The 288,358-nt window shown below is 34.3% G+C and overlaps 1 protein-coding gene, 1 long non-coding RNA gene and 1 pseudogene across 13 annotated transcripts in view; 1 reads left to right on the top strand and 2 right to left on the bottom strand.

The window, feature by feature from the left end:
- Positions 1–39,973, top strand: part of ELAPOR2 (endosome-lysosome associated apoptosis and autophagy regulator family member 2) — a 745,385-nt gene extending 705,412 nt beyond the window's left edge. For 10 of the 11 annotated variants that reach the window (XR_014246402.1, XR_014246403.1, XR_014246404.1 and 7 more), the window contains one exon: positions 29,606–39,973. The gene's annotated coding sequence lies outside the window, so the exon portion shown is untranslated. The remainder of the gene's footprint in view (positions 1–29,605) is intronic. The other variant, XR_014246411.1, reaches the window with a different exon arrangement.
- An 11,899-nt stretch (positions 39,974–51,872) lies between these two features.
- LOC309632663 (protein ILRUN pseudogene) lies at positions 51,873–280,016 on the bottom strand (annotated as a pseudogene). Its single transcript, XR_014249536.1, has 3 exons — positions 279,996–280,016; positions 277,596–278,534; positions 51,873–71,068 (listed from the first exon to the last, which is right to left on the bottom strand). The product of XR_014249536.1 is annotated as a protein ILRUN pseudogene (transcript).
- On the bottom strand, positions 164,698–223,948 carry LOC309631828. Its single transcript, XR_014246589.1, has 2 exons — positions 217,095–223,948; positions 164,698–190,949 (listed from the first exon to the last, which is right to left on the bottom strand). It is a non-coding gene; the product is annotated as an uncharacterized lncRNA (long non-coding RNA).
- Positions 280,017–288,358: the final 8,342 nt, after the last annotated feature.

Below are 288,358 nucleotides of genomic sequence, written 5' to 3'. Positions count from 1 at the left end.
TGATTAATATTTTGAAGACAGTTTGATAGTCATTTAAAAAAAAAGCTAAAATTGAACCTGTATTTCATACCTCTCACTAGGATAAACTCCAAGTCGATCAGATATATAAATATTTTAAAAGAAACCATGCAAGTGCTTAACATTTATTAGTTATCTTATGTCAGAATTGGGAAGCCTAAGTAATATGTCTCAAAATTCAGAAGTGGTAAAAGATGAATAAATTTGATTCCATAAAAAAATCTTCTGAAAAAAAAAAAAAAAAAAAAAAAAAATCTTGGACGTGGAAAAACACACAAACACACATACACACCCCAAACTAAAACCAGAAGAAATGTATACCTTTTCATCATAGATGAAGTTTAACCCCTATGTTTGTTCTCCTTCTACGCTCCCCGTTTCTTTCCTCCCTCCCTTCTCTCCCTCCCTCCCCCTCTCCTTCTCTCCCTCCCTCCCCCTCTCCTTCTCTCCCTCCCTCCTTCCCTCTCTCTCTTTTTCTTTCAGAAAAGCAAATTCTGATAGAAAAATGAATAACTGAAAATACAGTTGACACAAGAAAAATAGGAAAAATTACCCTTAAATCTAGGAAAAATACACCTTAAAATTTTCAAATTAAAACCCACATTTAAAAATGTTCTTATTTTTTAGATCTAAAATCCAAAAATGCCAGCAACAAATTCTACTGGCCTTGCAAGTTTGCTGGGGAAAAAGCCATTGTCACAGTTTACTGGTCTACAGGCCAGATGACACAAAATCTAGTGGGGGAAAAACTAACAACACAAAATGCTAGATAGATTTTTTACTTTGACTTAGCAAATTAACCTCTAGGGATCCAACCTAAATATAGTCCTTTGTAAGTAAGGGGAAAAAAATGATGCCGATGTTATCCATTGTAGCGTTGGTTACAGTAAAAAATTTAAAACAAGGCAAATATTCAAACTAAGAGACAGTTTAAAGCTTTAAAAAATCTACCCGTTGGAGTACCATGGTACTATAAAAAACAATGAAGGACATTTATACGGACTTATAATTGTACATACATTGTTAAATTAGAGCAAAGTATAGATAGGGTAGATGGTATGCTACTTTTTGTGTAAGAAGTTAGGAAAGTATAGAGATAAATGTACATACTTAAACACATATATGTATGTACACACATCTTCAGATGCTGATTTTATTTACAAAAGATGTACTGGAAGGAAACATCTTGTAGAGTCCAAAGCAACATTTTTCTGAGTATATTCTTATATAGTTTTGCATTTTTAGAACCAAATGAATATTTTACACATTCAAAAAACTTGATGAGAAGGCTAAATCTCAAATTGAATACAACTGGAGCTACTGATCCTAACTCTAGGTCAAATTGTTAACACAACCAAATAGATTGAAGAACAGGGTCCCTTTATGCTACACTTCCTTAATGACACTTATTCTAAGGACAGAAAAGAACTGCAGAGAAATCTTGTCATTCAGTAATTTTTTCAGCAGTAGTATTACTATGTTGTGCACTGAAACTTATTACATAAATATTTTAACAAAAGCATATGGTTTTGTCCACTGAAAATGCCAAGAAGCAACGATATTCAGAAGCAACATACTTTATGCCAAAGTATAACGGGTTTGAAATACCATTCTCTATTAAAAGGACAAAAACTCCTTGCAGAAATACATGATTGTGCGTATGGTGCAGAAAATACAGAAGGCGAACACTAAAATAGTTATATCTAAATGACACAAAAGAGGTTCCTACTGTTCAACTTTGGGACAATTTAAGTATCAAAAGAATTTTGTAATTTGTTGTAAGCTATCTATTTATCTGGCCATCTATTAGCACCATCTATGTGTGTGTGTGTGTGTGTGTGTCTGTGTGTAATATAACTTAAAAGAGTAGGAAGACTCATTTGTCACTATTCATGTGAGTATTACACACTGGCTATTACTCTTAAAAGTGGTAATTAAATGAAAAATTAAGCATTGACCATGCCTTTATAGGAGTAACTGTAATTCATCTCCAGTGAATGATAGAAAGTACTTCTTTACAAAAGAATAAAATTAATATAAAAGAAATGTTTGAATTAGAAAAATCATCATTTTTCCATCCTCAGTAAAATAAATTTATTTGGTCAAGGATTGCTGCTGACTGCTAAAACAATTAGGTAAACTTTGAGGGGTGAAGGACTGTGTATTTGTATGTTGTCAAAGTATCATCCCACAGGTGAAAAACCTTTCCTTTAAAACAGAGAATGGGGTGACCATAACATTAACCAAGAAATCAAATGTAGCAACACAAGTGTGGATCAACCTGATAATATGTAGTATGTACCACAAATATTCACCAATGATGGGTTTTTGAAAATAAATGAAAATTTATACTGAATCTAGTTAAGCCTCCAGACCTAAATTGTATTTTAATGCTGATATAGGAAATAGAAAAAAAAAAAACATTAAATGACCACACAAAAGCAACAAGACAAATCTAGGTTGTGGGACATTATTAAACATACCTGCCTTGGTGTCTTTATTTTATGAATATAAAGAGTTTGGGAGCTCTTCTATATTAACAGACTAAAAAGACATAATGACAAAGTTTAAGGAATAATTCTTGATAGGAATGATTAATGGGATATGTCCTTATTTTCACAGCATACACTCTGCAATACTTAGGTGTAAACTGTCATAATGTCTTTAGGTTATTTTGAAATTATATTTATACATACATATACACACATATAAATAGATACATAAATATAATGCCTGCATACATATGTACATCTGTGTGTGTGTATGTGTGTGTAGGCAGAGAGAGGAAACGAATACAACAAAATATTAATTACTGTTGATCTAGGTATGAGTTATGGTATTCAATGTCTTATTCATTCATGTTGCCTATCTGCTTGGACAATTGTTTAGGAATGTTTAAAACAAAGTGTACTCTGGTCCATTTTTTAGATGCACTTGAGTAGACTATGTGTTGCCCAAACACATATGTAATTCAGTACAACTCACTCTGGCTTACTAATTTCATGCACAGAATCTCAATAGCTAGAAAGTGCTATTCAATTGAAAAAGCTAAATAATTGCTTACAAAGTAGACTGTGGTGCTTGAATAAATGAAAAGTGCTTCAGGAATGTTTATATTGGAAACAATCTCCATTTTGATACAGTTCCTCTGAGATAGCTACATGTAAAAGAATCTTTTACATGGATTAAAGACCTAACTGTAATACCAGGTATCATAAAACTCCTAAACAAAAACATAGGCTGAACACGCTTTGACATAAATTGAAGCATTTTTTTTTTTTTTTTGGATCTGTCTCCTAAAGCAAAGAAAATAAAAGCAAAAAGAAACCAATAGGACCTAATTAAACTTAAAAACTCTTGCATAGAAAAGGAAACTGACAAAATGAAAAGACAACCTACTGAATGGGAGAAAATATTTGTAAATGATGTCCAATAAGGGGTTAATAGCCAACATATAAATGGCTCATACAATTCAACATCAAAAAGCCTCCAAACAACCTGATAAAAAATGGGCAGAAGAACTGAGTAGACACAATGGGATATCATCTCACACCTGTCAGAATGACTATCATCAAAAAGAACATAAATAACAAATGTTGGCAAGTTTGTGGAGAAAAGGGACCCCTTGCACACTGACGGTGGGAATATAAATTGGTGCAGCCGCTGTGGAAAACAGCATGGAGTTTTCTCAAAAAACTAAAGATATAACTACCATTTGACCCATCAATTCCTCTCCTGGGTATATATCCACAAAAAACAGAAGAAACACTAATTCAAAAAGATACATGCACCCCAATGTTTATAGCAGCATTATTTACAATTTCCAAGAAATGGAAGCAACCTAAGTGTCCATCGACAGACGAATGGATAAAGAAGATGTGGGATAAACACACACACACACACACACACACACACACACACACACACACACACACACACACACACACACAAATGGAATACTACTCAGCCATAAAAAAGAATGAAATTTTACCATTTGTAGCAACATGGATGGACTTGGAGGGGCATTATGCTAAGTGAAATAAATCAGACAAAGACAAATACTGTATGGTATCACTTGTATGCAGATTCTAAAAAAATAAAGGAAAGAATATAACAAAACAGAAACAGACTCACAGATAAAGAGAACAAAATAGTGGTTACCAGTGGGGAGAGGGAAGGCAAGGGGCAAGATAGCTTGGAACTTTTAATTCCCTAACACTATTAGGTATAAAATAAGCTACAAAGATATACTGTACAGTACAGGGAATATAGCCAATATTTTATAATAACTCTAATGGAGTATAACCTTTAAAAATTGTACATCAACTATACTTATATTAAAAAAAATTCTAAAGAATCCACCAAAAATCTATTAGAACTAATCAAAGAATCCAGTGATGTTGCAGGATGCAAAGTTGACATGCGAAATCAGTTGTGCTTTAGTTTACTAACAACGAAATATCTGATGAAGAAATACAGAAAATGATCCCATTCACAATAGCATCAAAAACGATAAAATAGGAATAAATTTAAATAAAGTGGTGAAAGATCTGTATCCTGAAGACTGTAAGACTCTGAGGAAAGGAACTGAAGACAGAAACAAATGGAAAGATATCCTGTGTTCATGGATCAAAAGAATTAATGTTACAATGTCCATAGCCACCTACAGATTCAGTACAATCCCTATCAAAATTTCAGTGACGTTTTCCACAGAAATAGAAAAAACAATCCTATAATTGGTATGGAACTACAAAAGACCCTAAACAGCCAAAGCAATTCTGTGAAAAAACAAAGCTGGAGGCAGCACATTTCCTGATTTAAAACTGTATTTCAAAGGTATTGTAATCAAAGCAGTATGGTAATGACCAAAAAAAGAGACACACAGACCTATGGAAAGGAACTGAGAGAGCAGGAATAAACCCTTGCATACACAGTCAACTAATATTTGAAAATGAGCCAAGAATACTCAAAGGGAAAAGCATAGTGTCATCAACAAATAGTGTTGGGAAAACTGAATAATCATATGCAGAATAATTCAGTTGGAATACTATCTTATACCACTCACAAATGTTAACTCAAAGTGGATTAAACACTTAAACATAAGACTTGAAACTGTAAAACTCCTAGAATGAAACATAGGAAAGATGCTGCTCAACATGGGTCTTGGCAAGGATATTTTGAATGTGATACCAAAAGCACAAGCAACAGAAGCAAAAATTAATAAGAGGGGCAAAATCAAACTAAAAGGATTCAGCACAGCAAAATAATAATCAATAAAATAAAAAGGTAACCTACAGAATGGGAGAAAATATTTGTAAATCATATATCTGATAAGATGTTAATATCAAAAATATATTAATTACCCATACAACTCAATAAGAAAAGAACAAAGCAGTCTGATTAAAAAATGGGCAGAGGACCTGAATAGACATTTTTCCAAAGAAGACACAAACGGCCAATAGGTACACAAAATGTGCTCAGTATTATTAATCATCAGAGAAATGCAAATCAACCACAGGAGATAACACATCATACCTGTTAGAATAGCTATTATCAAAAAGACAAGAAATAATAATTGTTAGCAATGCCGTGGAGAAAAGACAACCCTTACACACTGGTTTTGGGAATGTAAATTGGTATAGCCACTATGAAAACAATATGAAGTTTCCTCAAAAATTAAAAATACAACTACTATGTGATCTAGTGATCCCGCTTGTGAGTATATATCCCAAAGAACTGAAATTAGGATCTTGAAGAGATATCTGCACTCCATGTTAATTGCAGCATTATTGCAGCATTATTCCCAATACCCAATAGCCACTTGGAAACCACCTAAGTGTCCTTCAACTGACAAATGGATAAAGAAGATGTAATATACACACACACGCGCACACACACATACAGAATATCATCCAGTCATTAGAAAGAAGGAAATTCTGTCCTTGCCAATACATGAATGGAAATAATGCCCTTGAGGGCCTTATGCTAAGTGAGATAATCAGACAGAGAAAGACAAATACTGTATGATATCACTTATATGTGGATTCTAAAAAAGCCAAGCTTCTAGAAACAGAATAGAATGGTGGTTTCCAAAGGCTGGGGGTTTCAAGAAGTAGGGAGATGTTGGTCAAAGGTTTCAAACTTCCAGTTATAAGTTCTAGTGATCTAATGACATCACGGTGATTATAGTAAATAATACTGTAATACATATTTGAAAATTGTTAAAAGAGTAGATCTTAAATGTTTTCAGCACAAAAAAATGGTAATTATGTGACCTGATGGAGGTGTTAGCTAATGCTATGGTGATAATCATTTTGCAATATATAAGGGTATCAAATGAATGCATTGTACACCTTAAACTTACACAATATTATATATCAATTATATCTCAATGAAGCTGAAAGAAACAAACAAGCCAACCGACCAACCATCCAAGAAAAAACATGAAGACCAACAATAACAATATTGCTGTGTTAACTTTTTGTGAGAAACTGGGACGTAAATTTCCATCTGTTTTCTCTCTTGGATTTTAAGAATACTTGGAGATCTTGGTTGACCACAGTGCACTACTGAGTTGGAGTGTAATTCTGTGTTTCAAATGGGAATTGACATCACCCCTTTAAATTTTAGTTTTCTTTGATGTCAATGCATCATTGAGGACATAAACCAGACTAGTGAGTTGCTTCAGTTAAGAAATGACAATACCTAAAAAAAAAATTTTCTGAACTGACTTGAAAACACACACACACACACACACACATTTCCTTCTACCAAACAGGCCCAAATACCTACTAATTTCTGGACACTGGAAATTAGAATTTTATGGATGTAGGATAAACAAGATATGACCTATCTAAACTTACAAAAGAAATATTTAATGACACCTTAATCCCATGAAACCAAATTAAAAACTAGTTTTTGCAAGGAGGGTTTTGAATGTTAATTTGTCATCATTAACCAAGTTGGGAAATTTTTTTTTTTTTTTGATAAAGGTTCTAACTGTGACATTGTGCCACTTTTCAAATCTTCTTCACTTGAAAGTTACTGAGACTTGCAATTCTTTTATGACTGGTAGTTTCAAAGGCAGTTCATCAAACCTCCCAGCAATATGATTCTATGTATAGAATTGACTACTCAGAAGGAAGTAGAGATAGGACTATGAAGCAAGACCAATGTACTTCTACTGATGAGAGCTTATAAAAATGAATGAAGCTCTATTTGCAAAATACTAGCAGCTTTGCCCAAAGTTCTTTCTTAAATTTGTTTTCCTAAACAAAAATTTTTGTGCATAGTAATAAAATTTTGATAATCCTATTGAAAGGGTTTTCATGTTCTCTGCTGCACAAACCAAATATCCACTCTATAACAGAAATGTATGTATAAGGTTTTTCTATTCATGTCCAGCATTCATAATAATTATTAATTAATATATATTAAGCAATTACTATTGGCTTTATTATATATTCGATGCAAAATGTATTTAGCACATAATTCTAGGATTTCTGTAAGAGTTCACTGGTCTTCAACTCTTCCTGTACTTATTATCATTTCCCATCTTTATGAATTTTCTTTCTTTCCTAAAATGCGTAATACCTAATTTCTTTAATTGATTTCCCCACATACAATAGATTCATTATCTTATGACTTCTTTAAAAATCCTTTGTATTTTGTCCTCTTCCATTTTCATATCACAAAACTACTTACTTTTAATGTGCTATTCTTCTGGAAAACTTCAGTGATCTTTTCTAATTTTTTTCCCTTTTGGATCTCTCAACATCACATCTCTTGACACAGGCAGTTAGTTTCTTCCTCTAAAACTACTTTTATCTTTAGCTCCGTGCATCTGAGGTCCTGATTCTCTTCTCTTTTCATGTTGCTCATATTCTTTTTGGTTCAATCCTCTTCTTTTCCAGGCCATTGATCTTGTTAGTACTCCAGGGTTTGTCCTAAAACATTTGCTAATCTCTTGCTACACCAACAATTAGGGATACATTATCCAACTGAAACTTGAAAACTTCCAAATCTGTATCTTCAAACTTAACCACTGACTCTCAAATGCTATACTTAACTCTCTAACTATCTTCAGGGCAAATTTATTTGTATATTTTTAAGATCCTTGAAACTCAGTGGGAACTAAACTCATTATTCTTACTTCAAGGGCAGTCACCTCTACCCAAGTTTCTAAGCACCAATTATGTTTTCCATTCCAGTTTCTTATTCCAATCTATGTTACTTCTTAATTACCTGACATGTTTCTTTTTTCCATGTAATTCCATATTTAATCATTTCCTAATTCAACTAATGCTATATTAGGGAATACATCTTATATATTTTATAGCTTTTCCAATTCTTATCTACATTCACCACCCAAGTCTTTTTTTGACTATATTCTTTTTTTCCTCTTTGCTTTAGCAGTTCTTAAATATAGTTGTGCATTAGAATCATCTGGGGAAGTTTTGATTTTTAAAAAAGTTTTACTGCATTGTAACTTACATAAAATGAATATTCATGTGAGTATACATATTAGTAAATATTTACAAAAGATTTGACCCATGAAATCATTATCCCATTGAAAATACATATTTCTAATAGTACAGAATGCTCCCTTATGCCACCTCTTAGCTGATAAGCATTAAAAATGCCAAGGTTAGCACCAGCACTGGAGATTTTGATTTAACTGGTTTGAGGAGGGTCCTGAACATTGGTATTATTTTTCCATATAAGGATATTTAATAACTTTAAAATACAGAGAAAGACGAAATATGCTGGATATATCCTAATAGAGTTGAGAACTGGAGCACATATGAATGAACTTGAGAGGGAAAGAGAATAAAGCTCTCAGAACATTTTGGGAAAGAAGCAGTGATGGAAGTAAAACATAATTTTAGGCAAGGATCATGTCATTTTATGCCAGGTTATATAAAACACTGCTGCCATTTATGTTATTTAAAGTATTTTCGGTAAACATTTCAAGAATATTTTAGTTTGGAATGGAGAGAAATACACACCTGTGTGCATACTGAGATCTCTTTAGGGGATTATTAAAAGTATATTGCAATGCCTATGTCATAGCTTATCTGAAGAATTTATACATATCTGCAGTAGGCAATTATCCAGTAGCATATTTTACCTAACAGGCACCAGAAAAATATCTTTTAATAAATTAATAACAAGGTCACCTTAAACTTAATGTGAATATTGATATATTTAACAATAAATCTACCATCTTACTATTTCTCATTTGTCTTTTCAATGTATATTTACATTTTCTCTTTACTTGCTTTCTTTTTGATTAACTACTATTTTCCCATTCTCCTGCTCTAATAACTTGTTAGCAATACATTCTGCTACTATTTTTTAGTGGTACCTCTATAGAATAAAACATGGCATGTAATATGAATGAAAACTTTTACATTTCCTAAAGAAGCTGTACCACTCACTACATTTATACTTCTCTCTTGCCTTTTTAAAACACTGTTGAATTTTGACACTGCTGTATGTATGCCATGTATTTTAATTTCCAATACATTTTAAACCCCACGAAGTTGATTATTATCATTCTGTATGTAATTATATTTATCTGTATCTAGCCATTTTTGCTCTATGTTTCTACCTGAATTTTTATGCTTTTATCTAGGATCACTTTTCTTTTGCTTAATGAACACCCTTCATTAAGTATTATCTTTAGTGTAGTTACGCTGATGATAAATTCTTTATTTTTTTCATTGCTTGAAGTTTTTGGTCTTTAGTATTGAAGGATATTTTCACTGTATAGAGAGTTCGAGGTTGGCAGAAAATACCACTCAATTACATTCTAGCCTCCAGTTTAAGTTGGAAAGTTTGTTGCCTGTTTTATTACTCCATTTTTTTAAATGTCTCTTTTTCTTAATTACTTTTAAAGTTTCCTTTTGTCTTTGGTTTTCAGCAATGGTCTATGATGTACCTAGGTATATTTTTCTTCCTATGTATGTTCATCAGAATTAAAAAAAATTAAAATGTGTGGGTTGATGTTTTCATCAAATTTAGAAAATTCTAAGTCATGAGATCTTTAAATCTTGCTTCTGTCGCAATATCTCTGCTCTGCTTATCATCCTCCAATCACACATGAATTAAGTTTTGTTATAACTGTATGTCATTTACTCTTTTCTGAACTTTTCATCTTTTTATTTCTCTGGGCCTTGGTTTCCTATTTGTTTGACCTATCTTCCAGTTCAATAACACTTTATTCCACAGTGTCTAATCTGCTTTTAAATCCATATACTACATTCTTAATTTCAGATTTTAGATCTAGAGTATAAATTCCATTCTATTATTTCACATCATCAGTTCTGTCCTGTAATTATCCATCTTGTAATTTAATTTCTTATACCTGTTATTTTAACTTTATCTGTTAAGTCAATGTCTATACATTCCATGAATTAATTTCAATTGACTTGTTTTCCCTCTTGATTTTGGTCAATTATTTTCTTTTTTATGACTTTAATGAAACTGAATGCCAAGTATGCATATAAAAACTTGTTCACATAGTTTGAGGACCTGGCTGATCTTTTCTTTCAGAGAGGATTAACTTTGCCTCTTCTAGGCAATTAGGGCCAAGGTAGATAATTTTAATCCAAACATGAAGTGTGCTGATTCAAAGTTGGAGCCAAAATCAGGACTTAACTATTTCTGGCTCACTCATAATGCTAGGTGGTAGCTGTTAGGAGTTTAACCTGAGAGCTCATTTTGAATGCCCTGAATAGCAAAGTTTGTGCCCCAGCCCTTAAAAACTACCAAATGTTCTGTCCAGGGTTCACAAATGCTTCTCTTGATTCACTGAATGCTCTATAGCAGTGGTTCTCAACTGGGGGAAATACTGTCTCCCCTATCCAGGGACATCGGGCAGTGTCTAGAGACATATTTGGTTGTCACAACTGTCACAGTGTTACTTGCATCTAGTGGGTGGAGACTAACGATGTTGTAAAACTTTTTGTAATGCACAGGACCACTCCCCATAATAAAGAATTATTTGATTTAATATGTCTGTAGTGCTATGGTTAAAGCACTGACCTTTTCAGAGGAAATGCAGCATTGCATGTATTACTCACATTTTAGGGCATTTCATGTCAGTAGGATCATGACCATTCAAGTCTTTCCTACTTCAATACTATTAAAAATACATTTTTTATTTTGCATATTGTCCAGATTTTCAAGTTTTGGGGAAAGATCAAACTAATCTGCTATGGCTGGAAGGAAAAAAATAATCACAAATTTAGTTAGAGTTTTGTATTTCTCCACAATTTCTTTGGAAAATAGGAGCAGGAGCAGAGAGGAGTGTTGTACAAGGAATGAATGATAGATTTAATCCAGAGCTAGGCTTAGAAGATATTAAGGAATAGTTTGTGTAAGAAAGAATCTATGATGTTAGATATTGTAGTGCTGATCAAACTGTCTCTGGATTGTAGGATGAAGAAAATCAGCCATAATGATCAAGCGAGCGGTCTTTGGTTTTAGGAAAAGAGTCAAGATTGAGACTAGAGACAACTTTGATGGCAAAAAAAGAGGTTTTATATTCCCACCATAATATTTCAGTTTAGATGCAACTTCACAGTATTTTTATAGTACAGGTTTTTTTAATGACAAAAGTGTCTGGCTTATAAATTTGAAGTCATCCCTCAATAATAGTGGATAGTGGTTTAAAGCCCATGAGGGACATTTTAAGTGCTGAGACACAAAACATTCAATTTATTTTTAGCTAGCACTCAAATTTAAATTTAGTTATTTTGCATTCCTTTCAAAAGAACACCATTAGAAATTAGTCTCTCAGGAGTAACACCATGATAACTTATTATATCAGTGTCCTCATATAGATTCACTTCTCCAGGAAAGGTTAAGTGGTTAGAGACCAATTTCACTTCTCCCATGATTTTTCTTCCAGTTTTCATGACTGTATACTGGGACCTGAAAAGCCAAAGAATATAAAAGATCCAAAAGTGTTGGGGTGCATATAAATCGCATCTTAAATGTGGGTCAGGTAGAGATGGCAAATGTCAGAAATAGCTGCTGCATCTTGAGATCCACTGATGAGAGGTGAAGATAAAAACATGATTATTGCAGGTATGAGCACATCTAATACCCAAATATTTAAAAAACCTTTAAGAAAATTAATTTATAGTGAAAAAATAAAATTAAATAAGCCAAAATTATTACTGGAAAAGTTAATGCAATAAAAATTGCAGTTTAAATCAAATGGAGAACACTATTTTAACCATTTACCATCTATTTAATTTTTTTTATAAATAATGAAAAAATATAAGATTTACTATTGGCTAATAAAGTGGCTGAGGGTATACAATAAAATAGAGTTCAATTTTTCCTTTTAATACTGTCTCATATTCAGCAAAAGATGATGAATTTGAGAGCTAAGGTAAAACTTTCTATATACTACAATATGCTGCCTTTTTTTGGTGGTACAAAATAGCAATGAATTGCTTCTTCTTTAAATTATTTTAGGTTAATAGGGAAGCAGATATCGTAAACACAGATGAGAGTGTTATTTAGAAATTTACAATCAACATTGAGAGAAGTCATTCAAAGCAACCTGACCAAAATAGGAAATTTCTAGCAACTCATGATCCAAAATAGGAAACAAAAATCTGGATCTAGATCAACTCTCAATTCCTGTATTGTTTTTATCACAATTATCATCATTCTGGTAGGGCTTGCTCCTTTTTTTTTTTTTTTTTCTGAAAGTGTTCTTTTACACCCCTTTAATGTTCCATATAACTTCTATTTAGTTGACTGGTTATAGGAAATTAGGTATACCAATATAACGAATGGCTATTGATGATTTTGTAAGCTATTTAGTGACATGAGGTAATAATCGGGACATATTTTTAAATGAAAAATATTGATTACCAAACAGAAAATACAGGATAGCAACATCTGAGATCTATAATGCATATTTTATGTGCATTGCACTATTTTCTATGCATCCATTGATTTATTAAATGTATACTATAAATTACTCTACCAACATTTTTATAGGGAATATTTTTGAGGTAATATTTTAGGTGACTTTCAATCTTTTGTGATTTTCTTTTTTCTACAAGATTAGAGTTTAAAATTGAGAGAACTGATTGGGAATGGGGGAGAAGTACAATTGATGTACATCTTATTAGAAATTCTGGTTTAAAATATATTTGGAGGGAAGTTTAAAACAAAGGAATAAAATGAATTTCTTAATGTCTTTCACTTGTATTCATATATATCTCTCCTACTTATGTAGCTGATGAAATGTAAGACATAAACCTATAAACTGGACTGTTGTTAATGATAAACTAAGTTGAGGGTTAAAAAAAGAGCCCTTGATTTAGTCAACATTCATCATCAAAATTTCTACCACTGAAAAACAGCCCCTCATTTTTTGTCAGCCTTTCTTTCATTGACATAGTGAAAGCTCCAGTTCAAGTATTATGAATTTCTTTTTTCATAACCTTGCAGTTACTTTTACCCAGTCAAATAAAGTGAAATGCTCTATATTAAGCAAACAAATCAACATAAAAGATAGAGCTATAAGGTCATTTTCTATATATATCTGAAAGTAATTCAGATATTATGAACATTTTCTAAATTAAATAAGGTACTAATGGTGATGCGAAGTCTCAATAAGAGTAAAAAATTTATTGATCCAGGCATTGTGTTCATTGCCTGTGACACAAAAATGAATGGAGTGGTTTAGGTTTACTGAAGCTCATTCATCTGAAGGAGTTTTGTTTGTATAAGCTCCAGTTTGGTAAAAATAGACGCATGGCTGTTGTCCTCCCTCAGATCACTGAAGCATTAAGTATCTTTGTTTCTGATTCAGGTCTGCCTGTGGGGTCTGACTCTGAACACTTCCTGGCTCTGTATGCCTCTGCTTGTCTGTTTGCATACCCAACACCAAGGACAATCAGAGCTATTAGCAGAAAAGCAGACTTTCAGAATGCTATTCTCTGCAGAGCTGCGAGTGTGACAATGTCTCTGGTGTGCATTGCTACCAATGAATGAAGCCTCTCAATATTCAGTTGCTAAAGGAAAGGATCCCAAAACTCTTCACTGGGGCATAGTGGTTTCGGTGTGTCAGATTTCTTTAAGCTGCTCATGACAGTTAGCTACCTGGTATGTGGAGATAGAGCCCACACAAATATACCTACCTTTGTCAAGCACACTTAACTGCCTGACTTCACGAAAATGAAGCATAATGGAATTCTTGCCTGATCTTTTACTACAATTGCTTTTGTATAAGTATTTCAATTGGGGTAGGCAATATACCAACAGGTATATATTTTCCATTTGAATACTGAGTGCTAAATTTATATACCTTTTTATTTAGTGAGAGATATTCCCTGGCCTAATTTGTCAACCAGGAATATTTCCCACATGCTTTCCCTTTCTTAAGAGGAAGATTCCATTGTTGGAGGAAATGGATGTTAATTAATCATATTCTACCAAGCTTTTTATTGTGTAGGTCAATTTTATTTGAAAAGTATAATTGGGGTTGATGTAGGGGAAGAGTGAACTTTAAAAACAAAGCTTAATATTTATGACAATATTGAATACTAGAAAAACCATTTGAATATTTTAGTCTGTTTTCTGCTGGTAACATTTTATGGTTGACTAAAGCTGTCAGAACAACATTCAAATTAAAGGCAGTGGGAAGTCATTCAGCAATGGAGAAGTATGTGCAGCCAGCCAGTACTCAGCACTGCTGCAGAAGGCAAGAGTGCTAATAATTGTAGTCCTTACTGAAGCTTGGCAAAGTTGTTTTATTTTTATATATTGATATTCAATGAATATAAGTATATATTTGGTTTTAATAATGTAAATATCATATTAGAGCATTAATTTCACTTTTAACAGGTAGACAAAGAATCCAGGATAAAAGGGAATTCATTCCTTCTACTAATTCTTAAATTATGAAAATTAAAATAGCTTAACATAAATGGTTATGATAAACAGTCCCAATGAAATCAATTACACTGAAGTTCCCACATCATGATAAACATAATTATAGTTATTAATAAATGCATATATTTTATTTTTTTCTTGAAAACTAAATGAGCCTTCATTGTTTTCCATGGCATTTTATTCAAATTAGTGTTTGCACCGAAATCCCCAGAAAGTGGGCATAGAGGAAACATACCTCAACATATTAAAGGCTGTATATGACAAGCCCACAGCTAAATTCATACTCAAAAGTGAAAAGATGAAAGCATTTCCTTCAAGATTAGGAACAAGACAAGGAGGCCCACTCTCGCCACTTATTCAACATAGTCTTGGAAGTGCTAGTCACAGCACTCAGGCAAGAAAAAGAAATAAAAGGAATCCAAACGGGAAGGGAAAAACTAAAACTGTCACTGTTTGCAGATGACGTGATACTGTACATAGAAAATCCTAAAGATGCCACCAGAAAAGTACAAGAGCTCATCAAGAAATTCATTACAGCTGCTGGATACAAAATTAATATGCAGAAATCTGTTGCATTTTTATACATGTGCAACAAACAATCAGAAAAAGAAAGTAAGGAAACAATCCCACTTACCATAGCACCAAAAAGAATAAAATACTCAGGAATAAATCTATCTAAGGAGGTAAAAGACTTGCTTGGAAAACTATAAAAAGCTGACAAAAGAAATTGATGACAACTCAAACAGATGGAAAGATACACCATGTACTTGGATTGGAAGAATCAATATTGTTAAAATGACTATATACCCAAGGCAATCTACAGATTCAGTGCAATCCCTATCAAAATACCAATGACATTTTTCACAGAACTAGAACAAATAATTTTAAACTTTGTATGGAAACACAAAAGACCTTGAATAGCCAAAACAATCTTGAGAGAGAACAGAGCTGAAGGAATCACGCTCCCTGACTTCAGAATATACTACAAAGCTATAGTACTCAAAACAGTATGGTACTGGCACAAAAACAGACACATACATCAATGAACAGGATAGGGAGCCCAGAAATAAACTCATGCACTTATGGTCAATTAATCTATGACAAAGGAGGCAAGAAAATACAACAGAGAAAAGACAGTCTCCTCAATAAGTTGTGCTGAGAAAACTGGAGAGGTACATGTAAACAACAGTCTCTAACATCATATACAAAACTAAATTCCAAATGAATTAAAGACCTAAAGACTGGAAACCAAAAGTCCTAGATGAAAACATGGGTGGAACACTCTTTGACATAAATCATAGCAATATTTTTCCATCTGTTTCTAAAGCAAAGGAAATAAAAGTAAAAATAAACAAATTGGACCTAATTAATCTTAAAAGCTTTTGCACAGCAAAGGAAACCACTGACAAAATGAAAAGACAACTTACTGAATAGGAGAAAATATTTGCAAATAATATGGCGAATAAGGGGTTAATATCCAACATATATAAACAGCTCATACAACTCAACATCAAAAAACAAACAACCTGATTAAAAAATGGGCAGATGACCTGAATATACATTTTTCCAAAGAAGACAAACACATGGCTAACAGGCACATGAAAAGATGCTCAACATCATTAATCATCAGAGAAATGCAAATCCAAAGCACAATGAGATATCACCTCACATCTGTCAGAATGGCTATCATCAAAAAGACCACGGATGACAAATGTTGGCGAGGATGTGGAGAAAAGGAAACACATCTACATTGTTGGTGAGAACGTAAATTGGTGCAGCCACTGTGGAAAACAGTATGCTGGCTTCTCAAAAACCTAAAAATAGAACTATTATATGACACAGTGATTGCACTCCTGGTTATATATCTGAAAAAAACAAAAACACTAATTCAAAAAGATACATGCACCCCAATGTTCACAGCAGTATTATTTACAATTGCCAAGGCACGGAAGTAACCTGAGTGTCCACTGACAGATGAATGGATAAAGAAGATGTGGGATATATACACAATGGAATACTACTCAGCCATAAACAAGAATGAAATCTTGCCATTTTTAACAACATGGATGCACTTGAATGATATTATGCTAAGTGAAATTCATCAGACAAAGACAAATCCTGTAATATATCACATATATGTGGAATCTAAAAAATAATGCTATTTAATATAACAAAAAGAACAGCCTTACAAACATAGAGAACAATCTAGTGGTTGCCAGTAGGGTAAGGGGCAGGATAGGGGTAAGGGATTTAGAAGTACAAACTACTATGTGTAAAATAAATAAATAAGGATATATAGTACAACACAAGGAATATAGCCAATTTTTTAATAACTATAAATGGAATGTAACCTTTACAAATTGTGAATTACTATGTTGTACACCTGGAACTTACATTGCATGCCAATTATACCTCAACTTAAAAAACATTTTAATTGACTAAACACTCCACAAAGAAGGCAGAGAATGTAAGAATGAAGAAAGCAGGGCCCAGTTACATGGTATGGTGAAAAAACATTATAAAGACACTGGCGGGTTCAAAGTAAATGGATGAAAAATAAACAATATATGGTCATCCCGCAGCATTCTCAGGGGGATGGTCCAGGACCCTCACAGATACCATAATCTGAGGATGCTTAAGTCCCTTATGTAAAATGGCATAACACAGCTGGCCCTCCATATCCTAGGATGTGGAACCCAGAGATACAGAGGATCAACAGTACAAACAGTAGCTTGAATAGTCTAGAATGTTCTATTAATATTAGATGAAGTATTTAAGAGTATGTTGTTGTTGAGTCTATGACTCATTTTATTCTTTTTAATTTAAATTTTTAATTTAAGTACAGTTCATTTATAATATCAAGGAGTATTTTTTGAAATAAAATTGTACACTGTATAATGACAAAAGAGTCAGTTCATAAGGAACACATGACAGTCCATACTGTGTATATGAATAATAATAGAACCTCAAGATATATGAAGCAAAAATTGGTATTAGGAAAGGGAAACACAACTACAGTAGGATATATTTAAAACAGTTCTCTCATCAACTGATGTAAAACGGTAAGTTAGTATCTTTTCCAATCACCTATATTTGTACTGTCAGCTACAGTCATCTAACTGTTTTTTTAAATATCTATATCCTACAACTGTGTTATTTTCAAGTGCACACAGAACATTTGTCAATATGCTGGGCCAAAAAAGACAAGCATCAAGGAATTAAAAACAAACTTGAATCAAACAGGATATACTGTATGCCCATAACAGAATCATATTATAGATTAAAAAACCCTAAGCTACCCAGGAAAACCATAAGTATTTCAAAATTAAATAAGAAAATTTTAAACAACTCATGGGTCAAAGAAGAAATCACAAGAGAAAGTGGAAAATATTTCAAAATGAACGATGAGGAATACATAATACATCGATATTTATGGGAGTTAAAAGCAATGCCTAGAGAAATACGAAATTTTAAATGATTATATGACACAATGGTAAAGAAATTAAATCATTGCTGAAGTTTCCATCTAAAGGAGCTAGAAAAAGAGCAAAAAGTAAAAAGTATTTTTTCAAGTAAAAAGTAAATAATAATGATAAGAGCAGGAACTGGTTAAATGGCACAAAGACAAGATAGAAAATAAAGTCATAAGCATGTTTATTAAAAAGGTCAATGAATCTGATAAAACTCTAGGAAGAGTGAACACAAAAAGAAAGAAAAAATGTACAAATTGCTCATATGAGGAATTAAAGGTTTTCACTATAGTTTCCATAACCATTAAAATAATATGATGTTATGAACAATTTTATGTCCAAATAGAATAACAGTGATGAAAGGGACAACTTAACAGAAAATCTACAACTTAACAAAATTGATCACAAATAAATGAAAAATATAAATAGCTTTATGTCTGTTTAAAATTTTGAAATTTTACTCAAAAATTTTCCCAGAAGAAAAGTACCAGGACCAGATATTTTTACTGATTAAGTCTATGAACCATTTGAAGAAGGAATGATATCAATTACTCATAAACTCTTTCAAATGAAGCCAGAATTACCCTGATACCAAACCTGTAAAGATATTACAAAAAAGTAAAACGATGGGTTAAGATTGCTTATGAACATAGACCCCCAAATACTAAAAAAAAATTAGCAAATTGAATCTGGCAACATATAACAAGCATATAACAAACAAAATTTTCTTTCATAATGGCATGAAACATAAGATTTTGGGAGTTAATTTAATAAAAAATGCAAAATCTTTATAATAAAGCTAGTTATTTCTGAGGAATATTGAAGAAGACTAGATAATGTTGAAAACAGCATGTTCATGGGTTGGAAGAATTAACTATTTTAAGTGATCAATTCTCACCAAATTGATCTATAGATTCAATAGAATACCAAAAAATATCCTAGTATGCTTCTAAGGAAGTTAATTGTTATTTTTTGAAAACCTATAAAAACCAAAAGAGTTATTAACAGTTAGAGGGCCTACAAAATTTGATTTTAAGATTTACTATACACTGACAGTTTTGGTAGCTTCTTCTAAAGTTAATAAACATGCACCAACCATATGCCCCAGCAATTCCACAATATTTACTTAGGAGAAATAAAAATATACATGCACAAAAATATTTGTTTGTGAATGTATATAGCAGTTTTATTGATAGTAACCCCAAACTAAAAATAATCTAAATTTTTATCAACAGGAAAATGAACTAAAATTTATGGTACATTCATTCAACAAAATACTACTTAGTAATTAAAAAGTAACAAACTACTAATACATGTAGCAGCAAGGATAAATCTCAAAATCACTATTTTTAAGAAAGTCAAGTATAAAATCTACTTATTGTATAATTCCATTTATACAAAAGTCTAGAAAATACAACCTAATCTATAGTGATGGAAAGCAGACCAGTGGTTGTCTGGATCTGGGAGCCTAGGGAGGGGACGGACTGCTGAATGATGAGGAAACACCGTTGAGGATGATAGAGATATTCCGTATCTTGACTGTGACTTTGTTTCCACATACTTATTTATCTGTCCAAACACAATGGTTTGTACACTTAAAACAGATGCAGTTTATTGTACTTTGATTTAAAGAAACAAAAGTAAATACAATTAGCTTAATTAAAAAAAATACTGAGGCACATTTTATTTTGGTCTAAGCAAGGTTTTGTATGCTTTAAAAAAAACCTGAATTAATATAAAACCTTGATGATTTTTTTTACACTAAGCACAAGAGTTAGGTGTTTATTAACTAGTTGTTGAGTATGTGAGTGCATGAGTAGCTATAGTTACTTTGTTTTCTCAACCAGTCAGGTTGAAGTCAACTCTTCCTCTGTGTGTGCATGTGTGTATATCCTAAACTACGGCAGAAAGAGACTCCTTAAAGAGTTTGGCTTTTAAATCACTTGCAGTATTAAAATAAAATAAAATTTTAATACTCTTAGGAGAAATACCTGATAAGGTATTCATGTTTTGTTTGAACAATACCCCTGTTCCTGTAGATATATCTTATTATGGAATGTTTTGAATGATGCCATGTTCTCTTCACAGTGGATACCGTAAGAGTTGGTATTCCTCATGATTTGCATAGTCACACATGGAGGGTAGTTTGTGTTGTAGAGTCTTCTCTGAAAGGTTCATGGAATCTTATACTTACAAACGATAAAAGAGTGAAGGAGTCATATGCCTGTAAGTGGTCAAAGGGGACTATTCTTGTGACTCTCACAGAGGCTATTTAGAAATTCAAATTAGGTGAAGTATAAGAAAGCTCTTCCTAAGGAGCCATACAAATAAACACTTTTTACTAAAATTAAGATTTGTGAAATATTGCTCTATTAATCTTAACTTTTATGCTACCCTTTTAAAAGTCGAGGCTGAGAGAATTGTTTGAAGAATCTAAGCGAATTAGGGCTACACTAGAGCAGAGTCTTGAGTTGTTTATAGGCAGGTACAAAAGATTTTGCTTTTCCATTTTAAGGAAAATTACTCTTTTGAAACCTTTACATGCTACCTTGGCTATATCGTAAGAATAAAAAGCTTGGAGTTCAAAGGACACTCTGAATTCTGCTGTGCTCAATTTATTCTTGCCTTCAGAATTCCAAAAAACTTTCTTCTTCTGTCTTAAAACCATTCACAATCATGGGATAACATTTTAATATATTTCAGTAATACTCTCTTTCAGTTTCTTTCTTTCCCAAAGGAGAGTTGTAAAAGGGCTAGCTTCTTAGTAAAAAACTTGCTTCTAAATATACATTTTATCTTTTAGAAAATACACAGTTTATAAATTTTCCAAATGGAAAGAAAAAAAAAACAAGAACAGCAGTAAGTTGCATGAGAAGATAATGAATAGTATAAATATTTAAACATTTTTGAAGATACTTGATTGCTACCTTGGTTAGGTGATTTTTTTGTTCCTGCAGGATTTTTTTTCATTATTTATTTAGCATATTTCAGGAATGTCAGATGCAGATTATACAGCTATTTTAATAGGCAATTCCACTCTTTTTTCTGGGATGATGTGCAAACAGCAGAATTATCAGAAATGCTCCAGATGACAGTGTATTTTTACAAAGAAATGGAACATGCAACTCTGCAGTTTACTCTGAATTTTGCAAAAGTCTATGTGAAGGGCATTTATTATTTTGGTGACCTGAAATTCTCAAGATACAAGTCAGCTCAAATTGACAATCTTTTAAATTTGGGAGGAAGTAAACAATCCATCCATTCATTCATATACTCATTAATTCAGGCTACTATATTTTATTCTCTATCTTCTGTGACCACTCTGTGTCAACTGAGTGAGGTACTGAGGCTATGAAGATGGCTATGGTTAGACTCTGCTGCGAGGAGCTTGCAGTACTGAGGGGAAGATAGATGTGACTGTACCAGGAGGTGGAGGCCATTTGTTATTTGGGCCTGGCTGCAATCAAGGATCAGCAGGTCTTCCCTTCATTCATTGACTGGCCTTCCTGGCCTCAAAATATGTTGGCCTCACCTAGCCAGTCAAGGCAGAGGGTTCTTATCTCATGACTTTCTAAATATCTCTTCAAATGATCACTTGACTTTTAAGAACTTTAATAAAACACAAATCTGTGGCTTTAGATGTACAACGTATCTGATCTTTGTTATGAGCCATGTATGTTTCTGTAACAGCTTTGTCTTATTTTTAGTGAGGTTTTTTTTAAACTAATTCCTTTCACTATTTTCCCTTTCCTCCTGTCATATCTATCTATCCATCTATCTAATGTATATACATTTGTTTTTCTCATATTTAAATATTTTAAGTACCTGTAACTTTTTGTGGGAGTGAGGGACCCTGTGTTTAATCTCAGACATGAACAAGGAAATTTGTACTTAGTTTTTACTGAACCGGGAATCTTCTAAGCTCCTGAGATATATTTATTTTATTAATTAATTACTTTCATGGAAAGGCATTTAATTTTAAATATAGCAGTGTGTACATGCCAATCCCAATATATTTATTTTAAACTTGTATATTGCCTTGCCTTTGGTCCTAAACATAATCTTCCTGGGAGAGTAAGTTGTATTACATGTAACACACATGGACTATTAATTGGTAATGGTTAAGTTGCATGTAAAAATGAACCTACCCACCCAATGGCTTAAGCTAAGAAGGTGTTTATTGACTGACATAACTGGAGAAATCCAGGGATGGGACTGGTTTCAAATGAACCTTGATTCAGGATCTAAATGATGTAATTTCTCTTTTCATCTATGTACTAACTTGAGGGTAGGGAGTGAAATTTGGTGAATATTTTATATAAATCAAGGCCTACTTCTGGAGCTGAGTGAACTAATCCTCTCCAAAACTATATGTACTGAGAGTGGAAGACAGGTAGTTCTCTTTTATCAGGAAAAGTGTGATTGTTGGATACCAGCAGGCAAAAATGCATTTCACAGTTTTTATCCAATTTGGTAGATTTCTCTACCTATTTCTCTAGTAAATCATTGGAACAACAGGTCAAATTAACAGAACAATAAATTCAATCCTAAATATGGATGAGTACAACTACTAGAATAGCCTTTTGTTGTTGTTCTTTCTAGAAACACTCAATCCATATATGTATAAATTTGTGAGTGGAAATGCAACCTAGCAGGACACTATGGGGCCTTCCTGGGATAGATCCCATCCCCCTGTCCTCCGCCTGCCTCTTTTTTGTAGAAAAGCCATAGTCTCTCAGGCCTCCCCTGAGTCACAGAAGCCTGGATCAAGAATTAATGATTCAAAGGTAGTGCAAAAGTAACATTTGGGCCAGGACAACTGTTAACAATTTAAACAGTAAATCAGCCATATGGCAGTGACAGAATCTTTAGTTCCTTCCTGAATTACCTAGATAACAGTATCTGATGCACATTTCCTGAGTTGCTTTACAGATGCTAAAACCCCCACCAAACGGAAGAAGTTAACTACTTGATAACCATGAGCACATAGGCCCCAGACTGGCTAGACCCTGAGGATTGGTAATGTTAATCCCTGTGACACTCCCCTGTTACCTCACCTCAACCAATCAGCAAATTGTGCACTAGTTGATCACATATCCTGCAACTCTCCTTCCTCACCTGGCCTTTAAAAATTCTTCCCTGAAACCCATCGGGGAGTTTGGGTTTTTTACGCCTTAGCTTCCCAGGAGTCCTTGTGTGGCTCCTGCAATAAACCTTTCCTTCACCAAAACCTGGTGTCAGCAGATTGGCTTTACTGCACACAGGCAAGCGGACACAAGTTTGGTTCAGTAACAGAAATCTTGATTTCTAACAGGCATCCTCTTTTAGGTCAAGCCTCCACTTCACGTGATGGTCTGGTACTGCAGGGAATGAAATAATCATTTAGGAAAGGACACCAAATGTAATCTTGCCACTGGTTTAAATTCTAGAAATAAACAATTAGGAACTTCTCACAGTATTCTTTAGAAGGAGGTACAACAGAGCATCTCAACTAATGTATGAAAATCCCTTGCAAGTCAATTATCCTCCAGCATATGTCTGAGTCAATTGATGCCCTTTCTATCACAGAAGACTGTGAAAGGAAAAAACAGTCTTTCCCTTCCATCTTGTGTCAATACAAAAATTAAAAACATTTCTCTAGGAAGGGCTCTTGTTAGTTAGGTCATGTTTCTAGATAAGATAGACCCTATGACTCTCCTTTGGAATCAGTACTTGAATTGCATTCCAGGGTCTTTGAGAACAATGATCTCTAATGCTCTCTGAATCTGCCAGGCTCCAGTAACTCTCTTGAGTACTGAAATTCATTAGAGTTTCCAAATCCTAGAGATACAAGTACATCAGACAGTGTGTTATCATAAAATGCCAAGATCCAAAAACAATTTTTACCTCCATCAGATTGTTTTGGGTCTTTCATTTACTCAACAACTCGAGTGCCTAGAGGACCTGGTTCTCTATTAGGCACTTAAGGTATAGAGGTCTCTGTTTTCAATGGAACTTACATGCTATGGGAAGACAGACAATAGTGAACAGGTAATTTCAGAGAGAGACAAATGTTATGCAGAAAGTAAAATAGGGTGATGTTACAGAGAGTTACTGAGTAGGAAATACTAATTTAGAATAGGTGTTCGTGAAGTAATTTTCTTAGCAGGTGATGTCTGAGTCAGGACTCGAATAATGAAAAGTAGCCAACCATGTAAAATCTGGAAATTAAATATCCCGGGGTATATTTCACAATAAATAAGTATGCCCAGAGATTTGGCAATATAAAGATACAGTCTAGACTTCTACTTAAGCATCAACACTGTTTATATGAAAATTTGTTTTATGAAAAAAAATCTTCAAATTCCAATATTCCAGGCTCTTTTAAAATATGGTATTATAATAAGATGACTTAAATAAACACCAGTGTGAGATAGCTGATACTGTTTATGGTCAAAAGTAGAGGATAATTTCCTTAGCTATATGTGTGATATAAATTTATTGTTCCAAACTCTGGTCTAGGTCTCTGATAAGATTAAGCTGATATGTCTCAATCAGTGTCTCCCTCTTACTAAGAAGCAACTTCTCTCTCAAATGCTTGCACCAATTTGACAGCTTTTGCCACTTCTGATATTCTGAAAGAGCTTTAGCTGTCTTAAGAACTTTCAGAGACCTTGAGATATATAATTTAAACTGGTTTAAAAGAGATGCATTCCCCTTTAACCTACTCAGACTGTCAGTATTATTTTCACTAAGTCTAACTCTACCCGTAATGGAAGAGATGACGTGGCCGATAAGTTTAAGAGAGAACAGGGATGTCTGCAATTCCAATGACAAAGTCCAGATAATTCTCATCAATCTACTCAAAATGAATTTTTGGAACATTAAGAGAGATGCTGGCATTTGCCTTTGTGTTATTATGTGTGGCCAATCAGTGATTCGATTACCTTTCTTTAAAATGCTAAAACCTCTAATAACTCCAAATACCAAACTGGAAAAAGTCAGAGAAGTAATAGCATACTTCAAACAGCAATAAGATGCAGTCACATACAAACATGGAAAATTACTTCTTTTTTTAAACAACACTTTCTCTTGAAAAATTGTGGTTACAGAAAGTGTCAAGAAGAGGTTTTACATTAAACTGTACAGCTAATAACAAATGTAAATTAGGAGCTGTAACTGCCTGTGATATGACAAGTTTAATGTTTTTCATTTTCTTCAGTTCTCAAAAATATCCTGATTAGCCCCATTTTATAGAAGAAACTGAGATTCAAAGGTTGCACAAGGTCACTGTGGTAGGCTGAGAAATCTTTGGGTAGACCCCAAAATATCCAGGTCCTGATTCCTGTAAGGAAGCAGATTATCCCCTGGAGCCACCAGAGGAGTGCAGTCCTGCTGACACCTTGGTTTTGACCCAGTGAAACTGATTTTGAACCTCAGATCCGTAAGAGAGTGTGTGTTGTTCTAAGCCACCAAGTTTGTGGTACTTTGTTAGTGCAGCCATAGGAGACTAATACCGTCATAAACATGAACATGTTGAATCCCAGATTAGAACCAATCTATCCCCCTGTTTTCTTTCTAAAACACTACCTTGTTTTGTTGATTTCTAGAAGAGACTTTAGAGTGGCAAATAGATACCCATCGATTGGCTACACTCTTCATTTGAATTTACAGTTTCAAGAGAATGTCTTAATTTGTAGATCTGGTAAATGCATCCACTTTAAAATACTGGCTCCGTCACCTAAAACTGGATTATTTATAGTGTTTTGAAAGATGGAACCCAAGCCTTGGCAAATTATTGACACTAGTTACGTCCTCAGATAGAGTTTCTTTAGGAGAAACTTAGAGAATATAGACCCTTTAATTTGTTAGATATGTGTAATTTCCAACCTATTCAATTTCTCTTGAATTTCTGGTGACTCAACATTTTGTATAAAAAATTGAAACTGGCATAACCATTCGACCAATAATCACTACTCTGTTGCATTTTTGGACTAGGTAAGGAGTTATGAAGAAAGGCATCTTCTGTTTACTACTCTGGAAAATACTAGAACGATAAGAAGAGAAGGAGTTCAAAGGCAAAGCTGAAGGAATAAAGGGCATAACACTAACAAACTGAATCAGGCAATTTATCATGTTATTGTTTGCTGTTTTGGAGCTGAGTCAAAAATTAAAAGTCTCTTTTAGGGGTAATGCCCTTGTTTCTGGGAGAGGGAATGACAACAACATAGAATATAAAAGCAACATAGAACCACACACATGGGAAATATCTACTTATCGGTCAGATTCCAGAAAAGGCAGAGTGAAACAGTATTCAAAGCTGAAGAAAAGTGATAAGATTGGGTATTTGAATGGGGTGGACAGATACGGATGGGAGCTTGGAATAAAAGGCACAGAGCTGAGGGATAGGGATGAGGAATTTGAAAATGAGAGCTCATTAAGGGTAAAAACTGTTATCCCTTAAAAAATAAATATTTCAGTGCCTGTGATATGCCTAAGTAAAATTGCCAAAGCAAAATTTTAAGCGAATAGTCAGAAATGAAACAGCATCATGTTTGAATGAGCAGAAATGATGGGGCTGAGCACACGAATGTGAGGTGGTTAAAGCTTTCTGTTTCAGGTCACGTTTGGTTGCAGAAATTGAGGTCAATCTGAGCCTGAGTTGATACTTAAGACCATGATTCTAATGTGAAAAGCGAGTTGTACTTCCAAAGGTTAGGAACTTGGCTGATTCACAAATGCTATGCTGTTTCGCTGCACCAAGGAAGGGTACATGAATCAAAAATTTATTGAATGCATGGATAGTTTAGTTTTATATGCCAAACTATAAGCTCCCTATATAAAACTCAAAGTCAATAGTTCTTCGAAACCTGTAAAGCAAGGACTTGATGTGTTTTATCAATTGTCAGAAAGCCTGTATGTAGGAACGTACTAAACAAAGGGAAGAAGCATAAGGTAAGGTTGAAGGGATGGGAAAAAGTTTAGACATTATTCTAAGTAAAAATGGATGCCACTGGAGAATTTTAGGTAGCAGAGGTACATTACATGACCACATTATTCAAGATCAATTTGATTACCCTATGTAAAACGAATTTAAGGGGGAAAGAGGGAAAAGAGAAGTCTCTTAGGAGGCCATTGCCGTATTCTAAATGGAAAATGAGCATGACTAAGCTGGTGGGAGTGGAGTTAAAGAGAAACATTTATGATGTATTTTTAAGTTAAGGTAGCAGAATTTGCCACTGACAAGTTACATATATGTGTTTGTGTGAATATGGGTGGTAATGAGCAGGAATTCAGATTAAAATAACTGGGTGGCATGCCTAGGAATTCACTGAGATGAAAAAGATTAGCGGAGAAACAGGATTATTAACTGATTGATTAACCTTTTAAGAAAAGAGGAAAGAGAATCAAGATACTGTTTTGTTAAATTTGTCATGCTTATGAGACATTTCAATGGAAAAATCAGGTAATCAATGAGATGTATAAAGGCTATAGTTCAATGAGATATATATTTGGGAATTATCATCCTATATATGGTATTTAAAGCCATGTAAATTTGTAAGATCACCATAGGAGAGGGTATAGCAGGGAAGAAAATAGAGGCCAGCAGCAAATCCTAAAGGATCCCTCTGAGAAGGAGATAACATATACAGACTGAGAAAGAATGAAAAATAAAAATAGGAAAAAACAAGAAGAGTGAGACATCATGGAAACGAAGGGAGCGGGTATTCTTGGAAGAATTCAGTGGTCAAGTGTAGCACACGAGAGGTGGCGTAATAGATACCCATCGATTGGGTACATTCCAGGGGAGGAAAATGTCCCCTGGAATTGTCCAAAGGAAGGCTGTTAATCATGTTGACAGGTGACGTGTCAATGGAATAGAGAGTTTCACAAGCCATACTGAAATAGGTAAAAGAGTGAATGTGAAACGAAGCACTGGAAGAATGTATATACAATATTGAGGAGTTTTGCTTAGAAGGGGAATACAGAAATTGAGTGGTTGCTGAAAAAACATGCATCTGTTAAGGGAGAAGATGTTTTCAAGATGGAGGTATGATATATTATAACATGCTTATGTACTGATGGAACAAATTGGTAGAGAGGGAGAGATTGATGATGCATATCTGGAGCATATGTTGGGGAGTTGTTCTTTAAATAAAGCAATATTTCCTCTACTATTACAGAAGACAGGCAGCAGAATCTAAGCAAAACCTACACAGGTAGATTCTGTTTTGAGAAAGTGAATCCTTTCCATTTGATTATGTCTATCTTCTTATTTAGTTATCAAATGGAGTCATCAGCTGATTCAGGAAAGGGAAGAAAGGGCTATGAAAGTTTGGTAGAGTTTATATGCTGGAATATCTGCAGCACCAAGAAGGCCTGGCACATAGAAATCCTGACAATTGTATGTTGAAGGAATGAATGGAGAGAAAGAAAGACAGGAAATTGTTACCTTGGAAAGTAGAAGAATTGGCTTACATAGGATTGTGTAGCAAACTATACGTCCAGTTTTCTTTTCACTTGTTCACTCTTTCCCTAAAGAACTAGGATCATCATTGTTCTACACTAGCAATGATGTTCAGACTTCTCATCAATGACTGGTTTTGGCACGGGAAGGCATTCAGGTTTTGGGCCCGTGAAGAACAAGAGGGATTCTTCAAGAGGCTTCTTTGCTTTTACATAAGCATGTGGGGAAAAATGGTCCTTTTCTGTCTCTAGACAATGGTGTGTTATAGAATGAAAAAGGGAGCTAGCCAAAAGTTTGAAAATGGCAGAGTAGAAAAAGAGAAAGGACTCAGGCAAAGCACCAGCATTTGACCAGAGCAGAAGTGCCCTGCTATGGGCCCTGCAATTTGGCAACTTTGAGGACCTGGATCATTGCAAACCAACAAAAAATACACTTGTTAAAAAATACACTGGTGAATCTGTCAATAGGGTTTTGTGCTCAGTAGGGAGTTCTTAACCCATAACCTTAAACATCACCTTTCATGGTTAATGTAGGATTGCCACGTAAAATACAGGACACACACTTAAGTTTGAATTCCATATGAACAATGATATTCCTTGAAATATTTGGGACATACTCATATAATAATGTGTTATTTATCTGAAACTTAAATTTAACTGAGAAACTGAGAATTTTATTTGCTAAATCTGGTAATCTGAGACTAATGAAACTCTCTACATCTTCTGTCCTGTCTCCTCAACAGGAAATGTGATGGCATCCAAATGCTGTGACTCTGGGTGGAGATGCTGCTGGCACTGGAAGACAGACGTTGCTCTGGGGCACAGAGAACATTTAAACAGAAAGTGCCCAAGTGAGAAATGCAAATACATTTTGTTGTTATTTTTAATGTACAAAATCCTTTCATATAGCAAAAATGCAACAGATTTCTGCACATAGTGTCATTACTGAGTAGTGCCAAACATCCACTGTATTTTTGCCCTTGATGTTTGAATTTATGGTTATAAAGGTCCTCATAATTTAGTGCAGTATTCACATATGCATATGATACCTGGGAAATATTTGGCTATATTAAACAATCTATGTAACATGAATAGAGCAAGATACTGATTCATTACATTGATCACTAGATGATCAATGAAAGTGAGAACTCTAAATAGTTTTAAATATTAAAATTTATTTGTTAAAATCAAATTAATTTTACAAAAAAAAGTAGAGCATATAATTTTAATAAACTGTATTTATTTACCTATTATATTTTTGTTCTCAAGTTTCCAGAGCATACTACTTAGCTAGTACCATTCTAGATACACAGGAAAAAAGTTAATTGATTACACCAAATAGCTGCCTTAAGGCCTTAGGGCTTAATTCTCTCCTGTGATCCTAGCTGGGAAAGGCTGAAAGGATATAGATTTTCATTTAGTGAACAGAATAGCACATTAGCCCTATAAGAGCTTGTTAGAAAGTAAATCATAAATGAACTTCAACAATCACTAAAATATATAGTTGAGATGCCAGGTACTTGCTAAGGAATACACTATACTAACTATATTATATTATTATTATTTAATATGTTATATAATATATATGAAAGTATCACTAGAATTATAAATTTAGATTGTGATTTTGGTTTTCATTCCTTTACAATGCATATTTGGCCCTAATTCTTTAGCTCTTCGTGTATCCATGCCTTTACAATATGTCTTTGCAACTTCTTGCATCAGTAAGAGTCTATTTTCCTAACCCTTAAAACATGGGTAACCCCGTGGTTTCTTTTGGTTAATAGAATATAGCAGAAGGGATAATTATTAAACAAAAATTAAAGCTGATTCTTGTATGTCCTATAACTTGAGCCCATTTGTAAGAATTAAGTGGTAGATATTTTAGAAAGAAAGAACCAGAATTCATAGGTTTTTACCTTCGGATGATAAACATTTTTTTTTTTTACTGGGTGGTTATCTTTGCTATTTCTTAATCACCTACCACTGCTTCTTATCATGCTTCACTCTAAGCAAAGCACATTCAGAGTTAAAATATCTTTAACTGCTTTGTCTTAAAAAATATTTTATTGTTAACTTCTTTTCCAAGTTTTTCACTGGAGCTTTAAAAAAACTGTCAACTCAGCAATTGAACTACATGTACTAAAATTGATAAACTTGAGAAACTGAAACTCTTGATCTGTTATCATGGTATTTTGAGACATATTGACTAAAGCCAATTACCAAGTAAGAAGAATTACTTTTCTCAGTGATGGCACTAAAAAAATTTTTTTGGCATTTTCCGGTTACAACCTGACAATTTTTGAGTTAAAAAAAAAAGCTTATTCTTTCTGCTATGGAAAAGCCTACTGTTTTATCAAAATATTGCCTGTGAACAGTGAGAGTTACGTTTATTTGAAAACATAATTCAAAGTTTATTTTCATTATTAAGACATTTTTAGAGAATGATCTTATCTAACACATAAATATTGCTTTCCAATATTTAGTGTTCTCTCCATTTAAAAGTTAAAAATTAATATTTTAAGATTATAGCCAATGTCTATTCATTTAGAAATGGGAAATGCTTATGCTACAAGTAAATGTCTAATCTAATTTTACAGTCATTTTGGATGCAAATGGACAACTGCATTGCACGTTTACAGAATTCAAAGCTCAAAACTCAGTGGGGAATCTCAGTCTGCTCTTCAGAAAGGCACTGTGGGCAAGACTAATAGGGAATATTCCATTGGTGGTAATGCGCAATGATGCTTTTGCTTTCAAAAAGTTTATGAATGTCTGAGAACTAGAAATTCAAGGAATTCAGACTTACTTCATTGTCTATACATGGTCAGCTCCGAGACTTATAACTGCTCCAAAATTAAGTAAAAAAAACCATTCAAGATAAATTTGGAAAAAAATGCTATTTAATAAAATTTCTGCAAATCTGAACTTGAGGGAGTATTTATTCAGTAAGACAAGGAGTCAGGCAGAGGGGTTCTCCTGGCATGAGTACAACCATCCACTCTCACTTGCGGTCTGAGATGATCTAGGTAATCAGTAAAGAACTTAGACATACAAAAACAAGAGGTACCTTTTGCTATGGTTTCTCAAGCAAGTACCTCAATAAGCTTTGTTAGGCTTTCTGTGGAAAAGGCTGGGGAAGTTTTTCGGAGCAAATATGGAAATGTCCCAAATTAGTACCCTGGATATTTACTTTAACAGGTTTAACTCTTAGGCAGAACATCTCCGTTCTATCCAATCCTCAACAACAATTAGTTAAACAGGTAAACTGAGTGTGTGGCTTTTCTGGAAAAACTGATTTATCATCCTGTATTCAAGATCCACCTGAAGTATCCTATATACTGATGAATATAAAACCATGAGGTTTTTTTTTGCAACTAACTGGATTAAGCATTTCAACATTACTTATTATGTAATAATTACATATATACAAAATATACATCATTATAAATGTTTATATGTATACATATGTGTATACATACATAAATATATGTATGTATGTATGTACAGTTGATCCTTGAGCAACACAAGGATTACGGGAGCTGACACACAGAGTTGAAAATCCACCCATAACTTGGCCCTCTGCATCCCTGGGTTCTGCATCCTAGGATTCAACCAACCATGGATCATGTAGTACTGTAATACACATTTACTGAAAAAAATCCACATATAAGTGGATCCTTGTAGTTCAAACATGTTATTCAAGCATAAACTGTATATATCTATATCTATCTATCTATCTATCTATATATATAGTATATTATACACATACTCCTTTTATATTGGGCTGAATTGCTGCTGATACAACTCTCAGTTTTGTAATATATTTTCATCCAGATGAAGCCCTACATTATGCTGTGGTTCTTTATATTTCCTAGTGACTTATAAAGTGTAACCCTCCTTATTATAGAACAATGGTTCTCAACTCCCTTTCCCCCTTATCCCATTAGAGAGCACACTCCCATCAGTAACATTCCTTGAAAATAACAGTGATTCATTTAGGGCTTGAAACTGACTGTTCTCCAGAAGGAAATATCACAAATCCTAGGGATAGTGATTCATCTTCACTGAGGGTTATAGTTATTTTCCTCTCTCACTTTCTTACAACCACTGATGTAGATTTTTAAACCTCAAAAATTATGATTAGAATTTATTAGAAGAATTAAAATGTTATGCTAAAAATATCCACTTAATACAAAGGAAGACAAAAGAGGGGCAACAGAGAAACAAAAAATCATGATGCACATAGAAAACAAAAAACCAAGAGGGAGATATAAATGCAAACATACTAATAGTCATACCAAATGTAAATGAATTAAAATACAATCGAAAGGCAAAGATTTCAGATTGCATTTCAAAAAAACCTGATATCCTGTTGTATACTCTCTACAGGAGACACAATTCAGATTCAAAGATATTCAATACAAATAGAATGAAAGTAAAGAATGGAAAAATAAATCATATAAACAGCAATTAAAACTAAGCTTGAGTGACTATACTAGTAACAGGAAAAAAAAGACTTTAAGGCAAAAAATATTACTAGAGAAGAACAGAGATATTTTTAATGTTAAAAAGGTCAATCCACCAGGCATATATGACAATTATAAACAAATATGTGCATAGCATCACAGTTCCCAACTGCATAAAAACTGTTAGAATTGAAGGAAAAATAGACAAATGAACATATTATTTGGGACTTCAATACTTTACTTTCAATAGTGGACATATATAACAGTATGGCAGAAGATAATAAGAAAACAGAAAACTTGAACAACACTATAAATCAGCTAGACCTAAAAGACATCTACAGAACATGTCATCCAACCGGAGAAGAACATGTATTCTTCTTAAACAAATGTGGGACATTCTCAAGGACCATAAACTATGTAAAAACCAGCCTTGACAAACTTAAAGTGAAATTATACAAAGTATGTTTTCCAATCAGAATGAAATTAAATTAGAAATCTATAACAGAAGGAAATTTAGGATATTTGCAAATATGTGCAAATTAAACAACACATTCCTAAATAACCAATGGGACAAGGAGAAACCAAATTACACATCTCTTTGAGATGAATGAAAAATAAAATCCAAAATTCCAAAATTTATAGGATATAGCTAAAGTGGTACTCAGAGAAGATTTATAGCTATAAGTATTTATATTAAAAAGAAGGAAGAATTCAAATGAATAACTTAATTAATAAACAATGCCTTTGACAGAATTCTCAGAAGAAACTTCCAAGAGAATAAACAATGCATTTGAAGATAGATCAATAAAAACTTCTAAAACTGAAACTCAAATAGAAAAAAAATGTAGACTGGAACATCCAAGAACATCGGACAATTTTAAAAGTTGTAACTTTTAAAAAAAGAGAATGGAGGAGATGAATATTTGAAGTAGTAATGGCTGAGAACTTTCCAACATTAAAGACAAGTACCAAACCACAGGTGTGAGAAGCTCAGAGAACACAACAGAGAATAAACTTCAGAAACTAATCACAGACTATTGTTATGGACTGAATGTGTCCCTCAAAATTCATATGTTTAAGTCCTAATCCTCAATGTGATGGTATTTGGAAATGGGGCCTTTGGGAGGTAATTATGTTTAAATGAGGGTTAGTAGCCTTGTAAGAAGACACAGCAGAGAGGTTGTTCTTCATCTCTCTCCACTATGAGAGGACACAACTAGAAGGTTGCTGCATATAAGCCAAGAGAAGAAGCCTCAGAATGAAACCTACTTTGCTGGCACCTTAATCTTGGACCACTAGCCTCCAGAACTATGAGGGAAAAAAAGTCTGTTTTTTAAGGCACCCAGTCTATGGTATTTTGTTATGGTAGTCCAAGCAGACTAATACACTATTATATTCAAACTGTAGAAAACCTGTGACCAAGAGAAAATTTTGAAAGAAGCCTATTTCTTGGGGGTAGGGGGTGAGGGCTGTGGCAGAGTACCTTTTCTAAAATGGAAGAAAGATAAGAAGCTAAGATACAGCTGTTTGTCAGAAATCATGCAAAAAGGAAGACAGTGGATTAAAACATTTAAAGTGTTGGAAAAAAAAAAAAGAAAAAACCCACCAAACTAGAATTCTGTATCTAGTACAATTACCATTCTAAACTTAAGGAGAAATAAAGACATCATCAGACAAAGTAAATCTGAGGGAATTCGTTGCAAACAGTCCTTACCTACAAAAATATTAAAAGATTATTTTCAGGCCAAAGGAAAATTATATACATCAGAAATTTAGATCTCCCTAAAGAAAGAAATACCATGCCAACATTAATCAAAATAAAACTGGAGTAGCTGTAATAATTTCAGATGAAGCTGCCTTCAGGGGAAGGGATGTTATCAGGAATATGGAGGGCACTATAAAATGATGTATACATCTCTTTTATAGCACAATTCCATTATCACACCTATCTAAGAAATTTAGCAATAATTCCTTTACATTTAATACCATTTCTTACTGATAGTTTCTTAATTGTCTCAAAACATTTATTTAAAATCACTTTGTTCAAATTGGTGCTCAAGTTACATATATTGACTTGGTTGTTATGTTTCTGAGGTCTGTTACTCTAGAATGATCTCTTCTCTCCGAGCCCTCCTTTTTCTTGTTTTGCACCCTTGACAATGCAAAACCAAGTAAGTTGTCCAGTGTTATGAACTGCATTCTTGATTTGTCTGTCTCCTTCCTTTGGATGCCATTTAAATTGATGGAGGAACAATTTTTTTTTTTTTTAACTTGGAATTATTATCTAGAAGACTCAGATTCAACTTTGGGAATAATTTTTCTAAGAGGTACAAAATATCTGGATATCTGGCTGTCCTACTTTTAATAGTGATAAGATTGATCATGGATTCTGGTGGCAATAGCATTACTCGTCCTTTGCAAAGTTCCCCATCAATCTTTCATCTAATTGTTTACTCCTCTGCCTGAAACAATTATTTAATTACAAATTACAAAATGGCAATGTCCTAATGTTGGTATTTCTTGCGCATTTATTACCTAAATTTTTCTATAAAAACATTTTCATCATTAACTAGGGCTACTGGGTTACAGTAAAATTTCATTAATATGAGATTAGTAGGGAAGATATTAAATTTTCCATTAATTACCAACTTCAGGGTAAAGAAGTGATGCTCTACATACCTAGGTGGTGACCAGTAAAGTTTTTTGTTTGTGTTATTTATTATTGTTCTTTTTTTCTTTTACTATATCTTCTCTTCAAGTATCCTTATTAACTCAATGTTTTAAAATATATATTTCATGTATATTAATAAATAGAACCTGATTTTACATTTGTTGCACAAATTTTCCCATCTTTGTGGGAGTTCCTTCCTTTTAGTCCCAAAGTCTTTTTGATATATCACTATCACACATTTACTGTTTCTTTGCTGTGATGCAATATCACCGACTCACCTTGAACATTTCATATACCAGTCTTGGAGTCAGCCAATAATTTAAGATGCACTAGTTGCTACAGCATCTCAGAGTTCACAGTTTTGGGGACACAGGTACCTATCCCTACTGGGCTGTTATTATTTCTAGGTCTTTTTAGTGAACCAAACTAGGATGGAAGGTTGGATAGACAGACAGACAAATGTACAGCATTTTTTAAGACAGAGCAAGACTCATAAACAGGTCACAGTCTTCCCAGCTTAATGTATTAATCTAACTAAAAATAACTTTGTTAAAGTTATAAAAAATATGTCTTGCAGTTTTCAAAGAAAAATAAAAGGGAAGAAAAACACCAATAAAGAGGACACCTTTGAGGTGATCTTGTATCTGTTGTCCACAGGAAAGGACATCTTAACTAATGGATTTCAAAGTTGCCAGTGGATGACAAAGCTAAATCCTGAGTGGAAATGGCTATAGAAAATTTTAGGATTCCAGAACCTGCAGCAAAATTATACTATAACCTATTGCCATTAACATTTGGTTTATGGAATTCCTTTTGTTCTGAGTCAATGTCCTTTTTAGGACAATGTCCTCCTGATTCAAACATATTCCGATTATAGAACAGACTTTGCTTCTGGTATTTATTTTATTTTTTTGTGAATACAATTTTTCTTTTTAAATAAAAATACTGCCTTTTAATATATTTGGCTTCTCTATAGCTTGACTAAGAGAATATGCTGAGCATGCCAATATGAGTATATTCCCAATCCTTTGACATTTATTTTTTCTCTTTAAAATTAATGATCTGTCATTCTGGTGTCTAACTTAGTCTGAAGTGTATTTTAGTTAGCATTAGTCATGTTCTAAGGCATGGTGAGTCCTGGGCCTTTACAATAGCACAACTTCAAAGAAAGGACTAGATAATAGCAAGCACTAATAATAGCAAGACTTCAAAGAAAGGATGGACTAGTTAATAGCAATGCTTTAAAGAAAAAAATAGAAAAAGTCATTATTCCCACAGACCAGACCTTCCTAAACCTTCCAAGGAAGGGTGAATATGGGCAGAGTAGATTGAAGCATAGTAAGAAAGTACCAGATTAAAATGAAACGTTTCTTTAAAATCTCTTATTTTGTAACAGAGATCCATGCTTATTATGAATTCTACTTAGTGATATGTTTATTTGATATTTTTTCATAATAATAGTGGTTTATATTTATTGAGTACTCAGTATGTGCCAGACACTGTGTTAAGTGCTTTACTTTTTCTCATTCAGTTGTCTCAATTCAGGGAACTGATGTTCAAAGAGGTTAAGTAATGGACAGCTCTCAGTGACAAAGTCAAGATTTGAACCCACACCTATCTGACTACATATGTTTATAAACATTACTCTTCAGAAGAATGTGCCAAGTTGATACTATGGTTTTCAACACCCTGTAGATCAGTGTCATAAAAAAGGTATATAAATACTTTATTTTTAGAGGATTGCCTTAAATCTTTAAGTTATCAATTCCTCTACTCCATTCAGAGAGATATGGAATAATTGATCCAATGTAGTACCAAAGAATGAATATTTCTAACAAAGAAGACTGGTGAACATAATGCAGGGGTCTAAGATGCACTTTAAGAAACTACATCCTTATAGGTTTTTCTTCCATTTATTTCTGTATCACCTCAGCTCCCTACCCTGGCGTTTTTGTAAAGAAAAAGCCAAGCTGTTCCATCCTGAGACAAGTCCTACCTTACCCAGGAGCTAGCTGAGATGCTAAGGAAGGAAGAGAATGAATGACAATGAGGCACAGCACTGTGTCTATCTCACTTGCTCCTCTGGCAGGACCAGTGGCAAGTGGCTGGCTGCAAATGTATTTGAAAACTCTGCCTATCTTGGCAAGCATAAATACCTTCTTTTTACCAGGTAAACATGTTTGTTAAAAAAATGTATTTTTCATAAAATGATGGTGACTCTTTGTGTTGGGAAGGTATTGTAACATTGGTATTTTAAGAAGAGAGTTGGGAAATTGAAGATATATAATGCATTTCAGTAAGTTAATTTTTCTTCACCAAATTCTTTTGTTAAATAGTACTGATACTTTTTTCAGAATGGATTAAAAGGTACCTTTGGTATTACATAGATATATAGATATACATATACATATACATATATGGATTTGGCATCTAAATTGACCATAAAAGACCACCTAGACCACCATGTTTTAATCAGATACTTTCAATAATAAAATGACTTCCCTTTTAGTAGACATGTAGGAAATCAGCCAGGAGGTTATGCATATTTTAGCAGTATTTAAGCAGTCAAAAAAATGTCAAACTTTCGTTAGAAAATTTAAAGATGAATCTAGTTTAAAACTTCTAACTGTAATTCTGTTGACTACTGAGCTGCAGCAGCAGCTTTTGTAAAATATGTTCTTCTGAGAGAACAGAATTGGAACTGAGTTGTTATAATGAAGTTTACTTACACATGTTCTCACCTGCAATATTTATAGAACATTTAGATTTTGGAGAGTGATGGGCAGAAAGTCTAATTTATGTATTAGGATGACCAACCAAAAAGGATTGCTAGATTTTAATTCAAGTTTTCTTCTCTTCCTTCCTGAGTGAATTAGAAGGCTTATGGCTATTCTGGTCCATACAGTGGAGAGTGGTTCTGGAGATCATGGTTTTCCCCAGGGTGCAGAAAAATATTTAGATTAAGACTTAGAAGTTTGAGACCCCGAGCACGGAGAACCAATGGCTCATCTGAATTCTTCTCTTGTAGAAGCACTGAGTTCCGTGCATGAATGCAGGGCCACGATAAGTGGCTATATAATACTATAAAACATGACCTAACCCAGTATTAAGGAACGATCTTCTAAAGTTACAGGGCAGCAACAAGAAACAAGTGTTGTGGCACTTGGTAAGACAAGTTCTCTACAGGTGAAGTTAGATTTCCTTTTTTAGGACATTACTTGGGAATGGGAGAGATACTGGATTTTGTGTTAATAGGGCAAATGGGTCTCGTTAATTTATTGATAATACTGCACTGGTAGACTTTAAAATAAAGACTGTTACAAGAGACAAAGAAGGACACTACATAATGAATAGGGAGTCAATCCAAGAAGATGTAACAATTGTAAATATATATGCACCCAACATGGGAGGACCTCAATATATAAGGCAAAAGCTAACAGCCATAAAAGGAGAAATTGACAGTAACACAATAATAGTGGGGACTTTAACACTCCACTTTCCTCAATGGACATATCATCCAGACAGAAAATCAATAAGGAAATGCAGGCCTTAAATGACACATTAGAACAGATGGACTTAATTGATAATTATAGAACATTCTATCCATAAGCAGTAGAATACACTTTCTTCTCAAGTCCACATGGAACATTCTTCAAGATAGATCACATTTTTGGCAAAAAAACAAGTCTCGGTAAATTTAAGAAAACTGAAATCATATCAAACATCTTTTCCAACCACAATGCTATGAGATTAGAAATCAATTAAGGGAGAAAAAAACTGTAAAACACACAAACGTGGAGCCTAAACAATATGCTAGTAAACAACCAATAGATCACTGAAGAAATCAAAAAATACCTACAGAAAAATGACAATGAAAACATGACAATCCAAAACCTATGGGACGCAGCAAAAGCAGTTCTACGAGGAAAGTTTATTGGAATACAGTCTTACTTCAGGAAACAAGAAACATCTCATAAACAACCTAACCTTACACCTAATACAACTAGAAAAAGGAGAACAAACAAACAAAAAAGTTTGTAGAAGGAAAGAAATGATAAAGATCGAAGTAGAAATAAATGAAATAGAGATGAAGAAAACGACAGCAAAGATCAATAAAAATAAAATGTGGTTCTTTGAGAAGATAAACAAAATTGATAAACCTTTAGCCAAACTCATCAAGAAAAAAAGGGAGAGGACTCAAAACAGTAAAATAAGAAATGAAAAAGGAGAAGTTACAACTGACACCACAGAAATACAAAGGATCACAAGAGACTACTACAAGCAACTCTATGCCAATAAAATGGACAACCTAAAAGAAATGGACACATTCTTAGAAAGGTATAACCCTCCAAGACTGAACCAGGAAGAAACAGAAAGTATTAACAGACCAATCGCACATACTGAAATTGAAACAGTCATTAAAAAACTTCCAACAAACAAAAGTCCAGGACCAGATGGCTTCACAGGCGAATTCTATTAAACATTTAGAGAAGAGCTAACACCCATCCTCAAAGTCTTCCAAAAGAGATGCAGAAGAAGGAACACTCCCAAGCTCATTCTATGAGGCCACCATCACCCTGATACCAAAACCAGACAAAGATACCATAAAAAAAGAAAATTACAGGTCAATATCACTGATGAACACAGATGCAGAAATCTTCAACAAAATACTAGCAAATCAAATCCAACAATACATTAAAATGATCATATAGCATGATGAAGTGGGATTTATCCCAGGGATGCAAGGATTCTTCAATACCCACAAATCAATCAGTGTGATACACCACATTAACAAACAGAAGAATAAAAACCATATGATTGTCTCAGTAGATGCAGAAAAAGCTTTTGACAAAATTCAACACCCATTTATGATAAAAAAAAACTCTCCAGAAAGAGGGCATAGAGGGAACTTAAGTGAACAAAATAAAGGCCATATATTACAAACCCACAGCTAACACCATTCTCAATGGTGAAAAGCTGAAAGCATTTCCTCTAAGATTAGAAACAAGACAAGGTTGTGCATTCTCACCACTATTATTCAACATAGTTTTGAAAGTTTTAGCCACAGCAATCAGACAAGGAAAAGAAATAAAAGAAATCCAAACTGGAAAAGAAGAAGTAAAACTGTCACTGTTTGCAGATGACAAGATACTATACTGAGAATATCCTAAAGATGCTACCAGAAAATTACTAGAATTCATCAATGAATTTGGTAAATTTAATACAGAGAAATCTAAATACAAAATTACAAAATTAACACAGAGAAATCCCTTCCATTCCTATATACTAACAATGAAAGATCAGAAAGAGAAATTAAGAAAACAATCTCACTTACCATCGCATCAAAGAGAATAAAATACCTAGGTATAAACCTACCTAAGGAGACAAAAGACCTGTGCTCTGAAAACTATAAGACACTGATGAAAGAAATCAAAGATGACACAAACAGATGGAAAGATATGCCATGGTCTTAGACTGGGAGAATCAATATTGTCAAAATGACTACACTACCCAATGCAATCTACAGATTCAATGCAATCCCTATCAAATTACCAATGGCATTTGTCATAGAACTAAAACAAAAAAAAATTAAATTTGTATGGAAACACAAAAGATTCCAAACACATAAAGCAATACTGAGAAAGAAAAACGGATCTGGAGGAATCAGGCTCCTTGACTTCAAATTATATTACAAAACTACAGTAACCAAACAGTATGGTACTGGCACAAAAACATACATAGAGATCAATGGAACAATATAGAAAGTCCAGAAATAAACCCACACACCTACGGTCACCTTATCTTTGATAAAGGAGGCAAGAATAAACAATGGAGAAAAGACAGCCTCTGGACTGGACAGCTACATGTAAAAGAATGAAATTAGAAGACTCCCTAACACCATACACAAAAATAAACTCAAAATGGATCAAAGACCTAAATGCAAGACTGGACACTATAAAACTCTTAGAGGAAAACATAGGCAGAACACTCTTTGACATAAATTGCAGCAAAATCGTTTTGGATCCACCTCCTAGAGTAATGAAAATAAAAACAAAAACAAACAAATGGGACCTAATTAAACTTAGAAGCTTCTGCACAGCAAAGGAAACCATAAACAAAATGAAAAGACAATCCACAGAATGGGAGAAAATATTTGCAAATGATGCAACCAACAAGGGATTAATTTCCAAAACAAACAGCTCATGCCGCTCAATATCAAAAAAAAAAAAACCAAACAACCAAATCCAAAAATGGGCAGAAAATCTAAATAGACATTTCTCCAAAGACGACATACAGATGGCCAAAAAGCACATGAAAAGATGCTCCAACATCACTAATTATTAATGAAATGCAAATCAAAACTACAATGAGGTATCACCTCACACTGGTCAGAATGGCCATCATTAAAATGTCTGCAAACAATAAATGCTAGAGAGGGTGTGGAGAAAAGGGAACCCTTCTACACTGTTGGTGGGAATGTAAATTGGTACAACCACTTTGGAGAACAGTAAAGAGGTTCCTTAAAAAACTAAGGATAGAATGACCATATGATCCAGCAATCCCACTCCCAGGCATATATCCAGAGAAAACCACAATGCGAAAAGATACATGCACCCCAATGTTCACTGCAGCATTATTTATAACAGCCAGGTCATGGAAGCAACCTAAATGTCCATCGACAGTGGAATGGATAAAGATGTGGTATATATATATACAATGGAATACTATTCCACCATAAAAAAGAATGAAATAATGCCATTTGCTGCAACATGGATGGACTTAGAGATTACCATAGTAAGGGAAGTAAGTCACACAGAGAAAGACAAATGTCATATGATATCACTCATATGTGGAATCTAATTTTAAAAAATGAGACACATGTACTAATTTACAAAACAGAAACAGACTTACAGATATCGAAAAGAAACTTAGTTACCAAAGGGGAAACATGGGGGAGCTTGGGATTAGCATACACACACTACAATATATAAGATAGATAACCAACAAGGACCTACTGTATAGCACAGGGAACTCTACTCAATATTCTGTGATAACTTATATGAGAAAAGAATCTGAAAAAGAATGAATATATGTATATGTATGTATATGAAGTTTGGTGTTCACCGGAGTAGCTTTGTTAATCGCCCCGGAATGCAATAGAGATGACACTATCAAAAGGATTAAAGGGATTACCTGTAAGAACTCTCTGAAGCCACATACCTTGGCTGAATACTGTCTCCATCCTTGTTGGTTGTTTCATATTCAACAAGTTATTTAATTTCTCTGTGCCCAAATTTCTTTCTCTGTAAAATAAAGATGATAAAATTATTTACTTCATAGGGTTTTTAGAAGATTACATGAGCTACTGCATGAAAAGAGTTCTGAATAATTCCTGGCACACAGAAAACGCCACTCTTGCCATGTATTGTTTGGCTCATTAGTTTATTATCATTTTATTTATGAGTGCCCCTTTAGGACATGCATATTAACATGTTTGAAAATATTAATTTATCATATTGGCAAATAATGTCTTGAGTAAGGTTGCCATATTTAACAAATAAAATACAGAACATGCAGTTAAATTTGAATTTCAGATGAATAATGACTTTTTTTAGTTTATGTATAGCCCAAGTGTTTCATACATACCAAGTGATATTCTAACAGCTTTTGAACTTGTCAGTAAGTATTTATTCTGTTCTCCTGTAGTTTCAGTAATGACCCCAGATTGTTTCTCATTGACCTGGCTTGGGAGATGATCTTGTAAGCGAGCCATTACTGTGAATCGGGACAGGAAGGGCTTTTTTTTTGTCCACGACTGTGTCATGTAGTGGTCAGTCTCACCTGCAAGTCACAGAATGAGGCAAAACATTCTCTCTCAAACCAGGTCAAAAAGGAAACAACCATATAGACCTCTGCTAAAACTACTAAAAACAGAAACAATCTTTCCTGTGATGGTTGAAAAGCTGTTAGAATGTAAGCCAGAAGCTACTGAAAGAGAGACTATGCAATAAACAATGAACAAAAACAATACATAAGAAAACAGAATAAAGAGATGAGAGGGAAAAAAGATAAGATTAGTTTCTCAGAGATTCTCAGAGTCCCTAGAGCCAGCTGACCTGATTTGATATACCACTGGCCTTTTCATTTATAGGAACCATTAAATTTTCTATTTAGCTAACACCAATTTTCATTAGATTCTTCACACGTATAGCTGAAAGAGTCTTAGCTAATTAAGGAAGTAAAGGTCAGCTGCAAGGCTTGGGCACCAGAGAATAATCCAAGCCAGAGGCTTAAGAATATTACAGTTACTCTTAATATGGGTCCTAGCACGTGATTAGTATTCAATAAATTATGGTTATTGTTAATAGCATAAACAGCTAAGGAATGAAATGTAACTAATTTGATATGTGAGATCAAGTTGCAAACAAATAGACCTTCTGTAAAATGGTATTTAAAGCAACTCATGTTATTTCAGTTTTTTCCTCTAGTCAAAACACTTTATTTTCTCAAAGAATCATAATAAATATTCTACAATAGCACATAGCCCTTAGAAACATTTTGACAATTTGAATTAGACAAGTGGAGATTTTAGTTTCCTAAAAATACAGATACTTTAAAGAATAAATGGATAAAAATTTCTGGGGCAATTTGAGTTTTGGTTTTGTCAAATTTTCAATGTTTGCAAAATTGTTCAAGGAATCAGATGACCTAGAACACAGATTTTCTTTTTCCTGTCATTTGATTACTGCCACGAGAGTATTGAAGGGCGGCTGTAGCATCTTTCTGTAATCCTCTCATGTCTCTTGTGTTCTTTAACTAATGCAAGGAATGGATTTTTGGTAGTTGATATCATTCTGGTCAACATCACAATTGCTATGAACTTATTCAATAAGAAAATAATGGGGCTTTGCATAAATCTTCATATTTTATAAATTAATTTCTACAGTTCTGAAGCCAGATAACCACAGGTCTAAACCCAACTCTGCTACTTGATATTTGAATATCTTAGGCAAGTTACTTTACCTTCCAGAAACTCAATTTTCTCATCTGAAAACTGAACCTCATAACACTACCTGCTTCATAAGATTGTTGTGAGGATTAAATACGTTAACACATCAGAAACAGTATGTTAAGTGTAAGCTACTATGATTATGATAATTGTCCACTGATCCGAATATGCAGTCTTCTGAAGGAGTTAGCACATTTCATTATTTATTACCACGCCCTGTAACTGGGTAAAATCAGGTTTAGAGAAAATGAAGTGACCAGCCAAGATCACACAGCTCTGAGTGGCAAGTCTCAGTCTCAGCCTCAGACTGTGGAGATGCCAAATTATTTTTTTGGCATTCTCAGAATCCATGGTCAGTGTTCCCAGGAATGTAGTACGGCATGAAATGCTTGGTTTTAAATTCAGGATATCCATTTGCATAATGTTTCTTTTATTGAAAGTATAATTAGCCAAACCATATATTTTTAATTGGTCTCCATTTCTTGGTGCACACAAGTTAGGGAGATTTTCTTAAAAAAAAAAAAAATCTTAGTTTATCTAAGCTTGAATTTTGAGGTATAAGCTATTTTTTTCTTATTTCTTCTTTTTATTTTTGGTTTCTTTACTATTTTTGTTTTGTTGTGTGGTGGTAGTTGTTGAGTTGGAATTTTATTGCCTACTAATAATAATTTATACTGACCTAGATAAAAATTTTCTCTGCATGTAGGCATACTGGCAGGCAGTAATTAGAGACCTGACTATATTAAGAGTTACTTATATCAAAATATGATTTACTGTACTTTTCAGATAAGGGTTTCTATTTAGTCTCTGCTGAGGTAGTAATTACCATATCATCTCCAAAATTCAACAGCTTATATGTGGAATTTGTCAGCGTGAGGATATACAAGCACAAATTTTATGCCTATGTTTAGACTCTTTATGACCAGGTAGCAAATTCTGAGGCAGCATTTACCCAGTAGAAAGTAAAGATATAACACAGAGACACTGCACAAAGAAACTGCAAAGGTGATTTTTTACCCTATTGCTTTGCTTGATCATTAAGCGAGACAAATATCTTTAGCCCCATAAAATAAACTCTAATTAAAAAGGAAGACATTAATGTACATGATCTAATTATTTTCTCCAATGTTAGGCATTAATAACATACCACAGAACTTACTAAAAAATGTTCAATTAATAACTGTTAATTGCAATTAGCTCTTTCTATTTTCTTTCTAGATGATACGCATGGTGCTGGACCACATAGTAGCCACAATAAATTCCTACTGACTGATTTTAAAAAGTTTTTTTAAAATCACTTAAAATGTATTAAATAATAAGTTATTATAAGTTAGGCCAAAAAAGGTTGAGGACATACTTCCAATAAGAAAAAAATACTTATATATTGTAAGCAGTAAAAATATATTTTTATCAGTGCTCTTATGGGTTTAAAAATTAGTGGGTTTTTTTTTTTTTTTTTTTTGCAAGCTATGCATTGAGGGGGCTGAAGGTTTGGGTGCAGCCATTTGGCACGAGGAGTTCTGGTCTGAAGTGACAAGTGCAAGGCCTTCAAATGCAGCACCCTGTGAGCAAGTGAAACTGGACCAAGCACAAAGGAAACAAAGGAGGAACCTTCAAGATGGCAGAGGAAAAGATGTGGAGATCACCTTCCTCCCCATAAATACATCAAAAATACATCTACACGTGGAACAACTCCTACAGAACACCCACTAAATGCTGGCAGAAGACCTCAGACTTCCCAAAAGGCAAGAAAATACCCATGTACCTGGCTGTGTGGCTGACAGTGTCTTGGTGCTCCGGCCAGGTATCAGGCCTGAGCCTTTGAGGTGGGAGAGCCGAGTTCAGGATATTGGACCACCAGAGACCTCCCGGCCCCAGGTAACATCAATCGGCAAGGGCTCTCCCAGAGATCTCCGCCTCAACGCTAAGACCCAGCTCTGCCCAATGGCCAGCAAACTCCAGTGCTGGACGCCCCTTGCCAAACAACTAGCAAGACAGGAACACAACCGCACCCATTAGCAGAGAGGCTGCCTAAAATCATACTAAGTTCACGGACACCCAAAAACACCATGATGTGGCCCTGCCCACCAGAAAGACAAGATTCAGCCCCACCCACCAGAACACAGGCACCAGTCCCCTCCACAAGCCACTGAACCAACCTCACCCACTGGGGGCAGACACCAAAAACAATGGGAAGTATGAACCTACAGCCTGTGAAAAGGAGACCCCAAACACAGTAACTTAAAAAAAATGAGAAGACAGAGAAATATGCAGCAGATGAAGGAGTAAGGCAAAAGCCCACTAGGCCAAAAAATGAAGAGGAAATAGGCAGTCTACCTGAAAAAGAATTCAGAGTAGTGTTAGTAAAGATGATCCAAAATTTTGGAAATAGAATGGAGAAAATACAAGATAGGTTTAACAAGGACCTAGAAGAACTAAACAGCAAACAAACAATCATGAACAACACAATAAATGAAATTTAAAACTCTCTAGAAGGAATCAATAGCAGAATAACTGGGGCAGAAGAACAGATAAATGACCTGGAAGATAAAATACTGTAAATAACTAGCACAGAGCAGAATAAAGAAGAACAACGAAAAGAATTGAAGACAGTCTCAGAGACCTTGGGTACAACATTAAACACACTAACATTCGAATTATAGGGGTCCCAGAAGAAGAAGAGAAAAAGAAAGGATCTGAAAAATATTTGAAGAGATTATATTTGAAAACTCCCCTAACATGGGAAAGGAAACAGTCAATCAAGCCCAGGAAGCACAGAGAGTCCCATACAGGATAAATCCAAGGAAAAACATGCCAAGACACAAATTAATCAAACTACCAAAAATTAAGTACAAAGAAAAAATATTAAAAGCAGCAAGGGAAAAGCAACAAATAATATACATGGGATTGCCCATAAGGTTAACAGCTGATCTTTCAGCAGGAACTCTGCAAGCCAGAAGGGAGTGGCAGGATATATTTAAAGTGATGAAAGGGAAAAACCTACAAGCAAGATTACTCTGCCCAGCAAGAATCTCATTCAGATTCGACAGAGAAATTAAAACCTTTACAGACAAGCAAAAGTGAAGAGAATTCAGCACCACCAAACCAGTTTTACAACAAATGCTAAAGGAACTTCTCTAAGCAGGAAACACAAGAGAAGGAAAAGACCTACAAAAACAAACCCCAAAAATTAAGAAAATGGTAATAGGAACATATGTATCAATAATTACCTTTAATGTAAGTGGATTAAATGCTCCAACCAAAAGACATAGACTGGCTGAATGGATTAAAAAAACAGGACCCGTATATATGCTGTCTACAGGACAACCACTTCAGACCTAGGGACACATACAGACTGAAAGTGGGGGGATGGAAAAAGATATTCCATGCAAATGGAAATCAAAAGAAAGCTGGAGTAGCAATTCTCATATCACACAAAATAGACTTTAAAATAAAGACTATTACAAGAGACATAAAAGGACACTACATAATGATCAAGGGATCAATCCAAGAGGAAGATATAATAAATTGTAAATATTTACGCACCAAACATAGGAGCACCTCAATACATAAAGCAAATGCTAACAGCCATAAGAGGGGAAATTGACAGTAACACAATAATAGTAGGGGACTTTAACACCTCACTTCACCAATGGACAGATCATCCGAAATGAAAATAAATAAGGAAATGCAAGCTTTAAATGACACATTAAACAAGATTGACTTAATTGATATTTATAGGACATTCCATCCAAAAACAACAGAATACACTTTCTTCTCGAGTGCTCATGGAACGTTCTCCAGGATAGATCATATCTTGGGTCACAAATCAAGCCTTGGTAAATTTAAGAAAATTGAAATCATATCAAGTAACTTTTCTGACCACAACACTATGAGACTAGATATCAATTAGAGGAAAAACACTGTAAAAAATACAAACACATGGAGGCTAAACAATATGCTACTAAATAACCACGAGATTATTGAAGAAATTAAAGAGGAAATCAAAAAATACCTAGAAACAAATGACAATGAAAACATGATGACCCAAAACCTACGGGATGCAGCAACAGCAGTTCAAAGAGGGAAGTTTATAGCAATACAATCCTACCGGAAGAAACAAGAAAAATCTCAAATAAACAACCTAAACTTACACTAAAGCAATGAGAGAAAGAACAAAAAATCCCCAAAGTTAGCAGAAGGAAAGAAATCATAAATATCAGGTCAGAAATAAATGAAAAAGAAATGAAGGAAAAAATAGCAAATATCAATAAAACGAAAACCTGGTTCTTTGAGAAGATAAACAAAATTGATAAACCATTAGCCAGACTCATCAAGAAAAATAGGGAAAAGACTCAAATCAACAGAATTAGAAATGAAAAAGAAGTAACAACTGACACTGCAGAAATACAGAGGATCATGAGAGATTACTACAAGCAACTATATGCCACTAAAATGGATAACCTGGAAGAAATGGACAAATTCTTAGAAAAGCACAACCTACTGAACCAGGAAGAAATAGAAAATATGAACAGACCAATTACAAGCAATGAAATTGAGACTGATTAAAAATCTTCCAACAAACAAAAGCCCAGGACCAGATGGTTTCACAGGTGAATTCCATCAAACATTTAGAGAAGAGCTAACACTTATCCTTCTCAAAATCTTCCAAAATATAGCAGAGGGAGGGACACTCCCAAACTCATTTTATGAGGCCACCATCACCTTGATACCAAAACCAAACAAAGATGTCACAAAAAAAGAAAACTACAGGCCGATATCACTGATGAACATAGATGCAAAAATCCTCAACAAAATACTAGCAAACAGAATCCAACAGCACATTAAAAGGTTCATACACCATGATCAAGTGGGGTTTATTGCAGGAATGCAAGGGTTCTTCAGTATACAAAAAACAATCAATGTGATACACTACATTAACAAATTGAAGGATAAAATCCATATGATCATCTCAATAGATGCAGAAAAACCTTTCGACAAAATCCAACACCCATTTATATAAAAACTCTTCAGAAAGTAGGCATAGAGGGAATCTACCTCAACATAATAAAGGCCATATATAAGCAACCCACAGCCAACATGGTTCTCAATGGTGAAAAACTGAAACCATTTCCTCTAAGATCAGGAACAAGACAAGGTTGCCAACTCTCACCACTATTACTCAACATAGTTTTAGAAGTTTTAGCCATAGCAATCAGAGAAGAAAAATAAATAAAAGGAATCCAAATTGGAAAAGAAGAAGTAAGGTTGTCACTGTTTGCAGATGACATGATACTATACATAGAGAATCATAAAGATGCTACCAGAAAACTACTAGAGCTAATCAATGAATTTGGTAAAGTAGCAAGATACAAAATTAATACACAGAAATCTCTTGCATTCCTGTACACTAATGATGAAAAATCTGAAAGAGAAATTAAGGAAACACTCTCATTTACTACTGCAAGAAAAAGAATAAAATACCTAGGAATAAACCTACCTAAGGAGACAAAAGACCTGTATGCAGAAAACTATAAGACACTGATGAAAGAAATTAAAGATGATACAAACAGATGGAGAGACATACCACCTTCTTGGATTGCAAGAACCAACATTGCGAAAATGACTCTACTACCCAAAGCAATCTACAGATTCAATGCAATTCCTATCAAACTACCAATGGAATTTTTCACAGAACTAGAACAAAAAATTTCACAATTTGTACGGAAACACAAAAGACCCCGAATAGCCAAAGGAATCTTGAGAAAGAAAAACGGAGCTGGAGGAATCAGGCTCCCTGACTTCAGACTATACTACAAAGCTACAGTAATCAAGACCATATGGTACTGGCACAAAAACAGAAACATAGATCAATGGAACAGGATAGAAAGCCCAGAGATAAACCCATGCACACATGGTCACCTTATCTTTGATAAAGGAGCCAAGAATATACAATGGAGAAAAGACAGCCTCTTCAGTAAGTGGTGCTGGGAAAACTGGACAGCTACATGTAAAAGAATGAAATTAGAACACTCTCTAACACCATACACAAAAATAAACTCAAAATGGATTAAAGACCTATATTTTGTTTACCAAAAGTAAACAAATGAGACCTAATGAAACTTAAAAGCTTTGCACAGCAAAGCAAACCATAAACAAGATGAAAAGACAACCCTCAGAATGGAAGAAAATATTTGCAAACGAAGCAACTGACAAAGGATTAATCTCCAAAATTTACAAGCAGCTCATGTAGCTCAATATCAAAAAAACAAACAACCCAGTCCAAAAATGGGCAGAAGACCTAAAGAGACGTTTCTCCAAAGAAGATATACAGATTGCCAAGAAACACATGAAAGGATGTTCAACATCACTAATCATTAGAGAAATGCATATCAAAACTACAATGAGGTATCACCTCACACCAGTCAGAATGGCCATCATCAAAAAATCTACAAACAATAAATGCTGGAGAGGGTGTGGAGAAAAGGGAACCCTCTTGCACCGTTGGTGGGAATGTAAATTGATACAGCCAGTATGGAGAACAGTATGGAGGTTCCTTAGAAAACTAAAAACAGAACTACCGTATGACCCAGGAATCTCACTACTGGGCATATACCCTGAGAAAACCATAATTCAAAAAGAAGCATGTACCACAATGTTCACTGCAGCACTATTTACAATAGTCAGGACATGGAAGCAACTTAAGTGTTCATCGACAGATGAATGGATAAAGAAGATGTGGCACGTATATACAATGGAATATTACTCAGCCATAAAAAGAAGTGAAATTGAGTTATTTGTAGTGAGGTGGATGGACCTAGAGTGTGTCATACAGAGTGAAGTAAGTCACAAATACTGTATGCTAACACATATATATTGAATCTAAAAAAAAAAAAAAAAAAGGTTCTGATGAACCTAGGGGCAGGACAGGAATAAAGACGCAGATGTAGAGAATGAACTTGAGGACACAGGGTGGGGGAAGGGTAAGCTGGGATGAAGTGAGAGAGTAGCATTGACATACATACACTACCAAATGTAAAATAGATAGCTAGTGGGAAGCAGCTGCATAGCACAGGGTGATCAGCTTGGTGCTTTGTGACACCTAGAGGGGTGGGGTAGGGAGGGTCGGAAGGAGACGCAAGAGAGAGGGTATATGTGGATATATGTATACGTATAGCTGATTCACTTTGTTATACAGCAGAAACTAACACAACTATGTAAAGCAATTATACTCCCATAAAGATGTTAAAAAAAATGAAACTCCAAAAAAAAAAAAATATGCATTGACACCAAAATGCAACTTTCCTTCTTTTTTTTTTTTGGACATGCTGCGTGGCTTGCGGGATCTTAGTTCCCTGACCAGGGATTGAACCTGGACTTCGGCAGTGAAATCACCAAGTCCTAACCACTGGACCACCAAGGAATTTCCCCAAAGTACAATTTTATTTTTGTACCATTAGTAATTTTCCTTTGCCATGCAGGCAATGAAAAGTGTGGTCTATAAGCCTGCAAGTTTACATACATAATAAAGTATTTTATTTTTTTCAAAGAAGATCTGAATACAAGTGATGATTTCTTTTAGGAGGAAATGTACCATTTTAACCTCTCTTGTTATTACACATTGGGGCATTAAAAAATTTAGTCTACCAATTCTATCTTACGAAAAGTGCCTGTATTTACTTGGCTTCAGAGGCACAATGACATATATAAACATATGAAAATCAATGTGGATTTTATAGGATCCTAATCTGATTCCAAAATGGATTTACAAAGAATATACTAAGCAGTATCAGAGATAATTTAAGTGCAAACAGTGTGACCAAGCTGTAGTGTGTAAAACTGCTCAAAAGTCTGTAATTTCCTTCTTACCTAGCTTAGACTCCAGCAATAATCATTAGATTCACTTTCCAGAAAATATCCCAAACTACCCTGCCCACTCCTTCCTACTTTGTTAGATACTTGAGCAAAATCTCAGCCATAGTAAATTTGCACCAGTGAATATGACTAAAAGAAATCAAAACTAAGACAACATACCCTATGTAATATTCACGATCACTAGTTTCAAATGGGAACTTAATGCTATCTTTCAGTCCTACAAGATATTCTCACTTTTTCAACTGTCTCACTCGCCTAAAGAAAATATAGATAGATAGACAGAGACAGACAGCTAGCTAGCTATGGATATATCTGCCTGTGATCTGATCTGAAGCCAAAGCCAACACCTGAGCATCAGATACCATCTCCTCTCTCCTTAAAGACACAGTTCCAACAACTGTGCTTTCCCTCCTGAATCTAAGTTCAACCATCTAAACTTTCTACTGGATCATTCCAATGAGAATATAAAGCTGTATAATTTATCCAACCTAAAAAAAATAGTCTCTTGATCCTTAATTCTTATCCAGTTAACACTCAGTTTCTCTGCTCAGCAAAATTCCTGCAATTTCTTCTGTATACTTAGTTGTTTCCAATCTCCCTCTTCAAAGTTTCTCATAAACTGGTTCAAGCAGGGTGTTCTTTCCTGTACCAATAGAAATCTTTGCCATGGAGGCAGTGAAAGAGCTACTCCATTAAAAGAGCACTTGTACATGTGGTATGCTGCTAAAACTCATACTCAGTAGTCCACCCCCATTTTATTTTACATTTTCAGACCTTTTCTTTGAAATTACTGTAGACTCAGGTAGAAGTTGAAAAAAATAGCAGAGGGAGTTCACCTGTACTCTTTGACCAGATTCCCCAATAATACTATCCATCCAAATAATACAATGATCAAAATCAGGAATTCCCATTAGAACAAAACCATTAACTTAACCACAGATCTTATTTGGGTTTCATCAGTTTTTATATGCACTCATTTTGGGGGGGTGCATAGTGGTGTAAGATTTAATCACATGTATAAATCCATATCACCACCACAATAAGGATACAGCGCTGTTCCATTATCCCAAAGAAACTATATCAGGCTACTCTCTTTTTGGTCTGAATCATTCATACGCTTGCCTGCTTGACTTGTCTACTCAGAATCTCTTGGGGGTTCAATAGATGACTTGAATGAATACATTCAAAATTGTAAAAACCCTCATCTTTCTCCTCAAACTTACTCTACCTCTTCCTTCCAAATTACAGGCAAAAACAACCTTATCATTTAAGTCGCTAAAGTTAAAAACTCTGGAATCATCATTGATTCTTCTCATAATCACTCACCCCATAAACACCCCATCAGATAATCCTGTCGGTTCTATCTTCAAAGTATATCCATCATCTGACCTTTCCTTGCTATTTCCAATATCAATGCTTAGGTCCAAAACATCATCATTTTGGTTAAATTATTTATCTAATTAATTACCCAATTATCTACTGATCTTGTTCTTCTCTTTGGTCTACCAGCAACTTAGTAACTAGTGTGAATCCTTTAAAACAGAAGTCAAATAATATCATCCCTTAGTTCAAAAGTCCCAATGTCTTTCTAGACAACTCTGAGTAAAATCAAAAGTCCTCCAAATGCCTAGATGACTTGGCATGATCTGTCTCCCTATGATTTTTGTATCTTTACTTCTACTACCTTCCCCTTACTCACTCCTGTCCCCACCCTTTGTCTCTGGTTCCCACAAGTCTGATCTCTTTTTCTATGAGTTTTTTTTTTTTTTTTTTCCTCCAGGCTCCACATATAAGTGAGATCATAAAGTATCTGTCTTTCTCTGACTTATTTTACTTCGCATAGTGCCATCAAGGTCCACCCATTTTGCTGCAAATGGTAGGATATCCTCATTTTTTATAACTGACTAATATCCATTGTACATATGTATACGTGTGTATGTGTATCACAACTTCTTTATCCATTCATCCATAGGTGAACACCTAGGTGGTTTTCATGTCTTGGCTATTATAAATAATGCTGCTATGAACATGGGGGTCCATATATCTTTTAGAGTTAGTGTTTTCATTTCCTTTGGATACATTGCCAGAAGTAGAATTACTGGATCATATGGTAGTTCTATTTTTAATTGTTTGAGGAACCTCCATACTGTTTTCCATAGCGGTTGTACCAACTTGTAAGTGCACAAGGGTTCCCTTCTGTCCACATCCACACCAGCATTTGTTACCTTTTGTCTTTTTGATGATGGCTATTCTAACAAGCATGAGGTGATATCTCACTATGGTTTTAATTTGCATTTCCTTAATGACTAGTGATGTTGACCATCTAGTCATGTATCTGTTAGCCTTTCCTATATCTTCTTTGGAGAAATGTCTATTCAAATCCTTTGCCCATTTTTTAATTGGGTTATTTTTTTGCTATTGATTATATGAGTTCTTTATATATTTTAAAAATAAACTCTTTATCAGATATTTGGTCTGCAAATATTTTTTCCCATTCTGTAGGTTGTCTTTTCAGTTTGTGGATGGTTTCTTTGCTGTGGAGAAATTATTTTCCTTTTAATATTTTATTGAAGTAGTTGACATAAAACATTCTATTAGTCTCAGGTGTACAACACAGTGATTCCACATTTATTTCGATATATACATTATGAATTGATTACCGTGATAAGTCTAGTAGCCATCTGTCACCATATAAAGTTATAGAAATATTATTGATTATATTCCCAATGCTGTACGTTACATCCCAAAACTTAACTTATTCCACGACTGGAACTTTGTACATCTTAATCCCAATTGCAACCTCATACACAAATTTATAGTCACTAGGATTTATATGTGAATAGAAAGATATGAGCACATTTTATAATAGAGCACCTTGCTTATATTCACTGTCCTTTATTTTTCTCCTTGTACAGTATTCTCTGATTTCTGCTAAGCATTAGCCAACCAGAGCATTTGGTCTCTGCCACATCAATCAATATCGAGACTGATATGTGGGTATCATTTCCACTTCTAATGACAAGGCAAAGTAGTTTCCTTTTTCTTCTTAAACAAATCCTTGGTTTTCATAATCATTGCCTTTGATCATCACTGTCTTTGCCAGGAGCTGTTTGATTTTAATATTAAATTTTGAATAAAAATGCCAATTGGGATAATCTTATTTTGCTTTGGGACAAAAATCAGTTGAGATTTTTATTTATTTTCTTTCCCGTTAGGCAAAAAGAAAGGTTTTCAAAGACACTACATTCTTAACAAACACTGCATATGAGTTAACAAGCCACTGAGAAAGAAAACATTTTTATTGTTGTGGTTTTTCTTTCAGAGTTCTGAGAAAGCAGCGGCCTGGGCTATGGGCCTAAGCTGCAACATGTAAAGTCGGAAGTTTTATTTATTGAAGAGGGATAAAAGGCAAGCTGTCAGTTTTTAACGTCTTTATTTGGGCTTTGATTGGGTCCAAATATGATTTCGTGGCTATCAGGTAGCCTGAAAACAGCACTTTCTTACAATGATGGATGCTGTTTCCTTTCACATAATGTTTCAGCATGGAATGAATAAATCATATTTGCCCTGGAAATCCATCTTATTCCTGCATAACTGATATTACATTTGATGTTCACATTTTACATGTTGACCACGTGTCATGTCCTATTCGTTTGATTCCTTGAACTTTTTCAACCTCTTGCTATTTTTTCCTATAGAAATCTATTTATCTTGAAGGCTTGAGTTTCACCATAGCCTTACTTGGTGAAGATATATGACTGTTAAAATGAAATCTGTGTCAACAGAATACTATGAAACTGAGCTAAATACCTCTAAGTCATTTGCTACAGGCATACAGTGAATAGAGGCAGACACATGTTAAATTTCCTAGGATTGAAGACATTGCCAATGCTCAAGCAAAAGACATCAGCAGATTTCTTTACTTTTTTAAAATTTCTTTTAGTATTTATAGTATTGGAAAACAGATAATACTAGAACTGAAGCCTTTCAAGAGTTAAAAGAAATAAACACTAAAGGCATAAGGATCTAGGTATCTTTTTATAAAACTAGTGTATGTCAAAATCACCTATATGTTATAATTCCAACATTCGAATGATAGGTTTTTTTTTTTTTTTTAATCCTTAACTTATTCATATCTGCAAAGTCCCTTCTGCCATATAAGGTAACATATTCACATATTCTGGGGATTGAGACTAGGAAAACTTTGGAGGCCACTGTTCAGTATACTACAATCCACCCTCTGGCCCTCAAAGATTCATATCCATCTGTTATGCAAAATACATTCACCCAGTCCCAACATCTCTAAAAGTCTCAATGCATTACAGCATCAATGCAATTTCAAAATCTCATGTAAGTAGAATGATAGGTGTTTTTCACAATAATGAAGCTAATTCAACTCCTCATAAGTGAGTCATTATTCTTCTATTTTTCATTCTTATGACACATTTTACAATATGTACATGTGATCTTATATGCTAATTCTGCACTCAAAAGACATTTTCCTTTTAGATATTTTGCCTGAAAGCAAATGCTGTCAGTAAATATGTGGTAGATAGATGCCCAGATTCTGTATATCTCAAACTTACTGCAGGTATTTTATGAATCACTCTACTTTTTCCTCTCTAGGGAGGAAGGAAAAATGTGGGCTTTCCCATATTTCCTGCAATAATTTTAGCTGTGGAATACTTAGTGTTACTAATTTATTGTAGTTGTAAACATATAGGATTTTTCATTAAGAAATCCAGAATTCTTTATTAATGGAGGTTGAGAATTAGCCACCTTTTTAAAATTACTAAAGGATACCAGACATACAGAAAAGTGAACAAATCATCAGCAAAACAATCAAGTTTTACAAAGTGAACACTTCCATTTAAAGCCTCCAGATCCAGAAATAGAACATTGCCAATATACTGGAAAGTGTCACAATGTCTCCCGAAAAGTACCATAACTGTGGCTTCTAGTTATGCCTGGTTTCTAACTTTAAATGTATTCACTCTCTTTTGTTTCTTCAACATTTATGTTTGTAAAATTTACTCACTCTGTCGCATGTAGTGATGTTCTTTATTATATCACTAAAGTATAGAATTCCTTTGTATAAACATACCAAAATAGAATTATCCATTCTATTATTAATGAACACTTGGCTTATTTCCAGTTTCTCTATATTTGTGCAGCAATAAACATCTTATACATTGATTTTAGTGAGTAAATGTTCACAATGATTTGGGTCAAGGACAAAGAACGGAATTGCCAACAGTTCTGCTGGTTTCTTTACTTCTGCCCAGGCCTTTTATCCAGAATCTCAGATACTCTCATAAAGTATGGTGAATATATCTGCTTTATCTTTTTTTTTTTTTTTTTTGATAACTACTCAGATATCCTACAGCAGTTGTTACAGACATTCATTTCTTCCAACAATTTCAAATGGAACATTATCATATGGTAAAAATTTTACGTGCAATTTGTTGTCCTTCTAGTTTTACTATTTGTTCCATTTTTCTGTGTGCCTATTAATATGCCAGTATCAAACCTTTTAATGATAAGCTTAGAGTATGTTTTAATACCTGTACTCTAGAACACCATCAGTTCCTCACTTCTACCCCCCCCAACACATACCTCTTTGTGAAGTATTCCTGAGTATTTCGATTTTTGTTCTTCCAAGTACATTTTATAATCAACTTGTCTAGCTCTGGAAAAGTATTTGTTCTGGGATTGCATTACATTTTATGAATTAATATATAACATCTTTATGATGTTAAGACTTTCTATCTAAGAATATGATATAATTTTCTATTTTTTTTTCAAATCTATTTCTAAATCTCTCAGGACTCTAGAGTTTTCCGTCTTTAAGACTTGGATGTTTCTTGGTAATGTCATGCCTATGTATTTTTATCTTATTGCTGACATATGTGTATATTCTCATCCATTATGTATTTTACCTGATGTTTATTTGTTGATAGGGAAGTTTTAGATTTTTGAGTGTTAACTGTATGATCTGCTATTTTACTAAGTTCTCTTAATGCTTGTATTACTTTTCCCATTGATACTTTTCAATTTTCCAGATATAGATTTATTTGAGCTGAATTTTTATCATGTTGAAGAAATATCCAAGAATTCCTCTTACGTTTAGGGTTTTAACATGAATAGTTATATTTTTTCAAATGCCACTTATTCTCAGTGGAGATGTTCATATGATCGGTCTGCTTGCATCGAACTATATTTAGGATTTTATTAATTGATTTCCTAACATAAAACTACCCTTGCTCTCCTGGAAGTAATTAACTTGGTCATGATAGGATACTCTTTCAGTATATTACAAAATTTTTTATGACTACTCGTAAGTAAGTTTGGGTTGTAGTTTCTGTTCTTGGTGTAATTTTTTTGTCAGGTTTTGGTATCTATGTTGCATTGATGCCAAATAAACAAATTTCAAAAACTTTTTTGATGCTCTACAATTTCATGTAGTTTGGGATGCTCTGTTTCTTAAATCATTGGTTTAGTTCCCCTGTGAAGTTCCCCTGTGAAACCCCATGGTGTCTTCTGTGGGATTCTCTTTTTTTTTTTTTCCTAGTTTTTCTCTGGCTTTGTTTTGTTTGCACTTGCTGTGTCTATCGGGATGGATTTTCATGAGGAGCATTTTAGGGGAAAAAAAGGACTCTAGATGTGTTCACTTCCTGAGGAAAAAAAGTTTAAAAATTAGCTATTATCTATTTCATCTAGTTTTTCAAATTTATCTGCTTAAAATTCTGCAAATTATAACTTAGCCTAGACTGATCTTTTTCATGGAATCTTGCACAACAGAATTAGCCAGATTTGGTAGATGTCCTGTCAGCTACTGAGATAGGCAGAAGAGGCTGCATGGCCAGATATAAGGGTTCTCTTCACCTCTCAACTTCTGAGCGAATGCTGTTGTATTATCATAGTCTAATATCAGTCCTACACTAGTGATTTAGAGAGAACAGTATTTTTCTCACCAGGACAAAATGGGAAAATCAGTAGTGATCGTAAGTGGAGGACAGCTATGCCCAGTTGTTGGCAGAAAGATGAGATACATGTTCCAGATCAATTATCAATAAATTGATATATGCTTGAAGATGCATCACAAAAGAGCCGGAAGGAGAGAAACAGGACAGAATCAAACTAAATCCTATTTGTGTTTTATTTCCTTGAGCAACGAATGGATGAAAGTAAATTATATTGCTGTAGCCTGAATCATTCCAATATTACATCAAAGTTTGAAAAGGTCAATCTATAATATTTCATATCTTCAATAGTGAAAATACACTGATGCAATGCTTGGAAGAACACAGACGATCTTAAATTAAAAATAGTACATTGTAATTACAAGCCAGAATTAAAGGAATTTTTCAGGGCTAGCATAATATTTATACTTTGTTCAGATCACTTGGGTGACCTGGGTGTATGAGGTGGCAAGAATATTAAAACTGATGTGAAATAGTTAAGAAGGAAAAAAATCATTTAATTCTTCTAGTTTGGCTATTTACTTAGGCAGTCATGGATTAAAACCTTATAGCATTATAGGGATATAAAAGACCTTATAGATCACTTGGATTAGTAGTTCTTAAACCTTTTAAAAAATTTTAAATCATAGCAAAGTCCAAATAGAAAATAGCTAAAAGCAAAGCTGCTCTATTAAAATAGGGGTCCCACTGCTCTTATCTTTCCCCCATCCCCCCAAAATCACAGCATTGGAGGTTTTTCCAGTAAAGCTCAAAGAATCTCTGTGGGTTTGAAAATTTCTGATTTGGTGCAAGGCTTCATTTTTTTTTTAAACATGAATATCTTTTATTATGAAAATTGTTGTTACATTACAGCCAACATTCCAAAACAGTATTTTAATAAACACTTGTCTTGATTATAAAGTAGAGCAGAAACCATGATCCTTTTTCAAAATTGATTAACATCTGTAGATGTTCACACAAAGCAGGAGGACACTCCGTATGCTCACCCTGGTGTGTAGGAGACGAGATGGGGAAGAGCACCTACGTAATCCAAAACAGCTACTAGTGTTACTTGTAGAGTGTAAACCAAACACTTACAATAGGACATTAAAAAAAAAAAAAAAAAAAAAAGCAAAACACTAAAAGGTTGAGGTGTCACAACACTTTTGAGATGGGAAAAGCCACAGCGAGTTTCCTTTCCTTCCCTTCTGTGAGTTCAGTGCAAGCAAGGTACAGGGAAGAACCACAACACTAGGTCAAGGCTGGATGCAGTTCTTTGCTTCTGTATTTTCCAGTCTCTAGCTCTGCTCCAAAACACAGCCTGCATGCAAAAGCTCTGCCTTCTGCCTCCTGACTAGAAAGAACATAGGAATTTTGTTCTTGGATCCCTTACAATGCTACAGAGTGAATACACTGGAATTCAGACACTGACTCTGAGCTGCTGCAGAACCTCATTCATCCGTGTGCAAACGCTGTCTTCCAGGGCCTGTGAATGAGAGCCTAAAGAGCTTTTGCATGAAGGCTTCATTTTAGACACGGGAATGAATCTCGAGACTACACGGTGGAGGAGTGGGAATGAAAATGGCACTATGACTCCTGCCTCTGTTCTCTGCCACCCCGGTGGACTCCAAATCCCCCTATTCCCCACTGCTCCCTCAGCTTTTACCAAGTGGTTCAATGCAAGTATTTCAGTTCTATGAAGGTAAAGGGTCTCATAAGAAAATCAAACAGAAGAACTTTCAGTTTGCAAAAATGAGAGTAAACAGAGAAGGGAGAAACTTTAACAATTATCTCTGTGCACAGTCTAAGTGCATTTGGTTCATGATGGGGATGCTGTTTGGGTATAACCAGCACCTCTGGTTATCTAGTTATGGTTTTCTTGTTGTTTTCTGTGCATAAATGTATGATATGAGACAGTTATTGATATAGCCTACATACAGTTTTTCTTTCTTTGAATTTGCTAGAATGAGGAGATAATTTATGTCTTCAAACTACTATGTATGCTAATCTCTGTTCTTTCTGTATTAAAAACAGTATTTTCTCTGAAATAGTGTTTACTTTTTGATTTTGTCATTTAACACTGAGAATAATTCATGATTTAAAAAACTGTGTAATAGGAAAAATAAGAATCTTTCCTCAAACTCTAGTGTTTATTTTATGCAGGTCAAAACTGCTGGAAGCCTTATTTTTCTGTGTATGTATTAACATATGTAAGTGTCCAGGAACACTCCTTCCATACATATCTAGGCAAAATCTTTTGGCCCTTCAAAATCAATAGACCTGTTGAAGTATTTTGAAAGAGTGCTATTAGCAATGCAACTGTATGGCACAGTGAACAAAGCAAACTTACTAGAGAGACAACTTGAGATAACCTCTTTGACTACAGATTAGTAGTCAAAGAAAACTACAGATTTATTCTGGTTGTCAGAATTTAGATCAAAAACATTAATGTTTAACATATCTTAATCATTTCTCCAAGTGTAGGAAGGGCTAATGAACAGATACTTCAATCTATAATGTATCACAGGTAGGCTATAAAATAATTTTTATGCTATATTTATGTGTGTGTATCTTTTATATAAAGGTAATGCTAGCCTCATAGAATGTGTTGAGAGCCAAGCAAGAAAGGAAGCAGGAAAATATAAACTTTGGTGAGGGGATATATCACTCAAACAAAAAATGACCCATAACTGATACAGATATTGTAAATTAGCAGTGAAGACATTGAACAAATTATTATAACTTCAGAATATATGCTCAGGGGACTTTCGTGGTGGTGCACTGGTTAAGAATCCGCCTGCCAATTCAGGGACACGGGTTCAATCCCTGGTCCGGGAAGATCCCACATGCCATGGAGCAAGTAAGCCTGTGCACCACAAGTACTGAGCCTGCGCTCTAGAGCCCAGGTGCCACAACTACTGAGCCCACGCGCCACAATTACTGAAGCCTGCGCGCCTACAGCCCATGCTCTGCAACAAGAGAAGCCACCGCAATGAGAAGCCCGCGCACTGCAATGAAGAGTAGCCCCCGCTTGCAGCAACTAGAGAAAGTCCATGCGCAGCAACAAAGGCTCAACGCAGCCAAAAATAAATAATAAAATAAAATAAATAAATTAAAGAAACAATAAAGAATATATGCTCAAAAACACTTTACCCAAACTTCTATGAATCCTGAGGTTTTCCAGTATCACTGATGGGAAGTGACACTATTACCAGCTCTGTGTAAACATCAATCACTATTACTTCGAATTCCTTCAAGTGTTTTTTATTTTTCTGGCCTTGATTAGTTTCCTCAGATGCATGATTGGTAAGTACTCAGCTGAATATTCGAGGGAACCTTCTACCTATCTCCAGAATTCTGTCTCTGTGGAACTCTTTCCTCTATGCTGTGAACTCTCACTGCTTTGATCCCCTGGGAGTCTCTACTTCATGTCACTAGTGCAAGGATGTACAGGACCATACCTGGATTTGTCCTTCTTATGCTCTGGCCTTAAAACTGTATTACTGCAGTAAGCTTGGGCTGTCCTGGGCTCATCTTTTTTTTTTTTTCATTCCTAAGGGATGCTTTTCCTTTATTTTGTGATGTCCACTGTCTTGAAAACCATTTTTTTCCCCATAATTTTGTTTCTCTTTTGATAGTTCAACTTGTGAGCATAAATCTGGCTCCTGTTATTCCATCTTGGTCAGAAGCAGAATTTCCTTATTTATTATTTTCTCTTGTTTCTTATTGATACATCTTTTATTTTTTATCAGAGCCATTATTCATTTTGTTGATGTCAGATTTTAAGTACGATTAGCTCTTAGTACCGAAAAATGTTTTAATTTTGCTCTCGTGCTTAATGTGTTCCTGAGCTAAAGACAGAAAACAAGATTGATAATTTTTTTTACTCTTAGAAAATCAAAGATATAGTTACATTGACACTTGAACTTTTATTATTGCTCTACTGCATCTAAGTTTCATTCCTTTTGGTTTTCATTATTATATTTCTTGATGCTTTATCTGTTTACGTCTTAGGATTCTTCAATTATGCATTCGGGTTTTTTCTTTATTTTGGCTCTTCAAATCGATAAAGTTCAAGTCCATTCTCTTTTGCTATTATCTGGCCCATACTCTGTCTACTCTTCCATCTGAAAAATACCATTATAAATGTGTTGGAATTCTCTATGTCTCTTTCTTTCTCCTTCCTACTTCCTGTATGTTTATCTTTCTGTGCCTTATGAAGGCATATATCCTTATGTCTAACAGTTCTTTAATTTTCTTCAGTTGTTTTTAATATTCTCATGTTATTTACTGCTATTTTTAAAATCACTGTACTTTTTACTTCTAGATACTCATTTTGGTCTTTAAATAAAGTTTTAAAGTTTTTTTTCCTCCAGAATTCTGACTCCTTCTCATGTTTGGTCAAGGATTGGGGCTTCAAGTTTTCACAGGAGATCTTTTTATTTTTCTCACCCATAGCATAGCATAAAGAAAAACTTCACTGTATACATCAAAGTGAATGTATCCTTTTCAAAGGCTATACATCATGAAAAGTGCCCTGGCTTTATAAGTGGCCTTGCATATATATTCCAGCCTACCTGCACTCAAGGCCAGATCACTTTTCTCTGTATTCCAGACAAAAACCAAGGCCTCAGTTTGGTTAGTATCTTTGATGCTTGCAAAGGTCACCAACATCAACTTGAGCTCTCTACTCTGAGATTCTTTCCTTTTTTAATTTTGAGACAGAGCTATCCTTTGGCCATTTGAAAAAGTTATATATATAATGAATTTTTAGTCACATTTTATGAATAGTTCTTATGAATTTTTGCCTGGAGAGTGATCTATACTAGATCCATATGCTAAGGTTGTCATAAAACTTTATGTAACTTTTTACATACCTTCTTTAATATATTCCTCAAAATGATTCAATGAATATAAGTTGATAGAGAAAAAAACTGAGGCATAGACATTTTCAATGACATGACCAGAACAACATAATTAGTAAATATTTTATCTAGGAATCAAATCCAAGTCAATGGCCTCTCTTGGCCTTGCACTTAGCCATTAATCTGTACAACAATTTTTTAATAAACAGGGTATTTGGACATCTTATCAATCTTTTTTCTAAAGGGAGAAAGGACCTCAATTATATGACCTACACCTGACACTTGAGTCTGAGTATATCCTGTGTTCTCAGCAATTTAAATGTCTTGTGAAACCTGATCAAATTATTGGGTTTGGAGAGAAAGGGAAAAGAAAGAAGAATAATGCTATAATAATGGTATAATATTAGATATTGGCAGGTAGATCAAGCTTATGTCTTTTCCTTTGCTTAAAAATTACAGCATTTTAAACTGCAGGGATTGCTAATGGAGAACTTTCTCTCATGAAAATTCTTTAAATTTAATATGTGGTGTACTAAAATCAGACTATTTGAAGTTACCCATGGTTAGTCCTTGATATTGATTGTGGTTTACCTATTAATCTTGAGTTATATAACCTTCCTTTGAGATTTATTCTCTTCTTGATTCAGTTTGCTATCTCAGCACCACTTCTGCCACTTGCATTTTTAAAAATGAATCCTTAACATTCTCATGAGTTTATCTTTTTAACATCAAAAGGGTCAGTAAGGCTATTAATGAGGTTAAGTAGATTCATATCAATGGTTTATTATTTTTATTAATCATCACATCTGTATATGAAAAAACAAAGTTGAAACCTCTTTCAATATTGATATTGCCTCTACTGTGTTTCTCTTTTATTCTGTAGAATTTTCCAAAGAGTTTCTCAAAATTACATAAATTTCAGAAACACCCACTGAAGTTACATAGACCTAAACATGCACAGCTGAGATTTACTCACTGATTACTGTTTATCTGAACTGAAGTTCTAAGTCAGATTGAATCCTATTCTTACTTCCTCATCTCCTCCCAATTAATTTAGAAGGTAACACTGTTCATTTTATAAACAAAATGCCTTAATAGAGATTTCTATCCTTAAAAGCTTACTCTAAGTACTTCCCAATTCTCTTACAATTGCTAGAGTTTCACAATACACTTCCTACATGATTATCAAGAAGGATGATTATATCATTGATAGAAAGACACTGAAGGACACAGGGGATGAAAATTTTCATTTGTGACAAAAGTTATGGAAGCATAGAGAGATCACTAATATAAAATAGGAATTCTTCCAGAGATCAAATTCTAGTTCCCCAAAATATCGCACCTCAGGTATTCGAGGTGTAAGTGGTATGTGAAGGATAAGTGATTCCACTTATGCAAGTTTTGCATATTTGGCCAAATTTTAGAAGCTTGCCTTTAATATTTTCTACTCCAGTGCTTGTCACTATTCCCCAACAACTCCTGCCTAACTCTCTGTCTTAACTACTCTAGAGACTTGAATTATATGTCTGTCTGTTTTACCAGGTGCTGTGCACAAGCCAAACCAAAACAATTATTGAATATTCTCTTTGAGACTGAATGAAGTGAAAGTCAATTACCTAAAAGCACTGCTCAGTGGGTCCTGGCTTTAGATATTTCTCAGGTTCATTCCTGTACTGTCATATGGAATATCAAAACTTTACTTAATCAGTTCCAGTTACAGGCCTGAACACCATGCTTATCACCAACATAATATTGACTACTTTTTGAATCCAGCAATACATTAAAAGGATTGTACACCATGATCAAGTGGCATTCAACAACAAAATGGTTCAACATGTGCAAATAAATCAATGTGATACATCAAATTAACAAAATGGAAGATAAAAACCATATAATCATTTCAATAGATGAATAAAAAAAAAATTTGACAAAATTCAACATCCCTAAAGCAACTAGAGGAAGAAGAATAAACAAATCCCAAAATAGCAGAAGGAAAGAAATCATAAAGATCAGAGCAGAAATAAATGAAATGGAGACTAAAAAACCATAGAAAAGATCAGTGAAACTAAAAGCGGGGTCTTTGAAAAGATAAATAAAACTGATAAACCTTCAGCTAGGCTCATCATGAAAAAAAGGGAGTGGGCCCAAATCAATAAAATTAGAAATGAAATAGGGGAAGTTAGAACCAACACCACAGAAATGCAAAGGACTATAAGAGACTACTACAAGCAACTAAATGCCAATAAAATGGACAACCTAGAAGAAATGGACAAATGCTTAGAAACGTACAACTTTCCACGACTGAACCAGGAAGAAATAGAAAATATGAACAGACCAATTACAAGTACTGAAGTTAAATCTGTGATTAAAAAACTCCCAACAAGCCAAAGTCTAGATGGCTTCACAGGCAAATTCTACCAAATATTTAGAGAAGAGTGAACACCTATCCTTCTAAAACTAGTCGAAAAAATTGCAGAGGAAGGAACACTTCCAAACTTATTCTATGAGGCCACCATCACCCTGATACCAAAACCAGACAAAGATACCACAAAAACAGAAAATTACAGGCCAATATCAGTGATGAATATAGATGAAAAAGTCCTCAACCAAATACTAGCAATCTGAATCCAACAACACATTCAGAGGATCATACACCACATGAAGTGGGATTTATCCCAGAGATGCAAGAATTTTTCAGTATTTGCAAATCAGTAAATGTGATACACCACAGTAACAAACTGAAGAATAAAAACAATATGATCATCTCAATAGATGCAGAAAAAGCTTTTGATAAAATTCAACATGCATTTATGATAAAAACTCTCAACTTAGTGGGTATAGATGGAATATACCTCAACATAATAAAAGCCATATATGACAAACTCACAGCTAATATCATACTCAATGGTGAAAAGCTGAGAGATTCTCCTCTAAGATCAGAAACAAGACAAGGATGCCTACTATTGCCACTTTTATTCAACAGAGTACTGGAAGTCCTAGCCACAGAAATCAGGTAAGAAAAAGAAATAAAAGGCATCCAAATTAGAAAGGAAGAAAAAATCTGTCACAATTGGTACAATAGATGACATAACACTATATATAGATCTTAAAGATTCCACCAGAAAACTGTTAAAACTAATAAACAGTATTCAGTATTCAATTCAATAAAGCTGCAGGATATAAAATCAATACACAGAAATCAATGGCATTTCTATACACTAATAATGAACTATCGGAGAAATTAAGAAAATAATCCCATTTACAACAGCATCAAAAAGAATAAAATACCTAGGAATAAATGTAACCAAGGAGATGAAAGAAAGATATTCCATATTTGTTGACTAAAGGATTAAGTACTGTTAAAATGTCAATACTACCCAATGCAATCTAAAGATTCAATGAAACCCCATCAAACTTCCAGTGTCATATTTCACAGAACTAGAACAAATAGTTCTAAAGTTTGAAGGAAACCACAGAAAACCCTGAATAGCCAAAGCAATCTTGAGAAAGAAGAACAGAGCTGGCAGAATCACGCTCCCTGACTTCAGACTATACTACAATGCTACAGTCATCAAGATAGTATTGTACTGGCACAAAAACAGACACATACAATGGAACAGGTTAGAAAGCCCAGAAATAAACCGATGCACTTATGGTCAATTAATCTACTACAAAGGAGGCAAGAATATACAATGGAGAAAAGACAATCTCTTCAATAAGTGGTGCTGAGAAAACTGGACAGCTACATGCAAAAGAATGAAATTAGAAAATTCTCTAACACCATATCAAAAGTAAATTCAAAATGGATTAAAGACCTAAATGTAAGACTGGATACTATAAAACTCCTAGAAGTAAACATAGACCATAAATTCACTGACATAGGTCTTAGCGATGCTTTTGTAGATGTGACTCCAGAGGCATGGGAAACAAAGCAAAAATAAACTAATGGGACTACATCAAATTAAGAAGTTTCTGCACGGTGAAAGAAATCATCATCAAAAGGCAGCCTACCGAATGGAAGAAGATATGTGCAAATCATATATGTGACAAGGGGTTAACATATCCAAAATATATAAACAACACATATAACTTTTTAAAAAAATAAACAATCTGATTTAAAAATGGGCAGAGGATCTGAATAGACATTTTTCCAAAGATGACATACAGATGGCCAACAGGCACATGAAAAGATGTTCAACATCACTAATTATCAGGGAAATGCAATTCAAAACCATAATAAGATACCACCTCACACCTGTCAGAATGGCCATTAATGAAAAGACAAGAAATAACAAGTACTGGAGAGCATGGAAAGAAAAGGGAACCTTCATACACTGTTGGTAGGAATATAAACTGGTGTAGCCGTTGTGGAAAACAGTACGGAGATTCCTCAAAAAATAAAGAACAGAATTACCATATGACCTAGATCTAAAAACACTAATTTGAAAAGATATATGCACCCTTATGTTCATTGCGACCTTATTTACAGTAGCAAAGATATGGAAGCAACCTAGGCATCTATCAACAGATGAATGGATAAAGAAGATGTGGTGTACACACACACACACACACACACACACACAAACACACACACGCAGTGGAATACTACTCAGCTATAAAAAAAGAATAAAATCTGACCATTTGTGACAACATGGGTAGACCTTGAAGGTACTGTGTTAAGTGAAATAAGTCAGAGAAAGACAAATATCATATGATTTCACTCATATGTGAATCTAGATAAATAAAAACAAAACATCTTCATAGATACAGAGAACAGATTAGTGGTTACTGAAAGGGAACGGGGTTGGTGGCTGGCAAAATGGATGAAGAGGATCGACTGTATGGTGATAGAGGGTAACTAGACTTGTGGTGTTGATCACTTTGTAGTGTATACAGATGTCAAATTATAATGCTGTACAGCTGAAACTTATATAATAAAAATATACATGTTGATTACATTTTCAGAGATTTATCTAAATCTTGATTATTCTAACCAATCACTGTGACACCATAATTCTTGCCAGTGTTTATTTGCAGACAAGAGCCAATAGGCCAAGAATATGAGAGTTAAATCTGAACTCTTAATTATATTATTGAGCCATTAAATTGATTGATGCTGGATCTCCCTATTTTAGTATACTGAATTTGAAATATTAAGTCATTCTATTAACTCAGGATCTTTGCACTGGATCATCTGTTACTTGCACCTAAGTATAACTAACTGATATATTTCCCCAATTTTTACCATTAGTTATCTTACTCTTGAATATACTTTTGGTGGTATTCTTGGTGTTATTCTTATACTTTCCTAATTATAAATTTCTAGAAGTAAATATATGTGATCTATGGTTAGCTGATGTTTATATTGTTAAAGCTCTTGGTATTTACTAAACAAGTATCCTCTAGGAAGTTTGTATTATTATAATCAACAGCATTCTACAATCACCAACACTGGGATGATGATGATGTTAATGATGACTGTAACTACTACTACTACTTTTACTTTTTTATTTTATTTTTTTTTAACATCTTTATTGGAGGATAATTGCTTTACAATGTTGTGTTAGTTTCTGCTGTATAACAAAGTGAATCAGCTGTACGTATACATATATCCCCACATCCCCTCCCTCTTGCGTCTCCCTCCCACCCTCCCTATCCCACCCCTCTAGGTGGTCACAAAGCACAGAGCTGATCTCCCTGTGCTATGCGGCTGCTTCCCACTAGCTATCTATTTTACATTTGTACTACTACTTTTTAATCTTGTTCTTGGTAAGGCTCCAGGTCCCCTAAAAAAATATTTTGCCTCTGAATTTCAACAACAAAGACCTAGAGTAGATTTTTTTTCTGAACACTTTGGATCTAAAAACATGACTGACAAAATTATTGTTTTTAACTGAAATCAAATAGAAGGCTTTAAAAGTTACCTAAATATTGCAGAAAGTAGACATAAAAAAGAAAGTGAGAACAAAAATGAAACGGTTTGATTGAGAATCTAATATAGTATATATAAAAAGATTCACACAGAAGGATTGGAATAAATCAATGAATGTAAAAACAGAGAGAGAAAGAAACACATTGATACATAAACAGTACTCAAAATGAATAATATCAATCACATTAGAACTCTGTTAAAAATTATTCAACATATACTTCCATAAGTTGTCAAACTGTTAACCATTTAGGTAGTAGAATAAAGACATTTTCAAACAGAAAAAGATTCAGAAAATTTACCTCTTTCATACACTTTTCTTAGGATGTTGCTTGAAGTTGTGCTCTAGCAAATTCAAAAGATAAACTCAGAAGTAATAAGGGATGGTATCTAAGAAGATATGGGTTTTAGGAAACAGTGGCTCCAACCTGAAAAACAAAAGAAGGGACATTCCAATTGACAAGTGAAAAATTAGTAGTGTAAGCCTATTATTTTAAGGCAGGATGGTGACTGCCAAGGAGAAAAAAAATCAAACAAAGTGATCTGAAAGACTTACGAATTGACTTTGTAGATAGTGTCTGAGGACCAAGAAGGGTGGAATGAGGGCTGGCTCTTTTTTCATTAATCTCCCAGCACAAAATTTTTGTTTACTAGATGAATACATTTCTTTTATGTGAATAAAATAAAATAAATTTCAGGAATAAAACCCATTTTATTACAAGTGATAGTTATTAATACAATGCGTTCATAATAATAAATAGAAGAATACTGCACATCATTAAAAATTTCTGCATCCTAAATCATAAGCAAATGTACTGTGCATATACACACAATACTTACTGTTTTACTCATCCATAAATATAATAGGAACTCAAAAGTTTTGTGGAATGCTTGAATAAATCCCCTCATTCACTGATAACACTGTGGATTTCTACCTTAATGAATGCTAATATTACCGAAATATTTTTGCTTGGAGAAAAACTTGTTAGTCAAAAATTCATGAGAACACATCATGATCTGAGAAATGTAGTACGTAGTGTCATGGCAGATCCTTACTATGGCTCCAAGAAACTAGGCTTTTGAGTTTCAGACAAGAGTTTGTTTTGATAAGGCTCACACCACCACTCTCTACTTTCACCCAAACTCTCTTCCACTCTTGTTGACTTGTCTTTTCCTTTGTCTTTTGACTAGCAGACAAAAAAAAAATCAGAAATTCTCTCATCATGATGAGACACAGATGGTGGATGCATCCATACAGTAATTTAAATTATGGCAGAAAGTCCTGCCTGCTTCTAACGGTCTGCTCCAATCAGACCTATCCAAGTTTTTAAGAGAAGAATATTATTAAAGTGAATATCCATTTGAGGAAGGCACAGAGAGGTATCTTAGTCATTTCACATTCTCTCAAATGCAAATACTAGCTTCTTAGTTTAGATTAGACAGAGAGCAGTCTAATTTGAAAAGGAATATATATAAGTGGAGTGACTGTAGTTTTTCCCAAAAAGGAGGTGGAGGGGGGTATCCAATCAAGGCTGGTGGGGTGGGCAGGGGAGTGCAGAAATCTTCACATATGTCTATCTTAAAAAAATAATTTGGTAAGAAAAGAGAGGAAAGGGACATAAACACAAGTAAAGCCTAATTTCAAATTTCCCCAGGGCTCTAGCAAATTTCCCCAGGGCTCTTGTCCAGGGACTTAAAGTGGAAAATTAAAAAAGAAAATAGGAAAGGAACGGCAATAACTGGAATTCCCTAGAAACATTTGGAGAAAAGTAGTTCAAGAGTTGATTTTAGGAAGGGATATATTGGTTTGAGTTAAAAAAAAAAAAAAAAACCTCAGGATTTTTGGTTTACCGGTATAGTGTTTCCATGAAAGGGACATAAATAAAAGTAAATAAAACATTAAAATATCAGCTCTTCCCACATGTGACTATAGAGCTTAAAGATTCACTTTGCTTTGATGAAACAAGCTCTGTGGGAGATTACACTGCAAGGGCATTAGACGCGGAAATGGGTATATCTGGGTAGCTCTTTATCATTTAACTAGAAAATTAAACTAGAATGGCAATGTTAAACTTATTAGTGGGCGAAAAGCACTCAATGCCATTTTGCCTATTAAAATAATATACTTCTCAACAAAACAAACGTGTTCTACCCAAAAAAACTAGTATTTAATCAGCAAAGTAAACTGCATTAGCATTTTGCAAAGGTACACATGGTGTCTTCTCCTATCTGCATGCTTCTGTACTTGTGTTAAGCATTTTCACTTTTGCCAATGGTATTATTTTTCCCTTCCTATTTAGTCACAGTGGAATACGATCAGAAACAAGGAAAATTTATCTTGTTCTCCATATAATCATTCTGTTTAATGATATTGCATTGTGTGTTTTTTTACAAAGCAAACCTCAAAGATCAGTCTATGTTCCAAGCAATCTGATAAATTGTCTTCGAGGATTTTTTATAGACCAATTTAGCAACCTTTCATCAGATGTGCACATGGTACCAATAAAAATGCTTTTGTTGCCTTCCTGAGTTTGGCAGTACTGCACACTCATCCTTCCAATGGGATATTTCATCATTTGTAATGAATTAACATCATACAACATGATGGGTGATAGAGAGAAAATTGGCTGGAGTAAACAAGTCAATAAACATTTACTATTAGAACCATGTTAAAAATATGACGTGAGAGAGTCTATCCCATAAAAGCCATAAAGGAGATGTTCACAGGCCTGAGAGACCTCTGAAATTTGCTGTTATTTCTTTTTTATACTTTCCTATATACCGAAGAAGAATGGGAGTCATATGAAATTATTTGGATGTATTGGCAAACAAATTCAGAGAAGGGGAAACCAATACTTCTCTATATGGTTTGCAATATGTATTGGGGGAATTTGTTTTCTAAAAATAGTTCATTTTTGAGAGATGTAAAAAGTGATTTACAGTATTTTGACCAGTCTGAACATTATTAAAATCCCAAACAATGAAATTAGTAGCTTTTAGGGAGAAACTAGACTATCAAATTTCCTAAGAATCTGAGAAACAGCTACAATCCTTATATGTAGCAGTCATCAATAGACAATCATAGGGGCTTCCCTGGTGGCGCAGTGGTTGAGAATCTGCCTGCCAATGCAGGGGACACGGGTTCGCGCCCTGGTCTGGGAAGATCCCACATGCCGCGGAGCAACTAGGCCCGTGAGCCACAACTACTGAGCCTGCGCGTCTGGAGCCTGTGCCCCGCAACGGGAGGGGCCGCGATAGTGAGAGGCCCACGCACCGCGATAGTGAGAGGCCCACGCACCGCGATGAAGAGCGGCCCCCGCACCGCGATGAAGAGTGGCCCCCACTTGCCGCAACTAGAGAAAGCCCTCACACGAAAACTAAGAGACCCAACACAGTCATAAATAAATAAATAAAATAAAAAAAGTACTAAAAAAAAAAAAAAAATAGACAATCATAAAATTTTTGAAATAGAAAGGAACCCAGAGATCATAAAATTCAATATTCTACTCCTTATACCATGCTGTTTTACTCATTCAGCAGGGACATCTGATACTCCACTAAAGGCAAAACCACAGAGATGCATCTTTTTTTCCATGATAACCTGTCCATTCTCATAGCATCCAATGGCTATATAATGATGTAAAGCCCATCACTTATAATTTAACAAGTATTTGTGGGTTACAAAAAGAAATTTTAAATCTACAATATTAAATAATCTTTTTTGCTGAAAAATAATACACTTTTATTCATATAATTATATGCCAAGTATTTCAGTGTTACAAAGGCTTTTGTTTAAACTTTATATTTAGCCTAAATATACATTTGAATCACTTTTGGCCCTTGGTAGTTTGTTATGGCATCATCATGACTGATTGACACCAAAGGCCTGTATGAGTGATCAATACAATTTTAATCACCTTTTGTATTAAAAGTAAAATACTCAGGCATATTGAAGAAAAACCCAAGGTTTCATCTATCTTTCCTATTTGACTATAATTGCAATTTTTTTCTCCATCTTGATCCCCTTTCCCTTGAGTAAATTATATGTCATTTTATCACTCTACCATAAAAGCATTTTATAAATTTCAGCCAGAAGCAAATTTCAGGTTTATTAATTCACATATCAAAAATCCATTTAGTACCTACTGTGTGCCAGGCACTTTCCTTGCCCTGGGGATGTAGTGGAGACAGTCAAACTTCTCTTGAGATTTACATTCTTGCCCTTTCAATCTGCATATTCAGTTTTCTTTAGCTCAAGGAAATTGTCTTCTTTTATTTGTCTAATTATTGTCCTTATCCAGTTCTTTTCTCTTTCTGAAAGTCCTAATATTATCATATTAGATATTCTGAATCTTCTTTCCAAGTCTTATATTTTCCTTCATGCTTTTTATATAATTTCATTTTTGCTTGATACTTTGAAATATTATTTCTACTTGATTTTCTGGCACAAGAGGCACTGTCTTACCATTTATGAATGTGTACTCATTAGTCTGGAAAACAACATTTTTCAGTCCCAGGATGTGTGTTGGTGTGATGTAATGTGCACCCTTTTCCACAAGAAAGACAAAGACTTCGCCCCTGAGGGCTGGCTAGGCAGTGGAGGCAACTGGAGGAAGCTCTCCACTCAACCAGTTCCTAGGGCTCCCCCAGACTCAGCAGCAGAAGCAGGACCCAGCCCAGGCAGCTGGCTCTTCCTCATCTTCCAGAGAACCGGGAAGAGGGGACACGCTTACACCTAGGCCAGGCAACCTCCCTTGAACAGCGCTCTCTCGGCCCTCAGTGGGCCTCTGGGAGGAAGTCCAACAATGGCTGTCTCCTAGAACGTGCATACAGTCCCAGGTCTTTTCTGCTCCCCGAGATGCTTGGCTCAGGAGAGGTGATGGAGGAATGTGTGTGCAGCTGGATGAGTAAATGTATGTTCAACACCACACTTCCCAGAACCTCTTTGGTGGAAACCAGAGGACTATTTTTTTTAAAGGGAAATCTGATCATATAACTTCCTTTCTTAAAATATATCAATAGAACCCCACTGCTCTTAAAACTACTGAGGGAGATGCAAGAGGGAAGAGATATGGAAACATATGTATATGTATAGCTGATTCACTTTGTTATAAAGCAGAAACGAACACACCATTGTAAAGCAATTATACTCCAATAAAGATGTTAAAAAAAAAACAAAAAAATAACCAAAAAACTATTAAAAATGGCTTTTGAGTCCTAGTACCCGCAGATATTGATTATTTCTAAACCATGTTTCCTGCTATTTTCCTTTCAGCCAATCCCCCTGGATAGACAGACTGCTTTCAGGTCTCTTTATCACATTCCTTCTCACCTCAGAGCCTACTCTTCTGTTTTCCCCTCTGCCTAGATTTCTCTTTCTCCTTTCATCTGTCTACTGTTTACTCATCATTTCCGTTCTTCCTTTTTTCCTTAAACGTGTTCTTACTGAGTTCCTATTATGTGCTAAAGTGTAGTTATACACTGATGATCAAAATTGATACCATCTATGTCTTTGTGTAGCTTTTAGTTTACCAGGAGCAACAGACCAAAAAAAAAAAAATGTACATAAAAATATAAAATCCAAACCATCATGAATTCAATGAAAAAAGAGAGAAGATACATTTGTTCAAGGACACAAGGTTAACTGAGTGAAGAATTTGACATATGAATTCATATCTCCCTGTTTTTAAAAACTCTGGCCTCAATCACAATATTATTCTCTATTTAATAAAATTATATTAGTTTACTTTCTGTACCATCATTTTATATTTAATGTCTACTACTTAGGATATATTCTGAACTGTTCATTCCTATCAGTCAGAAAAATATAGCAAATAGCAATAGAGGGAGGGAAAGAAAGTAGACTGCATTACTGTTTACAATTTTTCACACCTCCCTATTTTTGTATGCCAAGTGACTTTGCAGACCTGCCTAGTAAGAGACTGCTTTATTTCTCCACCTCATGGATGCTGGGTACATACATTAATAAGTGGCTAGTTATGCAGCACTGTTTGTGACAATAGTTGACAAATACAGTACACACCCCCAAGTCCATTCCAAATTTCTATAAACCTATTGCTATTTTTAGTCATTAATGTACCCCAGAAGTTCATTTAAAGATATTTATTGAGGAACCATTATCTCAAAACACTTCTTTAGTGGTATATTAAAATGAGAAGTATAAATTACTTATTTAAAATAATTATGGGTTCACATTTTCAATAGCAACCTCAATAGCGAAACACTTCCACCCTATATCCAAAAGGTAACAGTGGAAGCAAAACTATTAATTAAAAGAGAAACATAACCCTATCTTGTTTTAATGTTAGGGTTTATTTTTTGAGATGTAGGAAAATGAGGTTTATATCTCTCCATTTAGAAAAAAATGACTGTCCTTTTCCTATTTAGAAAGGCATTTGTATTTATATTAAAACTCCACCATACTCCAATGGAAGTGGGGTTTGGAACCCAGAATTTTATTGATGGTTTGGTACTATAGGTAGAAAGATTACTGAATAAGCCTCCTAATTCAAGAAGACTGTAACAGAGTTGATGGTTTGAAAGGCTAGTGGATGATTAAAATAAAATGTAAAAGTCAAAACAGGTCAAAGATGGACTGAGATGATTTTGATATGGTACCATTCCCATAGAAGACAACCCCTCTCTGATACTATCTTGAATCACGTACAAACACACTGGCCCCATTTCTCCCTAAGTATCACTCTTTCTCTGCTCCATTTAACAGAAAATCTTCTCAGAGTAACTGTTTATACTTACTATCTATAAGGAGAAGTTCCTCTTCTCCTATTCTCAATGAAGATGTTCCAATGAGACTTTTACACCACAACTATTCCTATCAAAATCACCTATAGTCTCTACATTGCTAAATCCAATAGCAATTCTCAGTTTTCATCATCATTTACTTATCAGCAGTATTTTACACATTAATCACTCCCACTTTATTTTTTATTGAGATATAATTGGCATCTAACATTATATTAATTTCAGGTGTAGCCACTTTCTAAAAACTACTCTTCAGTTGTATTCCATGGCACCACACTCTCCTAGTGGTTCCCCTTTTATATCAATGGTTACGCCTTTTAGCTTCCCAATATCTCAACATTGTAGAACCTCTGGACACAACTTTTGGATTATTTTCCCTTATTTAAATCCACTCCTTGATAATCATGGCTTTGAATATTATCTAAATGTCAATGAACTATAAAAGTATTCTCCAGCCTAATCTACAAAAAGGGTACAAATGAACTTATCTACAAAACAGAAATAGAGTTACAGGTGTAGAAAACAAACTTATGGTAACCAGGGGGGTAAGGGGGGGGAGGGATAAATTGGGAGATTGGGATTGACATATACACACTACTATATTTAAAGTAGATAACTAATAAAGACCTACTGTACAGCACAGGGAACTCTACTCAGTACTCTGTAATGACCTATATGGGAAAACAATCTAAAAAAGAGTGGATATATGTATATGCATAACTGATTCACTTTGCTATACACCTGAAACTAACACAACATTGTAAATCAGCTATACTCCAATAAAGATTAAAAAAAAAAAAAGTATTCTCTGGCCTGGACCTCTCCCCTAAATCCCCGAATTCCAGACTCATACAATACCACCTACTCAAAATCTCTACCTAAATATTCGAAAGGCATTTCAAACTTAACATTTCCAAAACAGAATTATCATGTCCCCCAAAGCCTGTTTCTCTTGAAATCTCCACCATCTTGTTACAGCCACACCACTCTTTAGATGTTTAGGCTAAAACTCTTGTTGTCATCTTTGACCCTTCTTCTTCTTTACTAACCAACATTAAATTTCACCACAAATCCTGTCAGCTCTACTTTCAAAATATATTTAAAATTCAAGTAATAATTTACTACATCCACCAGAATGACATGATCTTAGCCAACACTATTTCTAGTCTAGATAATTGCAATGGCCTCCTAATTTTTTTCCCTTGACTCAAATGTGTATTCCCCACAGAGCTTCTGGGGGAAAATTATCCATATCTATATCGACATCAATATATAGATATATAGACATATATCTTTTAAAATGCCAATCATATTATGCTGTTTCTATGCTTCAAACCCCTTTAATGGCTTTCCATACCACTCAGAGAGAAAACAAAAATCATTACAGCATCCTACAATGTTTTGCAGGATCTATACTTTTCTCCTCCAACTCAGTTAGCTCTGTGATCTCATGTCCTATTATTATCATTCCCCTTATTCATTCTGTTATAGTGCCACTGGATCTTTGCTCTTCAAACACACTGGGCAATGTAAACGTATAAGCTTTTCTATCTACAGGTGATTAGTTTTGGTTTGTTTTGCCTAGAAAGCTCTTCCATCAATAACACCTGAACTCTTCTCCCTTAGGCTTTGTTCACAAATGCTTCCTCTGATCAGACATTTCCTAATTATCTTATTTAAAATTGAGCCTCAACATTCTCTTCAGCAATTCCTTTCCTTATTTCTTGCTTTGTTCTCATCTCTGACACTTACTGATATCTAACATACCTTTTCACTTAATCATTTTTGTTTTGTGTCTTTTCCCAGTAGAAGGTAAAATTCATGAGAGCTGGAATTTTTGCTTTTTATTTCTCTGTTATATCTTCAGAGCACAGGATGGAATAAATATTCAAGGAATGAATAAATAAATGAATGAATTTCATGAGTCCTGCTTTGCTGAAATCATTGATGAATCAACTAGCCAATGAGCTGAAACTGTCAAAGCAGATTCCGGTGTAAAACAGGAATAAGAATATAGCTTTCCTAATCTTTAGACATCCTTACACCTCGATGTTTCATGATTTTTGTGGAGATAGGGCATATATTAAGTAAGAGAATGAAATTATAGAAGTGCTTACTTTCTCTTTCTTCTCCTCCAGGTGGTGATAGTATAGGAAGTATAGTTGATGTTGCAGAAAGATAGTTCTGCCTCACCAAAGCGGAGTATAATGGACCATCGGAAACCCTGCACACTAAAGTCTTAGGTATGTCTTCCTAAAGGTTGCGTGATAACCATCCCATAGGATGCATGCTGTGTAGGCCTAGGGTTGCCTTTTAAAAAACAAACATAGTCCTAGCATGTGCATAGATGTTTATAGCAGCAAAAATAAAATTCCCCACAAGCAAAAACAAAAAAAAACATGATAGCTGACTGACAACCACATTGATTAATTTCATGTTAAATGTAAAGTTTGATGACAGGATGGTTTGCCCTTGCAGGTAGTATTTGTGAGGAGATTACCTAACATCACTGAATGTTAAAATTCTATTCCTGCCCAAAGCTGTGCCCACATTATTTTTCACTAAACACTTTGAGGATTTATAACGTTATCAATCTCAATGCAGTTTTTATCTGCTGTGCAAAGAGAAGAAGTTGAAACATCAGGAGTATGTAGTCTGGATGCTGAGGAATAAAAGCAGCAGAGCATGTGTGTGTGTGTATGTGTGTGTATGTGTGTATGTTAAAGGGAAGAAACTAGAAAGAGGAAGTAGGAAAATATACTTGACTTCTCAATCATTTTCATTCAAAACTGTATGGTATGTGAAAACTGATTTGCTTATCTATGTAGAGATTTTATTTATATTTCTGGATTCTCAATTTACTTTGACATTTTTAAATACCACTATTACCCTTTATTTATTAAAAGACTGAAGAAAAAGACACCTGATTTCCTATCAAATCATGAAAGCTGAGTAGATAAAAGTGTAGAACTGAGTAAATGAATTTGACAAAAATGGAAACTCACAGAAGTGAAGAGTGAATGTCTTTCACTTCCATGAACTGCCAAATAACACATATCAAGTGTTAGGAAGGGAAGCCAGCTGGTACCCAGATAACCAGTCCTGTATTACGTGGTAAACCTTATTCCTCCCTTGACACCATAACATAGTTAACTCCACAATCCTTTATAAAAACATTAGTAAACAGAGAGCTCTTCAATATCCATGGAAAGAAGCTGATCTAAAATTTGAATAGTCATGAATTAGGAAAATGTATGATAATTGCTGTGCCTTGCCTCTTGCTTTTCCATAAAAAAACACCACTTGTCTGAGAACAGAAATGTTGAATTTGGGACCTTAGAGTGACTGGCAGATAATAGAGCAGGACATCCAGATGAAGTACTTGGCACAAGGTAAAAAATATCCTAGGCCAGGAGACTTTGTACTCCCAAACAAACTCAAGGGAATAAAGCAGCAAGGGGCTGTATACATTTGATAATTTAGAGGACAGCAGATAATAACACAACCAAAACATGGTTAAAAATGAATACACCCAGCAGGAAGAACACCATGGTGGCTCAGAAAATAGAGAAAGTGAAAAACTGGTTGTAAACATCATCAGTGTGTTTCATATAAGGTACTAATTCTATCTCCAATTGAACTTATGCTATAGGGACACTACTATTTTGTTTTAATTGAAGTATAGCTGATTTACAATATTGTGTTAGTTTCAGGTGTACTGCAAAGTGACTCAGTTATATATATATTTTTTCGTACTAGTTTCCATTATAGGTTATTACAAGATATTGAATACAGTTCCCTATGTTGTGCAGTAAATCCTGAGAAAACAATGATGAATAAGATAGACAATTTTTCCAACTCTCAGAACTTTCAGTCTATTGAGGAATATACAAAAGTGAATATATAATTACATCACACAGTTTTAAGTGCTCTGAATGGAGAAATATAGAGGACACCACGGAGGATAGAGAAATGGGAACTAAGCGAACGTGAGATAGGTGAAGGGGGATAGGCAGGAAGCCTTCCAGAAAGTAATGTTCCATTGATTGTGACATAAAGATTGAACAGAAAAGTCTCTGGGTTCAATATTATGGCACGTAAGATAGCTCAGAGGCTAGTGGAGAATTTAAAGATTTGAAATAAATGGAGTTTGGGGTTTTATAAGGTTTTTGTTTGTTTTTTTCCCATGGAAGAGTGAGAGCTGAAGTAGAAAAAGAGAGCAGACATGTGGCCATTTTATGGATACACTGCATTTCTAAAGTGCTCTACATTTTTTAAAGATCTATCAAATTGGTGTTCTCCTTTGACTCCCTTTAACACTGCTAAGATAGGTGGTGGTGCAGTTAAAACCATACTCTTTCACTGTTGCGGAAACTGAGGCTCATATGATCTCGCAAGGTCTCAAGGAAGAGGATGCCAGAATGGGAATTAAAATCTGTAGGTCTTGACTTAGTTAAGTTAGTATGCCATGTTGCCTTCTCTCCGCTCATCTTCTAGAGAAAGATAAACAACTGATCCTGATATATTTAGATTCTCTCTTTGCCAATGAAGTACTGACAAAATTGACTGCAATTTAACGGAACTAAAAAAAAAAAAAAAGGAGGGAATATAATGAAGTCTCTCTTGAGGAACTATCTTATATTCTGCTGTATTAGGGTTTGTGTGTTAAGTGACAACATTTTATTCTATTGCAAGATAGTATGCAAAGCAAACTCATGGTCACTCCTTGAATTGGGAAAAATCTTTAGTTTCTGAGCATAATCTATAATTTGCATTTGATTTTGTAATTCTAGGATGAGCTAATTATTGAGGCTGAGAAATAATTTTATTTTATATACTAACAATGTACACACAGAAAAAAGATGTCAATTACAGCCACACTGAGAAAGTCAGTGACAAGTTGGCATGAGAAAAAAGGGATTTTACATCTGAGGTACAAAGAAATTGCAGTTTGAAGATGATGCCAGATTTTGGATATGAGAGGGAGGAAATGAAGTGTAATAAAAAGTTTATATATAATATCTTAACTTGGAATAGAAAGCTTAGTTTCTTAGTTTGGTTCCATTAATTCACACGAACATACCATGTAAACTCATTATACAACGCTCTTTTCATCTGTAAAATGGGGGGGAAGGGTGGGGTAGGAAATGACATCTTTACTCAGTGCCTAGGGAACCTGTGGGACTCAAAATGGAATCTCTTGGAGCATTTCTAAATAGAAAGTATATACAAATAAGGTATTAGGAGAACTCGAATGAAGGACAGGGCAGAGAAGAATCGCCCCATCTGAACTAAAAGTAAAGAGATGGAAAATAAAGTTTTTCTACAAAATCTTAAAAAAAAATAACTTCCAAGTAAGATGGGGTTTAGTTTACAACTTTTGGAAACGAAAATTTCATTTCAGTGCCTCAGAGTATAGAAAAATCATTTGAAAAATGGATCTGCCAGACAATCTTTTGTGTTCATCCTCTATTTGAGGGGTTCCCACAGCCCCACAGGAAACGGGCCACACAGCAGGAGGTGAGAGGCGGGTGTCTGAGCGAAGCTTCATCTGTATTTACAGCCACTCCCCATCGCTCGCATTACTACCTGAGCCGCCTCCTGTCACATTAGTGGTGGCATTAGATTCTCACAGGAGCGCAAACCCTACTGTGAGCTGCGCATGCAAGAGATCTAGGTTGTGCGCTCCTTATGAGAATCTAATGCCTGATGATCTAAGGTGGAGCTGAGGCAGTGATGCTAGCGCTGGGGAGTGGCTGCAAGTACAGATTATCATTAGCAGAAAGGTTTGACTGCACAGAGACAATAATAAATCCATTGCTTGCAGACACATCAAAACCCTATCAGGGCTTCTCTGGCGGCGCAGTGGCTAAGAATCCGCCTGCCAATGCAGGGGTCACGGGTTCGAGCCCTGGTCCGGGAAGATCCCACATGCCACGGAGCAACTAAGCCCGTGCGCCACAACTACTGAGCCTGCGCTCTAGAGCCCGCGAGCCACAACTACTGAAGCCCATGTGCCTAGAGCCCGTGCTCTGCAACAAGAGAAGCCACTGCAATGAGAAGCCCGCACACCGCAATGAAGAGTAGCCCCCGCTCACCGCAAGTAGATAAATCCCGCACGCAGCAATGAAGACCCAACACAGCCAAAAAAAAAAAAAAAAAAAAAAATCTACGATTCTCAAAAAAATTTCTTAAAAAAAAAAAAAAAACCCTATCGGTGAGTGGCAAGTGAAAACAAGCTCAGGGCTCCCAGTGATTCTGCATTATGGAGAGTTGTATAATTATTTCATTATATATTACAATGTAATAATAATAGAAATAAAGGGCACAATAAATGTAATGTGCTTGAATCACTCCAAAACCATCCCCCCACCTCCCACCCCTGGTCCGTGGAAAAACTGTCTTCCACGAAATCAGTCCCTGGTGCCGAAAAGGTTGGGGGCCGCTGCTCTATTTCATGACTTTGATGGTATTGTGTATTGCCATTTTACCAGTGTTTAAGTTTTTAAGGGTTGTTAAGGTCACCATGTGACTCCATTTTGAATTTACTTGTATTTGTTAAATAACATTTACTTGTATTTGTTGAATTTACTTGTATTTGTTACATATTTTCATGGTTTAATCAGAGAACAAGAAATAAAATTGTTCGTAGAGCACCAGCATATATTTTGGGTCTAAAAAATAAAGCGTATAGTTTAAGAAAAATAGATAGTTTTTCCATTTAATTCATTACCCCTTCATTTACAAAAGCAAATTGATGAACATGGCAGCACTAATCCCAATATACATGATTATTCCTAAACAAAGCTTTAATATATGACATTTTCCATGACTTATTTGAGATAGCTGCTTATCACAAGATTTATGAGCAATTCTGCCACATAAAAACTTGAGACCTTTATAGTCTGGGTTTGGTCAAGCCTCCAATATTCTCACTAATTCAACTTCTATTTATCATTTGTACACCTTCCCAAGCCACTATCAACTTCATGCCACTATTAATTTTTTCCTGTACTTCTGCTTCCTTCATCTTATTTACAATAGGAAAACTCTACCTCCCTAACACGTTACTCAATATTTGTACCACTATTCCATTAAGCTGCTCATCTCCCTACTCCCATCTTCATAGATGCTACTGGGCTTTTCCGATGCTCATCAAGGTAACAATATACTATTAAAATATATTTTCTAACATTGTCAAATATTTCTGTAAACAATAATTCAACTTCTCTGCTTTAACTGAAATTTTACTTTCTCTTTCAGCTGCCTTTGCTGGAGAGTGCTCTGTTTTCTAACTTTCCCAGTCATTAAAATACTTGGTAGACTTCCATGCTAATTATAGATCACACTTCTGCCACCACCAACCAGCAATCACTTCTTGAAAATCTTCACTAAACCTTAACTCCAACATCTTCACATGCGGTGTCAGTGACAGACACTCAAAATTCAACCCCTCTCCTTGAGGACTTCATCAGCAAGCTGACGGGCTTCCATTGCCACCTCACTAAAGTTTTTTTACAACTTCAATATCAGCAGCAATGAACCTTCTGCTACCTGAGATCAGACTTCCTCAATCACTTCTACATCTTTCAAGGTCATTTTTATATCACTTAGTTCACCTTTTACTAGAGATAGGCTATGATATCCATCACGTTTGGAAATAATCCATCTCAATGAGCTCACATTTGGCACCCAAAAATATCATGTATTTATTGAACCTATTCTTTACCTTTACTGTGATTTCCCATCCTATGTCTGTTTCCATTCCTCATTAATTAGTCTGCCCACTACATTAATTGATTCATGCTTGTTTGATTGATTCATGCTTGTTTGATTGATTCAGATAATTATTATTAATTGTTGCTGATAGATACCATACCAGATTATTAGGATTTGAGAAATTCATGACAGAAATAAAGATTGGTAAACATGGCACCTTCCCTTAGGGAATTTAATTCAATAAGTTCTAGGGAATACAGTTTCATGGGTTGAATATCTAATATTTAGCAAAACAAAAATGAAGCAATGCCAGGTGGAGCTCAACAGTGAGCCTAAGGTCTGTGTCCTGAATCCCTGTAAAAATCTGTGTGGAGGATAGAATAAGATCCAGAAGTTTCAGTGTAGAAATGGAAAGGTTACAAGAATTGTAGACAGGCTGAAACAGATCAGAAGAAGGATTTGATGAGTAGGGACGAATAGTTTGTACCATGGCATCTAGAATATTGCCCAACAAAGACCAGCTGGGAAGTCACATCTCAGTGGTCACCCACATAGGATCTGGACTACACCAGCTATACCACAGCATAGATGGAAGGGGAAATGAAAAACAAAAGAAGAATCAAGGCCTTCTTACCCCTGTCACTATGAGAACACAGAAGAAACTGGTATGTTATGAGGTCATCTTGATGAATTTCAGAACAGGATGAGGGCATTTGAAAGGCAGAACATTAATCTAAAAGTGACTAAATCAGGGCTTCCCTGGTGGCGCTGTGGTTAAGAATCCGCCTGCCAGTGCAGGGGACATGGTTTGAGCCCTGGTTCGGGAAGATCCCACATGCCGCGGAGCAACAAAGCCTGTGCGCCAAAACTACTGAGCCTGCGCGCCAAAACTACTGAGCCTGCGCTCTAGAGCCCGTGAGCCACAACTACTGAGCCTGCGTGCTGCAACTACTGAAGCCCGCGTGCCTAGAGCCAGTGTTCCACAGCAAGAGAAGCCACCGCAATGAGAAGCCTGCGCACCACAATGAACAGTAGCCCCCGCTCAACGCAACTAGAAAAAGCCCGTGCGCAGCAAGCAACGAAGATCCAGTGCAGCCAAAAATAAATAAAAATAAATTAATTAATTAAAAAGTGACTAAATCATTAATACAGATTTTTTTATATTTGTAGAGACTATGACATCATATAAAGCTGTATTTTATTTCTCCATTTAAAGTCCAGCAAGGTGTAAAGTTGTAAATCTGGATCTTTATAGAGAACATAAATGCTAAATTTCTTATGCATGTGTAAGGAGTAGTATGAGTAAATTTGTATTTCTGCAATTACTATAAATTTTCTCCTCAGTACATAATATCTCTGTCCTATGACATCAGAAAGATGAGTACAAAATAAATATTTTCTAAGACATACCAAAACTTATAGCATCCAATATATATTGTCTTTCGAAGTCATCAGCTACCTGACACTTGCTCTCATGGGTTGACATCTCTTCAGAGTAGCAGCTCATTTGGAATTACCTATAAAGTCATTTTATAAGTGCCATAAGGAATGTAGTTATATTCCTCGGTGGCCATACCTTCAATTTCTCTTCATGTCATCTCTTTCAGCATAACTACCTGGCTACTGTTGACATTTCTGCAGCCATGCATATTTTTAGCTTGAAGGGAGAATTAGTGATATCCAATCTGTCAACTAACACTCATGAAAAACAAAAAGCTCTGTTGAAAAAATTGGGATTTGCAATGATGATAAAGTTTATCAGAACCATCAGGGGAAGCAACCACAGCACTGCCCTGCCATGAATTACAGACTTAAACTGTGCCAGGAGGAGCGCAAAACCATTTACATGTAACTTCACAACATACACAGAAGATAGAAATGACTAATACTGTTGCTCACACACAAATGATTAATACTGTTGCTTACACAAGGAAACCAGAAATGGACAGAGTAAGTACTTGCTCAAGATATCCTAAGTTATGAGTGGACTTCAAAACTAATAGACATTTCTCCAAAGAAGATATACAGATGGCCTACAGACACATGAAAGAATGCTCAACATCATTAATCATTAGAGAAATGCAAATCAAAACTACAATGAGATATCATCTCACACCGGTCAGAATGGCCATCATCAAAAAATCTAGAAACAATAAATGCTGGAGAGGGTGTGGAGGAAAGGGAACACTCTTGCACTGTTGGTGGGAATGTAAATTGATACAGCCACTATGGAGAACAGTATGGAGGTTCCTTAAAAAACTAAACATAGAACTACCATACGACCCAGCAATCCCACTACTGGGCATATACCCTGAGAAAACCATAGGTCAAAAAGTGTCATGTACCACAATGTTCATTGCAGCTCTATTTACAATAGCCAGGACATGGAAGCAACCTAAATGTCCATCGACAGATGAATGGATAAAGAAGATGTGGCACATATATACAATGGAATATTACTCAGCCATAAAAAGAAATGAAATGGAGGTATTGGTAATGAGGTGGATGGAGTTAGAGTCTGTCATACAGAGTGAAGTAAGTCAGAAAGAGAAAAACAAATACAGTATGCTAACACATATATACGGAATCTAAGGAAAAAAAAAAAAAAAGGCCATGAAGAACCTAGTGGCAAGACGGGAATAAAGACACAGACCTACTAGAGAATGGACTTGAGGATATGGGGAGGGGGTGGGGTGAGATGTGACAGGGTGAGAGAGTGTCATGGACATATATACACTACCAAATGTAAAATAGATAGCTAGTGGGAAGCAGCCGCATAGCACAGGAAGATCAGCTTGGTGCTTTGTGACCACCTAGAGGGGTGGGATGGGGAGGGTGGGAGGGAGGGAGATGCAAGAGGGAAGAGAAATGGGAACATATTGTATATGTATAACTGATTCACTTTGTTATAAAGCAGAAGCTAACACACCATTGTAAGGCAATTATACTTCAATAAAGATGTTTATAAAAAAAAAAAAAAAAAAAAACTAATTCAGGCGGACTTCAGTCTATGATTTTGAGAATTTAGTTGTTAAATTTGCTCTTAGAATATCAGCAGATGCCTGAGTTTGACTAACACACTCTAGGGTGATTCTAGAAAGTTTGTGAGGCTGATGCAAATGAAATATCATTGTTTTCATTGCATTATTTCCTGAAAAATTTTTAAACAAGCAATTGCCTTCATTTTTCAAGGAAATTTTGAATGTTTCAGAAGGAAATGCTATGGCTCTGTACCTTGAGGGCTGTTAGTGCCTCCTAAAGTTGGAATGAGATAAAGTGTTATATAATGAGTTTTTAAAAAACCAAATCAAAACATCACAACAGCCGGCATTTCTATCCTAAAGAACCAGGCAGGAAAATAAGACTTTAATATACCAAAACAACATCATTTGAGATTTGAAAAGAATATAGCAAGATGTGATCCAGGGAGCCATTCTATGTGTTTTATTTATTGTTATTATAATTATAAATGATATTTGCCACTGTTTTTGACACTGTAGTTAGGAGTATCAACAAATTTGTTATGAAATGAGAAAATGTAAATTGATTATGTTAATGATCCCTGTATGAGAAAAATTGATTTAAAAACTTATCACTGTATGAGAAAAATTGGTTTAAAAATTGGTTCAAAATAATCTTACAAGTGCTTAAATAAAGCAGTAGGACTCTTAACAAAAAGCAAATTCCCTGTCCCATGCCCCTTTTAATTCTATGTTTAAAAACTGAATGCTTATAGTATTAATTTTGGTTCATTGACTTTCTCTACTATGGTATAGATTTATTTCTCAAAACACCCTCAACTCCCTCACTCATCTTCCAATTTTAATTATGACATTATTTTTAGTTAAATTAGGACACAATGTTTACCTTGATGTGAGAATGTAAACTGTTTTCTCTGCCAATTCAGAAAGTGTTCTATAATTTTTATTTCCTGTATAGCTTTTTTCCCCGTGATGTCTTTCCCACCCTCCTCTTAACTTGCACTGCCTGCCTTAAATTGTTCTAAAAACTCAAAAAAGATATGAGATCTACTGAGTACTTCTTTTTATTTACCAAACACCCACCTCTCTCCTGAAAACTGCAATCCTTCTTCAATATGGACTGATGACCATCTTTAGGTCTCCTGCTTAAAGCAATTGGAACTCTGATGTCACTTCCTTTGTGACCTTCTCTTTTATGGTTTATTTCCTTACACTGTTAAGCATATAAGCAACTTCCAAAGATAAAATGTGTGGAAGGAAGTTCTCTGATTCCTCTCATGTCTGAAAATAGTATTATTCTGGCTCAAACTTAATTGAAGATATTGAGTATAGAACACCTGGTTTAAAATGGCCTCTTAGAATTTAGCAAACACTCTACTGTCACCTACAATCTAGTGTTAATGATGACAATGCTTATTCAGTTCTCATTCTTTTGCAGATAACTTTCCTCAACCTCTTATACCGCCTCACTCCCATTCCTTTTGACAAAGAAAACACTTCTAAATTTCTTTATTTTCAGTTTTCTGCAATTTCACTGTTCTTTATCAGAAAATCAGGATTTATATTTCCATTTGTTTTCCTGGGCTTTGAGATGCTCCTTCAAAATGAAGGCACATTTCTTCATTTTGCCCTTTCTAGAACCCCTATTACACATATGTTGGACACCTTACACTGATTTTCTATGTCCTTTATCATCTTTCCCCTTATATTTTCCATGTTACTCATTTCTACTTCCTTGACATACTGTCCATTTGCCCTTTTTTACTGATTTTCAGCAACCATACTTTCATTTTCCAATACTTCTCTGTCTGTCTCTCATTTCTTCTCTTTTGAATAGCATCACCCTTTCTTTGTATATAATGTCTTCTCAAATTTCTCTAAAGATATTCACTTGAGGAAGATCTTATTTGTTTATATATCTTGTTCTCTCTATGCCATGTTTTAGGCTTTCCTCAAATGTATGAGATATTCAACAATGAGACAATGAAAGAATGACCCAGGAACACTGTGTACTTTGGTGCAGTGTGTTGATGGGGATTCAATGCTCCAGGGTGTGACTGGATGATGGGGATGGCTTTTATAACAGGGGTTGCCTAAGTGCCTATATGGGAAGAACTCTCTTTTTTCCCCTGGTGCCATTCACTTTATTTCTCTTTTCCTGGGTGGCAGAAGTCAGTTTTCTGTGTAAAAGGCTTTGCATCAGTGTTGGAGGGGAGAGGTTTACTATTCCAGACACAGTTTCATTAATATTTGTTTTCTTCCCTGACTCACATCTAACCTGACTTATCCCTGGCATTTTTTTTTTTTTTAATAAATTTATTTATTTTATTTTTTAATTTTTGGCTGTGTTGAGTCTTCGTTGCTGCGTGTGGGGTTTCCCTAGTTGTGGTGAGTGGGGGCTACTCTTCATTGCGGTGCATGGGCTTCTCATTCTGGTGGCTTCTCTTGTTCTGGAGCACGGGCTCTAGGCGCACGGGCTTCAGTAGTTGTGGCTCATGGGCGTAGTTGCTCCGCGGCACGTGAGATCTTCCTGGACGAGGGATCGAACCTGTGTCCCCTGCATTGGCAGGTGGATTCTCAACCATTGTGCCACCAGGGAAGCCCCCTGGCATTTAATACGATCATCTCCAAGGTTATCCATGGAAGTATGTCTTATTTTTGGCTTGATCCTTCTCTATAAGAACTTGGTTACACCTTCCTCTGCCCTCAATCTTTGGTTACCCCTCATTGATCAGCTCTCTAGGACTTACATCATGTTGAAACATTTGTCTCCTGGTGGTACCCCATTTGTTCTTTCTTTTATTGTGATATTATACCCTTCTATTTCATTTACTTTCATTTTAATTGTGTATTCAGAAAAAGAAAAAGAAATATATGTCAATTTATCTTCTTGAAACAGAATTTTCAACCCTATCATTTGGAAAATTAATACAAAACTTGGTACAGAAAAGATGTATAGCTCATGACTATTCAGATTTGATATTACAATGGTCTAAATTTATTTTTCTTTATCTAAATATACTTGGAGTTCTTAGAGAAATGTCAAACAGCATAGTTATTACCTGGATATGACTGGCACCGAAATGCATTAGGTATTCTTTACTTCCAAAATTAAGGTATGATTGTGTGAACACACGAGTGAGTGCATAAATGTGTTTGTGTGTGTTTTGCATATTTTGGATGTCTAGTGCTTTAGATTCTTGTGAGAATCTTTAGAATAAAATATTTTAGAACTGAGAGGAGCCTTTATGATTATTTAGCTCTATCTCCTCATATTAGTAATAAAGGAATCATGGGTATCAGAAGAGATGGCTATTTCAACTCACAAGATATCAGTGATAACCCCCAAACTTATGTTTTCTAACTTCTAATTATATTTTCTTCTATTCTATAAAAATTCACTTTATATGAATATGAAAATTACTGTTTTATCAGAGTTTAATTCACTAATGAACGTTTAAATCATCTCCGGTCAAAATTTTAGTAGATGACAAATAAACCAATTTTTAATTACTTCTCAGTTATGAAATGATTTTTTAAAGCACAAATGTATTAATGCATACTTCGATTAATTAAATAAGTATTATGTCCCTACTGTGAATTAGACTCAGTGCTTCACAACAACATATAAAGGCAATGTCTGACTTCAGACATGTTAAATGTAAGTGTCATAAAATGCTACGAGGCTGTGATAAATTTATATTCTGAGTATTAAGGGGAATAAGAGAGGGACCAGTTAATTCTACATTTTAATAATGGAGGTGACCCTTAACTGATTAACTCAAAAATACCTATTTTTGAAGATCAGTATGAAAATTTACAAGAACTTCTTACATCTTTTTAATTGCATTCTTAATTTAGGAACTAATATGGTTATACCTAGGAATGCTACAAAAATAAAAGAAATATTAGTTGTTTTCATGTGCTGTACATGCAGACTTTTCATTTCTTGTGACTTTTAATTTTTTTCCATTTTTTGATGCATTGGCTTTATATTTTTATGGTCTTACATTTTTAGAGTAGTTTTAGATTTGCAGCAATATGGAGCAGGAGGTACAGAGATTTCCCATATAACGTCTGCCACCACACATGCATAGGCTTCTCCATGACCAACATCCCCCACCAGAAGGGTACACTTGTTACAAATGATGAAGCTGCACTGACACATCTTTACCATCCAATGCCACAGAGTTAATTTTGCTGTGGTACATTCTATATCTTTCATTTTTATATAAATAAAAACTTAGAAAAGTTGCAAAAGTAATATAAAGTATGTCCATATACTTTTCTCAAGAGTCCTCAACTGATTACATTTTGTCCATTGGATTTAGCATCTTTCTCTCTCTCAAACCATTGGAAAGTAAGTGGGAAACACCATGCTCCATTGCCTTCTGCATTCTAGACATCCTCTTACATAATTATCTAACCAATGTACAATTATAAAAATTCATAAAATTTTTCAATGATGTAATGCTATTATCTAACCCACAGGTTTTTCTCCTTCTCTGTATGTATATACATGTATAATAATGTACATATACATATATGGCAACATATATATGTATAGTAACATAATGATATATAGTAAATTAGTAATATTTAGGTACATATAAATACACCCCCCCCACACACACATATATACATTAATAGGTTTTCAAATGGAGTTTTGTAGAAATCTAAGGTGTTATGAAATGTCACTATAAGTTTTATGAGAGATAGTGGTAGTGGAAAAAAAAACTTAGGTTTTTTTTTTTTAAACTTGGAGCATCATGTGATGTTAAAGTTTACAGTAATGGACGTGGACCAAGCAGCTCTGTTAGCTTTTCCTCTCTAATTATCTTCCTCAGTTTCTCCTTAATTCATGCAGACCAACTTGAGGGTAGGGACAACTTTTACAAGGTAATATAACATAGGAGAGACTGTTATTCTATATGTATAGGCATTTCATACACCACAACTCACTTGCCATTCTCCATACCATCATATTTGCTGGGTTTTTTTAAACACTGCAAAACATGGATTATGTAGGTCAGATATGGGTTGAATTGTGAATTTTGTATTTTTTTCTCTTTTGTAACATATCATGTCCTTCTGTTTTATATTTTATGAATATATGTGTTTACATTGCTTTGCCAATCCAAACTAGTGACTTTTAAATATGATTTTTGATATAGAAGAAGAGCTTAAGCTTAAACCTATGTTCTGATAAGGTTAGGATAAAAAATTATAAACTTCTAAAGCATGTTTATACACTATTGCAACAAAAAACACAAAAGTTTGCTCGTGTAATGAAAGCTACTTGCAACATTTTTTACATGGGTAGGTGATCTAAGTTGTCCTATTTCTTTTTTAGGAGGTCTGCAACAAATAATTTACAAATAAAGCAATAGATCCATCAAAACTGGAAGAGAACTTAACTAAAAATGTTAACAAAAAAAAGTACTGATTATTTTAAAGTGCCATTGGAATCTCAAAACAAACAAAAATAAAGGTTTTATTTTTAAAAGTCACATTTAATAAAAATTATCAGGAAGCAAGTTACTCAGTAAAAGTAATTAATGCCCAGGAAAGGAAAACTGATGCCACTGGAGAGAATCTAATAATACCAGCATGTAAAATTATAGGGAGTAAAATTCTAGGACAAGTTGCAGTGTATAAAATTTCAAAGATAACATTCTCAAACAGCAGGAAAAGTCAATATGATGCTGAAAAGGTTTTGTACTATACCTGAAAACCAGCAGTTTCTCTGTTCAGATGATGAGTAAACAGATTTTAGCAGTAAGTATCATGTCGTAGCATTTTCAAGATTTGTAAATGATGGTGAAATTAAAGAGAACTTTTGTTCTGTTGCAAAGGACTGCTGAGACAAACAAAAGTATAGATATACTTCGCATTTTTGTCTTTATACCTAGAAAGAAAGGTCTGTCTTAGAGGGACTACATTGGCATCTGTATTTATGGTGCCCCATCAATAGTTTGTTTCAGAAGTTTCAACTGTTAAAAAAAAAATGAAGGAAAATCCTAACATTACAATACAGAACTGCATCTTCACAGAGAGATACAGGTGCCAACAATTCTTTTTTATTTCTTTTCTCTTGTAATGAGAACTTTTAAGACCTACTCTCTTAGCAACTTTCAAATATGCAATATAGTATTATTAATTATAGTCATCATGCTGTGCATTACATCCCCATTACTTATTTTATTACTGGAAATGTGTACTATTTGACCCCCTTAACTTATTTTTCCCCCAGATTCCGGCAAGTACTCATCTGTTTTCTATATCTATGAGATTTTTTAAAATTTAGATTCTACATATAAATGAGATCATATGGTATTTGTATTTCTTTTGTCTGAGTTATTTCACTTAGCATATAATCCCCTGGAAGTCCATTCATGTTGTTCCAAATGACAAGATTTCCTTCTTTTTTATGGCTGAATAATATTCCATTGTACATATATACACCACATTTTCTTTATCCATTCATTCATAGATGAACATTTAGGTTGTTTTCATATCTTGGCTATTGTAAATAATACTGCAATGAGCATGAAGGTACATATATCTTTTTGAGTACTGTTTTCATTTTCTTCAGATAAATACCCAGAAATGGAACTGCTAGATCAACAATTCTTGATGATAAAAATGAAAAAAAATTCTGGATAACACTACAAAAATGGATAACTTTATTGTCAAAGACCAATTCATCTAGCATATTTAAAAACTGTGAAAATGTGGACAAAAAGAACATAAATCCTCTGCTAAGTAGAGAAATCTGATGGTTTATCAGAGGAAGACTTTTTGACAGGATGCTTTAGCTGAAAGATGAATTGAAGAAATTCTTTCAAGAATTTTTTTTTTTAAAAATTTTCGAGATTTTGCTTAGTGTTTTGAAAATGAAGAATGAGTTCAAAAACTAGTCTGCTTAAGTGATCGTTTTCAACGCATAAGCCAGTTGAATAAGTCTCTGCAAGGCCTTGGAGAAAATGTTTTGACTTCAGGTGACAAGATGCTTGGATTTAAAGGGAAACTAAATCTTTGGGAAAATCATGTTGCAAAAAACAAACAAACCCCACGAAATCTTGAAAAATTTCCACTGCTGGTTAGCCTTTTGAACAAGGAAGGAAACCGACAAGTCCCAAGTCCTACCCAAAGACAAGAAGAGCTGAAGAACAAAATTAACAGCATTTACCTTCTCTTCCTAGACTGAATGGGTGTGACCCTTTTTCTGAAACTTCTGCTCAGCCAGAGAACTGAACTTTGAGAGAAGACAAAGTCAGAGAGCTGTACTGTGATGATATTCAAGTTGAGACTTACTGCTCTGTCCTAAGCAAGCAATAAGTCTCTTCACAATTTCTGTGAAAGAATATCCTGCCATTCATAAGAAACCAGGGAATATTTTGCTACTGTTTTTAGCTTCCTATATGTGTGAGCAAGGTGCTTTGTATAACAAGTATCTTGGGCAAGATTAAATTCATTTAATTTCAATTGAAAATAAATCCCTTTGTATGTATCTCAATTGTGACTGAGAACTATTTTGTGCAGCAAAACCTAGGCACAGATTCACATCTCAGAAGTTTTATTCTTTATTTTTAGTATCAAAAATAATACTTTTAAATCAGAGGCCTATAAAAGGAGTTGAAGAAATCAATGTCTTTATATGACAATTTTGAATAAATTACTATGCCTACTTATTAGCCCCTATGATATCACTCAAGAAAAGAATGTTTTGTCAAAGTCTTAAATAAATTTGTGTTTCAAACTAACTTGTATTCATGTTAATTAGGATTACGGTTGAGTAAATTCGCTACTGCCAATAACATTAATGGAAATCAAATTACAACTTTTATTTAAATTAAACATATTTAGCCTACCTTAAAAATAATTAAAGCCCATTTTTACCTTAAGCCATAATTTAACAAAAACTTATTAAGTTTGCCTTATGAGTTTTTAAAATTTGTACAAAGAAACAAAGTTAAAGTCAAGAGGGGTAAGCTACACCTAACTGCCTTTTCTTTTTTTCTCTCTCTAGGAAAAGTTGCCTTAAGTTTTAAAAAGGAGGAAGCTTAAAAGTGCGCTTAAACAAATTGTGTATTATATATCTACTTCATTAGGAACTTGTATAGCAGAAATTTATGATAAGAATATAAGACTTACTTGGATACAAAATGATTTTTTAATGAAAAAAAACTAAAAACTAAAACTTCCTTTACCTACCTCACCGACTTACATTAAAGGGGCTATAATTTACAGGGATGAGGAAACACACAAAAGGAGTAGACTAATGAATTGGCCAAAATAAGCACAGGCACAGGAAAATATTTCTCAACTTAAAATAGCACTGAAAATTATTACTGTAATATTTTATCTACAACTAATCGATCTCATTCAATTACAAAGAGCCATGGAATTCTTTTTCTATATAGGAAACCTAAAAATTATTTCGAAGATTTCCTCTGGATAAAAAGATTGAGAAATATTGTTCTCTCTTACATATTAGATGGCAGGCAGGCAGGAAGGAAAGAATGAAAATAGAGTGAAATAGTCGTTTTCTGTTATGATCCCCTATCACTCTTAATAAATTCCAGCATGTATCTTGTAAAAACAATACTCTCCTACATTACCGCCATACAACCCTTCTGTTTACAAAGTCATCACTCATACTATCACTATGTTCCAATCCACAGACTCTATTTTGATTTTGCCAATGATCACATCAACATAACCTTTTAACTTCTAGTCTAGATACTTGTACAGAAGGTAGTATTGCTTCTAACTTTCATGTCTCATAAATATTCAATCTGGAATAGTTGTTTAATCTCTTTCTCTCTCTCTTTTTTTAACATCTTTATTGGAGTATAATTGCTTTACAATGGTGTGTTAGTTTCTGCTTTATAACAAAGTGAATCAACTATACATATATATATATATATCACCATATCTCCTCCCTCTTGCATCTCCCTCCCACCCTCCCTATCCCACCCCTCTAGGTGGTAACAAAGCACTGAGCTGATTTCCCTGTGCTATGCAACTGATTCCCACTAGGTATCTGTTTTACATTTGGTAATATATATAAGTCCATGCCACTCTCTCACTTCGTCCCAGCTTACCCTTTCCCCTCCCCGTGTCCTCAAGTCCATTCTCTACATCTGCGTCTTTATTCCTGTCCTGCCCCTAGGTTCTTAAGAACCATTTTCTTTTAGAATCCATACATATGTGTTAGCATATGGTATTTGTTTTTCTCTTTCTGACTTACTTCACTATGTATGACAGACTCTAGGTCCATCCACCTTGCTACAAATAACTCAATTTCGTTTCATTTCATGGCTGAGTAATATTCCATTGTATATATGTGCCACATCTTCTTTATCCATTCATCTGTCAATGGACACTTAGGTTGCTTCCATGTCCTGGCTATTGTAAATAGAGCTGCAATGAACATTGTGGTACATGACTCTTTTTGAATTATGGTTTTCTCAGGGTATATGCCCAGTAGTGGAACTGCTCGGTCGTACAGTAGTTTTATTTTTAGTCTTTTAAGGAACCTCCATACTGTTCTCCACAGTGGCTGTATCAATTTACATTCCCACCAACAGTGCAAGGGGGTTCTCTTTCCTCCACACCCTCTCCAGCAATTATTGTTTGTAGATTTTTTGATGATGGCCATTCTGAGTGGTGTGAGGTGATACCTCATTGCAGTTTTGATCTGTATTTCTCTAATGATTAGTGATGTTGAGCATTCTTTCATGTGCTTGTTGGCAATCTGTATATCTTCTTTGGAGAAATGTCTATTTAGGTCTTCTGCCCATTTTTGGATTCGGTTGTTTGCTTTTTGATATTGAGCTGCATGTAAATTTTGGAGGTTAATCCTTTGTCAGTTGCTTCATTTGCAAATATTTTCTCCCATCCTGAGGGTTGTCTTTTCATCTTGTTTATGGTTTCCTTTGCTGTGCAAAAGCTTTTAAGTTGCATTAGGTCCCATTTGTTTATTTGTGTTTTTATTTCCATTTCTCTAGGAGGTGGGTCAAAAAGGATCTTGCCGTGATGTATGTCATAGGGTGTTCTGCCTATGTTTTCCTCTAAGAGTCTTATAGTGTCCGGCCTTACATTTAGGTCTTTAATCCATTTTGAGTTTATTTTTGTGTGTGGTGTTAAGGAGTGTTATAATTTCATTCTTTTCCATGTAGCTGTCCAGTTTTCCCAGCACCACTTATTGAAGAGGCTGTCTTTTCTGCATTGTATATTCTTGCCTCCTTAAAATATGAAACCATTTCCACTAAGATCAGGAACAAGACAAGGTTGCCAACTCTCACCACTATTATTCAACATAGTTTTGAAAGTTTTAGCCACAGCAATTAGAGAAGAAAAAGAAATAAAAGGAATCCAAATTGGAAAAGAAGAAGTAAGGTTGTCACTGTTTGCAGATGACATGATACTATACATAGAGAATCCTAAAGATGCTACCATAAAACTACTAGAGCTAATCAATGAATTTGGTAAAGTAACAGGATACGAAATGAATGCACAGAAATCTCTTGCATTCCTATACACTAAAGATGAAAAATCTGAAAGAGAAATTAAGGAAACACTCCTATTTATCATTGTAACAAAAAGAATAAAATACCTAGGAATAAACCTACCTAAGGAGACAAATGACCTGTATGCAGAAAACTATAAGACACTGATGAAAGAAATTAAAGATGATACAAACAGACGGAGAGATATACCATGTTCTTGGATTGGAAGAATCAACATTGTGAAAATGACTATACTACCCAAAGCAATCTACAGATTCAATGCAATCCCTATCAAACTACCAATGGCATCTTTCACAGAACTAGAACAAAAAATTTCACAATTTGTATGGAAACACAAAAGACCCCTAATAGCCAAAGCAATCTTGAGAAAGAAAAATGGAGCTGGAGGAATCAGGCTCCCTGATTTCAGACTATACTACAAAGCTACAGTAATCAAGACTGTATGGTACTGGCACAAAAACAGAAATATAGATCAATGGAACAGGATAGAAAGCCCAGAGATAAACCCACACACATATATCTCTTTCTGTTATGTCCTTAATAGTCTTGAAAGTTTGCAGGCTTTTCATGCTGTGAGGATGAGTCCTTTCTGGGTCTGGAGGATGTTGCCTCATAACCAGATTCAGGTTTCTTTAGGGTGAAGTCATCACTGAGATTTCAATATTACACCAGCATACTGTTCCTCAGCAAAACCTTAGCCCCGATTATAATTTTCCAAATTATGACTATCATTCCCTCCTTGTTTTTAGTTATTTTATTAAATACGAGTTTTTTCCTCCCTTATTTAAAATATTTACATCAGTATGGACTCATAGGTTCCTGTTTTATTAAATGGGGTATCATCTGACACTGTCATTGATTTTGATGTTCAAACTATCCTAGATTTGCTTTATGAGAGAACCAACAAGTAGGCTCACATATACTTTTGACGTCTTTGTCATTCTTTGAACATATCTTTACTTCTTAGTATAAGGTATTCTTGGACAAAAATTCTTATGCTTTAATGCAGATGCTATTTGGAAGCCAAGAACATTGCTAAGTGGATATCAATGAGTCTATTCCCATCTGTGAATATAATTCACAGGCACTCACATACAAAGTTGATTCTCATTATTCACAGTAGTAGTTATGTGCTATCAAGTCACTGCAAATTACAAATTAGGGAATACTGAACAACTGCCCCTGAGAATGTAGGGTTAGGTTCCTTTGAGTGTCTGGTCACATTTTCACCAATTGGTTAAAATATAACCTCGTTGTTTTATGTGTGTTTCTGTTTAAAAACATCATACACAATATATATCATTGATTCATTGGCACTGAACTCATGACCAACAGCACAAAAATTCATGCCTGAAGGAAGCATATTTAACACACATATTTTCTCCATAAGGCACATCATAGCCTTCTTGCCCTTAAGAAAACTAGACAAACTGCAGCACTATGACTGGAAACAGCAAAAGCACCGAGAAAAAGCACAAAAATATGAACACCATGGAACTAAATAGACCAAGAAGAGGAAGCGTGTTTACAGTGTGATAGTTGAAACAGAAGGCAGAGCATCGCCTTGGTCATCCTCAGCTGGGAACACGTAAGTCACTCAACTCAAACTGTTCACTGTTCTGTCCATGTCCACAAATGACCATGGGGGTGCTGTATTTATTGTGGGGTTAGAGATAAATTTTAGCAAGTACATGAATTCTCAAATACTGAATCCATGAATAATTAGGAATAGATAGTCTAATTTTTAAAAAAGGGTTCATACACATACTTCCAATTCCAAATGAAAATCTCAAGGTTCTAACTAGCATTTTCCTCCTCCCTTGTTTGTAAATCATTTCTCAGTAGGTAAGATAATTGTAAATCCAATTATTCTTAATGTATTAATTTATTTGCCTAATCAACAAACTTATTTGCTCAAAGTAATCGAACTTGCAATCACCCTGATCACCTCTGCTATCTGACCTTTCACCACAGCACTCTCCAGGTTGCCAGGACACGCTGTGACCACCTCCTTTCAGCTCTTCCTCCCTAGCACTGCCTTACTGTTCCTGGAGCATGGAACACTCCCCCTTGATGTCTAGCCTCTTTGGGTGCCTGAGCTTAATATCTCCCCTGAGACTTCCTGAAAGAATTCCCTCCCTCTTACCATCTGTATCCTAGAACACAGATGATTCAGGCTGAGTCAATAACTAGGAATAAAATTACTGGATAGTAGAGTAAGTATACACTGAATCTTATTTAAAAAAACCTAAATAGACATTTCACCAAGGAAGATATACAGATGGCCAAGAGGCACATGAAAAGATGCTCAACATCACTAATTATTAGAGAAATGCAAATCAAAACTACAATGAGGTATCACCTCACGCCAGTTAGAATGACCATTATCAAAAAATCTAGAAACAATAAATGCTCGAGAGGGTGCAGAGACAAGGGAACCCTCTTACATTGTTGGTGGGAATGTAAATTGATACAGCCACTATGGAGAACAGTATGGAGGTTCCTTAAAAAACTAAAAATAGAACTACCATATGACCCAGCAATCCCATTACTGGGCATATACCCTGAGAAAACCATAATTCAAAAAGAGTCATGTACCACAATGTTCACTGCAGCACTATTTACAATAGCCAGGACACGGAAGCAACCTAAGTGTCCATCGACAGATGAATGGATAAAGATGATGTGGCACATATATACAATGGAATATTATTACACTGGAATATTATTCAGCCATAAAAAGGAACAAAATTGGGTCATTTGTAGAGATGTGGATGAACCTAGAGTCTGTCATACAGAGTGAAGTAAGCCAGAAAGAGAAAAACAAATATCGTATATTAACGCATATATGTGCAATATAGAAAATGGTATAGATGAACCTATTTGTAGGGCAGCAATAGAGACACAGACGTAGAGAATGGACATGTGGACATGGTGGGGAAGGGGAGGGTGGGACAAATTGGGAGAGTAGGTTTGACATAAATACAATACCATGTGTAAAACAGACAGCTAGTAGGAACCTGCTGTATTGCACAGGGAGCTCAGCTCAGTGCTCTGTGACGACCTAGATGGGTGGGAGGGGAGGGGTGGGAGGGAGGTCCGAGAGGGAGGGGATATATGTATACGTATAGCTGATTCACTTTGTTGTACAGCAGAAACTGACACAACATTGTAAAGCAATTTTATGCCTAAATAAATAAATAAAAATTTTTAAATGTTCAAAACTTAATGTCTTGTTTTGGTAAGAGCTGTATATTGCCATGTACTGATAAAATACCAAAATGTAAAAAGTTTGTCTAGGTGTGATGTCGACTTCTGGTTTTCTTTCTGTATTGAGTCAATCTTTCCCGGTTGATGAAACTCCCATGGAAGGGATTTATGATGACTGAGTTCCTTTTGGAGAAGCTCTCTTTAGGCAGATGAAGGGGTTCAGAGAGAGCCCTCAGCTCAAAATACTATACCAAAGCGGCATCTATCAGGATGGCATGTCCTGAATTCCTTCGCTATCAACATAAAGTAGTTAATTCAGATTAAAGTTCCGACTGAAAATCTGGGGGAAAATCAACTTAAAGGCAATGGAAAGTAAGCAAAAGAAGACTAATACTAAAGAGGAGTCCATAATTGAAGCTACACTTGTGAAAACAACAAATCTGTGAGTGTTCAGTCATGATAATCTCTAACACATGTGCTGTTGGGAGGCAGAAAGCCACTGCCTTACTGGCTTGATATGTCACAGCACAGCTTGAGGCTGGGTGAAAATCTAGACAGAAGAAAACATGGGAAGGAGGGATTCAAGGGAGGGGAGTGACAGAATCAGCATATAAAATCTATCCAAACCCTTTGCTGACCACTAAACTATACAACCACAGGGAAGGCCAGAGGGGTGCTAACAAAGAAAAAGCTTTGGAAACTGAAAAATCTCAGCAGAAATTTCAGCTCCTGTTGTCTGCAGGCAAATCCAGTCTGAGGATTAACTGTCTGCCAGAAGAAAATCATTCTTTAGAGACATAATAGGGTTTCTGAATATATTGTACAAAATTTCAAATTAAAAATAAGAATCAGGAAAATTTGATACATACTCATAAAAAAGTCAATAGAAAAATAACTTGAGGTGATCAAGGCATCATACCTAGTAGAAAAGGAATTTAAATAAACTATTATAAGTATATTAAAATATGTAAGGAAATGCATATATATAATCTTAAGAAAAAACTTTGAAAAAGAACCAAATGGAAATTCTAAAATTGAAAATTTTAATATATTCCTAAAAATTCAGTATATGAACTTAACAACAGATTTGAAAAAAGTATTGATGAAATCAAAGACAGATTGGTTATAGAAAATATCCATTTCATAGATAACAATTTTAGAAAAAGGACTACCAACACTGAACAAGTAGAATTTGAAATTAAAAACACAAATACCATTTACATTAGCACCCCAAAAATAAAATACTTAGCATAAATCTAACAAAACATGTAAGATCTATAGTAGAAAGACTATAAAACTCTGGTGAATGTGATCAAAAAAGGACTAAAGAAATCAAGAGATACGTTCATATATAGAAAGGCTTAATACTGTCAACACATCAGTTCTTCCCAACTTGATCTATAGATTCAATGCATTCTGAATCTAAATCCCAACAAGTTACTTTATGGATATTGACAAAATAATTCTAAAGTTTATATGGAGAATCAAAAGATCCAGAATAGCCAGCACAGTATTGAAGGAGAAGAAGAAAGTTGGAAGACTGAGACTAACTGATTTCAAGACTTACTATAAAGCCACAGTAATCAAAACAGTGTGAAAGAATAGACAAGCAAATCAAGGGAACAGAAGACAGAGCCCAGAAATAGATTCACATAAATACAGTCAAGGACCTTTGACAAAGGAACAAGGGCAATTACAATGGAGCAAACATAGTCTTTCACCAAATGGTGCTAGAACAATTGGACACCCACAGGCAAAAAAAAGAAAGAAACAAAGAATCTACACACAGATCTTACAGATTTCAAGAAAATCAACTCAAAATGGATCACAGACCTATAAATATATAAAACTAAGCTGTAAAACTCCTAAAAGATAACAGAAGAAAATCTAGGTGATCTTGGGTTTGGTGATAAATTTTTGTTACAATATGAAATGCATAATCCATGAAAAAAAAGTTGAACTTTATTAAATTTTAAAATATCTGCTCTGTGAAATACACTATCATATGAATGAAAAGACAAGACACAGACTGGGAGACAATATTTGTAAAACACACATATAATACAGGACAGATATCTAAAATATATAAAGAATTTTTAAAACTCAACCAGGAGAAAATAAACGACCTAACTAAAATATGGGTAAAATATCTGAACAGACTCACCAAAAAAGATATACAGATGGCAAATAGGCACATGATAAAATGCTCAAAATCAGATGTTTCCAGAGAATTGCAAATGAGAACAAAAAACCACATACATCTTCCTTTCGGAATGGCTAAAATCCAAAACACCAAATGCTGGTGAGGATGTGGAACAACAGGAATTCATATTCATTGTGAATGTTGGAAGTCTTCCACTTTGGAATACAGCTTGGCAGTTTCCTACAAAACTAAACGTGCAATCCAACAGTTGCAATTTATGGTATTTACCATAAATTAAAAACATAAGCTGAAAACTTATGTTTACATAAACACTTGCACTTCAATGTCTATAGCAGATTTATTCATAATTGCCAAAATTCGAAGCGACCAAGATGTCCTTCATTAGGTGAATGGATAAACATTAGGTGAAAGGATACATTCAGGTAATGGAACATTGTCCAGTGCTCAAAAGGAATGAGCTTCAAGCCATGAAAAGACATGGGAAAACATTAAATACATATGCTAAGTGAAAGAATCCAATCTGAACAGGATGCACACAGTAGGATTCCAATTATATGACATTCTCAAGAAGACAAAACAATGGAAACATAATGAAAACAAGAACAAAACCTAATGGGAAAGACAGTTAAAAGATCAGTGGTTGCCAGGGGCTTGGGGGGAGGGATGGAGGAATAAATAGAGAAGAGGGCACTTTTAGTGAAACTATTCTGTGTAATACTGTAGCAGTGGATACATGTAGTTATACATTCATCAAAACTTATAGAATGTACAACACAGAGTGAACCCTAGTATAAAGACTTTAGTTAAAAATAATGTAACAATATTGGCTCATCAATGGTAACAAATGTACCACATTAATACTAGACACTAATAATAGAGGAAATAGCATTTGTGGAGAGGTGAGGGAGTATACGGGAACTCTCTGTACTTTCACCTCATTTTTCTGTAAAGTTAAAAACTGCTTTAAAAATGTAGGCCATTAATATAAATCAAAAATCAAAAATCAACAATTTAAATAATTATAAGTCAACAAAACAGTTAAAAGACTGAGATTTTCAGACTAGATGGAAGATGTAAACTCAAGTATATGCATTTACTAAAGATATACATTAAAGACACAAAAACACTGAAATTAAAGAAAGGAAAATTATGTAATGAATTATAATAAAGATGGAGTGACTAAAGTAATTATCTAAATATAGGAGCAAATAGATATCAAGACAAGGAATATTACCAGAGGTCAAAAGTGACATTTCATAATGATTACAGGCTCAATATATCAGGAAAACATAATGTGTATAAATATGCATTCCCCCAATCACGGAAATAATGGGACAGCAACATACACGAAGAATGGTCTGGCAAAACTACAGAGCAAATCCATAACCATGACTGTAATCTTTAACACTACTCTCAGTAACTGATAGACCAACAGTGGTTGAGAGAGTGTATCAATGGAGATATGGAAGATCTGAATATTACTATCAATTACCTTATCCCAAATGATGTTTATAGACCCTACATCCAATGCCTACAGATATAAATTCTTCTCAAGTGCACCAATTTACCGAGTTACCAATATAGACACTGAGCCATGCATAAAACAAGTGTCATAAAATTTCAAAAGAAAGAACACTTACAGACGATGTTCTCTGGCCACAACAGGAGGAAATGAGGAATCAAGAAAATTAGATACCTAACAAAGCTTATATTTGGAAATATAAACAACTCTCTTTTTAATAACGCATGGATAAAAAAGATACCATAGGTGAAATTAGAAAATATTTTAAATAAATCATAAAACATATTATATCAATATTTGTAGAAGACAACTAAAATTATGCTCAGAGAGAAATATATAGCTTTAAGTTCTTATCATAGAAAGAAGTAAAGGCCTAAAATCAGTTATCTAAATGTTAATCTTATGAAGCTAGAAAAGAACAAGCAAATTAAATGCAAAGGATGTTGAAGAAGGAAAATAACTAAGAAAAAAAATCAATGACATAGGAAACAAACAAATTAACAAGGCCAAAGTTTGTTTTTTTAACCAATCAACACAATTGTAACAACAACCTGTAACAAGACTGATATAGGACAAGAGACAGACGTAGAGATAGAAATAGAGATAGAGAGAAAAACATACACAGAGACAGAGAGAGAAGGAAAGAGAGGAAGACAAATTAGCATTATGAAAAGGTAAAAAGGGTCTACAATTATCAGTCCAGAGATATCAAAAAAAGCTATTATAAATATCTTTATTCCTACACTTTGTTAACTTAGAAAAAATATCCTGAACTCTGTCTCATTCTTAATGTTTTAGGACATATAATTTCATATAAAAATGAGCAACTGAAAATACTGAGGTCAAATGCCATGTAAATTTGTAAGAAAAAAAGGAATAAAGAGAATAACATCCTTACACACAATGAAAGTATGGCTTAGACACATACTCATAAAGCAGATAAAACTTATAATTTACTATTTTAAAATGAAAATCTCAGAAATGAGATGCTAGTAATCAGAAAAGCGTTAATAAAAAACATATTTCAGAAATAAAAATACACTGAAAGAAATACAAGAGTGAATAAACTTATTTATTATTTCTTAAGGCAATTATGAGTTTAAAATTTGTGTCCTAATTTTAAAAGGCTGTGTATTTTTTTAATTAAAAATTAAACTAAAAACAAATATATAATAGGAAATTTCAACTAAGCCAAAAGTCTGTTTTTTAAATAATATACTGATAACCCCTAGAAAATTTTTTCAAGAAAAATAATAGGAGAGGAAAAATAACACAAATTATAACCATCGTGATTGAATATGGAAAAATCATGACAGATTTAAAGAGGAGAAAATATGAAATAATTATCAATATATTTGCTAATAAATTTGATAGTTGGGTTGAATTGGGCAAAATCCTCAAAAATAACACTAAAGCTGACAGAAAAAAAGAAAACAAAAACATAAAATCTCAATATCCTGTAGTTCTAAACTGTGTGCCAAGGCACATTAAGATGATACAGTGAACTCAGAGTGGTGTCAGAATATATTTTAAATATATTGCATATATACATGAAATACGATTTGCAGAGAAAAATATAGCTATCTGTGATACTAGAGAAGACCAAGATTGATTAAGTACTGGATGCAAAAAGTGTTACCCATTAAAGGATTATAGTAAAAATAAGAACTTTTGTTTATAAGGTAAACTATTAAGAGAGTGAAAAGTCAATGGAGTAATGTATTCCCAATAACATTTCTAAAAAAATACTAATAAACAGGATGTAGAGAGACTATATAGAAATACACAATAGAAAATCTGACAAATTTTTCTGATCGTTTGGTAAATGAAACTTAAAACACCATGATATCCCACCATACATCTACCAGAATGGTGAAGATAAATAATGACAATGACAATAATATTAAGTTTTGGAGAATGGTAACTCTCTTACTTTGCTGGAGGAAGTGTAAATTGGTATAACTCCTTTGAAAATCTGTTTTGCAACCTCCACTAAAATTGTACATACACACATTTCCCATGCTCCAGAAATTCTACTCCTAGGTTTATACCTAAAAGAAATATACACAAAAGTTCACTCAAAAATATGTACCAGAATATTCATGGCAGTAGCACTATTTGAAATAGTCAAAATCCTAGAAACTAACTGAATACCTATCAACAATAGAATGGATAAATAAATGGTGTTACAGTCATACAACTCTACAGCGATGAGGAGAAATACCTAAATCATGCAACTCTATGGCCAAATTCCATAAATTTAACGTGGAATGAAAAATGACAAAGATAAAAAGTACATTATGTGTTATTCCATTTATACAGATGCAAAAAAGACAAACGCTTTAGAAGTCAGAACTGTGGTTTTCCTGTCACAGGGTAGTGTTTGAAAGGGAACATGACAGGTAATTCTGAGGTGTGGACAACATTCCATTTCTTGATATCAGTGCTATTTGCAAAGGTATATTCACTTTATAAAAATTCACCCTAATATCTCTCCCTCCCCCTTTAATCTTCTCTATTGCTGTCAAAGGAAACCATCTATAATTCAAACCTAATCATGTCAATGCCCGGCTTACACATATTTTTACTCATAATATTTCTTTTAGCTGGATGACTCACCCACACCTGACTCTAACTCTTACTCCTTCCTAAGATTTAGTTCAAATGTCAGCACTTCCACAAGTACCCAAGTGACCATTCATGTCCAGAGATGACCCTGTTCTCACCTCTGCTATATCACATTGAATGTAAAATCCCTAGTCCCAGGAAGCAAAAGAATTGACTCTCTATTAACCAGTGTAGTAACACACATATCTTAAAAAGGCAAAAATATATTCTATTAACACTTCTCATTTATTGAAGATTTGTATTTGAATCTGACACCAATAGTTTAAGTTTTTAGAAATAGTATGAATATTATTTTCTCTATTCTTTGATTAGAAAAGATGACTCAAGCAGTCATGCAAGCAGTCTTGGTTGCTTTTGCTGGTCACCTGCTTTTTTGAAACCCAATTTGTTTGCAGAGTTTATCTGTTATAACTGGACTTTTTGTATGTTCTTGGTGGTTCACTGGGAATAATATGTGCTAGCAAAATAATTTCTGATTGATTTATTTTAAATCTTAGCGATGTGCTCATTGATGTTTCTTTGAGTTCACTTATATGACAACAATTTGTACCAACACAAACAGCCTGTAAGCAGGTCTACCTCAAATTCCTCAGGGAAAAGGAAGCATCACTGTATCTAAATTGGAGAAAACTGTTTCATTTTTGAGTCCAAATTTAGGAGAAAACAACAATATATCTGCAATGTGAAGGGCTATTTTCTACTAATATACTGAACCCTGTTTATGACTTACCTGTTTTCCACCTCTGTCTGTTAATTAAGTAAACAAATGCCTATGGTTAGCTACTTTGATAGAGGCAATGTTAGTTTCTGGGAATACAATTATGAACAAAAACATTACGGTCTCTGCCTTCGTGGAGATTACAGCTTAAAAATTTAATAAACAAAATAAAGAACTCAAATATGATAAGTGATTTTAAAAAAGGCAAAATAAATGATGCTATGAGGCATTTAATGAGGATTTTTACCTCATTAAATCAATGCTGACTGGAAGGTAGCCAACTCGCCCTCACAAATCTGCACTCATCATTTTCCTCAAACTCTAGGCTAAAGAGATGATTTCTCTGAGAAATCTTATTTAATTCTATTTCACTTTGTATATCCCTGTAACTTGCGTATGCTTAGGCACTTGTACTATATTAGGACGTACCTGCTTACATATAACTTTTTAATGGTGGTTTAGCATATGTATTTTATGACACCTATTAGATAACCAACTTCCCAGAATATTGGGTTCATTTTATTTCTGATTATACCTTGTGAACTCCCATCCACCCAGATTTTCCTAAGGGCCCATGAAGATTGTTTAATGAATATGCATTGAGATAGGGACGTTAAAGCTGAGTAACAGAGGAATCCTTTAGATGTGAAATGTCCTCAATTCCAGAAATAGAGCAGTAAATTATCAGGGAGCATAACCTCTTGGAATCATCACATGGGGACAATCACCTATTGCACTTGTTCCATTCAAAATTCATTCAGTGAGTTCCCGCCTGCCACAGACATTTTAGAGCTGGCAGAATCTTCCAAACCGGCATAAGGAATTTTAACCATCTCAGTTATTCAGGTTTTATGCTTATAATGAGCCCAATCTGCAGGTGTTAAATTAGCCAACAGGGAGCCTTTTTGCTGGCCCATACATGTCAGAGAAGCAGACTGAAACAGATAAAAGAAAAGTAAAAAGAATTTATGTAGGTGATACAAAGCTTAAACTTCATTCCACAGATGGTAACTGCCTCAATCTGCAGAACAATTCTTTTATAAATGAAACAAGGTTGTTTCCTTTTTATGTTGCTCCACATAATTCTCACTATAAAAAAAAGTGCGATGCATGCATTTAAGTACATTTTTTAAAGGCCATAAATTAGCATCCACAGACCTTAATATCTACATCTCTAGTATAATCATCTGCTGAGTGAATGTAACTCTAAGTGGAAGATTCTTGTTTATTGGCTTATCTTCACTTGATGCCACAGTCCCACAGTGTTTTACAATTTAACTGCAGATTTTTGTTTGCTGATCTTTCTAGTCATTTGTTTTAAAGGTTACTCCCATTATGAAATCTCATCTTTAGATGCAGAACCTTATACCTTTTGGAATTTCAGAATATGATATTAGTGATGTGTTTTAAAATAACTACACCGGGAAATATAAGAAAAAGAAGATAATTTGCTTTGGAATATATATACCATTATATTTATAATACTTTCAATATGTTGAGGAATCATTTCTACAATGTTTGAGCTTTAAGAGCAGGTAAAGTTTGGAAAGATATTACTAATTATCTTATACGGAAAGTGGCAAATTTGTTTTTAGTACACTATAAAGTAGAAAAAAGTAAATTACATGACTATTGTTATTTTTCAAGCTTGAAAATTTTTTAATAATTCTTATGCAATAGTGAAATAAGTATGTATATGAAACTAGAATACTTGGGGTACAGGAACTTGTACCCATCACAGGAACATGTCTGTTGTACAAATGATACCGTTACTCTATCAAGTAATGGGTTATTAAAACAAATGATCATGCATACTCAAAGAATGAAACATCATGATAAAGTCAATCTGAGTATTTGTGACTAGTTAAACAGATTATTGTACGTTTGAAAATATAGTGACTAGTAGGAGAAGAAAATAAGACAACTGAAAAAAATGAACAAAACATGAGAGAAAAATGGAGTCTCTTTATTTACCCTTCAATCAGTATAAACACACAAAACATCAAAGGGCTTCTTTGTTTTTGTCAAATTATTTTCAATATATTATTCTAAAAGATATAATACCATGATCAGGACCAGCATATAGAAAGAATATGAGAAATATTTTTAGCATCTTTAAATGTGTTATAAAGAGCTAGTTTAAAATAAAATTATAGTTAGATTTCATATTGTTCATATTTCATTACCTTTCCAATGGTGCTGGATAAAGTATTGCTTTAAACTGGGTGAGAAAACAGGACTGGGAGAGTGGAAATAGTAGCATAGTAAAGAGTCTTTAAATCTAGATCTGGAGCCTGCCAAGAATGCTGACCAAACTTTCTTTAGTACAAAACAGCTTGTGACACTCAAATGCATAAAGAAAACATAAATAATAAAAGCAAAGCCAGCTTTTAAAAATCCGAACAAAAATAGTTTTCAATGAAATGCAAGATTTTTATGATCTTAGAAACTCTTTGCCAGAATTTGCTTTGTGCTGCCAGGATTCATGAGAACGGAATACAAATTAGTATGTTTTGCTTGCTTTGGATGCACCTAAATCAAGTAAGTGACTATTAAACTTCACCTCCTACTGAAGATCTTTTCTCCTGTCATTAAATTTTAATTAGCTCAGCTTTTCCAGTTTAAAAAGTCACTTTTTTTAGTTTTGAATGAAGCTGCTAATTTGACATTAGTTCTTAAAAACAGCTGAAAAGCCCTGAGGCTCATCTGACAAATCCAAAGCATACAAAACTGAAATAAACCATTTGCCATCATCAGAAAACTGACTGTGTCACCCACAACTATAATTTTTATTTCCAAGTGAATTATTATCTATACTGATTCTAAGACTCTATTGAATTTTTACTTCAATGTTGGGAAATTCTATGTGTCTACTAACATATAGAATACACTAATGGAATTACTTTCAAACTGTACTCTTCCAAATCATGGAAGGCAAGGCTGAGTTTGTGACTACTACCCATGCCCTCCAAAATGAAAATGAGGACAGCATTATTTTTTTAAATCCATTTTACTATAAAATGAGCTTCTATTTGAGTGTCATTTCCTTCAAGGAAAGACTTTTAATCTAAAACAAGTTTAAAAATCAATGGAATTAGATATTATCAAATAGTTATTGAGCTATCAAATTTCATATAGCTATTTTTGAATCAGTAATATAATGGTACCATGAATGAAAATATTATGACTTAATTAATCTTATACCCTGCAACTTAACCAAATTCATTCATGAGCTCTAGTAGTTTTATGGTGGCTTCCTTAGAATTTTCTATGTATAGTATCATGTCATTTACAAACAGTGACAGTTTTACTTCTTCCTTTCCAATTTAGATTCCTTTTATTTCTTTTTCTTGTCTTACTGATGTGGCTAGGACTTTCAATACTATGTTGAATAAAAAAGAGTGGACATCCTTGTCTTGTTCCTGATATTAGAGGTAATACTTTTAGCTTTTCACCAATGAATATGATGTTAGGTGTGAGTTTGTCATATACGGCCTTTATTATGTTGAGTTAGGTTCCCTGTATGCCAACTTTCTGGACAGTTTTTAACATGAATGGATGTTGAACTCTGTCAAAAGCTTTTTCTGCATCTATTGAGATGGTCATATGATTTTTATTCTTCAATTTGTTAATATGGTGTATCACATTGATTAATTTGCAGATACTAAAAAATCTTTGCATCCCTGGGATAAATCCCACTTGATCAGGGTGTATGATTCTTTTAATGTATTGTTGGATTTGGTTTGCTAATATTTTGTTGAGGATTTTTGCATCTAAGTCCATCAGTCATATTGGCCTGTAATTTTCTTTTTTTGTGATATCATTGTCTGTTTTGGTATCAGGTTGATGGTGGCCACATAGATGAGTTTGGAAGTATTCCTTCCTCTGCAATTTTTTGGAATAGTATGAAAAGGATAGGTATAAACTCTTCTCTAAATGTTTCATAGAATTCACCTGTGAAGCCATCCACTCCTTTCATTTGTTGGGAGTTTTTAAATTACTGATTCAATTTCATGGCTGGTAATTGGTCTGTTCAAAATTAATATACAGAAATCTGTTGCATTTCTATACACTAAAAACAAAAGATCAGAAAGAGAAATTAAGGGAACAATCCCATTTACCATCACATAAAAAGAATAAAATACTTAGGAATACACCTACCTAAGGAGATAAAAGACCTGTACTTGGAAAACTATCAGATGCTAATGAAAGAAATTGAAGATGACACAAACAAATGGAAAGATATACTGTGTCCTTGGATTGGATTAATTAATATAATTAAAATGACCATGCTACCCAAGGCAATCTACAGATTCAATGGAATCCTTACCAAAATACCAATGATATTTTTCACAAACCTAGAATAATTTTAAAATTTGTATGGAAGCACAAAAGACCCCAAATAACCAAAACAATTTTGAGAAAGGAGAACAGAGCTGGAGGAATCACACTCCCTGGCTTCAGACTACTACAAAGCTACAGTAATCAAAATAGTATGGTACTGGCACAAAAACAGACACATCAATCAATGGAACAGAACAGAGAGCCCAGAAATAAACCCACACACTTTGGTCAATTAATCTACGACAAAGAAGGAAAGAATATACAATAAAGAAAAGACAGTATCTTTAGTAAGTGGTGCAGGGAAAACTGGACACTTACATGTAAAAGAATAAAATTAGAAATTCTCTAACACCATATACAAAAATAAACTCAAAATGGATTAAAGACCTAAGTGTAAGACCAATATCATAAAACTCCTAGAGGAAGAAACAGGCAGAACACTCTTTGACCTAAAACCACAACAGTATTTTTTTGGATTTGCCTCCTAAAGCAAATAAAAGCAAAAATAAACAAATGTGACCTAATTAAGCTTAAATGCTTTTGCACAGCAAAGGAAACTATTGACAAAATGAAAAGACAGCCTACTGAATGGGAAAAAAATATTTGTAAATGATATGACTGATAAGGGGTTAATATCTAACATATTTAAATAGCTCATACAATTCAACATCAAAAAAACAAACAACCTGATTAAAAAATAGGCACAAGAACTAAACAGACATTTTTCCAAAGAGGAAATGCACATGGCCAACAAGAACATGAAAAGATGCTCAAGATCACTAATCATCAGAGAAATGCAAATCAAAACCACAATGAGATATCACCTCATACCTGTCAGAATGGCTATCATCAAAATGAACATAAATAACAAATGTTGGCAAGGATGTTGAGCAAAGGGAACCCTTGTACACTACTGGTAGGGATGTAAATTGGTGCAGCCACTGAAGAAAACAGTATGGAGGTTTCTCAAAAAAACAAAAATAAAACTACCATATGACCCAGCAATTCCACTCCTGGGTACATAGTGGAAAAACACAAAAACACTTATTCAAAAAGATACATGCCCCCCAATGACCACAGCAACATTATTTACAATTGCCAAAAGATGGAAGCAACCTGTGTGTCCATCAACAGATGAATGGATAAAGAAGATGTGGGATATACATACAATGGAATATTACTCAGCCATAAAAAAAGAATGAAATTTTGCCATTAGCAACAACATGGATGGACTTGGAGGGCATTATACTAAGTGAAATAAGTGAGACTGAGAAAGACAAATAACGTATGATAACGTTTATATGTGCAATCTAAAAAATACAAAAAACTAGTGAGCATAACAAAAAAGAGGTAGAGTGACAGATATAGAGAACAAACTAGTGGTTACCAGTGAGGAGAGTGAAGGGGGTAGGGGCAATATAGAGACAGGAGATTAAGAGGTACAAAATATTATGTTCAAATAAACTACAAGGATATATTTTACAACACAGAATATAGCCAATGTTTTATAATAACTATAAATGGAATATAACCTTTAAAAATTGTGAATCATATTGTATATCTGTAACATATAATACTGTACATCAGCTTTACTTCAATTAAAAATGTAAAAAAAAATATGACTTAAAACAGTACCAATTAGTCATCAGATTCATTTGTTCATTTGTGTCCAGAGACGGGGACAGATTAGAGAGATAAGAATTTTTCTTTTTTTAAAATTATGCTTAATAAAGATTACACAGTGCTTCTTGGTAACATATTTTAATTCATATCTTCAAGACTCTCTTGGGAAACAACAAGAGAATGTGGATATCTATGAAATGAAAAATGCTATTAGCCAGCCTAAACTATTAGTTTTGTAGTTTGCTCTTTAACTATGTAAGTTATTAAAAGATTACATTAATCAGCCTGATTTTAGAGTTTTCTGAATAGTGCTAAAGATAAACTACGGTTAAGGTAGAACCTGGAAACTCAAATTTAAATACACCAAAATTAATATATCACATATAATTTGGGAGACTTATGCGGGAATACCATCATATTACACTAGTAGAACATAGTGCCTCTCCCCTCCTTCTTTTCTGTCCTCTCTCTCTTCTCACTGTTCCTCCTCTCTCTTTTAACCCATTATGTGTTGGATATAATAAGTACAAGAACACAGAATTTTACAGCTTAATGATATAACACAAAGTAAACATGTGGTTGACCAAGGCAATTAAGTCAAGAAATAGAATATGTCTAGCACATCATAGTCCCTCTCAAACTTTCAGTCATGATCTTCCTATTTAATGTTACCGCTATTGTGACATTTATAACAATTATCTTTTTGCATTTACTTATAGCTTTAAAATCCCTAGGCACCATTGTTTAGTTTCACATTTTATTTCATATAAATGAAGTCATTTGAGGTGTATACTTTTGTTTCTGGCTTCTTTCTTTCAAACATGCTCGTGAGATTCATTTGTGTTGTTGCATGTAGCTTCAGTTTCTTGATTTTTTTTTTAATGAAGTATAGTTGATTTACAACATTGTGTTACTTTCAGGCATACTACAGTTTCTTGATTTTTAATGATCTGTCATATTTCATTTACATCTTTACAGTGTTGAATGATTCTATAAATAAAACTATTTATCCATCCTACTGTTAAGGGGAATTGGGGTTGTTTCTAATTTTAGATTAATAGACACAATGCAGTTATGAATAGTTTGGAACACATCTCTTGCACATAGATCAGTTTATCAGTTTTTACCATCATGTTCAGTGCTTATTTTTAATTTTTAATGTCCTATCTAATAAATCTTTGCCTACTGAAAGACCATAAAGATATTCTCCTAAATTAACTTCTGAAATTTAATAATTTTGCATTTTACATATTGATCTACAATACACTGTAATTTAATGCTGTATTGATACAAGGTAGACATCAAGTTTCATTTTCTCCCATAAGGTAATCCAATTGATGTAGCACAATTTACTGAAAAGGACCATTCTTTCCCAATGCTTTGTAATGCCAATTTTTCCTAAATCAAGTCCTGTGCCTGTTTCTGAACTCTCTTTTGAATTCCACCAGTCTATTTCTCTTTTTCTGGACCAAAAACTCCTGTTACTAATGACTGGATTTTTATCAAAATTTTAATATCCAGTAAAGCAAGTCCTTCATTATCTTCTATTTCCCAAATGTCTATTCTTGGTCTTTGAAATTTCATATAAACTTAAAATCATTTGTCAAGTCCTACATAAAATATACAGTAAAGTTTGGAACACTGATTGTGATTACGTTGACTATACAGAATAATTTGGGGAGTATTTATATCTTGACAGGGTTGAATGATTCTTAGGTATCAAGTTTATGCTAGCTTCATCAAAACATTATTCTCTGTAATAGTCTACATAAGTTTGGTGCTATTTTTTCATTATTTATTCAGTATAACTGTCTTAGTCCAGAGTTTCCTTTGAGAGAGGATTTGGAATTTTAGATAACATTTCTTTGATAGTTGTAGTGATATCAGATTTCAAATTTTCTTGGTTCAGTTTTGATAAGACGTATTTTTTGAGAAATTTTACAATGGCATACTTTTTACAGTTATTGGCATAAAGTTATTCATAATATTTTCTTACAATTTTTTAAGTCTATGTGGGGTTTTGATACTAATTACATCTTTTAAACTCTTGATTCTTTTGCCATTTTTCTCATCAATATTTTTAGTAATTTTGTAAAATGGACTTTTTAATTGACTTGTCCATTCTTTGTACTTTTGTTTTCAATGTCATTAATTGCCATCCATATCTTTAATTTTTTTAATTTTACTTTTTGGGTTTAGTTGTTTTTTTTCCCTAAGAAGTAAATATTTGATTCATTTATTTCCAGTATTTCCTTTTTTCCAATATATGAATTTAAAGTTATAAATCACCTTCTAAGTCTGGCTGCATTTCACAGTTTTGAGATTCATGGTCCTTCAGTTCAAAATTTAGAAAACAAAAACAAAAACATATCAATAAACCATTAAAATGCAATCAAGTATACTAACTGTAAAAAAGTTAAATGATTTAATCTTTGGCAAATTGATAATAAAAAATAATAAACCCAAATAAACTATTATGTAAATTGAGAAGGTATTTTAAAAATTAACATATTTTCATATATAAACTTTATACTAGTAAATTTTAAAGTATAGACATAAAATATACAAGTTAAAGAAAAAAACTGCCAAAATTGATTCAGGAATTACAAAGTTGATTATTTCAATACTGTATAATAAAGACGAAATAAACACAGAAATAAAAAGCAAGTAATAAGCAAATAAAAAATTTGCTACAATGGTTTGAGGGGCAATTGTAGAGGCGTGCAGGACAAGTTGTCAGAAAACTCAATGAGACAAAAGATAGAATGTTATTTACTTTTTAGGGCAGATAGGCCTTACCGTAAGAGAATTCCTACGAATACATATGGTGCTTTTAAATATCTAGATTAAATTTGTATTAACATTTTGCTTCTACAGTGTGTTCCAGAATGGCGACTTCACATGCTTGAAATTGGAACTAATTCAGTTAACAAACAGTACTTATTTGACAGTTTTTATGAGAAATCTTTCTGGAAGCCCACACACAGGGATAAGCATATTGATTTCCTAGGTTTAATAGGCAATAAAAGAAGTGACAGTGATTTATTTATGAAACTCCTAGAGGGATGCAGCGTAGGCCTAGACAGGATTCAATGCTGTCAACCAAAGTAGACAGATTATCACAATGTATTTAGCAAATGATCATGCAGACTAAAGGCAAATATGCCCCGAAGGTGAGGGACAGTGGTGTGAGCCTGACTGAGAAGAATTTACTGTAGACTGTGAATACTTTAGCCTGAATTTTTACAAACATCAAAAACATTGACACTGTTTAAGTGGTTGTTAAAAGTCATTTCTCCTTAATAGTAATCAAAATAAAATTGGCTTTGAACTTTAACAACACAGTTACTTGGTGGGAAAAAAGGCCTGTTAATTTTTTAATGCACTTTTTTTTTAAGAAAAGAAAAATAATATCCTAAGGAAAAGACTATATATATCTACCTATATATCTATGAAGGAATATTAATTCCTTCTCTACTGGATATTATAATCAAGTTTCTTTCTGTCATGCAGTTTTAATGATTGAGTCACTAAGACAGAAAGAAGTCCTGCTGAGTTGAAGTAATTGGGTTATCAGGGAATACAGTCATAGAAAGAAGTTCCAATTTTTGTGTAAAGTCATAATGCAAATTCCCACCAATTATGCCCATGATACTTGACTCTCTTCTACAACTCAAAAGTCACATTCTTAGATTGTCACAAGTTTCCAGTACTCACGGACACTGAATTCTGCCACACCAAATATAATAGAGAGAAACTGTGTCTTTTCTATGTAGAAATTAACAGTAAATGCCCCTTAAGCAAAATGAAATGCTGCTCAGGTAATCTGAATATTTAAAAATGCATTTACCCACCCTATTTATCAAACATTTGTTCTCTAGAATACAGAATCACTAAATCATCATGAACCAATGTACTTTTTCCAGATTTTACTGAGGTAGATTTGGATTTAAAAACTCACTTCTTGTGGTTAACACTGGAAACATAGGTAGAAATTATCTGTTCCAAATAACTGCCTCCTCAATTAATGATGTTTAACAGATAACAGGAGAGAAGAGGAAAGAACTCAAGGTATGGTCAGCTTCAAATCACAAATAAATTAGACCAGTGACCTTATGATGTTTTGTTGTTGTTCACGATGTTCTCCTTTCGTTAGCTGAAAAGCTATTAATTCAATGAAATCTTTGGTGGGGACCCATATATAAAAGAAAAAAGCACTGCTGCTCTGGATAAAGCAGGTCTGATACACCTGGGTCTGCTTCATGCAGCTACGGCTACATACTATACTCATAGGATGGAGTCCTTTTCTGAATTAGAGACCCATAGGTATGTCACAAAAGACTCTTTCTGATTCAAAACAAGTTTTCTATTAATCTTTACTACTTATACAAATAATGATAATTCCTTTAGTTTTGACTAGACACTTGTTAAAACACAAATATCCTTGATTGGTTAATTAATTCAATCTATTATTAATACCACAGAATAAATTATTTTTCACATCCCTTCCTAAAGGCAAGAAAATAGATAATAAAACAGATATTATCAAGAAGGATTACATGAGAAGTTTAGGATATTAAAATCAAACTTCAGCTACTTCAATTTTTCTAAGATGCAGATCATGTTATATTTTAATACAATTTGAATTAAATTTTATTATAAGAATAACATACATGGGATATTAGATTTGGAAGATCCGTAGAGTTAGGGAGGCAGACTCAGGAATTAAGACATTCTGGCTAAGTGAGAAGTGAGTCAGGGTTGCAAATCTTAATAGTAGCAAGAAATCCTGGCACTTGTTAAGTTGGAGAGAGAGCAATGATGAAGCTGTTGGGAGACAATCCTCCACTGGTCTTTTGTGCTTCGACACATCTTATAAAGAGCCACTGACCAGCTTTTGTTCTGAACTATCTTTTCATGGAATTCTGTATAGCAAAGGTCCTTGGAAGAGGAAGGTAGTATCTCCTTCCAGGGCAGAAGGCAGATGCCAGGTTATTAAAGACACTATCTCCTTCTGGGGAACAGGTAAGGCAGGCTTGCCAGCAGCGCTCTTACAAAATTGGTAGTTTCCTAAGCCATCCTAACCACATCCTGTGGCCTGCTGTGCCATGAGTAATAAAGTCCTTTGTCTCTGGCCAGGAGTCTTGTATCTTCTGCCAGCATCTATAAAATTGTGGCAGGTGACATTGTTAGCTTGAAAGTACAGTAAAATCTCAAACCTTTCTACAGTCTTTACAGCAGTATGTCTCATAAAAAGGTCAGAAACTGAAAGTAGCACACCCGATAAGTAGTACAATGGGGCCTGTGCTGGCCAAGAGTTAACATGAAAATTCTACTAAAGCAGAGTTGAACAGAAGGAAAAAAATTAGCTCACACAAGTCACGGGGGAAAGTTGAGAGAATAAAAAGAGAAGCAAGTGTTCCCCAAAAGTGATCCTCGTGTCTTGAAAATGATTATTAGTCTTTAGACCACCCCACTGGTCTAATATTAGTATGCTCCTTACCCCTGTTCCTCTAGGTCATTACAAAGAAACCCAAATTCCCAGATCATTCCTCACTGCCTTTGCACTAAGACCCACATAGCTCCTCTCTCATCTCCCCCGGCCCTCCCTGCATACACTACTTAACCTCCTTCTTTGCTTTATACTTTCCCTACAACACTCATGACCATGTGACATATTACGCATGTACTGTATTACTTCTTTATTTGTTTGGATTCTTCCACTAGAATATAAGCTCCAAAAGAGTAGAGATTTTTGTCTTCTCTATTCACTTATTAATCTTCACTTCTGAAAGAGAATCTAGTGTTGCATAAGTAATAAACATCAGTCAAGATGAATTAATAAGCAGATGAATGAACAAGAATGGTTGTGGTTAAGTTGAAGAGTTCAGCTGATTTCAAGCCTTCCAATCCCTTACTGCCTTCCTTGCAAAACCCACTCTTTCCTTCCTTCCTTCCTTCCTTTTCTTTCGTTTCATTAAAAAAATTTTTTTTCTTCCAGTTTTATTGAGATATAACTGACATACAATACTGGATAAGCTTAAGGCGTACAGCATAATGATTTGAATTGCACACATCATGAAATGATGACCACAATAAGTTTAGTGAGCATCCATCATCTCATATATATAGACACAAAATTAAAGTAGAATGAAAATATTTTTTCCTTGTGATGAGAATTCTTAACTACTTTTATATATATAACGTAAGCGGTGTTAATTATATTTATCATGTTGTACATGACATCCCTAGTACTTATCTTAGAGCTGGAAGTTTGTACTTTTTGACTATCATTATCCAGTTCTCCCTCTCCCCACTCCCCCACATCTGGTAGCCACAAATCTGATCTCTTTTTCTGTGAGTCTGTTTGTTTTTGACATATAATTGACTTATAACACTATGTTAGCTCCTGTTACACAGCATAGTGATTTGATATTTCTATACATTTCAAAACAATCACCACAGTAAGTCTAGTTACCATCTGTCACCATCAAAGGTGTTACATAGTTATTGACTATATTCCCCACACTGTAGATTTTATACCTGTGACTCATTTATTTTATAACTGGAAGTCTGTGCCTCTTAATCTTCCTCACCTATTTCTTTCCTCCCCCCAACCTCTCCCCTCTAGCAACCAGATGTTGTGCTCTACATCTAGACCCTGTTTCTGTTTTGTTATGTTTGTTAATTTGCTTTGTTTTTTTAGATTCCACATGTAAGTAAAATCATACCGTATTTGTCTTTGTCTGACTTATAGACTCATGGATATCCTTAATCTAAATTCCTTTATGGTTAACTAACAGGAAATGTTTTCAAATGTATTTAAATAGTGACAGGCACTTCCCGCTTCCTTTTTCACAGCTCTTGGACACTACCTTCCCCACTTTCCAAAATCTACAAAAATATATGCAGCTATAAGGGGAAAACATATATGTAGTATGCTTCTGTTGGGACTTATAAATTTAGAGCTAATGATGAGATCATCTTTACTGGGTGATATCAACACACTGAAAAATATAACATATTTGGCGTTAATCTGAAATGCAAGAAACTTAACAAGGATTAATAGCTTTAGTCAATGCTTTACCTTCCAAATAGACATCTACGCAGATGCTTAAAGGTTCATAACTTTTTTCCTACAGAAAACTTAGTTGCAATTTATACCCTCTTCATTATTCATATGAAAATGATCTAAAAGTTATTATATATAAGCATCTTTCCTCTTTAGTTACAAACTGTCCTGTGACTAATAATGTCTTCAACCCTTCGACTGAGCAGGACTTCTTCCCATGAAATGGTATAAAAAAAAAAATGTTGTTAATGAAACTGGGACTTTTAAAGCAGCCATATTTTATTTCACAATGTACTCTGTGTCACACTTAGTACTATGTCTGGAATTCTATACATTCAAGCCTTAGATTAATGCACAATCTTTACTAATCATGGAATCCAGATTCATTCAGAACCAAGTCAAATTTTAATTTTTCTTCCCTTGAAAATAAAACTACATCATCATCCCCAGCTGGTAATTATTTGTAATTTCTTCACTCTGGTTGCATTTAGCTATTGCCATACACACACACACACACACACACACACATATGTATACATACATTTATCTACGTGTTTATACAGATGTTTATATAGATATATTTCTTACATATTTATATACATACAAAATAAAAAGTATCCAAACAACCTGGCTGAAATTATTCCAGAAGTATACTAGGTAAAATTAGATGAGCAAGAATTCCAAATTTAGGTCTATTTTTTTTCAATTTGTGAGAAGAATATTTTTGAGAACTATTATATATAAACAATATGTTTTAGTTGTTATAAAACTCTAAAATATGATCCTGAAATCTAACCTCAGAATATCTTAATTTCATTTTTTTCCAAAAAATAATATTCAAATTGTATATGTAATTCATTTTTGACTGTCAGACTGTTCACCAAGTGGATTTTTAAACTTATTGATAGCTATTGTTGTACTGCACTCAAATGTTAGTTTAATAGTTCCAACTAGATTCATAAATAGACACAATCATAAGGTACTGCTTATGACTGTTAATGATTAACTAAGAATACATAGAAAAGAGAACTAAATTATTACAGAGGCTCAGAAAGAAATTATGAGAACATTACACCGTATTATAATTTACCTTCATTTTGTAAGAAACAGTTAAAGCAAAAAAACACCTGCCAGTGATGACCTACTCCAATTCAGCCACCTTAAGCAGAAACTTTGGCTAAAAGCCCAAAATGAACACCTGCATTTACTAGTAGATCTATCTTAGCCCAGCTGATCAAAAAACAAAGGAAGGAAAAAGAAAAGCCTGTATTCCATTCAGAAGGTAAAGCTGTAGTTGCACTATTTTTATATTTTTGGAGCCAACTATTAGTGATGGAAATAATAGAGTGCGTGCAGATGGTGGTTTGGTTTCTGCATCAGGAGTTGAACAGTTTTGCTGATAGGAGGTTAAAATTAGCAGTTAAAATTAGTGAGAAAGGAAGTAAGTTGAGAGAGTTCAGTAAGTTGACCTTAAGTTCTTTAAATATCATGGCACAGTTTTAGAATCATCCAAAAAGAATGTTAGCATCATGCTTTATCAAACTCCCTCTCACATATCTCCTACCTGCTCTCCCTTCCATGCCCATGCTCACATTAAGGTGAAAAAGGACCCAGAATATCATGTTCAAGTTATTTAAAGTGCAATGAATTATTTTTATGCTGGAACGGGCACGTGTTAAGAGAAAACGGTGTCAGGGAATTCTAGGGTTTTAGAATTTCTATTCTAAATCTAAATCAGGGATATTTCTGTGATTTTATTAACGTTTTTAGAGCCTTGGATCTTTCAAACATTTGAAGAAAAATGTAGACTTCCCCCAGAGAAAAAATTACAGGTGTACATGCATACTCTCATATCAAACATACTCTCACCCACATCCACATGCACACGCTCTCTCCCCCTTCTCACACGCACATATTTGCATATATTCAGACTTATACACATTTACAAAAACTTGTATATTTATAGTATTTATAGGTTTTTATAGACATTTTCAGAGAGTACCATGGACATTCCTGAATTCTGTCTATGGAATCAGAATAAGAATCTGTGATCCAATCAGGGGCACCAAAATCCAGCCCACTGGCTGTTTTTATAAGTGAAGTTTTATTGGAAAACAGCCTTAGTTAGTTATATATTATTTATGGCTGCTTTCATGTTATTGATATAATGGCAGAGTTGACTAGTTGTAACAGAGACTGTATGACCCACAAAGCCTAAAATATTTGCAATCTAGCCATTTATAGACAAAGTTAGCTAAATCTAGAACGAAAGTCTTCTTTACCTCTGGGGAAATAGATTTAGAAAGTTTAAATAATTTGTAAGCTACTCTGGAGAACAATCTGACAACATGGTGAATAGAATTAATAAGACTATTTTCTACTACAAGATCCCGAATGCTAGATAAAATACAAGAAAATCATAAAGCTTTGCCTCTGTATATGGCAGGGAACCACAAGTGAGACTCCTACACAGACTCTCATGAGGCTGCCTCTAAGTGACAGGAGACAAGAACTTCTCCACCCAGTGACCAAGGAGTCATGAGGAATGCTCATCTCTCAGCACCAAGGTTCTCTAGAAGGGGGATGTAGAAGAAAAACCAAAACAAATGATCATCTGTGAAAGAAATCAAACTTCAAACTTATGCTACCAAAATTCAGTCTGAACTTATACTCCACGGCAAGATATTAATATGATCAAAGCAACCTGCTATGCAGAGAGGTGTTTCTGAAATTCAGGCCTCACAGGATTTCTACAAATTAAGCAATCATCACCAAAGATAAGTTCACAATCCAAAAAAAAAAACACGAAACAACAACAAAGAGATAGAGTCAGAAGACACACCCAGAAGGGAAGAACCCAAAATTAAGAAATAGAAAAACCTGAAAAAAACCTATAAAAGAAAACAATAAAATTAAAAAGTTACACACCAGGGAAATTGGCAAGTAGATTGGTAATATAACCATTAGGATTTATAGAAATGAAAATACAGCTATTATAGGCTAAAAATTCAGCAGAAAATTTAAACAAAAGGATAAAACTGAAGAAAAATTTCAATAGCTAAATAATAGCTGTGAATAAATTGACCTGAACACAGTCCATAGTGATTTTTCCTCCAGATTCATTGACATATAATTGACATATAACATTGTGTAAGTTTAAGGTGTACACTTATACAAGTGTACACTTGATACACTTATTCAAGGTGTACACTTGATACATTTATATATTGCAATTTGATTACCACTGTAGCACTAGCTAATATCTCTATCACAATTACCATTTCTAAAAGAAAATAGAAAACAGGAAAAAAGACGTTAAGAGATATCAAAAACAAAATGAAAAGGTGTAATATAAATATAATAGAAATAAATAATCAGAAGGTTGAGAGAGGTAATATTAGGAGAGATAATAGCTGATAATTTTCCAGAATTTTTGAAAAATATTAATCCTCTTGTTAAGGAAGCACAAAGAGTTATTCCCTCTACTGATAGACAGATATAGACGACTGTCTATACCCCTTTCTATATCTATCTATATGTGTGTGTCCACACATACATATCTCCTCATATGTATATAAAATAAACTGTAGAAAATCAAAGCAAAGAGGTTTCTTAAAAAAGAGAGAAAAGACATTATAAAAATGACATTACAAAAATTTATGCCAATGGCAGGATTCATATTTACAATAGTGGACAGACACTGAAAAACATTTTTCATTTGCTCATCTATAAAAATTAACACTTAGTTATTCATATGCCACTAAGGTATCATTCAAGACAAGGATAAAAAGAAGTATTTCCAGACAAAAGAATGAATGAAAAAGTTTACTACTGGTAGACTGTGGTAGAAAGTATTATGCATGGTTTATATTAAGACAAAAAGTAAACCTGGAATGGAAGAAAGAGATTTAAGAAGAAACAATGACAGAACAAATGATGTTTTTTAAGACTGAAAATTACTGTGCTGTTTCTAAATAAGCTGGGGAAATATAAGACAGTGATGAATAGCAGGTATAGGGTGATGGCAGTGAAAGTAGTTCCCGGTTTTCTCAGCAAGCAGCTGTCTCAGAAACAAGAAAAAACGGGAATTCTCAGCAGAACAGCAGTGCTCTCCCTGAAGGAATTAAACAAACTTCCACTGATAATTCAATGGTCTCTTATGAAACACTGGAATATTTTGGAAATCCATGTAGAAGTATACGGATGCCAAAATCAGTTCTGAATATAGCAAAACAGAAGTCTTGCCCAGAGCTATCAGCCAGATACCTTATTTGCAGCCTGTTCACAGAGGAAGTCCTGATAAAAAGTAAAGCCTACAGCAACCTGGGGTATGGCATGTGCACCCTTAACACCAGTAAGATTAACGCTCTCTGAGAGTGTCTCCAAGACATCTACGAGACTTGTGATCTTTCAGAAACTGGATATGACTGGGAATTGTGTGTGACCGCTATCAATAGCTGTATTCACAATCTTAGATATGACCTCACGAAGTCCACATCCAAATCACAGCCGTCTCCAGCAAGGACTCCTTAGACAGAGCCAAGAGGTACTGGCTTAGCTGACTGAAGTACTTGAATGTCAGTCATCTTTTTTGTTTTTTTTTTTTACACTACTGTACCATCCTCTAAGTTTCTCAAGTTATTAATTCCAAAATTAGCCTGTTGTAGTGGCATTGTAGTTCTGCATTCACATCTACAGAAATAGCCTACATTCTTTTTTTGCCCACAAGAGAGGCAGAATTGCATTAGGAAGATGTGTAATGTTTCATCTCATGAGTAAAGTAATGGGCAGTATTCCAATAACAACCTCTGAATAAGGGAATGGTAGTAAACGCCTAAAGAGCATTTTCATTGCTGTTTTAATGTAGAACGAGAATAGCACTTTTAGCTCTTAATGACAGATGAAAATGAGTGTCAGTGATACAGATATAGATAGTGATGTAGAGAACCATAGTTGGATAGGCAACTCATAATACCGAGCATAGGAACTTGCAGGTAGTAGACACTCAACATGTCAAGTGAATCGGCAGTACAGAGCTTAGGTTAAGCTACACTGACTGAGAAGGGTGGTATGGTTTACATATAACCAAAACATCCATGCTGGCTTTCTTATGCATCCATCAGTAGGGGATTCATAGGATTAACATCATATTGTTTGATGTAAGCTTTCCAGAGATGAGACCTATGTTCTTTTGATTTACTTCTGATAAGAAGAGAATTCTTCTAATTACCTTCTGATAATATTTTATCATGAAAGTTTGCTAGAAGTCAACATAGAAAATCATATTAGGAGACTTTTTGGTTCCATTGAAGTAATTTAAATTTAAGAACATATCACTATGTACATAAAGAATCTGACCAGATTTCAACACTAACTTTTTTATTTTTTGGTTTCTGAAACATCTAAAGATTTTAATGTTTACTGTTTTTATGATTAATTCTATTAACTGAAATGCATACAAGTTTAAATCTTACAAAGTTTAAATGGAAAAAAATTTTATCAGAAATTCAATTAGAAAAAAGTGATCTTAAAGGTTATTGGCAGCATTATTGGGGAATTAAACAATAATTCCATTTTGCTCATAAATAGAATTTTTTTTTTTTTATACTCAGGGTGCAATGCACTGCTCCTCCCCACCATCCCCATCAGCTCTCTAGCCCAGCCTCCCCTGCCTACTATCATATCTAAATCCTCACACTGAATGCCACTTCCTCCATGAAGACTTCCAGCTTACCTCCTCCTAGGAATTTTTTTTTTTTTTTTATTGAAGTAAAGTTGATTTACAGTGTTGTGTTAGATTCTAGTGTACAGCAAAGTGATTCAGTTATACATATATATATTCTTTTTCAGATTCTTTTCCATTACAGGTTATCACAAGATATTACCTGTGCTATACAGTAAATCCTTGTTGTTTACTAGGATTTTATTTTTAACTTAAGCACTTTATTTTAAAGTTCTTGAATGTTTCAGCCACAGGAAATATTGTATAATTTCATTGTTTTTGATTATTTGTGTTTAAGAAACAATTTTGTCAGTTACAATGCCATCTTTCAGCTTTCAACCTGCTGAACAGTTCTCAGTTACATTCGTTTTAGAGTGTTCCTTGTTATTGTTCAAAGAGCAAATTTTTTCCTTGTGAGAGTTCAATCTTTAGTTATGGCCATTTGATTGTGGCCCATGGCTGTGTCTTAAATAACTGACATTAATTAATTTCTGATTTTTAACAAGGCAAAGAAGAAATTCAATAGAAAGTAATAAGTAGGTCAAACGATATAATTTGTGTGAAAGCTGACAAGTCTTCTTATTTTTGTGACTTTTGAGATAGTTTAAGATGGTTTTATGTGATCAATTGATACAACAGATACATATTTTCATATATCTTTTGAAAATTAAATTCAACTTTTAGAGTATTTTAGTGAAGTATAGTATAATTAGTTTTATAAAAATAAAAGATTTAATTTTTACTCTATTCTCCAAATAAATAATTTGCTATTAGTTGCCTTTAGTTTAATAAAACTACAGTATTTCTATGCATATCTTTATATGTTTAGGCTATGCCTACAATGGTCTTAAAAAGTAGATAATTCAAGCCAAAATGATCTTCCAGATTTTTAACTTCAGATTAATTCATCTAAATTAGTCTTGGGCTTCACCATTCACTTCCGCAAATAATTTTACAAACTACTGGTAATAGAGTTAATATAGAAAAGTAAATTTATATCCTAGGCAAGATTAAATTTCAAATTCTGTATGCAGAGTTCAAATCTGATTTGTATTTTGTGGTATCTGAAATATTCCTTGGATTAGAAGCAAACTTACAACAACAAAAACTTCATATTTACAGAAGTTTTTCAAGATTTATGTGGTTAACTTTATTATGGTGGTTGCTTACATTAAGTTATTAGACCAGCCCTGTCCTATAGAACTTTCCATTATGTTGGTAATATTCTATAATTTTACATTGTCCAATATGGTAGTAGCTAGCCATATGTGGCTTTTGAGCACTTGACATTTGGCTAATTAGACGGAGGAACTAAATTTTAAATGGTATCTCATTTTAGCCAGTTAAAATTTAAATAGTCACGTGTGGATAGTGGCTACTATATTTGATAGCACAGTTTAGAATGCACTTTATTTTTTTTCTAAGTATTTAAAATTGTCCCCGCAGTTTGAGTCATAGTAATATACACATAACTTCTTTAAAACCACAATGATTGAGCAAAATAAGTTTCATAAAGGTGTTTCAGATCTTATTTAGACTAAATTAGACCTTTCTATCTTCAAAATTTCACAGGTTAATTTTACTATTGTATCAGTCCAATGTTAAACATTTTAAATGCCTGGTCACAAGTTTTGTTTTTGATAAATAAATTTATCTTTAAAAAAAAAAAGAAGACTTTTGCAAAGAAATTTAAACCTTAAACACAGATGTGTCATGTAATACCCTTGGCCATGTAGGCTTTAGAAATAATGTATCCAAAATTAATTTGCTATATTATTCCTCTGCTCTTAGGAAAGAAGACTCTTAGCTTGTCTAGAATACAATCATTTTTCTAAACTAATTTATTCCTAAGTTTTCTAGGATCAAAGGCCAGGGTATGTACATGCAGTAGTTTTCTATCTTCCCCAATGGGTCGAAGAGACAAAATTGTACTTCTGACGTATCAGTCTTTCAAGAATGCCAGCAAAAAGCAATGAATAGTTGATGATGGTAACCACTGAAAAATTACCAACCCCAAAGCTCACATTTAAAATAAATTTATTATAGTTTGAGGACTTTAAGGTTATCTCACCCAAGTTTCTCTGAAGACCAGAACTCTGATTAGTTAACTATTCCAACACTTATAAGTAGCCTAAGTTCCACAGATGGTAGACAATCCCATATATGGGCTATCTTATCTAAGGCTAAGAATTTTCTTCCTTGTTTTTGGAGGAATTCTGCTTCTCTAATTTATAACTAGTTAACAGATTTGTACTTATAGACTAAAAATGCACAGAATGTTTCTAAAGATTTTCTACCTGAAGATGGGAAATTTTCCCCCTAGATCTCCAGCAAATGGCTTTAAAACAGAAGTTAATTTTCCAGTTTCCTGAACAGCAATTTCTCCAAAATAACTGAGATTAAATTACTGAAATCACTCATGGAAAGAAACCCATGCTTGAGAAATATAATACAACAATGAATAGCAGGTACAGGGAAGCAAAAGCATTATTTCTCATGTAGTATGTACTCCAAGACCCTATTCACTCTTTAAAATCATACATAGCTTTTAGTCATTGGTAGCCAAAATCAAGAATGTTCATTTTACAAATGAACACAGCGATAGAGTATATGATATTTTAATATAAATTATGCACTAGTGATATAAACTAAGCCACAGTCTGTATATTAAGAAAAGCCAGATTTGAAGAGCAAATAATTCAGTTATATGTATGAAAATATTATATAGATGAAGATATATCTAAGCACATACGAAGATCATCGGACTGACTAGATGATCTTGGACTCCATTTCACTTGTAATTTTACATGATACTACCTGATACAACTTCAGAACAACAACATTCCATAACAAAGCTCCTAAGTGAACAAAAGTTTTTGATGTACTGTCATTATAATTTTACCTATATCCTAAAACAGGAGCTTTAACACTAAAATATTATGTTGCACTTTTTATTTGACCTAGGATTTCATATTTCTCACAGCTATGTATTAGTACATATTTTAATAGTATCAAAGAACAAATAAACAAATGTAATAAACACATAATGGGAAGGCATGTTTTAGTAATATAAATTTAAAAGTTGTAGATTTCTGACAACTACACAGGTATATCTTAAGATTTTCAAAGAAATCTAACTATTTTTTCTTTCTGTTTGAAAGGAGGTAATATTAATCCCATGCTGATTTGGTGCCTATAAATGGAAGGCGTGGGCTAGGATCATAAAAGGGAGGCCGGGGAGTGTTAATAAGGGGATGTTAGTTGGAATGGGAACGTGTAAAGCCTAGATAGTTAAGTCATGCTTTTAAATATGAAGTCCTGTATCTCTTTGCCTTGGGGTTCATATGAATACAAAGGTAATCAACAAGTTTGAAATTAGGAAATGGGGGAATGACATCATTATGTAAGAACAAAGGGAAAACAGACTTAACAAGATTAGTTGTCTGCATAATCGATCTGATCATTTGTAATGCAAATGCTGAACACATCAGTTTAGCAACTTAATTTTATGCTAAGTAATTTTGGTGTCCTAAGGTCAGGTTACATGCCCATAACACTCTCTACGCTCCTCAGAGCTATGATCACAGTATTATTTCTCTTTCATTTTTAATCTTTCTTTTCAGTATTTTGAGTTCCGTAAGGGCAGTGATCAAATCTGGCTTGCTCACTGGTATTTGTCCATTGTCTGAAAAATGTTAGGCGCTCAAGAAACATCTGAGGAGTATAATTATAAACACAATTAGTTTGGTTCACTTCTGCTTGGTCAGGTATTTATTGAATACCTACTACATGCTGGGATAACAAAGATTAATAAAGCAAGGCACTTCCATAAAAAGCAGCCACACTGACAATACATGATAGTCCATATCTCGTGGCCCATCTATGCTCTAAGTCTGTATAACGTGCTATGGGAGCAAGGAAATCAGTCCGAACTCAGCCGGCAAGTTCCAACAACACTTTCTGTCTAAACTGAGTCCTGAAATAAAACCAAAGGTTTGCCAGTTAAATCAGGATGATAAAAGCATTCCAGGTCAGGGGAACAGGACAAGCCATTTCAAAAGCATGAAAGAGCATGATGTATGAGAAATTTTTTACGTCATCAACTATTGTTTATTATTAAGCAATGGTTGAAACTTATTTTTGCAAAATCTGTTTCCAATTGGAAGCACTGTAAGACTCCACTGTCTGATTATACATGTAAATTAGTTTTTACCAAGAAAAAGTATCATGATATGAAAAGGAAGTTATCATGTTTGTGGACATTTGGGCTCAGAATAACAGAGTAGAATAAAAACAATGGATTCAAGCATTTAAAAAAAGGCAGCTCTCAAGAAGATATACATTATAGTTAATATATAAAGTGCATGTTTTTGCATTTTTTCTGTGATGAGAAAGGTGTAAGTTATTTTCCTACACAGCCCACATATATCCTTTTAAAAAATAATACTTCTTACATACATTCTCATAATGTGGACTTTTTCCCCAGTGGATTATATATTACTGCATACATATTATTTTGGGCATCATCCAACTCATTAGAGAAATTACTTAGAACTTTACAACGAGGGGAATTTTTAGAGTTGCTTTTACTCTAGCCTATTTATAAACTTTAGAAATAAAGAAGGAATACTTGTTATTCTTAAGAATCTACTTAATGTTCTGCTATTGGTGTCTTGAATTTCTTAATTTTTAAAAAAGGGTCCTGCGTTTCCATTTTGCACTGGGTCAAATGATGTCAGACAAATTATGTAGCCAGTTTTGCTTCCTGTTTTCTTTTGCTTACTACAGAGAATTATTATTTGTTGTTTGCATTTTTGTTTTGTTTTTAGGAGAATTCTATAGCTTTCACAATAAAAAGTTATCTATCTATTGATATATATCCATATATACATAGATATTTTCTAATTATATGCTTATTTATTTCTGTAAACTACTGTGGTGTAACACGAAAACTTTCAATTGTCATGATAATTATTGAGTATCAGTAGATTCTCTAAAATATTAAAATTAAAAGCATGACTCACAGAGAAAGAGAGGTGTTAGAGTCTATCACTACTACTTACTGCTCTGAAAATGGAAGAAGAAATGTATTTTCTCATTTCTCAGACCTCAATCAGCACCAGTTGCTCACCTTTGAAATAGCTGCAGATTTTAATGTAAAATGTATGTATTTCTAGAGAAATTTTTACATTTAGTTAGAATGGTGTAGCTTGTATTAGATTAATACTCCTGGTAGGGGCTAAAATGAGATAAAGTTTTTTAAAAGGTATTTAAATTTATCAGAGAAAAACAAAGACACCCAAGACTTAAGGAGGATCACTGAGGGAAATCAAATTAAATGAAACCCGAATCCTGCATATCATTTCATCTTGAGATATTTACCAACTCCTAAACAATACATGCCTGGGGTGAGATGTTAAGAATGTTAAAAACAGATACTAAAGGCTATAACACTAATTAGAGTTTCTAGAGAATTCACAGTGCTGGAAGACAAAAAATTGACATGACAAGCCTGACAAGAATGAGGGGCTATGGTTAAAACTTAGGCTTTTAGTTGAGACCCTGAAAAGAGGTAAATGGAGTAAAAGGGGAAAAAATAGACAAATCTGAGCTAGAATAACATGATGTGCCTACATTCCATCTGCCTATAGGAAGAAAATGAAATCTAGTAGGGAGAAACAAAATAGCAGCTAGAGCCTTTGCCATCGTTCATGCACATTGCATTCAATAAAATATATCATAAATAAAAGGAAATAAGACCAAATGACAAAAATCAAGAAGAACATAGACAAAGCAATAAACCCACAAGTGAGACAAAGCAATAAACCCACAAGTGATCAAGATGCTAGAGTTTTCAAAAATGGACTTACATTACAACTAACAATTTTAATAAAATAGATAAAAAGATGGAGAATTAAACCAGAGAATTAAAACCCATGTATAAAAAAAGGAAGGAAACAATTCCTCAAAATTAAAAATACTGTAACTACAATTAGGTGTTCAAGACATAACAGGAGAGAGGATTAAGGAATCTGAAAACTGATAATCAGAAAATACACAGGTAGAAATACAAAGAAAATATAAAGATAAAAATTATAGAAAAGTAAGAAAGAAATATATGGGATATGGAAGATTCAGAATGTGTGTACTTAATAGTTCCAGAAGAGAGAAACTGAAAGAATGAATGTCTTAAGAAATACAAGCTGAAGATTTTTCAAAATTTATGAAACTTATCAAACAACAATATCAAGAATCAATATGAATGCAAGGTAGTGTAAATACAAAGAAAAAGCACAACTCAGCACATAATATTAAAAATTTGACAAGTGGAAGAGATATACTTAAAGTAGTAGAGGAAATAAGACAATTTTTCTTCAAAGGAGTTAACTGTAAGTTTAAAAACTGACTTTCAATATTATATTTATTTATTAATTTATTCAAGATTTTCTTATATGATAGTTCTTTTCAGCTGTGCTTATACAACACTGGATTAAAAAACTGATAAAAATTATGCATATATTATGTTAGATGGGGATAAATTCTAAGGAGTAAAATAATTCAGGAAAGAAGATAGGGAGGACGTTTGCTATTTAAGCACTTCACAAGGAAGCCAGGTGGACATCTGGGGGAAGAGTTTTCAAGGCCAAGAAACAGCCTGTGCAAAGAACGTGAGTTGGGAGCATGCTGGGTGTGTGATCAATGAAGGCGAAGAAAGTCTAGGAGGTTGGGGCCAAAAGCAGGGGGAAAGAAGCCTAAGAGAGGACCAATTCATTAAGGTCTTACTATACTATATTAAAACTTTGTTTTTTTACTTAGAGTGAGATGCAAAGCTAATGGATAGTTTTGAGGTGAAGAATTACATGATCTGACTTAATGTTTTGATAAAAATCGTTCAACTTGTTGTGCTGATGACAGACTACAAGAAGGCAAGGGCAGAAGCTTGGAGATTTTTTGGAAGATATATCATTTCTACTGTTTTCCTGTTTCCAGAGTAACTGCTGTGAAGTCTGCTGTCAATTAATTAACTGTCATTTCTTTGTGATAATCTATTTTTTTTACTGACTTCTTTAAAAATCAGAATGGCTGGGGCTTCCCTGGTGGCGCAGTGGTTGAGAGTCTGCCTGCCAATGCAGGGGACACAGGTTTGAGCCCTGGTCTGGGAAGATCCCACACGCGGCAGAGCAACTTGGCCCGTGAGCCACAACTACTGAGCCTGCGCATCTGGAGCCTGCGCTCTGCAACAAGAGAGGCCGCGACAGTGAGAGGCCCGCACGCCGCGATGAAGAGTGGCCCCCACTCACCGCAACTAGAGAAAGCCCACGCACAGAAACAAAGACCCAACACAGCCATAAATAAATTAATAAAAAAAAAAAATCAGAATGGCTAACACAAAAAGGAAGAAAATTGTATGGTTTGAAAAGAACACAGAGCAAACGGAACTCACACTGCTTGTGGGAAAGTAAACTGCAATAACCACTTTAGAAAACTAGTCGGTATTATCTATCAAAGCTTAACATATATACACCCTATGACCTAGCAGTCCTCCTAAATTTATACCCAACACAGATGTGTACACAGTTATCAAAAGATATGTACAAAATCACTTATAACAGCACAATTCTAAATAGACTGAAACTGGACCCGTGTCCAAAAATAAGGGAATACATAAAAACATTTTGATATATTCGAACATCAGGAAATAATGCAGCAATGACAATGAATAAAGTATAACTTTATGTACCAACATACATGAATCTCACAGACATAATGTTTTGTCTGTTTGAAATGCCCCTTTTTATTTCTAGCACCCCCTACTTTCTTGCACAAGATGCTCCAGACTCATCTTGCACTTTCCTTCCAATCAACCATTTCTTTAAGGAGCCTTGATTATCTTTATTTGAGAATGGATCTGGAAACTCCCATCAAAGAGACTGGAGTGCTCATTTCTCTTAAGGTGTCATTGCTCCCAGCTCATTCCAGACCTAGGAAATGACAATGAACTCTTACTGATATTACCCATTCCAAACCAACACCTCAGGGTTTATTCCAGTTTACCCCTTTCTTTACATGTAACCATATTCTCTAAAAATGAGAACCTTGACTTTTATCATCAATATATTTATTAACTTGCTCAATCTTCAAATATGCATAGTATCAGAATTTTTGAACCATACTGTTGTGAAAAGTAAATATCTAAATTAAAATACATGTGTAGAGTTCTTTTTTTCTTTAATCTTTAGTGGATAATCAGAAGAAGGTAGTTACTTAGGTCAGTTATTTTCTTCTCTACCCCCATTAGTGTGGTTTATTAACATTTTTGTCAATTCGGCTTTTAGCATTAAAAAGGTTCCTTTTCACCTTTAACGCTTGTGCACTTAAATTATACTAGGTTTGATAATACCCTTATTTTCTTACTGTTTCTATGTGCCTGTTATACCTTTGGGCCTTCCCTTAAAAATATGCCTCTGTAAATCACTTTGTTTAGATCTGCCTTTTGAATATAACGTGACTGAGTCTTGTTTTGTGAGCAAATTAAATATCTTTTTTCTTTAGAAAGGTAAACTAAGTCCATTCACATTTATTGTTGTACCAAATACGTTTGGTCTCCTTTCTGTCATAACATTCTACAATGATATGGTTTATGTTATAATTTTATGCTTCTCTCTATATGATGTGATCTTATTTTAAGTAAAAAGAAATATTTTGGAAAAGTATTTTTGTTCCAGTTATTACCTCTGTACTTATACCATTTTTATGCCCTTAATTCCTACTTTTCATAAACTTTTACTACATGGTTTGTCAGCTTTTAAGCTGTCTTTTACTCCCTACCTATTGTCTATAGAAGTATCAATAGGTATACTTTAAACTAATACAATGTTACGTGTCAATAAAAAAAGAAAACCAATGATCTCATTCAAATTTCCTTTTTAACTTTTTTCCTCCCATTTAAAAAAATGTACTTTGTCACCACATATAGAACTTGTACATTAGTAGTTCACCCTCATCCCCACTTGTTTTAGCATTAAATTTAAATTGCATATATTAAAATGCTCAGTATCAGTCCTGTTGCTGAATTTTCCCCTGCCATCTCATGTTTTAATGAAGCTCGTTTTAGTTTTCCTAAGGAGGTCTCACTAGTAGAGAATTCCCTAAATTCATATATGTTTAAAACGTTTTCTATCACCTTTATATTTAAGGAATGCTTAACTTGATACAAAATCCTTGGTTCACACTTTTATTGATTTTTTGCATGTCCTGCTCTATTGTGGCCTTGCTCTGAATGTTGCTTTTAAATAACTGAATGCTGTTCTAATTCTTTTTGCCTTGTAACTTATTTGATCTTTTGGTCTAAATAACTTGAATATTTTTTAATATCTTCAAAGTTTAATAGTTTTATTAGGGTACTTCTAAGAGCTAATCATCCTCAGTTAATTTTCTCCTGTTTGCCCTTTCAATTTGTAGATTCAAGTCTTAACTTATTTTTCAAAAGATATCTGGGATTATAGTTTAAAATATTAGTTATATTCCATTATTTTTCCCCAAGGGGTACCTCTTTTTTTCCTTTTATTCTTTTTTCTTTCTCAGATGCTATGTGTTTCAAAGACAGCCACTTCAAATAGTGAGAACTTTAAGTTTTCTTTGTAAGGCATGCTGTGAAAATTCAGGACACTTTATTTTAGAAAGTATTTTCAAAAAAAAAAAAAAAAAAAAAGAAAGTATTTTCACAATTGTCCTACTCTTAATGGCAGTAGTTTTAGAATAACTTCAGGCCTAAGGCTAGCCCTTCTCTTTTCTCTTTCCAGCACTTCTCTCTCTCTCCTCTCCTCTCCCCCCCAATTCCCCCTCTCTCTTTCGCACTCTTTCATTCTTTCTGCCTGCTCTTTTCAACACAAAGCCTTTGCAGCAGGGTATAGTGTACACTGGAATCTATTGACTTCTGCACTTATCTTTCCCACATTTTATTTAATTTTAAAGTTTGAGCAGTCTCTATTTCCAACTTACACTGAAGGCATGGTTTTGGTGCATATTTTTTTTCTTTTCTTCTTCTTGCTCTATTTTGTTTTAGGAGGATATATTGGGAGATGCAGACCTAGGTAGCTGCTGTTGTCCTATCAACCTGGAAGTCTCTTAAACATATTCTGTGATACAAAAGCAAATCTATATACAGTTTCATTTTCTCTCTTTTGTACAAAAAAGAAATCACACTATGCATACAATTATACTTTTTAAAAAGAATACATTTATCTTGAAAATCTGTCCACAGCAGTTTCGACATTTTATCACATGCATAAAGTAATATATTTGTTACTAAAAATTTTCCCATGCTGCTAAGTTAAAAAGCTATGAAAAAAATAGGAACAGTATACCCAGTGTTAATGAAACTTATAGCCAGAATACTAACAACAATTCCTAAGGAAAAATACTAGTACAGTTAAAGACACAGCAGATCATCAATAAATGGAGCACTATAATAAGTATATGCTCTTCCTAAAAAAATAAAATAAAGATAGCTCAATAGAAGGGGATGTAAGGAAGAGTTGAAGCTGTTGAGTTCTGGGAAAATTAAAGAAGATCACCCAATAGCACTGGGTCAAAAAAGAAGAACGTGGAGTGGACCTTCATCATGTACGTGAGCTACTTTTGTGGCTTGGTGCTTTCGGCTGATGCTGCAACACTGCATTCAACTGCTGGTGCTTGCTGGCACAAAATAATCAAATGCTGGGAAAATTCCCAAATAGATCAACATACAGTCCATCTTCTAGTGATATCATTCCTCTATTTACCCATCACATGTGACCTTATTTGTATTCCATAAATTGGCTGTATTCAGGTCTCTCTCTCTCTCTCTCTCATGTGCGCGCATACACACCCACATTTAAATGTGAGTTAGAATTTATAAAAAGTATCCTCTGTCAGCTATTCCCAACTTCCCTTGTAGAAGTGCCTGATGTCATAAGTTTTGAAGACTCCTGTGTGTACTTTCTGAAATTGACTGTTTCTTGAATTTCCTTATTTCTGACCCTGGATTCAGTTTTCTTGTTCCATTAATGATATGTCTCCATCATCTTAAATCACGTGGTTAGCCTCATCTTCCCATTTTCTTTGGTTCTTGTAGGTTCATACTTTTTGTTTGAAGTCTTCCAGGGACATTTTAATTGATACGAACCCTTTACTGACTATATATAAAACCCCTCAAATAGCCAATGTATAATTATTCTTAAAATGAATAAAACTATCAGTAAAAAGAAAAACAATTCATCTTCTCTTTAAGGCTACTAGATTATATATTCTGCTAAAAAAAAATAATTCCTAACTACCAAAACAGAACTTGTAATATAACATTTGGTTAACACTGTGAGATTTTGAGTGGAACAACCTAGTTTTGAATTTTGGCTTTAGCCTTTACAAGCTGTGTGACTTTCAGCAGGTGGCTTAACCTTTCTGATCTTCACTTTTTACAACGTGTACATCACAGAGTTGTTGGGTAAGTTAAACGAGTAGAGATGTGACAGGACTTCATATATGCTACATTTATAAGTTTGCACTAAAGAGATGAGACATTCAGTATCTTAATGAGTTATTTTTGTCTCTTGTCTAAACTTAGAGGATATGTATTAGGATAACTAGACAGTTAACCAGAAAATAACCCTAATGAGATAAATAGGATGGATTTGATCCCAGCATGGGGCCTAGGGAATTGCTAGAGAACATACTCATTTTTGGTTATTGCTGTGTAGAGATTGAGCTTTGGAGGAAGTGGGAGCCATGTACAACCATGCTCACCATCCTTCATAGATTCAATGATAGCTGTCTTAGATGGTGATAAATGCATTCTATTACATAGTAAAAAAAAAAAAAAAAAAAAAGCTGAGTATGAATAAAACTTATAAATGTGACATCACTTTATGGAAAAATTTTGCAAACATTATCTATGTGCTTCTGAATATGCTATATAACCTAGAATTCTTTTGTTATTGTTAGCCAACCACTAACTTACAATCATATTTAGGAAATTAAGGACAGCTCTGAAAGGTGACGGATTCCTTGAGTCAGCAATACTGTGTCACTTCATAGGGTTGTTTTCCTTTTGGGACTAATATAGAACTTACTGATTTTGTTTAGTCAGCCTCCTGGTCCAAGGTTTCTTCTTATCAGCACCCTTTCATATGATTCTTAAACACAGGAATAAGGATTACAGAGTACTGCCTAATTTATTTTTTAAAAAGATATTCCAGTGAGATGCTGACTTTAGTTTTTTGGAGGAAAGATTGAAATTGCCTACAATTTTATCATCAGCAGTGATGGACAGACTTTGAAAACCTTAAGTATGTCTTCAAACTGCTTTCACATCATTATCCATCTGTCCCAAAGGGTCTCAATTTTTGAGTGTTGATTTTAAGTAAACCTTTTCATATTAATTTTTCTACAAAATGTTCTGTACTGTATGCCATAAGCGACAAGATTCCTACTTCATAATGTTAAGCATAAACCTGCAACAACCCTGATTTTATTTATATTCACACACAAACTTCTTTTGAGAATGGCTAGATCACCTAGTTGTTTTTGTGTGTGTGTATATATATGTGTGTGTGTGTGTGTGTGTGTGTGTGTGTGTGTGTTCAAGAGACCTCAATATACATGTTCAATGATGTAAATGTACTAATGTTAAGAAAAATTTCTAAAATTACAGGAGGTTTTTACTTGATGTTTTAGATTGATTAAAAATATGTATCTTGTAATACAGTTTAGTCAAACTGTATTATTTCCCAGTATAATATACAAATATTATACTGGCTTTCCTGTAAATATTTTCTTTCTAAAGAGATACAAGTTAGACACATGTTTAATTCTATATAAATCATACATTTCTTATCTTGCAAGTCAATCAGGATACATTTGAGATATGTATGGAGTGCAAATGCGGATAAGCCATTTGTATTCACTTTTTATTTATTCAATATATATATATTTTAGTGCCTCCCATATACCAGGAATATTTTTAGGCCCTGTGGCTGCAGCACAGGAAAATAAATGAAGAAATTTCTAACATGGAGTTCGCATTTTAGGGGTGGTGGGAGAGAGACAATAGGATACTCACATACACTCACACATACACACACACGTGCACACACAGGCTATAATTAAGAAAACTGGAAAAGAAAAGAAACGTAGATGTAAAAGACAGGTACTAAAAAACAAAAAAGAGACAGTTCCTCAAAAAGAATCATTGAAAATCAATATTGGAAATGTTCATGCATGAACTAACATGAGAATAATCTGTACATAAGTCCCATCGTTTTAAAGTCGTTTTCCTTATTGTTGATTAATAATTTTATAGTGACTTAAAGTTAACATAGAGTTCTGATGTAAAAAAACACTCTATATGTCTTAACTGATAAATATATACAATGGTAGATCCCCCACTGAATTTCACCGTCCTACGTTTCATACGCTTAAGTAGGAAAATTTTTGATGATTTTAAGAAAAGTCAAAAAGAATATACACACACACACAAGTAAGCATGTGTGTATGTGTGCTCACACGTTTGTGAGTTATATGAAAAACAAGGAACATCCTCTAAGTACTTACCTTGTTTGTAAAAACAAAGCTTGGGTATAAATTGTGTCTTTTGATAGACACTTATTTCTGTACAAGCCTTTTTTCTTATCAGTATAACAATATCTGTTCTGTCACCATCACCATGGCATATCTATAAGACACTAATTTTTTTACAAAATGTATCAACCTATTCACCCATTAATCAAGCACCTGCTCAATATACTAGATTAAAAATGAGTTAATTCATGATAATTTTCATTAATTACTACTACGTTACTATGTTGGGGGAGCCTGGGTAACAGAATAAATCAATTCTATTTTAAGAAGAGTCTTGGAAAATACAATATTTAACCCAAATGAAAAATATGTTTAATGGTGAAATTTCAGACATGCGACATGTCAATGAACAAGTATTTTGTATAGATGAACTTTTATTTTTTACCTCCTGGTAAGGTATATGATCATCATGTTTAACAGCAGATATCTTTGCATGTTTTATTTTAAGAATATGCACAACTCACTCCCCCCGCCACCCCCCTAAGAAATAATAGCAATAATAACGTAGGAAAGAGCTTTTTAGGTTTTCCTAACCTGAGATTTATCTGCTTGCCTTTTGAGGAATAGAGATACTGCCTCAGAGAACATACTGGCTTTAAAAGTCAGGGCAAGTGGACCTACAGATTATCATACTAAGTGAAGTTAGACAGAGATAGAGAGAGAAAGAGAAAGACAGAGAAAGACAAATATCATATGATATCGCTTATATGTGGAATCTTAAAAAAATGATACAAATGAACTTACTTACAAAACAGAAATAGCCTCACAGACAGAGGGAAAAAACTTATGATTACCAAAGGGGAAAGGTGGAGAGAGGGATAAATTAGGAGTTTGGGATTAAAATAAACACACTACTATATATAAAGTAGATAAACAACAAGGACTTACTGTATAGCACAGGGAACTACACTCAATATCTTGTAATAACCTACAATGGAAAGAATCTAAAAAGAATATATATATCTGAATCTCTATGCTGTACACCTGAAACTAACACAACATTGTAAATCAACTTAAAAAAAAAAAAAGTCAGGGCAAGTGCTACTGAGTTCAATCAGATTTTTTTTCAGTACTTTCTGTAAGTACTGCTAACATGCTGATAATAATCATTTCAAATAATTTCAAATAAACATAACTATTGTAGTATTTTTTGTAAATGACAAGATCATTTGGCCACAAAAGTGTGGGTCTATAGGAATATTTCTATCAAAAATATAATGCTGCAAATATAGGTTGAAAATACATAAGAGAATTGCTCTGGTTACTACCTTATGAAAAAAACAAAATGAAGTCCATTTCTCTGGTACCGACATTATTTAGATAAAGTATTCTCTGCCCTGTTGTACCTTTTGAAAATATTTTGGATTGTACATATACTCAAAAATAGCACTAAAAATCATTCTTTGCTGACAAATGGAAGATACATGTTACTCTCTACTGTTACTAGATTTAAATGTGAAATATCAATATAGTACCTTTTTCTCCACAACTTCCCTGAATACCTTGAGGACGTGTTTCCCATCTTTGTTTTACTGACAAAGGTCAAGTCCTTCTTTCCCAACTCAGATATAAATAGTCTTGAAACTGGTGCTGATAATTCTCATGCAAGTACTGTATACTTTTACTCTATTTTTTTATTCATAAAAATAGTATGTATTGTTCTGTGTGTTCTAAGAATTTGTATTAATGAAATGTGATACTTTTCCAACTTGATGCTTTCACTCAATATTCTATTATAGAGATGTAGGTATCCTGATATACACAGATGTTGATTATATTTCACTGCATGAATTATAGTTTATTTAGCCACATACGATGAAACAATTATACTTTTAGATAAACTACATATAAAAACATTCCAGTATTTTAGGTAATTCATCTTCACACATTCTCAGGCTAAGGTAAGTAAAAAGAAGACTTGAAGTGATTACAACTTCATTTTACTGTCTCCTCTGATTTACACTTAAGTAGGAAACACTTTTTAGTACCATCGCTATGGCTATTTTTATTTAAGGATAGTTAAGATATGAATCCTATGACTATAAATTGCAGATAGAATTGCAGATAGAATCAAGAATTTAATCTCTCTCCCAGCCTCAGACTGCAATGCAGTTTGTAGCACACCTGTCAGAAATGCGCAATGCACTGAATCATAAAACTATAATTCAGATCAGATCCAATCAGTCACAGTGTTATCATCGGCTGTTTTAGATATTATGTGGATCTGGAGCTCAAGAATCATTCTTTAGCATAAAGACTATTTAGTATAGCACACTTTATGCCTGCTGCACAGATCATTTCACTAGGAGAGCATTAAAATAGGTCTGTTTCTGATACGGCTGCATAAGCCATTTTCTATGGAGGATCTTTTAAAAGATCCTTTCTTTGAAGAAATACTCATTATTTAAAATGAATTAAACTTTAATGTATTCTCAAATAAGGCATTTTACCATATTCTTACACAATTCTGAGTTACACAAGGTATATACTGTTAGCTAAGAAAGTGAATTTCTCTTCTAATACCTGATGTGCTAAATAGAAAGTAAAACATTTTTAATGGAAATAAGTTATTTAATATATAACTCACAGTTGCTGTAAATACCCTCACATTTATGTTTTCCTTTAGAAAAAAATTTCAGCTTGACCTTAATAAAACATTAGAGGCCTTTTTAAAGCCTGTAAAAAAATCAGCAAAAGATGGATAAACCCATTCGATGGTCTCTGCTCAGCTCCTCCAATTCTTTGGCCCTGCCTCTACCAAAGTTAGGAGAGGGACATATCTTCTCTGAAAATTAGCCTGGGCTTTAAGAATCTCTGAAAAATTGTGCTTACTAAGAAAGGATTGAAGAATGTATTGAAACCATATTCAATACGCATTTTAGTGTATATACAATATCTCATTTAAAGTATACACACACACTTTTAAAATAAAAAAGTCTGGGAAGATATATACATCAAACATTACATCGATTATTGCTGCAGTGTGACTATAGATGTTGTTTACTTCTTTATTGTATATAGGACAATATTGTAAACAGTGAATATTTATCACTGTTTTGTGAATATCACAAATGTACAGAACATCTACTATATAAACGCTACTGTTTTAGGTTCTGAAAAGTGAACAAAACAGTGTCTTTATTATGGAGCTTGTAATTTTACAATAATTTTTATTTAAAAATGAAATACTTTAAGTTTGGTATGATGACAATTTTGTAAACTTTAGTACTTGAAAGCCAGATTATTTCTTCATGATGAGAAAGAATAATTCTTACTTCTTTTTCTGTATTTTTAAAATTTTTCTAAAAGTATGACTTCATTATAAAAACTTAAAAATAATCTAAAATCTTAGATGCAAGTATTTCAATTGACCAAATTATTTCTTAAATTATGGTTTACATTCTTTTTTGTCTGTTCCAGTTTTATCTCCTATCACTGAGAAAACATTCATCCTGAAAGTGAATCTTCATTTTATTACCTCCATGTCAACCATTTTATTTTCTCACTCTCTTTCTTTTCAAAGGTCAGCATCTATGTGATTTGACTTTTTACAGCTAAAATTTTGCTTCAAACTGTTCCCAATAAAGATTTTAATACAGTCATTTTATCTCTATTTTTTAAATTTTGCTCTATTTAATCAATTTCCTTTTATGTTAGATTGTTTCTTCTGATCTCTCTGTTTGCTCTTCACGAGATTCTGCTTGAATTTCATGAATTCATTTATCTGTGTTTTATTATGAACTTAAATTCATTTTCTAAGTTATCTTTGATTCACTGCAGCAAATTACTTTTGCAGTGTAGACCTGGCTCCCAATTTTCAGAGCGACATACCTTTCCATTGGTCATGCAGTTGTAGACCCACGTTCTTTGTTTTACGTGCTTGTGGATTTTTTTTTTTTAAAGAATTTTTTCTTATGTGCATATCATGATGATAATTAGATTAATACATATTTCACAAGGTATAAGGATTGTCCATTCAGTGGCTTCCAACATGCTGATTCATTCTAATTTTCACTCCTAAAGCAGGAGTGCTTGTTTATATGATGCAGCCCAATTCTTCTTGTCTATAATATATTTTTATGAGTTTCTACTGCGTTATATTTTTATTGAGTTTCATATTTTATGGGTTTCTAAAACATAAACGTATAATTTGCAGTTTACATTTTACATAGCCTGTTCCTATTTCTGCTCGCACTTCCAACAATTTACTTGAGAAAACTATAATCCTCAGGAAGTAATTAGTCGTCCCCACAGTGGCTGTTAGCAGAAGTACTGATCCATTGATTTTCACTGTAGTTTCAAGTGCAGATTTCATTTTTTCCTATATTTTCATAAGTATTCTAACTGATAGATAAGCAAAGCTAATTTAAGACCTTATACTCAAAATGCCATTTTGAGATAGTACCAGGCTGGTAAAAAAAAAAAAAAAATCACTAGAGAATGCCACTTAAACCCCAAATGAGTACAAGACAAATAATACTCAAAATCATAGTCATTTTAAGCCATTAGAAAGCTGATATTGGAATGCAAACCTAATGATCTAAAATCCAAAAAAGTGACCAGCCCCTATTAGATGAGCTCAGTGGTGGATTTAGTCTTTAACAGAGTAGTGAGAGGACAAAGAAACAGCCCTAGATGCTGGTAAGAAGAAATCAGCTGAAAATTAACAAAGGAGATGACTGTCTCTCCTGGAGTTGAAACAGAAGTGAGAGTCACTTGCTGCCAAGGAGCAGCAGGGGGCCTGAAGAAGTCGGAGGGTGTACGGTGGGGAAAAGGAGAAAGCTACCAGGTGATCTGAGCCTCACACAGCATCAGGCAGTGGTCCTCTATCCCTCAATCCTACACTATGACTTGGCAAATGAAATGGCCTGACTTTTTATGGGAAATACTATCATTTATGTCAGTCTTATTTTCCTTTATGCAACCTTTCTGACATTCAATCAAATATTATGAAATGCAAGAATATAATGTTAAAATAATTTTTTTAGACTGAAGAGAAATAATTCCATAGAGAAAACGGATTCTGAGTACTCTAATGGAGAATGCCTGGAAGAGTAAATATATGATAAAACTAACAATCCCTTTTCAAAAAAACTCTTCATAAATTAGTAGTGGGACTCTTTAATATCCCTCTTTCAATAGTTGATAGAGGAATTAGGCAAACAAAAAAAAATCATTCAGTGTATAGAAGATTTGAACAACTCTGCCAAACAATTCAACTTAATTGATATTTATATAATGTCACACCCAATACTGGCAAAAACACATTCTCCTCAAATGTAATGAAACATTCAATGACATAAACCATATGCTGGGCCATAAAACAAGTTACAAAAATTTTGTTAGGATGGAATTTGTACAGAGTATGTTTTTGAACTATGATAATATTAAATTATAAATCAGTAAGTATGATACATCCAGAGAAGCTACACATGCTTGAAGATTATACAATACACGTCTAGTAGATCATGAGTCAAAGAAAACGTCTCAACAAAACTAAGAAAATATTTTAATTAAATGATGAAAACACAACTTGTTAAAGTTTGTCTTACAGCTAATGTGTTTAGATTTATAGTATTACATGCAATAATAGAGAAGGAAAAAGGCATAAAATCAATGATACGAACTTTGACACTAAGAAGCTAGATGAAAAACAAATTAAACCCAGAGTAAGTCAGAGTTGTCTTTAAAAAATCATCCTATATAACTAATTTACTTAACATAAAAGGAAGAACATTATATGATAACCTCAAAAGATACAGAAAAGACATTTGAGAAAATTCAACATCCATTCATGATAAAACTTCTCAGTAAAGTAGGAATAGCAGTGTATTTTTTCAGCCTGATAAATTAAATCTAAAAAACAAAATTAAAATAAAAAGTCCTACAGCTAATATCATACTTAATGGTAAAATATCGACCACCTTCTCCCATGATCAGGAAGGAGGCAAGGTGTTCTAGTTTTACCAGGGTGATTCAATATTGTACTGAAGGCCATAGGGAATGCAATGAAGTAAGAATAAGAAATAAAAGATGCATAGATTGAAAGGAAAGAAGTAAAAGTACCTTTATTTTTAGATGACTTAATTATGTACTCAGAAATTTTAAGAAGCCTAAAAAAAAAGAAAGCCCACAAACAGAAAACCTAGCTCTAATAAGTGAATTTAGCAATATCACAAATACATAAAGTATAAAATTAATATGAACTTCTAAATATGAGATATGAATAATTGGAAAATAAAATTTAACACATATGTTATAGAATCAATAACAAATTAGATATACATATATGGTTAAATTTAACAAAAGTCATTCAAGAATTCTACACTGAAAACAAACTTTAAAGAAAGAAATTAATGAGTATCTAACCCAATAAAAAAACAAAATATTCTTGGACTTCAACACAATATTTAAGAAATATATATTCTTTCCAAAATTAATGTAGAAAAAAGGTCAATAACTTTTTTATTCTAAAGAGGAATAATAAATATTTTAGGCTTTACAAGCCATACAGTCTCTGTCACAATTATTCAACATACCATAGCATGTTGTAGCATAAAACCAGTTATGTCAATGAATGAGCATAGTCTCGTTCTGATAAAAACTTACAAAAATCGTGGTCAAATTTGACTTTGGACTCTTGCTTGCCAATACTTGATAGATTCAAAACTCTATTCGTAGGTCTCTGAATAGATTTTCAAAACATGTTGCTAAAATTTTTTTGGAAATCCAAATAACCTACAAGAATCAAGTGATCTTGAAAATAAGAACAAAATTGGACATCTAAAAGGATCTGACTTCCATACTTGATTTATAGCTATCGTAATAAAGATACTGTGGTTTTAGCGAAGGAATACACAAATAGATTAACATTCAACAAGTGTCAAGCCATGTACCAACACATAAACAGTTAATCTTTAACGAAATTGCCAAAGCAATTCACTAAGGAAAGAATAGTCCCTTAGTAAATAGTACTGGGACAATTACATATCCAGTTTAAAAACTAAAAAAGAAAACAAAAGCTTTGACCTCTACTTCATACCATACACAAAAGTTAATTTGAAATGAATCATAGTGCTAAATATAAACCATAACTAGAAAACTCCTATTAAAAAAAACATAGAAGTTAGCCTTGCAAATTTGGGATAGATAAAGAGTCCATAGAAATGCCACAGGAAAAAAAAAGTTTCAAAAGAAACTGATTAATTTTACTTTATCAAAATTAAAAATTACTGGACATCAAAATCCATCATTAAGTAAATAAATAGGCATATCACAATAGGGAGAAAATATTCATAATATCAATATATATTAAATAGGAACTTAATTCCAGAGTATACAAGAACTCTTCAAACTCAGTAATAAAAATAAACAATCTAATATAACATGGGTAAAGCCTTAACAGAAGCTTCACAAATGAACATATATAGATGATCAATAAGCACAAAATTTGCTCAACATTATTAGTCACCGGGGAAATACAAATTAACAAGAGTTAACACTACACAATCATTATAGTGGCTAAGATGAAAAAGACTGACAACACCAAATGTTACAGAGACTGTGGAGGAATTGAAGTCTCACATATGGTTTTGGGGAATGTAAGATTTGCAACTACTTTGGAAAACTGTTAGGTAGTGTCTTAGAATGTGATTAAGTACCTTTACCCTATGACTCATCAACTTTACTCCAGTAAAATGAAAATATATGTCTCCAAAAAGCCTTGTGTAGTAGTATTTATACAAAGTTAGTTCATAATAGTGAGAATTGGAAACAGTCCAAGTGTCCATCAACAGGACAATGGAAAAACTTTGTGACAATCATATAATTAAAAAAAAATATTCATCAAAAATTGCAAACTAGTGATATATGCAAACACATGGATAAATATAAAAACATTAAGTTGAGAAAAAAATCCAATTACAAAACAGTATACACCCTATGATTCCCTTTATGTGAAGTTCTAGGTAAGTCAAGAAATAAATAAATAAATACTAACCCATGGTGATAGCAATCAGATTAGATTGCTTCTTGGGGTAGGAAAGAATTAACTGGAAAAGGGCATGAGGAAACTTTCTTGAGTAATGGCAATGTTCTATTTTTTTAAGTTATGTGGATTTCATTGAGTGAATCCATTGTCAAAACTGACCAAACTGTACACCTAAAATCTGTGCAACTCACTATGCATACATTACACCTCATAAAATAAGATTTTTAATAGCTCAAAAAGTCCAAAAAGTAGGAACCAGGCTGATTTTTTAAAAAGATATTAAGAAGACTGAGTAACAAAAACAACAAAAAACAATGTAAGAAAAAATAATTTAAGGCTCTTTGGCTCTTCATGGAAACTTTGGTGCATATGTGGTGGTTTCTAGTTCATCTGTAACTCAGAACTTTCAAAATAGCTAAAGTTAGGTGATTTCAGATTCTTGGCTCAAGCTAAAATGACTAAAATAGTTGTTAACCCATTTATTAAATAATGTATACTGTACTCTTCTTAGTAAAATTGCTTAAGAAATCAAATGATATAGCTAGAATTGCTTAATGCTTGAAGAAAGAAAATAAGGAAACAATTTAACTTGCAATGAAAGTTAGCAGGTGTTACATAGATTTATAGATTACAGCTTTATATGGGACAATCAGATGGTTATTGGCAGCACATAAATATACTTTCTTACATACAGTTAGTGGCACCATCCTTTTCCACATAAAGCAAATGTTACCTAACTCTGTAACACCATTACTACAATAAACAATTAATTACTTGTTTTCATGACTGCTCTCTCTCTCTATTCCTTTCTCCACTCCCAAGGGAAACTCTTATAGGGCCTTACTGGCCTAGTCATCAGAGCTGAGCACAGTTCCTAGCTCAATATAGGAGTTTTGAATTTAGTAAAAATAAAATGTAAGAGAAAATTAGTCATTCCTAAATCTTAGGGTCAATAGGACTTTTTTTTTTTTTAGAATCAAATATAAAAATATGGGCCAAATAGCAAAAGCCAATATGCGAGGAGGATTTGGAGATCATAGTGGTTTAGAAAAACCCTGAAGAACTCTGTAGTAGCCAAGAAAAAAATTATTCAGCAGAGTTGTGTATACTTTTTACAGTTCAAAAAATAATATTAACCTTCAATGTGAAAACCTGTTTATTATACAAGCACAATTTGGAATAAACTTATTGACTTGAATATCTATCTATACGGATGTCTAACCCTGCTGGTGAAAGCATGATCATTCCTGAGATTGCATTAAGTCAACTCTCCAAGGACTCTCCAACCATCCTCATTACGTTTTGGAATACAGAATGATAGACAAACCACCTCCTCTTAGAGTGGAGCAAAGATAAAGTAATTTGTAAATGGATTTAAATAGCAATGGGGCAGCTCTGAAGATTTATGTACAAGTTTGGACTAAGAATATACATTTCATGAGACAAATAGGTAATATATTGCCTCTTAAATTCTTACCAAGTCTGAATTTTGTTACTCTTAACCAGAAATATCAGTATTCACAGCACAGACTACACATTTCCAAAACTTGACATTAATTAGGCTGAGGACATTTCTTCATTGACAGCTTGGAACTTTTTGGTTAATGATGAAATTAAATTTCATGAATATAAAGCAGTGGAAAAATTATTTCCTTTTCATAGAATTAGTGAATTTTATAATTTCCTTTAAAAGTTTTATTAATAATAGTAGCTGTCCATGTATCAAACTTTTACTAAATAGCATTCTATAATTTAAGAACTCTGAGGTCAACAACTGTGTTTTTATTTTTCTCTAACTGATACACACATACTACATATGTTATATATAATGACAATCTCTGAAGACATCAATACAGAATACAAAGGCTATTCATTTTCATTTCTTAATCAGAAGAAAAGTGACCATGCACAGAGACGAATACAATTTAAGATTGGCCTTTATACAGATTAGTACCATTTTAACAAAAGTGTATGAAAATTGATTTGGGCAAGAAAAGTGAAAATGATGTCCATCTATTTGACAGTTAAGGACTTCCCAGGTGGTGCAGTGGTTAAGAATCCACCTGCCAATGCAGGGGACACGGGTTCAAGCCCTGGTCGGGGAAGATCCCACATGCCGCGGAGCAACTAGGCCCGTGAGCCACAACTACTGAGCCTGTGCTCTAGAGCCTGCGAGGCACAACTACTGAGCCCATGTGCTGCAACTACTGAAGCCCGTGCACCTAGAGCCCGTGCTCCGCAACAAGAGAAGCCACAGCAATAAGAAGCCCACGCACCACAACGAAGAGTAGCCTGCGCTTGCCACAACTAGAGAAAGCACATGAGCAGCAACGAAGACCCAACGCAGCCAAAATTAAATAATATACTTTAAAAAAAAAAAACTGCCAATTTTTTGCAGATGGAAATGCTAGTACTTTATGTCTTAAATGTCACTTGCGACACAATTTGGGAAGCCAGATACAGCTGGCTTGTAAGAATCAAGATGATCTATGTGCTTTTTATGACCACAGAGAGCCTGATTCCTGAATGGTTTACTGCCTTCTCAAAACAAAGAATATGTTAATAATGCCTGTATCTCTTGGAAGAGTGTTTTATTCTTTTTTTGATTTATTGCATTGGCATTTAAATGACTAATATAAGTATGAACTAGGGAAAATTCACATAGTAGATGCCTAAAAATTTTCAAACAAGTTTGTATGATGAAATATACTAGCGGTAATATCAAAAGACTTAAGTTCTTTCTTCATCTTTCCAAGGTACTAAAAAATTATCTCTACAAACCTCAGTTTTCTAGACTAAAACTTCAAGGACAGACACTATACAATTGGTCTAATTCAACATTATTATAAGGACTAGATGCCACAAGCATTAAAGCATTTTTTGAATAAGAGCTACATAAAACACATAAAATATTGGGAAGTTAAAATATTTGTAGAAAGATAATAGTTCTAATGCTTCCCTTTCTCCCATCCTAGACTACACAACTTCTTTTCTGCAGCAAAACCAACCACAAATTCTCAGTGGCTTACAAAAATAACATTTATTTTTAACTACTGATGTGACGTCTGCTGGATTGTTGTACCTCAGACAGTTGGTTCAATTTTTCTTGGTTCTGTTGGGTTTGACTAGTTTATAGAAAATTTGAATTGGGATATCCAAATGAAAATACTCCCTGGAAACTACATTAATCCATTCAGATATCCTAGCAATGAATTTTATAAACATGCCTCCTTTAATGTTTTCTCTGTCCCAAGAAGATATCTTAAGTGGCCAAAATGTTACTCATTTCACTTTTCAACCTTATCTATTATGTTTTTATAAAAGAAATAGTCACAACACTCCATGCTGAAAGTTCTAGAATATCTATTTTGTTTCTTCCAATGACACCCTGATTGCAAACAGTTACACACCTTTTCTGAATTAAGCTTCTTGTAGTCATTAATAATATGAAATTAATAACAAATGACTTGCAGTAGTAACAGTCTGTCTCGAAACTTCTTCTCCCAAAGTAAATTCACTAGGTATATGTTCTGTATCTACTTTAACCCAGCTGATAGTTTTATTTGCCAAAGCAAAACATGAATCACCATTTTTTCAGTTCCTGTAACAATAAAATTTATAAGCCTCTAGTCAGGCTACCAAAGAAAAAAAACTACAAAAGAAGACACAGATTACAAATATCAGAAGTTAGAGAGTACCCATCACTACTGATCTCATGGCCATTAAAAGGTTAATAAGGGAATATTATAAACAGCTCTATGCCCATTAATTTGATAATTTAGATGAAATAAAACATTCCATTAAAGGCATAATCTAAAGAAACTCACACAAGGAGATAAAGATAATCTGAACAGGTCTTTAGTTACTAAAAAAATAAGTCAATAATAACCTTTCAAAACAGAAAGAACCAGTTCCTGAGGATTTCACTAGTGAGTTCTACCAAATATTTGAGGAAAAATGACACCAGTTCTCTATGATTTGCTCCAAAAAACAGTAGCAGAGAAATCACTTCCTAACTCATTCTATGAAGCCTTCATTACCCAAATATGAAAACTAGACATGACAAAAAAATAACATGACAAAAAAAACACCTACAAACCAATATTCTTCATGAAAACAGATGCAAAAACCTTCAACAAAATGTTAATAAATAAAATTCAATCATGCATATAGATAATTATATACCATAAACAAGTGGGATTTATTCCAGGTATGTAATCCATCCCATCAACAGGCTAAATAAGAAAAATCATATGATCATATTAATAGATGCCAAAAACTTATTTGAAAAAAATCTAATACCCACTATAATAAAAGAAAACAACACAAAACCTCTTATCAAAGCAGAAATAGAGAGGAACTTCCTCAACTTGATTTAAAAAAAAAAAATCTGCAATGAGCCTTGTAGCCAATATCATATTTAAAGTGAGAAACTAGATACTTTCCCTCTAACATCAAGAACAAGGCAATTTCTCTACTATTAAACTTGTCCTGGAAGCCCTCCCAAATGCAGTAAGAAGAGAAAGTACATAAAAGGTACACAAAACAAAGAGGAAGAAATAATACACATGGCAAATAAAGCATATAAGAAGCTGCTCAACATTATATGTCATCAGGTAACTGCAAATTAAAACAACAATGAGATATCACTGCACATTTATAATGACTAAAACCCAAAACACTGACAACAACAAATGCTGACGAGAATGTGGAGCAACAGGAACTCTCATTCATTGCTGGCAGGAATGCAAAATTGTACAGCCACTTCAACGTGGAAGACAGTTTGGCAGTTTATCTCAAATCTAAACATAGTCTTATCATATGATGCACCAACTGCACTTTTAAATATTTACCCAAATGAGCTGAAGACTTATATTTGCACAGAAACCAGCACAAGAATGTTATGCAGCTTTATTCATAATTGTTAAAAACTGGAAGTGACCAAGATCTCCTTAAATAGGTAAATGGATTTAAAAACTAGTATAACCAGCAAATGGAATATTATTCAGCAATGAAAATAAATGAAGTATCAAACCATGAAAAAAAACAAAAACAAAAACAAAAAAAATGAAGGAACCCTGAATGCTTAATACTAAGCAAGATAAGCCCATCTGAAAAGATTACATACTGTATGATTCCAAGTAAATGACATTCTGCAAAAGACAAATCTATGAATACAGTAAAAAAAAAATCAGTGGTTGCTGGGGATCAGGGATGGGCAGGGCATAAGAGGTGAATAGCTGGAGCACAGAGGTGTTTTAAGGCAGTGAAACTATTCTATATAATACTGTAATGGTATATACATAATATTCTGCATTTGTCTAAACTTACAGATCTATAACACACAAAGAGTGAACCCTAATGTAAACTTTAGGAAACAATAACATGTTAATAATGATTCATCAATTTTAACAAATGTGTCAAACGAATGCAAGATGTGAACAACAGGGGAAACCAAATAGGGGAAACTATATGTGGGGGAAGAGGGCATATAGAAACACTGTTTCTGCTTAATTTTTCTGTAAATCCCAAAGTATTCCAAAACAGTCTGTTAATTTAAAAATGTTCCAGTTTCACTACTGCAAGTAAGGAGTATGAAAGTCCTCACTCTGTCCTAATGACAAAAAAAAAAAAAAAAAACACTGAAAAATCAATAACCTTTTTTGCATCTGTAAGAGAGGAGAGGACACAGGCAAACTGCTGCCCCCCAAGAATGGAGAGAGACTGGTGAATACAGAGTCATGGCTTACCTGAGCAGAGACCTGCAGAAATCACCACGTCTGGCCAGGATAGAAAAACCTGAACCGAAATAGACGAATTGCTGGAGGCTCTGTGCAGACAACTCTGGGAGTTTAAAATTCCAGAGAGAGCCAGTCATAGCAAGATCCTCACAAAAAATACCTCCAGGAACTCAATAAGGTTCCCACAGTAGATGGAGAAAACCCCCCACGCATTTCCAGCAGGGGAGGGGCAAAGGAACCATTTTGAAATTGGCAAATATTGCTAATTACTGAAGATGATTGCTCAGTACCTTGGAGCTCATTATACTATTCCTTCTACTTTAGTGAATGTTTGGAAATTTCCACAATAATAAAAACTATGATAGAACATTAAAACCAAAGGAAAGGAGTAAAAAAGGAAGAAAAGGAAAACAATAACCAGAGTACAGGGCTGCAAGGCCTGCCTTCAAGGGCAACGAATTAACCAGAGCCTAACCTGTTGGGATATTAGCAAAGCCAGCTGACCTGAGGGAGGGGAAATACCCAACTCCAGCCAGCTCTTACTTTCCAGGTAGGAGAAGGGAAATACCTGACTACAGCCCACTCTAGCCACCCTGCCCCACCTGAGAGGGGAGGGTAAAAACAGAGAAATACTTGTCAAGTTTGCAGTCTAGACGCATAGGCTAACTAAAAGACTAAATGACTAAAAGATTCTGAGACCTAATCATAGGAGTACAGAATGCTTCCCTTGCCCCCTACACCTCACCACCACAATACTAAAGGGCCATTTACAGCTGTTCCTTTCACCAGGCACATTATATCCAGCTATCGAGAAAAAAATTACAGGGCAGACTGAAAGGCAAAAAAACACAATTTGAATAGACGGAGCAAGCATCAGAACCAGGCATGGCAGGAATGTTGGAATGATCAGATGAGGAATTTAAAACAACTATGATTAATATGCTAAGGGCTCTAATGGATAAAGTAGGCAGCATGCAAGAACAAATGCGCCTACTTTTGAAGAACAATGTAAGTAGAGAGATGGAAATCCTACGGGGGAAAGAAAAATGCTGGAGTTAAAACACACAGAAAAAAAGAATGCCTTCAATGGGCTTGTTAGTAGTCTGGATACATCTGAAGACAGGATCTCCGTGCTTGAGGGCCTACCAACAGAAGCCAACAAAAGAGAAAAGAAAAACCTCAAAATATAAATAATATAATCATCAGTAATATCATCAGTGTAGCTCAGGTCTGTCTACTAATGAATTCTCTAACTTTCAAAAATGTGATGAAAAGTTGTCTTCCACATACACATTAAAAACGAAAGTTTTCTTGATTTGTATCTTAAATGTCACTTAGGACACAAAATCAGGAAGCCAGATGCAGCCAATATTTAAGATATAAATTTGTTGATTTCTAAGATTTTTGCTTTATTGAATCTGAATACTGAGATGCAATGGATTAAAATTTAAAAGAATCTTTCTTGTCTTAAAGATGATTGAGAATTGCAATTTAAAAAAAAAACAGAAACCATTGGTAAATGGTATTTAATGTAAAATAACTTTAGACTTTAAAATGGTGGAACTCTAGACAGTCAGAAAAAGAATACATATGTTTTTCTGTAGGTAGACAGAGCATGCTAATTTCCTGGTTATGTTCAGAAGGATGGAAGAATAACGAAACTGAAAAAAGTTTGGAGTTTGGAAGAGATATTTTGGAGTTTGGAAGAGATATTTATAATGAATTACACAGCTGAAAATCTGGAAGGAAATTTTCATGCTAGGATTTAAAATGTAGGTATAGTAAAATCATCTTCTTAAAGGAAGAGACTATCAGAGTGGATTAAGAGAGAAAATAAAACCTGCCATATAGTACATCTATAAAAGATTTATTTAAGGCAAAAATATTTTCAAAATTCTAAAATCAAAGGGATGTAAAAGTATATAACTAAATGAAAGATTGATGGTGGGGAGTTTATTAATACAATACAAAACAGAGCAGAATTAAGGCATTAATCCTGAAATTTGATACTGTTTACTATTAATTACAAAGGGGTTTGAATTAATTGAGTATAGGAATCTCAATAAAGCTGTTAACAAAAAAGTTTCTTTTTGGTATGACCAATGATCCTTTTTCAATTCCTCTTAAACATCATTAGATTTAGATGTATCCACTTTAGGATAAGTAGGGGATTTACAGTACTTTGAATTGATACAGCCACCTGAGCCAGGGTACCTGACCATCCTTGAGATGGTAATTATGTGTCAACAGTATCTGAAAGCAGCACTGTCAATATCCTTTCTGATTTTTATCTTATTCTTTATCTATCACCTGAACAGTTGACTCAACTAAACCATTCTTCTTGTTGTTCTTGTTCTCATACTTATTTTTCTGGTCATCAATTTTTTTCTTGTGAATAGCTCAAACCTTTTTCTCATTATTAAAGCAAATGCATGGCAGATGTGGTCAGTGGTGGATCATTTTCTATCACTCTCGGACCTTGACGTTGAAATAAGGGGGCCAAGCAAAAGGAACTGCCTTTATCACAAGATGAATAGTTATTTGGAACAGAGACTTATCATTTTCATTGGCTCGTCGGTTGTCATCGTAAAACCAGTCTTAGCTAGCTTGTACACACTACATCTCAAGGGTTTTGGGAATATTCCATCGTTTAAAGAATGTAAGAAAGTCAAACAGTAATCTTTTTCGGCATAAACGTGATCTATTCATACCTTCTCTCCTTCCAAATGGGTTAGTTTTGTTTGATTACATCTACTATGAAATTATTAGTCTCCTGTTCATTTAACTAAAGAATCTAAGATAGCGAAGATTCATCAGGCAGTTGCTAGTATTTTTAAGGGAACTGCCACACTCCTTTGAACTCCACTCATAAGCTTCCATGGTTACCTCTCTACTACATTCTGTGCCCGGGAGTATGGTGTAGTGACTAATGGCCACACATGAACAGAATCATAACAACACTGTGTTTTCCAAACACCCAGCAGGACTTCTGGTGTACAGAAACACCCTTTTTTCTTTTTACTTTTGTTTTACCTAAGATGATTCACTCTTTACATTCTCTTATGTTTTTAGCAATTTTACTTACTTGAGCGTAAGCAACTAAGTAATAGTCTTTCTCACTCTTTTCCTCTCAATTTGCCTTCCACAGGAGTCAAAACTTCTCATTCATAAATAACAAACAAACTAGCAAACAAACCTCTGCCACAGAGGTTTGGCTGCTTCATACTGAGAGTGGGTCAGCAACTGCCCTGGGATTAAAATCTCCTCACGTCTTCTTTTTCTCTCCTTTGCCTTACTTCAAAGTGCCCGCACCATACTTAGATGTAGGTCTGAAAGTCAATCCTATTCATGACCCCAACTTGTAATATCTACAAATAATCAGGTAGTAGCAGGGATCTTGGATTCTGGTAGATAATCAAGCTCATAAGGCACAGTAGCCTTCACAAAGTGCCATATTTATGAGCTTTAATAAAGGGTAACAGAGAACACAGCAAGCACAATGGTAGTAGAGCAGTGGTCTCTTGATACCCAGGAACAGCTTCTGAATATTCCAGAAACTCATTAATTAAGATTATGACTGAGAATTGATACTGAATTTAATCACATGGAGGTGACTGGCTACTTTGACAAAAGAGCTAGAGTGTCATGTTAGGGTAAAACTTGATTAGAGTGGGTTAAAGGGAACTTGGAGAGGCACTGTAATCAACTCTGGATAATACTCTCAGTGAGTTTTGCTATAAAGGGCAACAGAGGAATGGGCAGAAACTTGAGGCAAAGGTCAAGTCAAACAGTTGTGAAATAGAGAAGTTTTATTGATGATAATGAGCCAGTAGAGAAGGAAAAATAAAATATGCAGGGAAGAGAAAAGCACTGCCAGAATGATGTACTTGTTTAGGCAAGAAGAAGTGGGTGTTGAACACGGCTGGAATACTTGGAATATTTCCATATTGTTTCTGTGTATCATTACACTACTTATCGTTAATTTTAGGCTTCAGAAGAAATAAATATACGCCAGCATCTCTTTGTTTCACTGTCTGTATTTTGGTTCTTTTTGAATATTTGGTATTATGATTTCTTGCAAAAATGCTTTAGGGTCAATTTAACTCTGAGAGATAGGGAAGCCTACTAAAATCGCTTCCCCATTCCATGGTACCATGAAGAAATGTTTTCCAAGATTTTAATTACTCAGAGCAAACTACCAAAATCAAAACTAGTGTAAAGGACCTGTGCATAACTGATATTTTCTAGACCTTTTTTCAGAGAAAGAAGACAACAACAATTGTAGCTCACACAACAATGACAATCTAATCAATAATTTGGCTGACCTCATAGCCACTCACTGGAATTCCAGGTGTGTTTAATATGCATGAGACAAAAGCAATCAGATGAAGACGATGAATGGTTTACAAGTTGGAAGAATGTTGTTCCATGTTCTGGTTTGTTGTCCCCAATGTACTGATTCTGGTGACAGAGTTTTATTTATCCCATTTATTCTTGCCCTACTTGTTGATGCCATAAATACCCTTTTTGGAGCCAAGCATCTGGAGATAACCAGAGAGATGGAGCCCAAAGCACCCATCACTAGGATGACAGTAGAGATACTGGCTGAAAATCTGCTCTCTCAGTACAGGGCCAGCCAAAAGGAACATGAAAGCCATACTTCTCCTCTTCCATTACTTACTCATCAGTAGTCTTATTCTTGCCCCTAATCAGATTTCTTTAAGTCCAAAGCTATTTAAACACAGCCATATTTCTTATGCTGAGCACTCAAATTTAGCCTCTTTTTGTTTCGGTGCCTTATCATTTTTGAATAAACACATGACTGAGAACTATACTGATGTTAGACTAGAGCACAAGCAATCTGGTCACAATTATCAGCATCTAGTTAAAGGACCTTTTCACTGAGGCATTTTCTTTTACTTTCCCATCACCTAGCATAGATTTGACTGCAGATGGCTGCTGCAGAGTGCATTTGATCCAACTGGAAATATGACTTTCAAGCAATTTTAACTTACTCATCATTGTTATATGGTCACTTTACCAGTGATTTAAGAGCAACACTTACCAACATGTTATTTATCTCTCATATCACTAACAAAATCCCTGATCTAACTGCAATATATAATCACTTTTTCAAGATTAAAATCTTGTTTTTCGAAGTAACAATGAAATTGCAGTTTGAAATGTATCTGTCAAAATGAAAATTCTGTCAAAATTGAATGTTCTGTAACTTATATTATCAGCATGGTTTTGTCGTTTCTGTTCTATTTGGCTCATGTTACAGATAATTCCACAAGGCCCAGGCAAGCTAATTAATCCCAGGTCACATAAGGTTAGGTAGCTTGCTGTCACATTAGTGTTCCTACCCAGCTATTGGGAAAAGGCAGAATGACAAAAAATGCCACGGAACATCAGGTCTTCCTAATAACGCCACTGTCATTTTTCAAATTGCTGCCAAATCCCTTCTTCAGGGCAGCAGCAAATGCCAATGAAGACTGAGGTATTTGTTAGGGGGCAGGATAAGCACCTTACAAATAGCAAGGGGAAAGCATTACATGTTCTCTGGTGTTGAAAAAAGAGAGAGAGAGAGAGAGGAGAGAGAGAGAAGGGTCACTGATTATCTCTATTTTGGAGACAATTTCTATCTTCTCTGAACTGGAAACCCCAGTAAGATCAGTGTGGCATTGGCTTTGACTAAATTAGGCTAATAGTGTGATAGAATTTAACAGTGTGTGAGATTATTAGCTTATTATCACTGAAGTGGCAGCCATCACTGCCTTGCTACAGTAAGAGTAAAAAAGGCTGTAGCATCAGCTTTTACTGATGATAGTAATTTACTCTGTCAATGTTTAAACACTTCATGGAAATCAAAACCTGAGACCAGAACTCGAATGTCTGGTTGACTTTTTTGTGTGTCTATGAATATTCAAATCTACATCTTTGGAGAAATCATTGTTTTCAGCTGGATGTTCAGAACACATTTATTACAAAGATCAAACAGAAGTTTAAATCAATTCTTTTCTTACGAGCCTTATAATTTAACTAAAAGGGTGCAAGATATTGGTGCAAGGACTTTAGGGTAGTATATAGGCAGAGGACCCAGTGCTGGTCCACAGAAAAGTAAATTCTTTTATCTGATTTCTTCAAATGCTTCCTCTACCAAACAATGATGGGATCTTCTATTCCATAATTAATACAAATTGTGACTACTACTATCTCTTATAAATTTTTAAAAATTTCTGCAGCCTAGGGTGAAAATTATTCTGTAGTTTAGTGGGGAGAGAGAAAAGAGTACAATAAAGCTACACCCCACTACCAACTCTGGGCACCTCATCCCACTAACACAGCTTTATTTTTCTCCAAAGCAACCTAATACTTGACACAATAATTTCTCTGTTCCTCTTTTTCACAGAATGAAAGAGCCAAGCGGGCAGAAATTTTACTTTGTTCCCTGCTGTATCTCCAGTAAACCTACCATGCTAATAGACCTTCAAGAAACATCAACTGAGTCAATGAATAAATGAATGAATGAATGAATAAATAAATTTGGGTGCTCACAGATGGTGAAGTAACACACACTGAACAACAAAGAGAACAATGGACTATGGTGATTTTGCTTTCCACCTTAGGCTTCTCTCAGTTTGGTAGAGAACACTGACATGTTTGTATATATAAGATTATATATATCTATAGTCTTGAAAAGACTTATATTGCAACAGAATAAATACACTCCCAAGGAAAGGAAAAGGGAATTCCCTGATTTGTTTTTAGAGACACTGTGTTCTATTAACCTTCTCCTTAACTCCCTGTGGATCAAGACCCTTGCTTATCTTTCTGACATGCAAGTCACTACAGCAATTTTGGTCCCCTGGCTTCTGGAGGTTAAAAACTCCCACCTCTTCTCTCTTGCTTTGGGGTCCCAGCTTCTCTACTGCTATAATATCAAGCTCTGTGATCACTGTCTTACCATCAGTCTGGCCTACGGAAGAAAGCCATCATTGAACATAATCGTGCCAGCATCCCTTTCACCAACGTGCTCCTGATGGCTTTGGTGAACGGATGTGTCCCCTGGGCATCCTTGTAGAATATAATCCTCTGGTGGGTGGTCTGGTCTCACATAATAATATATTCCTACCTGCAAAATCACTTTTCTGAGCCATTTTGACTCCTCCTTGTACTGTGTGCCAAGCAAACTCAGGCATTTCCACGTTGCTCAGTGTGGACAATTCTTTTCCCCAGGTTTCTAAGAGACACTCCAGCAGTGAACTTGTCCCATACCCTGAGTCTTCGCCAAGGTGTTAAACTCCCACGTCTGAGAAAGTGCCGCCAGGTCTATGAATTCTTATTTAACCACTCTTATGCCCTGGGCTTCCCATCCCTGCCACCCTAAAAGCAAGCACCATCCAAATCCAATCCCAGGAATGCTCGTCATACATACTAGCTAATTCTTGTTCCTTCGGGGTGCATATGACCAGCTGCCAAGGCTCTTGATTAGTTCCAAACCCTGCTCATCCTTGTATTTGCAATCCCTGTTTTCCACTTACCTATATACTCTCTCTACTCCTGATCTGGTCTGACTGTAGTAGCATTGCAAAGTAAAGCAGAAAGGTGGAAGAAACCATGCTCTGTTTTCAATAACCCGGTGATAAATAAGATTGATTGAGGCACTTTCAGGCTTTGAATGGGAAACACACTGCACGCATTAACATAGGAATATTGCTTAAAGTGGCTACACTTACTATTTGTTTTATCTTGAAAAGGAGGCTTTCATCAAACGAAAACATAGAAAGCTGATGTTTTTTGAAATGTTCACTTCAATTATTCATTTATCTAAGAAGAAAATCCTTACCCGTTTGGATATAAAGTACCAATGAAATATCTTTAGGAAGAAACAAAATGTTTAGAGGTAAAGTGTCTATGAACTAGAGAAGCCTAAACAAATGGGAATTTTCTGTTGACAATGTTTCAACAAAATACTATTGAAAATTGAAAACTATAAAATGCATTTAAGCAGCTAATTTTCTACTTCAGAATACCAAATCACTTCTGATTCCCCTCATGTATTTTGCTAAGAAGCAACTTTAACCTATGCCCTAGTAATGACAAGGTTGATGCTTTCCGTGTTTCTGACAGGTGCTCTCATTAACATCACTCATAACCTTATATAACAAACATAAAAATCATCACTCAAATGAGAAAATGGAGATTGAAAAATGAAAAACAACATGAGATTTATGAAATACATACATATATAAACTTATTGTCAGCCAGCCCTGAGTGATGGCACCAATTACCCAATGCAAATTATATACATTCATGCTTTATTTTTTAGAGTAAACTTGTCTAAATTGTGTTATTGTTCCTTTATGAAAATCTTGTTCTTTACTTCTATGTGTGTTTTTTTTATTTCAATAGCTTACTGGTTTTATATAAATAGGTTTAAAATATTTTATATTAAATGTTTGTTGATCTCTTATAGAGGTACCTAAATACATTGATGGGTCAAATTATAAATATATAATTTATTATAATCACCATGTTACATAAATGAGAAGGATTTATTGTTTAATTCACGATCTATAAATTACTCCCCAAAGGTTTTTCTAAGTTTTGTGGGGGGAGAAGAGGGTTGGCAAGGTTGTTCAGTTGATAAAATAATAAACTATTGCAGCTATAATCTACTTATTTATTGTCATAATGTTTCCTTTCACAAAGGGTGTTGGAAGTTTTCTAGTCATACCTTAAATAAAAGGCCATACAGTTTGGAATTTTGGAGAATAACGATGGTAAATTTTAAAATATTTTAAATTCATACAATATATTTTTCCTAAAACAAACTGGAAGCTTCATCTATATTCTAGTTTTGTGTACTCTCATAATTTATCAAATGTGAGGTAAGATTAAAAACCACAACTTTCATTCACTAAAATGCATCACTAAATTAAAAACAGGAAAGTAGGTCAGTGAATTCTTTCCCTATTGTGTAAATATATGGAAGAAAAATTTAGCATGCATCAATTCCATCAATAATATCAATTAATAATCTCTACTTGCATGGGTGCTCCCAAATATTTCATATATTTATCAAACTTTGATTTTATGTGCGAGTATAATAGCTAACCTCCAAAGAATAAGAGGGTCTGTGGTAGCCTTAATTTCAACACTTCATATTCTGTTTATTGTTAACTCTGAAATGTAAGCCTGTATTCTAATAGCACAAATGCGTTATTTATAAGATGAACTTGTTATTTATTTCCCAAACAAGGGAATTTTGAGAATAAAAGGGGGACTTAAAAACCCAGGAGAGTCCCAGGCAAACATGGATTTAAAGTTGCTTTAATCATTAAACACTGTTGACAGTATAGCCATTTCTAAATTCAGAAGCTCCCAACTGCCTTCCCTTTGAATCCCTGATTCCTACTGTAGGGTCGAATTTAGGCAAAATAGAACAGCACTGAGGAACACAGACTCTATACCCAGCCTGCATAGGTTCAAGCTCAGTTCCTCTGCTTACTAGGTGTGTTGTCTTGGGAAATTTACTTCAACTCTCAATACTTTATTTCCCCTATCTATAAAACAGCATCAAAGATTTCAGTAAATATTTCATAATTTGTGATGATTGAGTTATTAGGTATAAAATATGTAAAACAGTGCCTAGCACACAGTAAACTATTATAAAGTACTATTATTTGCTAAAATATATTATAATAAGTTATCCATATAAAAAGCAGGAGAAAAAAGACTGAATCACATTTTCTTAATATTTTATCTTATTTGTTCCTAATCAAAAGAATTAATGGTGTGATAAGTACACACAATGAAGAATGAGGTTTGGGTGACTAGATGTGAGATACTCTTAATTTTTCTTAAGTTCACATCCCTACAGATTTCTGTGCGTGTGGGTGTTCAATGAGAAATTAATTACGTAATTAGACAATTAATTAAAAACTTTCTTAGGCCAGTTTTAGATTTATAAAAAACTTGAGAGATTTCCAACGTACACTTTGCACCCACACGTGTAGCTGCCACAATTATCACTATCACTCACCAAAACGGTATATGGTATATTTCTTACCAAGAATGAACTTACAATGACACATTGTAACCATTCAAACTCCGAAGCATAGTACCTGAGGTCTCACTCTTGGTGGTGTGCATTCTACGGATTTGGACAAATATATGATCACATATATCCATCATTATAACATAATACAGAGCATTTTCATTGTCCAAATAATCCTCTGGGCTTTGCGGATTCTTCTCTTTTCCCTTCTCCCCCAACAACCACTGATCTTTTTCGTGTCTGGAGGATTGTGTCTTTCAAGGAATTGCTCCATTTCAGGTAGGTTATCAAACTAGTGAGCATACAGTTGTCCATAGTGTTCCTTTGGAATCCTATTAATTTCCATGGGATCTATAGTGATGTTTTCGCTTTAATTACTGATATTAGAACTTTGGTCCTTTCTCTTCTTTTTCTTTTTTTCTTTTTTCTTAGTTAGCCTGGCTAGAGGCTTACTGGTATTATTGATCTTTTCAAAGAAACAGCTTTTGGTTTTATTGATTTTCTCTATTAATTTCCTGTTTTCAATTTCATTTATTTCTGCTCTAATACTTATTCTTTTAAATTTCTGCTCACTTTATATTTAGTTTGCCCTAATGTTTATAGTTTACTAAGGTGGAAACTTAGATGATTGATTATAGAGCTCTCTGTTTTTAATATGCATTTAATGTTGTAAATTTCTTTCTAAGCCCTGGTTTTGCTGCATCCTACCAATTATTTAAGTAGTGTTTGCCCTCATTTAGTTAAAAATATTTTTTATTTCTCTTGAGATTTCTTCTTTGACCCATGTGTTATTTAGAAGTGTGCTGTTTACTCTCCACTTACTTGGGGATTCTGCAGTTTTCTATTATTGATTTACAATTTAATTCCATTGTGATCTGAGAGCAGACACTATATCATTTCTAATATTGAAATTTTGTTAAGGTGTGTTTTATGGCCCAGAATGTGGTCTATATTGGTGAATATTCATGTGAGCTTGCGAAGAATGTGTATACTCCTATTTTTAGGTTAAGTAGTCTACTGATGTTAATAATATCCAATTGATTGATGGCGTTGTTGAGTTCACCTATATCCTTATTGCTGGATCTGTCCATTTCTGAGAGAGGTGTGTTGAAATCTTTAACTGTGATAGTGGTTTCATTTATTCCTCCGTGCAGATGTACCAGTTTGTGCCTTACATAGTTTGACACTGTGTTGTTAGGTGCATACACATTAAGAATTGTTACGTCTTCACAGAGAATTGACCCCTTTAACATTATGAAATGCCTTCTTCACCTCTGATAACTTTCTTTGCTTTGAAGTTGGCTGCTTGGGACTAATATAGCTACTCCTGCTTTCTTTTGATTAGTATTAACACAGTATAATTTTCTCCATCCATTTACTTTTAATCTATATGTATCTTTTTATTTAAAGTGCATTTCTCATGGACAACATATATTTGGGTCACATTTTTAATCCACTCTCAAAATCTCTGTCATTTAATTGGCACATTAGACCAGTGACACTCAAAGTGATTATTGATATAGCTGGATTAACATCTACCATATTTGTAACTTTTTTTCTATTTGTTGCCCTTGTTCTTTCTTCCTACTCTTGTCTTCCACATTTTTTCTGCCTTTTGTGGATTTAACTGAGAATTTTATGGTTCCATTTTCTCTCCTTCTTAACATACCAGTTGTACTAATCACTTTTTTTTTAACTTATTTTGGTGGTTGTCCTAGAGTTTGCAATATACACTTGCAACTAATCCAAGCCGACTTTCAAATAACACCAGATCATTTCACAGGCAGTGTGAGTGCTTTAGAATAACAGAATAGTCCTAATTTCTTCCTCTCATCCCTGTTACCAATGCTTTCATTCATTACATTAATATAACATATACATAAGGATAGGTACGTAGATATATAAATATCCCCAAGTATATACATAAACATACATAATTGAATACATTGTTGCTATTATTTTTTGAACAAACTATTATCTGTTAGATCAATTAAGAATAAAAATAATAAAATTTTTACTTTATCCTTCCTTCCATGTTCTTCCGTTCTTTATGTAGATCTGTATTTCTGTCTTGTATTATTTTCCTTCTTTCTAAAGAACTTATTTCAACATTTCTTACAAGGCAAGTCTGACAATAAATTCCCTCAATTTTTGTTTGTCCAGGAAAGTCTTAAATTTTTCCTTCATCCCTGAAGAATAATTTTTCAGGGTACAGAATACTATGTTAGTGGGTTTTTTTCCTCTCAGCACTTTTTTTTTTTTTTTTTAATATTTTATTTATTTATTTATTTATTTATGGCTGTGTTGGGTCTTCGTTTCTGTGTGAGGGCTTTCTCCAGTTGCGGCAAGTGGGGGCCATTCTTCATCGCGGTGCGCGCGGGCCTCTCACTATCGCGGCCTCTCTTGTTGCGGAGCACAGGCTCCAGACGCGCAGGCTCAGTAATTGTGGCTCATGGGCCCAGTGGCTCCGCGGCATGTGGGATCTTCCCAGACCAGGGCGCGAACCCGTGTCCCCTGCATTGGCAGGCAGATTCTCAACCACTGCGCCACCAGGGAAGCCCTTCTCTCAGCACTTTAAATATTTCACTCTATTATCTTCGTGTTGGATGGTTTCTGGGGAGAAGTCAGATGCAATTCTTATCTTTGTTCCTATATAGATACATTCTTTTCCCCCCTGTAGCTTCTTTCAAGATTTTTTTCTTTATCTCTGATTTTCTGTAGTTTGAAAATGGTATTCCTATGTAACGCTTTTCTGGCATTAATCCTGCTTGGTTTCTCTGAACTTCCTAGATGTGTGATTTGGTGTCTAACATTAATTTGGGGAAATTCTCAGTCATTATTGTTTCAAATATTTCTTTTTTTTTTTCTCTCCTCCTTCTGGTATACTTATTACACAAATGTTACACCTTTGTAGTTGTAAGATACAGTTCTTAGATATTCTATTGTTTTTTTCCAGTCTTTGTTCTCTCTGCTTTTCCATTTTCCAGGATTCTGTTGTTATACCCTCTAGCTCAGAGAGTCTTTCCTCAGCTGAGTCCAGTCTACAAATAACCCCAAGTGTTTTTTTATCTTTAGCATTTCTTTTTGGTTCTTAGGATTTCCATCTCTGTACTTACATTGTCTATCCCTTCTTAAAGCTTTCTACTTTATCCGTTATAGCCCTTAGCATATAAATTCTAGTTATTTTAAATTCTTGGTATGGTAATTCCAACATCCTAGTCATATCTGGTTCTGATGCTTGCTCTGTCTTCAATTTTTTTTTTGTCTTTGGGTATGGCCTGTAACTTACTCTTGATAGCTGGTCATGATGTACCAGATAAAAGGAACTTCTATAAATAGGCTTTTATTAACATGGTGGTGAGGTGTGTATAGAGGGGAAAAGTTCATATAGTATTATGATTAGGTCTCAGTATTTTCGTGAACCCACAGCTCTGGACTGTTCAGTTCACAAGTGTTGCTCAGTTATTTTCTCTCCTCTTAGGTGGGACAGGACGGTTAGAGCTGACTGAGGTTGGGCATTTCCCTTCTCCAAGGTCAGTGAAGCTCTGATAATATGCCAGCATCTTAGGCTCTGGTTAACTAACTAGCTTTTCCTGAGGGCCCATCTTGTTAAGAAGAACAATGTGTTCTGATTTATTACAAAATGGTTCCTTTCCTCCTCCCGCTACATGAAGGGTTTTTCTCTGATATTAACTGTGGGAATCTGGTCAAACTCCTGGAGGTGAATCTTACAACACTGTGGGTACCTTCCGATGACTGGGTCCCTCTGGAATTTTTAGCTCTCAAGAGTTGCCTGCACTAAGCCTCCAGAAAGTCATCAACTCCAGTTTAGGTTTTCCTACCCCAGCGCTGATTCCCATGGCAGTTTCCCCTTGTGACTCCCTGTATGCACCTGTCTGTTTCTCCAATCTTGGGGGCCGTGGTTTTCTCTGTGCTCTCATCTCCCTTAGGAATCCAAAAAGTTATTAAGTCTTTAGTCTGTTTGGCTTTTTACTTATTGTTAGCATGGAGTGGTGACTTCCAAGCTCTTTATGTGCAGAATTAGAAACTGGGAGTGTTCCCCCAAGATATTTTTACCTACCTAGCAACAGCAGCCTCAGTTCCAACCCTCTCTCCAACCGCAGGATCTTGGACACGATAGCTCAACAAGCTTACAGCTTGCAGATCGTAAAGATGTGTGAATCACTAACTTGCATAACATTAATTTGTCCCATTTGAAGGCAAGGAGATTACCAAATGGCCTGCTGTTGCCAGTGGAGTAGGTATTTGCCTTTGAACATGCTAGTATGTCCCCTTCACTTTTCAAAGCCTTATAATTCAGTACAGTGAGGGCACAGATAAGTCACCTAGCATCTGGCACCAATTTCAATCATAAGTTAGTGACAAGAAATCAGGCCCCATGGCAAATCCAGCTTCTAGAAGTGGACATATCAGAGGTGCCGGTATGACGTTTGTATCCACTGCTCACTGTCTGCAGAGCCTGTGCCCACTGAGGGCAGCAGCCTTTTCTTCAGCTGTCTCTGTTTTATGTCACTGTTTCCAACTGTGAGGACTCCAAGTTTGTTTTCAGCTCACCTAGATATTCTTTAAGCTATGCAATATACTTTGAATATGCTCTTTACAACTAAAATCCCTGATTGATACTCCAGATTTTTATTCCATATGTGTTTTTTTCTTAAATAACCTTCTGAGAAAGCAAGCAAGAAAGGAACAAATGGAGAATATGATATTTTTAAAACAAATTCGTCTATTTTCACGAGTGGAGACTATTTGTATCCTTCTCACAAAAAATATTTTTTCACTTGTGAACAAAAGTACACAATTACTCTATACATTCATCATTCTGCAACTGCAATCACTGAGTTCTCCGAAAATGTATATGCTCACATTATAAATTCTAAGTAATCATTGTTTTCCAGCATGTATTTTAGGTTTTAATATACATGCAACTCATGAAGTCAAGTAAATGCATAAATAGTTTTTAGAAATTCTCTGTCATGTTCATATTCATGTTCTTTGACTACCTGTTGTTGATATCTCATTTTTGACAACTTTAGCTTGAAAAACCCCAGTTATCTAACAAAAACAATTAAAAAAAACTAGTAGTTCAAATGATATTGTCATCAATACTTATGACATTAAGATTTACAGCAAAAACCTGATGAAAATGAAAAATAAAGACAATTGAGAGAGTTTCAAAATTACCTAAAAAGAAATATATTTGATCTCTCTAATTTCCTTTAACTTTCCTAGACTCAGTTACCATTCTGTAGAGTTGCTTCTTTGGCACTTCACGTACACTTGTGTGTTCTGCTGAATTGTGCTGTCATAAGGAGGTGTTTCTATATATTTTGTATTTCACATGTTAAACTAGGCATCTGTTGTACACTCTCCTCCTCCCAGATACGACTGGAGTCACATGGTTATAGGTAATCCATTTTACAATATTCTTTTATTTTCCATGATTCCAGGCCTAAGTTCACTCCACATTCAGAATAGCTCTCTTCATCTTTCACTTTTGAAAAATAGCTTCCGGAAGAAAGTGACTTGAGGCAGTAAAAGGCCTACGAACTAAAAGTGAGTTAAATTTGAACTGGACCTCTGATTTCCTGGATTCAGATTCTTTTTCATAGCCTGAGGAAATTCAATTAACCCAACCTTCAGAATCGAATTATATTCATTGTTTTAAATTGACACTCACTTTTCTCCTCTCATTCATTAAACATTTGTTAAATTCCTATAATCGAATGTCTTCACAAATCCAAAGTGTTTCTGTTGGAAATGCTTTGTCTTCTACATAAATTTCAAGTTTACACAACTCACTGTTCTTCCAATATGCTTTTGTTGGCTTATTGTCTCTTCTTTAGTTCAGTACCATCGATGGGGGAGATACCAGTCTAGATCACATTTCTGTCATATACCCAGCTTCCCTGTTAAAGCTTATTAACGCTCTACTTGTAAAGAATTGAATTAGATAACACCTCTAACCAAAATGCAGATGTTTAGATGGTAGATTCAGCACATTAGAGTAGGAAAGGCATGTAGAGGCCGAGACAGTCATCTCATATAAGAAAAAAGGAAACAACACAAAAAAGACTAAAAATTTTATAAAAGACCTAGCCAAGAGTACAGTAACAATTATTGAGAGTGGAGTAGGACACAGGCTTCTATGCATTTGTTCCAATCTCACTATATATACTGCTACTTCTGGAACTATGCTCACTAATGCCACTTCTGCTACACTTGCTGCTAATACTACATTATAGTTTAAAACTATGTTGTAAATCTAAAAGAAATATTATATTTTTCGTTCTTCTAAATGTGCCAGGTCACCATTCTTTATTATTTTTTATCAGGTTACCTTTTGTAATAGTAAGGTATTTCATGGAGAAAAGCAGGCAATTAGATTTAGAAGCCAGATGTCAGGAAAATATTTAATCTCACATGAAAAGAATTCTGATTAAGAGGCTTAATAAATGTTAAAAGATCAATGCATTAATAGAGAGGATTAAAAAGATAGTTAATTCTTATTTTTTGATAGCTTAATTTAGATTTCTTAAAAAATTGTAACATGCTAAACAACTTCATAATTCCTGTATGAATGATAACTATTATTTTTGACATTCCAAATACTCTACTTTTACTCTCTAAATCTTTTTTTTTTTTCCCTTTTCCTATTATAGTACTGTACTCTGGGGATGTGGCTATTCCCTTTGCTAGTTACCAATATGGTGGACATTTCCAAAGTAAAAGAGAAAAAAATCAAATGTTATTATTTGACAAGACATTGTGTTTCCATGGAAAATGCATGATTATTGGAAGTCAGTGAACTGAATTTTGGACCCGATTCCACAAAGACTTTGATATTAGTCCTAAAAACCTTTGTGTGGCAATGTGGTAATCTATAAATTTTGAAAACTGTAACAGCTTTTCATAACTCACAGGCATGTCTTAAGGGTAAATTAAAGTGATAAAAGGCCACAACCACAATAGCTACTTATTAATCTCTTACTATCTGTGGCAGAGTTAAATGCTGTACTTTCAAGGAAAGGCAGGACATGCATCCCCACTGCCCAAAAGGTAAAATCAAATAAACAAGCCCAGACCTAACAAAATGGAAAACTATGTATTGATATGGGAAAAAAGAAAAGAAATTTAACTTAAGCCTAGGCTCTGCTATGAATAGTTGGCTAATTCCTGAAAATGTACTTTATATCAATGAACATTAGTGTCTCTATTGTAAAAACAAGCATATTTATTGAGATTACAGTTTGTCTTATGCCCCGATCAGATCTAAGATATTATGAATCAATGCTAAGTGCTATGTGAAAGGAATGAGAGGTCTTGAAAGACTTCATGTCGTCTTTTGCAACCTCATTTCTGTGTGTTCCAAGCTAAAACAAGAAAACTAAGACACATAACAAAATATGGTTCTAGTGGACTTGAATTTCTTGGATTCTATTAAGATTATATATGATTTTTAACAATATCAAAAAGAGTTCCAAGTATAAGCAACCTTCATTATTTGTTCATTTCAGAATACAGTAAGTTTACATTAGTTGAAAACTAAGGAGCACTAAAAGGTCATTTTCAAGAGTAAATAGAATGTAAGTGCTAAAAATGGAAAATGACTTTGTATGGCTTTGAGACAGAATAGAATACAGAAAGAGAAAGTGCTTTTAAATGGCGTATATAAAGTCTGAAAATTATGCAGCCTCCTTTTAAGTGTCTGCCACAAATAGAGACACTATCAGTTGAAAATATTCATTTTAACATTACTGACCTTCAGATACTTAAGGATATTTCAAATGACATTCAGAGCAGAAATGAGAGACTGGTATTCAACAATTTAATATATATTCAAATGAACATTATAATAGGAGGGAAATTTATAAAAGGGAATTTATAATAGCTCAAGAAATGTTGGTAGATTCTTAGGATAACTTCAATTGTGTGATTACAAAAAGACCGATAGGGTCTTCAGATGATTTCCGATTATATTCTTTTGCTTTAAAGAAATTTTCTGTGATGCCCAAGAACCTTTCTTAGGCTAACCTTTTTAGCATTAGAGGATTCTGACTTACCCTGAACTGCTAGTCTTTAACTTTCTAGGGAATGACGAGGGTTCTCTGTAATTTTCTACTAAGTATGGCTATATCACCTATATAGGACTGGGGTTCCTTTAACTTTTCTCTCCACCTAGGTCATGAAACAGATCTTGTTTTTGTTACTGTTTTTTCCATTTGCTTGTGTGTGTGTGTGTGTGTGTGTGTGTGTGTGTGTGTGTGTGCGCCCCCATGCTGCATATTATAATTAAAATTACCAGGATGCAGTATATTGAAATGAACATGTTCTGTTTTTTTTAATCCTATCCCATCTCTCTTCTACCACCATGTAGCAGAAACATATATTATAGGCCACTAAATACAAAACAGATTTGCTAAACTTTCAAACTACAAAGCCTTTTACAGAATTTAAAAGAAAAAATGTGAATCCTGGAAAGTTAAGTTGCTTGCCTATTGTTAAATAACTTGATCTAATTGACATTTATGGAATACTCTATCCAACAACAGCAGAATACACATTCTTCTCAAGAACAATGAGCCGTTGGCCAAAATATGCACACTCTGGGTCAAAACACAAACTTTAACATATTTAAAATGATAGATATCAACTAAATAAACTAGAGGTAAATAATGGAAATGAAGCAGGATAATCCTTATATATTTAGAATTTAGGCAGGATACTTCTAAATAACATATACATCTAAAAAAAGACCCTCAAGAAAAATTAATGATGAATGAGGACAGAGTCTCTGTTCATGGAATGGAAGACTCATTATAATTAAGATGTCAATTCTTCCAAGTTTAACATATGGATTCAATTCAATCCCAATCTAAATCCCAGCGAGGAATTTTTAAAATATTGATAAACGGATTCTAAAGTTTATATGGAAAGCTAAAAGATGAAGAATAGCTAACATGATACTGAAGAAGAAGAACAAAGTTGGAAGACTCACATTACCTGATTTCAAGAATTATTAGAAGGATGCTGTAATTAAGACAGTGTGATGTTAGTGAAAGAATATCCGTGTGGACCAACAGAACTGGCACTACAAACTCAAGATTCACTATAAAGCTACAGTAAACAAGACAGTGTGGTATTGTGAAAGAATAGACATATAGAACAATGGAACAGAAGAGAGAGCCCAAAAATAGACCCACAGAAATAGAGACAACTGATTTTTGACAAAGAAACAGCAGAGGCAATTCCATGGAGAAAGAGTAATCTCTTCAACAAATAGTGTTAGAACAAACGGATGTCCATAACAGACACTGCCGAGAGAACAACACGCCACAACTTGGAGAAAATATTTGCAGAACACATATCTGATGTTCCACCTCATTTATTATTAGGAAATACATATATTTAAAAACTTAGAAACCACTACTCACCAATTAGAATTGCTAAAATAACAACACTACTTAAACAACAACATCAATGGCTAAAATAACAAAACTTGACAAAACCACATGCTGATGAGAATTCAGACCAATACAAACTCTCATTCATTTCTGGTGAGAAGGTACAGCCACTCTGGAGGGCAGTTTGGCCGTTTCTTACAAAGCCAAACATAATCTCACCGTGCAATCCAAAAATCACATTCCTAGGTATTTATTTATCCAACTGGTTTGAAAACTTATGCCCATACAAAAACCCACACGCAAGTATTTATAGCAGCTTTAGCCATAATTTCTTTAAAACTAGAAACAAGATGTCCTTCAAAAGATAAATGGATAACCTAATTGTAGAAATCCATATAATGGAATATTATTTAGCAATAAAATATAAACGACCTATCAATCCATGAAAGATCTGGAGGAACTTTAATGCATATTGCTAAGTTAAAAAAATCCAGTCTGAAAAGTCTATATACCATACTGTTCCAATTACGTGACATTCTGGAAAAGGCAAGTATACAGAGACAAAAGAGATCAGTGGTTGCCAGGAGCTGGGGTTGGGGTGAGTTGTGAGGGTTGTATGAGTGAAGCAGAGAGGAATTTTATCATGGTGAAACTATTCTGTACGATAGTGTAATGGTGCCTACATGCCATTATGCACTTGTCAAAACCCATAAACTTTAAAACACAACAAGTAAACTTGAATTTATGCAAAATTTTAAAAATCATTTTGGAGGTTGGGAGACCCTAGTAAGGAATCCATACAATGATGAGACTTTAACAGTATTAAAAATATATGAAACACCTTCCCTTAAATTAGGGTGAAGTGGTGCCAACATAAACCAATTTGGAAATGAATGAATGAATAGAATCTGCAAGATTAAAGACAAAAGGAGTTGTATGTATTCTAGTTTATAAAATATTTCCATGGGGCATGTGGATATGGGTTAATAACTGTGATACTATATACATATACTGGAATTAAATTAAATAAATAGGTGGTGGATTGTGGGAGCCAGTTCTCTTCATTTTGACATTGGAGTTTATAGAAAAGCAAGGGGATGAGATGAGACTGATCTATGTGGTACCAGATGAGTTGGAGACATCAGTATGTACTCATACTTCACTTCATATAGATACAGATGATTACATATAGAAATATTTATAAGTATGTGCCTATATACTGGTTGGTACCCACACATATGTCCTTGCACTGTCAGATGAGATGACCTAAATGAAACCACACCCCAGTAGTAACAAACAAAGTGGTACCCAGATCGTATTTTCAAATAACATTCTCCAGTAAAACCTCCAAGACTCTTTGGAGAAATATACTAGATGAGCCTGGAGCAGAAAGTAAGGAAGTTCTAAGAAGAATAGAAACAAAACAAAAATTAACAAGCAAGTAAAAAGCATTAAAACATATCCCATAAACCATAGAGAAAGAGTGGTCAACTGAAAGTGTTCCTAAATGCCAATGCTGGAACAATTTGACTACAGCAGGAAAGGTAGAAAAAAAAAAAACAAACAGTAATTTTACAGTGGAGAAGCTTGACAAACACTACCCCAGCCAGGTGATCAAGGTCAATATCAGTAATGATAAATCATGTTGTTAGTATTTACCTTTCATATACTGAGGAAAATGGTATTTTACTTTTGTGTAACCACAGAAGTAACCACAGTCTAATTATAAGAAAAGAATTTTTAAAAATTCAATAGAGGAGCATCCCACAAAATACCTAACCAGTACTCCTCAATACTGTCAAGACCATCAAAAACTAGGGAAGTATGAAAAATTGTCACAACCAAGAAGAGCCTAAGAAGACAGGACAACTAAATGTAATATGGTATCCTGTACGGAATCCTGGAACAGAAAAAGGACATTATATAAAAACTAAGGGAATCTAAATAAATGATGGATTTTAGTTAATAATAATGTATCAATATTAATTCATTATTATACAAAATGTACCATACTAATGTAAGATGTTAATCATAGGAGACACTGGGTGTAGGTTACATGGCAACTATCTGTACTATCTTCTTAACATTTCTGTAAATCTAAAATTTTTCTAAAAAATAGTCTATTTCACTTTGCTGTATACCTGAAACACTGTAGTTCAACTGTACTTCAATTTAAAAAAGATTTCTATTAAAAAGCCTATTTTTAAAAAATCAATATATTAGTATATAAAGTACATATTTCAGATTAAAAATACAGTAAAATTTTTTAAATTCCATAAGACAAACATAATAAAAATATACAAAAATATGAACATAAACTTTCAAAAGAAGATATATATCAACTAAACATGCAAAAAAGTGCCAACATTATTATACATCAGAAAAATGCTAATTAAAACTACAATGAAATGTTTGTACCCACTGCAATGACTAAAATTAGAACTAAATATACTGGTTACGATGTAGGGTGACTGGAACTTTCATGAATTGTGTGTAGGTATTTAAAGTGGTGCAGCCACTTTTGGATAACTGCCAGTTTCTTCTAAAATTAAATATACATCTACCGTGAGATACAGAAATTTCACTTTTGAGTATATACCCAAAGAGAAATGAACACATATCCCCACAAAATGACTTGTATAAAAATATTTGTTGAAGTTTATTCATAGTAGCGTAAAACTAAAAATAATCTAAATACCCATCCACTGGTAAATGGATAAACAAAGTGAAAAGTTTTTTGTTTTGGTTTGGTTTTAGTTTTTAGTTTTTGGATTTCCTATAGAGTAGAATGACCAACAATAAAAGCTGCATTTAAGGTATAATTTTAAATTCCCCGATGATCAAGTAAAGTGACCCCATAGTAACAGGAAAATACTAAAACCTAAAAAAGCACATCAATTGCTATTATGTATTTTGAAGTAGTAAATGATATCCTCAAATAGACAAATATAAGGATACAATTCATTCAGGTCCATACAGAATATATGTAATCTTGAATATGTTTTTGCAACTTCAGTGCCATTTGGAAAATAATTACTTTACTCTAATGTTAAGACCCATACAAGAAGCCTACCTAGTTGTTTAGTTTTGTTAAATGATGTTCCATGTTAAACTCTTAACCTTGATAAGTTATTTTCACTTCACCCCATTTTCAATTGCACAGGTATACAAACACTGTGTATTTTTTACTCCCTGTTGATATTATTTGCCAGGTTACAAACTTAATACCTAGCTCTTCTATCCCACTTATACAGCTAAATCCATCCTCTCTGGTTCAGTGCAGTAGCTGGCAAGTAAATGTATGCATCATTATGACTAGATATTTGAGAAGAGTCTACGAAGTAAACACTATTAACTTTGATGAGAATTTGTTTTGTATGAAATGGACAATAATGTTGGCCAAAAATTCTATGCACTTCTATAGATTTCTCAGCTTTAGACAACCAGTCTTAGGTTTGTAATAAGGGCTGTGAAATATCCTTTTATTTCTCCCATATACAAGGAATGATTAAGAGAAATTGAGGCTTTGTTGCCCTGAAAGCAACCACAGTAATTACCAAACCTAAACACAAGTCAGCTCCTATTTGACTGATTCAGTGTTCCATGTGTGTATGCTACCTGGTTTTTCTAGAGTTCACTAAAAAAAACCACGTCATCAAAAAAAGAGCAAGAAGAAGGAAAAAACTTTTGCAACAGAGTCAACAGAACAAGGTACTAAGAAAAATAGACTGTTTAAAATGTAATTGGAATTGCAGAAGAAAAAGAATAAAGGAGAGTAAATTTTTAAAGAAAATGTCAGGAAATTTTCCAAAGAACACTTTAAAAAAGTAAACAATATATAAGAAGCAGAATTAATCCAAAACAAGATAAAAACCGACATACACACGCATGCATTAACACAAATTCAAATACAAACGTCCAGATACATCAAAGACACTTATGAAAACCCAACATAAAAAGGAAATTTTAAAAGGAATTAAAGAAAATAATGTGCATTATCTAGAGGCAAAAAGTTATAAAATACAAAAGATTATCATTAGAGACAATTAAGCCAGAAGACATTGGAGTGTCATCCTTCAAGTATGAAAGAAAAAGAAAACTTAAATTTAAATTAAAAAATTTAAATTATACCCAGAGAAAATATCTTTTAGAAACAAAGGGAAATACAGATTTTTCAAACAAATGAAAACTGAGAAAAGATATACTGCCTGCAGACTTGTACTGAAAGAAATGTTAAAGAAGCTTTATAGGAAACAAGAATATGATACCAAATAGAACTCTGGATTTAGACAAAGAAATACAGAGCTCTGGAAATGCTAAAAATAAAGATAAAATATTTTTACTTATTTTAATAGCTTTAAAAGATAATTTACATTCTAAAACAAAATACTAGCAGTATATTATGGACTTATATGTAAAGAATAAATACTTTTTGTCACAATAGCTTACTTTTATGTAAATGGAATTATTAAGTATGTACTCTCCTATGCCTGATTTCTTTTACTCAGCATAATAAATATGAGATTAATTCACATATGTATTATAGTACATGTTTTTATCACTGAGCAATATTCAATTATATGAATACACCACAATTTTTTTATCCATTCCCTTATTAACTGTTAGGTTATTTCTTTTTTATGGCTATTACAAAGTTGCTAAGAACATTTGTGTACACCTCTTTACAAGCACAGATATCTCGCAGTCTCAATAACATCTGCTGAAAAGACTATTCATTCTCTTTTAAGAATACTTTGCACATTTGCCTAAAATCAGTTGTCAATGTACACATAAGTCTAATCCTGGATTTTTCTTTCTATTAATCAGTTTATCTACCTAGACTCTAATTCCACACTTTCTTGATAACTGTAACTTATTAATGAGTCTTGAAAGTTGGCTGTGTTTAACATTGTTTATCAGATTTTTGGTTAACCTAGGTCCTTTGCATTTCTAGTCGAATTTTATAATCACCTTGTTAATTTCTACAGGAAAACAAAAACCTGTTTGGACTTCGGGATTGCATTGGTCTATAACTCAATTTGGAGAAAATTTACATCTTACATATTGATATTCAACCCATAAACAAAGTATATCTCTCCATTTACTGAGAACTTTTTAAATAACTTTCAACAATGTTTTGCAAATTTTAGTGTACAAATCTGACATATCTTTTGTCATATTTATTCTTAATTATTTCACATTTTTATGCTATTATAGATTGCTTTTATTACTTCAAGTTTCTGATTATTCATTGTTAAGTGTATGAAAACAGTAAATTTTTGTCAATTATTTGCATCCTAAAACCGTACTAAACCCATTAATAATTCTAGCATGTTACTTTAGTTTCCATTAAACTTTTACATAGAAAATTGTCATCATCTCATGTCAAATAAAATTTTATTTATTCCTTAATAATCTGGATGCGTTTTTCCCTTGCTTTATTGCACTGGTTATATCTCTACTACAATATTAAATATAAGTAGTAAGAGTGGATATCCTGGTCTTGTTCTTGATCAAAATTTTTCAACATTAAGTATAATGTCAGTGGTAGGTTTTACAAAGATGCTCTTCATCAGGTTGAAAAAGTTTCCTTCAATTCCTAGGTTGCTGAAAGTTTTTCTCAGGAATGAATATTGAATTTTGCCAAATGCCTTTTCTATTGAGATAATCATAAGGTTTACCTCTTTAAATTTAATATGGAAAATTACAGTGATTCTTTTTGAATGTTAATACATTGAAAAATTTGCTCTTAATAGCAGTAACAACAAAAAATAATGTAGCTTCCCCATAGATAAATGTGATTTACTCCTGTATAACACTGAGAGTTAGACAGGATTTGATTGCTAGAAAAGACTTATGGGACCCAAAAGGTCTATGCTCACTAATTTATGATTTATTTTAGAAAAAAAGATATAATACAACAACAGCATTAAAATAAGAATATGCATCTTGATCAATGGTTGCATTACAGACTCAAGCTTTAATTTTTCTTGCTTCATAATAGCCATAATAGACTATATTCTTTATCTCTCTGATCAGAAACCACCAAGGTGGGCTCATAATATCTAGAAGCCTGAAATGGAGTCTCAGCTGGAGATTCTTATACCTTGCTAATAAGGTAGGCCTATTTCTTGTTATGTAAACAGTGCTGTGGCAGAGCCCTCCAGGAATCGAAAGTACAAATTATCAACCTCACTGATCTCAATAAACACCACTAGCTAGCTGAAACAAATCATCCCAAAACTCAACACAGGTTCCACTGTATTAACCAGTGCATTTCATACCTTAAGCAGGGGCCAGTGCCCTATAGGTATTTCAGGAAAGCTGCTCAGGCCAATTCCAGGCCAACAGAATTAACTCCTCACAAACCTTCCCACTCCACCGAAAAATCCACCAATATTTCTCTGTCATAACATTTTTCATTAGTCATCAAAACTAATCTGATTTATAGTTATATATTTATTCAATGAATGTATAGTTTTTAAATTTTTGATCCTCCAAAAGGAGAACTTGAGATAAAGACTTGGGTGCAGATATTTTTTTTGGGGTGGGGGGAGGATTGAGCCCAGAATAGAGATATTATGGAACAAAGTGAATGATTTATGGAATAAAGAAAGTTCTCTATCAGGGTGCATTATATATTTCACATTAGTGAACTACAGAAGTTCAATTCTACCAGCAACCCTTGAGAATTTTTCAAAATGGCTCCCAGAAATGACTTCCTAATAGATGAAAGGCTGGAGCATTTATCCATCTTCCTTCCACTGGCTGAGGATTGCCTACAGGGGCTCAACTCCCCAAACCTTCCTGTCAGCACGTGCACGGTTGCCAATATAGTTACAGTGGTATTGGAGAAGGCACTGGGAAAGAAACGTGATAAGATGCTCAGTGTTTGAACTGGGACAGTGTCAGCACCAGGTAAGTCTGGTCTCACCAGAACTGTCTACCACAACTGATATTACCTAAGGTTAATATCAGAGGTTAGCTAAAGAGATGCATTGTAGAATACAAGCGATGTGTGTTATACTTGTTGTTTACAGTCTTTCTTATCTGCTAGACAGTAAGCCACACAATCTGTGTATGATTAAAACCTGTGACTATTTTATTCACAGTGGTGTACTGATCTTCTAGCCTAGAGCCCAGTGCATAGTAAACACTCTATAGATATTTCTCAGAAGGAAGGAGTAGAAGAAAGATGGAAAGAAGGGAGGAACGGAGGGCAGCACAAGTCAAATTTCCACACAAAGGTATACACGAGTAATAAAGAGTTGCGGGGACAGCACTATAAGGTACAAAGACTGCAGAATTAGAAACCAGTGTAGAGTGAAAAAAGAATGTAGAATAATCTCCACCGACGGTCCCAGATTTAAAAGTCATCTACTTTTTTGATTCAAGGCTAACTCTGGAGACTAAATTATTATCATTTCAGTATCAATTAGCAGTATCTTTCAAAATGAAATGATCATTTCTAATCACTCTACTGGCACTTTCTAGAGCTGAGATCACCTGGACAAAGATCAAAAGAGTTTGCTCTTTCCTTTTATTTTTAGAAAGCTCATAGAAATCCTTTCTGACAACTGTCAGATTTTCTACTGTTTTGTCGAGCAAAGTGATAGATAGCTTTACAACCCTTGGGAATGAATCTTTCAAGTCAGAAATCAACTCTTGTAGCAACTGAGAGTATGCAATATAAACAGATGGTTCCATATTCCCAAAGAAGTGATTTTATATATTTATTTATTTTGGTGTTTTGTACACAATTCATGCTTTGATAGATTAGTGACTGAAAGTTTCCTTGAAGAAGACTGGAATGATTTGACATGATTTGAATGGAAAGAAGATGTTCTGTCTGCATTAGATCTGTTTTTGTTTGGTTAGAGAATAAATGGTAGCATTTTGTTTTTAATATTTTCATTGTAGATTTTGAGTTCACAATTAGAAAATATTCTCTCATTTTAGAAATGGTTGTAACTAAACACTAGACAGCAGAGCAGAGAAAGTATTCCTTTTAGACTGTCCTACTGTTCTTCAGATACTGTTTTTTTATTTTCTGAGCATTTTGTGAACAATAAGGTAAATAATGACAATTTAACAATCAGCTTCATAAAGCTTTGGTAAGTTATTAACAATTAAATTACTCACAAACAGCAGTTAACACTAGAATTAGACTTTAGAGCAATGTTAACGTGAATTTTCCAGGCAGTCCTTATTGAAAGGAGAAAATGTATATTGCATTTCATATATGACAGCATTTAAGACTGCAAAATGGGAAACTGTGTTAAATATTACATTAAAATGCTAATTAAAAATTCTAAAAATAAGATGATTAATATTTTATATTTATATGTTGTAAAACCTAAGTAATTCAGTGAAAATTAAATATTAGAATACCCTTAAATTAATGGATGAATATACACCCAAGTAAATAAATATTCTTTCGTTACTTTCAAATATCAAAAATAACCGCCCCCCCCCCCGCAAAAAAAGAGAGAAATGATTGTTCCCAAAGTCCTGTCCTAATAAATGGGTGATATTTTTATATTTTAAAAACCTTTTACTTTGAAATAATTTTAAGCTAACAGAACAGTTGCAAAAACGGGGTATAGTGTGCCCTAATTTAACATCTTATATATATATGGCACAATTACTGAAACTAAGAAATTAGTTATTAACTAAACTACAGAATTTATTCATATTTCACCATGTTTTCACTAATATCCTTTTTCTATTCTGAGATACAATTCAGTATCACACTGAATTCAACTGTCATCGATCTGTTCATCCTCCAAACCATGACAGATCCTCAGTCTTGTCATTCTAGATCTTAACAATTTTTAAAACTACTGGTTTAGAATTTTGTAGATTCCATCAATTTGTGGGGTTTTGAGGGTTTTCTTTTTTCAGGAGACAGTTGACATCATGAATTTGGGGGGAGAACACTACAGGGGTGATGTGCCCTTCTCAGTCATGACAGCAGAGGAACGTGACATCTATCCATATGTATCGCAAAGGGAAAAAATACAAACTCTACATCATCAAACATGTTTCTCCAATATAATGTTATCTTTTTTCCACCTGTAATCAAAAAATATATTGAGAAATATCCTTTGAAACTGTGGAAATATTTTCTCCTTAAACTTTCACCCTCTAGTATTAGCATGATCTGTGGATCTTGCCTGCAGCAATTATTACTGTGGTGGTTGGTTACTAATGTTGTTTTTCTATTTTATTCTTTCTATATTTACTAATTTTGCAAAGAGGCGTTATCCCTTTCCTCCCATTTTATGCCTTTGTTCAATCATTTCCTTGTATCAGTATGGATTCATGCATATTTATTTTATTATTTGGGTTATAATCCAATGCTGTTATTTACTCTGTCGCTCGAATTGTTCCAATTTTGGCCATTGGGAATGTTTTTAGCCTGGCTTCTATGTCTTTTTGACACTACATCTTCCTTTTTCTTGAGCGCTTTATTACATTCCGGCAAAATAAGATGCTCTCATTTCCTCCTGTATTTTCTTAATCTCAGCTTTAGAAAAAACAACTTGTCAGTGGGTGTAATACATACTTGAAAGTAACATTTTTGTCTTTTTTTATTATGGTCAAATATACAAAACATAAAATTTAGTGTTTTAATCATTTTTACTGTACATTTCAGTGGCATTATATAACTTACATTGTTGTGTAGCCAGCACCACCATCCATTTCCATAATTTTTGTATCTTCCCAAATTGAAACTCTGTCCCCATTAAACAATAACTCTCCCCTGGCAACTGCTAGGGGAGGTTTTTCTATTTTTTGTCCCCATGAATTTCACTATGGTAAGTACCTCATGCAAGTGCAATCATACAGTATTTTTCCTTTTGTTTCTGGTTTATTTTGCTTAGCACAGTGTCTTCAAGTTTCATCCATATTGTACTTAGTACATGTGAGACTTTCATTCAGAAGGAGTCATCTTTAATGTTTTCATGTAATTAATATTCTTATAAAATTTTACTTTCTTATGATATTGGAATATCAGTTATTCATTATCATGAGATCACCTTATTTTATATTAAAATATTGTATTATCTTAAATGCTTTAGTAAAATATCCTGCTATTGATAAGTTTGTAATTTGCAAAGTGAGATTACTGTTTAAAAAAGCATGCCTTAAAACTGCTGCTTCCATTGGAATACAGAAATATGCAGGGAAATGTCACTCCAACACTAAAAGTGAGAATAATTAAGATAATCCAAAAACAAAAATGTTAAACCAATCAGAGATCTTAGGCAAAGTGACCACCTAATTACTAAAAATCCAAAATATGACAAGTGCCTTTCAGAAAAGATGTAACACGTAACTTTCATCTTTGGCAGCAATAAATGGAGAGGGAAGTCACCAAACACTGGAGAGAACAAAGCAGACCAATTTTTAACAATTTTTTTCAACTTTCAAGTATAGCTTGGAATTACACTTTAGTTTCTCTGGGAGTCCTAGATTCAGGGTAAATCTGCATCCAATTGCTACCTCTTTCCTAAGGGCCATGACAGAATGCTTACAAGAAAGATTGGGAATTGGGTATAAAATCTCACAAACTGAGAAAGACCCCTTCTGAAACACAGACACATCAGTCATTCTGTATCCTGAGGATGGAACAGAGGAAGAAAGAATGAAGCGAATCCCTTCTGCACACCACACACTACAGTGACAAGGGGCAGTTAAGTATCCACCTTCAGGAGAAAGAATACTTAAGACTGTGATTAGAGTAACTGATCAATTTTCGATTATAGCTTAATGTGTTCTGTTTCTCTGAGATCTTATGATGGAACCCAATGCCAATGTCTTAATCTCAGTTAACATGCTGATAGGAAGCCTAACTGCTAGGAAACTAAGCCAATGTATAATCATTCAGTCATTGTAGTGTACGTTAATTACCAGGAGTTAGAAATAGCCTCTTTGACATTGGTCTCGCTAAGGATTTCTACTTGGATTGGCTCCTAAAAATCATACACAAATGTCCATAACTACAGCCTCTCTCCCCTCAGTATAATCAGGTTTGGATCCAGCTCTGTATGATAATAAATCCCTTTTACATACTGTCTCTGAAAGAAGAAAATTATGCACAAGCACCATTCTCTTCCCTAGTGTATTGCACACTAGGGAATATACTAGGTAAGAGACTGGTGCTTGTGGATAATTTTTTTCCTGCTGTATACCTCAATTATGTGGGCCAGCAAATAAGGATGTATAGTCAGTTAAGAACTGAACTGCTCTGCATAACAGAAGGACACTGTGAAGAGAAAAGAAGCAAGGAACCAACAACTGTGGGTTTCATAAAGATGGCTTAGCCTGTGTGATCCATGATGATTCCATGAAAAACTCCCGCCAAATATTAAGTACATCTACTAAATAAATGATTGTTTTATGTGAATATTTTTTAATTGAGAGAACAAAAACAGCAACTAAAATTCATGTGAGCCTCAGCATGGAACAGAACAAACGTGACAATTTAAGAAGTCACCACCTGAGAAGCAGAGGAGGCCAGGAGAATGAAAGTGCTGATGAAATTAGCAAAAATCTTCAGGGAAGACTTGGATTTTCATAGGCCATGAGATTGGTTGGGGGGTGGCTCAAGAAGACTTTATCTGGATCGCATATGCATTGGGTCCACTAGGTGTCATTTCAGTTCTAGCTGCTTTCAGAATTTCCCTTTCTCACGCTAATGAAAGTTGAGAATCCTAAACTACCCTCCAACATCGCCACACTCCAGCCACACAGTATTCTATTCCATCACATATGTCGGTTTAAATGTAAATATGTAATGTTTGGATGTAAGCAAGTAAGATTATTGTCAATGGATGGAGGCCAAATTTGATAATAAAATACTCCCCAGTAATAGAATCATAAGTGCGAGGGATGTCCAAAATTTGAAGACCTTGTATTTAATAGATTAATCGATGGAAATAATTATGGAAATAGGTGGGTGAGAAACACTTGGAATTAAATATTTGGAATATTAGGTTTCAAGGAGTATTTACTTGACATGGAATTAGAGCTTGAATACTTTAAGAAGAAAAATATATCTGGGCTTGGGATGATTAAAGGCATGATTAGAGGGAAAATACAGGAGCAATATAATTCTTAATAGTAACAAGATCTCATCTGGGTAGCTACACTGATTACATGTACATTTTCCTCTTCTTCTACTTTACTGATGAATATTTTGTGGCCTGACATACATTTAGTGTGCAATTTTCTTACATATTGCAGAACAAATAAAATATAGAACTGACAAGTTTAAACTGAGGACTATTTTTTTTTTTTTTGACATGTGGCTGGAATATCATCATCTCACCATCCTAAATCAGCCTCTCCATTTTCTTCTCTTTCAGACCTACTTTCACCAGAAGTGCTTTGAAAACTTAAAAACAGAATGATCAAATATGAAAGAATATTAAATATTACCTAATTCATCATCCACCTTTTATAAATAAGGAAACTAAGTCACTGGGAGATTAAAATGATATTCTAGTTAGTGGAAAAAAAATGATGGACCACAGTACAGGTTTGCCTGTTCCCAGTATATTTGGCCACACATGCTACTCAAATCAGTCTCAGCAAGAATATCTTAATACCCCCAAATCTGATCCTGTTAAAGAGTCAAAAATATTAATTATGTTATGTGTTCTAAGAATGAAATTAAGCAACGTATGACTAACTTTCATTTATAACCTGTTTGCCATCAGAGTAAATCTGACCAATTGTGAGGATTTCATTTCTGATTTCCTTTTATGAGAAATGTTGGGATATTTATACAGTTTAAATGCAAATAGCTGAGTTACCGCTATCTACGATGAAGGAAAAGAAGACTTTATTATTACTATTTTTCTATACTTCTTACTAGATTACTAGAAACACTGCTCTCAATTAGCAAATGTTTTCTATTTTCGAGTTTGGAGCAATGCAATGGCCAATCTCCTCCCATCTCCTTCTCCCCAGCAAAACTCAAGACAAATAAATACATATGGAATAATACAAAGAAAAAGAAATCTCTGATAGCCTCTTTGTGCATTTTTTTTTTTTGTATCTTTCTTTCTATTATTACTTGCTATGTAGGCACAGGTAAACCAATAAATTGGGAAGGTGATGAGCTTCGCTCTCTGAAAATAAGGGTTCCATATTAAATTATTGATTCAGCAAGGAAAAGATATGAAGCACAATCAAAAAGAAGATCTGTACGTTGACCCTTGTGATTACAGTGTAATTAGAGTGGTGTTTTGTTGGGAATACTAATCTATCAACATGCCAAGTTGCTGCACCAGAAGGCATATCAATAGTTTCTAATTCTTTCAGCTATTTCAGAGATACCCTGAAATTTGAAGCAACATGTCATGGCAAGCTAAGTAATTGCCTACACATTAGTGATAATACATTTTTCTATTGCGTAAAGTCCTAGTTTACAAAAACTAACAAATTGAAATTATGACCTTCAGCCCTAAAATATGTATTTGTTCTTGAAATATGAAAGTATGCAAATATTAAGATCACATAATAACCCTAAATCCTTTATATATTATGCACTATAAGTGGAAATAAACATAGTACTATGATAAATTTATTAATAATAAATGCAGCAACAGCAATAATAGTAATAAAAAATTATAAGATAATTCCACTTGAGCTAAATTTAATATAAAATTAAGAGAAAAGGATCTTATTTGGTTGTGTCATGCATAAAACAACCCTGTGTGTGTAAAATATGCTAAATAAGTACTTACTAAATGAAATAAATCTATTATATATCCCTATCATCAAGATTTGGTTTGAAATAATATTTTCTTCTAAAAGAAATGTCCATTACTTGGAGAGTAGCTCATTACATGTTGTGATGCAAGAAAAAGAGATGTACACCTAGCACATGTACTTAGTGCCAAAAAAATTTTTTTAAATCTCTAAAATAATTTTGGAAGGACAAAGGGTCCGCCAATAGGGCCTCCCCCTGTTCAAACTGTTATAATTTGACATCAAATATTGAAAATAATTATACTTTATTCAAAGAAGTTGAGAGTACAAAAAGCTGTGAGAATAGTTTTACAATCAAATCATGAAAATAAACATAAAAAGTACCAAAAAGAGTTTTGATATAAAGTTTAACCATATGAAGATAGAATTATGCTATAATTATACACATATATGCATATTATATATATGCTATAATATGCAGGTGTTTGGTTTCTTTTATTAATTATACATCACTTATACAGTATAAATACATTTTCTCCTAGCTGGGTAAAGAGAGATGTGGAACTGTGAATAAACCAACCTGTTGGGTGGGATGGAGGAGTATAGGAAATAAACCTGTGTTCAGGTATGTGGAATATAGCAAATAAAGAGATTATCCAAGTGTACCTAGATGGAGATGAAATAAACAAAATCAGCCTCTCACCTTCTGGGAGATAAAACCTCTTGATGAACCCTGTGATACAAAGAGTAATAATGATATAAATATTAAACTGGGGTCAAATATCATGTATATGACTTGGTAAAGTTGGGAAGGAGGTAGACTGGAGTAAATGTCACAGGCTTGAAAAGTTTTAGTGACATTACAAAGGAGGGACATTGCTTGGTTATTTAAGTAAGAATAGTCTAACAAACCATAAATTCAAATTAATATGGAAAACTCAAGCAATCCTTTTTTTCCTACCATGGACATAAACTGAAAATCACTCTGGCCTTGCCAACTCAGAATCCATAAACAAATGTTCTTATTTCTTCAGCCTGGATATATAAACATAAGTACTCCTATATGTCAGCAAGATTTACATGACTACAGGGATAATAAAGAAATAAAAGTGTGCAATGACAGTAGCAGATATAATAACTTTAATCACACTTTTGTAATTTGTTTATTTTTTAATCTGGTATTTTAAATACTTAGAAGAGTTTAATTAAACAATAATCATGATTTCTGAGAGATTTAATTATGCTTTAAATCGATGTTTAAGAATTTTTGATTAATGAGATTTATTGACGTTTATTAGTTGTAAAATTTATAATTAATGAAGACAATATGTTATGAACTTAACACAGTGAGCATTACCCAAACTATAAACTGTAAATTTTTCTGTACCCATAAAAGTCCTTTAGATATTAAAGATCTACACATGAATGAAAGGAATTTATCTGAGGCCGGGTAAAAAAATGACACAAGAAAGTAGTAGGCTGAACAATCCCTGGAACTCATACAAAGTTGTGAAAGGCCTCATTCTTACCAGACAAATTAGAAAAACCTTAGATGTATCTCTCCTAGGTAGATGGGTCAAATTAGTACCAGACTTCAGGAAGCTCTTAACATTCCCTAAGAAGTTCAACAAAACCCAACAGAAAATTGGAACAGATACTTCACCAAGAAAGATATATGGATAGGAAGTGAACAAATGAAATACACATTCAACATAATTATTTCTCAGGGAAAGACAAATTAAAATTCCAAAGAGACACCACTACACATCCATTAAAATGACCAATGGCTAAATTTTCAAAGTCCGAAAATCCCAAGTGTTGGCAAGAAGGTGTACCAATTGGAATTCTCGTACATGTTTGGTGGTAGTCCAAAACGAGTTAGCGAGTTTATGCAACAGTTTGTTACTGTCATATACACTTAAACATTCACTTTCCATATGATCCCCAATCTCACTCCTAGGTATTTTTCCTAGAGAAATAAAATTACATTTCTGTACAATAGTCTGTACTACACTGCTTATAGAAACTTTATTCATAATAGCTAAAAATATGAAATAACACAAATGCCTATCAACTATGAAAGGACACATTGAAGACTTTACACAAAGTAGGCCAGTATTATTTACTTGGACTATTTTATTCCAACAATTGCTATAGTGAGATTCACAAGAGTTTTGATTTTCTAATGTCATATTTATTTTCAGTCTCAGTAGCATTAATGAAGTTCATTGTTTTTAATGGTATGAGAGGAATTAATTAAGCAATTTATATTAATGTGACAGAGACTATAACCTCATTAAGAAAATGTGATAGGGCAAATATGGCAAAATATGAAGTAAAGAAAATCAGAGGATGGACATGCTGATCCACCAACCCTTTAAGATTGTTTGTCTAAAAACAGAGCTACCATATGATCCTGCAATCCCACTCCTGGGCATATGTCCAGAGAAAAACATAATTCAAATAGATACATGCACCCCAATGTTCACTGCAGCACTATTTACAATAGCCAAGACATGGAAGCAACTTAAATGTCCATCGACAGATAAATAGATAACGAAGATGTGGTGTGTATGTATGTATGTATGTGTATATATATATATATATATATATATATATATACACACACACACACACACACACACACACACACACACACAGTGGAATATTACTCAGCCATTAAAAAAGAGGAAAATAATGCCATTTGCAGCAACATGGATGGACCTAGAGATTATCACACTAAATGAAGTAAGACAGAGAAAGACAAATATCATATAATATTGCTTATATGTGGAATCTAAAAAAAAAATTTATACTAATGAACTTATATACAAAACAGAAATAGATTCACAAACACAGAAAACAAACTTACGGTTACCAAAGGGGAAAAGGGGGGAGGGATAAATTAGGAGTTTGGGATTAAAATATACACACTACCACGTCTAAAATAGATAACCAACAAGGACCTACTGTATAGCACAGAGAGCTAAACAAGGCACGATTGCACCATAGTCAAGGCGAAATCAGTATCATATTTAGGAAAAAACGTATTGAAGCAATGCTACAGAGTTACACTATGAAGTATCTCTTTTAATAGTTCAAATAATTTTTGGATTATTAAAAATCTACAGAATATCATAGCTTATTATTGTATAGTCTGTTAAGTTCTAGCTATGATTAATGTTTAAGAATTTCTGTAAATATGAATAAGAAGAGAGATTTGTTAGTGGTAGTCAGCTATGGATATTGATGAGCTTCTTGTTACTTGAGGAAGAAAAAAACAAGAAAAAAGATCAAAGATCATGCTGCTAATATCACCTCACAAAATACAATAATAAAGACCTAGATTACAGTATTGGACATTATTTGACAATTGTTATATATTTGCTATTACATATTATCTGTTTTATCCAATTATCTAGGCCTGCTTCTTACCCAGAGAAATTAAATATTACATTTAGTCAACATTGAACAATATGTAAAACAATATGCTTTCCTGGTCTTCTCCACCCTGCAATAAGCATGTGTATCCATTTATTTTTAGATGTACTTCAAAATATAACCAAAATGCTTCCTGAATCTAGGATATGATTATGATGGTGACAACAATGTCAATAATTTTACTACTTTGGAATCCTATCTTACATGGGGACCAGTTCTACATTTGGCCTGTAGGTTAAAAATTCTGTGCAGCTAAGATTATCTTTTAAATATTTTTGAATTATCCAATTAAGTCTACATGATTTGCATCAAAAACCCTGTATAATACTATGATAATGATGGTAACTAACAGATATCAGTGCTTACTGTGTACCACATTTTCTTCTAAGAAATTTGTATATACTTTATGCATATTTACTTATGTAACCTTCACCATAACTTATACTAAGGTGCTATTATATTCTGATTTTAAGGTCCACAGAAGTCAATTAATTTGCCTAAAATACAACAGATTTCAAATGGTGTTACTAGAGTTTGAAATAATAAAGTCTTGCTAAGACAGTATTATTACACATATAATAAACATATATTATATATAATGAACACATTAATGCACAATATATAATAAATATTATCAGTTTTTAAGTTCTAGAAGTACACCCAACACTGTGAATTAGAAACATTCATGTTATGAGAGACACTGGAAAAATTGATATTTAAAGAGAACAAGTAATTTGCTTTCTTCATCAGATGGTTACTCTGAGATAGATGCTCATCAAAAAGAGCAGAAAGAATTTTATGGTATATAAACTATGTCATAGGTATGGTCATTAACTTACTAGTAAGCCACATTCAAACATTAAGTTATATGCCTAATTAGTAAGAAGGAGGTAATTTGAATTCTATATAAAGGAAAACCAAACAAATTTATATCGGAACTGTTTTGGTTCTAAATTGACTATGAAAACAACTGGTTTAATAGAAGAAATAAACAAAAAAGAAGAAACTCACTGCTAGAAACAGTTATTAGTTGTAAATTTATAGATATATTTTTAATTAAAAGAAGTTTTGTTGTTGCTCAAGGCTGTCATAGGAAACATTTTTACTCTACATTTATTACATTCCAGAATTAACATGTACACACACACATATTACTCTAATTCTATACCCCAGAATTTTTTTAAATGATTTCTGAATGCAAGATTACAATAGGTTCGGCATAAACATTCAAGAAGGAAAACAAAACAAAAATTTCCTTGTACATGATTGTGTATCTTGTACAAACAACACTTCCCTCCAACAAGAAGTAGCTAAGCTGACTATAACAAAACAAAAATTCTGTTTGAAAGCATTAGAGAGCTACCAAGGTTGGTAGGCTTTAAAAAGCCAAGATTCTAGAAAGAAAGAATATACTCAGAAGTAAGACTCATATTCCACAGTATTTTGATTTGTAAACAGCACAGAATGAGGGACTGAGAAGCTCAGAAAAGTGTCTGCTAACCAAAGATTCTGCAGTCTCTTAGGACTGAGGAGATAGAAATTGAATTTCTGGGATATCAAGTCACCTAGGGCTAGAAGGACAAGATTTAAGAGAAAAAGGTAATATGGAGGACAGATTTACAAAGAGAGTCTCTCTGAAGGTCATAAGCCAATTCAAAGCAGCCACTAAGGGGCTGAGAGCCTAAATAGTGCTCAGCAATCTCACAGTGCTGGTCTGTGGGAAATAAGCAGAATAGAATTTAGGCTGCACCAAGAGGGTGACGATCTATTTAACACTTTAGGCTTTGAGTTGGAACCATTAATGAGACACAATCTAGGAACAACTGTGAATCAGATTTGGATCAGCCATCAATAGCTGAAGTCTAACTTCATATCATCCCAAATTTTGATAGATTTATTTTGTTAATGGTTTTGGGTAATTTTGCAAGGTCTATATGAAATCTGAAGTTAAACAATGTACTATTTATCTAGAGTTCAAAATAAATAACAAAGGAAACTTTGTAGAGATGATTACATGTATAAATATTATATAAATGTAAATATATGAAACCATATAAAATAAATATATCCTGAGGAAAAGAAAATATGTTTGATTTGTTACTGTTGCTATAATGTCTTGCAAATAAACATGTGATTTGATGTGAGACTGAACAAAACAAGTGCGACAATTTTCATAAAATAATTTTGCTAGGCCTGAAAAAATTTGGATTCTGAAAAACAAAATATTTTCTAGCAGCATCTGTTTTTAAATAAAACTCACTTAAGAAAAAGGAACTAAATTTTAAAAATGGATGCTGCTAGTAAATCTATTATAATTGGGAAAGTTAAATCTCAACATTTAAAACAAATCAATGTTTTCAAGAAAAATAACTGCAATCTCAACACTGATCAAATTATAAGATTATATTTACAAAATGGATTGTTCAATTTTAATTCTTTGAATTTCTGAAAGACTGTTACTGGTGTTTTAGAAGTAAAACATACTAACCTTCATAGAGAGTGTGGCTTAATGACTGGAGCTATAATCGAACACTACAAATTTAGAGCCATATTTTTACCTGTATCAACAATTTGATATATGAACTAAACCTTACTAGACTTCATAATCCATGATAGAATTTCTTTATTCACCAAATTTATCTGATTTCAAACTCTGAGTGTGATAATATTTTCAATAGTTATAACCTGATTAAATGATAAATTTACATATGATAAAATGTATAGAGCCTTTTTGTTTGCTATAGTCAATTATATGTCACACTTGTTAGTTCATTTACTAAAGATCCATGAGCACGCACAATATGCCATTTTGTTAGATTCAGGACAGATCCTATATTTAAGAAAGTTATTGGCCATTAGTGGAATACTGATGTGTAAAGAAATTAAGAATATGTTTAAGTTAAAATGATAAACGATTTTGGGAAAAAGTTGGGACACAATCAAAAGTGGTCAATCCAGGTAGACATCAGTGAAAATGGTGAAGTAGGTAGCTCAACAGATACACTAAAAATACTGAGCAAAAACTGTCAGAACCAACTTTGTCTGAAGTCTGAAAAATAGTCAAACGTTTATGGCAACAAAGCAAATAAATGCTAAATCAAGAAAAAGACCATTTAAAAATTGTTGGCAAGCTTTATAGCATTTTTACTTGCTCTAGTCCCACCTTCCACCCTAGCTTTGTGACAGTCTTAAAGTAGGGGTAGCCCATGTTCCCAGTGTAGGTCCCTGGTCTCTGGTTGTAGACAAAAATGCATTTGTTTGTAACTGTCTAGGAACTACACTGTTTTACCTACCTTGGAACTTTCTCAGGATGGAAGTGTGGCCACATAAGGGACATTCCTCAAGAACACTGTGAGGCAAATGAATGAACCAATGCAACCCTGAGCAGAAGTTTACAGTTGAGGAAAATAAACATGACAAACATTTCAGAGGACAAGCTTGAGAGAGTGTGTCTTTGGGAAATTAGAATACTGAAGGCACCATGTATACCAGGAAGTTTAAAAATCCATGCCTATGCCCAGAGAAGGATGCACACTCCGAGAGAACTGAGCTATACTTAATCTTTCAACTCTGACTGAAATTTAGTCTCAGGGAAAGCAGTGAGACTAAGGCAGAGTTTTACATGGCCTTCCTAAGCACTGAAGGAGTGCCCCATCTCAGAGCTAATTTGCAAATACTGAGAGACTTTTTTCTCATTTCTTTCTTTTTCTCCTCTTTCTTTTGTTTTTTGTCTTGTTTGGACTCCAACTGTTAAAGAAATCTCTGTCAAAACACTAGCTGACCACAAGCTGAAAAAACAGATTTCAGAGACTGCCCACAACAGAGTACAGATGTTTACAGAAAAAAAAGTTGCAAAAGGACAATCCTGAAATCAGCAAAACAATGTAACAAATCACCTATAATTGGTTGTTAAAGAGATTAACAGCCAATTTTTCAGCAGAAACCAAGGAGGCTAGAAGGCAGTGAGGGACATTTTTGAAGTGCAGAAAGAAAAAAACTGATATCTAGAAAAATTACCCTCCAGACTTAAAGAAAAAATTAAGGCATTCCCAGGTAAACAAAAGCTGAGTGACTTTGTTTCCAGTAGACCTGCTTTATAAGAACTGTTAAAGAAAATCCTTCAGGAATAAGTAAAAGGACACTAGATAGTAACTTGAAGGCAAATGAAGAAATAAAGAACACCAGTAAAAGTAACTACGTAAGTAAATTCAAAAGCCAGTATTACTGCATTTTTGGTTTGTAACTCCTTTTTTGCCATGTGATTTAAAGGACGAACGCACAAAACAATATTTACAAATCTATGTTAAGGGGCACACCATGCATAAAATATAATAATTTTGGCAACGTGAAGGGGGAGGAAAGGAGCTATATAAGAGCAAGGTTTGTGTACACTATGAAGCTAAAGAGGTATTAATTCAAAATAGATTGTTGTAAGTCTAAGAGGTCAAATATAGTCCCCAAGGTAACCACAAGGAAAATAGCTAAAAAATATGTAAAATAAAATAAGAAAGTAATTGAAATGGTACATACAAAAAGTTAAAATTAAAGACATTAGAAGTCCAGAATCGAGGAACTGAAAAACAAAAAAGGTATAGAAAAAAATAGCAAAATGGCATAAGTTGTTTTTTATTAGTAATTACTTTAAATATAAATAAATGAAACTCTCTTATTAAAAGGTAAATATCAGAAGAATGGATTTTTTTAAAAAAGAAAACAATCCGACTAAATGTCTCTACCTACAAGATACTTAAATCCAAATACAGGTTGACAGATAGGTTGACAGGTTGAATATGAAGAGATGGAATAAGCTATTCCATGCAAATAATAATCTAAAGAGGACTGTGTGGGCACACTAATATTAGACAAAACAGATTTTAAGTCAAAACTCTTACAACATACACATAAGGATATTATATATTGATAAAAGAGTCAATTCATCAAGAAGACAATACTTAAATATATATGCACCAAATAAGAGAGTTACAAAACATATTAAGTAAAAATTGTCAGACTTAAAGGAAGAAATAGTTCTATAATAATAGTTGGAGACTTCAATATTCTCAGGTAGACCATATGTTAGACCACAAAACAATCCTCAATAAATTTAAGCATAGAAATCATATAAAGTATTTCTCTGACCACAATGGAAAAAAACTAGAAATCAATGCCAGACAAAGCTATCTCAAGAAAACTATAGACAAATATCACTGATATATATAATTACAAAAATCATCAACAAAAAGTTAACAAACCAAAATCTAGCAGCATATTAAAATGATTATATATCATGGCAAGTGAGATTTGCCAGAAATATCTCAGAAATGCAAGGGTGGTTCAACAAAGAAAAGTCAATCATTGTAATACACTGCATTAACAGAAAAAAAGGAAAAAAGAAAACCAATAAAACATGATTATCTTAGAGTCTTCCAAAGAAACAGAACCAATAGGATATATATTGATGTATATAAAAGAAAATTTATTATAGGAATTGGCTCACATGGTTATGAAGATTGAGAAGTCTCATGATCTGCCATCTGAAAGCTGGAAAACAAGGAAAGGTAGGGATACAATTCGTTCTGAGTGCGAAGGCCTGAGAACTGGGGAGTAGGGGGAGTCGATAGTGTAAGTCCCAGTCTGAGTCCGAAGGCCCAAGAATCAGGAGGGCCAATGTCTGAGGACAGGAGAAGTTGGATGTCTCAGCTCAAACAGAGAGTGTAAATTCATCCTTCCTCCTCCTTTTTGTTCTATTCAGGACTTCAACAGATTGGATAATGCTCACCCACCTTGATGAGGGCAATAGTCCTCAGTCCACTGGTTCAAATACTAATCTCTTTCAGAGACACACTGACAGACACACCCAGAAATAATGTTTATCAGCTACCTGGGAATGGCTTAGCCCAGTCCATTTGACACAAAAAATTAGGCATTAAAATAATTATCCCAGTCGATGCAGAAAAATCATTTGAAAATATCCAATATGCATTTATAATAAAAACACTAAACAAATTAGGCATAGAAGGGAACTTCCTCAACCTCATTAAGGGCATTTAAGAAAAGTTTATGTATAATAACACTGAAAAACTGAAAGCCTCACTAAAATCAGAAAAAATTTAAGGATGCCCACTTTCACCACTTCTATTCATGATTATATTGGTAGTTCTAGCCAGCCAGAGCATTAGGCAAGAAAAAGAAATAAAATGCATCCAAAGTAGAAAGTAAAACTATTTGCAGACAACATAATCTATTTTTAAAAACCTAGGAATCTATAAAAAATACTATTACAGCTAATAAGCAAACTCAGCAAAGTGCAAGACACATGATCCATACACAAATACCAGTTATATTTCTGTACACTAGCAATGAACAATCCAAAAAAGGAAATTAATAAAACAACTTGATTCACAATAACATCTAAATGAATGAAATACCAGAAGTAAATTTATCCAGCCTAGTGAAGATTCATACACTAAAAACTACAAAACATTGCCAAAAGAAATTGAAGACCTTCACAAATAAAGACAACTGTGTTCATAGAATGGAAGAGCTAAGATGGCAACAGTACTCAAATATATCCACAGATTCAGTGATATAAATCTCTATTAAAATTTTAAGTCTTTTTTTTTTTTTCAGAGATGGAAAAGCTGGTCCTCAAATTTATATGGAATTACAGAGAGCTTCTTAAACAAAACTATCTTGAAAAAGAAGAAAAAGTGAGAGGACTCACACTTCCAGATTTCAAAATTTACTAAAAGCTACAGTTATCAGAAGAATGTGTTATTAGCATAGAAGAGACATATAGACCAATGGAACAGAATTGAGAGTCCAGAAATAAACCCATACATCTATGTCCAAGTAAACAATGGTGCCAAAACCATTCAATGAGAAAAAAAAATTAGTCTCTTTAACAAATGGTGACGGGACAACTGAATATACACATATAGAAGAATGAAGTTGGATCCCTATCTCACACCATATCCCAAGATTACTCAAAATGTATCATATATCTACATGTAACAGGTAAGACTACAAAATTCTTAGAAGAGAACATAAGGGTAAATCTTCATGACCTTGGGTTTGGCAACTGATTCTCTACATGACACAAATTGCTCAAGTTTAATGGCTTTTTTTAGGGGATAATGAAAATACCCTTGAAGTTGGTATAAATGATGAATACATAACATTGTGAATGTATTGAACGCCACTGAATTGTACAGTTAAAATGGTTAACTTAATGTTCAATGAATTTTACCTTAATACAAAAAAAAAAAAAAAAAAGTCAATCCAATCTGTGTCATGGGGAAAGGCTTCATTTAGTAGATATGCCTTAACTTGAGCCCTGAAAAATGAGGTGTGTACAAGGGAAAGGAGATGGGAATGTGGAGGAAGTGCAAGTGGGAAAAGGGTAGTGTAAAATATTCTTGGTTAAGAAGTCACCATGAGAAAATGCACAGAGGTCATTATCAATATACAATGTTAGAAGACGGCAAATGACTTTTGAGAAAAAAAATGAACAATTATGAAAGGGCCAACAGGATATCCAGAACTTCTTCACCATGCACAACAGTCTGGATATAACCTTTAATGTTTGGAAGTTACTGAATCATTGGTATAAGGGAAAAACATGGTCAAATTTGCCTTTCAATAAAGTTACTATGGAGACAGGGTGACTGGTGTAGTAAAAGGGAGCAAAACTGGAGATCATGAGAATAATTTCATTAGTTTGTGTGAGAGACACAATAATGAAGGCATAAACTATATCAGGAATCTTGGCGATTTTGATGATATTCAATTATGGGGGCCATGTGATTAATGTGACAGTTTAGAAGGATTTAGCTGGTAGGGGTATGAATTTGAAGCTAGAGGCAAAGAGAGACTATTATGGTGTTCTGAGATTGGTATATGAATTAGTGTGATGGAATTAAATAGAAAAGGACACATTTAACAGATGTTTCAAAGGAAGAAATAACAGTATTTTGGTAACAGTACAAATAAGAAATGAGATGAATAAATGTCAATGACTCCTTCAAAATTGCTAGTTTGTAAAACAGGGAAAATGATGATGAATTTAATATGGTGCAGAAGTGGAATTTTAATTGTTTAAGCTAGAGGACATACTTATCCCCATTACCTCTATTCCAATTTTAAAATAAAACATGATGTTGTAAAAAAAAAAGTAGTATGTTTAGATCCTGAGTGAACTTGAACAAGTTACTTATCCTCCAGGCTTCTATTTCTTATCTAGAGAATAGTTTCAAAATTGAAATTCTTGCCTTTCAGAAATGTGGGGGAGGGATGAGGGGTCATGTCAGTAAGATGTGTATACCAAATATGATAATAACTGCTAGTCGTAACTAGTATTATTGTTATGATGATAATTACTAGTTATGCTGAAAGGACCAGTGTTCAGGATTTAGAAACAGGGATAATGCTGTAAAATTTTTGTAGCAGGAAAAACTCTCATACATTTGCCCTCGACTCATATAATTCTTTTTACTCTGGGATACTTTTCTCAGTTACTTATCTTTTAGCATCTCAGGAAATTTTCCAGGCCCTATGATGCTCTTAGTGAATCAGGTCCTATTATGCTCTTAGTTACAAAATTTATACTAAGATGATCAAGTTGTCATATGTTCTAATTTTATCAACCTTACTCAAAATCTCTTCAGTCAGACAAGACAATGAAATTTGAGGTGATATTCAAGCACCCTCATTCATATTTAGACTGTTAATAGTATGTAAATGCAATGTCCTCATTCACGTGTTAATAGTATGTAAATGCCATGTCCTCATTCACGTTTAGACCTTCATCGGTAGTAAAAATAGAATTTTCCATGTTCATTGAAGGGATTGTGACTTAGTAGGGGAGGAGACTCCACGTAACTTGGCAAATCATATTTTGAAATGACAGTATTAATGTTTTCTTGCCTACATTTAATTTTAATCCATTAAAGTTAAAAGTAATAAAAATCAGTGATTATAGAAATTTAATATAAAGGCCAAAATGTACATGTTTTATAAAGCCTTACCTTCCAGAGATGCTTAGCAAAGTCAATTACCATAATAAAATTTATTTCTTTCTCCCAGAGAAAAAGATCACAACTAGAAACGATAAGTGGTATACTTAATGGTCAACTGCAAAGTACTATATGAGAATCAAATATTTGGCTCTGGAGTATTAAGCTCCCTGGATATTGCTAGACGACCTTTAAGAAAAATGAAAAAACTACCTGAAGATTTAATTTTAAAATTCAAAACAGAACATTACTAACGTGCTACTGCTTTCAAATTTCACTGGTCATATATACTAGATAGGAAATACGCTATAGAATAAAAAGTTTCATCCTAATCTTTCATGTTTTCTATAAAAGATAAAACAATCTTCCAAGCTTAAGGCTGTATATTTAAAGATAACGTTTAGTATTCTGAGTGATAAAAATGGAATTGCAAACATACTCTCTGCCAGGGTGTTTCTCTGGTAATAGAGATAAAAGATTGCCATGAGTGTAGTATCCTTCAGAAGGAAGTCTGATTCCAACATTGGGAGCAATTTTATTTTCCCCAGTCAAGTCAGAAAAATGTAAAATGTGTGGTGAATCCATTGCTAGAAAAATGGTTTAAATCAAGGCTCATAATCAAATCAAACATATTTGACTTTTATATTTTATAGTTAATTTTTTTACTTATAATCCGTAACCAGAAGGCAAAATTATACAAATAAATTTCAGACCAATTCTGCTTGCTGGTATGTTTTATTATTTTCTCCCAAAGTTGACAGATGACACTGTTGTCAATTTAAAACCAGCTTAAGTAGATATACAGTGGCCACCTCATTAATTCCACGTATAATTTGTCTTTCCTTTACATAAATCAAAGAGTGTTAGGACTAACTGAGATTTTATTCGTACCTAACTGCTTGGTGATTATAATATTTATATGCTGTTTTAATTTTATTGAAACCATTAATAATCAACACTAATTTTGAGCATGCATTTTAATTTTCTCTAAGAATGCAAATATATATACATATATATGCATATACATATACATATACATACATACATACACACACACACACATATATATATATATATATATCAGACCCTGAGCAATATTTATTATAGAAATATGAAAGGGATTAGAGATGACCCTGTAGAAATTCCACCTGCATTGTAAGATTTTAAAATAACTATGATTTATATGTTAAGAGCTCTGATGGAAAAGGTAGAGTTTTCAAGGTCAGATAGGTAATTTTAACAGAGACATGAAAATCATAAGAAATAATCAAATGGAAATGCTAGAAATAAAAAAATACAGCAACAGAAAAAAGAATGATGTCAGTGGACTCATAACAGTCTAATATATGTAATTGAAATCTCAGAAGAAGAGAGAAAGGGCAAAATAAATATTTGAAGAAATAACAGATGATAACTTTTACAAAATTAATAATAGGAACCTCACAGAACCAAGAAACTCAGATAACTCCAAACAGGATTTAAAAAACAAACCAAACAAAACAACAAATAACCTCAGCATATCTAGGCATATCATATATAAACTGCTCACAACCCAAGTGAAAGAGAAAATCTTTGAGACAGTCACAGAAACAAAATGCATTACATACAGGCAAATAAAAAGAACGATTATAGCAGATTTTTTCATTTACAAATGATAATGGAAGGAATTTTTCACCAGCAGAATTGGACTGTAGAAAATATTAGTGAAAGTTCTTTTAGGCAGTTAGAAATTGGATACAAACCTGGACCCCTATAAAGAAATAAAGAGTGCTAGAAGCGAAATAAGTGGAGATAACCACAAATTTCCTTTTTTCTTAATTTTCAATGCATGTAAAGATAATTGACTCTCTAAAGTAAAATAGTCATGCTTTAATGTATATTTATAGCACAAGTATAACCAAAATGTGTAACAAGAGTAGCACAAAAGTTGTAAGGGAAGAATTGAGAGTATACTGTAAACTGCTTAAACTATAATGAAGTGGTGTTATAATATTATTTGAAGGTAGACTCATTCATAAAGAAGTAAATAATAAGGAAACCACTAAAAACTTCTAAAAAAATATCAAGTAAAATGATTATGGGAGTTAAAATGAAGTGCTAAAATTAGTTCATTAAAAAGATCACAGAAAAACAGGGGGAAAAATTCAATAATGACTTGATGGAAGAAATAGAAAACAGCTAGCAAGATGGTAGATTTTAATCCAACAACATCTATAATTACAATAAATGTTATAGACTAAAAAAACTGTTAAAATACAGAAATCATCAGATGAAAATCAAGAAATAAAAAAGTTAAACCTAACTACATTTGTCTATTTGATCACACACACACACATACAAACACACATACATATATATCCCACAACACACATTTCAAATATAAAGACATTAAAAGTAAAAGAGTGGAAAAGTATATATTAAACCAACAGTAATCAAGAGAAAGTAGGAATAGTTATATTAACATCAGATTAAATGGATTTCAGCACAGAAAGATCCCCTAGGATAAAGGAGAATAGTAGGTAAAGATAAAGATATCAATCAGCCAAAAATCCATAACAATCCTAAATGTATATAACTTAACATCAGAGCTCTAGAAAAACAATAATGATACAGAAGACCTGAAAATCACTATCAGCCAGCTTGATCTAACTGACATTTATAGAGCCCAACAGGAACAGAGTATATATTTACATCAAGGGCACATGGAACATTCACTAAGATAGACCATATTCTGCTCCATATAACAAACCACACATTTAAAAATGAATTGGAATTAATCAATGTATGTTCTAGAGATAATAATGGAATTAAATGCAAAATTAACAAAAAGAAGTTAGCTAAAAACTACCTGCAATATTTGGAAATTAAACAGAACACTTCTAAATAATGAATGAATCAAGGAGGAACAAAAAGAAAATTGGAAAATATTTTAGTTTAATAAGAACTAAATACATATTAAAATTTTGGGAATGCATCTAAAGCAGTGTTTAGAGGAATATTTGTGTCATTAAATACTTGTATGAGAGAAGAATTAAGATCTATCAATAATCTACCAGTCAAAAAAATTTTTAAAGAAAAATAAATCTAAAAGCAAGTGTAAGGAAGAAAATAATAAAATTGACAACTGAAAAACAATAGAGAAAATAAATAAAACAAAACCTATGTGTTTGAAAATATCAACAACATTGATAATAAACCTGACTATGAAAAAAAAAGAAAGCATAAATAACAAGTGTCAGGAAAGAGAAGATCAACACAGACCTGAAAGTTAAGGGTATGGTACAATTCCAGGACAATAAACGGATGAAACGGCCAAATTACTTGATAAAACTGCTATAGCTCACTAAGAAGAAGTGAAGAGGCTAAATTGCCCTTTATCTTTTAAAGAAACTGAATTTGCAGTTAAAACCTTTCCAACAAAGAAAACTCGAGGCCATATAACTGCTGCCAAATACTTAAGGAAAAAAAAAGAATAGTAATAATTCTACACAAACTCTTCAGAATATAAAAGATAACAGAACACTCCTTAATTCACTGTAGGAAGCTGCATTATCCTGATAACAAAAGTAGACAGAAACATGACAGAAAAATAATTCTACAGGCTAAAATTATTCAATAATATGTTAGCTCAGGACTTCCCTGGTGGTGAGGTGGTTAAGAATCCACCTGCCAATGCAGGGGACACTGGTTCGAGCCCTGGTCTGGGAAGATCCCACATGCCGCGGAGCAACTAAGCCCATGTGCCACAACTACTGAGCCTGCGCTCTAGAACATGCAAGACACAACTACTGAAGCCCGCCTGCCTAGAGCCCATGCTCCACAACAAGAGAAGCCACCGCAACGAGAAGCCCGCGCACCGCAATGAAGAGTAGCCCCTGCTCACTGCAACTAAAGCACGTGTGCAGCAAAGACAACCCAACACAGCCAAAAATAAATAAATTAATAATAAAAACATAATATGTTAGCTAATTGCATCCAGCAATAAAGAAAAAGAATAGTACATCATGACTAAGTGGCTTTAATCCAAGTGTTAAGTATAGCCCTTGCCTATACTTCATCTGCTTCTGCTGCACTGAAACATCTCCCTCAACTACCACTGAAGCCTTATAAATGTTTCCCTGTGACCAGCCGATAAATGAGAAAAATCTTAGGATTGGCTTAGAAATAGTTCAATATGATATGTTAGTTTAAGCCAAAAATTGACTACTGTCCTGCTAAGGTCCCATTCAAGAGGGCTCTAATAGTGAATGATGAGAGAAAAGTGCCCAGGCTAAAGACAGCAATACTCTTGCATGTATACTTTCTGTGGAGGAATACTGGCCTGAAATAAGGATATACAGGGTGCCATGGCTAGTCGATCAAGGGCCTGAAAGAGTGGAATTAGGAAAATTAAAGACGAAGAAGTATGAAAAATAGATGCATATATGGACTCATGTGAGTGTGCACTGGGTGTGAAACTCTGTCTCATGTCAATATGCATGAGAGAGTGTAGGGGAGACACTAAGAAACCAAGTGGACAGGGTGACTTGATAAAAGAATATCAAAGAAATTCTGCCCTCAGCCACCCTAATGGAATAAAGAATAGAGCAGCCATGGTGCCAACACCTGGGGCCAAGCTTGAGACCAAAAGTATGCACTTTCTCTTTTTTGAAGCTGAGGTAGCGTCTGCCCCTACTGAATGTCTGATCCTCCATCAATGGAGAGCAGATCTGAGTCCTTGCTATAATACAATCACAGTTGGAGACCACATAGCTATTTGATGTCAAGAAGAATATATTGGACCTCTTCAACCCTGGGGAGCAAAGCCATTTGTCTTTCATGGAAGTGAGACTAATTACAGACACAAATTACAGCCTTTCCTACTCACAGCGCTTCAGGCAGCATCACTATCCACTGGTGTTCAGAATGCCTGATTTATAAGCATGGAATTTGGTATCTAACATTTTTGTGTCTAAGATTTTATGTAAAGGATGTAGGATATTCAGAACCATTGGCTGTATCATATCCCGCATGGCCTTAAAACAATCAGCTTCATAAAATATTGGAATGGGTTATTAATGGATCAAGTAAGATGCCAGCATGGGACTGGCATTTAATTTGTGGGCTTTGTCCTTTAAGATAAAACAATGGTCAATGTAGATTGCTGAGTTGCAAACAGCTACAAATATGGATATAGAAATTGAGGGGTAGAAATAGGATTGGTCTCTTCTACCATCATTCCACTGACTCAATTATAGGTTTTGTGTCTCCTGTCCTTACAACTATAGGATATTTTGGATTAGAGATCCTGTTTTCTAGATCGTGGGACCTTAACCAGATTACAAGTAAAGGATTCTGATGAACCTAAAATTCAGAGGATGAACATATGAACATCCATATAACTGCCACTTATTCAATTTGGACCTCTCATGCCAATAAACCATCAAAGGAAATCTATGCTATTTGGGGTATCAAACTAGGTATCATAAAGATTTAGATTTGATGCTATATGGGGAAAGTAGAATAAGTCTGAAACTTGGAAGATTCACTAAGTCATCTCTTATTGATTTCACATTTGGGGATAAGAGTGAAGTTTCAACTGCAACTTGGTAAAGGGCAGGGAAACCAAAGGCTTAAATTTCTTAGAAATGAAAGTTTGGGTCACCTCAACAGATAAGCTGAAGTGTTAGCTGAGGGTGAGGGAAACAGAGAATGGGCAGTAGAAGAGGGAGATGATGAATATCAATTATGTTTCCAGAAGCAGCTGTACAGGAAAAGATCTTAGCCTATTCCTCACAGTCTCCTAGATAACAAGTTTTTAAGAGATGAGTTCCAACCATCATCTTAAGAGTTAGTGACAGAGTAAGTTTAATGTGAAATATGAGAAGTTCTGAGCATGGCAAAAAAAAGCACAGTACCAGATGCTTTATGTACCTCATGTTATGTCCTCTAACCTATCTCTGATTTCTGCTACAACTATGGTAAGCAGTCAGTGCAGGTCACAGGCCTACCTTAAGTCTATGCTGCTGGTCTCTCCCAATTTCTATTGCAAAGACTACGCTATATTGGTGAGAACCCTCCTGGTCCTTTCACAAAAGGAAAGTTAAAAATACAATACAGGGGGAGACCTTCAAGATGGTGGAGGAGTAAGACATGGAGATCACCTTCCTCCCCACAAATACATCAGAAATACATCTACATGTGGAACAACTCCTACAGAATACCTACTGAACGCTGGCAGAAGACCTCAGACTTCCCAAAACGCAAGAAACTCCCCACGTACCTGGGTAGGGCAAAAGAAAAAACAAAAAGCAGAGACAAATGAACAGGGACAGGACCTGCACCTCGGGGAGGGAGCTGTGAAGGAGGAAAGGCTTCCACACACTAGGAAGCCCCTTCGCGGGCAGAGACCGCGGGTGGTGGAGGGGGGAAGCTTCGGAGCCACGGAGGAGAACGCAGCCACAGGGGTGCGGAGGGCAAAGCGGAGAGATTCCCGCACAGAGGATCGGTGCCAACCAGCACTCACCAGCCTGAGAGGCTTGTCTGTTCACCTGCCGGGGCAGGCGGGGGCTGGGAGCTGAGGCTCGGGCTTCGGAGGTCGGATCCCAGGGAGAGGACTGGGGTTGGCTGCGTGAACGCAGCCTGAAGGGGGCTAGTGCACCACAGCTAGCCAGGAGGGAGTCGGGGGAAAAGTCTGGACCTGCCTAAGAGGCAAGAGACCATTGTTCAGGGGTGCATGAGGAGAGGGGATGCAGAGCACCGCCTAAACGAGCTCCAGAGATGGGCGCGAGCCGCGGCTATCAACACGGATACCAGAGACGGGCATGAAACGCTAAGGCTGCTGCTGCCACCACCAAGAAGCCTGTGTGCAAGCACAGGTCACTCTCCACACCTCCCTTCCCGGGAGCCTGTGCAGCCCGCCACTGCCAGGGTCCCGTGATCCAGGGACAACTTCCCCGGGGAATGCACGGCGCGCCTCAGGCTGCTGCAATGACACGACGCCTCTGCCGCTGCAGGCTCGCCCCGCCTCCTCCGTACCGCTCCCTCCCCCTGGTCTGAGTGAGCCAGAGCCCTCGAAGCAGCTGCTCCTTTAACCCCGTCCTGTCTGAGCAAAGAACAGATGCTCTCAGGTGACCTAAATGCAGAGGCTGGGCCAAATCCAAAGCTGAACCCCAGGAGCTGTGGGAACAAAGAAGAGAAAGGGAACTCTCTCCCAGCAGCCTCAGGAGCAGCAGGTTAAATCTCCACAATCAACTTGATGTACCTGCATCTGTGGAATACCTGAATAGACAACGAACCATCCCAAAATTGAGGCGGTGAACTTTAGGAGCAACTGTAGACTTGGGGTTTGCTTTCTATGCCAAATTTGTTTCTGGTTTTATGTTTATCTTAGTTTAGTATTTGGAGTTTATTATCATTGGTAGATTTGTTTATTGACTTGGTTGCTCTCTTCCTCCTATTCTTTCTTTAATGTATAAGTATATATTTTTTTTTCCTTTTTCTCTTTTTATGAGTGTGTATGTGTATGCTTCTTTGTGTGATTTTGTCTGTATAGCTTCACTTTTACCATTTGTCCTAGGGTTCTGTCTGTCCTTTTTTTTTGTTTTTCTTAGTATAGTTTTTAGCGCTTGTTATCATTGGTGGATTTGTTTTTTGGTTTGCTTGCTCTCTTCTTTATTTATTTATTTTATTATTTTTTAATTTTTTAATTTTTAATAATTATTTTTATTTTTTATTTTAATAACTTTATTTTCCTTTATTTTTTCTTTCTTTCTTTTTACCCTCTCTTTTCTTCTGAACCATGTGGCTGACACGGTCTTGGTGCTCCGGCTGGGTGTCAGGCCTGTGTCTCTGAGGTGGGAGAGCCGAATTCAGGACATTGGTCCACTAGACACCTCCCAGCTCCATGTAATATCAAATGGCGAAAGCAGTCCCAGAGATCTCCATCTCAATGCTAAGACGCAGCTCCACTCAATGACCAGCAAGCTACAGTGTTGGACACCATATGCCACACAACTAGCAAGACAGGAACACAACCACACCCATTAGCAGAGACGTTGCCTAAAACCTTAATAAGGTCACAGACACCCCAAAACACAACACCGGCGTGGTCCTGCCCACCAGAAAGACAAGTTCCAGCCTTATCCACCAGAACAGAGTCACCAGTCCCCTCCACCAGGAAGCCTACACAATCCACTGAACCAACCTTAGCCAATGGGGGCAGACACCAAAAACAACAGAAACTATGAATGTGCAGCCTGCAAAAAGGAGACCCCAAACACAATAAGTGAAGCAAAATGAGAAGACAGAGAAAAACACAGCAGATGAAGGAGCAAGGAAAAACCCCACCAGAACAAACAAATGAAGAGGAAATACACAGTCTACCTGAAAAAGAATTCAGAGTAATGACAGTAAAGATGATCCAAAAACCTGGAAATAGAATGGAGAAAATACAAGAAATGTTTAACAAGGACCTAGAAGAAGTAAAGAGCAAACAAACAATGATAAACAACACAATAAATGAAATTAAAAATTCTCTAGAAGAAATCAATAGCAGAATAACTAGGCAGAAGAACAGGTAAGTGACCTGGAAGATAAAATAGTGGAAATAACTACTGCAGAGCAGAATAAAGATAAAAGAATGAAAAGAATTGAGGACACTTGGAGAACTCTGGGACAACATTAAACACACCAACATTCGAATTATAGGGGTCCCAGAAGAAGAGAAAAAGAAAGGGATTGAAAAAATATTTGAACAGATTATAGTTGAAAACTTCCCTAATATGGGAAAAGAAACAATTAATCAAGTCCAGGAAGCACAGAGAGTCTCATACAGGATAAATCAAGGAGAAACACACCAAGACGCATACTAACCAAACTATCAAAAATTAAATACAAAGAAAAAGTATTAAAAGCAGCAAGTGAAAACCAGCAATTAACATACAAGGGAATCCCCATAAGGTTAAGAGCTGATCTTCCAGCAGAAACTCTGCAAGCCAGAAGGGAGTGGCAAGACATATTTAAAGTGATGAAAGGGAAAAACCTAAAACAAAGACTAGTCTACCCATCAAGGACCTCATTCAGATTCGATGGAGAAATTAAAACCTTTACAGATAAGCATAAGATAAGAGAATTCAGCACCACCAAACCAGATCTACAACAAATGCTAAAGGAACTTCTCTAGGCAGGAAACACAAGAGAAGGAAAAGATGTAAAATGACAAACCCAAAACAATTAAGAAAATGATAATAGGAACATACACATCGATAATTACCTTAAATGTAAATGAATTAAATGCTCCAACCAAAAGACAAAGACTGGCTGAATGAATACAAAAACAATACCCATATACATGCTGTCTACAAGAGACCCACTTCAGACCTAGGGACACATACAGTCTGAAACTGAGAGGATAGAAAAAGATATTCTATGCAAATGGAAATCAAAAGAAAGCTGGAGTAGCAATTCACATATCAGACAAAATAGACTTTAAAATAAAGACTATTGCAAGAGACAAAGAAGGACACTAAGTAATGATCAAGGGATCAATCCAAGAAGAAGATATAACAATTGTAAATATGTATGCACCCAACATAAGAGCCCCTCAATACGTAAGGCAAATGCTAGCAGCCATAAAAGGGGAAATCGACAGTAACACAATCAGAGTAGGGGACTTTAACAGCCCACTTTCACCAACGGACAGAACATCCAAAATGAAAATAAATAAGGAAACACAAACTTTAAAAGATACATTAAACAAGATGGACTTAATTCATATTTATAGGACATTCCATCTAAAAACAACAGAATACACTTTTTTCTCAAGTGCTCATGGAACATTCTCCAGGATAGATCATATCTTGGGTCACAAATCAAGCCTTGGTAAATTTAACAAAATTGAAATCGTATCAAGTATCTTTTCCAACCACAACACTATGAGACTAGATAGCAACTACAGGAAAAAAAATGTGTGAAAAACACGAACACATGTATGCTAAACAACTAAATAAGCAAGAGATCACTGAAGAAATCAAAGAGGAAATCAAAAAATAACTAGAAACAAATGACAATGAAAACACGACCACCCAAAACCTATGGGATGCAGCAAAAGCAGTTCTAAGAGGGAAGTTTAGAGCAATACAATCCTAGCTCAAGAAACAAGAAACACCTCAAACAAACAACCTAGCCTTACACCTAAAGCAATTAGAGAAAGAAGAATAAAAACCTCCCAGAGTTAGCAGAAGGAAAGAAATCATAAAGATCAGATCAGAAATAAAAAGAGATGAAGGAAAAAATGGCAAAGATCAATAAAACTAAAAGCTGGTTCTTTGAGAAGATAAACAAAATTGATAAACCATTAGCCAGACTCATCAAGAAAAAAAGGGAGAAGACTCAAGTCAATAGAATTAGAAAGGAAAAAGGAGAAGTAACAACTGACACTGAAGAAATAAAAAGGATCATGAGAGATTACTACAAGCAACTCTATGCCAATAAAATGGACACCTGGAAGAAATGGACAAATTCTTAGAAAAGCACAACCTTCCAAGACTGAACCAGGAAGAAACAGAAAATATAAAGAGACCAATCACAAGCACTGAAATTCACACTGTGATTAAAAATCTTCCAACAAACAAAAGCCCAGGACCAGATGGCTTCACAGGTGAACTCTATCAACCACTTAGAGAAGAGCTAACACCTATCCTTCTCAAACTCCTCCAAAACACAGCAGAAGGAGGAACACTCCCAAACTCATTCTACGAGGCCACCATCACCCTGATACCAAAACCAGACAAAGATGCCACAAAAAAAACAAAACTTCAGGGCAATATCACTGATGAACATAGATGCAAAAATCCTCAACAAAATACTAGCAAACAGAATCCAACAGCACATTAAAAGGACCATATACCATGATCAAGTGGGGTTTATCCCAGGAATGCAAGGATTCGTCAATATATGCAAATCAAACAATGTAATACACCATATTAACAAATTGAAGGAGAAAAACCATATGATCTCAATAGATGTAGAAAAAGCTTTCAACAAAATTCAACACCCATTTATGATAAAAACCCTCCAGAAACTAGGCATACAGGGAACTTACCTCAACATAATAAAGGCCATATATGGCAAAGCACGCCAACATTGTTCTCAATAGTGAAAAACTGAAACCATTTCCTGTAAGATCAAGAACAACACAAGGTTGCCAACTCTCACCACTATTATTCAACATAGTTTTGGAAGTTTTAGCCACAGCCAACAGAGAAGAAAAAGAAATAAAGAATCCAAATTGGAAAAGAAGAAGTAAAGCTGCCACTGTTTGCAGATGACATGATACTATACATAGAGAATCCTAAAGATGCTACGAGAAAACTACTAGAGCTAATCGATGAATTTGGTAAAGTAGCAGGATACAAAATGAATGCACAGAAATCTTTTGCATTCCTATACAGTAATGATGAAAAATCTGAAAGAGAAATTAAGGAAACACTCCCGTTTAACACTGCAACAAAAACAATAAAATACCTAGGTATAAACCTACCTAAGGAGACAAAAGACCTGTATGCAGAAAACTACAAGACACTGATGAAAGAAATTAAAGATGATACCAATAGATGGAGAGGTATACCATGTTCTTGGATTGGAAGAATCAACATTGTGAAAATGCCTATACTACCCAAAGCAATCTACAGATTCAATGCAATCCCTATCAAACTACCAATGGCATTTTTCACAGAACTAGAACAAAAAATTTCATTATTTTTATAGAAACACAAAAGACCCCGAATAGCCAAAGCAATCTTGAGAAAGAAAAACAGAGCTGGAGGAATCAGGCTCCCTGACTTCAGACTATACTACAAAGCTACAGTAATCAAGACAGTATGGCACTGGCATAAAATAGAAATATAGATCAATGGAACAGGATAGAAAGCCCAGAGATAAACCCACGCACATATGACCACCTTATTTTTAAATAAGGAGCCAAGAATATACAATGGAGAAAAGACAGCCTCTTCAATAAATGGTGCTGGGAAAACTGGACAGCGACATGTAAAAGAATGAAGTTAGAACACTCCCTAACACCATACACAAATATAATCTCAAAATGGATTAAAGACCTAAATGTAAAGCAAGACACTATAAAACTCTTAGAGAAAAACATAGGCAGAACACTTTATGACATAAATCACAGCAAGATCCTTTTTGACCCACCTCCTAGAGAAATGGAAATAAAAACAAAAATAAACAAATGGGACCTAATGAAACTTACGTAAAAGCTTTTGCACAGCAAAGGAAAACATAAACAAAACGAAAAGACAACCCTCAGAATGGGAGAAAATATTTGCAAACGAAGCAACTGACAAAGGATTAATCTCCAAAATTTAGAAGCAGCTCATGCAGCTCAATATCAACAAAACAAACAACCCAATTCAAAAATGGGCAGAAGACCATAATAGACATTTCTCCAAAGAAGATATACAGATTGCCAACAAACACATGAAAGAATGCTCAACATCACTAATCATTTAAGAAATGCAAATCAAAACTACAATGAGGTATCACCTCACACCAGTCAGAATGGCCATCATCAAAAAATCTACAAACAATAAATGCTGGAGAGGGTGTGCCGAAAAGGAAACCCTCTTGCAATGCTGGTGGGAATGTAAATTGATACAGCCACTATGGAGAACAGTATGGAGGTTCCTCAAAAAACTAATAATAGACAGCAACAGTCAGCTCTACCCACCACCAGAGCCTCCCATCAAGCCTCTTAGATAGCCTCAACCACCAGAGGGCAGACAGCAGAAGCAAGAAAAACTACAATCCTGCAGCCTGTGGACCAAAAACCACAGTTACAGAAAGACAGACAAGATGAAAAGGAAGAGGGCTATGTACCAGATGAAGGAACAAGAAAAAACCCCAGAAAAACAACTAAATGAAGTGGAGATAGGCAACCTTCCAGAGGAAGCATTCAGAATAATGATAGTGAAGATGATCCAGGACCTCGGAATAAGAATGGAGGCAAAGATTGAGAAGATGCAAGAAATGATTAACAAAGACCTAGCAGAATTAAAGAACAAACAAACAGAGATGACCAATACAATAACTAAAATGAAAACTACACTAGAAGGAATCAATAGCAGAATAACTGAGCAGAAGAACGGATAAGTGACCTGGAAGACAGAATGGTGGAATTCACTGCTGCTGAACAGAATAAAGAAAAAAGAATGAAAAGAAATGAAGACAGCCTAAGAGACCTCTGGGACAACATTGAACGCAACAACATTCGCATTATAGGGGTCCCAGAAGGTGAAGAGAGAGAGAAAGGACCAGAGAAAATATTTGAAGAGATTATAGTCGAAAACTTCCCTAACATGGGAAAGGAAATAGCCACCCAAGTCCAGGAAGCGCAGAGAGTCCCATACAGAATAAATCCAAGGAGAAACACGCTGAGACACATAGTAATCAAAGTGGCAAAAATTAAAGACAAAGAAACATTATTGAAAGCAGCAAGGGAAAAACGACAAATAACATACAAGGGAACTCCCATAAGGTTAACAGCTGATTTCTCAGCAGAAACTCTGCAAGCCAGAAGGGAGTGGCATGATATACTTAAAGTGATGAAAGGGAAGAACCTACAACCAAGATTACTCTACCCAGCAAGGATCTCATTTAGATTTGATGGAGAAATCAAAAGCTTTAGAGACAAGCAAAAGCTAAGAGAATTCAGCACCACCAAACCAACTCTACAACAAATGCTAAAGGAACTTCTCTAAGTGGGAAACACAAGAGAAGAAAAGGACCTACAAAAACAAACCCAAAACAATTAAAAAAATGGTCATAGGAACATACATATCGATAATTACCTTAAACGTGAATGGATTAAATGCCCCAACCAAAAGACATAGACTGGCTGAATGGATACAAAAACAAGACCCATATATATGCTGTCTACAAGAGACCCACTTTAGACCTAGGGACACATACAGACTGAAAGTGAGGGGATGGAAAAAGATATTCCATGCAAATGGAAATCAAAAGAAAGCTGGAGTAGCTATACTCATATCAGATAAAATAGACTTTAAAATAAAGAATGTTAAAAGAGACAAGGAAGGACACTACATAATGATCAAGGGATCAATCCAAGAAGAAGATATAACAATTATAAATATATATGCGCCCAACATAGGAGCACCTCAATACATAAGGCAACTGCTAACAGCTATAAAGGAGGAAATTGACAGTAACACAATCATAGTGGGGGACTTTAACACCTCACTTACACCAATGGACAGATCATCCAAAATGAAAATAAATAAGGAAACAGAAGCTTTAAATGACACAATAGACCAGATAGATTTAATTGATATATATAGGACATTCCATCCAAAAACAGCAGATTACACGTTCTTCTCAAGTGCGCACAGAACATTCTCCAGGATAGATCACATCTTGGGTCACAAATCAAGCCTCAGTACATTTAAGAAAATTGAAATCATATCAAGCATCTTTTCTGACCACAACGCTATGAGATTAGAAATGAATTACAGGGAAAAAAACGTAAAAAAGACAAACACATGGAGGCTACACAATACGTTACTAAATAACCAAGAGATCACTGAAGAAATCAAAGAGGAAATCAAAAAATACCTAGAGACAAATGACAATGAAAACACGACGACCCAAAGCCTATGGGATGCAGCGAAAGCAGTTCTAAGAGGGAAGTTTATAGCTATACAAGCCTACCTAAAGAAACAAGAAGAATCTCAAGTAAACAATCTAACCTTACACCTAAAGAAACTAGAGAAAGAAGAACAAACAAAACCCAAAGTTAGCAGAAGGAAAGAAATCATAAAGATCAGAGCAGAAATAAATGAAATAGAAACAAAGAAAACAATAGCAAAGATCAATAAACTAAAAGTTGGTTCTTTGAGAAGATAAACAAAATTGATATGCCATTAGCCAGACTCATCAAGAAAAATAGGGAGAGGACTCAAATCAATAAAATCAGAAATGAAAAAGGAGAAGTTACAACAGACACCGTAGTTCTACAAAGCATCCTAAGAGACTACTACAAGCAACTTTATGCCAATAAAATGGACAACCTGGAAGAAATGGACAAATTTTTAGAAAGGTATAACCTTCCAAGACTGAACCAGGAAGAAACAGAAAATATGAACAGACCAATCACAAGTAATGAAATTGAAACTGTGATTAAAAATCTTCCAACAAACAAAAGTCCAGGACCAGATGGCTTCACAGGTGAATTCTATCCAACATTTAGAGAAGAGCTAACACCCATCCTTCTCAAACTCTTCCCAAAAATTGCAGAGGAAGGAACACTCCCAAGCTCATTCTATAAGGCCACCATCACCCTGATACCAAAACCAGACAAAGACACTACAAAAAAAGAAAATTACAGACCAATATCACTGATGAATATAGATGCAAAAATCCTCAACAAAATACTAGCAAACAGAATCCAACAACACATTAAAAGGATCATACACCATGATCAAGTGGGATTTATCCCAGGGATGCAAGGATTCTTCAATATACGCAAATCAATCAATGTGATACACCATGTTAACAAATTGAAGAATAAAAACCATATGATCATCTCAATAGATGCAGAAAAAGCTTTTGACAAAATTCAACACCCATTTATGATAAAAACTCTCCAGAAAGTGGGCATAGAGGGAACCTACCTCCACATAATAAAGGCCATATATGACAAACCCACAGCAAACATAAAAAAAACAAAAAAAAAACAAAAAACAACTAATAATAGAACTACCATACGACCCAGCAATCCCACTACTGGGCATATACCCTGAGAAAATCATAACTCAAAAAGAGTCATGTACCACAACGTTCACTGCAGCTCTATTTACAATAGCCAGGACATGGAATCACCCTAAGTGTCCATTGCCAGATGAATGGATAAAGAAGATGTGGCCCATATATACAATGGAATATTACTCAGCCATAAAATGAGACAAAATTGAGTTATTTGTAGTGAGGTGGATGGACCCAGAGTTTGTCATACAGAGTGAAGTAAGTCAGAAAAACAAATACTGTATGATAACACATATATATGGAATCTAAAAAAAAACAAAAACAAAAAATGGTTCTGAAGAACCTGGGGGCAGGTATAAAGACGCAGACATAGAAAATGGGCTTGAGGACACGGGGAGGTGGAAAGGTAAGCTGGGACGAAGTTAGAGAGTGGCATGGACTTACATATACTAGCAAATGTAAAATAGATAGCTAGGGGGAAGCAGCTGCATAGCACAGGGAGATCAGCTTGGTGCTTTGTGACCCCCTAGAGGGATGGGATAGGGAGGGTGGGAGGGGACACAAGAAGGAGGAGATATGGGGATATATATATAAGTATGGCTGATTCTCTTTGTTATAAAGCAGAAACTAACACACTATTGTAGAGCAATTATACTCCAATAAAGATGTTAAAAAAAAAAAAAATACAGGGACTTCCCTGGTGGTTCAGTGGTTAAGATGTCATGCTCCCACTGCAGGGGGCCCAGGTTAGATCCCTGGTCAGGGAACTAGATCTCACATGCCACAACTAAAAGATCCCGCACACCACAAGGAAGAAGATCCTGCGAGCCTCAACTAAGACTCACCATAGCCAAAAAAATAAATATTTACAAAAATAAAAATAAAATGAAGTATTTGTAAATACTTAGCCCAAAGGCCAATATCTTTTTTTGTGAAGAAACACCAGAAGCATTTCTAATAAATCAAGGTCAAGACAGGAATATCATATAACAAAAATTCTAAACACTACAGAGTTCCAAAACCTTCCAAAGTTTCCTCCTATCTTGTTTCTTTTCTTGTTGTGGTAAGAACACTTAACATAAGATCTATTCCCTTAAAAATTTTTGAAGTGCACAATACCTTACTGTTAGCTATAGGCAATAAGTTGTACAACAGATCTCTAGAATTTATTAATCTAGCATAACTGAAACTTTATACCACTAAATAACTCTTTTATTGAGGACTGTCTGTTCAAATCCTTTGTTTTAATTTGGTTACTTGTTTTATTCTTTGCTATTGAGTTGTAGGAGTTTTTTAAAATATATTTTGGATACTAACCCCTTATCAGATAAATAAATAGTTTGCAAATATTTTCTCCCATTCTGTAGGTCATTTGTCAATTGTTTCCTTTACTGTGCAGAAGCTTTTTAGTTTGATGTAGTCCCACTTTTCTATTTTTGCTTCTGTTGCCTGTGCTTTTGGTGTCATATCTAAGAAATCATTGTCAAGAAGCTTTTCTCCTATTTTTCTTCTAGGGGTTTTATAGTTTCAGGTCTTAAACATAAGTTTTTAACCCATTTTGAGTTGATATTTGTGTATGATGTAAGGTAAGGATCCAATTTCTTTTTTTTTAGCATGTGGATGTCCAGTTTTCCCAACACTATTCTTTCCCCATTGTATATTCTTGGCACCCTTATCAAAGATCACTTGATTATATATGTGTAGGTTTATTTCTGGACTTCCTATTCTGTTCCCTTGGTGTGTGTATCTGTCATCATGCCAGTACAATGCTGTTTTAGTTACTGTAACTTTATAACATGTTTTGAAATCAGGACATGTAATGCCTCCATCTTTGATCTTCTTTCTCAAGATCTATGGCTATTCTGGGTCTTTTGTGGTTCCACATAAATTTTAGCATAGTTTTTGATATTTCTATAAAAAATGTCAATGGGATCTTGATGGAAATAGTATTGAAACTTTAGATCGCTTTGGGGAATATGGACAGTTTAACAATATTAAAGTCTTCTAACATATAAACAAAAAACAGAAAGGAAAACAGAACAAAAAACAAAGGGACATGAAAAAACTTTGGGAGGTATTGGATATGCCTATTACCTTGACAGTACTGATAGAATCATAAGTGTTTGCACATATCCAGACTCATCAAATTTTACACATTAAATATGTGCATTTCTTTGTATATTAAGTAAATAAATCATACATACTACAGAGAGTCAGAAAAGTAGAAAAACATGCATTGTTTTTAGATGGGAAGATATTTTTAAAAATCTTACCTCTAAACAAGTTATTATGTAAATTGAGTATGATATGAATAAATATCCCAATAGTCTCCAGCTAAGAAATACATTAATTATACAATGCTTAAAGCAGTGCACCATTATAGTGGTCCTATTATTTACTGGTGAAGATGCTTGGTTTTGTGTGACATCTATCCAAGGCAGAAACATAATCCCTGCTATTTTTAATTTGCTCTGCCCTGCCAAATTACACAGGACTTTGTTATTACTCAGTTATACCTTGGCCATACAGATGGCCAAGAGGCACATGAAAAGATTTTCAACATCATTAATTATTAGAAAACTGAAAATCAAAACTACAATGAGATATCACCTCACACCAGTCAGAATGGCCATCATCAGAAAGTCTACAAACAATAAATGCTGGAGAGGTGTGGAGAAAAGGGAACCCTCCTACACTTTTGGTGGGGATGTAAATTGGTGCAGCCACTATTGAGAAGAGTATGGAGGTTTCTTAAATAACTAAAAACAGAGCCACCATATGACCCAGCAATCCCACGCTTGGGCATATATCTGGAGAAAAACATGGTTCGAAAGGATATATGCACCCCAGTGTTCATTGCACTGCTGTTTACAATAGTCAAGACATGGAAGCAACATAAATGCCCATTGAAGAGGAATAAAGAAGATGTGGTACATATATACAATGGAATATTGCTCAGCCATTAAAAAAATGAAATAATGCTATTTGCAGCAACATGGATGGACCTGGAGCTTATTATACTAAGTGAAGCAATTCAGCCAGAGAAAGACAAATATCATTACTTCTTTATTTTTTATTCATTCTCTTGGTTATTTTCCTGCATTATTATCAATTTTATTCTCCTTTAATTTACCTCTTAGTCTTATTTTCCAAGATGGCTTATCTTTCTCTTTCTTTCCTAAATTTAATCAATCTTGTTACATTTATTCTTACTTTTTAAAATCTACATTTATTGTTAGTATTTGAGTTTCTTAAAGTGTTTTCATATCCCCAAATGTTTTCTGAGGTATTTAATTCAATTTGTTACATGTTATAGTTTTTTTTTTTTTTTTTTTTGGTGATTTCTTTCAATGGGGGTGATTTAATTGCTAATACGTTTTAAATTTCAATGTCTGTTTTTTCTTATAGTAGTTTATATAACTAAACATTGCTCTTTATAGTCATTTGAAATTACAACTTCATATACATTCTACTACAGTTGCCATTTATTGTCACTACCTCAAAAAATTAAATGTTAATGACATTTGCTGCTAATTTATGATATTGTTCACTCATGTAAATCATACTCTCTGTGTTTACAGAGTGTTACAACTACCTATCCTAACAATTCTTTTTGCATCAAGTATTATTAGTGGGTATTTATTAACAATGTTCCTGTACAACTTTAAGATAAAACTGATATTGTCCAGTGTGTTTTGCAACAACATAATTATGTCATAAATAATGATCATTAATTTTTAAAATGGAATTTTACTTCTGTAGAGAGTAAAATCATACATAACACTTTGGGGTTTTTAAAACACCAATAAGTAAAATACTTTTCTATGTTGGCAAATAAAAATAAGCTCTAATTTTACTCTACCTTTAATATTCCCTAAAAATAATTGATGTGAAGTATACATATTTTAATATATAATTAAATTCTCAAAAAACCAGAAGTATTCCAATAAGAGACAAAATTCTAGTAGTGCTTTAATTAAATATAACTATCATCTGCTCTTTCTCACAAATTTTTGGGAAACATTTAGCATAAAAACATGTTGAAAATTCAGTTTCTATTTTTATTCTTTAAGCTCTCTCTACCTTCTTACATAGTATGCATGGAAAGAAGCATATTTTTAGCAGGTAGTTTACCTTTAAAGAGCTGAGCCAAGTTTTCACATTTAAAATTCATCCTTAACTCAGGTAAGAAAAAAATATATTTTCTTTGATTTTTATCATGAAAATAGTATAACTTTCCTGGCAGAAATCTATAGCTATCTATAATCTGATTACTCAGAGTAGATAAGAGTCTATATATTTCCTTGAATCTTTCACTTTAACACTTAGTGAAAGTGAAAAAAAAGTTTATACCCTAAATATTTTAATTTATCCTAGCCTTTCTCAAGCAGTTGCTGAAGTAAATAAATTTGTTAGTTTTCTTTTCTTTTTTTTTAACATCTTTGTTGGAGTATAATTGCTTTGCAGTGTTGTGTTAGTTTCTGCTGTAAAACAAAGTGAATCAGCTATATGTATACATATATCCCCATATCTCCTCCTTCTTGCATCTCCCTCCCACCCTCCCTATCCCACCCCTCTAGGTGGTCACAAAGCACTGAGCTGATCTCCCTGTGCTATGCAGCTGCTTCCCCTTAGCTATCTATTTTACATTTGGTAGTGTATATATGTCAATGTTACTCTCTCACTTCGTCCCAGCTTACCCTTCCCCCTTCCCATACTCAAGTCCATTCTCTACATCTGTGTGTTTTCTTTTTTTTTTTCCAACTTATCAGGCATGCAATTGTAACAAGTTATCTATTTGCAGTACAACACTTTTTACAAGCAAGAAATAGTAGCATTTTGCTATTCAGTGACATTCTTCAAGTCTCTACTGATGTCTGTTTTTACTAAACAAGGAAGGGGAGACCTGCAGCGAGTGGGTGAATGGCCAAAGCTTATGTAACAACTGCCTGGGAATTAAAATCCTTGTTACAAAAAACTATTTTCAATGAGTTTATGCTGACCCCGATTCTATCTTTGCTGTCCCGGATTTTTACTTTGAAGCAACCTGTTGGGTTTCTTGACAGATTTCTATATTACTGAATGATTATATCTTGCTAGTTAAGGGGAAAAAGCTGTTAGAAAAATAAAAACAATACTTCTACAGTGAATTTGATGAATATTAAATGAGTTTGCTACTATTATAAAATTTGTTTTTCCTATATATGGAGGCACTTCATCACATTTGACATAATTAAATTTAAGGACATTACAGCCTCGATAATGCAAACATCAATGAAAACTAACCAAAATGACATTCTAAATTCGAAAGATTTCTTATTTAAATGTTCGCCAATTTTTGTTGCATTTATAAATTTTCACATTTAAAATCAATTTAATACTTCTTCATCTCCTCCTCAAGTACATTCTCTTTCCTCCAACAAATTTATCCATATTTCTGTATGTTTCATACATACAAATTCACATTTAGGTACACCTCTCTCTCTATGTTTATGTTTAAAGAATTTCAAAAAACAGTAAGTTTGAACAGAGGTGTCTATTTCCCGGTATCTTGAATCTCTTTTAGGAATGGACACTATAGAGCAAAGTATAACATGTATCTGAAATCTGAATTTTTATTGGTTCCATAAACAATGAAGTGTTTCTCATGTACATATAAGCATTTTCATAGCAAGATACTAAAAATAGAAAAGTCCTAGTATATAATCATTATATGGTCTTTAAGACATTTAACTTTGTTTCACACAATTTTGCCTATCTCGCTCTAATTTTACAATTCCAGTATGTCATAAAAGTCACTTTATTACCTTATATCAGAAAATTTTCAATGAAAAATAACAAATTCATTTTTTTCTTTTTCCTTATACTTATGAAAGGGTGTAGAAATCTCACTTGAGAATTCATGATTAAAGGCCTGCCTTCAAAAGGCTCAGCTGCTGATATTCACATTGGGTACTATGAAAACAAGTTGGGCTAAAATTTAATTTAAAGGGTTCTTGGATGTTAGTGGCATGAGTTATCTGCCTGAAGCAAATTCAGATCCTCACTGGAGGAAGATAAATCAAACTAGACCATAAAATACTACAACTGACAAAAAAAATCAAATGATTGAGAGCACAACTGAATAGTGTAAAATCAAAGAAAAATACTTTAGCAAGAATGAAACCCAGGAGAAATAAAGAGAGAAGAATTAGATCCATACAACCTTCACATATTGGAATCTTCAGAGGCAGAATAAAAATAAATACTTAAAGAAATAAAACATAAAAAAGAAAACACTGATAGGTAGCAAAACTAAAAAGATGACCACATACTTGAAACAAAACCAAATATAACATTAAGAAAGTGAATTATTAAAATTAAAACTTCATACTAGTAGATTGGGCATATAAGTCTGGAATTGGCAGATCACTTTACCACTTTTATAATTCCATGGTTCTATACAAGTCACTTCCTGATCTAAGCCCAGAAATATCTCCCATGAGTAGAAATTCTTTAAATAATATAGTTCAATTTTTTCTCTATTGTAGCTATTATTTTAATATTTCAAAGTAATCATTTATTTTTAAAATATACTATTTATAAAATAACTACCATACTTAAAATCTCCACTGTTTGCATTTGTATGCCAAGTATAACTTGACGATCCTTTGAGTGGGGTGCAGGGAACAAAAAGACTAGAAAAAAATATATAATGCAAAATGTTAAATTCATCAATGAACCAAGATATAAGAAACATTTTTAAGCCAAAAATTAAGTAAAAATGTGAAAAATAGATTGTTACTTAAAGTGTCTTTCAGCTTGATAGCATTTGCAGTAAAAGGTAAAAGCAATATTAATTGCCATGCACTGGTGGAGAGTGGGTACCAGGAGACAAAGCTCAGATTTAGCAGAAGGGAGGGAATAACACTGGAGACACCCAGGATAAATATGGATGTCTTTCTTGTTGCAGAAGTATTCTCTCAAAAAACAAAGAGTAATGTTTAAAAGCTGGCTAAAATATTTAAGCAATAGATAAACCTGATTAGTTGAAGCATTATGTAGCTTTCAGGACAGCAAAGACTTGAAGAGAAGGGAATTATAAAGAGGTGATCCCAACATCTAGCACAACTTTTTCCCTTGAGGTATTTGCCAATTCCAACAAGGTTGATGGTGGATTGAGAACAGAAATCTCATTAAGAAATGTAGAACAAATATCGGACTTCAATTACCCAAGGAAGATAGTCCCTGGAAAAATTCCCAGGTTGGAATACCAGACAGTTCTCACCATAAGATAAGGATAGACTGAAAATAGACAAAGATTCAAGCTGAACTTCAAATCATCTCAACCCTTGGTTCCACTTAGAGGAGAAGGTATACTCCTATATCAACTGCCATCCAAAACTAAGAGTGAATTCTCTATGAATTCCTTAAATCTTTTTAAAATTTTATTTTAGATGAGGAATGACCAAGAGAAAAGAGATAAAAGAAACAGATTAACAAGAGAAAAATTTTAGAAATTATCACATAAACACTATTATCAAAAATTTTGATAATTTTAGAATTATCAAATAAATACTTTAAAATAACTATGACTAGTTTTCATGAAATAAACTATGTGGTAAGAATATTAGTAGCTAACTGTAAAATGTTTAAAAAAAATAGAAAGGGAGGAAGGGAGGAAGGGAAAAAACCAGATAATTACTGTATGATTTTCCTATGCAATAATAAAAGGGAAAATTCAGTAGATTTGGTTAATAGCTGACCAGACATGATTGAAGAAAAAATTAATAAACTGGAAAATTAGTCCTATATTAGTGAGTTTGGTCTGCTATAACAAAAATATCATATACTGGGTGACTTAAACAACAAAACTTATTTCTCACAGTACTGGAGGCTAAGAATTCCAAGATCAAGATAGTGACAGATTCAGTTCCTGGTGGGAGACCTCTTCTTGGTTTGCAGATGATCACCCTCCTGCTGTATCCTTGCATGACAGAGGGAGAGAGATCATCCCATTCATGAGGGCTCCACCCTCATGACCTCATTATTTCCCAAAGTCTCCACCTTCAAGTAACATCACAGTGGAGAGTGGGGCTTCAACATGTAAATTTTGGGGAACACAAACATTTAGTCCATAGCAAGATTTAAGAAAATACCCACACTGAAACACAGAGAGAAAAAAAGATAAAAATAACAAATATATTGGAGTGATAATGGTACCATATGTGTAAGAAGAGGTCTTGAAGAAAGACAGAGAGGGAATGAACAAAATAAATATTTGAAGAGATAATAGGCTAGACTTTTCCAAATTGATAAAAGTGGATTGACTTGATTGACTTTTCCGTCAAGCTAAATATATAAGAAGGACTGGGAAGGCCAAACAGGATAAATATAAAGAATACCATATTTAATACATCATAATAAATCTGCTGAAGATCCAAGAAGGAAATATGAGAAACAATGAGGAAAACAAAATAGAAATATAGCTGACCTTTGAACAATATGAGGGTTAGGGGTACTGACCCACTGTGCAGTAAAAAATCCACAGATAATTTACAGTTGGGCCTCCTATTAACAATTCTGCATCTCAAATTCAACCAACCGTGAATCATGTATTACTATAGTATGTACTTGTCGAAAAACATCCATGTTTAAGTGGACTCATACAATTCAAACTCATGTTGTTCAAGGGTCAGCTGTACAACGCAACTCCCTTAAAGGAACAGCAATAAGACTAATATTTGTCTTCTCAAAAGAAACAGTGGAGAAGACAAAAAACTATTGTTTGAAATGAAATACCATACCTAAAATTATATTGTTGCTAAAAATATCCTTCCTAAATCCATGCAAAATAAAGACATTTTTAGATAAAGACAAAATTACATTGTCATGAGTAGTAGACATACCTTACAGATAATCCTAGAAAGTATTCTTCAGGTAAAACCAAAGATATGCAGTAAGAAATGATTATCAACAAAAAGTATAAATATGTGGGTATGTGAATATTGACTTTGTAAAACAATAAAAATATCTCATGGACTTTAAAATATACCTAATATTAGACATATAACATCAATTAAAAATATGGTGGGAGAGGTTAATTGAAGTTGAAATACTGTGAAAAATCCCTACACTGTGAAAAGTTAAGAGAGTTAATTTATTTCATAATCTAATAAATCAAGAGTAAATGCAGTAATCGCTAGGGTAACCACAAAAACCAGAGTAAAAGGATGTATAATGAATTAGTTAAATGGGAAAATGAAAACGTAAGAATAAAAAATATTAATCTGGTAAAGGATAAGAAGATGGAGAAAAGGAACATAGAATAGGTTATAAAATTAGAAGAAGAGTAAAATGGTAGATTTAATTCAGATATATGACTTATTACTTAACATATATGTCAACTACCAGATTGGTTTTAAAAATACACTGCTTACAAAAGACACATCATAAATATAAGGACCCAAAATGTTTGAAAGAAAAATGGTATATAACTAAACACTCTCAAAAGCAAAGTTGTTTTAGCTATACAAATGCCAAGCAAAGTAGACTTTAAGAAGTACTACCGAGACAATGTGGAATATTTAACAATAACTAAATGTTACACTATTAAGGAACTAAAATAATACTAGATTTTATACTTAATAATAAAGAAAGCAAAAATTGATATAACTAACAGGAGAAATTTAAAATTCCACTATCATAAGAGAAGTTTTTTTTTATAGAACTTAGTAATTAAGAAAATAAGTCAACAACAATCAACAAGTTTATAGAAGACTTGAAAAATAATTTGACATAATAACCATATAGAAAATACCATATCTAACAGCAGAGTACACTTCTTGTTCAAGTGATACTGGACAATTTACTGTAATAGAACATGCTGTGAGATAAAATAAATCTCACCAAATTGTAAATGTAATACATAGTATATCCTCTACACATTTTATAACTAACCTAGAAATCAACAACCAGAAGATAATTATAAAATCTCCAAATTCGGGGAAAGTAAGTATTAACCTTCTAAACAACCTATATATCAGAGAGAAATCACATTGGAACTTAAAAAATAATTTGAAATTTAAAATGATGATAAAGATATTTTTAAAAATGGGCAGAAGAACTGAATATACATTTTTCTAAAGAGGAAAAGCAGATGGTCAACAGGCACATGAAAAGATGCTCAACATCACTAATCATCAGGGAAATGCATTATCAAAACCACAATGAAATATCACCTCATACCGGTCAGAATGGCTACCGTCAAAAAGAACACAATACAAATGTTGGCAAGGATGTGGAGAAAAGGGAACCCTCATACACTGTTGGTAGGAATGTAAATTGGTGCAGCCACTATGGAACAGTATGGAGGTTTCTCAAAATACTAACAACAGAACTAACATGTGACCCAGCAATTCCACTCCTGGGTATATATTCAAAAAAAAAAATTAAAAAACACTAATGCAAAAAGATACCTGCACCCCAATGTTCATAGAAGCATTATTTACAATTGCCCCAAGGTATGGAAGCAACTTAAGTGTTCATCAACAGATGAATAGATAAAGAAGTGGTACACGCACGTACACACACACACATACACACACACACACACACGCACACACACACAAAGGAATACTACTCAGCCATGAAAAAGAATGAAATCTGTCATTTGCAGCAACATGGATGGACTTGAAGGGCATTATGCTAAGTGAAATACGTCATAAAGAGAAAGACAAATACTGTATGCTATCACTTATATGTGGAATCTAAAAAATACAACAAACTAGTGAATAAAACAAAAAAGAAACAGACTCACAGATATAGAGAACAAGCTAGTGGTTACCAATGGAGAGAGGAAATGAGGGGAGGGACAACATAGGGGTAGGGAAAAAAAGGGATTTATGGAATTATATGAAATCATGTGTGTGAAACTTTTGAAAACTGTAAAGCACTATAAAATTCAAAGAAACTTTCATTCAATAAAAAAGTAAGATATCTCAAAATATGATGGATATAGCCAAAGTATACATAGATGGGAATACATAGCCTAAAAGATGTTGTACTATAAAGAAACTAAAACCTATGGTTGAAAAACAAAAACAAAAGCCAACTTTCTTGCTAAGAAAACATGTGCTTCAGGCCTTGCTGCTTAAAATCTACATATTATAAAAGAAGAAAGGTTAATAATAAATTGGTTAAGCAACCTTCTCATGAAATTAGGAAAAAATAACAAATTAAAGCTAAGAAGGTGGAAGTAAAGAAACAATATAGCTAAGAGTAGAAATTCAGGAAATAGAAAACAAATACATAACAAATAGGATCAACAGAGCTGTAAGATGATTCTTTGAATAAATTAATAAAATTCATAAGCTGTTATTAGGCCTGAACAATGAAAAGGAAAGAATAAACCACATAAGGAATAAAATAACAGATATTGTTTTTGACTCTAGACATTAAAATTTTTGAGTCCATTTTAAACAACTATGTCATCTAATTTGAACGTATAGATAAATCTCTAGTAAAATAAAATGCATTCAAACTTACATAGAATAAATGAAAAAGATCAAAAAAATAATTATAAAGAAACCTAAACCTATAAATTATTTTAAAAACCGAGACTTTCCTACCAAGAAAACACTTGCCTCAGATATTTCCCTGTTGAATTCTTCTACCTATTTAAGAAATAAACTAACCTTTTTTTTTTTTTTTCAGGTAACAGGAAAGAGAGAGCGAGAGAGACAGAAAGGGAGAGAGAGAAAGAAACCCATTTTATGAAGCCAGCATAACCTTGACAAAACCTGGTGCTCAATCTCATTGGCACAATAGATGAAAAACTCTGGAACAAAATATCAGCAAACAAAATATGGAAAGATATGTCATGTTTATGGTAGTTTAATTTTAGGAATCTAAGGAACTTAAAGGGGATTAATAATAGAAATCCAAGTGGAAAAGGAATAATTTTAATTCAGAATAAGAAGAAAATTTTGTGATCATTAAATGGACAAAGTGGAATTAATAACTGCCACTAAATTACATTAAGTGCCATTAAGTGTAAAAGTGGGAATTAATTGCCTTATCCAATATCAAGAGTAATTTATAGCTGCAGAAATTAATGCAGGGCATCATTTGACAAGTTATAGATAATTTGATAATGGAAAATAATTACTAAACACTGAACTACATTAAAATAAAGAATGTTATTCATCAAAAGCACCCTAAAGTAAATGAATACACAAAAGACAAATTGGAAAAATATATTTACAACATTTAAAACTGACAGAGGCTAAGTATCAAGATTATATAAAGAACGTCTGCATAGTAATAAAAGACACAAGAAAATTATGGACAGTCTCTCCACAAAGGACGAAATCAGAATTCTCAATAGGTAGGATTTTTTTAAAATGTCGCCCTTCATTAGCAATCAGGGGACTGTATACTTAAAGCAGATAAGGTAATTTCCACACCACCAGATTGGTAAAATTCACAAATTATTACAGACACCATCAAGTATTGGCAAAGACAAACAGTAATTTGATCATTCACATTCCATTGGCGGGAATGCAAATTGCTTCAGCTATTTTGGAAAACAATTTGGCATTATTTCATAAAGTTGAAGTTGTGCCTATCCTCTAACCCAGATATCCAACTGCTAGGCGTATGACCTAGTTAAACTCTTGCCCAAGAACACTGGGGAAGATATAAGAATGTCCATACTACAATTGTGTTATACCTATGTGAGATATGAACATAAGGACAATAGGCAATTGTCTATTAACAACACAATAACTAAACTGAAGTACATGCAAACACACAATGAAATACAGTACCTTGGAACTGTGACTACGGAGGGAAAGTAAGAAAGTTAAGGAAGTTCTGGTTTACTGACTTTAATATTCACTACGTAACACAGGGTTGGTAAATTGGATAGTGAATTTGAAGGGAGTGGTAGAAATTTACATAGAATCACCCAGTGTCTCTGGGGCCCCAGCTGAGGTGGGCAATCATAAATCAGTAATGGCCTCCACCAGCAGTATTAACCACTTACCTCTAACGACACTTGGCAGGAACTATTAGCCTATGGATAAATTCACTCACTTATTCACTCATTCATTTTCTAAAATATTTATTAACAATGTCAGGCAATATGGAATTCCTACTTTATACAAAGAACAGCTGTATAATGTGGTGAGCCACTTGATATACAAGTTGACTTGAAGGCAATTTGGTCAGCTAAGGAAATTTAATAAATATATATAACTCTACATTTAAAATATATGAATGTTATGATAGTAGCGAAATAAAATCCCAGAGAAATTCAGAAAAGTTAGAAATAACAAACTAAAAGTTTCTCTAAAAGTAAGTGTAAAAGCTTTATCTACTTTATATTTTTAACATATTTGTCTGTCATTCAGATGACTATGATCTGCTGATTTTTCTTATATTTTAGCTCTCTCCCACATTTTCTTTTCCCATTCTGAATTTGCTCTTATTTTTTTGAACAGAAAATAAATTGGTTTTTATTCACATTCTTCTTTTAGATTTCAAACATAGAGTAATTTAAGCTTATCACTCTAATATTCAAAAATGAACTCATCATAAGGAAACATAAAGAAACATACAGTAGAATACAAAAAGGAAACTTTTGTATATGCCAGTAAATATCTTAGTAAAATTACCCTGGACAAGCAATTTCACCCACTTAACCCATTATGAGGATTTTTAACCAAGAGATACCTACATTTTTATTAATATTAAAGAAACTAACAAAAATTAAAGATACATGAGACCAATCTATTGTCTGTCTGTCTCTCACACACACACACGATGCTAAGTTTCAAAAACACGTTCACAATATAAATGATAGGATTAAATGAAAACATTCAGAATAATCTATGGCAAAAAAATTAAGTGGCAACACTATTTTAAAAAAAAAGGAATAAGGGCAAAGGGCAAAATATGAGTTAAAGACCCAGACTCCATTGTTTCTTTATATTACCTATGCTATATACTTTTTAAAAGGAAAGCAAATTATTTATGTTTTATTATCCTCACTTATTTTATCTGGAAAATAATATTTTCATCCTAGAAGGACTGTGTGAGAAGTATTCAAGGAAGAAGCTTAGTCGTGTCATGTATTTCAATCCCACTTTGGTTGACAGCACCTACTGTCTACGAATCACACTTGGAAGTGTAGAAGAAACATTATTCTTGACTTTTTAAAATTGGGCACTGATCAAGTGCTACGTAAAACAAAAAATGACTAAATTGTTAAAAATTACCTAATGCTATAGAGACCCCCCGGAACACGAGTGTTAACAATCCCTGTTTTTCTCCAATCCCTTTGTTTGCAATTTAGTGTGAAACCTGAAAACCAAAAAGGGGCCAGCTGCATAAAAACTTGGATACATAAGTAATGAAGCATATTAAAAAATCAGAATAGAAATGGTACCTCAGGAAAGGTGGAGAGAAACAATGAGAACATGTTGAAAGACTGGGTTCTCATGAAGAATAAATATATTATAGATCAAACTTAAGTAAAGATATAATAACTTAATACTCGGGTTCATTAGTAGGGGAGAGAATAAATGTGGTGACCTTCTATTTCCAACCACAGGTATGGACCCTGGGTAGAGGAATCTGTAAGCTTCAAGAAGGCAGATTGGAGACAGTAAGTAAAAGTTCTCCTTTTCTACCTTGGGTATATCATTTAAACTTGTCTTTGTTCCCACCAATTGATATATCTAATGCAGGAACACAGATAAAATCAAGCAATACTGAAGAATTCATTGCTGAAATTATGGAAAATATTGGTAGATCAGAGATGTCATAACAATTCCCAGTAGAATCTTAGTGAAATGAGTGGGGATGATTCCATTCAACCATTCACCATGGCTATTTGGTCATCCATTGCTGCATTATTTCCTTAGTAGCTTAATGTTGATCTTGAAACTCTATAAATTGAAGCACATTGCATGAATAAGGAGGGCAGAGAAAACCTGCCTTGCATTTAGAAAGTATGACACAGTCATCCAATTAAGAATGAAAAATGTCCATTTCTACTTTCAAACTCACTCTTCTAGAGGCAGATATCTACTCCTGAAAATAACATTATTGCTTACATTTTATTGGGTGCATACTGCTTGAGGATTAAAAGTAAATATGCTTCATGGATTTAGGATCCCAGTTCACTAAATAGGATGTGGTATTACCTTTTTATTTTACAGTCTGAGAATTATTGCCTGGTGGTAATGCCAAGTGTCCTAATAGCAGCTGAAATCCAGCAGTATGTGAAATGATGTTATTTACAAAGTTAGGAAAATATTCTTTAATATAAAAGTTTCCATATAATTGTAAAATACTATTTTATCTGGATAGTTTTATCTTTGTATTCAAAAATAAAGTATTTTATAGCAGAATGTTTTCATCTAATATATAAAAGGAGAATTCAGGACTTCAAGCATGAGAGTCTACCAGAAATTCAGCAAATATTCCTATAAAATTCAAATAGACCATCACTAACTATTCCTTTGTGTATATTATTTTCTCTGAAATTACAATATAATTTTATTTTCTCTTTTATTCTGTTACTGATAAGAAATGGTAAAGGAAGTGTGATGAAAGATGTTGAATACACACAAGACACTCCACACTCCCTCAATTGGATAGTTTTGAATTTTCTTAAGACTGAGTTATATGTAAGTGTCTTTTAGCAAGGCTTTCAAAGTCTGTGCTTAATTAATTTAAGCACAGGACTCTATAATTAATTATTTAATAAACAAAGAAATGTATTCTTTAGGTCTTTGAAGAAACACTTGCTGCCTTATTCCCTCTTGTTTTACAAGTAGTCTGTTAATTATTAGTCAGATAACTGGGGCATTTAGTCTTGGCTCTATCACCAATTAGTTTTGACACTGGATAAATCATTTGATAAACTTACCCTTCTGTCTTTCAGTTTGTTCACAAGTAAAATGAGGATCTTACGCAAATCAGTGATTTTTCATGTTTTGTCTGATAGAGTCACAGATTTATGCAGAGAAAACTTGAAGATGCCATGAGTTAATGTTGGAGAGCTCCAGAGCACAGGGGGTCTCCTCTAGACTGTGACTACACTCACTCCCTTGACATCCACTCTCATGGCTTGGAATACTGTATATTTGTACATACCTCTCAAATTGATATCTCTAGTTCACACCATTGTATGATTCATATATCTAGATGTGTAGTCCAGATTCACATATCTACTGCTATTCAACCTCTCCACTTTGATGCCGAATAAGACCTCTCAAACTCAGCCTGGTCAAAACTGAACTCTTGATCATCCCCCTTCACACTTACTCCATCGTCACATCCCTTAATAAGCTTCCTTATTTTAATAATCTTAGCTGCTCAGGCAAATAATTTTGGAGTCATCTTGACCCCTCTACTTTTCTTACACCCCACACATATTGATCCATCATGAAATCCTTTCATGTCTACTTTTAAAATATATCCATAGTTTGGACTTGCTTCCCATTTCTACCGTGTAGTGGCCTGGTATGAACCCCAACGTGGATAACTTGGATTACTTTGATAACCTCACACTAAGTTTCTTTCTACGGTCTATTTTTAATATAGCAGCCAGTCTGATCATTTGTCTAAGATAATGTCAGCCCAAGGCTTGAACCCTTCTAATGGCTCCTCTTTTCATTCACTCTGAAAACTAATTTCCATACAGTGTGCAAACAGGCACTACATAATTTCTCACCCTGTTATGTCTTCGTCTTCAATTCCTGTTACTCACCTCCTGTTCCAGATACACTGAGCTCCTTGCAGGTTCTAGAGGCCTCTCTTACAAAGAGCATGGCCCCTTCTTGGAAGCCAGATATCCACTTGGGTAGCAATTCACTTGTCTCCCTTACGATTGTACTCAAAACCCCACTTCTCAATGAAGTAGCACCTTATTTACAACTACAAACTCTGAAGTACCACTATTCCTCACAGTTTTGTTTCTAGGCCCCCCTATTTTACATGGCATTTTTCACCTTCTACCATGCTAGACAATTTTCTTACTTATTGCCTACTGTTTTATCTTTCTGTCATTCTCCTACAACATAAACTCCATAAGGACAGATGTTATATTTTTTAACAGTTCTATCCTAAGTACATAGATAAATGTGTGGCTTATAAATGTAAATATGTTGAAGGAATAAGTCAATGACGAAATGGATAATGAGGGGTATGTTGCATTGGAAGGCCAAATCTTTTTTTCTCTCTTTTATCACCAAGTGTTATTAATAAAAACTGCAGTGTATACGGTGTCATTGACAAGATTTCTGATTAGGCCTTAATGCCCTCATTAGAGGCATGAGGCTTTCATTTCACAGTTAAAAACAAGATTTGAAAGGAAAATAATTAAACATTTACTTTCAGGGTGGCCAAATATTTCTGATCAATCCAAACTTCTAACATACGACAAATACATGCTAAAAAATAAGAGCAAAAGGCAATGAAGTCCATGGAGTCCATGGAGAATGAACAAAGCAAACAGATACTGGAAAGGAGTCAACACTTGGGGCTGCGAATGGCATTATGAGTTTCCTGTTTCTATAGACTTTATCATAAGAGCAGACCCTAGTGTGGCCACATAACATAGTTAAACCCTAAAGTCTTATACTTGAAAAAACAGGGTCAAACACATACACTGGAGAATAAGGTGAAAATTTCCGGAAACGAACTCTATCCAAATGTTTAACTAACCTCTGAACCAGGGGTGAACAGGGCAGACTCCAAGTACCCTGGCTAAGACAAAAATCACCGATTTGAAATTTGCCTTACCAGACACTGAAAACAGAGCTTTAACAGTTTGATTTTAGCCAGATTAGCTGCATACCAATTAAAAAAGATAATTTTTAGAATCCAGACTTTATATAGCATATCTTTTGAAATGTTTGGGAATACCTTCCAAAATGATTTAACATACAAAAAAAATTACTAGATAAGAACTATTATAACTATGCTCAAGGACATTAAGAAAAATATGCTTAAATTTTAAAGAGAAAATTTCAGCAGAGAAATATAAACTCTTTAAAAAGAACCAAATAATAATTTTTAAAATGAAAAGCACACTCAAAAGATTCTATAATTTAGTGAGAGACATAAAATTATAAGTTCAAAACCTCAGTGAATACCAAAGAGAATTAATAAAAAGGAACCAAACCTAAGCACATGACAGTCAACCACTGAAAACCAAAATGAATTGAAAATATTGAAAATGAGAGAAAAATAACACATCACATGCAGTGAACAATGATTCAAATGACCCAAATTACTACTGACATCTCACTAGACACCATGGAAGCTAGAAGCTAGAACAATATTTTTTAAATGCTGGAAAAAAATAAAACTGTCAACCCCTAATTCATCACTTTTTGCCAGTCACCTTTGCTATCCAACTTCCTTTTATGGACCTTCATTTTCTATCTATACTCACTCCTAGATGATGTCATCTAGCCTCATGGCTTATAATATTACCTATTTACTCCTGATGTACAAATATATGTCTACAGCCAAATATGAGCTACAACCTTGTATATCCAACTCCATACCTCTACTAGGATGTCTTCAAGTTTCCACAAATCAATAAGGCCAAAACTGAACCAATCCCCCCCTTCAAATTGCTCCACACAGTATCTTCTCCATGTCAGTTGACAGTGGTTTGACTCCTATTTCTCTCCCTCTCACTTTTCATACACATTTTGTCAAGTAATTGTATTGGTTTTACTTAAAATGATTTCTGGATTCTGACCACTTACATTCTCCCAAAGCTACTGCACTGGTCCAACCATCAGCATCTCTTTCCTATAATACTGCTTCCACCCTTACCTTTTGTCATCTTACCTCTCTAACCTATTTTTGCCACAACAGCCAGATGTCTTTCATTTCATTCCTCTTTTTTAAACTTTCACATAAACTCCAGTCACACAGAGTGAAAGTTAAAGTCCTTGCAATGGCCTTCAAGGTCTTAAAACAACCACAGCTCTTTTACTCTTTCCCTCCTCCTCTCAAACTAGATACAAGCATCGTGCTTTTCTTTAAACATATCAGAAATATTCCCAACTCAAGGTCTTTTTGTTATATCCTATGTTTGAAAGTTCTTCGCTTAGATAGTCATATGCTACCTCTCTTTTTAGATTTAATGGAATTTGCTAAAATGTTACTTTCTAAGCTCTTTTTATATTCTGTATGAGGTATTTATTATGGATAGTTTATTATCTGTTTCTCCCACTTTAATAAAAGTACTTCAGGATGAAGTTCATTTGTGACAAATTTGTTTATGGATGTGCTTTTATTCCTGAAATAGACACTCAATATATGTTTAAAGAAAGCATGAATTAATAGAATTTGTCATCTCCTCCCTTATGACTTTTATCTTTTCATGATTTTGCTTTCAGAGGAATTTCTATGGTTTTTCTTTCACCTCACAGTTTTGTCCTTAGTATCAACATTATTTTGTGGATTTATATTTGCTATTTTATTTTTATATTTCCTTATCTCTCATTGAAGTTTTTCATCTCATTCTGTTTTCTTTTTTTAAATTTTTTTAATATTTATTTTCTTCCTGTTCTGTTCTGATGGATTTGGGCTGAGATTTTGAGAGGCAATGTATCCCTACATCCTTGAGAATACTGCCATCCTTGTTCTTTTTCCCTTGTTCTTTCAATACATTATCAGAGATGTACACATCCTGTGTGAATTCTCCTGTACCTTTTTTGGTAGTATTTCTATAGGTTCCATTAGAAAAGTGTTTCCTCAAAATAGGGGGTATCTCCCCATATTCAGGATTTTGTATAGCACGAACTTGCATATCCTTCAAGTCTATTTCTATCTACATGGGTCCTGATAGAACTCCTTTCTTGGATTGTTCAGCTCATAACTGAACATGAATATGCCCAGCTCATAGCCCACATGTCAGTGACTGGTAACATTTAAAGTACTTGGATTGAAACAGAATAAAAGTAAATAAAAAAGCCACAATGTAGTGAATGTTCAGCACGTACATGACACTGGACTAAATGTTTTGTGTACCTCTTCTAAGCAACAACCACATGAGAAAGAATTTAATTACTGTGATTTAAAAATAAGGAAGCTGAGGCATATAAAGATTAAATAACTTGACCAAATACACAACAATTTGAAAATTGTTAACCTAGAGATTATCATACTAAGCGAAGTAAGTCAGAAAGACAAATAACCATATGATCAGCAGATGCAAACTATTATATATAGAATGAATAAATAACAAGGTCCTACTGTATACCTCAGGGAATTATATTCAACATCCTGTGATAAACCATAATGGAAAAGAATATGAAAAAGAATGTGTATATATGTATAACTGAGTCACTTTGCTGTACAGCAGTAATTAAAACAACATTGTAAATCAACTATACTTCAATATAATTAAAAAGTAAAAGAAAATCAAGCATACTTCAGGCCTTTTTGATTTCTAAATAAGCAAATATTCTTAAATATTGTGCTATTCATTTGCAGCACACCAGGTGTGTTAATTGTTGTCCCCAAATTGCTCAACTACCAGGTCTCTCCATCATTCCACTCCCTCTGGTATTACTTCTTAGTGAGCATTTCACCTGTCAAGATTCAAAGATGCATCACTACCAGCCCGAACATCTAATCTCTACCCTGTTATTTTATAAGAATTTTAGTCTTTGAATAAATGGAGACAACAATGAAATACCACTACACACCTATTAGAATGGTCAAAATCTGCAACACTGACAACACCAAATGATGGCAAAGATGTGAGGTACTAGGAACTCTCATTCACTGCTAGTGCTAAATGGTACAGCCACTTTGGAAGACAGTTTAGTGGTTTCTTACGACACTAAACATAATCTTACCATATGATCCTGCAATCATGCTCCTTGGTATATAACCAAAAGAAGTGAAAACGTGTGTCCACACAAAAACCTGTACATGGATGTTTATAGTGGCTTTGTTCATAATTGCCAAAACTTGGAAGCAATCAAGATGTGCTTCAGTGGGTATTATGGAAAACAGTATGGAGGTTCCTCAATAAAACTAAAAATTGAGTTGCCATATAATCTAGTAATCCCACTCTTGGACATATATTCAGACAAAACTACAACTAAAACAGATACAGGCACCCCTATGCTCACAGCAGCACTATTCACAATAGCCAAGACATGGAAACAACCTAAATGTGAAGCAACAGATGAATGGATAAAGAAGACGTGGTCCATATATACAATGGAATATTACTCAGCCACAAAAAAGAACAAAATAATGCCATTTGCAGCAACATGGATGAACCTAAAGATTATCATAAGTGAAGTAAGTCAGAAAGAGAAAGATAAATACGATATGATATCACGTACATGTGGAATCTAAACTATGACACAAATGAACCTATCTATGAAACAGAAACAGACTCACAGATAAAAAGAAGACTTGTGGTTGCCATAGAGGAAGGGGGGTGTGGGAGAGGGATGGACTGGGAGTTTGGGGTTAACATACGCAAACCATTATATATAGAATGGATAAACAACAAGGTCCCACTGTACAGCACAGGGAACTATATTCAATATCTGGTGATAAACCATAAAGGAAAATAATTTTTAAAAGAATATATACATATATTATAACTGGATCACTTTGCTGTACAGCAGAAATTAACACATTGTAAATCAACTATACTTCAATAAAAAAATAAAATAAAATATTAATAATGTGCACTACTGGAACTTTCATACACTGCCACTGTAAGCGTAAACTGGTACAATTACTATGGAAGTACACACTATCTACGAAATTGAACATATACATTCCCTGTAACCCAGCACTTTTACTCTTCAGTATCTACTCAACAGAACTTTTAGTTATGATCTCTGAAATATACGGACCTGAAGATAATAGCCAAAACTGGAAACAACCCAAATCTCTGTCAATCGCAGAATGGACAAATTGTGATAGATTCATAATGGAATACTATATCCAACACTGAGAAGGAACAAACTACAATTATATGCAGTAACAATGGTAAATCTCACAAATACCTTGTTGAGTGAAAGAAGTATGTACAAATTAATATATACTGTATGATTCCATTTCTATAAAGTTAAAAAATAGAGGAAACTGATTTATATTGGTAGAAATCAGAACAGTGGTTTACTTTTGAGGTAGGGTGATGATCAGAACGGCCACCAGAAGGTATTCTCACAAGGGAACAGTCAGTTTTCCTAATGTTACAATTTTTTATCTGTGTTTTGATTACGTGGATAAGCCCATTTTGTAAAAATTCTTGGAGCTGTATTTTTTTGGGGGGTGGGAGGTTGTATTATACATATGCTATACTTTAATAATAATAATAAAAAAAAAGGATGTGCTTCAGTGGGTAAATGGATGGACTGTGTTACATCCAGACAATGGAATATTATTTAGCACTGAAAAGAAATAAGCTATTAAGCCATGAAAAGACATAGAAAAAGCTTAAATGCATATTACTAGATGCAAGAAGCTAATCTGAAAAGGCTAAATACCTTATGACTTCAACCACATGACATTCTGAAAAAGGCAAAACTATGGCAACAACGGAAAGATCAGTGGTTGTGAGGGAAAGGGGGAAAGGAAGATGAATAGGCAAAGCACAGAGGATTTTTAGAGCAGTGAAAATAATCTGTATATCATAATGACGTATATATGTGATAATATATTTGTACAAATGCATGGAATGTACAACACCAAGAGTGAACTATAAGGTAAACTACGAACTTTGGGTGATCATGATATGTCAATGTAGGTTTATCCTTGGTAAATAAAATATCATAAAATAACATGTGAGTGACTAATGTTGATAATGGGGAAGGCTATACGTGTGTGGTGGCAGGGAGGATATGGAAATCTCTGTACTTTTTTTTTGTTGTAAACCTAAAACTTCTTTTTAAAAAACGTCTTATAAAAAGATATGGGGGATGAGAGTTTCTAATGGGAAGGATAACTAATTTGATGCATAAAAGAACAATCAGTCATTTAAGTACACACTACAAGGTAGAGAAAACGAGACAAGTTTTCTGCTTAGTATAAATCTCAATTTTCAGAGATAAAGGGCTCTTCCATTTATTTATTTAACACAATTGATTGGCATTGAAATTAGGAAAACTCTTCTAGTACTATTGTATCATTTCCTTTAAGTCCTAGTTTATAATGCTATTTTAGGTTTTCACATTGTCCTTTGTCAGAGTATTACAGGAAATAGGTGAGATGGCAATAATGTGAGATTTTGCCAGACATCAAGTTAATCACCAGTAGTAACTTTTATGTGCAACTCCTTTTTGGAACTATGAGTAATCTTAAATAACCTGCCTAATTATGTGTAGGTAGAAATAATTATAAAAGTCCAATATGGGCCCCATCCATGCCTATTTTCTTCAAAAAAGGATTTTTATCAGAATATATATTCATAGATGCACAAGGATAAAATTAACTACCGTCTTTTCATTGTGATGACAGTTATAAATACATAAATGGTTGAATTTCATTAGGTTTTCTTTTAGAAATATTTTTATTTAAAACATGTTCAAAATATAACCTTTCCTTAACATTTCTTTGTATAGAAAAGGAAAAATGTAAGAGTTTCTATTTGAGTTCCAAAGATAATAAGGGGTTATTTTGAATGTCCTGAAATAACATCCAAAGCAGATATAAGGAATACCTAGCTTCTGATGTTTGCATTTTGACAGCACACTTCAGGGAAATCATATTTTCTGATGTGAATATGGTATTGAGAATTTGTACTTTGAATTATCTTTTGCAATTTATAATCTTAGCTTCCTCTTTTATGCCTCTAGGCTTGTTCTTTTTCCAGAGAAAAGAAAAAGATAATGAGAGTTTAATTGAATAAATAAAACATAAACCTTTCTGTTTGAAATGAAGTCAATATTTCTCTTTTGTTGATGAATCAGTACATTTGGTAAATCTTACCATATTATAAGTAATATCTTACCATATTACTATATTTGGTAAATATAGTAATCGTGCTAAAGAGTGTAGTACATTTCATGTTAAATCTCATTTTAGAAAAATTTACAAAATTTATGTTTGTAGTGTTTTAAAACAACAAGCTTTATCCCATCAATGTCCACACCATCAGGAGGGAAATACAGCATAAAAAAGCAATCCAGTACTTAGTACAGAGCATGAAAACTGCTGGCACTGTAATTGTACTTTGCTGGTATATCTTTTCAGAGGCGTATTTTTGCCGCCCCAAAAGACTCAGTTCTACTTGATGAGCGCTCTACCTTGTAGGTAAAAGCAGTGCCAGCATTCACATAAATGACAGTCTTTTTGGTATTATATTCTAAATAGCAAAACAGGGCTCAAAGCCCAAAATAAATCACTCGCCTGTCAGTGATACTTGTGATTTATTCACAGGACACTAAGCTTTTCATGATTTTTTCTTAGAAATATAGCAAAAATATGAATAGTACAATGACACGTAACATAATTTTAAATGAACTCTGAAGTATAAATGAGAATTTTTTTATTTACAAAACAGAAACAGGGCTTCCCTGGTGGCGCAGTGGTTGAGAATCTGCCTGCCAATGCAGGGGACACGGGTTCGAGCCCTGGTCTGGGAGGATCCCACATGCCACGGAGCAACTAAGCCCGTGTGCCACAATTACTGAGCCTGCGCGTCTGGAGCCTGTGCTCCACAACAAGAGAGGCCGCAATGGTGAGAGGCCCGCGCACCGCGATGAAGAGTGGCCCCGGCCTGCCGCAGCTGGAGAAAGCCCTCGCACAGAAACGAAGACCCAACACACCCAAAAATAAATAAATAAATAATAAATTAAAAAAAAAAAAAAAAAAACAGAAACAGACGCACAAACACAGAAAACAAATTTACGGTTACCAAAGGGAAAAGAGGGGGAGGGATAAATTAGGAGTTTGGGATTAGCAGCTACAAACTACTATATATAAAAAAGATTAACTACCAGGTCCTACTGCATAGCACAGGGAACTACATTCAATACCTTGTAATAAACTATAATGGAAAACAGTATGAATATATATACATATAATCTGAATCACTTTGCTGTACACCAGAAACTAACACATTATAAATTAACTACGTTTCAATTAAAAAAAAAAGCAAAATAAAATAAATGAGAGCTTCTGTCCTGGAAATTGGGAAGAAACAGAGGTGATAAGGAAACAAAGGAAGAATCATCAAAATGGCACAGAAAGACAGGGAAAAAGAGCTGAAGGAATACTAGCTCCAAGTAATCAGATATTATTATATCTAGGATAAACAGTCTATTTTAAAAGAATAGAAATTTTCTTGTAGAGGGATTTACTATTCTTGGGAAACTGATCTACAGTCATCTTAAATTCCTGAGTTGACTGAAGAAGCACCTCATGAAGCATTAAATCCACTGCCACAGCCATTCTGAGCAAAAACTTTGCCACATCAACTTTCTTTTTCTTCCTCCCATTTCAAAATATACTCCAGCTCATACTTTCAATACTCTCAGGTTTGTTGTTTTATTACTGCTATTTCCTACTCTCATTCTTGTTTCCCCAAAATTTAATACTATCCTTCACACATATTTACTTCTTTGTTCAAGGCAAATTCTTGAATCTGGGAAATGGTACTTTCACAAATAACCTGAATTTGTAGTAAGTGTGGGCACTATTTTAGAGAAAAAACACTGAAGAGATTTGGGTAAAGAAACATTTTTTCCTTAATTTTATTCCCAAAACAAACAGGGAAAACCTTTGTCATGAACAGAGTGGTTACAGACAGAAATATCCTTCTTATCTTGCATGTTGTGCAAAAGTGAAATGACAAACAAATGGCAAACCCATTTTCAGTTAATCTCAGAGAAGATAAAACTCACATATTAAAAAAGTAATAATAATACAAAAACAGTTGCCCAAAGCAGCTAAGTATAGAGAGTCCTACAGAAAGTAGTGTGGAGATGGGGTGATTCCTCAGAAGAGTGAGTCCAGTGGCAGGAGATATAAGAAAATGCTGGCAAAATGTTTGCTGATAAATTTGAACATTTGGATGACAAATACACCTTACTGAGCTGACCAGAAGAAGGAATCGAAAATTTGTCTAGTCTGATATCTCTTGAAGAAATTGAATTCATTATTAAATCTTCTGCCAAAGAAAACCTGAGCCTCCGGTGAATTCTTCCAAAACTTATTGAGAAAAGAGATTTGCCACATAATTCCCTGATAATTAAAAAGAGGGCTTTCAACTCCTTTTATGAGGAAGCCAATATGAAAAGACCATTCTGATGTCTTAATTAAAGAGTTAAGAATCGGATAGCCTTGTTAACAATGCCCTTTGAGACAATGTCTTCTTCAACTTCCCCAGCGAATAATATATAGCCCAAATGTGGTCCTGATTGCTCATAAATTAAATTGAGAATTAATTATTCTATTTTTTATTGGGTTGTTACTGACAAGTTTCCTTCCATCATTACCACCAAAACCTAAAAATAATTGAGAAGACTTGTCAGATATCAGGAAATACAATGAATGCCAGATTAGGTACACTACTGTTGCTGGATATGTTTTAAATTTGGAATCTTGTAAGGATCTATATTTTGACTATATACTTTCACTTGGAACACTGAAACAAAAAAGGAAAAGGATGTGGAATGGAGAATGCAAAAAGGCAGATTCATAACAGCATGTGATGAAATTTGTTCATTCTCAACTCATGTGTCTACTATTAAGAAACACTAGATAAGAGAAAACTAACAAAAACAGATATTAGAGGTGAAGATTAGAGACAGTAAGAGCATCGAATACAAGGTTTCACGTATTAGTAAATCTATCTAAATGTAGCAAGAGTGAACTGCTTATGTAGCAAACAAGCCCTGGATTGCTGACTGGAATATGGGGTAAGACACCTGCCTCCCCACTCCTTCCCTGTGGATTTAAATGCTTTGTAGAAAATGTTGAGGACTTAGTCCTCTGATTAAAATCACCACCTGCTAGTTAGAAGATACAAATAATTTTGATAGTTTGACTTGTGTATATATATGTGTATGTATGAATTGTCAATATGCATCTATATATTTAAATGAATTTCAAAAAATAAACAAACCAAGGTGACCAGAATCCAAATCAAGCAGGGACCATTATCTCAGAAGCACCCCTCATTTTCTCTTCTGTTAATAACCTCTCAAGTTAACCGCCATTTTGACTTCTGACACCATAAGTTAGTTTTGCCTATTTTGGAAAACTATATAATTGGAATCATACAGTATACAGTCTTTTGTGTCTGGCTTCCTTTGTTCACTATTATGTTTGTGAAGTACATTCATGTTGTTTAAGGTAGTTCTGCTTCAATCATTTTCATTCCTGTGAACTTAAGTGGTATGTGGCACACAAAACGGGAGAGAGGGAGAGGAAGAGGGAGAAGGAGAGACAGAGACAAAAAGTAAAAGAGAAAAGAGGAAGACAAGGGATGTAAAGAAGACTTTGTATCTGGAGGGAAGACAACAATAACCTGACTGGACCCAGGTCAAAGGGGGGATGAAACTACATAAGTCTCAGCAGATGCCAGGTCCTGGTCTTAGTGTCCCTTCCCCTAATGCCTTTATTTTTTTAATCTGAAAATATAGATGTAATCTCAGGAAAAAGGATCAAGTCACTTAGTTGACTGATCCTAAGTCTTTGCTACTTTTGTGGGCTAAAGACTCATTTTTTAAAATAAGAAAGTTACATTCTTGTACAATTTATTAATGTAGCCTATAGTTATGAATATCATACATCACCTTCCAAATGGGAAAACTATCCATACATGCACACAAGCATCACTGAGAGTTGTGCTTTTCAGCTCTTTAGAAGATGTATATTATAGATGGAATTCATACTTGCCCCCAAGAAACTCAGTGAAGAAGAGATGAGAGAAAATAAAGCAAAAGGATAAAGAAAAACAGACCAAGTTGGAGGAATTCGGCAAATCTAGATGATGAGTTCGTTTTGATATTCAGCAAGTTTCCAGCTTTGGGACATGCCTTGAAACTCTGACATAGTTACTGCTTGTTCAACAGACACTGGGACTGAAGTGAGCTTGCAGGATTGAAGGTAGAATCAAAGTGAACTAGTAAAATGTGTATATTTTGTCAGCCACACAAAAAGATTCATATTCCAAGCCAGCGATAGGCTTTTACTCAGTACTACCTGCCCATCCTCCTTTGTCCCCCATAATCTCTCTAACGTGATGCCACATACCTCTAATCCTACAGTGAAACTAGTTTGGGAGAAACAAGCTTCTACTGTTTAAAAATCACTGCTTCATCCTGTGAATTTAACCAGGAAAAAAAAAAATAGCTGTGCCAATACGTTTCCTCCTTCAACGTAAAAAAAAATTTTTTTTAATTTTAAAAATGAGGATTTTTTTTAATTAAAAGGAGAGTAACATTATGTAATTTCAGATATTGAAATGAATATCATTCATATGCTAAGTTTTATTCTGGTCCTAAAGGAAATCTTTACGTATTCTGCATGACTGCTCAGAGGCTGCCACTATAGCTGCTTCTCTACTGAAGAGCCACTTCTTAGGCAAGGACAGTAAGTACCTTTCTCTACCGCTCCAAGGGCGAAGGGGGACGGTCATGGATTTTAGTGTGTTGGCAACAGAAGTTACAGAAAAGTCATGAACACTGGAATTGCATCAAAATATCATAAACCTACAACTGAAAACCAAACGACAAAGACTTGTAAATCAGTAATGAAAGCAAATGATTGAACTGAGGAATAAGGTTTTTTGTTGATTTTTAAAGGTTAAGGATGCCATGTTATGTCCTTATTTAGGAAAGACACTAGCCATACAGTAAAAATTTCCAATATAGGAACATATAATCACTGAATTTGAGGAATATATGATAGTGTAAAAAAAATAAAAGTCATCTTCGCTCATTCTGTGAAACTCAGGAAATTTAAAAAAAAACCTTAAGACTACAATCTTCGTTCCAAAATGTATGTTTTCTTACCTATTATAAGAATCTACAATCAGATTTTTTAGCATTCTCAAGATGTTTTTAATGTTCTTAGAAATAAGAAAAGATAGTTTTTAAATGTATAATGAAGCTGAAAGAGCTCAGCAGAGAAAGAACACATAAATTTGAGACCATTTCAGTCAGTTATTAAGAAATTTGGCAAAAAGTTTTTAAGATGATGAAAATGAGACATTCTAACTTGTAAATCATTTGGGCTAAGAACAGAAGATCCAAGATGCTGCCGACAAGGGTCTTTCACAAATACTCTATAACAATTTGACAACTGTAATTTGGTATTTTTTACATGAAAGCAATTGAAATGACAGAGACCACCTACCAGTGCAATTAAAGAGGCAGAAAAGAATAGCAAAAAAAACAAAACTCTGAGACTAGAGTGTAAATGAAATTGTTATGCATTTTCTTTACAGTACTTATTCTCAATATATGCCATTTTTAGAAGAACATCAAGTGAGTTTATAAAAATTTGGGAAATCATTTCTATTACCCTATCTTATAACATTTAGAGCCATTTAACATAAAAATACTATTTTTAGGTGGCAGAATTAACCTTCTATCTTCATTTTTCTCTATTATTAGATAAAGAAAAGAGTAATGTGAACACTACAAAATTTGATAGTGTTTCCAATCAAGTAGAGTTACCTTTGTTATTCACACGGAGCATCCAATGAAGTTAATTAAGCACACCACCCAGGTATGTCAGCATGTGACTGCTGATTATAATTTCTGGAACTCATTATTCACAATAATAAATTACGTGGGGAGATTATTACAGACTAAATATCTTAAAAATGCCAATAATATTAGTGTTTGGTTGAAATATTGACAATAATATATTTAAAAAGAAAAAAAAAACACAGAGATAGCTTGACTGAATGTAAAGTGAGTTTTCCATTATGATTGAACTCATAATTATGATATGAACTCATGATTTAATAGTGTTTTAGAGTAAATGGATTATTCTAATCTCTTGTCAGTGGGCAATTATCTTTATCCCCATTATTTGGTGTCAGTTATTCAAAAACAGACATATACTGTATTTCTTAGATTATAGGTGTTTTGAGCATTGTTTAATTTTAGCTGAACTGAAATATTTATATATTGAGTTGGCCAAAAAGTTCGTTTGGATTTTTCCATAACATCTTATGGAAAAACCCAAAAGAACTTTTTGGCCAAGCCAATACATATATGTATATGTATATACATACATTTGAGGGGAAATTCCTAGGCTAAATTGTGCTTAATATATCTAACTTTATCATTTATAAGAATTTAGATGATTGTATTATAAACCTTTGGGACACTTATAGAATTCATGTAATATTACCCCCAACACTCAAAGACAATTCAATAGTAATAGATCTTTAAATAATTTGCCTAATTTTGAAAATGACATAAATTAGAAATTCTCCAGTGTTCAGTAAGTCTCCATTAGATAATGTGCTATTATTTCACTTCATACAAAATTAAAAGAATCTATGGGTCATTTGGTATCATCTGAAAACTTTTACTGATTTTTGTTTATATCTAACAAATAAACACACTATAATTAATGATTTTTAAATAACATTAACTAGAACCAAAACTTATAATAGATTTACCCATTTTAAAAGTGAAAATGCGAAAAAACACATAAATTTAATACAATTTTTACCACATAAAAATGAATGAGAGTAATACGAAGAACTATGAAGTCGGTAAAAAAATATATATGCATGCGTGTGTCTGTATTCACACACACACGATTGATTTATCTTTTCTGTGAATGTCCTTAACACAGAAGTAATGCTGAAGTTTAACTGAAGCTGAGAAATGTTAGTTTCCACAAAGGCATTTATTTTACTTATTACAATGTTAATGAATGAAAAATTTCATTTATGGAATAAAAAGCACCAGTGTATCTAGATAAAGGAAGGATTACTAAAATTATCTGTCCTTAGTTCTTGGTCTGTAACCATTCAATCAGTATAATTTTTAAAGTTATTAGCTCCATTATGAAACAGTAACCAGCTTTTTAAAAATCTTTTTTATTTTCTCAAATGCATTTTAGGAGGAAAAGGATAGATAGTGACTAAGTTTTTGAAGACAAAGCTTATCTTTCCTGTTCCCAAAATAGTTTGGGGAATTGGAATGAAATAGGTTTTATAAAGTAATTTAACTTTCAGAAATATTTAGTTCAAAATATACACAAGGAATCTGAACTACTTCGAATACGGAACTGTATAAAGAATTTGGACTTTTATGCAGTAGCTACATAATTAAAAAACTAACTTTAGTGTTAGAGATAATAAAATCATTATAAATATTATTTTCAATAATCTTTTAAAACATCGTCAATCTTTCTTGAGAAAATTAAAATATTTACAACCACAGAAGGTCAAACCTTAGTTGCTTCTTAAATTATCTTGACATAAAAGATGTTAAAGTGACACAGAAAGTTTGTCTGCAAACTTTGATTAGAGTAGCTCTGAAGCCAGTTCACAACCATATATTAATAAAATAAGTGAAAGAACCTCCTTAGAAATTTTCTCTTTCATTTAAATAAAAAGACTTTTAGAATGCAGTTTTACCATCACAACACAAATATTTAAAGAGTGTAAAGATTCAAATATGACTAAATCGAATAGCAACTTTATTCATAATTTCCCCAAACTGGGAACAACTCAAATGTCCCTCAACTGGTATACAAACCATGGCATGTTATACAAGGAAATGATACTTAAACAACAAAAAGGGACCAGCAGTTGAGACGTGCAATGACATGCACATGAATCCTCAGTGCATTTCTCTAACTGAAAGGCTGTCTAAAGATTCATGTCATGTGATTCCATTTCTATGACACTCTAGGAAGGGTGGAGCTCAGGAAATGAACAAACCAGTGATTGCCAAGAACTGGGAGGATAGGAGTCATGCATAGAAAGGTAGCACAGGGGACTTGAGAGTCAATACACCCCTCTGCACAAAACTGTGCTCATGACTACATGACTCTCTGCATTTGTCAAAACTGACAGAAAAATGCACCACAAAATATGAGATTTACTCTATTTTAAATTTTAAAATATCAATAGGATGTGGGGGAGAATATGGAACATTAACTGTGACAAATGATTCAAACTGCTTTCCAATAAATTAAAAACTAAACTGAAGAGTATGGGAAAGAAAGAAGCTAACCTCTATAATGGGAAAATAATGTTTTGACTGGATATTGTAAAGACAAAGACAAAATGAACTGCACAGAAACTCTGTATTCTAGTTGGCAAATTTGTTTCAAACAGGTAGGGTTGAGGAAATTTTGAAACTACTTTATTTTTAAAATATGTTGGAAAATATAAGTAAATACAGTATAGATAAGATTTCTATAAGAAATCTAACAGATTTCTCGCTGTAGGAAAAAGAAGTTACAAATAAGGAAAAGGGCAAAAAGTAGAATGAACACTGGGATGTTGAATTTGAGGTAGAGGTGTCAATACAGACTCCTGAATATATTATTAAAATATACATACAAACAAATAAACAGAGGTGTGTGTGTGTGCATGTACGTGTGAGTTAGTACATATACATGTATCTCCTAGCTCTATTCACAAGAAAGGTAAGAAGCAGTGACACGGCAGTAGCAACAAGCACACTAGCTCCCATACCTCAGTTTCTAAATATCACACTGCAATTAAAAAAAAAAAGATCCAGAACTAGAGCAAGGGAAGTACAAGATGAGCCTGGAGCCTCTTGTACTGATAGAAAGTGCTATAAAGTAAATAAGTTTGTGTTAGGGTGTGTGGTGAGTGGGTTGGTAAAGGTATACTGAAAGGACACAGATATCATATGTTAATTACATCTCAATAAAACTGGAGGGGCTTCCCTGGTGGCGCAGTGGTTGAGAATCTGCCTGCCAATGCAGGGGACACAGGTTCGAGCCCTGGTCTGGGAAGATCCCACATGCCGTGGAGCAACTGGGCCTGTGAGCCACAATTACTGAGCCTGCGCATCTGGAGCCTGTGCTCTGAAACAAGAGAGGCCCACGCACCGTGATGAAGAGTCGCCCCCACTTGCCGCAACTAGAGAAAGCCCTAGCACAGAAACGAAGACCCAACACAGCCATAAATAAATTTAAAAAAAAAAACAGGAAAAAAAGAAAAAGAATAGTTCCCAATGCCCAAAGTTGGAATGGCTTGAGCCATAAAATAAGTAACAACAGTATTGGATAATCTAAAAATAAAATAAATATCCATAAATCTATACCAATTTAAATCAATGCTGAAGACAAATAACTGGGGGATAAGTAATAAATTTTCCTTATAGATGGATTCCAATGATTAAACGTAGAAGGAATGAGGGATACAGAAAATTACATTAGAACACTACCATGAATACTAGATTAGTGGGTGAGATTTTGAGCAGAAACAGGATATTGGCATAATCTCAAATGATCTCCCTCAAAACATTTAGTAATTACAAAGGGAAAAATAGTAACTTGACAATCAGAGAATGCTGGAAGATCCAAGTAGTCATGGTTAATATTACCAGTAATGAACGCTGACATCATTATACCCCCTAATTTAAAACAATGAGAAGAGAATATCTCCTCTCTGGTACCCTTACCAGTAATGCATAACCGTAATTTTAATCATGAAAAATTCAAATACAAGTTGAGATACATTCTACAAAACATCTCACCAGTTATCGTCAAGAGTCAAAATAATAAAAAGAAACAAATAAAGAGTTATAAATTAAGAGTTAGCTAGGAGGGACAGTTTATCTTTTAACAGTCCTGGTGTCAGAAGAGGGAACCGAAGGAGGGCACCAAGAGCCCCCAGGAGCAACAAGCAACCAGAATACGACTTGTTGGGACACCCCATTCACTCTGGATCCTCTAGACAGCATCCCAGTAAAACAGCAAAAGGTGAGAATTCTTACTAAAGTCGGCTCTCCTAGATTTCTATCTGTGATGCCTGGACAAGACAGAAAGAATTGCAGGAGACCTTCAAGATGGTAGAGGAGTAAGACGTGGAGATCACCTTGCTCCCCACAAATACATCTACATGTGGAACAATTCCTACAGAACACCTACTGAATGCTGGCAGAAGACCTCAGACTTCCCAAAAGATGCCCTCAGATGACCTACACTCAGAGGCAGGGCCAAATCCAAAGCTGAACACCAGAAGGTGTGAGAACAAAGAAGAGAAAGAGAAATCCCTCCCAGCAGCCTCAGGACCAGCGGGTTAAATCTCCATAATCAACTTGATGTACCCTGCATCTGTGGAATACCTGAATAGACAATGAATCATCCCAAAATTGAGGCGGTGGACTTTGGGAGCAACTGTAGACTTGGGGTTTGCTGTCGGCATCTAATTTGTTTCTGGTTTTACATTTACTTTAATTTAGTGTTTACAGTTTACTATCACTGGTAGATGTGTTTACTGATTTGGTTGCTCTCTTTCTTTTTTTAAATGTATATATATATATTTTATTCCTTTTTCTCTTTTTCTGAGTGTGTATGAGTATGCTTCTTTGTGTGATATTGTCTGTCTAGCTTTGCTTTTAGCATTTGTCCTAGGGTTCTATCTGTCCTTTTTTTTTTTTTTTTAAGTATAGTTTTTAGCACATGTTATCATTGTTAGCTTTATTTTTTGGTTTGGTTGCTCTATTCTTTCTTTCTTTTCTTTTTTTAAATTACTTTTTAATTTTTTTTATTGTTAATATTTTTTGTTTTAATAACTTTATTTTTTTTTCTTTCTTTTTTTCTCCCTTTTGTTCTGAGCCGTTTGGCTGACAGGGTCTTGGTGCACCAGCTGGGTGTCAGGCCTGTGCCTCTGAGGTGGGACAGCCAAGTTCAGGACATTGGTAGACCAGAGACCTCCCAGCTCCATGTAATATCAAGCAGTGAAATCTCTCCCAGAGATCTCAACGTTAAGACCCAGCTCCACTCAACAACCAGCAAGCTACAGTGTTGGATACCCTATGCCAAACAACTAGCAAGACAGGAACACAAACCCATACATTAGCAGAGAGGCTGCCTAAAATCATAATAAGGTCACAGACACCCCAAAACACACCACCAGACATGGTCCTCCTCACCAGAAAGACAAGGTAGAGTCTCATCCACCAGAACACAGGCACTAGTCCCCTCCACCAGGAAGCCTACACAACCCACTGAACCAACCTTAGCCACTGGGGGCAGACACCAAAAACAACAGGAACTACAAACCTGCAACTTGCAAAAAGGAGACCCCAAACACAGCAAGTTAAGCAAAATGAGAAGACAGAGAAACACACAGCAGATGAAGGAGCAGGGTAAAAACCCACCAGACCAGACAAATGAAGAGGAAATAGGCAGTCTACCTGAAAAAGAATTCAGAGTAATGATAGTAAAGATGATCCACAATCTTGGAAAGAGAATGGAGAGAATAAAAGAAACGTTTAACAAGGACCTAGAAAAACTAAAGAGCAAACAATGATGAACAACACAATAAATGAAATTAAAAATTCTCTAGAAGAAATCAATAGCAGAATAACTGAGGCAGAAGAACGGATAAGTGACCAGGAAGATAAAATAGTGGAAATAACTACTGCAGAGCAGAATAAAGAAAAAAGAATGAAAAGAATTGAGGACAATCTTAGAGATCTCTGGGACAACATGAAACACATCAACATTCGAATTATAGGGATCCCAGAAGAAGAAGAGAAAAAGAAAGGGACTGAGAAAATATTTGAAAAGATTATAGTTGAAAACTTGCCTAATATGGGAAAAGAAGTAGTCAATCAAGTCCAGGAAGTGCAGACAGTCCCATACAGCATAAATCCAAGGAGAAACATGCCAAGACACATATTAATCAAACTATCAAAAATTAAATACAAAGAAAAAAATATTAAAAGCAGCAAGCAAAAAACAACAAATAACATACAAGGGAATCCCCATAAGGTTAAGAGCTGACCTTTCAGCAGAAACTCTGAAAGCTAAAAGGGAGTGGCAGGACTCAAGTGATGAAAGTGAAAAACCTACAACCCAGATTACTCTACTGAGCAAGGATCTCATTTAGATTTGATGGAGAAATTAAAAACTTTAAAGACAAGCAAAAGCTAAGAGAATTCAGCACCACCAAACCAGCTTTACAACAAATGCCAAAGGAACTTCTCAAGGCAGGAAACACAAGAGAAGGAAAAGACTTACAATAACAAACCCAAAACAATTAAGAAAACGATAATAGGAACATACATATCAATAACCACCTTAAAAGTACATGGCTTAAATGCTCCAATCAAAAGACACAGACTGGCTGAATGAATACAAAAACAAGACCCGTATATACGCTGTCTACAAGAGACCCACTTCAGACCTAGGGACACATACAGACTGAAACTGAGAGGATAGAAAAAGATATTCCATGCAAATGGAAATCAAAAAGAAGCTGGAGTAGCAATGCTCATATCAGACAAAATAGACTTTAAAATAAAGACTATTACAAGAGACAAAGAAGGACACTAAGTAATGATCAAGGGATCAATCCAAGAAGAAGATATAACAATTGTAAATATTTATGCACCCAACATAGGAGTGCCTCAATACATAAGGCAAATATTAACAGCCATAAAAGGGGAAATCAACAGTAACACAATCAGAGTAATGGACTTTAACACCCCACTTTCACCAATGGACAGATCATCCAAAAGGAAAATAAATAAGGAAACACAAGCTTTAAATGATACATTAAACTACATGGACGTAATTGATATTTATAGGACATTTCATCCAAAAACAACAGAATACACTTTCTCCTCAAGTGCTCATGGAACCTTCTTCAGGATAGATCCTATCTTGGGTCACAAATCAAGCCTCAGTAAATTAAAGAAAACTGAAATCATATCAAGTATCTTTTCAACCACAATGCTATGAGACTAGATATCAATTACCGGAAAAAATCTGTAAAAAATACAAACGCATGGAGGCTAAACAACACACTATAAATAAGCAAGAGATCACTGAAGAAATCAAAGAAATCAAAAAATACCTAGAAACAAATGACAATGAAAACACAACGACCCAAAACCTATGGGATGCAGCAAAAGCAGCTCTAAGAGGGAAGTCTACAGCAATACAATCCTACCTCAAGAAACAAGAAACATCTCAAATAAACAACCTAACCTTACACCTAAAGCAATTAGAGAAAGAAGAACAAAAAAACCCTAAGTTACCAGAAGGAAAGAAATCATAAAAATCAGATCACAAATAAATGAAAGAGAAATGAGGGAAACAATAGCAAAGATCAATAAAACTAAAAGCTGGTTCTTTGAGAAGATAAACAAACCTGATAAACCATTAGCCAGACTCATCAAGAAAAAAAGGGAGAAGACTCAAATCAATAGTATTAGAAATGAAAAAGGAGAAGTAACAACTGACACTGCAGAAATACAAAGGATCATGAGAGGTTATTACAAGCAAGTACATGCCAATAAAATGGACAACCTGGAAGAAATGGACAAATTCTTAGAAATGCACAACCTTTCAAGGCTGAACCAGGAAGAAATAGAAAATATAAACAGACCAATCACAAGCACTGAACTTGAGACTGTGATTGAAAATCTTCCAACAAACAGAAGCCCAGGACGAGATGGCTTCACAGGCAAATTCTATCAAACATTTAGAGAAGAGCTAACACCTATCCTTCTCAAACTCCTCCAAAACACAGGAGAGGAAGGAACACGCCCAAACTCATTCTACGAGGCCACCATGACCCTGATACCAAACCAGACAAAGATGCCACAAAAAAGAAAACTACAGACCAATATCACTGATGAATATAGATGAAAAAATCCTCAACAAAATACTAGCAAACAGAATCCAACAGCACATTAAAAGGATCATACATCATGATCAAGTGGGGTTTATCCCAGGAATGCAAGGATTCTTCAATAAACGCAAATCAATGACTGTGATAGACCATAGTAATAAATTGAAGGAGAAAAACCATATGGTCTCAATAGATGCAGAAAAAGCTTTCAACAAAATTCAACACCCATTTATGATAAAAACCCTCCAGAAACTAGGCATACAGGGAACTTACCTCAACATAATAAAGGTCATATATGACAAACCCACAGCCAACATCATTCTCAATGGTGAAAACTGAAACCATTTCCACTAAGATCAGGAACAAGACAAGGTTGCCCACTCTCACCACTATTATTCAACATAGTTTTGGAAGTTTTAGCCACAGCAATCAGAGAAGAAAAGGAAATAAAAGGAATCCAAATCGGAAAAGAAGAAGTAAAGCTGTCTCTGTTTGCAGATGACATGATACTATACATTGAGAATCCTAGAAATGCTACCAGAATACTACTAGAGCTAATCAATGAATTTGGTACAATAACAGGATACAAAATTAATGCACAGAAATCTCTTACATTCCTATACACTAATAATGAAAAATCTGAAAGAGAAATTAAGGAAACACTCCCATTTACCACTGCAACAAAAAGAATAAAATACCTAGGAATAAACCTACCTAAGGAGACAAAGACCTGTATGCAGAAAATTATAAGACACTGATGAAAGAAATTAAAGATGATACAAACAGATGGAAAGATATACCATACTCTTGGATTGGAAAATCAACATTGTAAAAATGACTATACTACTCAAAGCAATCTACAGATTCAATGTAATCCCTACCAAACTACCAACGGCATTTTTCACAGAACTAGACCAAAAAATTTCACATTTTTTATGGAAACAAAAAGGACCCCGAATAGCCAAAGAAATCTTGAGAAAGGAAAACAGAGCTGGAGGAATCAGACTCCCTGACTTCAGACTATACTACAAAGCTAAGTAATCAACACAGTATGGTACTGGCACAAAAACAAAAATATAGATCAATGGAACAGGATAGAAAGCCCAGAGATAAACCCACGCACACATGGTCACCTTATTTTTGAAAAAGGAGCCAAGAATATACAATGGAGAAAAGACAGCCTCTTCAATAAGTGGTGCTGGGAAAACTGGACAGCTACATGTAAAAGAATGAAATTAGAACACTCCCTAACACCATACACAAAAATAAACTCAAAATGGATTAAAGACCTAAATGTAAGGCCAGACACTATCAAACTCTTAGAGGAAAACATAGGCAGAACACTCTATGACATAAATCACAGCAAGATCCTTCTTGACCCACCTCCTAGAGAAATGAAATGGGACCCAATGAAACTTAAAAGCTTTTGCACAGCAAAGGAAACCATAAACAAGATGAAAAGACTCAGAATGGGAGAAAATATTTGCAAACGAAGCAACTGACAAAGGATTAATCTCCAAAATTTACAAGTAGCTGATGCAGCTCAATATCAACAAAACAAACAACCCAATCCAAAAACGGGCAGAAGACCGTAATAGATATTTCTCCAAAGAAGATATACAGATTGCCAACAAACACATGAAAGGATGCTCAACGTCACTAATCATTAAAGAAATGCAAATCAAAACTACAATGAGGTATCACCTCACACCAGTTAGAATGGCCATCATCATAAAATCTACAAACAATAAATGCTGGAGAGGGTGTGCCGAAAAGGGAACCCTCTTGCACTGTTGGTGGGAATATAAATTGATACAGCCACTATGGAGAACAGTATGGAGGTTCCTTAAAAAACTAAAAATAGAACTACCATATGACCCAGCAATCCCACTACTGGGCATATACCCAGAGAAAACCATAATTCAAAAAGAGTCATATACCACAATGTTCATTGCAGCTCTGGTTACAATAGGCAGGACATGGAAGCAACCTAAGTGTCCATCGACAGATGAATGGATAAAGAAGATGTGGCACATATATACAATGGAATATTACTCAGCCATAAAATGAGACAAAACTGAGTTATTTGTAGTGAGGTGGATGGACCCAGAGTTTGTCAGAAGTAAGTCAGAAAAACAAAAACTGTATGCTAACACATATATATGGAATCTAAAAAAAAACAAAAACAAAAAATGGTTCTGAAGAACCTAGGGGCAGGTATAAAGACACAGACGTAGAGAATGGGCTTGAGGACACAGGGAGGGGGAAGGGTAAGCTGGGATGAAGTGAGAGAGTGGCATGGACATATATACACTACCAAATGTAAAATAGATAGCTAGTGGGAAGCATCCCTCATAGCACAGGGAGATCAGCTCGGTGCTTTGTGACCACACTGAGGGGTAGGATAGGGAGGGTGGGAGGGAGATGCAAGAGGGCGGCGATATGGGGATATATGTATATGTACAGCTGATTCACTTTGTAATAAGGCAGAAACTAACACACCATTGTAAAGCAATTATACTCCAATAAAGATGTTAAAAAAAAAAAAAGAGTTAGCTAGGAGGAAATTACAACAAACTATAATGTGGACAAGCTGGTAAAATCCAAAAACTTCTACACTATAATATTACTGTACCAAAATTAATTCTTCAGTTATGATAAAGTTTCTATTGTTATGTAAAAAGCTGCCATGAGGAGAAGCTGGATGATGGGTACATAGGAAAGCTCTACATTTTTGTGACTCTTCTATTAATCTAAAATTAGTTCAAAATAAAAAGTTGAAAAATGCTGTCCATGCATACGAAGGTATTTTTTTTGTCTGACATATTAACTACAATTTACTCTGAATAAAATATTTGGGGTTCTAATTTTCATTTGTGCTCTATTTCTGAACATTTTTAAAAGATCCAGAATAAACTGGCATAGAAAATGTTCCCTTTTCTACTGTAGTTACAATCTTTGTCAAGATAACACATTAGTGTGCTTCCACTTTCCTCCCTCACTTATAATATTGTCATGAACAGAGAACATCTGAAGTCAAATGTTCAAATTCCCTAAATGTTTTATATTTGAAATATTAAAGATTGAGGATTGTGCTTCTTTGACCTTCTCATTATTCAAGGTGCTGTTTGGATGACCTTTGTATTCCCATTGATTACATTCTATAAAAACTGATATTTTTTAAGGAGTAGACAATAAAAAAGTAGCTTGCCTATTAATTATGGCTGTTGCCGAATTATTTTTTTTTTTATACAGCAGGCTGTTATCTATTTTATACATATTAGAGTTTATAGGTCAATCCCAATCTCCCAATTCATCACACCACCACCACCACCTCCCCTCCCCCCAATTTCCCCCCTTGGTGTCCATTTGTTTGTTCTCTATGTCTGTGCCTCTATTTCTGCCCTGAAAACAGGTTCATCTGTACCTTTTTTCTAGATTCCACATATATGCGTTAATATACGATATTTGTTTTTCTCTTTCTGACTTACTTCACTCTGTGTGACAGTCTCTAGGTCCATCCACATCTCAACAAATGACGCAATTTCGTTCCTTTTTATGGCTGAGTAATATTCCATTGTATATATGTGCCACATCTTCTTTATCCATTCATCTGTCGATGGACACTTAGGTTGCTTCCATGTCCTGCCTATTGTAACCAGAGCTGCAATGAACATTGTGGTATATGACTCTTTTTGAATTATGGTTTTCTCTGGGTATATGCCCAGTAGTGGGATTGCTGGGTCATATGGTAGTTCTATTTTTAGTTTTTTAAGGAACCTCCATACTGTTCTCCATAGTGGCTGTATCAATTTACATTCCCACCAACAGTGCAAGCGGCTTCCCTCTGTTGCCAAATCATATTATGAAACCTCTTTGGTTTTCCAACAATTGTTCTGGACCTGGAGCTTTAACAATATGGATATAAATATTAAAGAGTTTCAGTAAATAGTTTAATGAGCACATAGTCTTAATTTTTGGATCTCAGTAATGTGACACTTCTGTTTGTACATCCGTTTCAGGCAATTTACTTATTATAAGTTATTAAAATATTGGTTTAGTCTGGACACCATCTGCAGTGTACGCCAGAATGTTGGTGTCAAAGCAGTTGCTTAGTCATACAGTTTATATTTAACCACCTCTCTAAATATTTGTTAGAAAAGGACACATGTAAATACTGACAAAATAATATTTATAACAAAATCAGTTGAAATAAATCATATTTAGGGAAACACTGTTTGAAGTGCCTTGGGCTCATCTTGCATCACAAATATTCTGCACTGGATCACTGAATCAATTCCAGTGAGAAACAACTCAAAATGTATTTTTAAAATTTAGACTTTATTTTTTAGAGAAGTTGTTTATAGCAACACTGAGGGAGGAGTAGAGATATTACTTACATATACCCCTTGCAGCACACATCATTGTACTTGCCTTAATATCCATCTGGATAATCTGTTTGATTATCACTGTTAATGATTTACATACTTTTGCTTCTGCACTGTAACTTCAATTGTTAATGGCGGGTCCTGGTGGAACAGTACAGCATTTTGGTTCACGTACTTGCCAACCAAGACCATAGACACTCAGTGCTTTCTGGAAGCACTCTGTAGGTACCCAGGAGTCAAAAAATTACCAGATTGCTCTCTGGATGCAGTGTTAGCTTGGATCATAAATATGTCTTCAGCATTTTGTGTTAACATGCTCTCTTGGAAGGCTAAGCGGTGTCTCATGAAAAAACATGCCAGTTGTATTTTTGTCTCACAGGGTTTCCCAAAAGCTATCCTGCCTCACCATTGTTATCCTACCTCACTGGAGAAGTCTCCAACAGTATTGTTAAATTCCTGACTGTTAGCAAGTTACATAGCAAGTTTTAAATTTTCCTTCATCAGAAAGCATATTTGACTTTAACATCAATTATTGTAGAAATCCTTTTGCTTTATGAAATCTTTGCTAATCCATTAGCCAGAATTGCTCATGTCATCAAGTTTGAACCTGGGTTTTGTTTTGGCTCGAGTTCAGCTAAATTACTCCATGGTACTGCTGCTTTGGCATCCATTTTGTTTGATCAAGCAGACTGTGAGGGCCTTAAACTGACACAAGCCCCCTCATGCAAGCCCAAACCCTAGGAAACAGCCCTCAGAGGCACAAGAAATGTACGTTTCTTAAATGACTTTCCCAATAGCCCTTGTAATAAACAGCCTTCCCCACTTCCCAGGGCCTTCTCCTTATATACCACTTAGATAAGACCCTCACGAGATTACCAAAACCACATTCTTTTTGGTTTGAATTGACCGACGCAGCCTTAGCCCAGGAACCCCAATGCACTTCACTTGTGAACCTAATAAAGGAATGTGCCCCAGGTCCTGTCTCTCTCTCCCCACTCTCTTCCTTGCCTTGACCTCGCTGTGTGACCCCCTGAGCTGTGCTATGTACTTCCTCCAGGACCTGTGAGTAATAAACTTCTCTATTTCAATTTCTCTTGTGGTCTTTTGTTGGACCACGGCTCACCATCTGGAACTCTGTGCTTCACTTTGCAAATGTTAGCTTTAAAAACTCATATCATGTTTCCATTCTTTTTTTTTTTTTTTAATTTCTTTTCTTTTTTTTTTTTTAAACATCTTTATTGGAGTATAATTGCTTTACAATGGTGTGTTAGTTTCTGCTTTATAACAAAGTGAATCAGTTATACATATACATATGTTCCCATATCTCTTCCCTCTTGCATCTCCCTCCCTCCCACCCTCCCTATCCCACCCTCTAGGTGGTCACAAAGCACCGAGCTGATCTCCCTGTGCTATGCGGCTGCTTCCCACTAGCTAGCTATTTTACATTTAGTAGTGTATATATGTTCATGACACTCTCTCACCCTGTCACATCTCACCCCACCCCCTCCCCATATCCTCAAGTCCATTCTCTAGTAGGTCTGTGTCTTTATTCCCGTCTTGACACTAGGTTCTTCATGACCTTTTTTTTTTTCTCCCTTAGATTCCATATATATGTGTTAGCATACTGTATTTGTTTTTCTCTTTCTGACTTACTTCACTCTGTATGACAGACTCTAACTCCATCCACCTCATTACAAATACCTCCATTTCATTTCTTTTTATGGCTGAGTAATATTCCATTGTATATATGTGCCACATCTTCTTTATCCATTCATCTGATGATGGACACTTAGGTTGCTTCCATGTCCTGGCTATTGTAAATAGAGCTGCAATGAACATTGTGGTACAGGATTTTTTTTGAATTATGGTTTTCTCAGGGTATATGCCCAGTAGTGGGATTGCTGGGTCATATGGTAATTCTATTTTTAGTTTTTTAAGGAACCTCCATACTGTTCTCCATAGTGGCTGTATCAATTTACATTCCCACCAACAGCACAAGAGGGTTCCCTTTTCTCCACACCCTCTCCAGCATTTATTGTTTCTAGATTTTTTGATGATGGCCATTCTGACCGGTGTGAGATGACACCTCATTGTAGTTTTGATTTGCATTTCTCTAATGATTAATGATGTTGAGCATTCTTTTGTGAGTCTGTTGGCCATCTGTATATCTTCTTTGGAGAAATGTCTATTTAGGTCTTCTGCCCATTTTTGGATTGGGTTGTTTGTTTTTTTGTTATTGAGCTGCATGAGCTGCTTGTAAATCTTGGAGATTAATCCTTTGTCAGTTGCTTCATTGGCCAATATTTTCTCCCATTCTGAGGGTTGTCTTTTGGTCTTGTTTATGGTTTCCTTTGCTGTGCAAAAGCTTTTAAGTTTCATTAGGTCCCATTTGTTTATTTGTGTTTTTATTTCCATTTCTCTAGGGGCTGGGTCAAAAAGGATCTTGCTGTGATTTATGTCATAGAGTGTTCTGCCTATGTTTTCCTCTAACAGTTTGATAGTGTCTGGCCTTACACTTAGGTCTTTAATCCATTTTGAGTTTATTTTTGTGTATGGTGTCAGGGAGTGTTCTAATTTCATACTTTTACATGTACCTGTCCAATTTTCCCAGCACCACTTATTGAAGAGGCTGTCTTTTCTCCATTGTATATGCTTGCCTCCTTTATCAAAGATAAGGTGACCATATGTGCATGGGTTTATCTCTGGGCTTTCTATCCTGTTCCATTGATCTATGTTTCTGTTCTTGTGCCATTCTTAAAATGTTAATTTGCTAAAAGATTTTCATGAATGTATCCTGTAAGTATGAAAGACTATAATACATTTTAATATGTTCTACAACTGAGGCTGATTCAATCAGTTCATTTTTTCTATTTGAAAATACAGTCTTCTTATAAGTTTGAAGATAATTATTTATATGCCATACCTTAAGCTCAACTGCAAGTTTATCATAGGGCTCAGGCCTGTAGTATCTTCCATTCAATTACAGAGTTCGATCTTAGCCTGATGACTATTTTGGATAAATTTCTTCTCCTTCTTCTTCTCCTCTTCTTTTTTTCTGCTTTCAATGGCAGCAATTGCCCAAATATCAATATTTTTAGTTGCAGGCCAAAGTCTCTCTGATGGCTTAATTGAATATTTCATGATTAATTTTCCTCTCTTTTCTACTGAAAAGGAGTCTAGTAAATTCTTAATTAAAGGGGAACAGAATCTTCCTAACTCATCATACTTCAGAGGATAAGGTGTCAATAAAGAATTATACAGTATACTAGCAGTAATAATATTAACATAAATAATAAAAAGTATAACACCAAAATAGCTCAACTTTATGGTATTTCACACATGAAAAACTTTCACTCACATTCTCTCATTTCATCTTCAAGGTCATCTCCAAGTTAGGTTTGTAAGGGAAAAGTCCTAATATATCTTTTTACAGATTATTAAAGTGAGACACAGAATGTGATTTGACTTCACTAAAATCTCCCATTTAAAAGCAGCAGGGTCTGATCTTGCATAGGGGTCTTGATGTTTGTGTGTCCTGACTAACCTGCTATGTAAAGAGTGAATTATTAGCTTTTAGAGCGCCACGTTTATTTCCTCTCTTATATTCCTAACTATGATTTGAAAAATTATTTTTAGTGACTAATCTTGAGCTAACAATGTGCATCCTTTTCTTATCAGATTCTAATTACATTTAAGACACTACCTCTTTATACTTTCAACTTGATAGCTCACACTTGACGGTATCAAACTCATCACTTGACTGCCCCATCTGTTATGGGATTGTTGTCATAACTTTTATTTTGACCTACATTATTAACCCCATACATAGTTTGATGCTGCCACAGTTGGTAGCAGTTTCCTTTTACAGTCTAAAGTTCTACCAGTGGGTGACTTTAATATCCCAATTTCCATTTACTAGTGATGGGAGGAACAAATGAATTGCATAGGATGATCTCTTAATGACTGATTTCAGGTTGATGGGCATTTTTATTTGCAGCCCTTTAGGCTTCCAGTATCTTTACAGCCGAACTAAAGCAAAGCTATTCGAATAACAAGGCTTGGGAGCCACATCTGCTTGTTAAATGAAAGTAGAGCATAGTCCCTGATTCTCTTCTCTACCCAAATCTAAAATCTTCTCAGCATTGACAGAAAAAAAAAAAAAAAAAAGAGTGCAGTGGTTCTCTAGCTAAGATGACAGAAGCAGAGATTGTTCTGTCTACAGTTAACTGTGGATTGCATCTGGCTACCCTAAAATCTTGGTAACTTTCCAATATATCTCTAATTTTAGTGGAAAAGATTTATGGTTGATACTTTGGCTTTCACCACCACGAAATGGGAAACCACATTAAAGTACAGAATCTGGAGCCAAGCTAATCGTCTTACCTGAGTAGTTGGACACCGTGTTAGGTGAGAGATGAGGAAAATACGATTTTTTCTGCTTATCAAGGGGCAGCCATGCCCGCCAGTTACTGAAAATATATCCTCCTTAATCCAGACCTTTAGTGTACAATCAAAATTGCTTTAAAAACAGATAGCCCCAAGTGTCTGGTCTTTTAGGACATATTGAGGTTTCCAAGAACCTTGAAATGTAAACACCTGCAAGGTTAGGCCCCTCCAGTCTTCCTGGAACCTTGGAGGCTTAAGGAAGGAGCTTATTCCCAGGCTGTAACCATTTGACCTTCTTGTGAAGAGATAAATTCTATTATTCCTTCTTTCTTTTTTTTTCTTCAGAGCACTTATTACAGGTTAATATTATTCTATTATTCTCTCAGGTTAATTAGCTAGACAGATGACTAGAGATCTAATTCTCCTGGAATATCAAGAGTCTTGCGAAGCTTGGGCTTTTTAAGGAACACTAATGAATCCAGGAAAGCTTAACCCTCCTACAAAGGGAAAATCAACTTCCTTGCGGGAGACTGGATAATAAGAAAGGAAAGAAGAGGGGAAAAAGGGGAAAAGTGAGAGAAAGAAAGGGAGCGAGACAAATGCCATCTTGTTCCTGATTTGCTAGATAAATCTTTAATTAGTCATTAAAGTGAGGCTTATGAAAACCTAATTCTAGCATAATGCAGTGATGTGGGAATCACGAACTTAGCCAGAAGCTGCTTTGTGATACCTAAAAACTTGATGGATGAATATAAGTTACAGTCAGAGAGAAAGAAAATCAGTAGAAATTATGTTTTCTTTGTTTTTCTAAGTCTAGAGATTATATTTCAAACGTTCATGATTGACTGCATGGCAAATTAGTCACAAGTCACTGTGTTACACAACTATATGCTTATTATTGATGATATCAATGTACATGCTTACAATAAACTACATTTTAAGCTTGCATCTTTCAATATAATATAACGAGAAGAGTTATTGTGCAATCATCTGGTGAAGGAAACAAAACAATCATTCAGATTTATTAGGATCTGTTTTAGGACAATACTTATTTTTTATTTGACATAGAGAGACTAATATATTATAAAGGGAGACAAATTTTTTTTTTTATAAAGGCAGATAAATTTTTGATTGAGGCCATGTTTTAAAAAAAAATACACTCTTCAAACATAGCCCATCCATACTTTTTCAAGGGCTAAAATTATATAATGGGTGAGTTGGTTTTAACTGGCATTTTTATAGTATTTAAATATAAATCTTTAAAATCTGTGAATGCATTTTTAGACCATTTATTTTTATTGTTCCCCTGACTTAATGATAAAAGTTTTTGGAAGTAACTAGAACTAACACACAAGGGTTAAACTCTAAACGTAGATTAATATTTTAATAAAAAGAGTATGTTTACTTAAAAGGAAGCTAAATAAAAGCAGATGGTTATTGATTGACTAGAATTATTTTTATAAAAGTATTTCTCTTCTGCATCCATGAACATTAATTCTAACATGTACTCTAACTCATATATTTGAATACAAGTAGACAATGAAAAAAATTAATTCATGTTTCGACAATTATCATGAAATGTAAAATATTTATGGACCAAAAATCAGTAAGAAAGAAGAAAAAACCCAAATAAAAACAGATTAATCAATGAATTTTTTTATAAAAAACCACAATGAAATACAATCTTACTCCCACTCAAGTAACAAGAATTAGATTCTAATAATTAATATTTGTAATGGGGCCACAGCTGTGGCTCAGGGCTGGGCTCTAAATGCACAGTGGGAAACTCTGTAAGGCTTTCCTGATAGTAGCTGCTCTGGGTTAAGGACAGAACAGAGATACTAGAGAAAAGAGCAGTCTTGGGGACATGAATTCTGGTCCTGCCAGGTTGGAGAAACCTCATTATAACCTCCTTAACTCCTCTGAAAACCAATTAAGACAAGAGAAAATCCTTACTATGGAAGTAAGCATTTCCTAGAATGCACTCTACTAGATTTTAACAAAGCTTAAAATAAAGATTTAATCAGGTACTATGGAAGATAGACTCTGGTGAATGAGTCCTGAGCAGCTCGGGGAATACCTTGAGCTCTACACAGATTCACATTAAAAGTATAAATCTACGGCTACACAAATTCAAAGTGTTTAGCCAGCCATCTGAATAAGAATCAAGATGCTCAAAAGAAGAAAACAGAGTCCACAGTCACGGCCAGTGTTCAATAAAAATAAATACATATACAAAGAAAGAAAATTTGATCCATAGTCAATTAAATATAAGTAGTCAATAGAAAATGAACATATGACCCCAAAGTTGAACTCAGGAGACAACAGACAGCCACATATTCTCACTTCTTTCTTTTTTCATTTTAAAATTCATAGTCAATTATTGTAATCCTCCCTTGCACATTCCCTTAACTTCCTTGCCCTTCCTGGCTTTGTCAAGAAAACTATGCCATTCCTTTTGTTTTGCTTTAATGCAAAGTATCACTTACTCCAAGCCTGTTTCCCTGAAACTGAATGTAGCTGGAGAATAATACAGAATTGTGACTATTATATTCATGCGACTATTAATGCTGCTGGTAATATTACATTTCTCTGGTCAGTCACTTTCCTCCTTTTCTAGATGACTAATTCTTATCTCCTCTCTCCTCAGGCATTCAACATTTTATCCTGCACTAAGAAAGTTGCTTTATTGTTATTATTATTTTTACCAGTAAAATAGAAACAATGAGAAGAGAACGTCCACACTCTTTCACACCACATTTACTTACAAACAAAATTCCACAATTCTCCCACATAATCAATTTTTCTCTGTCCACTAGGTTTCTTCCATCAGTATTGAATCACACTCTTTTTTTCTGTCTTGACAAAGCACTCCCATTAGTTCATGTCTCCTTCAGCAACTACACCATTCCTCTGTTCTCCTTAACAGCAAAATCCTCAAGTTAATTACATGTGCTCACTGTATTCAAATTCTTCTTATTCTCTTATAAACCTACTTTTATCAGGCTTTTGCTGGCATCAAAACATAGATTCTGTTAATGTGTGCTCACCAAAGACTTCTACATGCTAAATCTAAAGATGAATTCTCATTCTTTATCTTATTTGAACTATTACCAGTACTTGAAACAGTGTACCACTCCTATGACACTGAGGCACTGCCTTCACTTGATTTCTAAGAGATCACATGCTCTGGCTGTCCTCCTTACTGTCTTCCCTTTGATGGTGGAGGGTCCTAGGGCTCTATACTCGAAAATCTCCTCCATCTATACACGCTCTCTTATGTCTATACCATCCAGACCCTGGCTTAAATGTTTATATGTTGACATCCAGACTCATTTGAACAATCTCCTTGAAAGACCCATTTGGAAGTTTAGTAAGCATCTCTAATACGATTCAAAGGTGGACACCACCTCTCCCTCCTACAATATGCCCCATCTGCAATCTTCCCTAATGCCACAATGTCAACTCCACCTACTAGTTACTAAAGCCAAAAACTTTGGAGTGTCCTTTCTCTCATTCCCCCATCCAATCTATCAGCAAATAAAATGATTTTGCTTTCAAAATATAGCCAGAATTCATAAATTTCTCATCACCTGCACTGTTACAACTCAGGTTTAAGCCTCCTTAATGCTTTCACCTGTTTATTGCTAAACCTCTTAAGTATCAAGAGCTGTCCTGTTTCTAACCTTGACACATCTTCCATTTGTAATCAACAGGGTAAAAGCCAGGATGAACCTACAAGATATAAATCAGATCATGCCTAAGCTCTGTTCAGAACCTTCTATTTCTCCCCATCTCACTCAGAGTAAAGCCCACTATCCTTACAATGACCTTCACAGCACCAGAGGGTTACCTCTCTGACCTAATCATCTACTATCCTCACTCACAGACTGTCCACTCCAGCAACTCTGCCTTCCTTGTGGTTCTCTGGATAGTCCCAGGCACACTCCCACTCGGAGCTTGTGCCCCTGCTGTTTCCTCAGACTGGTGCCTGATGTTGTCCTTCACTTCCTTTTAGTGTCTGTGTAGATACCACCTCTTCAGTGAGTGATTTTATTAAAGCTCAGTCAACCCTTACCCTATCACTCCTTATTTTTACTTCTCTACATAGCAAGTATCACCTTCTGAGGTACCACAGTTACCCCTAGGTATCAGTGGGGTATCACTTCCAGGACCCGCCAGGAATTCCAAAATCTGCAGATGCTCAAGTCCCATAGTTGTCCCACCATATCCTCAGGATCCAAGTCCACAGATTCCTCAAAACCACCAATCACAAATATAGTGCGAAATCCGGTTGGTTGAATCTGTGGTTGAGGAACCTGAGGTTACAGAGGGCTGACTGTATACAATTTAGTTATTTTTTGGTATATCTCTATTGAAAATGCATGCATTACAAATAGATTGTTTTTCTTATCTATTCTTTGCTGCATTCCACATTTTTCAGTTCCTGGCATACTGTAGGTGCTCAATATTTATCTTTGTAAGAAATAAATGTTCTGAAAGTTGAGTTTCTCCTACATCTGATATTTTTAAAATTCTTACAGAGTTTTTCTTTTTCTGAAGTAATTTTTTCATCTGAGCTTTACTTATTACTTCTAAAAAACTCTGCCATAACAACTCAAAAAAGTTATTAATTTTGCTGAATTTTTCTCTGGCTGGGGCAAAGGAGGAGGACCCCACAGCAGCCAGTAGTGAGAGACAAAGGACATCTTTTCTTCCCAGGGGACCATCTCATCTCAGGTTTCAGCAGTTCCTCCTTCAAGGTGAGTATATCACCCAGAATGAGAGGTGAATGATTCAAATTAATGCCTTATAATTCACAGATTATGCTTCTAAAATCAGATGCCACTTCAACCCTTTTCTCCCTCATTCCCCATTTTAAGGCCATGACTGGCCTAAAATTGGTCACATAAGAAGATTAGTTTACAGAAATTAAGGAAACATCGATCACATTGTTCCTTCAACTCTATACTACCTGTTGTCTGAAATTTGAAATCCCATCTGTATTTGGCCTTTCTTCTCCCATACAGTTGAAAATGTTTACCTGAGAGTCTAATCACTATAGTAGTGGTGTTCAACAGGGACAGAAACAATTTTGCCCTTAAGGGAACATTGGGCAGTATCTGGAGACATTTTTGGTGTCACATCTGGTACGTGCTACTGTCATTTAGTGGTTTGAGGACAGGGGTGCTGCTAGACATCTTTCAGTAAGTGAAATAGCCTTCCACAACAAAGAATTTCTGGCCCAAATGTCAACAGTGCCGCGGATGAAAAACCCTGGACAGTAGGCATCTAAAAAGTGAAAACCTTCCAAAATAATTTTAATGATCATCCATTTTTAAAATATATTATATTTACTATTTAATAATCAAAGAAGAATTCACTGAGCTAAAAAGTATCTGTCTATAATGTTATAATGTTCTAAGTCAAATACTTCAGAAAAAATAGTACACATTGTAATAGAGAAGTTCAATAAAATCATGTTCTTGGCAGGAATTCTATTTTAGTTCAGAGTCATTCATATGATTTGTTAGATAAGAACCGTTTTAAAGCAATGAATTACAATTGTTCAAATATATTCATTTTATCAGAATGTATCTTTAGCTGAACATTGTGCCCTTTTCAAACTTTTTAGACTTGGCATTCAAATTCCAAAAATATCATTAACCTGTAGCAGGTCAGATCCTGAACACCTAGGTAACTGGCCTATAGATTTTTCATTCATGTACAACCAACTGCAATTCTCTTGTTATAGACTTTTGAAAAGAGTTTTTCAAGACCAATAACTTAGATATAATATTGAATTCATCCTTTTATGAAATAATAGATTTTCAAAAATATGTTTATATACTCCCCTTCCAATCACTTTTCATATCCTTTTCTCTCACAGCAATTTAATCATATTTCTTTTGTAGTTTTCATGGAAGTCAGGTAAACAGACAGAATGAATCACAAAGATTGGCACTACTTTAGCCCTCTCCTCTGAGGCCTAATACATTGGCAATGATTTACTTAGTCTATGTGCTCCTATCCTATTCTGTCCGCCATCTCTCCACACATAAATACAATTTCAAATTGACTATGTTCTTTATGCACTTGCCTAAATTTTTATAGTTGAAGCAGATTCTTTATTGTCTACCTAACATCTTGCTTAGCATTCTTTGTTTTGGACATTGGTAACATGCCATATGCGATCCTCTGTTACTTATTTCTTTTTCTACTTAACTTTATTATTCCAATATTCATATCCTTTGTAATTTCCACAACTCCAAGCATAGTAATAATATTTTAGGAAGCATTTCTGTGACAGACAATGCCTTTATATGCCTTCCATAAATTATCTATTTTATTTTTTATGAGATAGACACAATGAATTTGAGATAAACATATGAGAAAATTGAGATATTGTCTTACTTTGCCCATTTTTAGATAGTCAATGGCTAAACTGGATTGTGAACTCAAATCTATTAGGACTCAGTATACTTCTTATAAATATAAGTATCTAATTTTTCTCCCAGCATTAAAAAGTAAAAGTCAGAGATTGGATTCAGTACAGTCATAGAAAATATGCTCACTAAAAAAAAATCTTTCTCTCTTCTATTAATATATTAGCAATAACAAATATTAATAGGTGCTAATAAACATGCAGCTTTAACATCTCTCTACAAGTTCAAATATACCCTAATAAGAAGCCCTTAGTTCCACTAGTAAATATATCATCAGATGACATATATAAAGGATCCCCATACTTCTAAAAATATCCAATTTTGAGTATTGTTTTCTCTGCCCCTTGATGTGGATTTAGAGTCCAAGTCACTACAGATCAATGGAACAGGATAGAAAGCCCAGAAATAAACCCACGCCCCTATGGTCAATTAATCTACAACAAAGGAGGCAAGAATATACAATGGAGACAAGACAGTCTCTTTGATAGCTGGTACTGGGAAAACTGGACAGCTACATGTAAAAGAATGAAATTAGAACATTCTCTAACACCATACACAAAAATAAATGCAACATGGATTAAAACCTAAATGTAAGACTGGATACTATAAAACTCTTAGAGGAAAACATAGGCAGAACACTCTTTGACATAAATCGCAGCAATATCTTTTTGGATTCACCTCCTAGAGTAATGAATGGCACCTAATTAAACTTAAAAGCTTTTGCAAAGCAAAGGTAACCATTAACAAAACGAAAAGACAACCCACAGAATGGGAGAAAATATTTGCAAACGATGAGATCGACAAGGGATTAATATCCAAAATATACAAATAGCTCATGCAGCTCAATATCAAAAAAAAAAACAACCCAATCAAGAAATGAGCAGAAGACCTAAATAGACATTTCTCCAAAGAAGACATACAGATGGCCAAGAGGCACAAGAAAAGATGTTCAACATCACTAATTACTGGAGAAATGAAAATCAAAACTACAATGATAAATCACCTCACACCAGTCAGAATGACCATCACCAAAAAGTCTATGAACAATAAATGTTGGAGAGGGTGTGGAGAAGAGGGAACCCTCTTGCACTGTTGGTGGGAATGTAAATTGATACAGCCACTATGGCAAACAGTATGGAGGTTCCTTAATAAACTAAAAACAGAGCTACCATATGATCCAGCAATCCCACTCCTGGGCATATATCTGGAGAAAACCATTGTTCAAAAAGATACATGCACCCCAATGTTCATTGCAGTGCTGTTTACAATAGCCAAGACATGGAAACAACCTAAATGTCCATCAACAGAGGATAGATTAAGAAGATGTGGTACACATATACAATGGAATATTACTCAGCCATAAAAGAGAACAAAATACTTCCGTTTGCAGCAACATGAATGGACCTGGAGATTATCATTCTAAGTGAAGCAAGTCAGAAAGAGAAAGACAAATATCATATGATATCACTTATATGTGGAATCTAAAAAAAAAAAAAAGATACAAACGAACTTGTCTATGAAACAGAAACAGACTCACAGACTTAGAGAACGAACTTATGGCTAGTACCAGGGAAGGGTGGTGGAGGAGAGACTGGGAGTTTAGGATTGACATGTACACACTGATCTATTTAAAATAGATAACCAACAAGGACCTACTGTAGAGCATAGGGAACTCTGCTTAATACTCTGTAATAACCTAAATGTGAAAATAATTTGAAAAACAACAGATACATGTATGTGTATAACTGAATCACTTTGCTGTACACCTGAAACTAACACAACATTGTTAATCAACTCTACTCCAATATAAAATAAAAATTAAAAAAATAAATTAAAAAAAACAAGGTCCTACTGTATAGCACAGGGAACTATATTAAATATCTTGTAATAAACTATAATGGAAAAGAAAAACTAAATATCTTTCTAATAAAAAAAAATACACTCTACTATACTCCAGTATAAAACAAAAAATTTTTAAAAGGCAAACGTATAAATCTAAACCAAAAAAAAACATAATAAATTGTTCTTTTCTTGCCACTATACTGACTGAAGTTATCCTTGCTATAGTTCAAGGGAGTCAATATATACAATGCATTATCCATTCTCTGAGTTCAAAACCCATTGAAAGAGAGGAGTCAAAAGTATCAAGACTGGGCTTCCCTGGTGGCGCAGTGGTTGAGAATCTGCCTGCCAATGCGGGGGGCACGGGTTCAAGCCCTCGTCTGGGAAGATCCCACGTGCCGTGGAGCAACTAGGCCCGTGAGCCACAACTACTGAGCCTGCGCGTCTGGAGCCTGTGCTCCACAACAAGAGAGGCCACGATAGTGAGAGGCCCGCACACCGCGATGAAGAGCAGCCCCCGCTTGCCAAAACTAGAGAAAGCCCTCGCACAGAAACGAAAACCCAACACAGTCAAAAAATAAATAAATAATTAATTAATTAAAAAAAAAAAAAGGTGTCAAGACTAAAATGTCAGCACTATTTCTGATAAAAGTTAGGTTAAGGAGGTGACATTTTTCTGCAAGCAAGTAAGCTTACTAATGCTCCTCCACAATATTGTAACCCCAGTCCACAAGTTAGATCTTATGCTCTGTACCTAATGTAAATATTCATAATGTGAATTTAGTTTGTGAAATTCCTGTATGTACTGAACATTAGCAAATATACCTTGCAAAATCCCCCTCCACTCCCACTGATTTTAAATGACAGTAGTAATTGTATGTGCCTCTGGATGATACAGCAATAATAAAATTTGCTAAATAACATAATAAATATAATAAATATAAAGTAATAAAATGTGCTAAATAAATGTACTTTACAAAATTTAGGAGTCAGCTTAATAAATATCTCTTGTATCTGCTACTTGCAATCTGATCGATGCTTTGAAAATATTAGGATGATTAGGAATTAAGTTCTTGTACTAGACAAGTTTACATCTAAAAGGTGACCATAGATATGGGTCTCTAAAAATAAAACATACAGAATGTGTTGATTAGGAGAGGCTAATTCTGTCTGTGGAGATTCAATGAAAAGTTAGGTAATGAACGGATTCTGGTGCAGCCAATACCATGTTCACAGGCAGAGAGATGGTCCAATGGCAGTCCAGGAGTAGGGGGAAAATTAGCATAGTTTCTGGGGTCAGTAAAAGCAGTGTCTGGGTAGGAAACATTTAGTCATCAGTGGGTATGAGTGGAAGGTATCTAACTTTCTAGTTGCATTCAGACTACTTCTTTTCATCGTCTCTTCCCTCTAGCTTTACCAATTTACAGGTGTTCCTCAAAAATTCTATGCTGTTTTACCTCTTCAAGATTTCTGCATTAATTTTCTCTGTTTGTTTGTAAATATTTTGAATTTTTTAGGAATAGTTTTAGTACCATTCCCATCCTTGGAAATACTAGACAAGATGACAGATAAAATTAGGGGAAAGTACTATGACAATCTTTTATGCATTTAGAAAAATCATGTCATGTAACATTTTATTTAATCTTTACAACAGTCCATGAAGTAGGCATTTATTTTCTGCACATTTAGAAATATACAACTGTAGTATCTTTGTATGGTGACAGATGAGAACTAGGCATATCATGGTGATCATTTTATAGTGTATAGAAATACTGAATCATGCCGTTGTGTACCTGGAACTAACAAAGTGTTGTATGTCAATTATATTTCAATTAGCCATAAAAAGAAACGAAATTGAGTTATTTGTAGTGAGGTGGATGGACTTAAGAGAGTGTCATACAGAGTGAAGTAAGTCACAAATACTGTATGCTAACACATATATATGGAATCTAAAAAAAGAAAAAAAATTGTTCTGAAGAACCTAGGGGCAAAACAGGAATAAAGATGAAGACGTAGAGAATGGACTTGAGGACACAGGGAGGGGGAAGGGTAAGCTGGGACGAAGTGAGAGAGTGGCATGGACATATATATGCTACCAAATGTACAATAGCTAGCTAGTGGGAAGCAGCCACATAGCACAGGGAGATCAGCTCGGTGCTTTGTGACCACCTAGAGGGGTGGGATAGGGAGGGTGGGAGGGAGGGAGGAGATATGGGGATATATGTCTATGCATAGCTGATTCACTTTGTTATAAAGCAGAAACTAACACACCATTGTAAAGCAATTATACTCCAATAAAGATGTTAAAAAAAATAAAATTAAGATATACAGTATAAAAAAATATGTAGATACTGGGAAGAAATGCATTAAAATGCTAATGATGGTTATCTCTGGGGGATGGGGATTATGGGTGATTATTAATTTTACTTCATGTTTTTATGTATTTCTAATTGTCTGCAATGAACATGTATTGCTTGCAAAGTTAGAAAGAGAACAATAAATGTCATTAAAAAAAGAAAAAAAAAAGAAATACACAACTGAGACTCACAGTTAAAGCAAATTACTTCATGAGCTAACTCATGAATTATACGGTTCGTATTTAAACTCTAAATCTCACATAGTCTTCCCGTAGAAAAAAATGAACTTCCATTAAAACAAAACTCCAACAGAGCAGTGGCACTTGCCCAAGGTATTTGCTCCTTTTTAATCTCCTGCTGTCATTAACTCACCAAAATTTAAATAGAAAGTCAAGTTATTTCAGATCTAATATTTGAACACTTTTGCATGTACTGGGGAAAATATGTGGATGCAAGCCAGTTGAATTATAAATGTATTACTCTGAAAAAGAAAAACTATTTTAATCCCTGCATTTAAGACTGGCATGCTGAAATGAATATTATACTCTCAAAATGGTATAACTTCATGTGTCTAGGCAATATTTTCATGCCCATTGCCAAGAACAGTACATATTTAATGACATAAGAATTGTTACTATTCTAAACCCAGAAATGTCAATATATCTAAATTTTTCATAATTTTTATTCTATAAATGCTATTAAAATATTAAACATAAGCACACAGTGACTCATATTTAAAATGTGTTATAATCATCATCACTAAGTGGTATTTTTTATTTAAAGTCAATCTCCTTTTTCTAACCACCGATACCCACCATTCACTATGGATTTTGCATGTGGAAGACAAATTAAGCTTATTTTTGATTTTAAATAAATTTGAGAGGAACATAATATACTCTTTAATCATCCATTATGCTTTTACTGTTTAATGGACTTACACAGATATTTTATATACTGTACTTCAAACTCTTTTTGGAAGCAAATGATTTGTAAATTACTACATCAATATAAGTAAACAACAGCATGAAAACCAAGCAGACCCCCTGTTAACTGAAAGTTAATTTCTGTAAAAAAAAAAAAAAAAAAGTAAAACATCTGCTAAATTTTAATAGTGTTAACGAATTACTCATTCAACAAATATTGGTTGTTCTACTATGTGTCAAGCACCGTTCAGGGACTGTTTTTCATAGACCTTAGATGGGAATCAAGGTGAGAGATAAATCCTGATGCTCTCAGGTTAGTTTTTAAGGTAATTTCAAGTCCTTAAGGACAAGAATCACCAGAAGAAATGTCGCTGTTATAGTGAGACTGGGCCAGATAACAGAGAATATCATCGTCTAATTTCGTGGATATTAAAAGAGGGAGCTGGTGGTAATGTTGAGTTTTGAGCTGGAAGAGATTTGCTATAAATAATGTTTTGTTTGTACAGATGAGACACACAAGGATTTTACCAAGAGTTAAATGAGATGAAGCAAAAAAAAATCAAATTGTAAGTACAGAAAAGTTCTCATTTCTCATGAGTATAAAATCATCTGGCTGAATAAATGCCACATGCCAGAAGTTTTGCTAAATGAGTTGTTTCTGACAAGACTCTGCCATGATCTGTTGTCAAAAATCCCTGGCCTTATGGTAATAGGTACCATAGCTGTCCTTAAACAGGAGATTTAGAAGGAAGAAATTTAAGTGGGACTATGTTTTCCCAAAGACACATGATATCCAGGTTGTCATAGAGCAAGTGAGCAGAAATGTGCTGAATGCTTATTGACAGGTGGGAATATGACAAACTTACTCAAGGACTGCCATGGCTCTGTGTGCATAGAGATCTTATTTTAAGTAGGAGAGACTCTAACTAGTGAAAGAATTTAAAACCTCACGTGTGATAAGAGGATCATACCAGAAAAAACATGTTTTAAGTCACAGAGAGTTTTACAGGCTGTGGACAGATCTGGATTAAATGGTTTTGGTTAGACAGAGATGAGGCATTAGGTGGATATTTTCACAGGTGTAGGCAACAAGTATGTAATTAAGAGTGATAAAATTCACATTACAAGGTAAATATTAAGAGCCGAACTCTAATGTTTAGAGATGGGATTTTGATATATTATGATTGATTACTCTGTAACTATTTAAAAATTACTTAAGAATATTTTGGTAAGAAAATGTAATTACAAGTAATTACTACGTAATATTAAGTAAAATAAATCAGAATTAAAATAATATGTAAATGTTATATATAATATTATATATAAATATATATAAAATATACACATACACAATCTGCAATATTAAATGCTAAAATGTAAAATTATTACCTCTGGGTGTGTGGAGTTAAAACATTCGGTTTTATGTTATTTTTTACACCATATTTTAAATTTACCTACTCTCAACTGGTACTGCTTATTCATAAAAAGTCAGTTAATCAATTATTCTATTTCTTACAGCAGGCACAATGAAATAAACAGAATTCTGTCCTAATAAGCCTTTTTTCTCTCTGTACATAGGATCAATAGATGTCTTAGAAGTAAACAGCTTTCTATTTAGAATTTAAATGTTAAACAATTTCAGCCACCAATAATAGACGTACCTTGGAAAGAGCTTGCATGGAGTAATATACTGAGATCAAAATTTAGGTTTCATGCCTTTTTTTGCAACAAAGAGACAATTTCTAAGAGCAAAATTATTGTCTTAAACTTTGGTGTAACCTACAACATCAGCAGTTCTCAAGCCAGCAATATCACCTTCACCTGGGAACTTGTTAGAAAAACAAATTCCCAAACCCAAACCTGATACTGAATCAAAAACACTGGGTGTAGAGACCAGCAATCTGTGTTTTAACAAGCAGTGCAAGAAATTCTAAACTACGTTAAAGTTTGAGAACAACTATCTACACTACAGAATACAAATAGAGTTTCAGCAGCTTTTACCTGTCTAAGTTCACAGAAGGAAAGCTCAGTAGAGTTGGTAACTTTTGTCAGATGCTACCTTGAGTTTGAGTGCTAAGGTCTAAACTTCTCTTTTTCTTTCTGCTTTCTCCAAAAGCATTTCCAATCAAATAACATAAACTGGTATTTCAAGTACTAAATAATTTTGGCCACAGAGATTATACATTTTAAGAACTTTTTTTTTTTTTTTTTTTTTTTAGCTCTCAGCATCAGGGCTTTATTCAACCAACCAAAACCAACAACCAGGAACCATCATCACCTTAGCAGAGCATGAAAGGCTCTGTTTAATCAGCAAGCATGGAAAGAAACAGATCAAGAAATCAAACACATAGAAGTCTGTCTTGGAACAATCAGAATATTTAAAATGATGATTAACTCAACAATTCTCTCACTTATTCCTCACACATGAAAAGTCAAAATATCACTTGGGCCACTCCGGGTTGTGAGTGAGGAGGTCGATAGGCCATAAGAGACTGGAAAAATATCAACAAGACACACAAACAAGGTAAATAAACTGGAAGCTCAACAACATTTAGGATAAATAATTGAGCTTGTCTTTTTCCTCAGGAAAAACACCCCACCCAAAACCAAAAAAAAACACAGTAGGAACGAATTCCAAAGCTCTGTTGCTGCTCTACACTTAGTATGCATTTACACTGGAAGAATGATTGGTGATATTTTGACATTTTTTGTTGTTGTTGTTAATGCTAAAGGTAGAGAAGTTGGTTCCTTCCCAAACCAGAGCAGAGAGACAGTAGTTAATTACAAACGTGGATGGAATAATATCCACAGGACATGGACGTGGGGGGAGAGGGTAGGTATTTGTGCTGTTGCATTGGCAGGAGAGCTAAGCAGTCCTAAAGAACATTCTAGGCTTCTAGGTTTGCCATGAAGGGGTATCACAAATCCCAAGGCCCACCACCTGCCCTTTCTCCTCTTTTCCGAGGGCACCTACCTTACCGACAAGCTGTTTGCGTGACGGCTGGGGGACAGATTCACAGAGCTCTGTGAAGGTCTACTCCCATCTTGCTTGGGGCGGTCAGGAACAGGAGCCCATGTGTTTTTGCTGATGGAGTCGAACCGGAATCCCCAGGGTCTTTTAAATTGTTTCACCTGATTGTCGGTTCTTTTGGGGAGAGGCAAAGGGGTTGAAGTTTTCTTCTGCCTTGCGATGTGGCTGTGTGTCGCACTCCGTTTCAAAAGATGACAGCCGCTGCGTTACTCCTAAAAGTCCACCCACCTCCACACCGAGAAGGACCCCGACGACATCTCCATGGTAGAGTCCTGTGGCCGCGCATATCCGCCACTGTCCTGATACACTCCTGCTCTGCCCGGGCTGCACACCTAGACGCTGACATCTGCAATCTCTTGGGGCTCTAGCGGTCTCACCATCACCACGTGCACAAGTCCAAATTGGTCTCCTCTGACGTATTCAAAACAAACGCCTGGAGGCCAGGCCTCTGCCCCAGAATTCTGCATCCGCCATGTTTTCATAAACTGAGTATCAGGAGGTATCGACTCCCCTTCTCCTATGGTGACATCTTCAACAAAGGACATAGAGGGCACACTGATGTTTGGCCTCTCGAAGTCATAATAGTCGCCAATTGCTGCTTGTAGGTTCCAGCTGGTCATGGGCAGGAAAAGGCATAGCCGGCCGGGTTGAGCTGGAAGCCAAGCAACTGGTGGAACCTGCAGATGAGCACGTCCTCGTCAGTGGTGCCAGGCAGGTGAACTTCTGCATCAGCTCGGGGTCCAGGTCCGTGTCCTCCAAGTGTGGGGCCGGACACTCGCTTCCCCGCACCCTCACAACCGAGCCGTCGCTGGGTCCGAAAACCGGGAGAAGCTGCTGGCGGGCGCCGAGACCCTGCTCTCTGAGGAAGGCCCCGGCGTCTCGCTGTCTCGTGCGGGTAAACACTCAGCCACGCACGCACTCACTCACTCTCGTGCTTTCCCCCCGCCCACCCCCAGTCTCCCCACCTCCCAGCTCCACCGCCTCCGCTGACTCCACCTCTGCTGACTCCGCCTCCCCCCGCGCCACGCCCACTGGTAGCAGATAAGTGAGAGCATTCAAACAAATAAATGTCGATATGCGGAACATGTAAATCCAAGAATCCAAATGAAACATCAAAACTGCAAATAGATATGCAGAGAGAACATCCCAGGATAAATAATACAAATACCATGTATCAACTGCAAAACTCGAGAGGCCTGATAAGGCCATCCTGTACAGAGGTGTTAATGATTTGTGAATTACAAACAGGAACAACGCCCAGGGTTCTGTGAAGGACCTTCCAGTTAAGCTCACCTGAAATCCTTTTGGGAAATTGGCAGAAGCAAGTAATGAATAAATAAAATTTAAATACTCAGTTAAGCTAATCAGGTCAACAGAGAAGCCAGAAACTAAAGCAAACTCCAGCAACTGGCAAAATGAGGTGCGTAAAAGGCAGAGAGGCTAGAGTCTGTCTCATTTGGAGACCACATGCCCCAGTATTATAAAGTGCCCTCATTATATCACTGGCACCTGGGGCTCCTTGTTCAAAGGAGGCTGCAAATAGGAAACATATCTTCTTAAAACTAAAATGTTTGATGGGGCATCTCAATCTTTTTTGACTAATTACTGTTTCCAGGAGTTTCCCTGATAATTCCTTTGAGCTATAATTAGAACAGATCAATTTACAGGAAGATGATAGAAGTTTCTTGACCTGCTGATTGGGTTAGACTTAAGGGTCAGCCCTTGGAGGATTTTTTTTTTCCACTTGGCTTTCCATTATTAACCAGAAAACAATGTAAATTCATAATCTCTTGGCAAAAATTCCCATTTCCCACAACTCTCACACAACTCTCAAGCAAACTTTAAGTTTCAGAAGTTTGTGTTCTAGTCTACAGAAAACTGAATATTGTTTGTGGTTCAGTTCGTTGAGTATTCTGTTAATGAAGTCATAGTTATGACTTCAATCTCCATTTTAGAGAGTTTCCTTTTCTTTTTCTTCCCCTTGGAAATCTGACTTGAATACCATATACTTTTTTTCCCCCACGAGAGGGCAAGAGAATGAAATAGAGCAAAGAATCACTATAAAACCTAATTAAAAATGCTGATAGTGGGTCATTACTTTAATGGAGCCAACCCATGCTCAGTAAAATGTTCAGATACTACCAGGCATTCTACTGGTCTGTTCCACATGGCACCCCCCTCCTTTTCCCCCATCACCACCTTGTCTCCTAGCTACTCCCTCTGGGATATGCCCATCATGCACTTCTCATCTCAGCAATCTCATTCCCTCTGCAGTGACGGCACTGTTTATCTGTTTGAAAATCATTGGCATAGACATTAATGTTGACAACATCCGATATTCACTGCAATTGCTTCTAACGCCATCATGGGTAACTAAAGAGTAAATGATCCTAACATACAAAAGGTCTCCTGATTGGAGAAAAGAAAACACCAAAATTTCTACGCTGCCGTCATTGTCACTATTCAGTCATTATCACATTTTCTGTTTATATTTCTGCATTTACTTGTCTGAATATAGAAGCAGCAGCTGATGCTAACAATAAAAATCTTTGGAGCAAAGCTATGGCCTTTTACTGGAGAAGTTAAAAGCAGGCAGATAGTAGCTGACCCCAGTTTCCTTTTGGTGGGGAGAATTAAGTATATTCGTCTACACGCTCATTCTCTTATGCCACCAGTCTCAAACAATTAGCAAATCCTTTTAATTCTAACTTAAAGTTAAGTACAAAATAGAGACCAGACTTGAAAATTCCCTAAACAGACAAAATCAATTAGGCCACATAAGCGAAACTTAATTTAGCTTATTTTACAAAAGAAACAAAACTTCGGTGACTTCTTGCAAATGCCTCTGAGAATCATAAATGAAACTTAAGCTGTTCCCCCAAATTGGTAAGTGGTGTCCACTTTTAAACAATCCGCTATCACTAGGGAAGCTCTAATGCTATAACCCATCATTGTACAGAATAAGCAGCCTCTACTTTTTCACTGTATAAGCTCTCCTATAGCAATACCTCTGAGCCTCATTCCCACGTTGGTTTGAGAGCTCCTAGTTCACAAACTGTTATATGTACACAATAAACTCTTGCTAATTACTATTTTAGTGATCTGGTGGTTTTAGTCTTGCTATTCCTGGATGTTGGACACTAATAAATGCATTCAATAATTGACTGCTTCATGTCACCTCTGCAAGAGAATGATTTCACTTTGATTCTGCCAGTATCTTCAATAATCCACTTGCCTTTACCATCTACTCTCTACAGCACAGCAATAACAATCCTTTTAAAATGTTAATTTATGTTCAGAATTCTCTAATTGTTTCTCATCTCTCTCAGGGTAAAAGCTCAAGTGTAAATATGGCCTTAAGGACTTCTGTGCTCTTTCCCAGTAATCTCCCAACTATTTGAATTTCTCTCTACCTCACTCCCCTAGGGCACTCAGCTTCTTTCCAGGATGCATCCTACCGGTTCTGGGCATAGGGACATTTGTCTTCATGGGCCCCTTCCTACATAAAAAAAATTAAAAATTATATTTTATGACTTTAAAAAGAGGAATATAATCCAGGCTGGATTTATTGTTATATGTTCTTTTTTTAATTTATTTTTTATTGAAGTATAGTTGAATTACAATGTTGTGTTAATTACCGCTGTACAGCAAAGCGACTCAGTTATACATATATACATTCTTTTTCATATTCTTTTCCATTGTGGTTTATCAGAGGATATTGACTATAGTTCCCTGTGCTAAACAGTAGGACCTTGTTGTTTATCCGTTCTTTATATACTGGTTTGCATCTGCTAATCCCAAACTCCCAATCCAACCCTCTCCCACCCCCCTCCCCTATTGTTATATGTTCTTTATCAGTACATTCACTTTTTCTGATTTTAGAAGAAATTAAATAGAAAAAATTTTATGGGTCCCTAAAAAATATCGTGGGCTCTCCACACTCTACCTACGGTGCCTAGTGGCCAGGAGGGCCCTGCTCCTATGCTTCCTGAGGAATTAACTTCATACTTGTTAAGGAATATCTGGAATGTGATTTCTTCAACTAGCCCAGGTGTGTTGTAAGGAATACTTTTATAACTTAAATGGGATTTTAGGAAGATCTGTCAGGTAGGATCATGGAATAACACCAGGTGAGTGAAAGAGATTTTTTATACCCACAGGTCCTGGAAGGGGAGGCACATGCAGGGTGCCATATGGCGGGAGTTCCAAGGATCCAAGAGAGAATGAGGACCTGTGGGCAAGTGCCTTTACTGGGGGGCAGGGTGGAATATATTAATACAAGGAAAAGGCTTGAAGGGATTCCATGGGTGCCTGTGAATATCATGAAGTCACAGTCAGGGAGGGTGAGAAGGGGAACTTGTGGCAGGACCAGCCTTATCACAGTGTTGCACCTGGTTACCTGGGCAGGGTGCTCACAGAATGTTCATTGGGCTATTGAAGCATCAGGAAATATGAACTTTTAAAACTTTGCATTACATGAGATGAGTTTCCACCGGTGTCTTCTCCCAAAGGTCTTCCTTGTCGTCACCATAAAAAGGGTCCCAAATTCCAGCCTCCCTTATCCTCCTCACTTGTCTTTTTTTCTGCATTGCATTTTTTAAGATCCGATATATTTTATTCACCTGTTTATTTTGATAATTGGTTATCTCCTCCAACGAGAATGAGTACTATATGAGGAAAGGAATGTTGTGTGTTTTGTGCATTTCCTTTCTTCAAGCTCCTGGAAGTGTAGCCTGAAATAAGCCTAGCCTGTAATAGATATTCAAAAAATAAATCTGCTAAAATTGTATGCAACTGGAAAGAGTAAGGTAGTTTCTTACAAAACCAAACAGTTGCTTATCACACTACCTAGCAGTTGCACTTAGGCATTTTTGCAGATAAAATTGTTTTCATAATTTTATTTATGCTAGTATATAGAGAAACAATTGGTTTTTTAAGACATTGATATTTATCCTGCAACTTTGCTGAACTCATATGTAACTTCTAATAGATATTTATGGATTTTTAAGGAGTTTCTATATATGAGATCATATCTAGATCTCATTGCATTTCTATAACAGTTTTGCTTCTTCCTTTCCAATCTGGACCATTTTAATTTTTATTTTTCTTGTCTAATTGCCCTGCCTAGAAAATCCAGTTGTGTATTGAAGTGAAGAAAGAGCACATTTTTTATCCCATTCCTGATCTTAGAGGTAATATATTCAGTCATTCCCCCATAGCTAGCTGTGGATTTTTCATACATTCTTTTATCAGAATGAAGTTCACTTCTATTCCTATTTTGTTGAATGCTTTCTTTCTTTCATTTAAAGGTGTAGATTTTGTCAAAATTTGTTTCTGAGTCTATTTAGATAATTATGCAAATTTTTGTCCTTTATTAATATTGTGCATTACACTGATTGATTTTCAAATGTTAATCCAACCTTGCATTTCTGGGAGAAATTTCACTTCGTCATGTTGTATAATCCTTTTTATATGTTGCTAGATTTGGTTTGCTAGTATTGTGTTGAGAATTTTTGTGTCTGAAAAGTACTGACTGTAGTTTCTGGTTTTGTTTTTCCTTACGATGTTTTGTCTGGTTTTGGTATTAGGGTACATATTGATCTCATAGAATCTATGGGGAAGTGTCCCCTCCTCCTCTACTTTTTGGAAAAGTCTGAGAAGGACTGTTATTAATTCTTCTATAAATGTTTGGTAGATTTCACTCATGAAGTTATCAATGCCTGACCTTTTCTTTGTTGGAAGTTTTGTAATTATCACTTCAATTTCTTTACTTGTTAAATCTACTTAGATTACCTTTCTTATTAAGTCAGTTATTACAGTTTGTGACTTACTAAGAATTGATCCATTTCATCTAAGTTATCTAATTTGTTGGTACACTTTTAATAATATTACCTTATTTTCATAGCATTCCTCTTTGTTTCTGTAATATTAGTAATGAGTTTCCCTCTTACATTCCAAAATTTTAGTAATTTGGGTCTTCTCTCCCTCGCTGTATTGCTCTCTTACTCTCTTTGCTTGGTAAGACTAGCTAAAAGTTTATCAGTTTTATTAATCTTTTCAAAAATCCATCTTTGGTTTTGTTGATTTACAATATTTCCCTATTTCTATTTCATTAATTCCCATTCTATTCATTTTTATTATTTCCTTACTTCTGCTTGCGTTAGGTTTAGTTTGATCTTTTTTAGTTTATTGACTTGACATCTTTCTTCTTTTTTAATACAGGCATCTATTTTATAAAGAAGGAAAGATGGCACATGAAAGAAAGTAGATTTTAGCCAGTGAAACTTGGCTTATCACCTAATTCCAGGATTTAGTAATTCAACTAACTTAAGACAAGTTGCTTGGCCTCTGTGAAGCTTGGTTTCCTCATATGTAAAACAAATTGTAATTCATATCTTGAAGTTTTGTAACAGAAATCAAGAATTATGTAAAGTTCTTGACATCGTACCTGGGAGAAATAGTTTTTCAATACAGTTTATATAATATTTATGTCAGCAAATTCATTTTATCTGTTACAGGAAAAAGAAAGAGATTTAAGAACACCTGTATCAGAGGAGACATATGCATTTAAGACACACACATAAGAGAAGAGATAGCATTCATCATTCTCATAATGTGGAAAGATAATATTATATTCCTAAAGGAGAAACAAATAGTTTGAATGTGGTAGTTTAAACACTCAAGTATTCTAAATACTCATGTGTCCTATTACTTTCATGACAGAAGGAATAATGAAAGTCATATCAGATTGCTTTTTTTAGAAGGGATATCATGAGATCATTAAAAAAAATTCTACTCTTCAGTGCATATTTGCAAAGTAGTTCTTTTGGCATATGATTTATTTGTTCTCTTTGATATATAAACATGATTCACCTTTGCTAGATGAATGTAAGCATTATATGCTCTTTCTTCTTTTTTAAATATTTCAAATACCAAAAGCAATAACAGAATGCTGGAGACATTAACAAATTTTGAGTAGCTGAGTACTCAAATCGTGTGGGTGCTACCTAATGTTTTAAAATAAATACAGAACAAATATGAAGGTAGTGAAAATAAAGGGTTTTACTGCCCTCAGTAGAGAAATAACTATGGTTTCTCAGTATCATGAAATTCACAATGTGATCTGTTTTAAGAGGACATTCTAATTTTTCTTTAAGTAGAAGAAAATGAAAGAGAACATTTCTCTAAATATCACATATTTTAACTGAATGCAAGGCATCTGCTGACAAAATCGACCCCCCCCCCAAAAAAATGGTGGTAATTACTTATTACTTAACACTGAGACTGGCTGAGAATTTTCTGGCAGCAGGTGGATGACAGTCATAGACATTTTTATTAGGACTAAAAATTACTGAAATTATTAAGTACAATAAAACTCACTAGATTATTTCACTTTGTTTTATTTTTAGTACACTGACACAAAAGACTTAATGATTGCGTACTCCAGAATGCACAATATTAAATGACGTTAAATAATTAGACAATATATGTAAGATGTCAAAATGTTTAATATTTGACCTCTTGAGTCTTATTATTCAGCTATATTCTGAAATAGAAGTTTTAATTTTCGTGTCAAAAGGAACACTTACATAATTAGATCAGGGTTCATTTAATTAATTTTGTTTCCTAATGAAAGAGTTGTCAGCTTCTTAAATGAAAATATATTGTTAGGATGGGAATTACAGTATTCATGTAATTAAATAGGAAATATTGTTTAGAACCTATTAAGTATCATACAATGCCCTTAAGTAATATTATGGTGACTAGCCTATTAAAATGGAAGTAACAAAGTAGAAAAATATAGTGATTGAATAATACCTAGTATTAGTAAGTGTACAGTTGTATTTCACTGGAATTTATTTTTTTAACATAGACCTATACAAATCCCATCATACACACTTTTTACTCATATTAGAGGAAATGCACTATCAGTGATACTTTATTTCATTCTTCTAACGTTTATTTTTCTTTTATGGCATTTAAAACCAAGATAAATGTAAACCGTGACTTTGAATATATATCATGTTTTTAATATTTCTTACGAAGCCTGGTGTGTTTGCCTGACCAATTTCTGTGGCCTTTCTGGTAACAAGGCTCTGGTTCTCTTTCTCCTTTTCACTTCCATTGGATTGAATGGTGCTTGAAACACTCCTCATCTCCAAACGTGAGCAACATACCATGTGGCTAACCAGCATATTTCATTATTCTGGCCCTGGTGATTAAGTCAGACGGAACTGTGTAATCCAGTCTAAACCAAATCAGAGTCGATCTCCAAAATTTTGCTTCTTTCTTTCCCTGAGTTTGGTACATTGTTAAAGATAAGCCTGGAGCTTCTTGTGCCTATTTATGCCAACATAAATAGAATGGGATCATGCCTGAAAGGAAGCCACAGGAAAAGAAAGCAAGTCCTGGAACTGAGGAATTGATGTTTCTTCTATTCCAGGATCTGGATCCAGACAGACATCATTAAAGCCAGACTGTTCTCTGAATTTCTAATTAAATAAACCAATAAATTATTTTTTTAAGCCAACTTGAGTTGATGTTCTGTCCAAATATAAGAATCCTCACTAATACACACAGAATAGAAAATTCTTATCTCGTATATGACAAACTAGAGCACAAAAAATGTGTAGAACAACATTCCATAAATACTCTACTATCTTGGCATATCCAATATGCCTGTGGCATCTACATTTTTTCTAAGATAAGGTATATTAAAAATAAATCGATAAATCTTAAATACACGATTTTCATAAATTAACCTCTAAGAGAAAAATATATATGTATGCATATATACACATATATATTTCAGCTTTATTTTTATGGGGTGTATTTGTTGGGGGAAAGGTAAGGAGATCAGCCAATACAAATATTAAAAATCTTAAAGAACCTCATTTCCTCATATATCTAATGAAGTTTTTGGACCTTCTGATTTCTCACTTCCCTTTCATCCCTGAAATAAAACTAACAAATATATTTGTGCTTTTAAACAATGGTTTATCTAGTTGTAAATGCTCCTAAACTACCCGGCTACTTCTTTTTGAGAGCTTATAATTTCTGCAATTATCTCATCATATACTCTATGAAACTGTTTTTGTACTTAGAAGTTATTATAGCATTCTAAACAGACTTTTCTCCAAAGAAGACATACAGATGGCCAACAGACACATGAAAAAATGCTCAACATCACTAATTACTAGAGAAATGCAAATCAAAACTACAATGAGGATCACCTCACATGGGTCAGAATGGCCATCATCAAAAAGTCCACAAATAACAAATGGTGGAGACGGTGTGGAGAAAAAGGAACCCTCTTGCACTGTTAGTTGGAATGTAAATTAGTACAGCCACTATGGAGAAAAGTATGGAGGTTCCTTAAAAAACTAAAAATAGGCTTACCATATGATCCTGCAGTCTCACTCCTGGGCATACACATATCCAGAGAAAATTCTAATTCGAAAAGGTGCATGCACCCCAGTGTTCATAACAGCACTATTTACAGTAGCGAAGACATGGAAGCAACCCAAGTGTCCATCAACAGATGAATGGATAAAGAAGATGTGATATACACACACACACACACATACAATGGAACATTACTCAGCCATAAGAAAAAATGAAATCATGCCTTTTGCAGCAACATGGATGGACCTAGAGATTATTATATTATGTGAAGTAAGCCAGACAGAGAAAGACACATATTATCATATGATATTGCTTATACGTGGAATCTAAAAAAAATGATACAAATGAACTGATTTACAAAACAGAAATAGACCCACAGACATAGAAAACAAACTTATAGTTACCAAAGGAGAAAAGGGGGTGCAGGGAGGGATGAATTAGGAAGCTGAGATTAACAGATAAACACTGCTATATATAAAATAGATAACCAATGAGGTTATCTGTATAGCACAAGGAACTATATTCGATATTTTGTAATAACCTATAAGGGAAAAGATCTGAAAAAGAATATATATATACGTATATATATGAATGTATGTATATATATATCTGAATCACTTTGCTTTACATGTGAAACTAACACAACATTGTAAATCAACTATACTCCAATTTAAAAAAAGAAGTTACTGTATCATTGACATCCCAGAAAATATTTCAAGAAAAAGTTTTAGCAGAAACTAATATATATGGAATTAGTTATAGGTTATAATGAAAAATAAAGCTAAATAGATGCCTAAGGAAAGTGCTGTGGATAAGAGAGAGAGAGAGATGAGAGAGATCATTTGGAGGTTAGCCATGTTGATAGAGGGTATTCACTTGAGCACCACTTCAGGGAGGGTGATAAAAACATAAAGCACTGGGGAAAAGTGGAGAGCTGCAAGAATGTCACACTTCTTGATGGACTGGAGTCCTCAAGAAAACAGCAAGTTTGGGGTAAGGTATTTGCACAAATGGGATAATTTTACCAATAAAAATGATCTTTTTAAAAGCTAGGATAGAAACAGAAAGAATGAGTAAAAATACAGAAAAAAAATTGAGCTACCAAGCTAGTGAGACATATTCAGGTTAATCTCTCACATGTTTCAGTAATGTAGATGTTGTAATGATGATATTGATGGATTGATTTGTAAAAGTCATTGCGTGGAATGTGATAAGGAATAATCAATAGGGAACCACTGGATGTTAAGATCATATTAAACAGTCTTCATTTGTAGGAGAAACAGTTGGCTTGGTTTTTATGC

This window comes from Balaenoptera borealis, assembly GCF_965194805.1.
Source record: "Balaenoptera borealis genome assembly, chromosome: 7".
Taxonomy (NCBI): Eukaryota; Metazoa; Chordata; class Mammalia; order Artiodactyla; family Balaenopteridae; genus Balaenoptera; species Balaenoptera borealis.
The sequence above is the reverse complement of the archived record's forward strand: the minus strand, read 5'-3'. Positions and strand labels throughout refer to the sequence as shown.